The following is a 288358-nucleotide window of genomic DNA, read 5'->3' as shown; positions in this document are numbered from 1 at the left end:
CTTACGAATAAAAATATTGTTTAAGGTTCCATTTACCATAATAAAATAGTAAACTGCTGCTTTCATGAAAAAAAAAAAGAAAATTAATATAAAATAGAAGCTATTTTTTGCAGTTACTTATCTGACATTACAATCTCAGGGTGTTTGAAAGAGGCAGGTAAAGTCAAATACTCAAATCGTTTACCAGAGTACTTTTGCTCATCAATGTTGTACACGAAAGCGCTCTCCTTTCAAAATCAACTTTGTTCCGAAAGAAATAAGAAACAAAATTATTTACAAGCTGGCTACATAAAAGTCTAGCGAAAAAATTCGATAAGGAGTTGACGAAGTATGTTAATAGGGGCCGCGTATGCAGAGTTATTCTATTCAAGTTATAATTCTCATTTCTATGTAAATATTCGCGTTACATTAAAGAGTGGATCGTGTTGTATTCAAAATGGGCAGAGTTTGGGCCTTTGAGGGGTTTTTCGTATAAGTAGCGCCAAAGGTGTAGTTTGTGTATCTGAATTGCACTTAGAAACATTTCGTTCTTTATTACTGAGCACCTAACTTGAGTTCTTCATACACTTTCTAAGTAAAAAACCTGTTAGATTCAAAAGGGAGTGATTCTGGTGCTCAAATATAAAAACTTTTTGTATAGGACCACCTTGTATTCTCCTGAAAACAATGGATGGGTTAGACTCAGTTGCACCACCAAACTTTGACCGTAACTTTAACGATAACCGGTGATTTTTGTATGGAGTAAGACAGATTTTTGACGTTTGTTACTGTCAAAAGAAGATAGTGCAACCCAGCCTTAGACTTGAGTTTTGACGAATGTAGAACCAAATACTTATCTACTACGAGTATAAATACCTAAGTACATTTTCGTAGCGAAATCGGACTCTTTCTGTAATGAAAAAGAAATACCTTCAGATCAGTCGATCGAACTTCAAGCTTTATCAAACTTCTATCGATATTTAATTTTAATAAGAACAATACCAAAACATTGTCCGATATTGTAAACTGTTCGCCGACTTTCGTCTAATTTTGCAAAGGGAAATGGTGGGCGTGACGTCACGCGCACCTGCCGCTGTCAGTCGCAGACTTCGGATATCGCCAATAATATAAACAAACCGTCGGTTGCACGGTAGTGTACCGCCAAGTACTTAATTCGCCAAATAGCATTACATAAATGCTATTTGGCGAATTGGGAAATAAATTTTGAAATAAACAACTTGAAAAAATCGTAGCTGCCTAAGACGGGAATCGAACTTACGACCTTTCGCTTTTATGTGTCATGTCATGTAACTCACATAATGGTTTGCCTCCTGTCCTATAAAACATGTTATAAAGGATTATGCTAAAAATCTACCATACAATTTCATTTCTCAAGATAATTAAGTTATTATGTAAAATCATACACGTATGTATGCGTAATGATATTAAAGAAGCACATTGTTGGATTTCGTATTTTTGCGGTTTGTAAAAATAAAATTATTGTAGGGTAAGCTTGCAAATATTTTAAATCCCATCATCTCCCATCCCTTTCCAACATGTGCACTTTTGCTGTTGCCGTCTTCGTCTGTCACCGCGATCTACGAATGTGCAACGCATACGGTGGACATCGCCCCTTCCTAATTTGCGCCTACGCTGAGACAGACGTGTCTTTATTAATTTGTGCGTGACCTATATTTTATATCGATTTTGTGCAAGACAGCTCTAAAGAACAATAATTGCTAAGTGTTCGGCTCGGAACCATCGTGTGTGGCTTGTGAAACTTGAAGAGTGCCCGACGGAGATATTATTGGTAAGTGCGCATGTTTCCTTTCCAAATTTCCTGTCGCCATTTTTCTTCGGTCTCTTCGTCCCAGTTATTATTTGCAAGCTTACAACTGCGTTCTTTAGGCAGCTGTTTAAGCATCCGCAGAAATACAGTCCACTAATACATCGAAAACCTAGCCTAATAGGTATGAACCAAGAATTATAAATTTAACCGCCATCTGATTACAAACCAAAAGAGATGTAGGATTTAGGCTACTACACCTTTTTTTTTGGTCACTTCGGCCGTATATTCGCATCTAAAATACGATTTTTACGTTATTTAACCGCATATTTTTATTTAAATTTAACTTTACAACACATATCTTTAACCCGCAAATTTTATTTTATTTAACCCGCCATTTTGGATATAACGTATGAGTATTTGTATCACGCAGATAAAAGTAGATTGTCGACATTATAATTATTTAACCGCGTTGACAACTATTTTATTTTTGTTTATTTTATTTCCGCACCGCATTTGCGTGACTTCAAGTTACTTCTGGTTATATCACATAACCGCTAATTCACTCTCAATTCTAATAATTGAGATATAGATTTCATAATTACATAATAACGTATTTACATTCCATTATTCATTTCGTTGTTCAGTTAAATTCGATCACGCACAACAACAGCGTCTCAGCGTTCGCTACCCGCCATTATTTTTCTATACATCACCCGCTCGCCATTATTTTATTTACGCAACCGCATAATATTCTTATATACATTTTTACCCGCTTTTACTTTTATAACTAAAGATATTTACAACTATTTACAATGGTTAAATCTAAGAAACGAGGAAGCGATGCTTTCGTGGACGAGAATGGCGATACTAATAAAAATCAACTGACTATTTTTATTGTTAAACGCGATGTTATTTTTAAACGCATGGAAAATATTTACGACCTTGCACAGAAAACCGAACAAAACATACAAAACTTTAAGGTATTTCGTGCAAGTGCCACAAATATAGATAAACTACGTAGTGATTTTCAAGACGTTTTAGATTCTTATAACATATTGAATTTACAATTGAATCCCGACTCAGACGTAGATTATGATTTGTGGACTTCATTTGAGGAAATGTACTGTTATATTAAGCAACTTTTGCTCGATATCGAGAAAGATAATTGTAGTTCTTATTCGCAACCGCAAACGCCTACGAACTCGAAGCCTCGCCTCCCTCCTATTGATTTGATGTCATTCAACGGTGACGTCAAGAACTGGCCGTTGTTTTATCAACAATTTAAAAACATGATTCATGATAACGCATCTCTTACCGACAGCGAAAAAGTATTTTACTTGGTTGGTAAACTAACTGGACAGGCGTCGTGCGTGTGCGCAGGGCTGGCTCCCACCGCTGAAAATTATATTGTTATTTGGGAAGCACTCGTGCAAAAGTATGACGATCCTCGTTCACTCGCATGTGCATATTTTAATCAGTTGTTACACTTTAAACCGCTAATTAATACAAGTTCAACCGGACTAGATTCATTTATAAACACTTTTAATTCCTCTGTGGAAGCGCTCAAGCAATTAAAACTTGGCGATTTAACTGATTTTATTTTCTTACATTTAGCACTTCAAAAGTTAGATACGGAAACAATTAAATTATTTGAAATAACATATCGCAAAGAAAAGATACCCACCTATCATAATTTAATTGAGTTCATTAAAGAACAAAGTAAAGTTTTATCTCGCTCTGTAACTAATATTAAACCGGTTAATAATTTTTCTCAACCGCAAAATAAATCATCCGCTAAGCACACCCCTACGCCTACGAAATCTTTTGTGAATACGGAAGGGTCTAGTGTAAACAACACAAGCGGAAGCGAGAAGTGCAGCTTGTGTAATAATAAATCGCACGAACACATGTATTCATGTCCTTCTTTTATGAAATTAACGCCATTTGATCGTTATAATTTTATTAAAAATAACTCTTTTTGTAACAACTGTTTAAGTGTACGACATAAAACCTTTTCATGTACTTCAAAACATAATTGTTCTCATTGTTCTATGCGACATCACTCATTATTGCATTTCAATACAAATGTTAAATCTAGTAACTGTAATATTGGTGCAGCAGCGATGTCCGACCCCGCTAATATTTCCGCTACCGCTCATGACCCCGCCCGCACTACGGCGGCCGGTCATGCCGAGTCCAATATTATGACTCATTCTCGCGCTATTCAATCACCGCACACGTTTGAAAATAATGCATCGGTTTGTACAGTTTCGTGCGATCGTAGTAAACGTTTTCAAACGACAACTTTATTAGGAACCGCTAAAATAAAAGTTATTGATTGTAACAACCGCACTCACTTTTTGAGATGTCTAGTAGACCCTGGCTCTCAGAGTGATTATATTTCCGCTGATTGCTGCAAGCGTTTATCGCTTCCTATACATAAACAAACCCGCTATACGGAAGTTCAAGGCATAGGAGGAGCCACACAAAAAATTCTAGGTTTTACTAAACTTAAGTTTACTTCTCGTTTCAATAACAATTATGAATATGCTATACAGCCCATGATAGTTGAACAAATTACGTCCCAGCTTCCCGACTCGCGCGTAGACGCGACGGCGATACCTTTTATAAAAAACTTACCGCTCGCTGATGACGAGTTTTCACAACCTGGACCTATAGACATGCTTTTAGGAGTTAAACTTTATTGTAAAATTTCACTCGCCAACAAAATTCAAAACACTAATGATTTCATGCCCTCTGCCTTTGAAACGACCTTAGGTTACCTAATTATGGGTGACGCTCCTATTATTTCTCCGCAACCCGCTACTCGCACACTGTGTGCTTTTACTTCTGACCCGCTTCATCAAGTCGTTGAAAAATTTTGGGAGGTCGAGGAACTTCCCTCGCGCACCTTTTTAAGCCCTGAAGACCAACTTTGTGAAACTATTTATACATCTACAACTGTTCGTTGCTCTGACGGCAGTTATTCTGTTGATCTTCCTTTTAATGATGACCCTCAGAAATTAGGAAATTCTTATAATACCGCTAAGAAACGCTTTTTACTTCTCGAAAAGAAGTTCGCTAATAATCCTACTTTGAAAATCAAATATGACGATATTTTTCAGGAATACCTAAATAAGGGTATTCTTTCCCGCACCGCACCCGAGGCCTGTGAGTCTCCGGGTTTTTATTTACCGCATCATCCTGTGGTTCGCGACGACAAGTCGACCACTAAAGTTCGCCCCGTTTTGGATGGCAGTGCCAAGACTGACACCGGCCTGTCACTTAACGATGTCTTACACACCGGCTGCAATCTACAGGCTGATATTTTTCATATTCTTTTGAACGTTCGTTTATTCAGTATTGCATTTTTTGCAGATGTTAAACAAATGTATTTGTGTATTCATACTAATCCTCCGCACCGCAAATATCAACGTATTTTATATAGATTTTCTGATACAGACCCGCTAGAAACTTTTGAGTTTACTCGAGTCACATTTGGGCTCAGATCTTCGCCATTCTTGGCACTCCGCACTCTGCGCCAACTTGCTAGTGACGAACGTCACAATTGGCCAGACGCAGCCTCCGTCGTAGAAAGAGACATCTATATGGATGACCTGGCTTCTTCTGCTTCTTCTCTTCCAGAAGCAGTTAAGATAGCCAGAGAATTAATTCAGCTGTTCAAAGCCGGTGGTTTCGATTTGGTCAAGTGGACTTCCAATTCGCTTGAGTTACTCGAGCAAATACCCGAGTCGCACCGCCAATCTGAATTTATTTCCTTTGATGACGGAAATATATTTAAGATTTTAGGCTTGCGCTGGTTACCCGCCCAAGACACTTTTGTTTTTGAGACTTCTAGTCCGCCACTAGTTTGTACAAAGCGCGCCATTTTATCCGCCACCGCTCGTCTGTACGACGTTTTAGGACTCGTCGGACCTATTATTCTTTTCGCTAAATTATTAATTAAAGAGCTTTGGCTTCTCAATCTTGATTGGGACGATGTGCCCCCCTCCCGCATTATTAATGTATGGCAACAATATTTGTTTGAATTACCGCAAATATCCCGCTTGTCGTTCCCGCGCCATGTAGGCATTAAATGCGGCTCTAAAGTTTCTTTGATTGGTTTTTCAGACGCTAGTGAATCCGCATATGGTTGTGTTATTTATTTACACGTCGTAAATGGCAATATGCCTCCTATTGTCACGCTTTTATGTTCAAAATCGCGCGTCGCGTCTGCTAAACCTAAGATCACGCTCGCGCGCTTAGAGCTCAATGGAATATTATTAATGTCTCGTTTTCTTAAAATCGTTTACGACAGCATGTCAAATAGATATGAAATTGATAACATTTACGCTTTCTCAGATTCAGAAGTCGCACTATGTTGGTCGGTCGCTTCGCCACATAGATTTGATACTTATGTTGCCAACCGCATTTCACAAATTCAAACAAATATTTCGCCTGATAAGTTATACTTCATTCCCGGCGTACAAAACCCCGCAGATTGTGTATCTCGCGGACTTACGCCCGCGCAGTTAATTCAGCACGAACTTTGGTTTAAAGGACCGTTTTGGCTTTCACTGCCTATTGACAATTGGCCTATACAACAATTTGCACCTAACAAATTATCTTTGCCTGAAGAAAAAACAGTTTCTCATGTTGCTACTAAAAAGGTAACTGAAGCTGAAAATCCTATTTTGTCTCTTGCATCTCGCTGTTCCTCGTGGGACAAGCTTTTACGCGTCACTGTTTATATGCTCAGATTTATGAAGAGGCTACCGCAAAATAATGTCATTACCGCCGACGATTTAAATGCCGCCGAATTAAAAGTAATTCAGGCTGTGCAATCTGTATATTTCTCAGAGGATATTAAAAAGGTGTCTAACAAACAACCATGTTCATCAAAATTATTAAAATTATATCCGTTTTTATGTGATGGAATATTACGCGTCGGAGGTCGCCTATCGAACTCGACACTAGATTATTCATCTAAGCATCCTATACTACTGCCTAAACAGGGACGTATAGTCGAACTTCTAATTAAATCTTATCACCGTGACAACTGCCACGCCGGACCGCAGTTATTAATTGCTCTTTTAAAGTCTAAATATTGGATTATTTCCGCTAGACGTGTTGTTAGACAGCTCATCCATAAATGTAACATTTGTTTTCGGCTTCATCCGAAGTCTACTTTCCCGCCAATGGCTGATTTGCCTAAATGTAGATTGGAGCAATGCAAAGCGTTTCTACACACGGGCGTAGATTACGCAGGCCCTCTTTATATTACGCCATATCGCAAGCGCGGCGTTCGCAGCGTAAAAGCATACTTATGCTTATTTATTTGTCTTGTGACTAAAGCAGTTCACTTGGAACTCGTTTCTAATTTAACTTCGGCTTCTTTTATTGACGCATTTAAGCGTTTCTTGTCGCGACGTGGCCCTTGTACGTTCTTATATAGCGACAATGGCACCAATTTTGTTGCAAGTAAAGCTTATTTTAATGAACTTCACGAGTTTTTAAAAACTGACGATTATTATCAAACTTTTAGTCATGAACTCGCGAAGAATCGCATCACGTGGCGAATGAATCCTCCCACTGCGAGCCATTTTGGTGGCCTATGGGAAGCGAACGTTAAGAGCGCTAAATCGCTATTATTCCGCGTCATCGGGAATCAAATTCTCACTTTTGAGGAGATGTCGACTGTTCTTGCTCAGATTGAAGCAGTGCTCAATAGTCGACCTCTTTATGTTTTAAGTTCTGACCCATCGGAACCGCTCGCGCTTACACCGTCGCATTTTTTATCTACCGCTCCACTCGAGTGCCTACCTGCGGCTGATTTAGCTGAACAACGAACTAATTTACTGTCTCGTTTCTCATTGATGGATTCGCTTGTTCAGTCCTTCTGGAAAAGATTTAGATCGGAGTATTTACATAATTTGCAATTGCGTGAAAAATGGAATACACCTTCTAATCCAATTAAAGTAGGTACCGTAGTTCTACTAATTGTAGAAAACTCTCCACCTTTACAGTGGCCTTTAGGAATAATTACAAGTATTTTTCCTGGCAAGGATGGAGTAACGCGCGTTGCGGAAATAAAAACAAAAACTGGCACTTATAAACGCCCAGTGGTGCGGCTATGCCCGCTTCCGACTCAATAGTCTTCTCTACTTTTGTTTACGTAGCAAATTTATATTTAGTTTTATTTTTATTTTTTTTGTTTATTCACTTATCAATTAACTTCTGCACCTTATGTGCTACGCTCTATGTATTACATGGGGCGATTTTCTCTTTGTTTTGAAGGGTTTCTTCAAGGCCGGGGGGATGTTGGATTTCGTATTTTTGCGGTTTGTAAAAATAAAATTATTGTAGGGTAAGCTTGCAAATATTTTAAATCCCATCATCTCCCATCCCTTTCCAACATGTGCACTTTTGCTGTTGCCGTCTTCGTCTGTCACCGCGATCTACGAATGTGCAACGCATACGGTGGACATCGCCCCTTCCTAATTTGCGCCTACGCTGAGACAGACGTGTCTTTATTAATTTGTGCGTGACCTATATTTTATATCGATTTTGTGCAAGACAGCTCTAAAGAACAATAATTGCTAAGTGTTCGGCTCGGAACCATCGTGTGTGGCTTGTGAAACTTGAAGAGTGCCCGACGGAGATATTATTGGTAAGTGCGCATGTTTCCTTTCCAAATTTCCTGTCGCCATTTTTCTTCGGTCTCTTCGTCCCAGTTATTATTTGCAAGCTTACAACTGCGTTCTTTAGGCAGCTGTTTAAGCATCCGCAGAAATACAGTCCACTAATACATCGAAAACCTAGCCTAATAGGTATGAACCAAGAATTATAAATTTAACCGCCATCTGATTACAAACCAAAAGAGATGTAGGATTTAGGCTACTACACACATTTACACTAATTATTTCGAATTCGTACTCGTAAATTGAATTCTGTAAGCTCGCTAAGGCTACGTAGTATGCCCAAAAACAGGTCACTGAGTTAAGACGCACATGGGTTATTGAAATTAGATGAGATAGGCATTACTAGAATTCTAACTTGATTCAAAATTACGTACTAATTAATAATCGAGGGAGATGAATACTCACGTACCTATTACTCGACTGCGCCAGAAGGATTATGTTTTAAAGAGTATGAATTTCTGAAAATAGTGTATTTATAACTTGGCTCTATTTTTACACTAAAATTTCAGGATTATTGTTGTCTGCGATCACTCTGTGTACGCACTCGCAATATTCCAATTGGTTCGGACACTGCGCCGGCGTCCATTTTGCATACGTCAATCTTTATAATACACAGCAAATACAATAGCCAGCAAATGTGCTTGTATTTTTTGCTTGTTCAAAATAATTTACATTTAAACTTGTATGAATAGAAGTGTATGAGAGCAGTTAGCTTTATTTACTCTTTTCGTTTGAATGTGAGGAAATTATTTTTATTATTATGGCTTAGGATCTGATGTTTTGTATGGTGTATGTTAAAACTAGTTGAAGACAATACTTAGTTTAAAATGAGGCAATCTCTATTATTAGTTTAGTTGCCAAGGTTGCCATGGTGACAATAGAGTATGCATAATAGGCAAGCTATTTCTCTACAAATATCTAAGCCATCATTTTAAATATCAAATCAGTAAAAAACCGGCCAAGTGCCTGGTCGTGTCACGCGCAGTGTAGGGTTCCGTAGTTGTCCTTCGTTACCACAGTATATTTCAGAAGCAAACAATTACTTCATCTAAAGTCACTTTTAATATTTTCTTCTAAAGAATTTTTATTAGGAATGAAATTTTATAATACATGAGTAAAACGACTCTTAAACTAACTGATCTATTTTAACCGCTACAGTTTTCCTTGAAAGTTCATAAAAAGCACTATTATCATGAATTTTTAAAGATTTTTCAAGCCAAAAGTTTAGTTTTTAGAGGGGGGAGGGGACGTCAGGACTACGGAACCCTAAAAACGATGTACGAGTATGGTTTATTCTCACGCACGATATACTGACTATGACCTAACTTTTAGAGAAACTTTTCCCTAACCGTCTTAAATTTTGTAATTCTATAGAAACATGAAATTGAAATACCCGAATGTGTTTTTTCTTAATGTAATGACAAATAGAACAACAACTAATTAATTTTACAATTAAAATATTGTTTCAAGTAAATTATTTCTTAGAAGTAAAAGGTAAACGTGACAAGTATATAGAGAACATAAACATAGATAGAGTGGAACGACTCGAAACGGGGTCTTCCAGCGACTTGGCCCACTTTTAGCTTGGTCCACGGGCCAAGTTAGATTGAATTTTTAAATAAATATTATTTCTTCTGGAAACTGGAACCACCTTCAATATGCAATATGCATAGACACAAATTATACACCAAATCAACAAAATTCTACTCTATAATCTTAAATTAAGCCCAGAGAGAGAATATTTAAAAAATCAATCCAACTTGGCCCGTGGACTGAGCTAAAAAAGCTATATCGCTGGAAGACTGACCGTACCTACATTGTAGCTGAATTGTTTTTGCTATTACTAAATATATCACTGGTAAACTAAACTAACCTAGCTATTGTCGTAGTAGAGTCAACATAACAAACATCAATAACAGCCCAGTCGAAAATTCCCAGTTTTGGCCCCACCGTGTTTGTTCAGCTGAAGACTTTTTGCAGCTGTAATTCGTTCTCGAGCAAATTGCGTCATTTTATCGTTATTGGGCGCTGTAAACGCCGATAGAGCTGTGAAATATCGATACTTTTATCGAATTGAATCGTGTCGAGTCGTAATAATTGAAAAAATGTAGAGGCTTTTATTTTAGGCGACTTTACTCTAGCTAAAGTCAGAGAGGTCAGGGACTGGAGTGTTACCTATACTCGATGATAAATTGAATGAGATGTTGGAAAAAGTTATCACTTTTTACCCGACTACGGCAAAGCAAAAGGAGGGTTATGATTTTGACAGGCTATGTATGTATGTATGTATGTATTTACCCGACTACGGCAAAGCAAAAGGAGGGTTATGATTTTGACAGGCTATGTATGTATGTATGTATGTATGTATGTTCATGTGTACCCTCGTAACTTCTAAACTACTTATCAGAATTCGACAAATGACATATCATTAGAAGCGTCTTAATTGTCCGCTGGTTATAGGGTATATGGGGTTTCACAAAATCTAATGTGGCGCCCTCTAGCGGACAAAACATACAGAGTAAAAAAATAAAGTTAAGATAAATATGCCGTGTTTGGTATCATTTGAAAGCGCTTTACTTGTACATTTTGAATATATATATATATATTACTAGCATTTGCTTGTGACTTTACTTGTATTCATGGGCTAATTGCATATAATTCACATCTTTTCGTTCATAGCTTCTTTACTACTTATTAGTTCATCAATTTAACTTTTGTTAATATTATGCGCCACAAAAACACTTTATCACCAAAATAGTACAAATAATAAAAAGTAAAAAAACTAAAACCCAACTACGACAAAAAACGACGCTGAAAAAGTATAAAACAAGATTTTCAGAATACTAAACTGAACAAAGTTGCTAATGTAGTTGCATAGTAATTTTCATGTTTGGAAAGGCGTAGTCACACGTTACATATACCTACCTACCGTAGCACTTTGACAACGTGTGACTGCGGTTTTCCAAACATGAAAATTACTATGCAACTACATTAGCAACTTTGTTCAGTTTAGTATTCTGAAAATCTTGTTTTATACTTTTTCAGCGTCGTTTTTTGTCGTAGTTGGGTTTTAGTTTTTTTGTGATAACTTGATGTACCTAATGTCCCTAGAATATCGGACTATTTAGTGTTCAGCTTGATGTGCCGTCATTGCCATTAAGTAAATATGTAATTATTAGCAATGAAACAAATGGGAAACTGTTTAAGTAGAATCGAAAATACATATAGTAAGTAACTAGCTTTTTCCCGCGGCTTCACCCGCGTGAAATTTAGTTTGTCACAGATCGTCATAAATTATAGCCTATATGTTATTCTGGGCTATAAAGAATAATACTGTAAAGTTTCATCAAAATACGTTTAGTAGTTTTTGCGTGAAAGAGTAACAAACATCCATCCAGAATTCCAGACATCCAAACTTTCGCATTTATAATATTGGTAGGATTATTTGTCGATCGATTTGAAACAACAATCGAATATTAATATTAACGATGAACCCATCCCTAATGTCGAGTGACCATCATTACAAAATAATGGTTTATCGTAAACAAAATTTTGGATGGTCCATTAAGACTTTATGTACAGTCAGATATACAGTATAGTTGAAAATATACATTTTACATCTTATTTTATGTTTGTGGTTGGTAAATTAAATGCCATTGAATTTTATAGTCGAGGCTTATTTACTTCTGTCACACTGACCTTATACAATGTGACTTTGACTCTGTTTAGATATTGTTACCATATAATTTGAACATTATTAAGTACTAGCTTTCCGCCCGCGGCTTATTTATACGGAACCCTATTTTTTTCAAAAATAAAATTTAGCCTATGTTACTCATGGATAATGTAGCTTTCGAATGGTGAAATAATTTTTAAAAACGGTCCAGTAGTTTTTGAGCCTATTCATTACAACCAAACAAACAAACAAAGTTTTCCTCTTTATAAATATTATTATTACTGTAGATTATTCGAGTGTGTACACACTTTGCTTAGTTTGGGACTAGCAGCGCAGTGTAAAATGTCCAAGGATATTTATTTATTATTGTTATTTATTATACATAAATTATGTAACTGTCTTTAATGTATTTGATAGACGAAAGTTCGACGGGATTTAAAATTGATAGCGTGGTAGAGGCCAAATAAAAACAAGAACAAAATGAAAGCTGAAAAGCCAATCCTACTAATATCAAAACGCGAAAGTTTGTATGAATGTTTTCTAGGTACCTACTTTTTTACGCAAAATCTAATCTTTTAAGAAACGGCTAAATATTGAAAAGCCAATCCTACTAATAATATTAAAACGCGAAAGTTTGTATTTATGTTTCTACTCTTTTACGCAAAATCCGATCTTTTAAAAAACACCTAAATATTAATTTCTCACACTTTCCCAACAATTATTCGGAGAAAAACAGCTACGAATTCCAGCAAGTCTCAATTCCAAAGTCGCACGACTCTCGCGATTCGAATTTAATATCTTTATTCTTTAAAACTGAGAAGCGCTGTGAAAAATGTGCAAACTTCCAGCTCTGAGCTGTTCCCGATAAGGGGCTCGGCGAGTTTAATAACCTGCAAGTCGAGGGCTCTTCGATTGCTCGCTCCACTTCAGCATGATATCCCGAAGAAATAAAGTTTTATAGTGCTTTAAAACCTGAATAGGCAGCTAAGACTGTGGAAAATTACTACTTTTAAATTTTCTAAACGTAACTAACCGTCATTACACAGGCCAGTAATTACAGTAACTTTTCAGACGAGGATCGTTTGCATTAGGTGCCTGTCAAGATAAGTCAATGACGATAACATACCTATCAATTAATTAAATAATAAGATTTTAAGAATGGCTGTATTATTTTCAGAAACTTTTTAGGTACGAGTATCTACGGTCACAAATGTACCCGTTATGTCTCAAAATATTTTCAATTACAACTGTAAAAGAAGTAAGAAATAGATACCAATTTGACCTTTATTTCAAAGTATTTTTATCAGTCTTTTATTTTTATTTTTTTATTTTAATATTTGACGATTCGTAAGCACTATTTAAATAATCCAAGCAAATAAAGTAATTTTGACTTTGACTTGACCTAACATTTCTTCGGCGATTATACACACATAGTAACCGTAACGTACGATGGCATATTAATCGACATCTATCGCTAAGCTTCCTAAGGAATCCCCACGTTAATTATTCACGCGCCATCGACTGTGTGGCGGCATCCCCATGGTATCGATCGATGCCATAATTGTACCTTTCACGGGCGAACCTTGCTCCTATGGATATTAATATTTGATGAGACTATGACTAAAGAATTGATTTCTTTAATGCGCAGTCTTCATATTAAAGTACTAGTAAATCGATGGTTTAATCTATAAAAAACATCAGATAATTAACTGGTCAAGTGCGTGTCGAACTTATGTGCGAGTTCGAAGGCTTCTGAAGGAATGTTGTGTCTCCAACTGTAAATTAAATAGTTCCTCAGATCATAAAAGGGATCCCTTCTATGATTTGTGTTAAATACCTATTTATCATCTATCAAAACATTTGTAAATTGAGCAAAACGCTCCAAAATAAAAGGTATCTACAGTCTTGTGTGATTATAATGAACATTTTATTACCCATCTACGTTCCTGAAAATACAGAAAAACAAGCGACAGGGGCATATTAAAAAGGTCCCGTTGGTGCCCTTTGTGTACGGAACCCTAAAACACAGGGCCTCGAATCAATTATAGACCTGCAAGCTTTCAAGAGGAGAGCGTATCTTTACCTTAAAGGCCGGCAACGCACCTGTAACGCCCCTGGGTCTGCGGGTGTCTATGGGCGACGGTAATCACTTACCATCAGGTGATCCGTCTGCTCGTTTGCCTCCTATCACATAAAAAAAAAAAAAAAAAAAAAATAGACGATTAGACGAGTTCCAAACTAGAAGGACCCGCACAGTCAGGGATTTGTCCCTGGGCGGCTGTCCGAACTTTGAAGGATCGCCTTGCCTTTTTGAAGAAGCAGATTTTCCACTAAAGACATGCTATGCTACGCTAGTACAATAATATAGTAACGTTTGAAATGATTGAGCTGTAGGTATTCGCCTCTGTAACCGACGTGAACGCCTCAACGTGACCACGAGCGCTCTGCCAAGAGCGAAACGATTAAGAAGCAGAAGATATGCTGCCAATCTAACCAAAGGGGACTAAGGGACAAATGAGCAAACATCAGGCCTCACCCATCTGGCCGACGTGGGAATGCAATCCAAATTTTTTAACACAATTTTCTAACACAAGTATCTATTTTTCCTTAAAAGAAAACCCCGATAGAAACCCTGTTATAAATGTAACCTGATACTGAATAAACAATTTTGTATTTGTATTGTATTGTATCTTCCATTAGCCTCTGGTATATTAGAGAAGATTGTGCATTAGAGCATACATGACTTGCTGATGATGATGATTTAATAATAATATTCATTGGACCATATATCATAGATCCTCTGTGGTTGTGGATTCCGGGTGAAGCTTGCATCCTTCATCCTGATGATGATCAGACTTTTTATCAGGTGAGATGCAGGCCAAGAGCTTCCTCGTTGTGAATAAAAAAAATATTCGCGGTATATAGTACATCCCCGGTGGAAAAGCAGCCTAATTTAGCCAGTCGAGTTAGAAATAAGACTAAAAAACGAGCTAGAAAAGATAATCTCTTTGAACAATGGTAGATTTCCTAAAAATTTAAGTTGGATGGAAAAATCTTTCTGATGTTTTGACTATGAAGTACTAGGGATAGGTTCTAAACTCTATTTTTGATTTCATAAGTAACTTGACTTAACTAAGGAATTATTTTAAAATAATTATATTAAAACAAGTAGTTGGTTGACTACTTGTCGAAACGTTCACGGTGATTCGAGTTGTACGAACTTTTACGAAACTCGAATTGCCATGTTACGTTTCTTTTTAGGGTTCCGTACAACTTTGAAAACCTGAAACCAAGGGTCCTCCAAACGTAAAATACTATTCTAGGAGCAATCCCCTCCCTTAATTTCGAAGTAAAGAAAAAACAAATGCGGTATTAGAAAATATACTTTTTTCCTAAGTACCTTTCATTCTACTGCAGCACTGCAACATGAAATGGACGAACAGGATTCTAGAAACCACTTTCAACTTACTTTTGTAAACATCTGGATATCAAATAAAGCAAAGAAAATGTACGGAGCCCTCGATACGCAATTACAGCTAACACTTGGCCGTTTTTTTTTTATTTTTAGACGTTACCAGAATTGAAACTTGAGGACGGGTAGGCGTTCCCAATCTTCTAATGAAATGTTTGTTCGCCCGACGTTATAAAACTTTTAGAGTAAACGTAAGGAGATAAAAGGAATCTTTATTTGCTTTGTAAGCTAAGATGGGGTATATCAACATGAAGAAATAGTAGCTTAATCGTAAGCTTAACATTGCTATTATTGTAATAGGTACGATTTGTTTAAATAAAGGCTCATGTTTTGGTCCATGCTCTTGGGCCATTGGGTATAAAATCAATGCATTTTCCACTCGCAAAACAAAACAAAAAATTGTATCAATACTGCTCTATGACACAACTAACCCTTCATTGTCATACATGATTCTTTTCTTTTTTTTATAATAAAAAACATAAAACATACGCTTCGGGCACATAGCTCGTAGAGCTGATGGCCGCTGGGGCAGAAAAGTTCTCGAGTGGTAACCACGAGCCGGAAGACGTAGCCTCCCACTAGGTGGACCAACGATCTGGTGCAGGTCGCGGGAGGTGCCTGGATGCGGGCGGCGCAGGACCGGTCTTTGTCTCCGTTTCCGGGGCTTTTGTCCAGCAGTGGACGTCTTTCGGCTGAAACGAGCGAACGACGAACCGTATTCGCTTGGAAATTAATACCTAAGTATTCTACAACCTTGCCCTATTAATTATAATTTATACTTAATAAACTCAATTGATAATAATGCCTAGTTGTTATGCATATGTTTGGCAGGTCAAACGTGTCTCAAGGTTAAAACTTAAAACTCCCACCGATCATCAGTTGTTTCAGATTTTTTAATCAAACAAATTGAGATTTGTTTACGTCGTTATGAGCCAGACTACATAATGGCGTCGATTAGACGAGATTAAATAAAAAAATGTTACGGTTATGTTTAGTTTTCAATCTAAAAGTTCACGTATCTACATAGGATAGAAACTTTTAGATAGATTTTAGGAAAGATCGAAGCTTTTAATTTTCAGAGAAGCTTCGAGAGCTTAAACTGCTACTTATAGAACAGCCTATGCTGATGACTATAACTCCTTTAAGAATTTTGTTTTTATAAGTATACGGGGTGGAAGGCAAAAGAGTTTGGTGGTTACTTAATGGAAAGGGATCGTACGAAGTTAAAATAAATCAAATATACAAGGGTCAATCTTGAAATTGGGCGTATTCGGTTGATTCCCCTGGCACTTTTTAAAACTTAAGAGTTTAAACTTTTACTAACAAAAGGCTAAATATCACACCATTGTAAACATATTTCACAAATAGGCATCACTGTCACATGTTTAGATAAAAAGATATATGACTTTAAAATTTTGATGCCAGGGGAATCAATATAAGATATAAGGGAATCAAAATAAAACATTTTGTATAGAATAATCGTTTATTTTAATTAAACTTATCAGACTTTTGGTTTCATTTTATATTATCATTAATCTTATAAGTAGTATTATAAAAAAAAACAATATCTCTAGGAACTATCAATCAACTGTAACAAATCAACATAATTATCTAAAACTATCAAATTATTCTAACGTAAACAAATTCTAACACAAGGCAATATTGTAGACGGTATTGTATGCATAGAAGTATAACACCTTTTTATGCGGCAACAATGACGCTATACTATGTAACTAATAACGATGAAGTTTCTCAAAAATGTATGAACCAAATGGACAAACAATAAATTAAATTTTTTATATTCATCAGTAGAATCCGAGTCTTCCCCGCCATAGAGAGCAAACGCTACTACTTTACACATAGAATCGGAAATTAAGATTTTATTTTACTGAAGGCACATTAATCCAAAAGCTATCATCAGATGGAATATGATTATCCGATTGAATGATCTGAACTTCAGTTGCAGCTAGCCCATAATTTGGGTTCGAAGTAGAAAGTTTATCGAAGTAATTTACTTTTACAGTCTTGTTTGATTTCGCGGTTCAGATGTACCAGTGCTGTGCACATTTGAACTTTTGATATTATAAAAATCTATATGTTGACCATAAGGACAATGAATTGGTTCTTTCGATCATTTTTCTAAATGACAGCTAAGACGTCTCATGGCGAGGACTTCGGGAGTTTTATTGATCCATATCACCTGATGAACTTCCATGGTGCCCCGAAATTGTCTTAAAACAGAGGGAATTAACAGATCCTTCTCCAACATACCAGATTTTTGAACCTCCGCTATCGTAACTCCCGGACATTTATCTTTAAGATAGCAAAAAGACGGGACGGGGACGGGATAAGGACATCAATGTTTGGAATGTCATTGCCTTCAGCGACGATTCGATCTGCTATTCTTTTCAATACTTCGCCCATGCCACCGGGAGCTCCTTTGCCGTGTCCTTTCTCCGAGTAATTCCAGATTACACGCCGTAAACTTGCATAACCCTAGTGAAGCTTACACATCACGTAAACGTAATGTAAGGAAGCTTTGACTCCCCTGGTATTTTGCCAGGGGAATCAATGCCAGGGGAGTCAAGAAAAGTGAATCTTCTTTCGATTTTGTTCAAATGGATTGATTTTTGCCAATGATTATTATAAAAACAATTAACAGTCCTATATACCCTACTGTTAATCCCAGTAAAGAAATTCTTAATCATAAAAAAAGATTTTTTAAAGTGGCCAAGGTAATCAATGACCTAGTGAAACAAAGCCAGGGGAATCACATTCTTACCTTCGTAAATCCGGCTTGGAAACGTTATGATGTGCGACCTCTCCTCGTGATGTGCAGAGCGCGACTAAAGCCACTTGCCGATGTGCACGCCTTCACCGTAGACATTTATAATAGCAAGGCAGGTGGCATTTAGTGACGCGCCAAGGGAATCAATCGTTGCGCTCGGACAAACACAAACTATTTTTTAAATAAAAAAGAGTGATTGGCACAGACTTTGTGTATTTTTTAAATCATTAAACAACTCACCCTTTAACTCTTAAATTACAAAAAATCTTAAATTTATGACTATAGATAGGTAAATTATTAATGGTTTGTTCAAAAAATTACAAAGGGACAGCCCAGGGGAATCAAATATCAAGACATCGAAGATTTTTTTCAGATGTTTTAAGCTAAAATAAACACAGTTTTTGTTGTGCCCCATTTAATTTAAACATGAAAGTAACAGAAAAAAAATATCTTACATTAAAATTTAAACGTTATGGGTAGTTTTTTTCCCCGGACAGTGTTTTTTTTGGCTTTCAAGATTGACCCACAATCAAAGTTACCCACATAAAATGTCTAATTTCGATTAACGAAACGATATCGAAGCAGTAACTTTACGTAATCTATGTCTTGTATCTGTCAACGTGAAATTGTGAACTCTGTCAGTTAACGCGTTAGATTGTAAACTAACAGTGGGTTAGGTTAGGTTAGATTGAAATTTAACTACGTCAGATTATAATCTGACGGAATTCACAATTTTACGGTGACATATCTAAGTTATTATCTTTATAGCTGTCTCCGTATTTAGTACATAACTATGACATTATACGGTCTCTCAGACATTTCAATTTTGTAATTTACGAGTCTGAATGTCGTAAACTTTGATGGCGCCATGAATTATTTTTGTGAATGCGGATACTGCTTTTCTTGGATTATTATTGTCATAAAACATCTACTTAAAAAGTTCAGGTACATTTACAAAAATATTAAAGTGTTTTTTCATAGAATTCTGCTGTTATAAATATTTTAAAACCTTCACTTGCTTGCTTTGATTACGTATTTGATAAGAAATTATCAAAGGTTAATTTACCTACTCTTGATAATAATATGTAAATGTAATTTCAATGAAGCATAATGGAGCCGACAGTGTAATAATTGACCATGCTTTATATTTTTTATTTTGTACTTACTTAGGAATTTAGGATCAAACACCGATTTTTCATAAGTTTCAGTACATAATTTATCTTTCCTGTAACGTTATTTATCAGATTTTGAGTTGCAGCGGTGGGAACGAGAGATGAGAATAGTCCCGTTTTCCTGTAACGTTATACTGACTGGAAGTTAACTGATCGATAAGTTCTTTAGGGACCACCCAAGTAACATTTTACTCCATTTAAGAGTTCACATTTAGTTCCAATGTGTACTTAAAGCATTAGTACAGTTCACTCGTGATGTATAAGCTGTATTATTGCAATTAATTACACCTATACCTGTCTAAGGGACTTATAGGAGTGTAGACTAGTGTAGAGTTATACTTTTATACGATTGTTGGTGTTATAATACTCTAACAACTATCCTTTAGTCAGCCGTCTGACTAAGAGCATTATAGGAGGGTAGAGATACGGCAACCGCTGTTTAACGGCCTACTTGTACGATGTTATAGAGCTAGCATTTTAATAGAACACACGTGGTCATTTATAAAGCCAAAGGCTGTTATGTTTACTTGTTTTAGACTGTTATACAGCTAGTAGCTGTAGTAGGACTTGTTTGTGATAATTAAAATAACCTTTTTTTACTATCTGTACAAAAGTGTTTCAATGGTTCGCATGTACACTGTAGGCTGTTAAAAGGACTATATGTGTTGTCCATTAACATCAATAGCAGTTTATTTGTCCACAAGTACTACTCTTATTTGCTTTAAGCTGAACACGAATGTGAATGTGATATTCTATTACACATTTCCCCAAGCCTGTTTTTAGTTGTTCATGGTGGTTCTGTACATGATGCAGAGGAAAATATTATGCCTGAACCTGAAATTTCCCTTCAAAATATACCAGATATCAGAGTGTGATGATTGCAGTTCTTGTGATAGTGAATACCATTTTGATTTGGACAATTATTTAACCTTTCGCAAAAAAAAATAAGAACATGGGCTATTGAAAATCGTATTCCTCATTCCGCTTTGAATAAATTATCAAGCATAATAAACGAATTTAAACCGGGAACACTACCGTCTGATGCTTTAGGTATTCATACTTGACTATTAGTACCTGGGCTAGGCGATTTAACGGACATTAATAATTTTTATTGCGGATCTCTAAAATTTCAGTATTTGAAAGAATTAAAGATACACAATTGACCTGAACTAGGTACATCTTAAAGCTGTACATAAGTTCACATTAGAATAAATTTATAGACATTAGCGCTGTAGTGGTACAAATGTGGAACTTCATATAGATAACAGCATTCTAACAGAACACATGTGAACCTAATATACGCTCACCGCATTAAATTGGAGTTATAACAGTTCACATAGCCGTATTTCATTTCCACCATTTTGTTCTACATAACCTAAAATATTTACCAAATAAATCTCCAAAATTAATGCAGATTTATCACAAAATTCGCAGATAGAGCGATTGAGTTTTGGTTTCATGTTATAATTAATTACCGTAATATAATTATAATGCCAATCCAATATCAAAAACTGAAAATTGTAGATTTCCTCTCAGCCAGTTTTAAATATTTTAAAATGAATATCGCGTTTTTACAGAGGCGCGTAAATATTTTAGCTGTAAATATGCATACATTTCACGATAAAGTTGCATTCCCAATGGCATTAACATTATTAAGTATTTAAAACCCGTGTTATTATTTGCATAAATGATTATCCGCCCGAGTTGTTTCCCTCTTGGCACTCACGTACAAATACCAAACTAATATTAAAATGTGGAAATAATTTAAGGCACACGTGAACTTTATGTAGCATTGGAGTACTTTTGTCGGACTTTATAACTTTGAAAGCTGTGCATTTAGCCACTTGTTACTCTTTATTGTCCTCACGTACGTTGTATGGTTCACACTGCGTCCCATATAGTGCCGTAAGTCAGCCTTAAGTACGATGTTACTACTTAAACTGCTATTATAATGCTATTATACTGCTAATGTACAGCCATAGTGAACTTAAAGCTGTCTAATTTGTGCCCAAACTGGTTCTATAAAAGCATTATAGCAAGCTATACAGCTCGTATACAGCTGACATACACAGCTTGTGGAGTACATGTGAACGACTATTGAACTCTTAAATGGAGTAAAATGTTACTTGGGCAGGGACTTAATTAACAAATGGCAAAACAGGCCAACTTAAAATTACTTCTAAGAATAGAATTAAGTAGGTAAATTACCTACTTACTTGGAAAAACAAATCCGACACGTTTTAAGTTTTGTAGAGTTTATTTAAGAATACAAACAATGAGTTTATTTTTAAATACAATGTTTTAGGTTGAGGGTAAATTACTTGGTTAAGTAATGTATTCGCAATACGGCGGCAACTTTGGAAGCTTTTGCGTAAAAGCTCCGCACACTTTATACTTTGAACAAACTTCAGGTAAGCTTGCTACTAGACAAGCTTTTCAGAACAAATACCTGTACCAATAATAATTATTTTGATTCGCGTATTGAACGTTCCTGATTTCGGCTAATTTTAAAAATTAACTTCTCAGCACCAGATATGTTGTCCCGAAGTGGTGATGTAAACACAGCCATGTAAACACTGGAAAGGGCCTAAGCACTGAATAAAAGCTTTGACTTTGACATAATAGCCGTGAAACTTTAAGGCTGAATTGCACCACCTTACTTTGACCGTAATTATAACGATAAACCGGTGTATTTTATATGGAGTTTGACAGATTTTTCACGTTTGTCAAAGTTAAAGTAAGATGGTGCAACCCAGCCTATGGCTTTAAAATTTTACAATCATCTTCTGCCGTATTGCCGTAGTGGTTATCTCCTAATTTAAGATCTTTAAAACCTTTTCATCCATATGGTAAATATTTTATCAATACGAGCTAAAAAGGATAATTCTTGTCATTTATCAACTCGAAAAGTACAGTTCTAATCCAGAATAAATTGACACAGAACCAGTGTTCAATAGCAGAATAAATTGACACAGGTTCTGTATTCGAATTCAATTAGGTAGTCTTTGCAACGGCGCCAATGCATCACCGCTCAGCTTGATACATTCAATTTCATCCAAAACTATGATCACGTCTAAAAGCTTCCAATTTCCAATGTTCCACGTGAATTGGAATTTCCCGAATTGAATTCCTTTGGTTCGTGTCTCTGCTGCTTAATAATAATTATAGTAGTATCGAAAATGCAGAATTGTGCACAATCTCTATTAAAATCGATTTTATGAATAAATGAGGATACTTTGGTAATTTTTCACACGACAGCCATTTAAGCTACACTGCAGTATCAAAATAATTTATAATATGTATGTAGAAAGGTGCGAAATTGCAATAAAAATGTAAGTATTATAAAATTTGATGAAAATCAATTGTGTGATTGTAAACTTACTCCTTGCGTGATCTCAACATTATTAATAGTTAGTTTAATAACAATACACAATGTCTTATTAAAAAAAATTCCAGCCTCTTCTTAACTTTCAAGAAGTTTCTTCGGTGTAATTGGTTTACAAGATTGTCTAAGGCTGAGTCGCACAACCTAAATTTTACCGTAACTATAACGATAACCGGTGATTTTTGTATGGAGTATGACAGATTTTTGACGTTTCTTATAGTCAAAGTAAGATGGTGCAACCCGGCCTATTGAGGCCAATTATACTGAAAAATAAGTTGTAAGCGGTGGAAATCTATCCATATATTCTTAGTGAACTCTTATCGTGGTTTTATAATTATCATTATGTAGAGATTTACTCAGTGCACGGTTTTCATAGAGCCATGCCGCCATACCAATTAGCCACCTGACAAACGGCTCAATCGCTGGATCCTGAAGTATAAAGTGTACTGCCCTAAGTGGGTGATAAATCTGAAGGCCCCAGAATTAAGGGAGGGTAATTCTGAAACAGGTTGATAGTGAAATGTAGGGTTAATTCCAGCGGCTTTTGTTTACGAAATACGTTTCAGCTTGGGGCAATGTGGATGCTCACCTTATTCCTAAAATAGACACTTCAATTCAAGTCTCTTTATTATAACAGGTTTTGTTACAAATCCTAGTATCAGACTATTGACTATACAGGGTGTTTTATTATACTTGATCAAACAGAAAGGGTTGATACTACGGCTCAAATAACTTTTCCTACAGGACCAATATCAAATTCTCAAAAAAAAATTTACATCGTCACACAAAATTAAAAAAAAAGATATGTCTGATTGCTGATGACAATTTATTTTTAATTTGTTGCATAAAATAATGTCGAAAAGTTGTTGCATTTGAGCATTAGAGTCGACTCTTTTTGTCTGTTCAAGTATAAAATACTTCAAAGGGCCTCCATCTTTGAAATGATTAGAATTCAAATAAATAAAAATACTAAATATCATTGGACATTTTACACTACGCTTCTATTCCCAAACTAAGCAAAGCTTGTACTATGGGTACTAGACAACGGATATAAACATACTTAAATACTTTTTTTTGTAAACAACCAGTCCAATACAAACAAATATGTGCATGAAAAATGAAATCTAGTTGTTCTAAAATAGTTAGGTTCAATATAAATCTTCCATTTTAGCTGTACCTATTATTTTCACCTTTCATGAATATGAATAAGTCTGAAGTCTAAATCTTTTAATGTTAACATTAGAAATATCATCCATGGGTCACGAACTTAACTTACACGACAGCTGGTATGTTTCTCGTCCTTTAAGAATACCTACCTAACATGAACATAACACTATGAATATTTTAGTATTTGTAATCATTCCATATTGGTTGAAAAAAATGGAACAAATTATGCTGTTACTTCGATGTGAGTGTAGTGGAAGTTCATAAATAAAAAGAGTGGACTGTATAAAATTAATTGTCTATTCGGTATAAATTTACAATAATATCGAGATCGTTTAGAGCAAAATCGTTGAAGAGAGTGCGTCAGGGTCGTCTTCTTCGATGTTCGCTCGCGAACCGAACATTGCTCGTTCGTTCGCCGAACGCTCGCCGCTCCCTCCGGTCACGCCGCCCGCGGGAAATGTCCGTGAGTAGACATATGCAAATAAGCAAGCACTAGCTGAACAAACGTATTATTAGACAAAGGCCCAGTTTTTTGATCCGTAGCTAAAATAAAATAACCAACTATCAAATTTTGTTTCCAATTCTTAAACAATAACAAAATGTAAAGTACCTAATTGGGCAAAGGACCGGTCGTTGTGAAAATCCTCGGGGGAGGCCTTTGTCCAGCTGTGGACGTCATTCGGCTGAAACTAACGAACGAACGAACAAAATGTAAACCATGCCATAAAAGTCAAGCTAACCATCCAGATTAAAACTTGATGCATTTATTTTGCATTTATTTTCTAAACAAAAAGTTTCAGGTTTACTCACTATTTCATCCTGAACAACATAATGGAGACATGAAAGCAGCAAATGCCAACCTAATAAAATAATAACACGTTCAGCCAGGTAGTGACAATAGTTTAATAGCCTCGTAGCTTTCCTTTTTCCTTAGCAACTGCGAGCAAATATAGCCCCTGTTGTCCACAGAGGTTAACGTAACAGTTTTGGTATTATTTCAATCATATTCAAAAGAAATATGTGAAAAGGAGCTGATGACAGTTCTGTGTATGAATGCAGACAGGCGTACGAGTCTCTTAGCGGTATACAGGGTGGAATTTTGTGATGCTTTTTGAGAGAAAATACTCTTAAATTACTCTTGAAATAAAGGAGAGTACTATCCCTTTAAATGACATTACAAAATTCCACCCTGTATATTTAACAAAAGACAAAGAAAACTTTAATCAAACCCAAAAAGATGCCGAATACTTGCCGAATACCAAACGAATATTCGGCGCATCTCTATTTAAAATCGGATGCCTTTAATTGTAACCCTATATTAGCCTACTTTAAGTACACCCTTTTCATGTAGTAACTGCCAGACAGAGTTTTAATTTAGTTTGGCTAAGAAACGAGCTATTCTGCTTAGAAAATGTCGCCTTTGTTTCCATAAGAAGTCCGTTTACACATAATACAGTTTCCAAAGTAGTTAGTGTTGACTTGGCCTTGGAAACTATTCAGTTTCGACAGTTATCGACGAGAGATTTTCGATATTAATAGAGCTATACATTTTTGACATTACAGGCTTCTTTAATCGGTCCATTTATTGCTGAAATGGATTAAACGCCGTTGAGTAGTTTAAAAGATCTAAGCGTATTGACAGCGAGAATAACTTTTTTGTAAACTACGGAAAAAATAGTGCTTAACTAACATGGTGACCCAATAATCTACAAAACTAAAGTATTTCTTACATTAATTGTGACCTTTATTTTCACAAATACACGATAAAAGAAGAAACAAATAAAGATAAATATTATATTATTACTAGCTTTTGCCCGCGGCTTCACTCGCGTGAAATTATAGCCTATGTGTTATTCTGGGTTATAAACAATAATACTGTAAAGTTTCATCAAAATCCGTTCAGTAGTTTTTGCGTGAAAGAGTAACAAACATCCAGACATCCAGACTTTCGCATTTATAATATTAGTAGGATTATTATTACTAGGGAATATCGACTACTGATCAGTGATAGTTGACACAGCACTATCCAAAGGCGGCCAATTAAAAGCGGAGGCTTGTCGACATCGAAGAGGTTTTTACAATGGCCGTCGATATTTCCTTTATTTAATTTGGCCGTGCCCGCAACTTTGTAGAGAAAATATTATTCCATTATAGAACCTCCGTGCTAACGTTTGCATTACTTTCCAGACAAATAAGACCTCTCATTTAATAGAAATATGCAGTGTAGGGCTCAAACTACATCTTGGGACCTAAATTATAGAAATAGAAAAACTTTATTTGACACGAAAATACAAATGAACAAAGAAAAAAAATACATAGATGGTATTTTTGTGCCAAAAAGGTTTTCAGCGGGTGCCTCACTCACTAGCCAACAATCGTCATACCAGTATAAAAAAAATACTTATTAATCATTAAAATATGAACCAGACTTTTATGTTATGCAAGTAACTAACATGTTAAAATGATACCGTGTTTTAGGAAACATATACGGCTTGGTTTAGCGATGTCAAACGCGTAAGGATACACACACACAGTCTGACAATAGATAGGGGGGTAATGACCTAAGTTTTGCAACCCACAGATTTATTAAGGCCGGGTAGCAGAGAAAATGGCGAAAATGAGGTTTTCATTTATCATTTTTGAGGTACTAAACAGTAAAATTAAAGGCTAAGATTTTTATTGGGCATAGTTGAGGATATTTTCTAGGGCTATTAACGGATGGAAGTATAATAATATCAGTGTTACTGGAGAAAGCTTAAATTTTTGATAATTAAAAATTATCAATTTTGTCTACCTATTGAAATTTAAATCGTTCGCATCCTTTTAAACGAAGACTCTACATGATACATAGTACATTCCTCAAATATGAGACAAAACCAATGAGTTAAAATTAAATTTTAATAGTACCTACATACAATCGTCTTACACTCTTTAGAAGAGCACACTGACACAAATAAATAATAAAAAATACTGTCTAAGGTCTGTAATTAAAGGTCTAAGCTGTAAGACAGAAGAATCTTCTAGCCAAAAAGATGGCAGATGCAGCATATGTCAACGGATTTAAAACTGGAGTTCATATGGCTGCTTTGGATTCGGTGGAAAGGCGTGCCAGAAGACTTATCGACAGCCCTACCCTTGTTGAAGCGGCGCTCCAGGAACTTGACCATCGCCGTAAGGTAGCATCCCTATCGGTTTTCTACAGGCTGCACTTCGGAGAATGTGCGAAAGAATTACACGAATTAATTCCACCAGCCCCCTTCCATCATCGGGGAACCAGACGCAGGTTAGCGTACCATCCCTATATTGTTGACATTCCACCAGCTCGCACTAAGCGTTTCGATGACTCTTTTATAATGCGAACAGCTAGGGACTGGAATTCGTTGCCTGCTGCTGTCTTTCCCGAAAACTATAATCCGGGCCTCTTCAAGGCGAGAGTGAATAAGCACTTACAGGGCAGATATGTACCATCCTAGACTGCATCCCACTTAACATCAGGTGCGATTGTGGTCAAATACCTGCCTTGTTATGCATAAAAAAAATATATATATGACTCCTTGTAGACTTGAGTCTCTAGAGCGTCCCTTCCTACACCATGCGTAAGAATTTTCACAAAAATACTGTCTAAGGTCTGTAGCTAAAGGTCTAAGCTGCAAGATAGAAGAATCTTCTAGCCAAAAAGATGGCAGATGCAGCAGATGTCAACGGATTTAAAACTGGAGTTCATGTGACTCCTTGTAGACTTGAGTGTCTAGAGCGTCCCTTCCTCCACCATGCGTAAGAATTTTCCCAAAAATACTGTCTAAGGTCTGTAGCTAAAGGTCTACGCTGCAAGATGGAAGAATCTTCTAACCAAAAAGATGGCAGATGCAGCAGATGTCAACGGATTTAAAACTGGAGTTGATGTGACTCCTTGTAAACTTGAGTGTCTAGAGCGTCCCTTCCTCCACCATGCGTAAGAATTTTCACAAAAAACTGTCTAAGGTCTGTAGCTAAAGGTCTAAGCCGTAAGATAGAAGAATCTTATAGCCAAAAACATGGCAAATGCAGCAGATGTCAACGGATTTAAAAAATAAAATGTTCGTTTTATTATTTCAATAATCTGACCTCTCAACTCAACTACACTACACAAACACCTTTGTTCGCAACTGTACTGACGAAACCTCGATATTATACTGTTCATTTAAGATGGCAAGCTTTTTGCTGCGGTAATGCACTCCAGGTGTGATGCTTATTGCTCATAGTGATTATCGATACAGAGCCCCGTACATACGTTATACATAAATTATGGAAAGAAAACACCCAGACCAATACAAACAAATATGTATGCAATTTTAGTATGATATTTTTATTTATTAATAAACAAAAAGACTGAACAAAATTGATGCGTGTACTGATTAATGTAATTAACCACATGCAAAGCTTTGTGAATTGCAACAACTATAATTTATTATCCAAGCTCTAAATAATCGCTACTACGAGTAACTGATCATAAAATGTTTTTCCAATCGCTCAAGCTCCCGAGGATCTACCGATAGGTCGGGTGACGTAATCTTGAAATTATTTTAGCCGGCGCGGAACTTCCAGAAGGTCGGGTGACGCCACGCCTCTTTGAACCGTGTTTACTTTTGGCAGTTATATTCTATAATATTTATTCGATTCTAAAATATATTCCCAAAAATTTTGAAAGTTGTTTTAATTTGTATCACTTGGATATGATTTGTATTAGAAAGTGCTGTGAGTGTGACGCTTGAACGGAAGGAAGTCAACCTAACCTAACCAACTGCGTATTTCTAAACTGCGTATTTCTATACTGTGTAGCCGCGAGAGCTCTTTGGCGCGCTGTCTTCGGCGAAGTATTGCGCGCGCAGATTTTGACAGCGCGAAATACCTACTTTAGCAGAAATACCAAGCCTTAAGCCTATTATTCCAAAAGTAAACACAGCTTATATTTTTTACAACTAGATAGAAAGATTTCCGAAGTACCAACCTCAGCTATGTTTTTTTGTGCCAAAAATATACTCGTATCGTCACGCTGTGATCACACGATCGTCATACAATTTTATTGAAGCATATCAGACTACATTTTATTGCAAAATCGCTCCTACGCCAACTACATAAGATACCATAATGCTATCTTGATATGCCGTCATATGCCGTACAAACTGTAAACCTATTTTCTTGAAAACAATGACCCTAAATGGTTAATGGAGTGTATGAATCACTTAAACGATGAAGTTTAAACTAGGGCAGTTTATAGTCCCCGACTCACAGTGTGTTATGGGACTGTATAATCGGACATTCTCATTGATTTGATGAAACGTATAGAGCTCAGTTATGCAAACATGATAGTAAAACTCCCGTTTGAAAATTCCACGTAGTTTTCGCGGTATAAAAATTCAAAGTCACCTATTTTTTTACTTCAAAATTATGCAAAAATATTCTCACTCGTTAACTAATAACATTTAATTCAGAATTGTTATAATACTTCATAGAGCTCTTAAAACTACACGTAATAAGCGTATTAAGTGCTTCGTGAACGCATTCAGTTAATTAGGAAAAATGATTTTAGTGATTTTTGTTTTTATTTTTTTTCTCAATTATACCTTAATATATGCAAACATTTTTAATTGCAAGATATAGTCTGATATTTAATCTAATTGTATTAATAAAATCAGCTTTAAACTCCGTGATATATTGAGCTGATGATATTTAAACATCCAAAAGAAATGTTGCTATTAAAAACCTCGACTCGCGGTTGACAGCGCGCGAAAGGCGAAGACTTCCGATCCCTTTCCGAGTTGATAAGTCTGCTAGGACCTTTATAAAAGAGACGACATTTCTCCTAATATTATATCACTGATACGTGCGAAGTGATTCTCTCACGTTTCTGACAAAAAATGAAGAAATGATATTCTGAATGAATAGTTTCAATGTTAGCTTAGCCAGTTATAACTTCGTCATTTCAGATGCACAAAATGGCTGAGTTGCATCACCTAACTTTGATCGTAACTTTAACGATAACCGGTGTTTTTTGTATGGATATTGACAGATTTTTTATGTTTGTCAAAGTTAAAGTAAAATGGTGCAACTCAACCTAAAAAGAAAATCAAGTGGAATTATCAGGGTATTACATACTTTAAGAACAAAATATGTATTTGACACCTCTATTGTCAATCCCGATGGACGCTGGTTATCGCGCCTACGCGACGCCTGCTTACAAATTGACAATTATATCACTTGCTCTATCTAGACGCCTGACCAACTTTAGTGAGGTGCAGAATAATACTGATACCAAAACTAAATAATAAAGTAATAAAATTCTCCCACTTTACCCTACGCCAAATTAAGCAGAGCTTGTACCTAGTTACTATAGGCATGTAACTCATAAATACCTAACTTTGCCTAATCGAGATCCGACGCACAAACCATTTGTACGAAAGAATTAAGAGACCATTCTCAAATTATTAAAAACAGTATTGTCATAAGATCATAAAGTTAATATGTATTCCTTCGGAATAGAGCAACAACCATGAGCTGCCAGACGAAACCGATTTTGGATGACACTGGATGTCATTTGTTGTCAGGATTATTTCACGGTTTTAGGCTGGTTTTAGTGTCACGCGGACCGCCCGGTGCGGACCCGCTCCGCACGGCCAATCTGTATGAACTTCTAGGGAGCGTTTTAGAGTAATGCTGTCCGGTGGAACCGCTCCGCTCCCTAGCGTGCGGAGCGTTCCGCACTGACAATCCGCGTGACACTAAAACCAGCCTTATACCATTAATTTTTCAGCGTGCCAATGAGTGCTAACGAACTGTCAAATAGTTGCAAAATATGGTTCTGTTTGACATGACGGCGGACGGCATCACGCATTCACGCATCTCTTTTTATCACACAGTGTTGCTGCTAGTAACATCTCAGTCGCTCAGTTCTTTGTTGCTCTATTCCGCTAGAAATATTAACTTCATGCATAAGACTCAGATCTAGGATTCCTATGAGAATTTTCTTTGCTCAAACTTATCTTGATTTTTATACACTTACTCGGAAATTTGTCACTATACAATACAGATTACAGCTTCAGACCTTATCGGGTATACTCAAACGGGATAACGGACTTGCCGGCCGGGTGAGCCCGCAAATTAAATTCCAACGACTGATCCGTTTTTGCAGACTTCCTATTAAGTCGATTGTTACGAGATAACAGCGCATTTATTAATTAAAGTATTTAACAAGCCAACTGTCATCTTGTTAATGTAAAAGGAACTTAGCTTCTGTCCTCGAGTCGGCACCCAAGGAAAATAAATAAAGTACTAAATATAAAATAGTAATGCCCGTGTTCACTATCAATCCCTAATTTTTAAGTGACCCCTATGTAAACAAAATTCCTGATATTTGTTACCATAGCGGTCACTTAAAAATTAGGGATTGATGGTAAAAACGGCCATAAGATACGTGTCTTAACGCGACGTTTATTAATGAGTTTTATGTATTCACGAAATATGAAATGGAACGCGAAAGTTTAAAATCTTATATTGTACTAAATATAAACCTAAATATAGCCTTTGTCCAACAATGGACGTCATTTGGCTGAAACGAAACGAACGAACTAACTAAATATGTATAATCCATGCCTACTTGTCAAATTAGTAGCCAAATAAATAATACCTTTTCTTTTAAACAAAAAGTAGTTACTTTAATGACAGTAGCGAATAGAAAACAAAGCTCTTGATTGGGTCCGAACTAATTTAAAGTTACCCGCATTTTTATAGGCCACGTATACTATAAGTAGGTAACTTGGGCATTGAAGGACAAAAGAAATTGCCCAATAATTTTCACTACAACGCGTATTGACTAGCGTGAACCTATGAATGTTGCGGTTATTGCGTGAAATGGATTTTTAAAAACTGGCCTACAAATATATTTATTTGAATATATACTGTATTTTTCATTATAATAATATCTCAAGATTTTTAGATATTTTTATCATCATCAAATTTTCCGTTCATTTGGATAGGATAGATTCCTGGAAATATATTTTTACAAGTTTTTCAGATTTCTTTTCAGTAGTTGAACATTGCTCTAGCTTACTCCTTTATACATTTATTTTAAATGGTATAGCTAGGTATTGCTGTAAACATAAGGTTAAAATCATGAGATCTTTTTAAGATCGTAGCATTTCTACGTTTATTTATCTTGTCAAAAGTTGATATTATAAACGAAATTATCTTTACCACGTTTTCAACACGGATGTATAGCCGAAACTATTCGCAAAGCGATCTCTTATAAATATTAGACTATCACTGTTGATTAAGCTTATAATATACATAGAAAACCTTTAACCTCGGTACGTAAGAAGTGATGGATTTTGCAACTCACGTTTCATCATCGTTAGACAATTTAGAGAATAACCAATTTCTCCCAACGCTCGCAACGTGTACAAGGCCAGGAATTTCGTTACAATAATGAAATTCCTCACTTGTTTGTTCCAATTTAAGTTACTTTTGGTGTTGTTAAGTAATAAAGTACTGGTTTAGGGTTTTTCTTTACTTATACGTTTATATTCTTTTTGTTAATAGATTTAATTAAATGCCTTATTTTAACCGTAACAATAACAATAAGCAGTGCTTTTTATATGGAATTTGACAAATTTTTGACGTTTGTCACAGCAGTAAACTGTCATGCACAAATTCAGAAATAATATTACTGTTATAAATATCATGTTTGTAATTTCAGGTGATCATCATCATCATCATAATTTCAGCCACAGGACGTCCACTGCTGAACATAGGCCTACCCCAATGACTTCCACATTGCATGGTTGGTAGCGGCCTACATCCAGCGCGTGCCTGCTACCTTTCAGGTGCCTTTTCTAAAGATTGTGCACTGAGTTTTTTTGGAATTTTATTATGGAATTTCAGCTCAAATTCAAAAAGTTGCACAGTGCCTTTCGTGCTTACCTTCTTGTTGATTAAAAGTTTTACCAAGCAGTCAAGTTAACGATCAAATACCTTTATCAGTGATATCTTCAGTATTACCTATCCAAATTATGTTTAACACCCGTATTCACAAACGATGCTAGCTTAAGTGAAGCAGCAAATCGAACGCACAGCATTTAATAGAGCTCTATGATTGGTTCCATAAAAAAATATTTACTTTTGCAAATAGGCTTTTAAAAAGCACTTTTAAGCAATGTTCGTATGTCTTTTAAAAAGCACTTTTAAGCAATGTTCGTATGTCACCCTATGCGTCCAAGCGCACTGTGAGACCTCATAGTAATGTTTGTGAATACGGGCGTTAATCGCAACAACAAAGACAATGTAACTGACCTACACTGTGACCTGGTTCCACTAAGTGGGTGCAGATGTAGTTGACACTAAATGGTTTTAGAGCTGGAGTTGTCTGCTCTAATTGATGGGAAAGTTAGGAGCGCACTGACGGAATCCAATTTCCATAAAAGCCTTGCTGGGTAACACCATAATGTCAAGCCATGCTGTGATATGGTGACGTTGATGAGATGAAAACTGAACTGGATATAGGAAGATGTGAATATCTTTGTTGCTTATCTATTGTGGCATCTCGATAAAGTTGTAAATTAATAATGTACCTGCAAGCACTATTATTTTATTACACAGGCCAAATGTGATGTTTAATAAAAAGACGCAGGGCGCTACCAACCGGTCAACATGGAAAGCATTGAGGGAGGCCTATGCTCAGCAGTGGACGTCTAAGATGATGATGATGAATAAAAAGATGAAATTCTGGAACATAAAACGTAAAGTCCTTCTTCCTTTATGTTTATCCAGATTTCCATAACAAGCAAGATAATTTTTTGCTGTTTCTGATACTTTTGCCGAATCACGTTAATCAATAGAAAAATACTATATGAATAAGATCATAAATAGTTTATGAATAAGATTGTGATCGAAATGTTCAGATTCATCTTGTGATTTAGGCCAACGAATATTGAACAGTTGGCATACCAACGAAAATGTTTGTTTGCCAAATAAATCTATTATACCAAAATGCCTCATAATAATATAAGGCCACGTCTATGCTTAAGCCGAGTTCTTAGCAATTTCACAGATTTAATAAATTTACACTAATAAGATACTAATGTCCATTTTCATCATAAATCACTAATTTTTAAGTGACCCCTATGGAATGTTTTTCGTACAATGGTTAGCTTGACTTTTAGTTCATTTTCTAACCATTAGTTTACATATTGTTAATATTTAACTATTACTAGCAAAATTTGACCATTGGTTAATTTAACTACGAATCAAAAAACCGGGCCTAAGTAATAAATTGAAGTCTTTTGGATATTTTACACAACGCTTCTAAGATTACTCTGCACGGCATTGCAGTTACCGCTAATCGATTTTCTTAAGATTATTTTAAATTTCTCGTCACCTAATACAATGTTTTCATTACGTTTTTGTTCCACTTACTCTAAAAAATACTCTTTTACATATTTAGTTGCAAAAAAGCTCATATCAAAACTACTTAAGATAACACTATCGTCCGTACATGGAACCGCACTTACACAATAAGTCTTCATAGCGAACACACCCCTACTCAGTTACTGTACCGCTGTCGCAGTAAATAAGTTATGAAACTAAATAATAAATTGCTAAAGTTATGAGCACCCGTCAACATACGTAAATTCAATTATTTATGCGATAGTAGACTTTCGAGACAAGTACTATAAGCAAGACTATATTTTATAGTCTTGGGAGAAAACTTTGCATTATCATCCTTCAGGACCACAGATCACAGAAACTAAAGGGACATGTGAAAAAGAGGCGGGGCCAGTGTCTCAGCAATATGCCCAAAAACAGAACACATTACTCGCGACAGCAATGATGACAGCAGCATTGCTTGCGTAGTACCTACTAAAGATTATTCAAACGTTGAGGAACTGGGTTTTGAACTCAGCGCATTAGTTGACATCTCTCTAGATTTCTATGTTCAGGACATAGTTAAACAAAAAAGTCAACTATAACGACCATACGGTTTCAGCTGAATAGAGCCGGGACTCCCACTCTTACGGAGGATGTCGAAAAAAGCGACTAAAGGACATTTAAGCATATCAGGCCTTCCCAACCCACCTAGTCAGCGTAGGGTATGTAACTATGTAAGCGTAGGTTCTGAAAAATTAAAGAGGTTCGTGCTCCTATAGAGGATACAAAAATGACCTAATGAGAGGATTAGCCTTTTTATTAGGTATTTGACTACAAGACCACCACCGCCTATGTTTAGTAAGTGTGTGTTATACGATGACATAAATGTTTTTTTCTTGTACCTACTTACAGATAAGTATCTATTTTCTTTGTATTGTGAACTGGCTATTCGCCTTATGTTTCAACAGTAGTACTTAAGTATACTTAAGTAGGAACTAGACTTTGCTTTGCTTTGCAGGATTTAACTTATAAGTTAAGGAAAGGAAACTTACTCCAACGCGTTCACTCGCTAGTTTGAGATAACTTGAATATTTAAATGAAGTTCAAAATTAACCGAATTTGTAATATTTATTATTGTATCCTATACTAATATTATAAATGCGAAAGTAACTCTGTCTTTCTGTCTGTCTATCATGCTTTCACGCCTAAACCACTGAAGCGATTTTGATGAAAGGCATAGAGATAGTTTGAGTCCCGGGAAAAGACATAGGATAGTTTTTATCCCGGTTTTTGAAACAGGGACGTGCGCGATAAGGTTTTTCTGTGACAGACAAAATTCCACGCGGGCGAGGCCGTGGGTGGAAAGCTAGTTTGCTTATAAATCATTTACAAACTATTATTATAATAAAGAACAAATAATTCTGAGAATATGCTTCGAAACTACTGGATCGATTTGAAAAAATCTTTCACTATTAGAATCCTGCTTTAGCCCTGATTAACATAGACTTGATATATTTTTAAAAATGGCGATAGAATCTAAGAAGAAGATTTACAGAAAAACTTTTTTCGCCTAAAATGCCTAAAAAGGAAAATACTTATAGATTCAAATGTATTTTTTCAGAATCCACTAACAAAGACACGTGGGACGAGAAACATTCAGATTCACGTAACCATTATTCCGATAAAGGAATATATTTTCATTTTTATTTCTACGCAAAACAAAAAAAGGAATAAAATCCCTCCTGGGCATATTCAGGATAAAGGAACATGCAAATGATGCCCAATAAGACTTCGTTACTTGTGTAAAAGGAAGACTATCAAACAAATTAAATTTCTCCTTAGCAGGTAAGATCAAATTGCTTTCTATTTGAAATCATTAAATTGCTTTTTTTACTTTAGTTCGAGTACCTACATTAAATTTTTCAAAGAATGTACCATTGTGAAGACGTTACAGTACCTACTTACTTGTAGTTTTATAGTAATTTTATTGAGAAAAGGTTTGAAACTGTTTGAAGTTCATTTTAACGGTAAGAGTTATAAGTAAAACGGCTGTATTTTCTTTTATTAAGTACTTAAACAAATAATACGATGAACATGATAACGCTAGTGTACAGTGGTAGTACATGTATCACCCATAAATTAAAATAAATTAACTAGCACTGACCTGTATTCGCTCCAGCAGCATAACGCCCAATTTTGATGATAATCACTTTATCACTATCACTGTCACTATCACCATCACTATCACTATCACCATCACTATCACTATCGCACAGTAACACTTTTTAGACGTCCGTTCGCGGCGGAGGTTAGAGAGCAACTGACCATTTGGTACTTGGATCGTAATAATGTAAACGAACGAATGAGTGATTGAACGGTGTGAGTGAATGGTTGCAAATTACGATTCATTTTTAATATCTACATTCCAATGGTTTTTTGTTGGTACCACAATGTCAATTGACGAGTACCTATACTTATTTTTTATGGACTGTCAAAACGCGACTTTTGCATAGATTTTGTATGGCAAAGTTAATCAAGTTGACGTCACATTTTTTGCCAAGTCAATTGACTAATTTTTTATTGAGGGTCAAAAATTTTATTTTACTGTAAATTTCAGTGTTATTTCGGTTTTCAGGACTACAATTTCATGATTTTTTAAAAGAGTTTTTGTTTGAAATTTTTGACTTATGGTGTAAACCAAGTTAAATTCTCTAAAAGTAAGTAGGCACTTAAGTAGGTAGTACATCGTTCTAACAAAATACTAATATTTGAACGTCACCACATCACTACGTGACATTTAACAGCGGCGAATCTCGGCCACGATTACTTTAATGGCCGCCGCTGCCTTTGTTTCAGCACTACTGTACGAAATGTAGAGCCACGTGAGCTTTTAAAACAGTGCTTAGTATGTAAGGATTAAGGATGTGCTAAAGTTTTAAATAAAGATATTTTTAATTAATAACGAGTTATATGAATACTTAATATTATTTGTTTCTACAAAATACTTTAATTACACCCGTAGGTTCACAAACTTTACTATGAGGTCTCACAGTGCGCGTGGACGCACAGGGTGAGACACGAACCAATCACAGAGCTCTATTCAATACTGTGCGTTCGCTACTTCACTTAAGCAAGCATCGTTTGTGAATACGTGCGTTATACTCGCTTATAAGTACAGTCAAGGAATGAAAAGGTTCGTCAGTTTTCAAATTGATTCCTTCAACGAATCGCGAGCACATATTACCTTTTGAAACTATGTTACAGAATAATCTCGAGTTAGAGAAAATAATCTTTAACTGTTCATCAGTAAAGTTCAAAATTATTCAGATCAAAGTTGTTTGACGATTTGGTGCAGTCCTGTTGTCCCCCCTGCTTGGCCCCCCTAGGGGAGCCAACAGGATTTCGAAATCCTGTTGTCCCCCCTGGCTAGGGGAGACAACAGGACTAGATTTTTAATCAATGATTTGAGGACTGTTGTCCCCCCTGGCAAAAATTATTTAAAAGCCATAAATTTTTATAGCATAATTTATGGTTAAACAAACTTACCTTAAGTGAAGTTTGACCGTAATTATACGAGTCGCTGCATCCGAAGAGATTTTCATATTTACCAGGTAGTCCACTTCTCATTGTACTAGGCATCGAACATTTTAGAGCATACAATACAAAAAAGTACTTGTTATGACTCGATATCCGGCGGTAGTGGGGCACGCTTACGTCACACCCCTCCAACCGTCGAGTCGTCATTCATTTCAGAGTATGATTTCGCTAAAGTTAAGTAAGGGTAAGTTAAGTGTAAACTTAGGGGTAGGGCGGGAATGAAAATCTCTTCGGATGCAGCGACTCGTATAATTACGGTCAAACTTCACTTAAGGTAAGTTTGTTTAACCATAAATTATACTTCGTCGCTGCATCCTCGAGATTTTCATATTTACCAGGTAGATGTTTAGAGAGCTTTAGTGAAATCAAAACTATGATAAATACGTTATTTAAATAAATAAGACCTTTATAAAGAATATTTATACATAATAGGTATTATCGTTAAGTAAAGTATTATCAAAATGCGAAGCAGAAGGTCTTGCTTCAAAATTTAAGAATATAATTCAAGGTAATTTTCTAGATTAGCCTGCTGCTTTTCTTTTAATCGATTCTATGATAACTTTTCAACGATTAGTTGTTGCATGACGGACACTTTGTGCGGAATATAATTTTAGGTTATATCAATATAACTCTCACGTAATGAAAAAATATTCAAATATGTTTAATCTATCCTAGAGGTTCTTGCATTGTGGTAAAATTTCTTCGTAGTTTGAGATTAGTTTTTTAGTATTAAGGATACGAATATAACTTGTTATTTCTGTAAACTTGTAAGAAATAATTGTATTTGCTGGAATAATAACTCTGATATTGAAAACAATACTTTAAAGTGCAACTGGGATCGCCCGGGTGCTAAAGTATTAGTAAAATCACCGGTAAATATAATAGGCCAGGTGTCCCATTCTTCTGAGAGTTAATATTTTTACTACTTCTTTTTTATGTAATTAATACTTAATAGTATTCTGATGGTAATTTTCTGCTTCAAATAAAATGTAGCTGTTGTTTGAAATTTTGCCTTCGCTTTTAAGTTTACACTAACTGTTTTCTGGGGTCAGATTTTGTATATTGAGCTATGATAATTGAATTTATATCTAGTTTAAGATTTTTATTTCCCCAAGAATTAAAACAATTCACTAACGTGAGAGAAGCACAATGTTTAGTAACACTAGCTTTGGATTGGAAACATAATAACCAAACTGAGAACGATAACTTTATATTAACAGAATATAAAATTAAAGATTAACTAAATAAGTGGGTACTTCGCAAAAATTTGCGCGCAATCCGTGAGTATCGCCAGTCAGCGTGCTCAGTCCGACAGAACGTCGGCACACAAAAGAGGTGGCTTATTCTAACTACGTTCAGGTAATGAAACGTTTTAATAAACGTTTTTGCAGATAAGTGTGTGTGTATATAAGATAGGATAACATTTATTTATTTATATTTTTGCACATAAAACTGTACAGTGGCGGACTTAATGCCAAGTGGCATTCTCTGCCAGTCAACCACAGGTCTAGTAGAGAGACTAAGGCGGTGCAATAAACATGAAGAATAAAATATATAGACTTTGATATATTACCACTTTTCCTTTGTATATTTACTGAGTTTATCTGTCAGTAGCACAAATTGAATTATTTATTTACTTTTAAACGCGGTCTCAATAAAAAAATAGTTAAAATAAGCAATATTAATACTTACATCATGTCAAGACCGATTTCATGTATCGTATATAAGTATACGCTTAGAGCAGAGAGCGTTATCTAAAATTGTACTTTGATGTCATTTTTCTGAAATAAACACTTCATTGCATGCAGAGTTTACCTCTAATTGACTGTGTACGTTATAGATGTTATACTTAGTGTTTTAATAGAACTTATGCTCTTACTTACTTACACAAGAACTTATGTTCTTGGTAAACCAATAGAATAAATAAATGAATTTATTTATTACTTTACTTTTACTAAGTAAGTAAATAGTACTTCAAAAAATAATATATTTCCTTGTTTTGTCTTATTGTTTGTCAAATCAATTGTGTTGTGTGAGACCCACAAAAAATAACACTCAAATCTTTTATTTCAGTAAGCTTGAAGATGTTACAGAGGTAACCTTACGGTAGCAGAAATATTCATACATCGCACAGCTGTCTGTAGCCGATTAACTGTTTCTTAATTATGATGTTATAGGTAAATATTTAAATTAAATAAATAATATTTGTATTGCTTATCATTTTTTGCGATAGAAAGAAACCACAACCGAGAGCCGACACACCAAGTCACGAGGTAATGTACTAACATGAAGTTGGGGCCATTTCCCACACTACATATTTAGGAATAAATATTCGATTCGTCATTCCTATAGAATGATATAGTTTATTAGGTATTGTTAACGTTTGGATTCGTTGTTATGTTGATAATATTTATGGAAATTTACCAGTTTCTTGTTAACATTGCTAAAAGTAAAAAGATGATGATGATAGGTATATTAAGTAATGGGTATCTTAAGTAGGTATCTTGCTTGTGGGATAAGACTCTTTACATAAATTCATTAATTTAGGCGACTGAACTAAATTCTTTACTCGAGTAAAAGATATGAACGTAAATGGTTTACGATTATCGTAGAATTACTCTTCTCAGTTAAACTGGATTTGATATACATATCAAATATTTATGTATAATATGTATAACTATGTATTGAAAAAACATTGCAGTTCTTAGGTAGACCAAAGTGAAAATGTTTATAAGTTGTTGGCATAAGCTTCTGTTTTGTAACTATGGAATGAAGCTGGTATACTGGTTTAAATTAAACCTTATCACGAGACCAGAATAAAGCGTAGAAAGCGGAAATAATTCGCTGTTGTTTGTTTTGGACGAAATTGCTGTAGCAATCACTGGTCGTCGCTGCTGTTCATAAGGATGACCGAAACTGAAACTGCTGATGTGTTTTGGCACTCAAAACCTAAAGGTAGGATTACTGCTATTAAATATCTGATATATTTTATAATCTTAATAATTTTGGTGTTTATCATGCCACCGTTCAATAAAGCTGCTGCTCAAAAAATTGCGACAGTTGCACTACTACTGTAGGGTGTTGGTGATGTTTGCGCACGCGCACACATACAGTAACCGGATGGTGTTGAGGAAAAGAAATGCGTGAACCGGTTACCCCACACAGAGGCAAATATTCGAAAATAATATTTGAACATTTAAATAACGTTTTCTTGATTTAGATTAAAGTCCTTATTCCTATTGTAATTTTAATTTAATTTATGGACTTGTATAAAAGTTTTAAATAATAAATGATGATATGATGATAAATAATAAATAATGATAAATACTGAATAAATGTTTTTTCATTTTTTTTCATTCATTCTTTTTTATTACTATTTCTGCGCTTCCTCGAGCAATTACCTTGAGGGATAAGCCCCCCGTTTTAATTTATTTACGTAAGAGACACGTGACAACATGTGCAAGTATTTTTAGTCAACTTCTGGATTGACTCGTCCCTCAGTCAATTAGCCAAGATTCGCCCAAGCGTTCAGAATATTATCTCATCTCCAAATTGGAGTGCGTACACCTCAGTTTTACTTTTTAGGCTGACCTAAGCCTTCCAAAATATTATTGGCTAACGGGATAACTTTTCCGTGTCTGAAGTTAAAACTATTTACCTATGTAACCTCTATATCCGGTTTTGCTGGTTTTACAGACTGATATTTCCTCCTGTGTTGAATCATCCGATTCTTTTGATATTTCGAATCACTACTCTAGGTAATAGTTATATGACCTCAATCGCATCGAGGTTCTTCATAACGATTATGGTATTTCGGTAGTAATCGCATTACTACTCAAGGAAATACATAATATATATAAGGTCTCGCTGATGGTTTACAGGTTGATTATTCGAAATCATTGTTTTAGTACAATTGAATATAGTTTCTTATTTTATTTAAATAGTTTAAACAAAAAATCTGATAGGTAGGTCCTGTATGTAAATACACCAGCCAAGTAAATTTAGTTACGTTCAATAGCAATTATGATAGCAATGGACGCACTCACCTTACGACACCGTTTTTCGGACGGGGCGACATAGGTCGCGAAGGGCAGTTGCAGAGCAGCTGAACCACGGCGGGGTCCCACCTGGGCGCACGGGAAGACGACGGGGCGGCGGGGCCAGTGGTCACGGCAGGCGCGCCGTGCGGAGGCACGCAGCGAGTTTTTGTTCTTGTGAACTGTATGTCGGTAGTAATCGCATCACTACTCTAAGAAACTCGTATTTGACCTCAATCGCATCGAGGTTCTTTATTAAGATTTTGGTATTTCGGTAGTAATCGCATCACTACTCTAAGAGATTCGTATTTGACCTCAATCGCATCGAGGTTCTTTATTACGATTTTGGTATTTCGGTAGTAATCGCATCACTACTCTTAGGAAATACATAGATTACTTTAATAGCATTAAGGTAAGATTCCATGAACACGGCATGAACTTCATCACAGCACAACTCACATCACAGCACAACTCAGTGTTAAATTAGGATCCAATATATTACGTACCTATGTACGAGCACAGATTGAACATAGTCGAAAACATTTTGCCATTCCTTTTACAGTTGGGTAAAAACAAAATAATTGTTTTAAATATTCCCCAAACTCATCTGCCTCTCGGTCGGTACACTCTTGCCAGAGAGGTCGTAGTCATCATTGTGATTCACGATGAGTGATGTTTTTTGCAATACGGCGCGATTCCTCGCAGACTGCAGCTTGGCAGGCACTTTCGTTGGCGGAGCACTTACCTACTTGCGGCCTTGATCCGGTCTCCTGATTCCCCAACAGGTAGCCATTATTATCCTCCAAATGTCGCGTCGCTCTAGACGACGTAATAACTGTGTATTTTATCGAAATGTTTACTTTTATGGTCATTTCACATTTAAACACACACGAAGCACACACTTTTTCCAATTTAATTTAATTTAATTTTTGCGGCACGAACGAGAAATTTCGATGTTACGATGCCCGCACTATCGAAGCGAATGACGACTCGACGGTTGGAGGGGTGTGACGTAAGCGTGCCCCACTACCGCCGGATATCGAGTCATAACAAGTACTTTTTTGTATTGTATGCTCTAAAATGTTCGATGCCTAGTACAATGAGAAGTGGACTACCTGGTAAATATGAAAATCTCGAGGATGCAGCGACGAAGTATAATTTATGAAAAACTGAAGTATTTGCCAAACTGAATACCTAAACGTTTGTCAAGGTAATAATTACAATTTTGATAGATATTGGTGCCGGCCGGTATTAACTAACACTTACAAACTTGAAATTTGACAGGTAGGTTTCCTTATAGGGTGTAGACATCCACTAAGAACGGAATTTATTTATTAAAGGATTGAAAATAATATGACGAAATCGCGGGCGGCTGCTAGTTGAATCACTGTCACTGAGCAAGTAATTTGTTGAATATTATGATTAACTAGCTGTGCCCGCGACTTCGTATGCATGAAAACCCGTTTTCGCAACATTTTTCATTTTTGCTCTGCACCTATTACTCGTAGCGTGATAGTATATAGCCTATAGCCTTCCTCAATAAATGGGCTATCTAACACTGAAAGAATTTTACAAATCGTACCGATAGTTCCTGAGATTAGCGCGTTCAAGTAAACAAACAAACTCTTCAGCTTTATAATATTAAGTATAGATTTAAAATTATTCAGTTTTAGCATCCTACCTACTAATGTTGTAAGTAAATGCGGAACTTTGTGAGTATGGATGTTTGATACTCTTTCACGTAAAAACTACTAAACGGATTTTTACTTACACTTGATAAACTTTACAGTACCTAGATAATATTTTTTATACATGAGAATAGCATAATAGAGGTACTTAGCTTTTGCCTACGGCTTTGTCCGCTATATGTTTATATTTATTTATAAAAAAAGATAAAGTTACTTTCGCATTTATAATATTATTTAGTAGGGATAATTCATAACGATTCTGTCAAAAGCAAGTAAAGCAGATTTTGAAATAGTCTGAAATAGTACCGGTACCAAGAACTTATATTTGTTTTCGTTATCCAAATGTTAATATTATTTGACATACGTTTAGGTATTCAGTTTGGCAATTTGGCATTCATTCAGGTAGGTACTCCAGTCCTTCTTAAATGTTATAAAATTTTATGGCTTTTAAATAATTTTTGCCAGGGGGGACAACAGTCCTCAAATCATTGATTAAAAATCTAGTCCTGTTGTCTCCCCTAGCCAGGGGGGACAACAGGATTTCGAAATCCTGTTGGCTCCCCTAGGGGGGCCAAGCAGGGGGGACAACAGGACTGCACCGACGATTTATCTTGTCAAGAAGATTATTATGATTGATATACTAAAACCTTCTTGTTGGTTCAACCTGCCATTATTATTTCTTTTAAATAAAAAAAACTATTGTCAATTGGTCAATGTCATCATTGCATTGCACTGATGGGATAGAAAAATAAACAAGCAAAACCTTATTCGTCAGTAAACGTCATATTTATTTAAATGTTAGCAGCACTGTTTCTTGCACTGTTATGTTGGCAGGTTTGACTCTTACAGTACCTAGTGCAAGCGAAAACCGACACTAAGGTGACGAACCTTTTCATTCTGCGACTGTACATTTAAAACAATATACTGTGCAGTTTTTAAAAAGATATTTTAATAACTAGTTTCAGTAGTTCCCTTTAAATTTTTTTCTTCGTTTAATTATTATACCTTATGTTGTCAAGGCAGAACCATTCAATTTATCGAGATATTTAACTGTATTTCATTCTCGCTCATACAATTTCTACCGAAATATTTGACAATAATTAGGGGAAAGTAGTACGAGTTGATCCCCTGGGGTAAGATCGACGGTCCCTACGTATAAAAACGTATCTGAAAACGGTCAATTTTACAGGAGAGCGGTTTGAAGGTTTAAACATGTGTAGCTCGCGTTCTATTTATCATACATTGATGAAATTTGGTATGATAGTTTTATATGAGGTATATTTTATAAAACATGAAGAATTATCAAAAAATAATCACAATAAGTGTATTATTTGTCATTTACTCACTTATACAACGGAAAGTTTCTAATTACAAATTACGTAAGTGGTACTTACTAACTTTTACGTCGGAGTAATACATTTGTTTAAATTATTAACTGCCACATAAGTAGTTGTACACGGGAACAAAGTTCAGCTACTATTGACAGTAACTCTCTGTACGAGTCACCTCGCACATTTTTATTACTAATTAATTTATTGTTAACTTGCATTTTATTCATGCACTTTGGCCAGCTACGCCTGACCTACATTTGGGACTTTGGTAGTTCTAACATTTTTATAATCAGTGCAATAAAGCATTCGGCAGCTAATACACGTCTTTCAATAAATCCCATCAGCGGTTGATACGGCGTAGTTGTCTGACATCTTGACATCAGTCTTACTTTGACACCACATCTTACACTCTCACTCTAGGCCCATAGTCCTGCTCGACGAGGCATAACAGCGTCCTGCGTCGTTTCCCAGATAGTTGCATTTTGGAGGCACTCAATACCTTAAGATTCTTCATTATCTAAGGGGTCTTTTGACTGAAGAATACTTGTAGAACCGGTAAATTTTCTTTATCAATAGTGCCGGCCAAGTTTGACAGCATGGCATCGAGTACGAAGATCCACATGGCTCTTTTTTGAGTTCGATCTTGTGGAACTTGTGGATTGAATACAACTGGGTACTAAATGGAACCCTTTTCAAGGCATGGATATTTCAAGGTATCTGTCATGCAGATAGTTTCATCATTACAAGAATATCCTCATAAATAAATAAATAACTTTCACAGCGAGGCGGCTTGCCTGGGCGCCACAGACAGCATTATGGTCGCCCTAGGCCAGGGACCACATATATTTAAAGGCATCCCTGACACCTTCACTTGACGCCCACACCACTGTCAAAACTAAGGCCCAGATAAAATATCTAAGAGTTATCCTGTTAATCACCAGTGGCGCCAAGTAGTGAGCGGAAATACGGTGACCTTATGTATATAACCAGTGGCAGCTCGCACTTTTTCCAATCCGTCGCCGTGCGAATGGAAGACAGCTTGCTTTTTCATGGCTGCTTCCCTAATTTGGAGGTCCGAAAACTCTCATGTCGGAAGGCTATGGAGATACGCTATCTATACTGGTACCCTCAAAAGCATGATTCTGTCCCATCTAAGGCATCACCCTCATAGGAAAGGGTAACGTTGCCCATCTTCTAAGACCTTAACAGGCCCAGAAAGTCTACAGGGCTACATCGTCGTCTTTAACGCAGCGTGAAGAACGAGGTGAAAGCTCCGCCATAGGAGGACAGAGAGGCCGTTTGACGTGAGACTCGCTAGACTGTGCTGTAGTCTAATAGTTGATAAACCACCTCGCCGTGGGCCGTGGCTAAGTTGGGTCGCCGAACCTTATTCGCACTCGTGCTGAAGTTTAAGGTTGCTCTAGCGATCGCACCATGACTGGGCACGAATCCTTCGAGCCCTACCTGTATTGCGGTGGCTAGGAGCATACGACACACCATATTCTTGCGGGATAGCATAGTCAAAGCTATGTGGACGGTAACAAAAGTTGGGTGGTAATGAAGCACATCTATCTGAGAAGACAAGGTGCCACAAGAAGCTGCAGTACGATAGCGGGACTACGAACCAAGTGCGGGTGCATTTTAATTCGCTCCAGGGAAGGTGACAGTATGATTGCCTCCTATCTTCCTTCCTCGGTAATGGCCAGCGTAACGGGGGCGTGAGGCCGCACGGAAGGCATTGCATAGATAGGCCACCACCACCGTCTGCTGACGGTGAGTGTGTGTACGGAAAAGCTGTGTACTTCCAGTTGCTCTCGTCCCAACTGTCGCCGTGTAGGTGGGAGATCTTTGTCCGGAATCTCAAAGTTAGCACTTATAGAGAGTGACAGGGCACCAGGGTATTTTTAGTGGGTATATCTCATCCTTCTGACGGGTATATGTTTGCAATATCATGTAAGCATTATCATGTAATAGTAGATTCTAAATGCAGTTAATTTAAACTTTTGTTTGTAAGTGTTACCTGCTTATCTTTATTTCTGAATGCCTTAATATGCTTTATAAATAAATAAAATAAATTTTACGATTTTTTACTTATATCATGTATTATAAAGTAGCATAGGAGAAGAACTTGGTTGCGTTGAGTCTAATAAATGACCCTAGATACTTCAGTCGTGTTGTATATCATATTTTATATTGTTTTGTCTTCACTTTTGTGTCCACCAAATATTGCTAAAATACAATTTCTCAGCGTAAAACACCGTTACTGGCACTAACTTATAGACAAAAAACAAACTTTTCCAAAGTAAAACATTTATAGTGGCAATTACGGCTAGAAGATTCTTGAATTTTCCGACGTAAAAATAAGTAAGTGCCACCTACTTATAATAGTAACTTCAATTTTCCCGAGTAAAACAACGCAACTACGTTATGCCTACAGTTAACTGATTAATTTACCGTTGGTTTAATGTTGACTGAAATAAATTAGGTCAGAAATCATAATAATACCTATTTCCTTCATAAATTACGTATCAATTTACTCGATCTGCGCGAATGAAAGTGGCAGTTGCGGGGCTGGGCGCGCGGATTAAGGCGTGCGGTCCAACGTAAAATGTCTTAACTCCCACTAATGCAATTTTACTGCGGAAATCGTTCTAATTTTGTAGTTGCGGGATTTGTTTTTTGACGTTTTAAGGTTCAATTTGAATAAAAACTGTATGTTTTTTTAACTGAGCCGAAACTGTTGGGTGCTCTGAAGGTTTTGCAAACAAAAACAGCAAATCACGGAACTGGTAGATACTGAACTATACGTAGGGACCGTCGAGATGATCTTTCGCGACTGTGCTGAAACCACTAACGTCATTTAGTTTCTTTCACTAGTAAAACATAGCTCTGGACACATCCCCGCCTCAGTCAAATCGTAATGGTGGCGTGAGCGATACATCGAATTTGACGAGAAAAATGAAAAATTGTGGACTTCTGATCTAAAATAGGCATGACTTTGAGCTTATGTTACTTTTATTCAAACAATGTTAAATGTAATTACTGTTGTCGTTAGGCTTTCTATTATGTTTAATTTTAATATTTTGGCCATAAAAACGTAGCCGCGTACTTGTAGATTATTTTAGCAAATATTTAACAAAAAGTGGGACTTGGGTCAAGATGATCCCTTCCTATATGTACGAGATGATCCCTGGGAATTAAAACCAAAAAGTCACTGGAGTAGGTAAAGGGAAGTGAAATAAAAGAAAGAGAACTTCATATAAATCACCTGAGTCTGAAGGAGATGATACTGAGTGGCTGTACTGAACAGAAAAGTTTTCAAGCGATACCAAGGGTGAAGGATGGATAAAATGTTATGCATGTGGAAAATGGGGCCATAAAGCATGTGCTGCGGTAGAGGGTGATGAAGCAGCTGAATTTATTTGTGATATATTCAACACAGCTCCAGCCAAAAAGCGTTTCAATTATTTAAACGCTTTTTAGCAGGTACTAAGAAAAAATAAGTTATTTTCGTTATTTAATTCGTAAATGTTTTTCTTTTCTAACTTTTTAACGATTTGTTCGCATAATTAGGTACTCCGAAAGGAATATAACCAGAAAAGAATAGATCATAGACCAGAATCATAGGGATCATCTTACCCCTACCTGGGGGATCATCTTACCCACAGGGGTGTACGTACAAGATGATCACTTTGTAAGGTTTTGCAAAAAATGAAATATTTTAATGAAAACTCAATTAATTTCTGGTTTTGAGTATAAGGAAAGTTGGATAGATAAATATACTAGTAGTAATCGTCTTTATTTCTGGTTTACCTTGAAAAATATGTATTTTACAGCGATTCCCGCTTAAGGGGATCATCTCGTACTACTTTCCCCTACTTAGCTAGAGAATAAGGTTGCTTATTTTAGAAATATTAGTAGGTACTCATAAATAGTCCACCTGCCTTTGTAACTGTCATTAGAAAACGAAAATAGACAGTAAATGTCACAAAATAAGGTCGTTTATTTCTAGAAGTCTATGGGCCCTCGCCCATGGCGACTTTATGTAGCGATGCAGTCGCGTTGCTGTAGCGCGTTGGTAGCGAGTTGGCATCACTTCTGTAGTGCGTTGCAAATGCGACTAACGCGCGTTAGTAGCGATGCTGTCGTGCGTTTCGTAAAAGTCGCTGTGGGATGCTGTGGGCGAGGGCCCTATGATTTCCTGAAAAGTAGGTGTGTGTGTGTGTGATAAAGGCAAATCCAATGAAGTCCAATAGTAGAACAATAGCTCTGGTTACGCTCGCCGCACAAAGCCTATGCCGTCTCACTTACTTGTGGCTAATGTGACAAAAACTTTGGAATACTTAGGACATTCCTCGGAAGAAAGTGAAAGAAAAAGAAAGTAAGTTGATGAACCACCATATTTTCTAACGCAATAAAAACAAATATTCAAAGTCAAAGTCAAAGTCAAAATTTCTTTATTTGTTTGGACTAATAAATAGTTCTTACAAATCGTCATTATGCTCTTAAGGAGCCTCTACATGTCTCATAATCTTTTTACCCTACCAGCGCTTCGAGACCAACATTTGGCAAGTGCTGAGAAGAAGCGCCGCAACAAACTCAGTCACCACTGTCTGCCGGTTAATATAAATAAATAGAAATAGTAGTAGTAGGTACATTCGATTCAGGAGCAGTTCACTGAATTTACCATGCATTCTTGTATGGTGTATCTTATAAGAATGGGTATACAAGATTGCGTGGTATATTAAACAAGGTAGTGACGTGCTAATATCTAGACTTACATATTAAGATACTAGTAGAAATGACTCGCATACATAAATTTGAATAACTTGGATTGACCAGTCCCCGAAAGCAGCGCCTGTTCACAGACATGACGAGTGAACCAGCCATCGCTTCACTCGACCATATTAGAGGGAATGTAACGACCCGCCTCACTACGCCACCACCCCAGAGACATTTTAGTGAGAATGACAATTCCAAGTTATCTCTTTAAAATAAAAAACTAATAATAAAGCTAAGTAACAGTCCAGATTGAGAAGCATGACACTATAACATTTGAGAAATTATTATGAGTTTATACATTACTTTTCATTTTAATTCTTTTTAGTGCGAGCATGAGAGGACCATAATCCTACTCCCAGGATGACTTATCATTAAGAAAATCTCGAGTTGTATACCTAATAGGCTTTTTTAAGCATGTGATCTTTAACTATATCTTTAAATTTATTATACGGTAGCTCTTTATATTTATCAGGGACTTTGTTATAAAAATGAATACCTTGTCCCATAAAAGAGGCAAACACTTTATTAAGTCTAAAAGCGGGTATAGCCAATTTATTTTTATTTCTAGTGTTAATTTGGTGAATAACACTTTTTTTTTTGAATTCAGTAATATTTTTTTGAATAAATAGAATACAGTTTAAGATGTATTGTGAAGCGGCCGTGAGAATGCCAATTTCTTTAAACAATTCTCTAAGGGATGCTCTTGCTTTCATTTTATACAAGTATCTTATCGCACGTTCTTGCAAAATAAATATTGTTTCAAAATCTGCAGCTTTGCCCCATAGCATGATTCCATATGACATTAGGCTATGAAAGTAGCTAAAGTAGACTAAGCGAGCTGTTGAAACATCGGTTAATGACCGTATCCTTTTTATTGCAAAAGCCGCTGAGCTGAGCTTTCCCGCCAGAGTTTCTATATGGGGGCCCCACTGGAGTTTTGAATCCAGGGTAATTCCCAGAAATACAGTAGAGTCTACCAGATCGATTGCATTATTATTAAGTTCTATTTGAGTACTAACTGTTTTTACGTTAGGCAAAGAGAATTTTATACATTTTGTTTTCTTTGCATTGAGTTGTAAATTATTTGTAGTGAACCAACTTAAAACTCTTGTTAGTGCATTATTTACATCGTCAAAGTTATTTTTACTTCTGTCGATATTAAAAATCAAAGATGTGTCATCAGCAAATAACACGATTTCGCAAGAGTCCTTAACAAAATATGGTAGATCATTAATGTATATAAGGTGTTATTTTTTATACTGATCATACTTTACCAACACATCTAATAAAATCATACAAATAAGACCCACGTGTTTTTTCAAAAAAATTCAGGCTAGTTTTCGAGTAAAACGACAAAGAATGTTTCGAAAAAAATAAAAAATAAATCATCCTTTGAGCGCGGTGAGTATTCGTTTACGCACTATCGTAGTAGCCGGCCGAGGGCAACGACCGCTGCCACGTGTCGCGCCGCGTGAGTCGGCCATATTGATATCGCTGCCAGGCCCAGTCGCTCCGCGCCGATCGGCATGCGGGAGCGCAACAACATAAATAATCGTCACAGTCCGTCTAATGTGCCCAAACGTATTGCAGTGTATGTGCGAGTTATTACAATGCCGCGCTTGATAAATAACAAAACGCAGGTGAAATTATGTTTCGGGCACACTAACTGGCCGACGAGAAACATTGACGAGTCGAAAACCTTCACACCTTGCTTGTTTGGAGCCGCGCAGCGCTTCAGGGAGCGCAGCCGTATCCTGACTTGACGAGATCCCATGCGCTTCGAGGACGAAGTTCTGGATTTCAATTTCAATCACCGGCACAGTGCTGGCGGTACCCAGATGCGAGCGCCGCAGACGGCGGCTTTTGCGTAAAAATACGGAATGCCTTATCAAGGAGTTGTTGCCAGAGGCCGCAGCTTTTCTTTTTGAGTGAAAATAGCGGGATTCTTCCGTCAGAAGCGGGACATAGTAAAAAAACGTATATAATCAAAGGTTTTCAAATATTTATCTTTTTATTTGACTTAAAATTACGTTTACGTGATAATAGATAGCAAAAGTAGCCATAGAAAATGTATTTTAACAAAAAAAAATATTTTAAATCAGATTTACTTTATCGTTAAATTCGTCTTTAGAATAAAAAAAGAAAAAAAAAAAAAAAGAAAAATCGAAATTAAAAAAGTTTTAGTTGTGCGCACACCGTTGATTTTTAGTTGGCCGATGGTTGTGCCCGATTTTAAATTGTATGAAGAATCGGCCAAATCGAATCGGCGTAGTGTGCGCACTCCCATACATGCCCATACTGATCAACTGCCCGACTAATCTAACGGCCGACGAAAAATCAACGGTGTGCACCTACTCTTTTATTCTTTAGATTCTCTTTTAGATTCTCGGTTCTTTAGAACGCCATATTCTTCTAAAGTTTAGAATAATATGGCGTTTCAAACAATAGTCTGGTGAAGTGAGTGTCTCTCTCCGAAAAGCGGGACAGAGCCTGTCCCGCGCGGGACATTTAAATTTGATTTAAAAATCGGGACGTCCCGCCAAAATCGGGACGTCTGGCAACGCTGCCAGAGGGCCACGACCGCGACCGAGTTCTATCGATGGATATTGCGGAAGTCTACCTAGGTACCTACATACCTACCTACAGTGTGATTTGGACAGATGAGTGCTTGTTTACGCGAAAGAGACTTTTTCCGTAAAAAAGTTAGTTCGCGAATTGTGAATACAACATCCGACGTGGTGTCTAGTGAACAGCAAGCAAGTGTGCAGCCCGGAAGCATTACCTCAATTCGATCGTGGCTAGATTAGACAGTGCAAGACAGTGTTTACGTGAACATTCAACAAATGCTTGACGTTCAAAATGTATTGTGATTAGTGTAATAATAACCTAGGAACTTTAAATAACAACATCCAAAATAGGTAAATGTGTGAATAAGTAAAATCAATGAATCTTAAGTGTGATGGCAAATCATAATTTAGGAATTAAAACCAGGAAAATTGATCAGTGAGTTTTATTTACAACACCTATTCATATTCAATATTAGGGTGCATTTCCACTGAAGCGAAGCGAAGTAGTAATAGGTATGTACCTACCAATCAATTTTTTACTACGTCTCTAAATAAATTGCGTAGGCATTACGAAACCGTAGATATTGAATTCCAATTTCTATCCTTTTTTAAATTTCTAGTTTAACGCGGATGATTCGCCTCGGTTCGTTGGAAAAGTCCCCCGCTATTACACTAATGAAAATACACTTATTTACCTACTTATGTGGCTAGATTTTGTTCCTCCCAGCGGGTACTACGCGCTGGGTATTAACATGACGTAACATCGTACATAGTCACGAGTGACAATTTTTGGTAACGTAGGTTTAGTGTAATCTAACCTTTATGTGTGTGAACGTTGAATGAACGCGCGCGGCCATTGTTCGTACTCGTATGAATGAAATGAGTAAAGAAAGAGAGAGAGGCAGTGAGTGAAGACAGGATGGTTGTAAAAATAATATCTTTTTTTTGTTAGGAAAAGTAAAAACAAAAACTAGCCTGAATTTTTTTTTAAAAACACGGGTTGTATTTGTATGATTTTATTAGATGCGTTGGTAAAGTATGATCAGTATAAAAAATAACACCTTATATAAGAAACAAGAATGGACCCAGAATGGACCCCTGCGGAACTCCCATTTTCACAGGTGACCCAGAAGACAAAACACCATTTATGTCAACTTTTTGAACTCTAAAGTTTAAATAGTATTGTATTAAATCCAAAGCCAAGTCCTTTACCCCATAATAGTGCAGTTTGCGAATTAGCGTTTGATGTTCTACGCAGTCAAAAGCTTTTGAGAGATCACAGAAGACCCCTAGTGCATTTTGAGAATTCTCCCAAGCCTCGAAGATATGTTTAAGTAGTGCAACCCCAGCATCGGTGGTGGAACGACCCTTGGTGAAACCATATTGTTCACTATGAAATAGTTTATTAGAGCCAAAGTGAATCATAAGTTGCTCCTGTATGATTTTTTCAAAAATCTTGCTCAGAGCGGGCAAGATAGAAATGGGTCTATAATTGCCAGGGTCGGTTTTGCTACCAGACTTAAATAATGGCATTAGTCTACTATGTTTCATGAGGTCGGGGAAGATTCCCTTCTCTATGCAATTATTGAATATTATCGCTAACTGTGGGGAAATTATATCAATAATGTGTTTGACTATCTTGACAGAGATGCCCCAGATATCAGTTGTACTCTTTACGTTTAAAAGATTAAAAGTTTTAGTGATATCTAATGGAGTAATATGTTTAAAAGAGAAGTGCGAGTCACAGGGTGTCACGTGGGTTTTCAATATTTCTTCGGCCTCGGAGGGAGATGACTTTAAGTTGGCAGTTGTTGCTGAAGCTATATTACCAAAAAATTTGTCAAAAGCTTCCGCTACATCTTTATCTGCAGATATCAAATTATCGTGAACTTTGAGAGAAAAGTCATTATCTTTTGGTTTTAGTTTACCAGTCTCTCGGTTGATAACATTCCAAGTTTCTTTTATTTTATTACTGGCGTTCCCTATCTTGTCCCGAATATAAAAAGACTTAGCCATGAAGCAAACTTTCTTAAAAATTTTTGAATACTTTTTTACATGCTCAAGAAAAGATATACTATTATTATACTTTTTCATGCCATAAAGTTCATATAACGTATTTCGACTTTTGTATATTCCCTTGGTAGCCCAGTCACTAAACTTTGATTTGGTATTTGGTTTTAATGGCTTTACCGTAAAAACTTTGTCATGTTCGGTTTTAATACATAATATTAATAAAGTGTATTGAGATTTTTTGCAAAAACAACTAGGTAACTAGGTATGTGAGCTGGATCCACTACGAGGAAGCTCTTGGCCTACATCTCACCTGATGGAAAGACTCAGGCCTCCTCAATCGCAGAGGAACTGGCTATCTTACCTCTAACTGCCGGAACACAACAATAACTTATTAAACTTACTGCACTTTATTGACTATAATGTTATTTTTTAGGTGCATGATATCGAGATCGGAATTTAAATTAATTTCCAATGTTTTCCTTTAAGAGACTCTTAATTTGTCTCAATACTGACAATATCACAGTGTCCCTACACCGCCTACACCTCGGGCGAGATGTGCCCCATATTTGCGAGTAGATTGTCGCGTGCGCTATTTTTGCGTGCCCAAGGTTTTATTAACAACTTAGTGTTTCGTGGAAAAAGTATGTGTTTGTGTATTGTGTTAAGGTCCATTTTGAAAATAACAGCAGGTTCCGGAATCTCGGAATTACCGTGCAATGTCGAAGTCACGCTTTTATTGTACTCGTCAAAATACAAATACTGCTTTTTTTCCCCGTGTTCTTCTGAATTTAGGTACACATAATATGGTAATGGTAGTAGGTAATTAGTGTTTATGTTATATCATGTCTAAAACACATTTTGTTATCAGACACACAACATTGCTAAGTTCTATTAATAACATAACCAGAATGCCAAATAGTGAAGTCAGATATAGGTACATCAATGTAAGTCAGTAACTTTAAAATCATCAAGTGAATAAACGTTACTTCTGTTAAATACATGTTTAACTTTATCTATACTTATAATAAATCTGTAGAGAGGTCAATTCTGTACATGAAATATATTTTCAAAATAACTATCAGGAGGTGATTAGTGATCGATACTGATGCCAAAAATGCAATCAGAAATTTTTTTGTCTGTCTGTGTGTATGTTCCTTATAGAAACAAAAACTACTCGACGGATTTTAACTAAACTTGGTACAATTATTCTTCATACTCCTGGGCAGGTTATAGTATACTTAGGAATTCCCACGGGAACGGGAATTAGCGGGAAAATCCTTTTGTATGAAAAATCTAAACCGCTTAAGTTAGACGCTTGAAATTTGGCATGTAGGTACCTTAGTAAACTCAAAGCTTAGTTACAACAGAATATTGCAAAATTCCCACGGGAACGGGAGTTAGCGGGAAAAAACATTTGTATGAAAAAATCTAAACCGCGTGAGATAGATGAATAGGGTAAAACGGGATCCACGCGTACGAAGTCGCGGGCGGCCGCTAGTTAATTAATATTTGTACATAATTATTAGCACAATATATTTTATGTCTTTTCATCGCTTAGCAACTGGTAAGAAAAAATACTTTTGCGCCTATTAACCACAAAACAGACATTTTGTTGTCTCACACTTACCACTTTTATACTCTTTGGAACGATTGTGCAGGTACTGCTTCTGACCATAATCTAAGAATATCGATCCGAAGTAGGATTAGTATAGGGTGGTTCAAAAGGTGAAGTCAATTTTTTTCTAACACCCCTTAAACTGTTTCTGAAACATTTGAATCTGAAGCAACAAAGCGAATTATCGCATAAACATTATCGACACATTAAAACATTGTCAACTATTTCTACTAATAAATCAAAAGCTGTTCGCTAACGAATATGAAATTGGCAATAACCCGGTCCATTACGGAGGTGGCTAAGCACGGGCGTCGGGCAAGGGTTCGGATGGAATTAAATTTGGTAGGTGATGTTCGTGGCCTTGCACCGCCCTCGGCCGAGATTCTGAGAAGCTGTAGACGAGCGGTTTTCTTTAAGTAACTATATCCATTTTCAATTCACGTTTTCCTCGTAGATACACTTTTTAATCAAGGACCGACTTTTTCTTAGATCCGTGTTCAAAAAATTACGGAAATACAATCTAAGTAGATACTTATTGTAGACCTTAAAAGTAGGTGCTTTAAGATCGCATTAATACTATTGTAAATTATTGAAAAAAGAGTCTGATAGTTACTCTTTTTCCCTCTGTTTCTTTGCTGCTCCAGCACACATTATTCAGAAACCTACCCTAGGTTTAAAACATAAAGCCCAATTCCAACCTCGTCTCTAAAATAACAAATGTCGTTATTTTGGCAATTATTATCTTGTTCTTCTTTTTTTGTATTTTTCAGGCTAAACCTATGTACCTATTATCTAGTGAATAAATTCACTAACAACAAAAGTCCTAAACCACAATACTGCGCCTTCCGAACGAAGCGTTCGCTCACCACGTTTCACCCGCCCAACTGCACCGTCCCACTTAATTTACTATCACCAGAAGGGTCATAATATCTCTATCAAAAGATGTTTGCTGCCATAATGGAGTCTCTATCCCTACATTCATCAAATATGAACAGTGAACACCTGGATAAAAATAGCACTAGTGGTGACCCTGAATTGCTAATCAAAGTTGAGTATGCCCTCCAAGTAAGGTACTCAGAATGGGTATTAACTGCATAAGTTACTCTCCGGTGCACACCACACTAAGCTGGAAAGATAAGGTAGAAAGTTATACCTTTTTTTTTTTTTTTTTGGGTTTTTAACAAAAGTATTTACTCAATATGAAACCAACAGCTACCTAAAGAATATTAAACACACGGATTAATTGATGGTTATGACAAATTAGGTACGAGTAACTACTTATTTTTTAGCTGTAACAACTGTATACCATGTTTTATGCAAATAAACAATTATTCTATTCTATTCTTCTACTTTACTCAACACTTAGGCTGGGTTACACCATCTTATTTTGACAGTAACAAACGTCAAAAATCTGTCAAACTCCATACACAAATCACCGGTTATCGTTAGTTACGGTCAAAGTTTGATGGTGCAACTCAGCTTAAAAGTTCAAGAAAGCATAAGGTTATGTTTCAAATATGTATTGTTCATGATGTCACTTTGTTACACGCATATACTGTCAAGAATGCGTTCGACCCCGACGACTGCCATAATATAAATTGCCTAAATTGACGAGCCGATGTGTTGTTTAATGAAATAACGTCAAAACTAATCAGTTTGGACAACTAACGCTCCGGCAATTGCTTCGTGGCACTAGTTTAATCAGTCCTGCTCTAGGTAGAGTCGGCTTCGAAAAACTGTTAAACGAAATGTCTTTGTTCACTTTTTACCAATAGTTGGCACATATGAACGTAAATGAAATGTACGAGTTCTTCACTCGCGGGTCTCCGCTTTTTGGGTCAAATTGTATAGAAAGTACAAACATAAATAATATAATACTTACCGCCTTAACTATCTTGTGTTGAACTCGCTACCAACGGTACAGTCAGCGTCAAATAGATCGTGACACCCAAAGTAGCCAAAAAGTTCGCTACACGTCTTTGTTACAATTGGAATAAGGTTGTGTTGTAGTTGTCCACTTTTTGGTCACTGTGTGTCACGAACTATTTGGCGCTGACTGTACCAGCCGCTGACGTCACCGTACACAATCCTTTTAGTAGTTTTGTCTGTAGGATGATGTAAACTCCAGCTTGACTTCGGCCCCAATCCTCTTGTAATTGAATTGTTTATGGAGCAACAGTGTAGAGTGGGATGACCCGATTGCAGAGAAAAGGGTAATGTTTTGAATATATGCATAGTGGCACTTTAGTATTTACATTTATGTTGCGTACAAAGATATTACAGTTATAGATAGATAGATACACTTTATTGTATAAACACAAGACAAAAAAAGAAAGAAATATACAAAAGAGACGGCGAAATATCATTAGTTATTATGTGTAACTTAAATGATTTTAGTGATTTTGTTGTTACCCCTCTCTCCAAAATATGATAAGTTGACAAGAAATCTTACATTATTGTCAATCAATTTGACACGAGTACATTGAACACCCAATCTTCCTGTTATGTTAGACATTGATTACCACCTCCAATGACAAACCATTTGGTTTCATGTCAAACTGCTTTTGTTATAATTTGACTCGCGCCTCGTATGCTGATGCATGCTACTGTGAGAGATAAACACGAAAATTAGTCTCTGTGTACAAAACAGGACATTTAGGACTCCACGGGAAAAAACACATTCGTATACAAAATATGTGTGCCTGTAGGTATACTACTATGCTCTATTGGATCAAGGCACTTAGCTACTTAAAAAATACTGGCACTACAAACCAAAAAGTATTTTACTGCAAATACACCAAAGCCAAACTTTATGCCAAAACCACGATAGTAATACTGGCCGAAACGCAAAGCCGAAATTAAAAATAAATCCGGCAAACATGTCCCGCGTATGCTGATGAGAATTTCGAATTTCAAATTGTGTATTCCCGCGCTTCGTGTAGTGGCGCCCGTCATTTTTTATTCATGAAAACTGTATTTACACTGCCCACTGAGAGCTGCGCAAATAGCACACCAATTAGTATGTAAACGCAAACGTACCCAATTTACAAACGTAATTACCTTTCGTTTTATATTGTAGGATTTCTGCTGTAGTTAAGGCAATCTTATTTAATCACAAAGTGTAATTCAACTGCGTTGTTCGAAAAACTCTTTTAAAGGATTGCGAAATGGATGAACGATAAAATGAATAAATTAACAATGTCGACCCAGAATCACTGCACTGCTTTTTGTGGTTGCTTTTCATTCAAAACTTTTTCTTTTAAAACGTTCTAAGAGAGTTATGCTAATTTTTGAGTGACCCCTCTGAAAACAATATTCCTGTTATTTGTTACCATAGGGGTCACTTAAAAAATAGGGATTGATGGTGAAAACGGGCATAAGAATATTAATTAAAGATGTATTTGAATCACAGTGTACCATTGGTTAAAACGGGGTCCACGCGTACGAAGTCGCGGGCAGCCGCTAGTAGGTAAAATTAGCTAGTAGGTAGTACATAAAAATGTAACAGCGTACAACAAAAATGAACAACCAACACGTCAGTGGTCGTTAAATCAAAAGTCTCCCACTGAAGGTGAGGGGTCAATTCCCGGTGGGGTCACAATTGCAAAATTGAGCTGCTTGCTAGACAGAACAATTTATTGCCACAAAGATTTGTTAGCACGCAGTGTGCACAGGAAATTCGTTCTTTCCTTGGCAGATTGAAGCTGTCAAATGACTAATTTAGATAAAACAAAATATTATTTGCATATTCGATCGAAGTTACGAAACTTTCGTAAAAAAATCTTTTTTTTTCCTTAAAGGACAATGGGCAAAATGGTACCCGGCTCCAATAGATATGTGTCTAGTATCGTTTGAAAGGTCTTACCAAGATGAACAACTTTTACTATGACCACAAGCCTCAGATCTGGTTGTGTACGAAGATATACATACTTTTTTGCAGAATGGTACCCGGCTCCAATAGTTATGTTCGTAGTGTCATTTGAAAGGTCTTACCAAGACGAACAACATTTACTATGGCCACCAGCCTCAGATCTGGTTGCGTTCGAAGATAAAGATACTTTTTGTGTAACCTAAGTATCATACAGTATGAAGGGGGACGCGCTAGGGGCAGGGCACCGACGAGATGGTCGGACGCGCTGAGGAAGACGGTGGGCGGGAGTTTGCATCGTGCGGTCCACACAGCTTATGACCGCAGTCTGTGGAGGAACACTATCTGTGGTCGCGATCCTCATCAGTGAGGGACCGAGGAAGAAGAAGAAGAAGTATCATACGTGTCCATCGTATGGTACTTAGGTTATGCGAGGCAGGAAGGGTTTACTGCTCCAGCATCCTTCCTTAACTCTATAATTATTGATGGGGACAATTGTGAAATAAATATTTTTATTCAAAGAAGTTACCCCCTTATTAATAAAAAGTTACACCTAGGAAGAACCTTGGATTAAAATGACATTTCCATACCAAATGACAATTTAAGCCAGAGTTCAACTAGGGTGTAACTTTTATTAATAAAGGGGTTAAAGTTTTATTTCTTCTTAAGGGTTTTATTATGGGTTGCTAAAGCGAATAAACCCACAAGACCCAATAAATCCACCTACAATATGGACCGACGACCTCATAAAGGTAGCGGGAAGGCGCTGGATGCAGGCCGCCACCAACCGGCCATTGTGGAAATCATTGGGGGAGGCCTATATTCAACTGGACGTCCTATGGCTAAAATGATCATGATGATGATGATGAAAGCGAATAAAGGGCTAATAGCTAGGGTAGTTCATCGTAGGTATAATTCTATCCTTTTCAATGCTTCTTTTGGTTATATTAATAGATTGTAGTCATAATACATACTCGGATACATGGATGATTGTGTTATACTTTCAATATAATACTTAGTGGAATTACTGCTTTCAAAACGTGAATTAGAACTGGCCCCATAGCAGACATTTTCCTGCATCTAAAGGCCTTTTAAAATATATATTGGTTATGGCTATTGGAGCGGGTACCACTTTCCATACATTTTTGCCCATCATCCTTTCTCTGCCTTCAATAATTTACTATTTTTATAAAATATATCTTCTTTCTTTCATTGTAAATATGATATCAAGTAGGTACAAAAACATCAACAAACAAGCAGGCTTATGGTTATGTCGAAATAATGGAAAGCAAACATTGAATTATTACACCCAGTCTCACGCACTTTTATTTTTCTTTAAGATTAGTTGGGTTGAAATTTGCTGAAAATCTTACTTGAAATGTTTAGCAGCAAAGTATATTTTACATATTAACTACAGGCTGAAATTGAAATCGTTGGCATCCTTTTAAAATAAGACTTTACTCATGACAAATACATAGTTACATTATTCAAAAACATAACCCTCCTTCTGACGCAATGAGTTTATTTGTCTTTATATTTACTATCGAGTAATCGTTCTATCGAAATGACACGGATTAAAGACTGATTTTCAATAGAACGACTTCTAAACGTCAACGACATTTTGATTGTTTCAAAATACGTGAATATTAGGCCACCGACTGGTCTCCATTTCAATACAAAACTAAGCGTAGACAGAGTCAAATATTCCACAGTTTCTGCAGAACACGTAATTCGTCATCCACAATAAAGTATATTAATAGAGCTCATCTAATTATCGTCAATCGTTGTGAAACATACGACAACAATGGCTCCAAGAAAATTCGTCCCTCGCATGACTAACTATCCTATCTCAGTTTTGCCACTTTCTCAAAACCACGGGTTTTCACTTAGGTCATTTCAAATTTAGTTTCTTTTTATACTTTACGGACCTCGTGGGAGGAAAAATAGGTACATACAGATACGTGAGTTAGAGAAAATCGTAGACAATGGAAGCAAGAAAAAATTTGTAGTCCGTTAGGACTTGAGTTATCAAATCGCCAAAAGACTGAGATAGGATAGTTAGTCATGCGAGGGACGAATTGTGTGTAACAGACTGAGAGACAATTATTTGTAGGACAAGTCGAGATGTGCTCTCATAATTTTCCATGACTCTATGTCTAAGGATATTCAGTTCATTTAGATAAGGTATCTTTGAAATAATCTTTTTAGCTACGTGAGGTGTGAAACGAACTTAACAGATATCACAGAATGAGGCGAATCACAGAATTAGATGAGTCCATCCTGACAATCAGATAGCGTAAGACAGATTCGGTCCCACATTAGACATCGTCAAAAATAGCTTTCCCATTTTCATCTTAGTTTACAATACAATAAGTAGGATCACAACGTGTGGAGTAAAAATATGATGCCAAATTCATAAGACCCAATGATTTGATCAAAAAATAAGCCCGTGGTTCTACATCGCCTGTTCTCCACTTGTATTTTTCTCGATAAGCGGTTATTACTTAAACAACAATCGGAACTATTAACATTCATAGCTTGAGTGATGATTTATACACTTATACGGAACTTAATCTTAGAAAAAAACACTACGTTACCTTTACAGTATTAAGTAGTAATATTCACGAAAACTTCGTTTCAATCCCCGTGGATTGATATCTGTATACCATATGTGATTTTTCCAGGAAAACACAAATTTCACTACAATTTTACATCCTACATGAAAACAATTATTTACGCACAATGTACCGAGTTGACCCCAAATTGACATCTTTTTATTTGATAAATATAAATAAAGATATACATACACAAATGTCTAGTTCCAGAAAATGCTTCTTTAAAATTGGATAATCTGAAACTAAACATTTCTCAGTTTTAGTATTTTATCTCTAACAAATAATTACAAACTGAGTAGGTGTACATTAATTACAGATACTGTGAATAACAAACAAGATAAAAATTAAGAGGCTTATTTCACTGGGTTTTTTCAACATTTAAGAAATATTCTAGATTTTTTTATTTTCGTGGCAGACTGAAAAGAAAGGCCGCCATAGCTGTTGGAAGAAAATAAGTTCTAATTCTTTAAATTGCTACGTTATGAAAAGTACAATCTACAACTCTATACGGCTAGTAATATAGTGGCACTTCGATCTTTTCTCCGAATATTATAAAATACTAGCGACCCGCCCCGGCTTCGCACGGGTGCTAAGTAAGTATACAAAAAACCCTTCCTCTTGAATCACTCTATCCGTTAAATCGCATCATAATCCGTTGCGTAGTTTTAAAAATCTAAGTATACATAGGAACAGACAGCGGAAAGCGACTTTATTTTGTACTATAATACTCCAATACGAGACACTAGTGCTAGGCAGCTGAAAAAATATTTTATACAATTTTGACCAGTATTTTGGCACTTATGAACAACATAGCACTGCACTATTAAAATTTCTTTCTTGTGTAGTCAATAGATGCAATTACTTATGCAATAAAAAGTTTATAGTATTATGTGACTTATGCCTGATTTCACCATCAATCCTTAATTTGTAAATGACCCCTATGAAAACAAAATTAGGGAAAAACGGGCATAAGATTACTATAAGTATAAGAGTAGGCGCACACCGTTGATTTTTAGTTGGCGGATAATTGTGCCCTATTTTAATTTGTATGAAGAATCGGCCAAATCGAATCGGCGTAGTGTGCGCACTCCCATACATGCCCATACCTACTGATCAACTGCCCGACTAAACTATCGGCCGACGAAAAATCAACGGTGTGCGCCTACTCTAAGTAGTATACCTATCCCAAAATACAACTTTTATGTAAGATCTACTTGAGTGGCGACTTTTAAAACCCTCTTAGAAGCGAGTTACGCAATCAGAGGCAACTATTCAGGGAGGTTCCATTTCTCGCGGTTCTCATTTGAAAAGCGCTTTCAACGCTTTTACGCTTGTGAGAACGCTCCGTTTGGGTTCCATTCTTTTCAATTTACCCTAGAGATGAAATGAAAAATGGAATAGCTTATTATAAGTTCAGGGATTAGTAGTCGGATAAGCTCTATTGAAGAAGACAGAGAAATTTTAATCTCAGTGAGATTAAAATTAAGTTGCGACATTTAATTAATTTTTCTAAGATTTGCACTAATTAGCTAGCATTAACTAAGCCGACTGTGCAATGTCTACATTAACAATAAACATAATTAAATACATTTGAATATACTGCAGTTAAACTCATAAACGTACATGAGTATATGTTGTGCTCATCACACTAACATTGCCCCCACGGAATTCGAACACGCAACGATTGCTGCGAGCTTTCGTATTCCAACACCAACAGAGTATAATAGTTGAAGTATAACTATACACAATCACAAAAAAATATGAATGGCCTTTACAGAGGGCTTAGTGTGAGTTTACATGATAACGTTGTCACTAGTGAGCGCGTAAAAAATGACATTAAATGTATGACGGATACAGCTGTACTGCGCCCCTAGCGGAAACTTTCAAGTACTAAAATTTTCATTTTTTTTTATCCACAACGAGGAAGCTTTTGCTCTGTTTCTCACCTGATGGTAAGTGATGATCAGGCCGAAGGTGGAAGCTAGCTTCACCCGGAATCCTCAACCACGGAGGAACTGGCTATCTTACCTCTAACTGCCGGAACACAACAATGCTGTTAACATTGTTGTTATGGCGACAGACTTGGGTAAGATGGTGGTAGCTAGCCAGGCGGACTTAGAACAAGCCCTACCGCCAACCAAACCGATATAGGTATTTTTAACGCGCTCACAAGTGAGTACGTTTAATGTAAACTCACACACAGCTCTGGGCACTTTATACACGTCTCATAATTAACTTTTTAAAAAAATAAAACCGACTTCAAATGCGTGAACACAAAAAAAAACTAAAAATTAAAAATATTGCGTATAAAAAAGTTCATCCCCAATTTTCCACCCTTGGGGGTAAAATATTTTCTTCAAATTCGCATGAAACCACCCTTTTGATAATACCTATTCAACAAAAAAATAATCGTTCAAATTGATTTATAATCGGCGGAGATATTGCGTATAAAAAAGTTCATCCCCAATTTTCCACCCTTGGGGGTTGTTTTTTCTATTATTAAATTTAAATGGGACCACCCTTGAGGTATTACCTATACGCCGAAAAAATATTTGTTCAAATCGGTTCATAATTGGCGGAGTTATCGCGTAACAAACATAGAAAAAAAAAACATACGGGTCGAATTGAGAACCTCCTCCTTTTTTGAAGTTGGTTGAAAATATAGCTTGCCCTACCACCACTTCGTGACATATATCTGGTCCTGAGAAGAAGTGACGGAAGAAACTCGGTCACCTTTGGCAGCTTCTTTATAAATATTTGATCATAACAGTTTCATAATATGAAATATTTATTATCACTGAAACCAACAGTCATGCTCTTATCAGTAAAGTAAATCAGAATCTTGGTGGCTTATACCATTCATTTTTATTTGTGCTAGAGATGACAGGTTGGCAATGACAGGTCAATATACTTACTTATTGTTATAAATATTATTTATGTAAGCTCATACGATTAGGTGGGGCAAAATGGCTGATAAGCACGGAATTTTTCCCTTGTCCTGAACATTTTAATGCAATTTTTTGGTTGTTGAAGTAATCTTCATAACTCACTTACTTATCATGCCATTAAAAATTATTAGAATTAAAGAGGTACAAACTTACTCAGTGCCCTAGATTTACCACACAAAGATTCGCACACGAAACCACTTCCCGCTTGTTAAGAATAAACCCCTATAATCTCGAAGAAATTACCAGTAAAGAAGACACAACAAAAAGCTTTAAAGTCTACGTATCATACATTGTTAGCAGTCTAAAAGATTTTAACAAAACTTAAACAATCATACATTTATAACATCAATCACTGCCTTGCAATTGGAGTACTCCATTAGCTCCAATTGCAAGTGCATTCCAATAGCACTTACTTACAAAAAAAAAAATAGGCATCAATTTCTTAAGAATTTTATACCACACGATCGATTCGAGACTGACAGCGCGTTGGCGTATACCACAGAAACTTTTATTACTATAAGAACTCAGTACTAACCTTTGTAAACACTCGGCAATTTCATTATTTTAATTGAATTCAGTCGAATCGAAATAGGACTTCAGGATAAAACTGACATTAATCTATGTTATTGCTATGACCTTAGAACTACGTTCTAGTATGCAATACATTAGATATCCAGTATACTCGCATCCGAAGTTTCCATTAATGCCTTTTCCTTGCATGGACTGTTCCCACCTCTCGTTCCCACCGCTGCAACTCCTGTGTAGCCAGGATCCTACAAAAAGCCAACCAGTGAAGGTCAAGCTTATCCCGGGGGAAAGTTAAACTGTCATGGGACCCGCAACGAACTTAAAATCCGAAGAACATAGGAGTTCGAAGTTAAGGTTCGACTTCCTTGCATGCATGCATATTATGCATAAACATAAAAAGCTCTTCATAAATTTTTGTAGCAGCCTCCATACAATCATAATAACTACATAATGTGATACTGCGGCACATTAAAGACTCACAGTTTTACTGCCTTTATTAAGTAACTCTTAGTTCCTGAAAAATAATGACCCTACCCTCTCTTGTAGTCAGAAGAGAAGAGACCTACTGCATCAATTTTTTTGTAGTTTTATTGAGAAAAATGTAATTATTTTATGTACCGTGACGATGTTATATAACAGTTGAGCTAATAGTTAGCGTGAACGAAGGTCGGCGTTAATTTTAATTAGAAATAACCAATGATTATGTCTTCCATAGTTCACCTTCGACCACGCGAACAGATAACTGTCGATACGATTTGCATTTTTGTCCAGCCCTAAGTAATTTGATTGAAGGCAGGTATTCCATCGCAATCAGTTTTTTTGCTTGACTGTAGGTAAATTGAAGTTGGGACCACAGCCTCAATCTCATAGTCTCATGCCCGTTTTCACTATCAATTCCTAATTTTTAAGAGACCCCTATGGTAACACAGGAATTTAGTTTTCATAGCGGTCACTTAAAAATTAGGGGTTGATGGTGAAAACGGGCATTAGGCTCGCAGTTTCTTTTATAAGCTCTACACCTTTTACTTTACTAAAACTTTCTTTAAGGTATACTTTAAGATGTTGCTGGTCTCTAAGACAACTGGTTTTTGTTATCTCTGATGTATGAAAGATAAGCAAGTAAGATAAGTATTATAGAGCTTAATCATCAAAACTATGATAATACCTCTATCAAGGTCGTATGTACATCGATTGTACGTTTTGTGGACGTTTACAGTTTTAATTATTTTCAATAAAGAAACTTGGTCGTTTAATTATTTAAAACTCCATACCGCATATTAGGTATACATACCAGTATGAATAGCAGATCAGGCATCATTATGTTGTGAGATTTATGATCTTGTGCAATTTTGCTACACAAAATAATGTATAGCCGGGGTGGCCAACCGGTCGATTGCGATCGACCGGTCGATCGCGAATATTAGTCCAGTCAATCGTGGCAAGGAAAAAATACTACATGATTGTGTACTAAACTATGCTGTTTCATTTAAAATTTCAAGAAGTATGTAAGTGATAGATCGCCCAGGGTTTCGTTAGTAAACAGAAAGATCTTATGTCTAATTAAGTTGGCCACCCCTGATGTATAGTTTCATGTGCTAGCGACAGTATACTATATCAATTGTTTTATTAGAAAACAAATTAATGAGCTGTCAGCGGCTGTCTAGTCACTGACATGTTAAAACTCTAGTCTCAAGTTATTTAATTAGTAGAAAAAACTTAGCTAAATTGAAAAAGTATAACACGAATGATATCGAAAACCTGTTTTCTCTACCTTTCATCGATTCTGCGACAGATATGGCCAGCCGAGCCAGTTGACTATGCTTGTTATATTTTGTACCATACTATTTTTGATTGGTCACCTGTCTGTGACGAATGACCCAGTTTCAGATTTTATCCATTATCGACGTCCATCTCAGTCGACATTTTTCTTATCGTCATAAGTAATAAGTCGTTTATCAAATGTTTCTGCACTATCCCTGAAAAACATCAATTAACAAGACAACCTTATAAAGTTTCAAAAATATTGTTTCTTGTAGCTCTTCGAGACACAATAACCAATTGTTACGCGGTCATAATAGGTCGCATAATTGTTATGCTTAGGGATTGACGGATTATTCCCGTTCGTCCCACCAAGCTTTGTCCCACCAGTGGGACGAATGGGAATTTAATAAAATATTTAATTTTTATTCCCATTCTTCCCACCATCATCTTGGTGGGACGAACGGGTAGGGTATTTTATACGATTCCCGTTGGTTTCTATGTTTATGTTATAATCCAAATGCTCGCATACTTACCTCCCAACAACTTATCTTTTAAAACATGACGTTTGAGCTATTATGATAGTAATCTGGGTGCTTGACATCATACTCAAACTGCCATAAACTGCTCTGTATTCCGCGGTAGATGCGCCCGCGCCGACCGCGGGAAATCTCTTGTTCCACACAAAGCGTCTACGTACGTCCAAAATTACCATAAACTCGTTCCGAACGTATTTACATACATTTACGCTCAATAGCGTACGTGACTGCCGAATTTGTTCTAGATATCGTAGCTTAGGCGCAAAGTGGATGGATGCAGTAGGTTCGCTGTGAACAAAATACAATTTCATTTAGGCCCAGAACAGACGGTGAAACGCAACTGCAACGAAACTGCAACTGCTAGTTACTTTTGATTTGCATCTAAGTTTCTGCCATAGCGTCCGTTGAGAGACCACACATGACGCGACCAGTTTGAAACTTTCAGTTTCAGTTTCATTCATCAGAATCATCACAAAGTTGCAGTTTCGTTACAGTTGCGTTTCACCGTCTGTTCTGGGCCTTAGTTATGCATTTTTGTTGAAGAGGCACAGGTAGAGTCATGTTACCTATTGGTCTATATAAAGTTTCTAATTTCATTGCACTTGTGTTGTGATCACTGTTAAAAAAAATAAAATTCCATATTACTATTATGTAGAGACTTTTCAGAACCTTACACATGCCCCAACATAGATTGCTCTGCCACAATTTTGGGACTTCTGCGCTGGTGCTGAAAAGAAGACAGTAGCAGTAAAGAAGCTCAGTCACTATGTTAGATTGAAATATTTATGTTTGACATATCTGCTATACCAGGGGTGGCCAACCGGTCGATCGCGATCGACCGGTAGATCGCGACTATTAGTCCAGTCGATCGTGGCAAGGCAAAAAATACTACATAATTGTGTACTAAACTATGCTGTTTCATTTAAGATTTCAAGAAGTATGTAAGTGGTAGATCACCCGGGGTTTCGTTAGTAAACAGTAGATCTTATGTATAATCAAGTTGACCACCCCTGTGCTATACGAACCTTCTTTTCAGACTACACCAAGGTCTAACTTAATTAAATGTGATAGCAACGGTCCTTCTTATTTTTCCTACTCTATGGCTTAGCATCGACTTATCGCTGACTTTTGTTTTCCCTCTGTTGTTCACCTATTTTTTATTTTTTGTGTATTTATCGCTATCATAGAGTAAGCCAGCTGCCTTGTTTGCGAGCGATGTACGTTTTAACAATGTCAATGACAAACTAAACCATATTTTTGTAATATTATTTCTTCTTATTTTGTTTATGGCCAGGTCTGGGATATTACAACCCACAGAGTAACCTCCCCAATGAATTCCGCCAATTCACGTTATTTACACGAAAAAAAAAAACAAAACAAAAGAATTTACAGAACGTGTAGTTACCGTTAGCATTTAAAGTGAATTAAACGAAAGATAATTATAAGTTTATTAATATTTATTTTGTTAAAATGATAATTTAGATTCTTGTCAGACATCTACCTTTCAAATCTTACTTACGAACTACAACAACACCAAGGATAGGTTGCACCATCTTACTTTAAATCTGTCAAACTCTATACAAAAAGCACCGGTTATTGTTAAAGTTGCGGTTAAAGTAAGTTGGTGCAACTCAGCCTAAGCAAAAAGGTGTGTTATTAGGCATTCAGATGAAAATCAAATTAACGATAAAGTTTATAATCTTATGAATACATCTAAGATTATTCATTGAATAATAAATAAATACACAAAATAAATAATAACGCGTAAAAAATACGTCAGATCTAAGATAACTGATTAGATAAATAAATTGATATAAATTTAAAAACTTCGTGAAGTGATTGCAAATTGAAATTACATATGTAAGTACGGAAAGCTTCACATCAGGCTAAACACTGTGCAATTTTATGCAGTTGTATTAAGCAACAAAAATTTGCAGAGTTGTAGACTGAGGGCTTAGTGTGAGTTTACATCAAAAGTCGTCACTAGTGAGCGCGAAAGAAAATACATTAAAGGTATGACGGATTGTACAGCGCCCCTAGCGGAAAGTTTCAAGAATTAAAATTTTCATATTATATTTTTTTTGCGCTCAATTAGTGAGGACGTCTTATATAAACTCACACTAAGCCCTCTGATGTGCTGTCAACTAAACTAATTAAAAAAATACTTCTCTCACACACGTTCCAACTGCGTTAGTTAAAGCTAAAAATAGTTCCAACTAATTGTCATTAAACATTAAAATGTTATGAAAGCAAACTTTAGCCAAACGACAAACACGCGATCTTTCGTGTTACGCCAAAATTCGAGATGTATGTAATAAAGATAGCAACATTAATTGGATGAGATGTAAATATCTAGAATTCTGCGAGACCTGCCAAGATTTCTGAAGTGACCGACGACTGACGAGTCTAGTCTTTCACGATATAATTATCATGGGATAGTTTGTTCACATCACTACAATGTCAATAGTTGCGAGCTAGAATTCCGAAGAGAACCGAAAAAGCATTGTTGTACCTTTTGCCATTAAATATCATTATTTAAATCATCATCATTTCAGCCACAGGACGTCCACTGCTGAACATTAGACCTTTCCCAATGATTTCCATATCGCCCGGTTGGTAGCGGCCTGCATCCAGCACTTTCCTGCTACCTTTATGAGGTCGTTGACATTATTTACATAACATTAAAAATTAACGGATAATATTACACAAACTCAGAAACACTTTTTTAAATAATATTAGTGTGCACTACACTTGTCAACACTTACCTATATTAATCTCAAAAAATATCAACATACCACACCATTAGAAAAATTACTACACAGCACCAGTCGATAATGGTGATAGGACAAAGTTTAGTACAAGTAGGTATATTTAGCTTAGTACGAGTATGTGTCTTTAAACGGGCTGACAAAATGATTTTATAATTTTAATTGAATAAGTAATTGTTCCATGGCAGAAGTAAGTAGGTACCAAAAACTAAATCACCTGTGACACTGCTATTAGAACTATGCATTGAATTGAAACACTCGATTATTTTAAGACAATAGGTAAATCTGCATAAAGCCAGCCCTGCGGTCAACCGCTCTTCACACGGGCGCTAAAAGGCGTCATAACTGCGGGGCATGTATCCGATTACCATGATCGAACCGGCACCGAACCGGCACCGAACCCTGGACATCCGGCTGCGGTCGGCTATCCCACGACTTAGTAACGACCATTCCCATAGGCTACAAGTAGTTGCAATGGCGTGAACCGCCTAGAGCGGTAACAATTTCCTGTCGGGTTTAGAAAATTTTATTTTCTCGATTTTCTTAAAGTGCTAGGTATGCTACTACTCGTATTCGGGTAGTTGATTCGGGAACTCGTATTCGAATATTCACAAGAGAACTTTAAAAAACATGAACTTTTTCAAAGTTTTCTTGTAATTATTCGCTTTGCTAGCCCTGAAAACAAAGTTAGTTTTCAATTTGCTGCCTACAGTTTAGTAGCTTTGAAATAAATTGTAGTAGTCAATTGAATACGCGAACTAGTGACATTGGTTTATACCAAAATCGCATCCTGACAACTCTCCATTTTTTAGGTTGGTGGGAATAATATGGAATTCTAAAAATAATTCCCGTATCAATTGTAAGAGTCCCGTAAAGAGCTGATCGGTCTACATAAAAATAGTATTGAGGAATATAATTTGTAATGCGCAAATAATGACTTCCGTAATTTCAAAGGGGTGAGGTTTTATTATTCTATCGATGGAAGTACAATCAAGACCGCAACTGTAACTTCATTCCCTTCATAATAAATTCAAGGCAAGTTTGAATTGAAAGTTCCGAAGAATTGCATCGGAGTACAGTCCGACAAAGAAATCGGTATAAAACTCAGTAAAAAACTCTAAAACTCAGTAAAACTCATTTATTTCTGTAAGTAGGCTTTAAAAAAGCACTTTTACACGTCCCAGTATTAACCCTACCACTGCTTCAGGACAATAAACGGGCCAGTGCTGAGAAGAAGCAGCGCAAGAAACTCAGACACTATTGTCAGCCTCTTTTTCAAAGGTTTACAGGTTTTCAAAATACATAGTTATAAATATTTATGCGAGCTAGGAACTCAGTAGGTAATGCTATTTGCTCAAAGAACAGATGAAAATTATAAAATGTAACAATGCACTTGTTTACAGTAAATCATCATCATCTTAGCCATGGGACGTCCACTGCTAAACATAGGCCTCCCCCAATGCTTTCCATGTTGATCGGCTGGTAGCGGCCTGCGTCCAGCGCTACCCTGCTACCTTTATGATGTCGTCGGTCCACCTAACAGTAAATATTTATTTGAAAAACATAAAGTTCAACAATCTTTAGAACCTTCATCATAAATATTTTTCCTTAAAGAAGATAAAAATTGAATTCTTGGTAGTATCTATGGTGACAACAACCAAGCTACAAAGTTATAATGGTTCTAGGAAACACAGAAAACAATTCCTCTCTGTAACAGACGACAAAAAGTACAGAACTGTTTGTTGTTTATTTCAAGATTTTAAAGAAAAACCAATCAGGCGACTATTAATTTTGCCTGTAACTGTACAAGTTACTTCACTTTGAATTTTTAACGACGTCGCCTGACCTTAACGCGCCAGCAACTTGAACCGCTCAAGTGGAGATCTCAATATTAATCTTATCTTATTATGCTGAGATGTTTTTGTAAGTACGAGTATATCATAAGTACGACAGCCCATCAAGCTAACACTGTGAGATCTTATTTTGTTGTAGCAGATGCTATTTTGCAACAGAAAATAGTCTGATGTACTGTCACACATCACATCGTGATACGTTTTGGAACACAACGTGCTTAGAAACAAATTGACGAACAGCTGTTTTAAAAACAAAGTTGCTATCGATATAAAGCTGAAATGATCATCGAGAAAATTCAAAGTATCAAAAATATTGATAGTATAATAGCTCAGTGATCCGCAAACTGCACACTGGTGTAGGTACCGTGGTCATTAGATTGTGTGCCTCGGAAAAATAAAGTTATTTCCAAAAAGAATCGTTTTTCTAGATGTACATACCTTGAACACAAAATGTTTGCGGAACACTGGCTATACCAATAGCTGAAACAAAGATTGACTCAGATTCAGATGAAACAAAGCTCACACCTGGAGTCGATCTCAGGAATAAACTTATGCCTTCGTTGATTGAATTGAATTGATGTGTGAGGATTACTGAAAGATAAAGATCACTGCACTGTTTTATAATTTTACCTGCCAAAGGTTAATAAAGTTGGACCTTGTCTCATTTTTCCGATTTTATCCGAATACCTAGGAACTCTAATTGTAGAGAGCAAACCCCCAACCAAACCTAAAGGGTGTTGGAGAGAAAATGAGGACATAGTAAATATGGCTGAATCATTCTCCAAAATTTTCTTTTGTTATAAGAATATGCCTCTCTATGCACGCCGCAGTGGATATAATGACGCTTATGTACTGTCAGCAGCATCATTGACATTTTCATTTCCTCTTAGGAAAAATATTGAGCAAGTAGATCATTTAATAAAAAGGAGATCAAATGAAAGAGCGATTCATGAGTAACATTCAATGAACGATTACTTACTCAACAATACTATGAACAATTTGATCGTCAAAATATCACTCACTAATAAGGCCAGTGCGCACGCTGTGTGAATTCCTAAAGCGCCGCGTCGCAATTTCGCACGTGTGTCTACCGCCTAATCTGTCACTTAGCTGCGTATGAAATTTTAACAAGCGATTCGCGAAAACGTTATTGAGCCGCTATTTTGGAATCGCTCGAAAATAATGCATTGAAAGTTTTGGTGAAAGTAGTCGGCTCTAGATAAAATTAACAACAGTCTATAATCATCCCCCATCTATATGTAATATTGTTTTTTGTATGTATGTGTAATGTATGGTATGGATTTATTTAATGATTTAAGATAAATGAATGATGATCAATGCTCATAAATAATATCAATCTCACCAGGTGGGTGCAGGCAGATGCTATCTATAAAGGAGAGTGTTAGCGACGTCAATAATAGTCAAGATTAATGTTGGCAGCATCATGTCAAATAGTGCAAACTAGCTAATTAATCTGTTTCGTAATTAAGAAAATGAACATGAAATTTTCGCCAAAAAGGCAATACCGTAGCGAAAACCATCAGGCTCTCTCGCTTACTCACTCGGTAGGCCTCTTTCTTGCATTATCTGATCTCTCACTTCCACAAAATAGCTTCTCTTTCACACTTTTCTGGAAAATCTAGAATGTTCAGGAAAAAATAGAGAAGAAACGAGACGGAAATATCGGACCTCTCGCTTCGAACATTCTAGAGCGTGAGATAGCAATATGTTTTGTCCTTGTCTTGCACGGATGGTCCGTTGCGCGAGGCAATACCGTAAAGAGAGCCGTTTTAGTTTTTTGTCAATAACTTCGCCAATTTTGGGAATTTTGAGATGAAACTTTTTGTATAATGTAGATAATTTAATTACGCATCTGTAGAAAATAAGAAACCATTGTAAACTACCTGCCAGTTGGAGAAAATTAGCAAAATCTGTGGATTTCCCGAAGACAGGGATAGCAATAGCGTGTGAAAGCGGGACGGAGATAGCCGCTCCCCATAAATACGGAATGGGCCGCTCCAGCTGGCATGTATTGTTTTGTTCAGTTCAGAGAACAAGTGCTCCAAGCAACAAGTGATCTGAAGAAGCAAGAACTGAGAAAAGGAAGCGAATAATAAACGCGAGAAGTCTCAGCAAGTGAAATAGTGGTTTTATTCCTGCAAGTAGCACCTACTACGCCTGACATAGTAAGGGCAAGCTCTCAACGGCAGTCATCATCGTCCGGTCAGCGCTCTCGAACACACACAAACGCATACAGTCCACTGCAATCCACCACATTTTCCTGGTCCTTCGAGCCGGATTACGGGAATAGCGAAGATGCCTGTCACCAGGTCGGAGAAGCTACGAGGTGCCGCCGCCGCGGCTAGCGCCGCCGCCGCAGGGAGAATTACGTCGCCGCCGGTTCATGGAGGAAGTACTCCGACGGAAACCACGGATACTTCATCAACGCTGACCCCGTATCCCGCCGGGGGCGCGTCCTCACCGCGCATCGCCAGGGACCACGCCGCGCCGGCTGTTAGCACCCGGGTTATGGGAGAGCCCGGCGTGCATTTGGGAAGAGGGGAACCAGCACCGCGCTCCTACACAGAGGAGATAACCGCCGACGTCACGAAGCCACACGAAGCACTAAGGGCCCGTATCGCGGAAGCAGAGAAGAGACGTGCCGCCGCCGCCGCCGCCGCCGCCGCCGCAGCCGCCGCCGCCGCCTCCACGCCCACCGCGGCCAATGTTGCCGCCGCCACCGTCGCCGCCGCCAACGCCGCCGCCGCGACTCCCGCGACTACGGTGACCACCGTGCCGACTGTTGAAGGACAGTACGCGCCACCCACGCCGCAAGTGCATGAACAAACGCCGCGACTGTCACGAGTGAATCAGGACACGCGCTCCGTCCGCTCGTCAAGAAGAAGGGCAGAAATAGAGGCCAAATTAAGAGTGGCCCGCCAGGAACTGGAAGTTGCCAAAGCGGAATTGGAGTTGGCCCAATTGGATTCCGACATGGAAGAGGATCCAGAAGAAGTGCAGTACAGGCAAATGCAGGTCGAAAATTGGTTGGACCACTCGAACACCATCGCCGAGAGGGTCCCGCCGGAACTACAACCGATACCGCCGCCGCCGCCCGCCGCGCCGCTGCCGCCGCCGCCACAAGTTCTACCGCTGCCGCCGCCACCGCCGCCGCAAGTGTTGCCACCGCCGCCGCCACAGCCGCTACCTACGGAAGGGAGAACAGACATTCAAGAGTTAGCCATGGCCATCACCAAGCTGTCACAGAGGGCAGAGGGTGGCCTCACGAGACAACTGGTCGACCTCCCAAGTTTCAATGGCGCATGTGAAGAATGGCTCGCGTTCAGAAGGTCATATGAAGACACCGCGCGCTCCTTCACGCCGGCACAAAATTTGGCGCGACTACGAAGGTGTCTCCAGGGACACGCGAGGGAGGCAGTCAAGAGCCTCCTGTTCACCGCCGAGGATCCAGAAGAGCTGATGAAGAGCCTGGAGGTCCGGTTCGGCAGACCTGGAGCCATAGCCCTGGCGGAGTTAAAGAAGATGGAAAGGCTGCCAAGGGTCAACGAGTCATCAGGGGAGATCTGCATGTTTGCCAGCCGAGTCCGCAATGCCGTGGCCACCATCAGGGCACTCGGCAAGACAGAATATTTGTGCGCACCAGGGGCCGTGGAGTGTCTAATAGAGAAGATGCCGCCGACCATGAAGTCTCGGTGGCTGATGTACCAACGCGAGCGCCGGGCAGAGGGAAAACCAGCGCTCGAACTCATGTATGACTTCATGGAAGTTGAAGCAGATATTAACAGTGATTACGCTCCCCCGGAAGTGTCCTGGGACCAGAAGAGAAATATGTTCAAGAGGCCGGTTCACCATGTCCAACAAACAGAAGGACGCCGTGAAGAACCGAAGACTGACGCGAAGAAGTGCCCAGAGTGCCGTGAGGACCACTGGTTGTACGAATGTAAGAAATATAAGGAAGCCAGTGTTGAAGATAAGTGGGAAATGGTGAAGAAGGCAAGAATGTGCTTCAAATGCCTGCGCTTCAAGCACTCAAGGAACACGTGTCGGGCACAACCATGCAAGAAGTGCATGAGATGGCATCACATCAGTCTTCACTCAGAGAAGCCCGCAGCGGCGAAGACTCAAGAGAAGCCCGCCGAAGGAGTTGTATCGTCGGTACACACCACGAGCTGCGGAAAGGCCTACTTGAAGATGACGCCGGTGAACCTCTACGGGCCCAAAGGGACAGCAAAAGTGCTCGCGCTTCTGGACGAAGGGTCCACCGTCACGCTGCTGGACTCATCAGTGGCAAAGAAGATTGGGGCGCAAGGAAAGCCGGAAGCCATCACCATCGAGATGGTCGGGGGGAACGGTATGCAGAAGAGCAACTCCCAGAAAATCAACATGAAGATCAAGGGGGTCCATTGCAGAAATAAGCTCAAAATGGAAGCAAGAACTATCGACAACTTGAAGCTGGCGAAACAAGGGGTCGAAGAAAGAATGCTTCAAAAGTGTAAACACTTACAGAAGATCAAGGACAAGCTGGTCTACGACAAGGAAGAACCACAACTACTGATCGGGCAAGATAACTGGGGGCTCATAGTCACACGGAGACTACGCAAAGGGAAGGCCTCCGAACCAGTTGCCTCCTTGACCAGCTTGGGATGGGTCCTACACGGATGCGACGCCGGAGGAAGTATCCCTGTCAAGTTCGTGCACCACAGCAGGTTGATGGAAGACGAAACAGAAGCCCTGGTCCGCCGGCACTTCGAGATAGAGTCGCTCGGGGTGCAAGCACGTCGGCCAAGTAATGACGCCGACGAAAGGGCACTCGACGTCCTAGAGAAGACCACGAAGAGGCTACCAAATGGACGGTTCGAGTCTGGGCTGCTGTGGAAAAATGAAAGGGAAACTCTACCGAACAACTACCATCAGGCACACCAGCGTCTCATCAACATGGAGAAGAAATTAGACAAGGACCCAGCACTGAAGACTTCGTATGAAGAACAAATAGAAAATCTGCTGAAGAATGGATATGCAGAGAAAGCTCCAGAAACCACGACGCCAGGGAGAACATTCTACTTACCTCACTTCGCGGTGATGCACCCGATAAAGAAGAAACCGAGGATAGTTCTCGACGCCGCCGCCAAGTTCAACGGGAAGAGCCTCAACGATGCGCTGCTGCCTGGGCCTGACTTATTGCAGTCGCTCTTCGGAGTGCTTCTCAGGTTCCGGGAAGGTCCAGTCGCCGTCGTCGCCGACATCAAGGAGATGTTCCTACGCATCCAAATGAGGGAAGAAGACCGGGACAGTCTGCGGTTCTTATGGCGCGGCAGCAAGAGGAACGGCAAACCGGAAGAGTACCGCATGGCCTCAGTGATCTTCGGGGCAACGTCATCACCGTCTACGGCAATTTATGTCATGAACAAGAACGCAGAAGACTTCAAGGAGGAACACCCGGCAGCCGTGGCAGCAATACGGAGGAACCATTATATGGATGACTACTTGCAAAGTTTCACAACGGTAGAAGAAGCCAAGCGGATCGCGAAAGAGGTACAGACGATCCACAACAAGGCGAGCTTCCACCTGAGAGGATGGGGGAGCAATCAACCAACCGTTCTGGAAGGAATTGAAGATCAGCGACAGGAGGAAGTCCTCGAACTGGGCAAGGAAGAGAAGACCCTGGGGCTGAGATGGCTAATCACAGAAGATGCACTCGCCTTCAACGTGGGCTTCAGGAACACTCCGCCCGAAGTACTCGCTGGGCAAAGAGTACCAACGAAGAGGGAAGTCACCAGCGCCGTCATGTCTACGTTCGACCCCATGGGCTTCGCGACGCCGATCCTAATACAGGGCCAGAAACTCATACAGGAGATCTGGCGTACCAAGATCGACTGGGACGAGAAGATTCTCGAACCGCAAGTCGCCGCATGGACCGGATACCTGGAAGACGTCGCCGTACTAAAGGAACTGAAGATCCCAAGGTGCCTGTCGCCAAGAACCAGAAGAGGGCAACTCCACACGTTCTGCGACGCGAGTGAAGAAGCGTACGCCGCAGCCGTCTATTGGCGAACGGAAGACCCAGACGGCACGATACGCGTCGCATTGATTGCTGGGAAAGCAAGGGTAGCTCCTAGCAAACCAGTGTCTATCCCACGGTTGGAATTGCAAGCAGCATTATTGGGCAGCAGACTTGCCTCATCGGTGGAGAAGGAGCTCGATTTGGAGATTGAAGAAAGGACCTTCTGGACAGACTCCAGCACCGTCCTTCAATGGTTGAAAGCAGACCCGAGGAAATTCAAGACGTTCGTGGCCCATCGCCTCGCGGAAATTGAAGAGCTGACGCGAATTCAAGATTGGAGATGGGTGCCGACAAAGGAAAACCCCGCAGATGATGCCACAAGAGGCACTCCGAACGAGTTTGATGAAAACGCAAGATGGTTCAAAGGTCCCGCCTTCTTATATGGAAACAAAGAAGATTGGCCGGCGAGACGCTTTGAAGTCAAAGAAGAACTCACCGGAGAAGAGAAGAATCCCCAAGTTGTTGCCACATTGAAGGTCATACCACAAGTCACTCCGGACCCGAAGAGATTCTCCGACTGGACTCGACTGCTACGCAGTACAGCGCGCATATTCCAGTTCATCGACCTGCTAAGAAGAAGAGTAGCGGAAAAAAGAAGTGTCCACATCGTCAGGAACCGAAGATGGAAGAAAACACCGAGTCACGTTCCCCGGGAGAAGAAAGAAGAAAAGGTCTTCTTAACGCTGGAAGATAAGTTCATACATAGGGCAGAAGAGGAGCTTATCAAGAGGAGCCAGCAGGAGAGCTTCTCCAAAGAACTTTGCTGCCTCGAAAAAGGGAGGCCATTGGAGAACTCGAGCCGACTAAAGAAGATTGACATATACCTGGATGGCCGCGGAATCCTAAAACTGAGGACGCGCACCAGGAAGATTGGTTCGGGAGAAGGACGAACCAACCCGATCATACTGGACGGGAAAAGTCAAATCTGCCGGCTCATCATAGGGTTCTATCACAAACGGTTCTACCATGGCAACTCCGCAACAATAATCAACGAAATAAGGCAGAAGTTCTGGGTACTCGGCTTGCGCAGCACCACAAGATGGATCACACATGGGTGTCAATGGTGCAGAGTCCACAAGGGAGAGCCTCAAATACCACCCACCGGAGACTTGCCGGCCGACCGATTGCAGCATCATCAACCACCCTTCACCTGCACAGCAGTAGATTACTTCGGCCCGATGCAAGTCACGATCGGGAGGAGAACTGAGAAGAGATGGGGAGCCCTGTTCACCTGCTTAACGACCCGAGCGATACACCTGGAGCTGGCTAATTCATTAAGCACCAGCTCCATGATCATGGCCCTGCGAAGAATGGCTGCACGAAGAGGGACGCCGAAGATAATCTTCAGCGACAACGGGACTAACTTCGTGGGGGCCAATAGAGAATTGCAAGAGGCCGCCTCAAGGGAAGGAATCACATGGCGATTCATCCCACCTGGATGTCCGAATATGGGAGGCGCCTGGGAAAGAATGGTCCGCTCGGTAAAGACATCATTAATGACCGTTCTTAAAGAAAGATCCCCGCCAGAAGAGGTCCTGCACACGCTCCTCCTCGAAGTGGAGCATATCATAAACTCACGTCCCCTTACCCACATCAGTATGGATCCCGAAGACGAAGAAAGCCTAACGCCGAACCACTTCCTCATCGGAAGATCCTGCGGAGCAATGGCGCCGGGCGTATTTGAAGACCACGATCTCATCGGGAAGGCGAACTGGAGGACAGCGCAGCGCTTGACGGACCACTTCTGGCAAAGGTGGCTGAAGGAATACCTGCCAACTTTGATGCCGAGGAAAATAGCCGGCCGGGAGACCGAAGACCCTCAAGTCGGCGACGTCGTATTAATAGTCGACGCGACGCTACCAAGAAACACTTGGCCACGAGGGGAAGTGCTGCGAGTGTATCCTGGACCGGACGGCAGAGTAAGAATCCTCGACGTGCGAACACCCGGAGGAGTGCTGCGGCGACCGACGCGACGAGTGGTAGTCCTGGTTCCTGCCAAGACGTCGCATCCGGAGGAAGGAGTGCTTCGCACTGCGGGGGAGAATGTTAGCGACGTCAATAATAGTCAAGATTAATGTTGGCAGCATCATGTCAAATAGTGCAAACTAGCTAATTAATCTGTTTCGTAATTAAGAAAATGAACATGAAATTTTCGCCAAAAAGGCAATACCGTAGCGAAAACCATCAGGCTCTCTCGCTTACTCACTCGGTAGGCCTCTTTCTTGCATTATCTGATCTCTCACTTCCACAAAATAGCTTCTCTTTCACACTTTTCTGGAAAATCTAGAATGTTCAGGAAAAAATAGAGAAGAAACGAGACGGAAATATCGGACCTCTCGCTTCGAACATTCTAGAGCGTGAGATAGCAATATGTTTTGTCCTTGTCTTGCACGGATGGTCCGTTGCGCGAGGCAATACCGTAAAGAGAGCCGTTTTAGTTTTTTGTCAATAACTTCGCCAATTTTGGGAATTTTGAGATGAAACTTTTTGTATAATGTAGATAATTTAATTACGCATCTGTAGAAAATAAGAAACCATTGTAAACTACCTGCCAGTTGGAGAAAATTAGCAAAATCTGTGGATTTCCCGAAGACAGGGATAGCAATAGCGTGTGAAAGCGGGACGGAGATAGCCGCTCCCCATAAATACGGAATGGGCCGCTCCAGCTGGCATGTATTGTTTTGTTCAGTTCAGAGAACAAGTGCTCCAAGCAACAAGTGATCTGAAGAAGCAAGAACTGAGAAAAGGAAGCGAATAATAAACGCGAGAAGTCTCAGCAAGTGAAATAGTGGTTTTATTCCTGCAAGTAGCACCTACTACGCCTGACATAGTAAGGGCAAGCTCTCAACGGCAGTCATCATCGTCCGGTCAGCGCTCTCGAACACACACAAACGCATACAGTCCACTGCAATCCACCACAGAGAGCGAGCTTGCCAAAAGATGCTAGTTCACTCGTGCCTTGTAGGCCGTAGGGTTTGATTACTACTATAGGGCCTTTCGTCCCAAACAGTTCTAATGAGACACTTGAATTAATGGTATCAATAGTCAGTACTAGCACAGAATAAGTGCAAGCTTTCAAGAGGAGAGCGTATCTTTATCTTAAAGGCCGGCAACGCACCTGTAACGCCCCTGGGTCTGCGGGTGTCTATGGGCGACGGTAATCACTTACCATCAGTGATCCGTCTGCTCGTTTGCCTCCTATCACATAAAAAATAAAAAAAAGTAATAGGTACTAGCCTAGTTTTCTCACATTTGTAATATCAAAAGATGGTAGTTCTCTCGTTCGCCAGGCCGTAGGGTTTCATTGAGCTTATATGGCCTTTCGCCCCAAACTGTTTCAGTAGGAGTCTCTTGAACTACCCAATTTTGTCACATTTCAAGTATCGAGCGATTTACAATCCCACCCCCACCAAGCAGGCGTGGTCCAGGCATGCTAATGCGTGAGCGGCGCGCGCCGGTTCGGTGGAGTTTCTGTCGTCGTCAGCCGCTTCACGGATCACTGTTCAATTTGCGTGTGGGCAGGTTATTTGCATGCTTTCAAAATATTATCCAAGGAATTCTGTGAAACCTCTCTAGGCGTCGGAAAGAAACAAACATTATTAATTGTTAGTACTTATGAAAAAATCTTCGAATTTATTTGAGAAAGAAGTTTTTAGGTTCCAATCAGGAATATCATAAATTATGACATCTAGTGTAGCCATATTTTCTTACCCGCCTCCATATTGTAGTCTGGTCATTTTTTGTATTTTTGCCAGTTAAGCAAAAATATGATGAATCTATCTCCTCATACATTATGCAGGACGCCTTCTATTAAACGATAAGGTATCTTATCTGTCTGTAATAGGTGCGATTTTTCAATAAAGTGTGAGCCTGAACTGATATTAGTTGTAGTCATGTACAGACAACAGCATTTCAGACTATTATATTTTTGTGGCACACTCGTTCTTTTTCCAACTGTATAAGATACTACAGTGTTCAGCTTATTGTGATGTCATCCGTACAGTCAGCGTCAAATAGTTCGTGACAGCCAAAGTAACCAAAAAGTTGACAACACAACCTTTTTCCAAATGCAACAAAGACGAGTTGCGAACTTCTTGCCGCTTTGGGTGTCAATAGTGACTGAGTTTCTTGCGCTGCTTCTTCTCAGCACTGGCCCATTTATTGTCCTGAAGCAGTGGTAGGGTTAATACTGGGACGTGTAAAAGTGCTTTTTTAAAGCCTACTTGCATAAATAAATGAGTTTTTTATGAGTTTTACGAACTTCTTGACGCTGACTGTATAATGCGTTGCCATAAGTCGTGTCTATTATTTCGGTCTAGTTCTAGTTTCGCTGACGCACGCAGCCGAAACCGCGACAATATGATATAACGTACGCCTCTATTTGTTACTGCAAGATAGGCGATCCTGGGAAGTAGGACAGATACCATACTGGGAATAGATTCAGCAACCAGATACTCCACCAGATTATTTACACCAGATATTTTATCAAAGAAAACCTAAAAGGATGTACTTTTGATATTTATAATGATTTTATTTCAGGCTTTCTTACTCGTCCCTGTATAATTTTTATCAACCATTGTTTCTAATTTCATTAATTTTATCATATCTATCATTGGAAATTTCAAGTAGTCTTGCATTGTGAAGTTAGTAAAATAAAAATATTTGTATGATTAAACGTAATATTCTTAGGATCAGGCTGAAGAAAAAGAGGGCACGAAATCCCGATGGTGAGTTTAAGAGTTAACCTGCTGCATTCATGCATGTTACACAAATAAGCTGTGGATTGTTATGAGGGAAAATTATCTGTTCTAAATAGGGATAATCAGATTTCAGTGGACAAATCGTTACGTTTATTTGTACGTAATATTATTATCCAAAATTATGAAATTAACTAGAAATATGTTATGTGCAGTTGTATATTTTTTACCTACACTTTTTTATATAATTTTCACCAAAAAGATTTATTAAATAACACAAATAATAAGATTATTTTACGAATAACTTACCTGAAATTATTGCGCGATCCTCGATGGACCGACGACCTCAAGAAGGTAGCTGGCGGAAGCGGGATATCGTGCATCGTGAAGCTCTTGGGTGAGCCTTAAATCCAGCAGTGGACTCCCGAAGGCTGAAATGATGATGATGATAATGATAATGTAACGTACATAAAAGTAGACCTTACACTATACTGGTATAAAATAAAAAATCATATTTGTCAATTTACAATGATACACGATCAATGATCCAACCAAAGAATTTGTAGCTCTAAGCTAATGTAATTGAAAGTCTAAAAGAGAAATAACACTAAAACAATTCGAAACCGCACCTTACAGAAGAGATTAAAACACAAGTAATCAATCTTCTAAAAACGAACGAACGAATCAATCTTCTAAGGCGAATCGTATTAAAGAAAAGAAAGAGAAATGGCCATCCGCACCGCAAAAGAATAATTATGCCGTAATATATCGGAGACGATTTGAATAAGGTATAAAAGGCCTTCGTACAGAAAGAATAAGATAATTCCTTTGAATAATTTTGCGTATAAATCGGTACCTACTACAAGAAAGTTACGAAAGTAGGCTTAAGCCCGCTTTGATACCTCTTGGTGTAGTACCTAGTTAGGGATCCTGGACTCTCGATTCTCAGTTGAAACTTGTTATAGAATGAACTAAATACGACGGGTATGAATGTGATAAATGATTATGTAGGCAATCTGCTAAGAAATAAGGAGTTGCAGACTTAAATACTACAGTAAAACCTAAAAAACATAAAAGGAGAGTTAGATTCGATTTCCTGATTCTTTCACTACATACAACCTTATTTATAGTACAGAACAGTTCCTCTAGCGATAGCGTCATAGAAGTTACCTTTATATGTAGAAGTTAGCTACATACCACCAACCACAGAATATAGTACTTCGTCCAGTAAGTACAAAAGAAAATGACAACACAATTTCGCCATGTCTAAAGGGGAAGTAGATAGGGGCGACTTAACGAATCGAAATCGACGATTAATGTCGCACAATCAACACGTCCTATAAACTAACTTTACCTCACATAACACCATCGCAAATCATTAGCAGGTGGGGTTTAATTAATTCAAGAGCTAAAACTTCCGCCATTCTCCCCAGTCCCCAGTGTAATCAGGTTAGAATCAGGATTCTTCCGTTCATTGGTCGCTTGCTAGGGGTCGTGCATTATGCATCAATTCACCGGCTTGCATAATGACGGCCAGTGTTTGCGCTGATCGCAGACAAGTTAGCGCAATAGACTGGAAAGAAGGTGCCTGACAGGCTAGCCAATAACTGCTACTACGCAAAGATACCACATATAATACGAGTTAGCTAGATATAATGTCATTTCTTGAAAGTTTCGGTAATCTACGGGGCGAAGAAGACAAGACAAAACGACACTATTTAGAAAGTTTATGGCAGCTGCTGATACAGGTATGTACCTGTATATACAAAGTAGTTTCACTACATGAGACATTGTTAGATTTCCAATGGTAAAAGATATTCTGAATTTACTTTTCTTTCTTGACCCGTCATGGCCCGTGCCTAGCATCCAAAGTTAAAAAAGGTGTGGTATCTACGCACTAAGTGGTCTGTGGCGCCGCATGACAAGTTTGGTCCTACGCAAATTGTGAGGTGCTGAATTAGATTCTATGAATAGTATAACTCTAGTTATTTGGTATGACAGTTTCCCCTGTAGAAACTGGAAACCACAAATACCTAAATTATTAGGTATCCGACGGGCTATTGTTCCTTGCCTTGTTATATTCCTTGACGCACTTTGTACACTTTAACGAGTCACCGATACCTAATATTACGCATGAACCATTAAGGCTGGGTTGCACCATCTTACTTTAACTTTGACAAACGTCAAAAATCTGTCAAACTCCATACAAAAAACACCGGTTATCGTCAAAGTTACGGTCAAACTTAGGTGATGCAACTCAGCCTAAATATTGCAGAACCTATTCTAAAATTCGTCTTATAAACGAAATCAAAGTTAAATATGGGTCTCGTTCACTATCTCTGACTAAGGTGGCAAGTGGGGTCTCGTGGAAAAACACGTACTTTGACTTTAACAAACGTCTAAAATCTGTCAAATTCCATACAAAAAACACCGGTTATCGTCATAGTTACGGTCAAAGTTAGGTGGTGCAACTCAGCCTTACTTGCCAAATAGTGTTAATCAGGAAGCAACTACTCAGAAGTTTAGAACTTTACTCGGAGATCGTAAGAGGTCCTAAGCCTCAAGTATTTAAAGTCACCGCAATGATCATTTTCTGCTTATTTAGGTAGGTACGAGTACATACCTATCTATACTAATATTATAAATGCGAAAGTAACTCTGTCTGTCTCGCTTTCACGCCTAAACCACTGAAACGATTTTGATGAAATTTGGCATAGAGATACTTAGTTTGAGTCAAAGGAAAGGACATAGGATTTATAAGTTTTTATCCCGGTTTGTGAAACAGGGACGCGCGCGATAAGGTTTTTCTGTGACAGACAAAATTCAACGCGGGCGAAGCCGCGGGCGGAAAGCTAGTTAAACTATAAACCTTTCTTTTGTCTTCGTCTAAACAGGCTTCAACCATCCAATAAAAGGAATAGATAGAACAGGTACGTCCCGGATGATTTAATAAAGACACAATATCCCAAAATAAAACGCCCTACTGATCGAAAATGTCGCCTTCGATCACAATCACCGAACAACAAATAATCATGGCTCAACTTACAATAAAATACTTTTGTCGGGAATTTATATAACTTGACTATTTTTAGATGGGCACTAAAAGACTTACAAAAGTTAGCATTGAGTTACATAAAAGATATTTGATATAAAGACGTGTTTAGCCCCAGAATTTAAAGCTAGCTTTTGTCCGCGGCTTCGTCTATTTTCTTCAATTTTTTCAATTTTTTACTTTCTTCAATTTTTTATTACGATGCGCGCGATCGAAAGTAAGGTGGACCGACGACCTCATAAAGGCTATGGAAATTATTGGACGTCCAAAATGATGATGATAATAGAAAGCAGCTTATGACGTCATTTTCTCTACTATCTCTAGCTTACCTTATTGTTTAGTTTTCGTGAAAATTCAACAACAAAACAGAGTTACTCTCGCGTTTATAACAGTATCTATAGAACATTTTATTTTTTTTAGTTGCGTATCCTATTTGTATGCCGCTATCTAACGTAACTAAAATTTGCATAGCCATAAATGTTATCACACCTTATCAAAGATCAGCAAACGGTGTAAGTAATGATGATTGATCACAATAAATACATTAGGTAGTTGCCACTTGAGAATTTTTATGAATGAACGATTTATTGTATCTACACTGGTTTTTAGAAGTAGCATAATAACCTACACAGTTTTATTATCTTGATACTTTATGACTATGATTTATCTAGTTGCAGAAATGCAAACTACCTCAGTACCTTCTTACTTACTTTCTTACGTTGTTCACTAAGGACGGGTTGCACGCACAATCTTACTTTGACTTTAACAAATACAAAAATCTGTCAAACTCTATACAAAAACCACCGGTTACCGTTATAGTTACGGTCAAAGTTAGGTGGTGCAACTCAGCCTAATTCTATCATCATCAGATCTTTTAGTCTCCGCTGTAGGAGCACGACCCTCTCTAATTTACCAAAGGCAAATGGAGGACTTGGCCTACATTTCCTTCGCTGCTGAACAGATAATTTAATATTGATTTTTCACGTAAGTATGCTCCTAAACAAGAAACTCTTTAAACATCAACTACCATATGATTCTGAAACCACTTTACGTGCAATGGAAATGACAATAATCATAAAAAACTAATAGCTCCACAGACAGACGATTATATTCTTGTATAAGATATTGCTAACTATAAATGTGAAATACGAGATAACACTAAGACTAGTGAAAAAGAAAAATATAGCCAAAATAAAATATGTCAAAAATATTGTTTGCCGCACGACCGGCGCTTTCACACATTATTTCATGAAAGAAATATGTTAGCCTTTTGTTGAAAGTCAATAGAGGTCTGCTAGAGTGTTTTTCTTTGCACACAATAATATCAGCTAGACAAAAGATGCTTGGCACACGCTGACGCGTCTGGGAAATATTGGTTTTTAGATAGAAATGGCGAAACTATTCTAAAATAGTGCTTGAATTTTCTATTATGAACAGCGATAGAGTCCAGCATACTCTAATACAAGAAAGTTATTCTATAGATGCCATCGACTCTACATAGTGTCTTTAATCAAATATTTTATAGGCTTGGGACGTTGCAGTATGGTATTATACTCAAAGTCAAGTGGAAAAAATCGGGACTACTACTGCGCCCTCCTGCAAATAACATAATTATATGGTTATCCAACGTGGTAAAAATCGGAACTAGTAATCCAGTATTGATAGTGTAACGTCCTCCTGACAATTTCATAGCCGGGACGGCGCTGTGTTGGACAACTACAGGGCGGATACCCATAGTCAAATCCTGTCTGTAAATCGCTCTGTTTGACAGTGACGTCAGGGACTAACGCTCGTCTCTACTGTCATATCCTAGTGGAAATTAATCGGGATTTACAAAGTTTTCCACACTTTAAAACCAACCGGAAAGTTCCAATTGACAGTTTGGTATTTGACAACGTTTAACAATTTAAGCTCATAAAAAGAATGGCAAATATGGCAATTGATGATTGGATGATGCATGATTGGTTTGGTGGTGTAAACAACTACCCAATTTTAGTTCCTGTTACAACGTTTATTTGCTAAAATACAAAGTAATACAGGGTGACAATATTGAAGTAGGATCATGTGTTCAGTCTGCTCGCAGACGTGCAAAAATTGCAGAATTTACGAAGAACCACTGCTTATGGTGGCGTATTGTAGTGATACCATCACATTTCTAGGGTCAACCACAGCAGGTTCCAAGTAGTCCCTCAATCAGGTCGTTTCGTTCTGATTACAGTCGCTGATAAGGCTTGTGGTATATACCTACCAATTAACCGGGTCATGAAACCTATTAAGAGAACGATTAAGCGCTTTTGCCACATTAAAATGTAATGGCCAGTTTATTTTTAAAGGACAAGTAAGAAAGAGTTGAAAGTTCACTGAAATTAAACAAAACTTGTTAACACGAGGTCTAGTCCTTATCATTAATGTGCTGTGACTTCAAGTTTCAATTCAAGACCCTACTACGAATGAGCATAATGTATTATAATAATATGTATCACCCACAAGGTGGACAGATGACCTCATAAACGTTACAGGAAGGCGCTGGATGCATGCCGCTTGCAACCGGCCAATCTCTAAATCATTGGGGGGAAGCCTTTGTTCAGCACTGGACGTCCTGTGATTAATGGTGTTAATACCTAGGTATAAATAATATGGATACAAATGTGTGAAATTAAAAATATAGTGAAGGATTTGTAAGACAAAGAAAATAAAAACAAAGGTGATTATTTTTTGTTTAGCTTTCAGATTACACAATTTTATCAGAATTAAAAAATAACTCAAGCGAAAAGTTGGAGGCGCAAAAAATACACCTCTAGGGAGTTTTAAATAAGAAAGAGTATAAAATTTCAGGCAACTTTTAATAGCCGCCGTTTCACTAGAAGAGGTAAAGTTACTGAAGAATTTTGAGCTGTCATTTGCGTACCTTCGACAAAACGAACTTAATTAAAAGACCCACCTACACAGAATACGTAGACGAACAGAGAGAACAGAGCTTCGTTTAATAAAATAGTTAATTCAGTACATAGCCCTTTCCAGAGCAATTATATCTACACGTCCCAAATATAGCTAAAAAAACTATTCATAAATACCCTAATTTTCAAACTAAGCGGCTTGTGCAATGGCGAATATAACGAATAGGCCAGTAGAATTAAACACAAAATTTGATTAAATCGGAAATAATTCCTACAAAAGATTTTTTTGCTTTAATGGCTTCATTGGTTGCCCATTAAGACTCTCCTAAGTTTTCGACTTCGACGGAGTTGTGCTTAAGTGGTGGGGGCCCCCGAAAGGGGCGTTTTTTCGGTTTTCCGGTTATACCGCGTAAAGGACTTACCCTATCGAAAAGTGGTCTTCATGACGGTTGAAGGGCACTTAATCCTGCATTGAATAAGACCAAATTCAAATGTTTCGGACAAACCGTTCCCGCGCTAAAGTTCGGAAAAGTAGAAAATATACGTATAATTAATGACCCTCTCCACGTCCAATGGCTTGTTACCCACAGGCTTCCAAGTCTTGAAAAGGGCCACCTCAACCAGTGTAACCCTATCAAGGCTTACGAGCTTGATGCGCCTATCCTTGTGCGTCCCAGCCGTTCCTTAACTGCGGTTGTTGCACCTCTTCCTTGCACTCTCCTGAACGACCCTGTGTTACCTACTGTGTCTGTCCCTCTTCCTTGCAGCCTCCTGCACGACTACGTTGCCTAGCCGTATGCCTGGTCCAAGGTTCGACGCCACAAAATCAACTTCGCACGCGTGAAAATAGTTTAAATACTATTTTCCGTGCTTGCAACATTTTTCTTTACTGCTTCGGCTCTATTAGTCGTAGAGTGATTGTATATATCCTATAGCCTTCCTCAATTTATGAGCTATTCAACACAAAAATTATTATTTCAATCAAACAAGTAATTCTTGAGATTAGCGCGTTCAAACAAACAATCAAAAAACTCTTCAGCGTTTTAATATGAACTTGTTGTTGTTGATTTTTGGCGTCAAACCTTAGACCAGGCATACGGCTAGGCAACGTAGTCGTGCAGGAGGATACAAGGAAGAGGGGCAGCCACAGTAGGTAGCACAGAGTCGTTCAGGTGAGTGCCAGGAAGAGGTGCAGCAACCGCAGTTAAGGAACGGCTGGGACGAACAAGGATCGGCGAATCCAGCTCGTATGCCTTGATAGCGTTACACTGGTTGAGGCGCTCCTTTTCAATACTTGGAAGTCTGCGGGTAACGAGCCATTGGACGTGGAGAGGGTCATTAATTATACACATATTTTCTACTTTGCCGAACATTTGCACGAGAACGGTTTGTTCAAAACATATGAATTTGGTCTTATTTAATGCAGAATTAAATGCCCTTCAACCATCAGGAAGACCACTTTTCGATAGGGTAAGTCCTTTACGCGGTATAACTGGAAAACCGAAAAAGCGCCCCTTTCGGGGGCCCCCACCACTTAAGCACAACTCCGTCGAAGTCGAAAACTTAGGAGAGTCTTAATGGGCAACCAATGAAGCCATTAAAGCAATAAAATCTTTTGTAGGAATTATTTCCGATTTAAAAGCTAATTCTACTGGACTAGAAAGAACATAAAAAAATTGATACATCGATACCTAAATGACAAATGAAAGACGGACTTTGATCAATTATTCTTGAAAATAGATTCAAATTTAAGTGGTGGTTTCGACGGACAAGACAGAAATAAAAACGACGAAATAAATCTAGTTTCTAGGTAGGTGCGTATCAGTCAGCATAGTTACTGAAAATAATGCCTTACAAGTATCGATTACTGACGAAAATATAAACCGTTGTGAAGGTTAAATCTTACATTTCAATAATGTATCGCACGACTCTGGTTACGTGTTGGTTAACACTCATTTACCTTGGAAGTTAAAATGTAAACATGCGCATTTAGCATAGCAGACGGATCGTAGGACTCGCTCACAAATGTTTGTTTTGTTTGCGTAGATAAATAATAAATTGTGGCGTTAACAAGCTCAGTTGCTAACAAACAAGGATTTGAGCACCCACTTACAGGGAAAACTCGTATGAGAGGGTCGATGTATGAAAACTACCTGTGAAAATGTTTACCGCGGGAAATAATGTATGAAACAAAATCTTATACTTCTCTAACGAAACGTAAATACTTTAGGAACGCACGGTGACTCTATATCCATGCATAGTTTTTAAAGAAAAACGTTTTTCTAATGTAAAATGACACCGTCAATGGCCGTCACCATCAAAAACTGAATTGTCTAATCTTCTGTCCCTCCATATCTTTATGTTAATCAGATGTGTTTTAAATATTTTACTTACTTGTTTTATGAATTGATCTCTTTCATATTTGACTAACGCGATGTCGTCAAAGTAAACATAGGTCATAGAGCTCCCACAGACTACAAACTTTTTATCAGCAGATGGTTTGTTCGGCTTCTAATTTGTATGAGGAATCCAATACCAAATACGAGTAGGTGTAACTGAAAATGTGCGTACCTACGTTCATACTTATTCAGTCTGATCGATAAAAAGTTTACAAAACGCATCGCTACTAACGCGCGTTAGTCGCATTTGCAACACACTACAGAAATGATGCCAACGCGCTACAGCAGCGCGACTATATCGCTACAAAAAGCCGCCGTGGGCAAGGGTCCTTAGAAGAATGCCTTTGGTGTCGCTAAAAGCGTTTTTTTTCTCTTGAAAGATTTACGCTAAAACGCTCATCCTAAGCCATCGATTGAAACTCGCACTAGCCTAGCATGATATCTAACGCACGTCATCTATTAGATCGGAGATAGCGATAAGCAGCGATCTGCGGGCGACGCGATTACATAACCTATCAGAAATGTTAGCAAATAACATTTTTGTGTGACCAGTGCTTTATTTTGACGTTTTGTTGTCTTTGAAATCGTTTTATTACTTTACGAGGTGACACAAAGTTGCATCAAAAGTGACTCTTTTTCGGCAAGAGATAATGGGCGATGTCAAAATCAACAATCAACTTATTACCCGACTACGGCAAAGCGAAAGGAGGATTATGATTTATGCATTTAGATGACTTCATCGTCTCATTAAATTAAATGCAAATTATTTTTTCTATTTAACCATCGAAATCTAAAAGAATTAACATCCTCATAGAAATTGTAACTTAATTAAATATTAGAAGTGAACCCCTTATGTATCAATAATTGGACAAGGCTTTCACATGCTGCATGTGAGCACGGTCAGTGTCAAACAGTTCGTGACAACACCCAAAGTTGCCACTAAGTTCGCTACACGTCTTTGTTACAATGGGTATACGGTTGTGTTGTCAACTTTGGCCACTTTGGGTGTCACAAACTATGTATTTGGCGCTTACAAATGATTAAGACGCCCACCCTGTATGTAACGTCACATCTCCTATTCTCCAACGTCAAACAAAATCAGGCCACACGGCCATGACTGATAAGTGATAAGCCATCTAGGCTCAGGCTATCATAGATTAGCAACACAGCATACCTATTCTATCAACGACAAGCGCCATTGTAGACCCTGCTGCTTTGAATTAAGGCACCGTCTTCAATGCTAAGTGCGGCAGCAGCCACTGTGTGAAATACAAAGGAACTTTTTAAGAGCGAAAAATTGGAATTAAACTTAAAAAGTTAGGTTTAAAGTTGTTTTTTTTTTTTACCTTTCCTTTAGGGGGAGCTCAAAATAGTAATTTATGTCATAAAACCTAAGTAATACTAGTTCTACGATCTCGGAACCTTTCGTACAAAGCGTCAATGCCGTAACGACCTTTCAAACAAAAAGGTCACCATTCCGTCGAAGTTAAACGGTAATTTTGATTCATTTACATTTCATTCGGTAACATGTCTAGCCGACAAAACTCTGCAATCTTATCTTAATCAACTTGAGAAGAAGCCCGACATACAGTGGGCGTAGGTAGCGCTGCGTGAGCGCATCGTGGCTCTTTTCAGATTATTTTACAGCTGTAAACATAATGTGTGGAACGTGGGTGGCGAAGCCATGTTTGAATCACGCTGTACCTATAGAATTGCTGACACATCTCCGCTCACCACTGAATCCGATGATTGACATAGGCATAATACTATGATATGATAAGTATTCGTAAACTTATAGGTAAAAATAGGTATTATAGGTAATTTTACAAACATCAGACTTATTACGTTTCTATTGCAACTATTTCCGTAGTGGATGTCTGTATGTGATGTCACAGTAATTCATGTTCTACGTTCGTCTGTTCAAGTAGGTTTCAATCGTCCACGAGCACAATCTTTCGTTTTTTTTCATCCAGCCGCTAAGCAAGTTAACCAGCTATCATATTGAGAGGTCGTCGGTCCATCAAGCTGGGGACGTTCTAAACTATATTTGCCGAGACATTATCTCCCCTCGAGCATACGGGTGTTCTAAACCTTTAATCATTTTTATTAGTAAGAAATAGGTCTCGAGTTCATTGAACGATGTGTATCACGAATCATAGATTGCTTATCGAATCGCAGTATCGATGCAATCGGAAAATCCGATGCTAAGAATAATCGAGAGTGCGTCAATCGCATCGTGACCTTTCGCCTCACTGGGTCACGGTGGACGCGTCAAAAGTCAAAGGTCGATAACCTGCCACTTGATGCGCTTTGCAAAACACTGCCAATTTAGGGTTCCGCGGGAACAAATGCATCGAAGAACCGCGATTAAAAAAAGGATTTGATCATTGAAAAAGGCCGGAAGACGTAGTGCGGGCATAGGCCCCACTCGGCATGCGATGTTGGGCTACAGATCTGAAGATGATAGTTGATAGTATTAAATAAGGGTCCAGGCCCCCTAAATAAGAACCCTAGGTACGTCAATGCCACTAGGTGAAACGATGTTCTGGTAAGGGTCGCGGGAGGTGTCTGGATGAGGGCAGTCAAGTGCAGAAATACTTGGGGGATGCCTTTGTCCAGCGGACGTCATTGGGCTGAACGAACGAATTGAAAAGTACCTATAACTATACTACTATAATATGCTGGGCTTGGTGTATTTTCCACTCGGCAATAGGCCGGTTACACAACACACTCAAAATTCATCACTTAGTTCATAGAAACGCTTATTTAGTTCCAAATTAATAAAGATTGAGTCATCGTCCCATTTGTGATGATATACCTAGTCCCAGCAGTAGCGGAGTCCGATGGTCGCGTTCCTCAAATCCTGATTCGTCCAGTCGGTCACCGACACCATTGAGCTATGGTCGATAAGCTTCGTGACATTGCATGCCTATACCCAGATACTCCTGTAGGTATTAGTATACTAGCATGCAACCGTCCAGGAAAGGGTCACTTAAGGTTCGTAAGCGACGGAACCCATAGGCCACCGCAATCACATTGGAGATGGCCGCTAGGGTGACTACAAGACGGTTCATTATTTGTATTAGGTAGGTACTTTAGGAAAATTTTGAGAGCATATATGTTTACTGCATCGTTTTTCAACCACAGCTACCCAATTGATGTTAATTTTCTATCTAACTCGTTAAAGAAGCTGGATTTTTATAGGTAGATCGCCATAAAAATGGACATACGCGGAAGGAAGACTGTTTTAGCTAAAGAACTTAGCTTGTCACTGAGAGGAGACTGTTTTAGCTGGATAGTTTAGCTTATTAACATTGAGTAAAAATGAGTTGCACTTAATTGTGTTGTAGTAATACCTACTCGCTATTTAAATTCGTTTGCGGAGTGGTCCTATTATTCTGTGCTTTTGCGACCAACTCAAATCCACACGGGCAAAGCCACAGGCAAGAGCTAGTACCTACTTCTTCTTTGTCTGGCCCTTTCCCATTTTATTTGGGGTCGGCTCTCTCCAGACATCTCGGTCCTGTCATCCTGTATCGACTCTTTGTTGAGGTGAACTTGTTTGAGATTCTTATTTACTAGGGACGTCCATGTGATCCGTGGTCTTCCTTGTCCTACCTACTCTATAAATTACTAAACTCATGGTCTCCCTATCCCTATCGCCCGTGAGTTATGTCGTCTATAAATAACGGCTCGCCTTCTTACGCGTCGCGCCAGTAACGTCTTCTAGCGAATAAACTTGAAAGCCCATATTTTACGATTTTCCTACGCAGAATTTGCAGAATTAATCTTAGACGCCCGAAATGTGTTACTGTAAAGACTCGCACGCCTCAGCAGCTGAGTAGTGGGCCATTCTTAAATTTGTGCCAAATTTTTTAAAAAAATTAAAGATTTTTTTTTTAACTTTTTGCGATGTGTATCGAAAGTATAAACCAAAAGCATACTTTTGATGTATATGGACAACCTTAAAGCCCTCGGAAAGGAAACAAAATAGCCTACGTAAACACGGCTGTGACACTGCATGACACGGATGTGACAGTTTTACATTTTTACTGTAAATAATAATATTTATGTTGTTAAATTTATATCATAATAGTTTAAATTGATTAACAATAAAATACACTAAATTCGTTTCATCAACAAAGGTGTTATTTGGTAATATGTACTTTTTTCTGAACATCCAAAAATTTAATTAAAATTGAGTTCAAAAATACCGTCAGGTAGTTAATATATCTACTAGATAATAAAAAAATAGACTTTTTATTATTGGCACTATCTGATCATGCTTCCGATATGCTACCTACATGGTTTCGATATGATAATATGCTTAACAAATTAGTAAATCTTAAACACAGTAGGTACCTAATTGAGTATCAAATGAGATTTCTGTAGGATTCACATAACAGTTGGTTTTGACAACTTAAACATGTTTCATAGTCACCGTACCACTAAAAATATGGTTAATAGCAATTCCTTTTAAGACAACTCCGACCACCTCTGCAGGGCCTTTACCGGGAGCTGTCTCAGTAAAATTTGATATTACTGCAGAAATGAGAAAGTGCAATAATTTTTCCTTCGTGGCACCTAGAAAATCATACTAGCGAAAAATAAGTACACTTACTAAAAGGCTACTCCTAAAAATTGCACAATACACAAAATAATTTAGCAGATCAACAAAAACTATTAAAATAATAAAAATAGAATGTCACAACCACGCGTTGTAATGTCACGACCATGTACTTAAGTAGTTTGCGGTAGTGACACATTTTTAATACCATGGTCGTGACAATTTGGAACGTGTCCGATATATCCAAAAAACCATCTGTGAATTTGCAGATCTTGTGCAATTATCTGAAACTATACTGCATGAGGTACATAATTATGTTTTATACAATAGCGTGACATTGATACCTACCTTTAAAAACCGTACACGGGATGGACGTGTTATGGTTGTCCCTTTTTTCAAATAAATAGGAAATAATTTTTTGCGGCTCACTCACTACGTTCAGCCATTTGCAAATCTAATAAGATGACAATGTTACTGTTCTAAAAAAACTTAGCAAGGGATGTCAATATCAAAGATAGTTTTTTACCGAGTTACGCATATTTAAAGTGGCGCACGTGGTTGTGACACAAAAACTGCTCACACAATGTTTGGTGTTCAAAATCAAAAATGGTAATTATTATTGATATAAATTTTTAACAGTCTTATATAACATGTATTAATCTTGCATAATTACTGTAATATTTATCAAAATAACATAACATCTCTTCAGAAAAAAATATTGTATGTCCAAATCCGGGAATCTCACACTACACGGTCCGTGACATTTTGGACTTGTAACTTTTTTTAAATATTCTTCTAGTAGTTTTATGATAAAAATGATATTGGGCCTAGTTAATAGAGGTATTTTACTAAGTAAATTAATATAAAGTGCACTGATTTTCTTTAAAAACATATGCTATTCTTACATCTCACACAAAAATGCGTAAGAATAAGAATGGCCCATGTGGAGTTAACCCTACGATGGTAACAGGGGTGCCCCAACACCCCACGCGAGCAATCATGGGCCAAATTATTGAAAAATATTTGTTGTATCGCTCTAGGATTTTGTGTATTCTTTTGTCTTTCTGTGAGTAATCAGTAGCCGTTGCTTGGTGGAAGCTGTATTAAGTCTATTTCGTTCTACAGGTATGTGTGGGGTGTTGCGTTACCCCTGTGTACTATTTACGTAGGTATTTCTTTTGTTACTGAATTTTATTACATGCTATTTTCAGTTCATTATGGCGTTTCTTAATGCTGGAGTTTGTACGGTACTTAAATAATATACCTAGCTGAGGATTATGAGAGTGAAACAGAGCTATTAGAGGTGGAAGAGGCTTTTGAAAATGAAGATAACGTCTCCGAGCATTCCGAACAAGATGGCATTGATTAATTTGGTGATGACCACTAAATTCTTGGTAGACATAGGTAAATACCTTATAGAATAAGAAGTAATCATATAATAACAGCACACATATTAAGAATCTATCACTGTACAAATGGTACAGACGTTCATTTTACTGACGTAAAGATTAAAAGGTACAATACTATTCTCAGACTCGAGAGTTCTGGAAAGAAACGTTCCTCAATTTAAAATTGAACGCACGTAACAAATCTTCGGGCGCCTCCGGCGACCTCGTGACATCTTATAAATCGATTCGAGTTCAATCGAGTTCTTTCAGATCGATTGTCACTTAGCCAATTGAATGCACATCGAATCGCGACGGGTTCACTCCCCGGGCGCGCCCGTTTGTCGACGGAAGAGCTTTCATAAATGTGAGTGGGGAATGTATGAAGTTCCCAGTTTGTTAACGACGAATGATACACTCTGGGATGATTGGTTGGCTTTGTTGGCAATGCTGAGCAGGGATATGGATAAGTTATGACTTAAAAATTTAAGAACATTAATAAAAAGCTTACTGTATTTTTGTGCTCCATTTGTGGGTTCGATTCCCACATTAGGCAACTCGATTTTTTCAAATTATTAAAATAAGATTTTGAAGGCCCTATTAATTCGTTTATAAATTTTTAATTGCAAGAAAACTAAAGCGAGAAAATGAAATAGACTAAGAAAAAATAGTAATCCTTCGAGCCGGATTTAATTTCAATTACCAGAGATTGCTTTGCGCTCTTGCACTTTTCTAAGTATCCGCACATTAATTAAAGTCAATACCCATAATACCAATTAAAAAGAAAGAAGAGACTAACAATAAATAGTACCAATAAAACTAGACTTATTCCAATCTAGATAGACCCTAGATGAAATTAATCTTGATTGTTATCTCGCCTTTATTGGCAAACAGCAGTAAATCAATTAAAAGTGTCTTTGGACACGAAGAAACAAAAAAATTGCCACTTAATCTAGTTTCATTTCTTTTCTAATAAAGCTGTCACTTAGAGATAATTAAATAAAAACAGCAATATGGCCTTACCTACTCTTTAACACATATACCAACCAACTAATCGTAATTAAGTACAAAACACTTTTTCTGCGAAGTAACGTACTGCAAAAGAAAGAAAAATGTGTTTTTTTTTTCAGGGACATAATGTTTCTTGGGAAAAAAACAAAATAATGAAGCAGAGTATACTTCCCGTCTGAAGCACAAATGTCTACTATAACGATATAACTAATTATTTCTTGGGAAAATAACCCACACTTTATCTTCTTATACAAAAACAAAAACACACGCCAATAAATCTGGCAAAAGAAAGGTAAATAATTTTCATCTGCATTTTTTTTCTAACTCAATAACACTGGCCGCTAAATTTTAAGAAAAGAACAACAAAATCATGGATCATTTTACATTTAATTTTATTGTAACACTGGCTACATACAAACGATATAAAATAACTAAAACAATTTACTTACCTAAAACCTCATTTTGAAAAACATTCGAACTTCGAACTCTATGTTCAGTGCTACGACGTCACACTGATATTCGATGACGCTCGCATTGTTTACTTTGCGATTGAGGTCAACGTTACCCAACTTGTAACTGATTACATCTGTGGGTCTAGACAAAGTGCAAATTATAATCGCAAACCAGTCGAAAAGTGGTCGCAAAGCCCCTTTTTTGTATGGAGTTTTGACGGATTCGATTTTCGATTCGATCAAAAAGTGCGTTTTGTCTAGGGGGGCAGGTTACTAAATGTTCTGTTAAATGTGTAATAGATACTTATAACACTGTCAGTCTCTTCAATAATTTATAACCCAGTTTCGTCAGTTTAATAAAATTATCTGAATGAAATGATAATTCTGATACGTACTTATCTCCGACGATTGTTTCTACTTACATCGGTTATTGTTTCGCATTCTATAACTACTAAATACCTATAAATACATTGCGTATCATAATTTGCCACGTAAAACAATCTATTTCTAATGTAACCATTGTAAAAAATCGAGCCAAAAACTATAGATCCATTTCAAAGTCAAATCATCTGATAGAAAAGTTGACGCAAATTGTCGAAATGGAAGACCTGTTGTCAAAATTGCGCAAAAATTTTCCTGAAAAACTCCGATCCAATCAGAAAATGACTTTCAGATGTCAGATATAAAAGCTTCCTTTTACTTTAATAACGTAGCTGTAATTATTGTAAATCGTAGATAACAATGCTATCAGCTGCTGATAACGTATCAAATCCCTCGATCTATTACAGGTATTTCCTAATTTTCCGATAAGTACCTACTCTACATAAATTGTCACCTATAAAAACATTTATCTATATCCTGGTCACTAGGACCATAGCTTAAACTAACTGAGGTAGGTTTTGGCATTTTTTGTTCACCAAGATTGGCTAATTTTAACGAATAGCAACGGATTATGGATTAGATGAGACAGGAAAGTTCTAGAGTGGCGTAGTGTGGGCAGGCTCCCCACTAGGTGGACCGACGATCTGGTGAAGGGCAGCGCAGGACCAGTTGTTGTGGAAATCCTTGGGGGAGGTTTTTGTCCAGCAGTGGACGTCATTTGGCTGAAACGTGAACGAGTGAACAAGAAGGATTAAGAATCATTCACCTAAACATTCCACAGTAAAATGTCAAATACATTACATTTATAAATTAAATACCCAATAGGGTAATGGACATACGTAATAACGTATGTCCATGCAACTTACCATAATGTTAATGAGTATGTCGCCAAGTTCATAATAAATGCGTTATACCACAGAATAATAATGTATACGTCAAACTGCACACGTGGAAAACGCCTGAACGATGCCTCGTCACTACCTGCGTAGATATTGACGTATTTCACATCAAAAATACGAACCACAGAAATAATATTATTCACATAACAGGATGTTCTCAGGCTCCTAACCCTTATTAACGTGAAGTCGTGGAAAGTAAGTAAGTATATTGTATACTCGTACCTAGTAACAATACATTTTGTTATTGGAATGCGAATTCGCACTAAAACTTCCCGCTCTAGCAAAAAAAATAGGAATACGTAGTTAGTTTGTGTGAATCCATCCTTCCATCACCGGGGAACCAGACGCAGGTTAGTGTACCATTCCTACATTGTCGACATTCCACCAGCTCGCACTAAGCCTTTCGATGACTCTTTTATAATGCGAACAGCTAGGGACTGGAACTCGCTGCCTGCTGCAGTCTTTCCTGAACACTACCGGGCGTTTTCAAGGCGAGAGTGAATAGGCACGTACAGGGCAGATATTATGTACCATACTAGACTGCATATCATTTTCTAGTTTTTAGATGTTAAATTTTTATTTGAACCAAGCCTGTATGTGTGAGTGGGTGGTTACACAAAAGAATCCACTACGCTATCTATGATTGCATCTACTAAACAAATTGAATTCACGGGTCACGTGCTCTAAGCTACTAAAAGAAAAGTCAACAGATAGTAGACAGACTTCGTTATCAAATCGTTTGTTATAAATGATGATAAAAATGCAAACAAAGTTTAAAATATTGCATTTTTGATAAGTCTATTAAGACAGGTACTTACTATTATCATAAATTTTACTCCTTTCTTGTAGAGCTCCGAATAATTGTTATTTATTGTGAAACAGATGAGTCTCAGAGGTCTTAAACACGTCATTATTATAAGGAAACCAACCTTAACATTTCTACATGAAAATTAAAACGTTTACGTTGTAAAACATACGAATACTTGAAAAATCAATATTTTTTTCTTGTTTCGTGTAGTGAATGAAGTGTTATCATCTATCTATCGACTTCATTCTTTTGTTACTTTACTAATCTAAAATACAGAGGGACTTTGATCAAACACGTCTTCGACATCTTTCTTGCGAAGTCAAATCTCTAAATATGTAAAACATTCGTCTTTGTCTATTAACGACGATATTATTATCTAACATGGAGACGAAAATAGACTTCACTATCACTTAGCTGTTGCTGTTTCCTCAAAGCTGTATAATAATAATTATCAATGCGAATTCTAGTGGGAAGGAATATAGCACGAATACCTACATTCGAGCTCACTGTAATGGTAACATTAAGGACGTATTCAAAGAACTGCTTCATTTAAAACAATTGACCAGATGGATGACCCAAAGATAAATAAATATGGCGCCATCTAGACAAAATCAAGCATAGCTTATAAGATGCCCGTGCCACAAGATGACCTAACTGAATTACCAAACTAGCTGAACTCAGAAATAATGATAAAACTTTTTAACCTACCTAACCACAGGCTAGATTTTTATTTGCAATACCTACCTACACTCGATATATTTTTCAGTCACAATGTACGAAGCGTATCCCGTGCCGTTTTGTTTTACAAATAATAGGTAGGTACAAAATCTCAGAGCAAGCGTGAGTGTGCGTTGGTGGCTCGGTAGAGTAGTTTTACTGTGATGAGTTGCATAAATAAATAAACGGGCACCAACGTCAATGCGCCTGATATAACAATGCTATACGTCTAGCCAGCCATAATAGATCGTGAAAAATATGCGAGAACGTGGCTCTAGGCCAAAATAAAAAGTTTGACAGAACGCGTCTTCAACCCTCGAAGCTGTATTTGCCAATTTATTGCAGATCTATTTACTATGACATTAGCATGTTTTAAGTGGAAAACTTTTAGCGAATCAATTGGAAATTCCATAAAAATATTCAATTCTTAAAAAAGGATGGAGAAATGTCAGCCCCAAAGCAGCTCGTAAAATCTAAGTAACAACGGATAGTGACCTCAATTTCTTTTGCTTAATGATAATCCACACTTGATTAAATAGGACTACGTATAGCAGTTGATATTATGCAACTTATGAACTATGAACATGTTTGTATTGGCAAGCAACATTGAAAAACGAATCCACTCTGAAGAAGCTGATGCAAATATGTACCTAACTACAAATTACAATAACAAACGGTTGGAAAGAAACATCGTGTTGCTACGCCACTGTTGTTATGCCACGCATCATGACTCAACATGTTACATCCTTAACAACATAGTTGTACCGGGAAGTAAGCGTCTTCTTAGACAGGCCCTCCCCCTACCCCCTATTACAGGGGTCATAGTCATAGTCATAGTCATATATGTTTATTGCATGGATGGGTCATGGGTTCCCAAAGTGTGTTCCGTAGAAAGTAAAAAGGGGCGCTGTGAGTCAATCCTTTACATAGCGTTGGTGCTTGAAAATCGTTGATACCCCACGTCTTTACTCACCCGTCTTTCGACTGTATCTTTTTCAAAGGGTAGGGCGCCGCGTGGGGATGAAAAAGATTGGGAGCCCCTGCCCTAATAACAAAGCTCGCTGAATAGCTGGAATTCACCAAATGTCTTTGATATTCAGTTCACTTCGTCTATCACAGGGATACAGGAGACATAAACGTTAAGAAAAAAAAAAACGAGATTCTCTCGTCCCAATTCTTGGAAGTAGGGCACACTAAATGATTTTCTTACAACCCTATTTGACCCAACACACCAGTAGAGCGAGGAATACCCATAAAATAATGTGTCCGAAATTCCGAACACCTGAGTGCTTCAAAACCCCGTAAGTGAATAACCAATACGCTAATGGAAGACCCAGTTTTCGCGACCATTGGAATTACTGAATCGTGGTACGTATTTGACCCCACTTTGTAAAAAAAAACATCCCTTTGCTTCATGCATTGCAGTCTTGTCTCCAGGAATTCACCTGTATCTAATCTACATTTAATTTATGTTATAAAATTATCAAAGTATTACCAAGTTTATGCATCACATTTATTATTCTTACGGCTGTAATTAATATTTTATAAGCCATTAAAACAATAATAATCTTAACAATAGTGGACATTGTACACGAGCATTACCAACAAACTTGTGTGAACTTCTATTAATGTAACGTCCAAGGTTACGATGGAGTTTTCTTGTAGCAATAGGCAGTTTTATGATTTCGGAGCAAATCGAGTGAAAAGGTCTATTAAGTTAGTAATTTCGTAACACCTATGGAGTCGCAAACAAAACCGTTGAGTAACCAGTTTTGTTATTACTCTAGCTATGGGAAAATTTTATGGGCAGACATGGCCTTGAACTGTAGAAATCTAGGGATATCCGAGGCAGTATCCCTATAACTCTACGGTGTCAATTCCATTAATTCAATGTTGTTTTTCCAGTCCTAACAAATGCGCTCATGGTCTGGATAACATCCAGATTACTCATACTTCCAGACTGATACGCCATCGCCTTTTCTGATACTGACCTTGTTCCTAGACTAGGCTAACAAAAAATATGACGCGAGACAAACATGGAAAACACTGGAATATCCATTCCATTTTTTTAAACGCAGCTTGTCACTATTATTACTGTAATAGGCTACATTACGAATCATCGTCTACTAAGACACTTTTAAAAGACTGTCTGTGGTGAAACTTAAACCTGCGACTTTACTTCCAAAAGGATATAACTTGCCAGCCGACTCTATCGACATACCTATGCTGTTTGTCAGCTTCTAGATATTAAATTTTGGGTATTAGTAATTTTAGGTTAGCTAGCTAGGATCTATTCTTGACTGGAGATCTTGGTTGGAATGGAAGGAAAGGGAAAAGATAGTTCACCACAAGCTTGGTGAGGTCCGGTTGACAGTTGCAGTTGTTGAAACGACTTGTTAGAGTAAGTAATATTTATAGAAGAGTAAGTATTTATAATTAACTAAGTAAGTATATAGGTAGGTACCTATGTTAGCTCGACCTTTAGATGCATTCTGGAGAATTGGATTAGCGTTGCTCGCGAAAATAATGACAACATTTAGAAATAACTGAGTAAACGGACTAGAGCACGCACTCTACATACCTACCACGCCAAGTGAATAAACTTTTGTCTCCCGAATAAATAATGGTTGTTTTAAGCCAGTGAAAGATGTTTTGGCACTCACACGAGACATTGCTGACTATCAACCACTCTCAGACACGTCGTTTTTAATTGAAGTTCTTTTGAATACAAGTTGAAAGCCTCACTTTCTCAGCTAAATTGCTATGAGAACATTTGGGAAATTATGATAAAACTATTTTTCTTTTCTTCTGAAGCTTTTTTTGGAAATTTTTCTCTGACACGTTTAAAAATTACCCGTTCCCGAAATATCCCTGGCAGTAACATGTTACGTAAATTTTAGGTGTTACATAAGGGTCTACCTATCTATTTAAAACTCCTTATATAAAACATAAAACACCGTTTTGCCGTTCGTTAGCACAACGACACGACTTCACGCCTATCAGCCGATCTGTGATCGACAGCCGCCCGCGCACTTTACAATTTCATGTCGCAGGCAGAGACATCTCCAATAGACCATTGCTGTTTTATGAACAGTTACCTAGATGTATTTACATAAGTTTATTTAGACTTGTGTTACTTTATTTTTACCTGCAATATTTCTACTGCGCTGTGTACTTAATAACTCGTTGATATTTCCTTGTGCTTAAACCAATTGGTATTTTACTGTCAAAAAACTTGTAATAACGAAGGCTTAACCTCTTGACCTTACAATAATCCGATAAATTAAAGTCGCTCAGACAGATTTTTTATTTGATGAGTACTTACCTAATAACAATAATTTACACGTGTCAGATTGAGCCATAATTATGTCTGATCCAAAATCAAAATCAAAAATATTTTATTCAATTTAGATCACTGGTGGCCTGGTGGCACTTATGAACGTCAAAATCCGAAATACAAACTGGAATAAAAATAGATCTTTTGTTCTCTCCATTTAGCAATTAGATAATAATGAAATTTTGTAGCCTTGGGCTTTGGAATAATGTGTGTACTTTCTCGAAGCGATGCTTTATGCAAATGACGAACGAGTTTAAAGCTCCAAAATATTAACAAACAATCATCGAATGGCAGCCGTAAGCCGCTGTTCCGCATGATGGCGCTAATGAAATCGACTTCCAGCTTTAAGGATTACAGATATTGCTGTTAATTTTCATATTTCAGCCATTCTATGTAGGTAAGTACCACCACCTACCTACCATAATGGTTTAAAATGTGTTGTTTTACTTTAAATGTGTTTGGTTGGTGATAGGGCTTGTTCTAAGTCCGCCTGGTTAGCTACCACCATCTTACCTGTCTGTCGCCATAACAATATTGTTAACAGCATTTTTGTTCCGACAGTTAGAGGTAAGATTGCCAGTTCCTCAGTGTTACAATTGAAGATTTCAAATGATCAGATGAGATGCAGGCCAAGAGCTTCCTCGTTGTGGATTAAAAAAAAGGAAAATACCTCGCTCACTTATGTAAGGCAAAAATAAAACACCCCTTTCGTTACTTACTAGGTAGGTATGAGACACACGACTTGTTTTTCCTGGTGACTTCTTTCCAACCTGCGTCATATCGTTGACTGTTCGACACATATTTTGGAGAACATGTTGCCCATATTCAATTGACGTCATGATTCAAGCTACTCATTGTTAGGTTCTAAAGCACCTACTATTACACATCAAGGTTCTTTAATTTTTAATGCAACATTGAATTAATTGGCTTACCTTGGTCAACTGCTGTTTTGATGGAAAGATAGTTCAATTTTAGCTAAAACTCATCCGCTGCTGCTGTAGAAGCCGCTTTTTCCATTCATATCCATTCAGCCACGGCTAGCTCTCTTCTTGAGATTGTCGATTCATTGAACAGTAAAATAGTTCACTGAAATAAAAAATACATTTTATGCAAGCGTGTTTACTTAACACTGTAAAAATGTAGGCAGGTACAGTCATGTTCGCAAAACGTGTTGGAATAAGGTTGTGTTATTAACTTTTGGGCTGACTGTACTATGGTACTATACAAAATTGTTTTTTTTTTATTAAAATAGGTGTTCGTTCGTTTCAGGCGAAAGACGTCCACCGCTGGACAAAGGCCTCCCCCAAGGATTTCCACAAAGACCGGTCCTGCGCCGCTCGCATCTAGGCGCCTCCCGCGACCTTCACCAGATCGTCGGTCCACCTAGTGGGAGGCCTGCCTACGCTACGTCTTCCGGCTCGTGGTCGCCACTCAAGAACTTTCCTGCCCCAGCAGTGGTGCCAAAATAGGTGTGTGGTTTAGTAAATTAATCTATGTATCTATTCCTCTAAGTCTTCATTCCCAAGTAAATGTACCCAACTAATCCAGCCCAGGAACAGTACAGTACACGTCGTATACCCGCTCCAGCGTCCTTCCGCATACCGATTTATAACCGCGGGAGCCTCGGCATTGTTCCAGAGATCAACGGGATATTTACGCGCGACAGCTGCTGGTGTTATACACGCGAATGCGATCGCGACGAGGACATACGCTTCATTTTTAGGGTTCCGTAGTCAACATAGAATAATTTAATTGTACGGTGTCAGGTCTTGGTGGTACTAGAAAACTTGTAAGGCATGGTAGTAATTATTAGTGAAGTCGACAATCTGGCAAAAATAAAGCTACGTTAAAACATCTTCACTCTCACGTTTAATTAGGGAGGCTGATTTGTTTTTTCGTCTCCACTATACTATAGTAGGACGTTATCATTGGATAAATTTTTAAAAACTGTTGCGGATTTTCGAAGACTGTTTTTTCGATTCGAGTATCGAAAGTGGGTTCGATTCCCGCCTTAGGCAGTTCGATTTTTACAAGTTGTTTATAATTTAGTTCGAGTACCTACTTAATTGCGAGTATTGCGACCACTATATTTTTAAAGTAGTACCTACTTTTGCACTGGAATACTTAGTTATGTAATTATGTCGCACATAAATATCATACAAAATTTGCATTAGCAGATACAGAACCCAACACTACGCGTATCCCGACACTCATTTAGCCAGTTTTTAGTGTTCCGTAAGCAGGACACACGAACGGAACTGGGTATGACGGAAGTTTGCGGATTGAAAACGGAACCGACTTATTGTGTAAACTGTCATGACGGTCGGAGGGTCAGTTGTAATAGCCTCACACATTCATAAAAAGGTAGCCATAGTCATCTAACATTGTCCTTCAGAGAAAGTAAGTAGCACACAATTGACACAATGGACTTCCTTCTAATAAACGCATGTCAGCTGCAGGTGACCTTAATTAAAATGTCAGTTAAATGACTATAGTTGGTATTTAGTTTTAAAATTGCCAGTTACTTTTACCGCTATTTGAGTCCGTCAAAACTATAAGGTTAGTAACAGTGCAATGCGTACCTACATAATTTACTTCTTCAAGCTGTGATTGAGTAGGATATTTAGTTATTATCACTGATACATAAGCCCTCATCACTTCGTCTCTCGTGAAATTGAGAGAGATGAGATCGCGGTAACAATAATTGATTTCTTCCTATTGTCTCGAATCTCGATTCGCTGGTACTTGAAGGGCTATTTATTAAACCGGTGGGAGACGGAACCATAAAATGAGATCTGCACGCACTTGGCATATTTTTCGGACTAATTTTACCAGCCCATTAAATCGCGCGACTAAATAATCTTGTTTATTTTGCCTCGAATAACCGGAATAGCAAAATTACTCTGCCGATGCCGCGATCATCCGCGCATTTGACGTCATGTTGTGTTTATAAAACATTATCTTTTCTATGAATCTGTGCCGCATGTTTGGGAAGAAAACTTAAATATTGTCATGAGTAATCCCCGCGTAGTTTGTAAAATATTAATACACAGATTTTGCGAGATTGTTTACACATTAAAACCGGTGTGCATATATCAGGGATGTTGTTATTATAAAATCCAAATAAGGGATTAATATGGTAAGGGGACTGGGTCTACTTGGAAAACGATCAAAATAAATCGGATCTATTCTCGTCTTCTCATAAAAGCAAAGTCCAATTGAGGTTCGGATAGAGGCACATAGTGATCAAAATCAACTACCATAATAGTGGCTCTATCTAGATTAAGAAAGCTCCGAAAAGCCAACAACAGATTATTATGATGATAGATACATAGGTACGGTTTTCTTCTATTAATAAGGCAAATACTATTCATCTCCAAATGAAAGGGAATCTGTATTATGTATTTCGCAAAGCGTAGCAACTTTTTGAAGGACCGGCTTATGTAGGTATGTAGCATGTTTTCCTATAATAGGTACCCAAATTGTTATTAACCTGTTTTGTTAAATTTTGTCGGGTTGGTAAACAGAGCGTAGTTAGCTCGATGATATCTTAACAGTACAACATAATATTATGGTTATCTAATGCAGATTAGCGAATTATCATTCACGCTACACGCATAAAAAACGAAAAAATAATTTCACGGCGACCTTGAGGCCATTTTGTTTTAAAAGTTTTCCTGGAAGTTACTTACTGCGGCAACAGTAATAAAATTATTGTTTACGTATTCAATACTACTGTGGATTAAAATTACGTCAATGGAGAATTTATTGTAAGAATGATAATAAACCATAATAATAACTAAATAAAATAGATGATAACATTATGCACTCTTTTAACTTTAACATCTTCAATTACGAAATAGAAACAAGTGTTCCGTAAAAAAGAAAGTACAAAAAAGTTATTACTTATAATTGCTTATTTAATTGATCAAATGACGCGAAAAAAAAAAATTAATAATAAAAAAGTTCAGTAAGTAAGTTCTAATTAACGCGAAAGAATCTACCGAAAACCAGACGTCCAAAAAATGCTTAAAGATAATAAATGTGACTTACAATTTGCATTATTTTCAATGTGCGTCGCAAAAAATCCACTTTAATTACATTAATGAATGACGCAATACCTTCTGAAATGGTCAATAACTGTTGAATGAACTACATTCTGCAACAACAGACTAAGAAACGCATTGAACGATACCTAAGAATGGCGTGATTTGTTTTATTATGCAATCACACACGTTTGACTCGAATGTAGTTCTGAGTGTCATTTCGTAAATGGGCCTCAAATTGTTAGGGTTTTCCCATCAAAAACGTCTTATTTTATTTGGTTAGCACAACATATTTAGCATTTTAAGGCCAACGCTCGGACAAAGGCAACGTTCGGAATAACATTTGGTAATTAACAAAGTCGACATTGGTCGCGAAGGCGATTTAATCAACGACCGAAGCCTAAGGCCGTAAACCTACACCTCTCACCCACCAACAAAATAGAAATTATTGCACAAAAGTATAATAATTTTGTAGTGTTGCGTCTGTTTGAACATCTGCTATGATGGGCGATATCCCCTCTGTACCAAACTTTTTTCTATTATGTACCTACATTCGCTTAAGTTTTAGCACAGAATACAGTTTTAGTGCGTAAATTACTTAACATTAAACTTACATTCGCTATCACCACCTGAGACGATTCCTTTTGGTTTGTGTTGATTCTTCTCTTTAACTTGTAATAAAATCGTCAAACAAGAAAAACGATAGATAAAAAATAATTTCATATAACCTAAGCAGAACGAGTAAGCTGGGACAGCGCATCAAACTAAACAACTGTGGCAACACTGGCTATGTTGTAATAGATGGAATTTTGCTACAAAAATGTAGGTACAAGTTATGATAATGCTGGCTGGCTCTACTTCAAGTGTGAGTTAAATCGTTATCTTTGAAATAATATGAGTATCTTTTGCACTATTCCAGCTTGGTAGCAAGCCTATTATTAAATCAGGCGGCGGAGCGCTACTAATTTTAAAATGACAAACGACTGTAGCCGCTTAGTATTTCGCATGTTTTAAACGTAAAGTTAAACAAGAGAACGAATAACAATGCGAAACTCATTAAAAATGTAACGCTTTAGAAGTGGTTCGCTTTGTCGTCAGTGTTTCGGTCTTATCTACTCAAAATAGACTAACCTCACGCATCCTTATCGATCAAGAACATATAAATAAACAGTTAAGGTTATGTAACGTGAACTCCGGGTTTTTGTCCTTGTGGCGTCCACAAGAGCAATGTCATCCAGGAATAGATAGGAGATCGTCGACAAAAAACTTTTTTGAAATGCTGCCAAATGGCGGACGGCGACAGCCGTACAAAAATACGAGCACAATACCGCTAAAACCGGATAATAAGCAAAAAATGTAAATTAACTTATGTAAAATTCAATGCTAGAGAACATTGGCGACACTTGTTTGAAGAATGTTGATGGCACCGAAATGTAAATAATATTTTTAGGCGTGCAGTACACCGAGCAGATTTACTGGAGCTGTTAATTAGTTTTGCCTGCGCGACGTTACGTTTACATTATTGTCACGAAACCTAAGTAGGTATGTATGTATGTTACAATTGAAACAGAAATGCTTCTTGATGTTAGAAATTTCTAAAGATTTGAAATAATAATACGAAGGTGAAAATTCGCACTGAATATCAATGCCATTACCACTGCTGTAGATTTATTCGATTCAAGTAGGTACAGACACACAAGTGAAGTAAGATTATCCCTAATCCGATAAAGATTTACGTAGGTATATGCTTTGTGACAAACAACAAAATTACATTATTATTTGCGTTATTGTGTCAGATAATATTTTTACATTATTCTTGATCGATTTTCAATTGTCATTATCAAATGAAGGTAATGTCCCAAAAGTAGATATAAAATTGTGACTTGAGTGAGACCAAGATTTAAGAAAGGTATTTTTATTCAAAAGAGCTCTCATAACAATTAGGCTTACTTGGCTGACAGGGTCTCGTTATCTACATAGATACGAGATCACAACAATTATGCAAATTAAATGTACGCTTTACTAATATCAACACGAGCAACGATAACAGTCTATTCTTGGCTGCACATGAATCGGATCAACAAACTGATTATAATAAAAAGAAACAACTTACTCGAGAAAGGGCTCGTTCAATCTTGATTTAGTCTTCGTGACACTAGTTCGCACTAGAAATATGCCTACAAAGCAAGATTCGGAAACTTACAATAGTTACAATGAAACTTAAACACCCACAACAGCTAGTAAAGAACTACACAAGGACATAACAATTGAAAACTTTTTAAATACTGCAATTCTACTTATATTAATTGCAGCGGTAAACTGTGGAAAAACACAAGAATAACAAAAACTTAATAGAGGACTACAAGCACAAAATATAACCAGCTTTTGTTTTTTGACATGGCAATTACACCAACAGCTGTGATTTAGCGAAATAACACGCGAAAACATACATTTTGTTTGCTGACACTTGGCGAGACAAAACTGACTCCACAAGCATTTTCAAGAGGTGTAACGAATTGCAATCTTTTAAACAATTTTCGCACAAGTTAAAATCCCCTCTAAGTAGTCTGTCTAAGTAGATTCAGAGTGTATCATTTGTATAATCAGTAAGTTTCTAATGATGTAAATAACCTATGTAACGAGCTAGTATGACGTAGGTGTATAACGCATCACTGCACTTTCTTGTTTACCAGCCATGGCGAATGGATGTCAGAGGTAAGTGAAAAGGTATGTAATTAGAGGCGAAGGAAAATTATTAAATTAGAAGAAAAATTAAAGTAAAATGATTTCTTCTGGAAAACTTTCCACACATCTTTTCTTTTGGAAAAAATCTCCATTATTCTTTTGCTGAAATGGTGCAGAATCTTGTAAAGGAAACTGCAATTTCTCTACTATTCCGAGTTTAAAAACTGATAGTAGGTGTTACGTAAAGAAAACAAAAACAAACAAATATAAGGCGTAGTTATTAAAATCCAGTGACCTCGCCCGTTACCCTCAACAAAAAGTACTTTTCGCTTTTATCGCCCCCGATAAGATACCGTCCCCTGACAAGAGGCCGCTAGATAAATTCCAGTTTTTGGTAATCTTACCAATTCTTAGGTACATTCAACTTGTACCGCTGAATTTACATACGGTCTCTGGCAAGGACGATGTCGACATGTGTTTACGCAAGCACAGTTAAATACGGTAGATGGGTATTGGCAAGAATACTTCTAGTATCCTTGACTGACCCAAACGGTGTAGACCTAAATGTCACATATTTGCTCAGCAAAGTCACCTTCGTCCGAGACCAATTTGAAAACTATGCCTGAATTTCCCGGTTTCTGGGATTGAAATTATTCTAATCAAGTAAGAACTTTTCATATTAAATTCATTCTTGAGTAGAAGATAAGCTCTCAAGCTGGAAGTCTCAATTCAGAAACCGGGCCTAGGCATCTAACTGGAATCTGGAATAAAAAAACAACTGATTTCAAAGTTATTTGCGCTTTAGTTTAATGTCTCGCAAGAAAATTTGCATGAAATAAACGCGAGGCCATTAGTGATCCCTACGTAATTCTTAAATAGCAATTTTATCCAGACTAATTTATCTTACATGATTGATGACTGGATGAAGCATCTTTCGCTTATTACAGGCGTCACATTATAAGAGCAAATATTTGTTTGCACTCAACCTAACGTTTAGAAAATTGCGTAACAAAATGTTCTAATACTAAGTAAAATATTTTAGTCGCGGTGTAAGAGATACCAGCTAACTTTAAATATGTAATTATAAGGACGTTTAAAATAATTCTATATTCGATATTCTTAAACTTACGAAGTTGTGCTTAAGTGGTGAGGCCCCCCGAAAGGGGCATATTTGAGGTTTTACGTGTAAAGGACTTGCAGTATCGAAAACTGATCTTCATGACGATTGAAGGGCATTTAAGTATTTTATATCCACATGCGCGGTGGTTTAAAAGTCAGCTGCTCTTCCATGTGCCTAGTGCTTATTTGAATGTGCAGTTCTAATTTGAATGATACTTGAACATAATAATAATAATTTATAATCGATTAAGCAAGGTAAGATCATTTTGTCATAGAAAGTAACATCGGCAAGAACCAAGATAATCTTTTAGAGATTGTTCTATTACAAGACCATAGTTATTTGTGAAGGTAGGTATTTGACAACTTTGTTCTTAATGATTACAATAACATAAACATTTCATTTAGTTGTTATTCAGCCATTCTCGTTTAAAATTATTACATTGTGTTTGTGGTGGAACACTTCGGACTTTTCCTACATTTTGTAAGAACTCGCAAAGTAGCGGAATGATTAAAAAACTAAGTATAGGTACATCGAGAATGAAAGGAACAGAACAGAATATACCTCCTCCGTTTCCTATAGGCCTTGCATACGTATTTGACCTTAATGCACGATCTCTTATAAAGGCACTCAGCTTTACCGCTAATAATAATGAGGATGAGTACAAGCATAACACAGCTCGATTATAATTTTATAATGAACGCAACATCCTCATAAAATCAGTCATGAAAAACATTGCTGAACATAAGACTTCCAAGACGAGTTGAGGAAATATGTAACAAAGTTCTGCCATCTTTAGGGGTCGTCCATCAGTAACAGTTAGTATATCGTACTACTGTATTATGCTGCGGATTTCATTGAATAATCTCTTTCACTGTTAGTATAATCATGATGCACTCTGCCACGCAATCAGTTCTTCTTACTACTTATGTGCTCACTGACATTTCAACTTGCTAATCTCATCGATCGGTTTTCTTGGTTCTACGTTCTTATTTTGATCTCATAGATCTTCAGCCTTGTTATGAAGTAAATACCCTGCTTTGGTAGCATGTTACGACATTACTAATACATAACATCCATTGTTTATAGCTTTGAGCCCTAAGGAAGGGATTAAAGACGTCATGACACCCGAACAAAGCCGCCCATCCCAATTCGCACCCATGTAGGGTCAGGGAGGCAACAGTGACTCACTTTTTTTTCGAAGCTTAATAAAAATAGATATCGCTTTAATATTGGCCTAAAATTTGCTCACATTTTAGATACACTATTGAACTGTAACTGAGCACTCATGATTCTACATTATTTACTACTTATGTCAAAGTAGGAACCTAAAACAAAAAAATGATAATTGAGCCACTGTGGACTACTAGGTGTACACACTGACTCACTACCGTGGTACACAGTATTAACGTGGTACGGCAGTATTTATATGAAAAGAAAATGCCCATTCCGCGTAGTTTTTTATTAGAAATAATAACAAAACTGCACAAGCTATTCTTATTATAATCAACAATTCAACACGACTCTTAGTACTTTTATTGCTACCTATAAGATCTTAAGTCATCTCAATCTCTTCGTTATTTATTTCTTCCCTATTTTTCTGTCGGTTTTTTTCCGTGGCATTCTGTAAATAAAAAACAAAATTCGATTTAAAGTTATAAAATATTGAATTCGTATAAAGTATTAAAATTGAGTCACTGTGTACTTCTACGCCATTTTGTAAATATTTGATCAAAAAAACCAAGATGTAAAACAAATTAGTCAAAATTCGGATTAAAGACAATTGATACAAGACCTACTATCCGATAAATATAACGGCTATTACCTATAGCAACAAACAAAGATATGAAAACAATCGAAACTCACCTTAGAATGTAATTTAGTGGGCGCGAAAACAAAAAACATTCCCTCACCCTTCCGCACGGCACTTGACCGGCGAGCAAACTGGTTTAAATGTGTTCGGGTACCAAGACCTTTGAATCGGTAAAAGAGACAAATATATATTCCTATGCCTTCAGGTCGAAACATGACTGAGCCACTGTAGCCGACCGAGTCACTGTTGCCTCCTTGACCCTAAATGTCCAATTTAATGTTCTGGGGTGTTGTATATTAAGACACTAGCTTTCCGCCCGCGGCTTCGCCCGCGTGGAATTTTGTCTGTCACAGAAAAACTTTATCGCGCGCGTCCCTGTTTCAAAAACCGGGATAAAAACTATCCTATGTTCTTTCCCGGGACTCAAACTATCTCTATGCCAGTGTTGGCACTAATCAATTAATTTTTTAATCAATTAATTAATTTGATTAATTTTAATCGTGATTAAATTAATCCTGATTAAAATAATCATGATTAAAAAAGTAATCATAATCATGATTAATTTGTTAATCATTAATCAATAATCATTAATTTGATTAACTTGATTAACTTCTTAAATGTTCTATCGAAAACAATGTTAAAACATTGAATTCTAATATTAGATGTTTGGTTTTAGGCTACAATTTTATGACAGGTCATACCTAGATAAATATAAGGTAACCTAGACTGCCCCCCGCCCCCTTTCCTCGCTGAAACTTCCGGTGCAGTCTTCCGACCTCCCGTAGGACGATATTATCAGTCCACTTCCCCTACCGTTCCAGCACTTACTTGCAACCCCACACTCCCACCACCTGCCCCCCACCCCTAGCCTCCCCTGAAACTTCTGGTACGAAGTCTCCTGCACCTCCCCAACACGCAAAACCTCCTAGCTTAGCAACCCCACCACCCTTCTATTGAATTGCCCACGCGTGGGCCTCCCCCCGAAACTTCTGGTACGAAGTCTCCTGCACCTCCCCAACACGCAAAACTTCCTAGTTTAGCAACCCAACCCTTCTATTGAATTGCCCACGCGTGGGCTTCTCCCCGAAACTTCTGGTACGAAGTCTCCTGCACCTCCCCAACACGCAAAACTTCCTAGCTTAGCAACCCCACCCTTCTATTGAATTGCCCACGCGTGGGCCTCCCCCGAAACTTCTGTTACGAACTCTCCTGCACCTCCCCAACACGCAAATACTCCTAGTTTAGCAACCCCACCCTTCTATTGAATTGCCCACGCGTGGGCTTCTCCCCGAAACTTCTGGTACGAAGTCTCCTGCACCTCCCCAACACGCAAAACTTCCTAGCTTAGCAACCCCACCCTTCTATTGAATTGCCCACGCGTGGCCCTCCCCCCGATACTTCTGGTACGAACTCTCCTGCACCTCCCCAACACGCAAAACCTCCTAGCTTAGCAACCCCACCCTTCTATTGAATTGCCCACGCGTGGGCCTCCCCCCGAAACTTCTGGTACGAACTCTCCTGCACCTCCCCAACACACAAAACGTCCTAGTTTAGCAACCCCACCTTTCCGTTGAATTGCCCACGCTTGCACCTACCTTGGGGGGGGGGGACTTCTCCCCTATCGTCAGCCAGCCCACTTAACTTCGATCCTGACCCAATTTTGCTGGAGGATACCGGAAGAATAGAAGGAATTGTGAGAAACAAAACTAGTGCGATAAGTGTTTTGAGTAGTGAAAATTGACGCAGTTTTTTGGGAAAACGACAGTACAACTCCAGATCCCCCCTTTGCTAGATATTTTATAAGTCGCGGGTACCTTTTCATACACTCCCAACCCTTTTCTTATGAAAATAGTAGATAGTTAATCAAATAATCAAATTAACGATTAATGATTATGATTAATTAATCTTAATCAAAATTTTTGATTAATGATTAACTAATCATAATCAAAAAAATTTGATTATGATTTTAATCATTAATTTTTAATCATTAATCAGATTAACTTTTTGCCAACACTGCTCTATGCCAAATTTCATCAAAATCGGTTGCGAGGTTTAAGCGGGAAAGCGTAACAGACAGACAGACAGACAGACAGACAGACAGACAGACAGACAGTTACTTTCGCATTTATAATATTAGTTGGGATTAGAGGTGGGCGCCGATATAAAATTGGCCGGCGGCGGCGCGCCGACTTTTTGACCTCGGCGGCGGCGGCGTCGGCGGCGTGACCTTGTTTGACCTTTGTTCATTAGGTTTTTTTTTAAATCTGCTTTTTTAGTATCTGTCGTCAAGACTAATAGGGTGATTTGCAGTTGGTTGGGGTTTGAGCCACTAAAGCAGTGGTTTACCCTAGTAAATTAGCTCTCTTGATCATAGATACTTTGATATTTGGATAGCGGGTTTGGCTGAGATCAGGTTCTCGTGTATTTCCTAAAGGCGAGCGTACCAATGTGACGATAAAAGTACCCTTAACATGTATTTTTGAGCTCTTTGGATGCACATAGTTAATGTTGGATTAGCTGACTGTCGGTGGAATATTATATTCAGTACTGTTTTATTTATATTTATGGTCTTTCCATGTCATCCTACGGTCCAGGATTTTAATGCAGGTTGATTACAGCAATGTGTCGAGGTCTAGATTGGCCGGAGGATAAGTTTCACGTCTTAAATGATAATATGGTGAGACTTCGGGGCTTAATTACATGCGCCACTTGGTCAGCCAAGCAGTTGACATTGCAACAGTCTAGTCACTATAAGATCACAGTTACATTTGAGGAATGCCGCAGCTTTCTGGTGTCTGGGCTACTTTACTAAAGCCCGGTCCGTGAGCACGTAGAATTTTGTACAATGACCCCTAGCTACCCATCCTTATCGCTCGCGCGTAATTATATTGCTGTCGCGACTGTGCGACTGGCACCCGCAGTGAGTGTACGAACGCGATAGCAATATAATTACGCGCTAGCGATAAGGATATTAAGGATGGGTAGCTAGGGGTCATTGGACAAAATTCTACGTGCTCACGGACCAGACTATAGTAGATGTTATAAAGTATCGGACCAAGTACAGAGTCCTGGGGTACTCCAGCTCTGCAGCTAAAAAGAGAAGATTTTGTCACCGAGTTTGAAAACTATCTGTCACTGAGATAAGAATCCATCAGCAGGTAGTAGAAGTGTGCTAGAAGGTACTTTTTAATTTCATAGAGTAGTCCTTTATGATAAATAAACCCAGCTGAAGCCGCAGCGAATGCAGACGTACAGGATTCTTTCTTTTCCAAACATTGTACTGATTATGGTTGGTATGGTTTCTGCCAAAATTTATGGTCGGGTATACTATATTACATGGGTCATACTTAAAGGCAAGGGAATAAACGAGCAAGAATGATCCTTTTCCATAATTTTAACAATACAAATGTCAGATTAATTGAGCGATAAGAGAATTCGTTAGGCGACTTGCCAGCCTTACGGATCATTTCCAAAGTTAAGAGACTTGCGAGGTTCTTCTCACTCAGTGTGGTCATTGTCAAGACCATGGACTTTATGGTGATCAGATCAAATGCAAGTGCTTTACGAGGGTCCATTTTGGCTATTTCTTTAGCTTAGCCATCTCTCTTAGCGTTAGTTCTTTCGTTTCAGCCGAAAAACGTCCTGCGCCGCTCGCATCCAGGCACTTCCTGCGACCTTCTCCACATCGTCGGTCCACCTAGTGGGAGGCCTGCCCACGCTACGTCTTCCGGCTCGTAGTCGCCGCTCAAAAACTTTACTGCCCCAGCGGCCATCAGCTCTACGAGATATGTGCCCCGCCCACTGCCACTTGATTTTAGCGATTCTGTGGGCTATGTCAGTCACTTTGTCCTCCTGCGTCTTTCGTCCTCAATTTGCGTAGTAGGAATCAATCTTCTACTTTGAACTTGAGGAGGGTAAGCGGAAACATGGCGGTCAAATCCTCAGATAGTCAAGTACAAAGATATCCAGAAGCAGCATACGAAAAGATGCAAAATGAGCCCTCTCAAATCACAATGGGAAGGTTTGGCAGCACAGCACCTAGAATGGCGGGAGATTGTGTTGTGTAGAGGTGAGTCCGCGAATTCAACGAGCAGCGCATAACTGAACTCGACGCAAAACGCGATGACGTAAATCCCGTCCATCTGCCGCCATTCACTATAATTATGTTGGCGGCGGGTAATTTACTCTCAATGTGCGAGGAGTTTATGTAAGCCATCTTAGGGCTATGTAAGCCATCTTCGGGCGCACCAGCGCCGCTAAGACAGCTAAGTCGAAGTGGTCACCATGACCGAAATCGGTCGGATGAATCATCATCATCAGTAGGAATCAAAGGCAGGCATAGCTGCAAGTCTCGGATCAAGTCCAATGCTTGATCTTTTTTTTTTTATTGAATTGTGGATTTTTTGGATTATCCGTGTCAATGGGTTTAAATAAACCGGCTTTTCATGTAGCAAAGGTCTGATATTTTTCTTGTCAGTTCGCACTCATGTATTACCGGACCTAATAAGCGGAGAACACTTTGAGGGAGGTACTTTGTTGCCTTCCAGAGGTTGTGGTTCCTATTTGCATTCCGAGACATATTTTCTAATCTCTATGTGAGTGATTCGCTTAAAGTATAGTCCAATAGTGTGGGTTATCTGCCAGACGAAGGCGGGTATTTTTTTCTTGACAGCAAGAGAGACCGGCGCCTCTCGCGATCAATTATTTACTAGACCAAGCAGTAACTTGAATAATGTACTTGATTAACTGTTAGTATATTAAGTTATTCAATCAATTATTAGTATATCAACGGCATTAAGTTCGCCTTGTGTACCAATTTATATGGCATTAAAGAATAAGTATTATAGTTAGTTCTTCTGTTATATGGTTTACTGATGGGTCAAAAATGGGCCTTAACGTAGGCTTTGGCGTGTATGGAGAGCAGCTGAAGCTTAGGCTATCTCAAAGCCTGAGTAAATTTGCCTCTATCTTTCAGAAGTCTACGTCATTATTGAATGTGCGGAAGCTAACCTGCGAAAAATTATACCAACCACATAATTTACATTAACTCAGACAGTCAGGCCACGATGATGGCCTTAAACTCCAACTTAATCACCTCAAAGTTGGTAGAAAACTGCATGAGTCGACTGAATACCCTAGGAAAACGTAACAGAGTAACGCTGAGATGGGTTCCAGGTCACGCGGGAATCGTGGACAGGGAAAATGCCGACAAACTGGCCAGAGCGGGAGCGGAGGGAACACAATATGGTCCAGAACTCTTTTGTGGTATTCCCAAGTCTCGCTCGAATGACCCTGGAGAACATCTATTTAAACAAATCCTTTAAGGCATGGTCAGACACGCTAGGATTAACTCATTCCAAAGCTCTTATAAAAGCCTATGACCGAAAATGCTCAAAGCAGATCATAGGACTGAGTAGGATCAAAATGCGCATCTTAGTTCGAGCCTTCACTGGACACAGCAGCTTAAACAAGCACTTGTCCACTATGGAACTTTCGTCCGAATCAAGAACGTGCAGGATGTGCCAACAGGCAGATGAAACGCCACTACACATTCTCACGGACTGCGGACCTTTGATGCGCAAGCGAAGCTTACACCTGGGCAAACACATCCTAAGCCCACAAGATGTAAAACATATCGCCCCCCAAAAGATACTGCAATTCATAATGGATGCAGGACTCGGAGGCGAACTGTAAGGAAAATAGCGGCGATCACAATAGATCGGTACCGGTCGCAGTAATACTAGGACTTTATTGAACTAGAATAGCCGCTCAACTCAATAAAAAAGTAGTTCTTCTGCGTTTGAAACACAAATTAGTACAGTATAGGAGAGGAATAAATTTCAAATAGTTTATACAGTATCAGTATCGGCGCGCCGACAGCTAGTCGTCGGCGGCGGCGGCGTGAAAAAATTCGCGGCGGCGGCGGCGCGCCGGCGTGGCGCCCACCTCTAGTTGGGATTATGTGCTTGAAAAATGTCTTTACATTAAACAAAGTCCAACTCAGACAATGCCAAATTTTGGAATGGTGAATAGTGATCGTAAAACCTTTTTTGGCATATCTTCAAACTGGCAACGAGATTGAATAAGTTCCATGGAACAAATAAAAAATCTCGTTCATTGTGAAGTTTAATAAAATATTGTAATTATGTACTAAAATTTAGATAAAATAACACCGAACTGGGACTGGGACATTATGGATCTCAAACATTAGAAAACAATTGAGAAATTAATTTCGAACCACCATTATCTGACAATCACGAACTGGATGAAACTGGTTCGACTGGACCTTGTATTTTATTGCCACGTTGAATGTGGAAATTAGCATCTGTTGTGCCGTTGATGACGTCGCAAAACGTAATGGAGTGAGAATCGGCCATCTGGTACAAACATCTGAGAGTAATGGAAACCTAGCAACATCGAATCATTCAACTAAAAACTATTCAGAACAATGCACCGAGGCAGGCAAACGGACGGAGGTGTAAATGTAATAGATCAGTTGAATTGATAAAACTTAGGTCAACAGCAGCATGAATAAAATTGAAATGGATTTTACAATGCGAGATGGAACCGAAATAACTATGCAGTAGCACCAAATTATAAATAAACGTTTACAATCAATTTGGAAACTAACAAGAACACTCACGTACACTTGTGCGTTGGCTAGACTTGAAACATATTTTTATCTTGTTTTTTAAAATGAAAATACCTAGTTATCTCGTACCACCCGAATATCGTGATAAAACACACGAATGTTTTAAAGTAAACGTTGACAATATAAATTAGCTACCTCATTTTGGCACTACCTTAACAGATGTTGTAATGAATGAGCAGACCTTGGCCATTCCTCGAGCTAAGATCACTCAACTAGCACACATACGCAAGATTACATACTGTAACTACGTAACAAGCGCTTTCTTAGTTCCAAGGTTACGACAGACGGTTGCGAGAACGAACATACCATTAATCGGTAACACACCCATCAGCGGTATTAATTCGGCCAATGCGAAAATTTACACTGGCATAATAGGTAATTTACAAAACAATCCATTAGAACTGCGATCAGCAGAAAATGAACATCCATTGCCTTAATTGGCTGAGATATGGATAATATCGCATTAAGGCACAGGAGCAGATGTTCGTAAGTGGAATATTAATTGTTTCTGGAAATACCTGTAGGCACGTGCTGCTCGGCGATTCGAACTAAGCATCCATTGTGAGGATGGATAATGAACCTGCAATCCCACACCGAACCATTGCGTGTCGGATTCGTTTGAACGTGGTTGTTATGCCACACAACCATTTATAGAGCAGCAACGCTATTATTGATTACTGTCACTAAGACTTCACATAATTTCAAATACATAATTTCAAATGACTCCTAGCATATTGGACTGAATTTTGAAGCTGGACTGATGCATTTAAAAATCAATACGGAATTTGCTCAAGCTACTGAGTTTAAGGGATATTGGACAGCAAATGGTGTTACGACAAGATATTCCGACATTCGTGAATAAGTACGAGTCAATAAGCTCATTTAAGAAAATACTACAATAAAATGAATCTTAGGTACACTGCTAATTTCAGAGATGTTTCGTTTTAGAACATTTGTTTAGACTACACGGTGATATTATTTTGGCACAAGAATTGCCGTGGGCGGTAACATACTAGATACAAAGGCATTTTTTTAGTGTTCCAGTACAAACGAAATAAAGCTATGAGCCGCCCATAAAATCAGCAAATTTCAGCAATGGCTAAGGGGCATCAAGATAGACGGGCAAACGGGCATCTTATATGGTTGTGATAGGTGTTATTTTGGAATAAAAAAGCAGTCGAATGTGCTAGACTGTACATTGTGACTGTCAAGCAAGCTATAAATTAATTATTGAAGTTGTGAGACGTACACGTTTTCAATTGACACAACATTTTAGTAGCAAAGTGTACTCTCATACATATTTTGATGATTTCTCAATAACAGCCACACCTTAAAACGAACATCGAAAGAATGTTTCAAATTCCCAATCCAAATTCAGTCATGTTCCCGTGTTAAAACAATTCATTTTTATCTGGCAGTGCGTTGGCAATAGCAGACGGCAGTCAGCCGGTGTATTTCGCTTTATTAGGAAGCCACGTATTAAACTCCCAGCACTACACGTGCCGGCTTCGTGCTACACCAAACGTGATACAGACTATAACTCACGATAAAGAGAATTCACGGATTGAACATACATTACGTCTGCAATCAATTACTGCAGAATAAAATATTAAATGAAAACTGAAAGCAACGATCATGTCTCTTCTTAAAATACAGTAGTATTTTATTCGATAGCTGAATGTTATCACTTATCAATGTTTTTAAAATGCTCGATTTGGTTATCAATACGATAACTACGAATAGAGGTGCTACGACACAGTATAAAACTAATTGATAAAAAATTAAACAAATATTTTACTGTTACATCGATATTTTTAATTTCATCGTAATTTTATGGAAGATCAATACATGGTGACAAATAATTACTGAAATTAACTGACTTTTTACACTTGAACTTCAATGCTATAGGCACTCGATATAATAGATCTAGACGTGAACATTTTAATATTAATACGCACAGATATAAAAAGACAACTGTTCGCAAATACACATACTGTCACACTAATGTTTATAATATCCAAAATGGCCTTAAAATGTTCACATTAGAACGTAATTGTGTTGATGAGCAAGTAGTGAAGCTACTGGAATGAAGGTATCTGCGGATATCAAGCTGATATCGAATCTCCTAATTACCGGGGACACAATCACTCTAGAGTTATATACAATGATAATAGTAACGAAGGGTACATATCAGAAATTTCTTATTATCCTTACGATTTTAAAAATAATTGTTATAAATTGAGACGACTAAAAAACCGTCGCATAGCACATGAAAAACGCGATGTCGAAACGCTTAAAATATGCAGCAATAAGGTATCAAACAATGTCCAAATGGTGAATGTCGCTTTCTTTTCTAACAAAATAAGCAATCATTGGAAGTGTACTAAACAATAGATTTCGATTTCTCACTGAAAAACGGTTTGAACAATTTCCACACCACACAATGGGTTGAAAGTGATCTGAGAATGGGCTAGTTCATAATGCCGTTAATCGCGATACTACAATTATTACAGAAAACAATTTACAGCAGCTGTTGCAATATAAGCACCAGATGAAAGGGAAAAAGAACCTAAGAATACCTAGACGATCTAAGTCTGCTCATTTCATTATTGCAAATTTTTTACAACCGATCAACCGAAAATCGTACACCTGAATACGATAAGAAGCAGACTTTATAAGTGCCCTGAAGTGTTTATGGCAGTTTTGAAACGACACACGAGTATAAATCTACACGAAAGAACAGATTCAAGCTTATCACAATTCTGGACTCTGATAGGTTAGATTAAGAAGGATTTTGAGAGAAAGTTCTAGTTGTAGTTGTAATTGTAATGAATGAAATTAAGTTTTGACTGCGTAATTTTGTGATACTGTGCAAAAATGAAATGAGCAGACGATTTATATTGATATTCTACTAAAATCTAAAGCCTTAGACACCAAGCTATTACCACATTGCGTGTGTCGTATATGAAAAGAAATATGTAAAGTGACTAGCTATATTGAACGATATATGCTTTCATTATCCATCTTAGGACGCACTAAATTGGTGCAAAGAATTAATTTAATACTGAAAAGTGTGACAACTGATTCTGTTGGATTATGTGGTAATATCAACAGATTTTACTAATAGAACTAAGCAAACAAATCATAGTTATATTCTAAGTATTTACAATGACAAGACCACCCCCAAGAAATTAATTATGGCACCAAATAAAATATAACAAGATTATTCACAATTCATCACTGATTCCTCAATAAAAGAAAATCATCTACAATCCAGAATTCACCACATAAGACATTGTTTTATGTTAGATTAGTGCTTCATGATTGAAGATTCTGTAGCATTTAACACTGGTAACTTATAGTAAATAGATGTCAATATACAAAACAGGCTTAAGCCTAACCAGAAAAATAGCACACTTTCAAAATTATGAAAACCTCAAGTGATATAAACCTTGTTTATCACATAATATTACTTGGATTTAATAAAGCCAATCCAAAGTCATTATTTAATAATAACACCAAAATAAAGTTTCATTATTTGTCTGGTTAGGATCAGAGAAAGTAATTGATTTACAAATTACAATAAAAACACACTGACAATAATTAGAAAAATGTTTATGTGTACAATTTGATATGATAATTTAATTTTAATTAATGATTTCGTCCACAACGACTTTAGCTTGATTAGTCAAAAATAAAATCATGAATATATTTCGTCAATGTTACTCATTAATTTTAATAGGGAGTGTAAATGTGCATTTAAGTAACCTTTCCAGGACATTATCAACCTACTGACTATTACCACAGACGCGCACGATGTTTTCACAATGTAAAATGCACTACAAATAACTAGATATTTATTTGTACAGCCTGGATTCAAGTCCTACATCTAATAGCTAACAAACTTTATTAAACATTGCCAGTGTCATCTCTGTACCACTCACTCCACAGGTGGGACTGGTGTGTGTAAAGTTGCATTCTCCATTCATTTACTCACACACTTATTGGTAACATCAGTCTCAAATAAGATATCGCCTTCGCGGCACTTTACGAGATTTACTACAAGGAAAATTCAACATATTCCTACTACATCTAAAACACATTTTAAATATAAAAACTCTCTCATGACTTAGTTTGTGCTGGACTTTAATATTGGATTTATTTGTAAGTGACTTTATACACAGTAATAATAATGGTAAACTGCCTTAGTTATAGTCGGAATATGTTTACTTTAAGAATTTATTGCTTTTATGACAACTGATGCTAACAATAAGTTGCAGGTACCTTATGGTTGCTACAGTTTTGGCTGTGGATGCATGATTTTCAGATTTCACAATTAAAAATACTCTTAAGCCTACAAAATAAGGAACTAATACAAATTACACATAATAGAAATGAATGCTCACATCAGATCACAAACACATAAGTCAAATTGCACAAATGAACACAACTACACTATACATATTACAATAAATTAATCTCTTCAATATGTTGATGTAGTTACAGTCCCTTACATAAAATATCAACTGATACAACAATACAACTATAAATAAAACCAATAACAAAATGTCTATTAATTAAAACCTATTATAACAATCCATCAATATGATTTTAGGAAATTGATTTTCTAACTTAAATAAGTGATCAAAATAGCTCTAAATTGATGGTTTAGTGATGTACTTAGAATAAAATTCATAAAAATATTTCATTGTGAAGATTCGCCTTAAAAGCAATGTGGAAAATTTTGATAATTAATACAAAGCTATAAATTGATTTAATATGTAAAAATAATTATATAAAATATGATATAAGCTAACCACATTTCAATACTATCAACAGCAATCTACAAAATATTGAAACTAAAATACAATAATAATGTCTGAGTGCAATGTTTTGTGTAAGTTTGGATGTCAGAAAAACATATCGGGGAATATCACCAAAATGAGAAACCTTCCACTCCCTCTCTGCTCTAATATACAACTTGAAAGGGCACAAAGCAAATGAACGCCACCAAAACATTGGAAACCGGATCTACTACCATCTCGCTTACACTCTGAACTTGTTTCATCTGAGGTGCCAGCCGGGGTGCGCTTCAGCGTCTATGTTCACCCAGAGCTGCCGGCAAACAGTTGCACATGTCACCATTCCACGACCACAATGTCACGGAAGATTCACTAATACAAAACTCCTACTCACGGTAGTGTCCGCTCGCAGGCACCAGCTACTCGCTCAGAACTCAGCGAACTCCTTTGCACACTTCTCAGTCGATGAGATACGCAATGCTTCCTCCTCGTAGTCGTCGAAGTTGCTCGTGTCTCCGGGGCCCTTGCAGCGAGGGATGAAGGGCGCCTCGATCTTTTTCTGGAAGACGGCGATCCAATCGGTGCTGGCGAACCACTTGTGACCTTTGATGTCATTCACGCCAGCCTTCAGGTTGCCATAACGCTTGGTCAAATCTACCTGCAGTAGATTGCGTAGGAGGTCCTTCAGGTCCGACCCAAAGTGCGAGGGGAATCGGACCTTGCCAGAGACGATTTTTTCGTAAATTTGGATCGGTTGGTCAGCGAAGAACGGCGGGTAGCCGGCTGCCATCTCGTAGACGAGCACGCCCAGCGCCCACCAGTCCACGGCTTTGTTGTACCCTTTAGAAAGAATAATTTCGGGCGCTAGGTATTCTGGCGTTCCGCATAGCGTCCACGTACGACCTTTGACTCGCTTGGCGAAGCCGAAATCGGTCACTTTGAGGTAGCCCTGTGAGTCGATAAGCAAGTTCTCCGGTTTGAGATCTCGATAGATGAGGTCAAGGTAGTGTAGATATTCGAAGGCGAGCACTATCTGCGCCGCGTAAAAACGCGAGTGGGGCTCTGAAAAGCGACCCACTTTACGTAAATGCGAAAACATCTCACCACCTGGCACATACTCCAGAACCATGTACAGGTTCGAGTTGTCCTTGAAATGAAATTTGAGGCTCACCAAAAAAGGAAAGTTGATAGCTTGTAATATACGTTTTTCGTTTAGTGTGTGCTCAACCTGCTTCAGTTTTACGACTTTTTGCTTATCTAATATTTTCATAGCATAATATTCTTTCGTCGGTTTATGTTGGACTATCATAACTCGGCCGAAGGACCCCGTGCCGAGGGTTTTTATCCGCTCGAAGTCGTTCAATCCGGCGGTGTTGGTAGGATTCTTCTTCCATTTCTCCTCGAAATCCTCTTTGGCCTGGTCGAGGAATTCTTTGACGCTTTCGGCGGCGTCCACCTTCTTGTTGGCGGTGGCAGCATTATTGCCCATGGCGCACACCACAAAATAGTCCGGAGCCTCGATTTGCCGTTATTAGAGGCCGCCTTGTTGCACTAATCGATGCCTGCCTGGTGCGACCGCGTAAGAAACGGGGCAGGTCAACACAAACCAATTTGAAACACGTACATTCTCAGTTTTGAGAGCACTATCACACGTCACAATCGCCGTTCGTTATTGGCACACATTGACACGTTTAGTTTAGATACAAAAATCCCCAAAAATACTTTGTCACATTCACAAGAATAAAATGGCTTCCACTACCGGACTCGATCGACAGAGCGAGATCGAGCGAACGATTTGCTCACGGGTGGCGGCCAATTATGACGATGTTGCCAACTTCGTACTGAAAACTACTATTACAAAATAAAAACTACCATTGCCTTCCGCAAGTCTCTTTGAAAAATGATCATTATAAGATTTTTATTAGAACAAGCGTTTCCTTAATATAGAAGGCTTTAATTAATTCATTTCCCCTTTAAACACTTTTTTAAAGGACGCCAATTAATAAAATAACTGACACCATTTTTTCTAATTGATTATTTTTCTAGGTACCTATCACTACATTTTCCTAGATAGATAGCTCAATAATTTGCTGTGCCTACTTACTCTTTTCAATACAAATATTATTTTCCTAAATAAAAATGTTTAAGTTACGGTAAAAGTGATAAATGTGAAAATTATGAATAATTATGTGAATAATCGCCGGTTATTATGAATAATTAATTCACACCGCACCGCACCTTAACCTATTTTTCACTTTAAATCAAAACAATATATTATGGGCATTATGGAAAAGTAATGTTACGCAAGAAACAGTCCAAACTTATTATTCCAAATTATATTAATATTATGATATCAAAACGTTCAAAATGTGTGGCTGTACACAAGCGCTGTACACGAGCCGGTGTTCTCTTTTATGACATTTTCAATTTATCACATTTACCGTAACATTTACACAGTACTTACCTTTTGTTAAGCAACGGAGTGCCTGTGTCAGAGGAAGCAACTCTTCCTTAGCTAAGTTATCTTATCTAAATAAACAAATACTTAAACCTTTTTCAAATATCACTTAATAGTATTATCTTGGTTTATGTTAAATGATAAAATAAATTACCTACATATTTCAGTAGCTTAAATTCATGCATCATAGCACGTTCCTATACTGGTTCCTATAGGTACTTAACGCGTTTAACACTAGCCACCTACATTAATTTAGAAGTGACGTATTTTACGTAAATACCATTATTTTTAGGGTTCATGTATCATTCATATTAACTGTAAAGGGGAGGCCTTTGTCTAGCTGTTATTCCTTATTTTTTATAATCTTAGATTAATAAAGCCTAGATAGATAGTCAGTGCACGAAAGGTGAGACAGATTTTAGTGAGCCTGAATGGCTCATTCGTAAACGTCACATGAACTGTCAAAGTGAAAAATTGGTAAACACGTCCGACGACTTTTAATTAATTAAGACGGTTTGTGCTGTGAAAGGGTGTCTAAATACATCAGAAAAACGAAAGAAAGTGACCAGTGTTACATTTCATAAGTAAGTACTACGATTCGACGCGTATTTTGCTTGAATTTGGCTTTCAAAAATTAAATACGGGAATGATACCAGTAACAAGAAAATTTATTTCCCAATTGTCAGCCGTACAAATACACTTCCTTTTTATGAAATCGAGACTTTTAAGTCGATTTAACTTATTGTAATTAGGTAGGTACTTTGAATTCAATAAATAAGTAAGTACTTGATGCGTTTTGTTTTTGTTAATTATAAAATAATTAAAAACGTATTAAAAATTTCCCTACTTTCGAGGAAATCGCCTTCATTGTCCACACTCCCCAAGAAAATTGACACTAATGACATACGATTTTTGCCTCACTCTTGGCGAAGCGTTTCACAGTGTGTTATGGGACTGTATAAACGGACATTCTCATTGATTTGATGAAACGTATAGAGCTCAGTTATACAAACATGATAGTAAAACTCCCGTTTGAAAATTCCACGTAGTTTTCGCGGTATAAAAATTCAAAGTTACCTATTTTTTTACTTCAAAATTATGCAAAAATATTCTCACTCGTTAACTAATAACATTTAATTCAGAATTGTTATAATACTTCATAGAGCTCTTAAAACTACACGTAATAAGCGTATTAAGTTCTTCGTAAACGCATTCAGTTAATTAAGAAAAACGATTTTAGTGATTTTTGTTTTTATTTTTTTTCTCAATTATACCTTAATATATGCAAACATTTTTAATTGCAAGATATAGTCTGATATTTAATCTAATTGTATTAATAAAATCAGCTTTAAACTCCGTGATATATTTGAGAAAAAACATAAAACGTCTTAATAAAATTTTTACGAGTCTAGGGTCGACAATTTTTGAAGGAATAATTCATGTCTAAAAAGTTTTAAATCCCGCCTGTTATGTGCATAGTGTTGAAGGTTCTAAAAAGTCACATTCACATTGTTTTTAACCGACTTCAAAAATAGGAGGAGGTTCTCAAGTCGAGTCTTTTTTCTTTTTTAACACTCTTATATTAACTTAAGTTGTATGTAAGTAACTAACTAAAAAAGTATGTAAACAAATCTAGGAAGTCGAATTTATCCTACCTTTAATAATTTTCTCATCGATTTGAAACCTATGTAAATCGAATGTCAATACAATAATTTGGTGTAATCGAGCTGATGATATTTAAACATCCAAAAGAAATATTGCTATTAAAAAGTGATGGGAAATTTACAATTCTATATGGCGCATATTTTCAATTTGATTTTCCTCAAATATATCACGGAATTTAAAGCTAATTTTTTTTATACAATTATATTAAATATCAGACTATATTTTGCAATTAAAAATGTTTGCATAATATTAAGGTATAATTGAGAAAAAAAATAAAAACAAAAATCACTAAAATCATTTTTCCTAATTAACTGAATGCGTTTACGAAGCACTTAATACGCTTATTACGTGTAGTTTTAAGAGCTCTATGAAGTATTACAACAATTCTGAATTAAATGTTATTAGTTAACGAGTGAGAATATTTTTGCATAATTTTGAAGTAAAAAAATAGGTAACTTTGAATTTTTATACCGCAAAAACTACTTGGAATTTTCAAACGGGAGTTTTACTATCATGTTTGTATAACTGAGCTCTAATTACGGTTCATCAAATAAATGAGAATGTCCGATTATACAGTCTCATAACATACTGTGCGTTTGTATGAAGACTATCCATCTAGGCTTTATTAATCTAAGTTTATAATGGTGACTTTTTTTGGTATCTATTTATTATCAGTCGTGTCCAGTTGGGAATGCTTAAGTCTTAATTAGGTTTGGTGCATGTAAAACAAAAAGTGACAAAGTAACATGATACAAAACACATTTTAATAAGGGTATTCCAAAAAAAAAACAGAAAGACGAAAATAAAGAAAGGGGCAAGGCGTTGGCGTTGTAGAAAGAAGAACATTAATGCTCATTTAACGATAATAGAAATAAAATTACTAAAACTTTAAGTTACATCGACCAACCGGTGACTGGGCGGTTAAAATAAACGGTTTTACTAACTTTTTTTACCACCTAACAATATTTTCCAGAAAACTACTGTAAGTTTGTAAATTTTTACTAACGGCAACATCAAATAATTGCTTCTTTGTTAGCTCACGACAGGTGGCAGCACACATTCCTTGCGAACCGTAGATAGAGTCTATCTACGTTGCGAACGCAGTTGACATGCGCTAAATAAGTCGACGAGATTATTTTACTTGAAAAAGGACCTTATTCGACAAGCAAAAGCGTCAAAATTCTAATATCTTTTTAGGACTGTTATTAGTCGGATTACGGATACGGAAACGATTTCAAAGCAACTTCACGTATACGTAGCTAAATTAAATTAATATAAAATACACTTTAAAGACACTGTTATTAAGCAAACTAATTAATAATCAAAGTAAAAGACTAAATCACTCTAATCATTATAATTCATCTTTAATCTACATGAATAGGCCAAAAATTAAATAAGACCTACCTATAACTAATACAGGCACCTACATAATTTAAATGTTATCCATTCACTTAAAAGTAGGTAGGTATTATACCTACCTACACCTAATAACACTGCTATCACATAATACCTACCTACTGGGACGTAAGTGCCTACTGTAAAATTGAAGGCAAAACATTAAAAAAACAAACAACTTTAACGTCTTGCAACTTTCGATAAGGAGACCACCATATTTTCTTCACTGACTTATTTATATTATCTGTCTAAAAAAGGAAAACTTAAATTAAATTCCTACCTATACATAATAAAATCTTAAGTTATCATACCTCAATAAATAGGTACAGTCAGCGTCAAATAGTTCGTGACACCAAAGTAGCTAAAAAGTTCGTGTCGTCGTCCTAAAAACGTCTTTGTTACAAATGGAATAAGGTTGTGTTGTCAACTTTTTGGCCACATTGGGTGTCACGAACTATTTGACGTTGACTGTACTTAATTGAACTCTTCTACTACTACCTAACCTACTGAAGATTGGTCATAGAGCGGGAAATTGATCGATAGTGTAAAATACACATTTTTCAGTTTTACTTTCACCTTCCCGATCGATTCTTTTGCTTATCTACAAAAATACAAACTTAATTTTGCATGAACGTGGTATTAAATACCTAATATTGTAGTAGGTAGGTAGGTACTTCATGCGTAATTAAAATAATATTATTATTTTGTTGAGTAGAGCGGCACGGAAAATGTATGAGTAGACCAACTGCCACTGTGGCATTTAAAACTGCGCCTAATTTCGATGGCTGTAAGAACCATTTACCAAGTAAAATACAACAGACAACCTTGGCTATCAAACAGCATAGCAACCGAAATGTTATTAAATTATTTGACCGCAACAATAATAGACCTAGGCTATAAACAAATCCCCGTTTAATGATAAGTAGGTAGCAGTAGATATTGCTTTTCAGGAATTTCAGCCGTTATTGCAAATCATTCTCATGAAATAGGTTCAGCGAAGTCAAACTACAGCAAACACATCTTACTTATGTAGGTACCTACCTTAGATTTATTAATCTAAGGTACCTACCTACCTACCTACTCAATCTTTTTTAATTACCTTTTATTTGTGCTTTTATTGAAGAAGTATGTACCTATGGTCCTAATTTAAATTATGTAAATAATTTATTGTAGAAAATATTTAATTACCCTTATACTTAGATTATTAATCTAAGCCCTTATAGTACCTGCCATAACAAAAAAAATAAGTTTGGTAGATAATAATTACCTATTAATATTTTATTACGAAAATTGGAAATCTTTTTAGAAGTTTTGTTTTGGGTTAGTAATAGTTTCGCACGAATGTGCGAAACGTCCCCTTTCAATAAAAAAAAAATATTGAAAGGGGACGTTTCGCACATATTCGTGCGAAGGAAAATCGTGCGAAACTACTACTTTTTCGTTCCCGCGCGCGCGACTTCCCCGCGCCCCGCCGCGCCGCGGGGCCAGCGTGTGGGGCGAGCGCGCGCTTCTTTGGAGGATTGGAGGTTGAATCTTATTTTGTGCACTATTTAAAACTACCTTTTTCCATTCATTCATCATTCCATTTATTGTTGCCGACTGTAACAAGAAGAGATAAGGTTTCCAAATGTTGAACATTTTGATAGGGTCATTTCGCTGGTTTTCGTCCTGCGATGCGACCAGCTTTGTGATGCGAAATGAATAATCTTGAATAAGTAGGTACCCTTACTTATAATTATGTACCTATCATAATTAACTATGTCGTTTTAGTCCTTATAATAATATAGTCTACTTTACGTTAATAATTATGGGATTTTTTATAAAAAATATTTGATGCTAAAGAGGCATTTTCAGTTTTTCACTAGTTTTCGTCCAAAAATATTGGGTTTTGTCCTAGTGTAGTAGATACGCTAGCTAGTAATCGACCACTGTGTAGAAAAAAGAGTACAGAACTATAGATTGTGGTATATCACTTGAAAGGTAATTTTGTTAGCTTTCAAATGATATCAAAACGATTTAAATTTTCTTACCTCAATTTAGGGAATTATTGTAATAGGTCGAAAGACAAATGGACGAAAGTAATCTACAAGAAGAGATAATTTTAATTTTCGTCCACCCCAGTACTTGTTCATGGAGTCATGAACGAAAACACATCAACATTTAAAGCTGTTTTTAGTTTTCGTCCACATCTTTTTAATAGTTTTTTTATGGGTAAGTAGGTACCTACACTGTTTTGTATGGTAAAAAAGTGGACGTAAATTAAAATATTTTCTGTAATAGCAATAAAGATGATATTGGGAGAAAAAATAATGTATTTTCTAGGTCCGTTGAAGTAAAATGATCATTACAAAATTAAGTATGTATTAACTAGGTGTCATATTGCGCCGGTTTTCCATCCAGCTCCTGTTTTCGTCCGTTTGACCGACTTGCCACAAACAAATAATTAATATTATGTAAAATTAAAATACAAACCTAACTTTCCGTGCAAGTTTGGACTTGTTACAATCTACAGGGTGTTCGGTAAATGGGTATTTGAGCCGACACTAGCCCATGTTAACATGGTCATATAAATGGTATGGTGAAGTCAGAAAATTGATATCTTAATTTTAATTATTTTAATTTTCATACAAATCGGATTTTATAAAAAATATTTTATATGAAAATTAAAAAAATAAAATGATAATATCAAATTTCTGACTTCACCATACCATTTATATGTCCATGTTAACATGGGCTAGTGTCGGCTCATATACCCATTTACCTAACACCCTGTATAATATCTAAGTAACAGTTCTGCCTGCATGAAAATGTAATTTGACTAGTAATGACTCCAAAAAAATCTACGGAAGTTGTTGCTAGGTGAATGGAAAACGTCATCAAGTTAGAAAAAATGTGCCGGTAGGGCTTTTACTTCAACGGACCTACAAAGTACAATGTTTTTTTTTTTCAATATGATCTTTATTGCTATTACATTAAAAATTTTAGTTTACGTCCACTTTTTAACAGTGTTATACCCATAAAAACCAAAAACAGCTTTAAATGTTGTTGTGTTTTCGTCCATGACTCCATGAACAAGCACTGGGGTGGACGAAAATTAAAATTAGCTATTCCTGCAGATTAGTTTTCGTCCATTTGTCCTTCGACTTATTGCAATAATTTCCTAAATTTAGGTAAGTTTATTTAAATCTTTTTGATATCATTTGAAAGCTAACAAAATCACCTTTCAAATAATATACCACAATTCAAAGTTACTGTATTGTAGAATTGGTAATTCAACTGCACTCTTTTTTCTACACAGTGGTCGAAAACTAGCGTACACTAGGACGAAAACTGATTTTTTTGGACGAAAACTACCGAAATCGCCTCTTTCGCATAAAATATTTTTTATAAAAAAAACCAGTGGTACTTATTGTCATATAATATTATCGCAAAGTAGACTCTTTATGAGGACTAAAACGACATAATATGATACATAATGAGTAAGGGTATTTTAAGATATTCATTTCGCATCACAAAGTTGGCAACTCCGATAATTGGACGAAAACCAGCGAAATTACCCTACCTACTTACCTATCTAGGTCCTATTCCTAATTTTAGGCTTTTTTTTAAATCCTATGCAAGAGATGAGATTATAGTAGGTACCTACTATTAATAAAAGTAGGAATGGTAGGAATGAACGTGCTTTGTTTATTTGGTATAAAACCAACTCTAGGTAAAGGAGGGTACTAACATAGAAAAAACTTTGGTACCAACGACCAGCGCGGTCAGATCGTTCTGGTTGACGAATTCATATTCTGACGAAATCTCCGGCTAGTGCCAAGATTTCTTTCAAAAGCCAACGACCGCCTCAGAGCACGCTTCGACGTTCGAATCAGCATCTAAACCTGTCTTTTATGAGCTTTGTAATAAAGCACATTATGCCGCGGGATTAACACCTGACTCACTTGTTCACCTCAAGCGGCTCTTGCTTGCTTGACAGAATGGACTTTTGTGACTCAGATGAATTTTGTTTTGTCGAATTCGAGAAACGGACGCCCAATATGTACCTACTACCTACCTACCGCTTATACGTTACTCATTATCAGTTAAAATTAAAGCAAGTGCTAATTAACTAAACGTTAAAACGTCCGGACGAGAAATAAAAATGTTTCAGAATTTTAAGTCCCCCAATTTTGTAGAAACCCGCCTATCTAAAGAACAATGAACTCGGAAGAGCCACAAGCGTGAATATTTTTTAAAAGAATAAGTACCTGAATGAATAGGTAACCTACCTAGCTACGTAGGTAAAGTAATTAATATTTACCTATTCTTGTTTTCGTACCAAATTAACAACCAATTAATCACAAAATAGTGAATTAATCGTCAACGTCATGATTATGTAGGTATTACAGTGACTTGTTGATTTTTGATGAATATTGATGATTCAGTCTGTTACTTTACCTACTACTTACTACGATTCTATAATTATTTTCAAATAAAGTAGGTCTACCTAATCGATAATCGCACATCATTTAAACATAGGTAGGTCCTGTATTTAATAGCAGGCCTACGTATTGAAAAGTAATTTTCTAATTTGAAAGACAGAGAAATATTACTTTATTCATATTTTTTCCAGAATTCCAATTTCCTCTTGAAATGTTAACGATTGTATTTTTTTAAGCGGGACCGATAGAGCAAGGTAGAACATTACCCGCCCGCCTTTTTCAAGGTTACGTGAGGTTGAATGAGAATCAGCTATTTATCTCTTTTTGTCTTGTCAAAGACGCATAGGACTATTTCATTCGTGTGACGTTGGCGCGCGAACTTCGGCGCAAATGCGCGACCCGCGCGAGGCGTCGCGCACGATATTTTTCCCTCCCCCTTCCTCCTTCATTTGGTCGTCGGTGTTTGTGCGGTGAACATTGCTGTGCGGTGTACGTAGCACGTGTTAATAAATTGATTACAAGTTTCTCCAATAAACACAAAAAAGTAATAATGGCAGACGCAGCCGTCGAAAAGAAGTAAGTCTTTTACTAAGTTGTGTTAGAAATTAATAGTTTTGCATTTATTATTTTTTGGCGGCTCGGAAACGTGATCAAAATGGCTTCCTATTTTATGTGAATTAACTTGTTTTACGTTCGTTTTTGAATTAAATTAGTGTTTAGTGTAACAGTGGTAATTCATTAAGGCAATTTAAGTTGTAGTATGACAGTGTTTTCAATAATATTGATAGTTTGATGACGCCTGATAATAGTTCCGACGCCGACAAAAAGTACACGCGGGAAAAAGTTCTGAAACTGATAAGTGTTATGTTATTGTTCTTTTATGTGCTAGTATGTAATGTTTGTGTTATTTAAACCATGGGAAATGGCGGTATCGATCGCGTGTAGTCAATTTCCATGGAACGGCGTACCTACTTTATTAAAGGAAGGCCAAAGTTGTGAGCACGCCGGCTACGCTTGGTTCAAGATGGCGCTGCATGCGCGGCGTGCCGGCGCGAAGCGTCATCGGCGCGCGCTCGTTTCAAATCGCCAAGAACCGAGTTTTGCAACTCGTGGCCTTAGATTTTATTAATCTAAGCTCGTGGCGGCAAAGTCGGTTACATTATCGCGAGGGCCGCGTGTTGTCATTACTTTATTTTTAACGCTTATGCGTCGACTGCGAGTAAAGGTAAAGTCCGCTGGAGCGAGTAACATATTCGTTGGGTATATCGATGCTTACGTTCGGTTTCCTATATTGCAACTTTCCCACATGCAGCCTTGCGCAACAGCCACTTGTTTTTGTTCCGGCAGACTTTTCCTTTTATATCGCCCCACTTAGCCGGCGAGCATTCACGATATGAAGTCGTAATGTATTGTTATGGGCCGTTACTAACCGGCTACGGTGAGCATTACGCTAATGCCTCGAGTTTTAAAACTTATTACCTATTCGCGCGCGTACGTTCTGAACTTCTGACTAAAGTTTGTGATGATTATTTACAGTGATGTCGCCCCCGAGGAAGTGACCTCGACTGAGGCAGCGAAGGAGTCTCCAGTCAAGAAGTCTCCGGCCAAGAAGGTGGCGGAGCCCGAGAGCAACGGCAAGGAGAAGAACGGCGACGACGCTCCCGAAGACACCCCGGCCGAGAACGGAGATGCCGAGGAGAGCAACGATGCCACCGAAAATGGAGACGCCACAAATGGTAAGTTTTCGCACATAAACTCGTGACATTTTATAATGAAGTTTCAGGAAAAAAAGTTTTTATAACATTACATTCTAGCTTTTATTTGCTAGGTCCTACTGGAATTGTAAAACTGTGTGTAACTGTTATTACGATTGTACTGTTACATGAATTCGTTCATATTCATTGAGAATTCATTCTTGTTATGCGTTCAATTTCATGAAACAAGTTCCAACTTTTAAAAGTCTAATTTATATCTTTTTTACTATCTACCTATATTATCATCAACTAGCTTTCCGCCCGCGGCTTCGCCCGCGTGGAATATTGTCTGTCACAGAAAAACTTTATCGCGCGCGTCCCTGTTTCAAAAACCGGGATAAAAACTATCCTATGTTCTTTCCCGGGACTCAAACTATCTCTATGCCAAATTTCATCAAAATCGGTTGCGAGGTTTAAGCGGGAAAGCGTAACAGACAGACAGACAGACAGAGTTACTTTCGCATTTATAATATTAGTTGGGATTATCTAGCAAATATTAACAATTAATGTGTTGTTATTAACTTAAAATTGCATTAATTTATGAAATGAAGAAAATGTTATTTCACACTAATTAGCATCATTTATTATGAAGGCAATTAAGACTTCTTCATTCATAAAGAAGTATGAAGATGCTTATTAGAAAAAGTTCATTACTTAAAAATTACTTTAAATTAATTTTACATAACTTGATGTCATGAATCTCCTATTGGAAACACTTGTAGCAGTCTCTTTAAAACATCTATTCAATTCCAGAAAAGAAAGATACCGGCGTGAAGAGGAAATCCGTGGCAGCCGACAACGGAGAAGAGAAAAGCACGCCTGAGAAGAAAGCAAAAGTGTCCGAAGACGCCGCCCCCGCGGAGGAGGAGGCGGCGGCCTAGGCCCCCGGCCGGTTTACTGCATGCATCGACCATTAGGGCTCAACTCTACCTGCCCGACATATCCAATACCACACACAAAGCCAAACCATAGTTTTATACAAGTATGTATATTGATCTGAATTAACAAAAGAGTTGAGCTCTTTTGCGACCACACCTAAGTTTAGGTTTATAATACTATGTGTATTACTTACCTGTGAAGTACCTGTAAATTGTAAATTTAATGTTACTGTCAGTGTTGTGACTGTGCATCGCAGTGGACCGATCACTCGCGAGTCGGTTTAGGTATACGCTGTTCGAGTATCGGTGTCTATTACGATAGATTGTAGATGGGTTACTGAATTGATGGTTTACACGCATCGGTATTGGATAACACAATTTCGCCAGTAATATACTGCCAAAGTATTCACTCCGAGTGAAATCAATTCACCATCCGTTCTGTGAACGACGCGGTTTAATAGACAGCTTCCGAAAAACAAGGATTTTAGATAAACTAAGATTAATTAAAAAGTTTAGATAATTAATTCAGTTGTAAATTTAAGTTAGCAGTTAAATGTCGCACATTGATATATTTCATAGGCATATTTACTTAACCATTTAAACATTCCTTTGACATTTGGTTACGGATTGCACTGTGAGCCTGTAAGGTATCCTTTGTGAATCGATCGAAGTTTAGGAAGGCCTGGTGCATGCTAAAACAGCATTTTCTAAAAGCAAAATGTAACTCCTAAACGCCTTTCTATTCCCAAAGAGGTAGGAAGTGGTTCACATTGTGACACTAATTTTAAGATTTTCAAAATAAAAGTTCAAAGTTGACAAGGTGATAGTTCATATTGACATATTAATTCTGTGTGCTATTTTGTATTTCTATGGACAACTTTATTTTTCATATATCCTGTTTTTCTAATTTATTTTCTTGTTTATATGTGATAGATAACAAACCTCGAATGTAAGATAACACGTCATGTGGAAATGAATCTTAACGTTTATTTCAAAAACAAACTCGTAACACATTGTGTTCTTTATAAGGGATAATAATTAAGATTTTTGACTAACTTTTCTCTGGATCGTAACTACTTAACAGTTGAATTTTTGATTCGAAAGTACATTTTAGTATAGATATAGTAGTGTGTACAGTTTTAACACTCTACTTCTTCTCACTTGTGGAGTTAGTGTTTATAAAACATTTCTGGCAATAAAATAGTCCAATCGAAAACTTCTTTTGTTTACAAACTACTACCCTATTCCTTTCTATCCAGTTAATCATACACACACACATTCAATTCAAATTCTTCATCATTTTTATAAGACAACGCAAACATTTCAAAATCCATTTCGTTTTTAGAAGTGTTTGCTTTATCTTCTTTTTTGTAATAAAACATGAAACTAGGTAGGTAAGTATTAGAATACATCATGATCGCTTCGGTTTTATTTCAATTTATGCAAAACAGTACACTTAAATAGATCACACTATTGATGTACACCACACAAGACAAGAAAAACGGTCTTATCGCTACAAAGCGATCTCTTCCAGACTCCTAGAGTGATATTAAGCGAATATAGATAAAAGTCAGTACATTGTCACTGTTGTTTAGAAACAATGTAAGATTCTTTGCTAATGTAATGAATTTAAATGCGAAGTTTCTACCAGCAGTCGTTCGCTTCTCGGCCTACGGTTAGCTTGCAAATTGATTATCTGTTGCCTTGCGTAGTTTGCATTAGTAAGTTACTACTCGCGAGTAAGATGACATCACTGTCGCTTGGAAATCACTTCATTCGATTGGAGTGTGTTTACAAACAAGTTAATAGCTCAGCCACCGGAGTTTGGTCCAATGAAGTGATAACCTTGACTCGCGTAGTGAATTTCGACTGCCATTTCACTGTTAAACAGCGTGACTGAGGTATACTTTTTTTTTCTTTATTAGGAAAACATACAGCTTATAATACATATAATTATTACAGTGTCATCAATACCTACCGCTTAATATTTTATGTTGATTAACGATTCCAATGATGTCTGAACAGAAAGACAGTCATTAACTTCAATTTGTATAAAAGTGTGTCGCACATTATAATTTAACTTCTACAGTGTGCCTAGAACCTCTTTATGTGAGTAATGGTTATAGGCGCCCGTACAAACATTATTAGTGATGAGCACTGAACATCAATAACCCAGTGGCAAGGTCGGGCATCGCCGTGGTAACAAGACAGCACACAATGACACACGTGGCCGGCTGGCTGACCGCCGGGCAGTAAGCCATCAGACCACTCCAACGACGGACCATGCCCTAACATCCATCCTCTCCGCCATGAAACCAAAAGAGAGTCGATTCTCGCTCAAATTGCTGCTGCTATTTTCGTTCGTTCGCGTAGCAATTTTTCAGACGACTCAGAATATAAACGTCTGTAGGTATTCAAGCTTTAGCGTAAACATTTGTATCATGCATAAACATCGGATATAAATAAGTGGTGTTGCAGTGTTGATCAACGAGGAGAACAATGCGCTCGCGGAGAAAGCGTTCGAAGTAGCGAAGGAGTATGTCAGGCGGAACCCGAGCTTGGGGTTGGCTGTGGACCCGGTCATCGTGGTCGGCAACCGATCGGATGCTAAGGTTTTCCTTGAAAATGGTTAGTATAAGACGTGAACAGCTATCATCTTTTAATAACGTGTCGATAGATTTAGATGCACCAATAAATCTATTTCTGTTGCGTGCCAATTCCGTTAACGACCGTGTCGACAGTTTGCAGAAAGTACAACGACATGTTATCAGCCAAGAAAACTCCGCACGTTGTCCTAGATTTCACCATGACCGGCGTGGGTTCCGAAACGATAAAGTCGTTTACAGCCGCGTTGGCACTGCCGACTATGTCGAGCTCGTTCGGCCAGGCTGGTGACTTGAGGCAATGGCGCTCCTTAGACGCCAACCAGACCAGGTTCTTGCTGCAAGTGATGCCGCCCGCAGATATACTGCCGGAATCTATACGAGCCATCGTCACGAAACAAGACATCACTAACGCTGCCATTATTTTCGACGAACTTTTTGGTTTGTATTGTTACTACTGTATCTTTTGTTTTGTAATGGTTGCTACATTTATTACAAAAACGCTTCCGAGGAGAAACATCCTTGGATTTATTATTCGGGACTGCAAACAACCATTACTTACTTACTTTACTACGTTTGCAAGTTTGCTTTCAGAAGAAACACGAAAAACTATTGCTGTTCTGTCAGCCAGTACGATAATATTTATTAATCTTACGTATTATTATTTATTATGATAAATTACTATTTCATTTCTCAACAGTTATGGACCATAAATATAAATCTCTCCTGCAAAACATTCCGACACGCCATGTTATAACTCCTGTGAAGAGTTTCAATAAAGACGAGATAAAAACTCAATTACGAAGCTTGCGAGAGTTGGACATTGTGAACTTTTTCGTGGTCGGTAGCCTCAGGACCATAAAGAATGTTCTGGATGCGGCAGATGAGAATCAGTATTTTGGCAGAAAAACTGCATGGTTCGCTTTGTCGTTAGACAAAGGAGACATCACGTGTGGATGCAAGGACGCCACCATCGTTTACATGAGGCCGACGCCGGACGCCAAGAGCAGAGATCGTCTGGGAAAGATAAAGACCACCTACAGCATGAACGGCGAACCAGAAATCACGTCGGCATTCTACTTCGACCTGTCTCTAAGAACGTTTTTAGCCGTAAAGTAATTGACCTTTACAATCCTAGTGCTTGCGTACCAATGTTAGCAAACCACGTGCTAGTACATCTAATTATAACCTGGCATATTCCATGACTTCACACGTTTATGATTTTCCAGATCACTACTGGACTCTGGCAAGTGGCCAAATGACATGAAATATATTACTTGCGACGATTACGACGGTAAGAATACCCCTAACAGGACCTTGGACCTGAAGGCGGCTTTTCAAGAGGTGCGTTGACACGTTTATTCGTGGAAAACAATTGCTGTGATAATTTATTCACGAGACGCGACGTTCAATGTTTTTTCAGATAAAAGAAACTCCGACTTATGCGCCTTTTTATATACCGGAGGACGATCCCATGAATGGTAGGAGCTATATGGAGTTTAATACGGATATAACAGCGGTTACGGTGAAGGATGGGGCTTCTATCGGCAGTCGAGTGTTAGGGTCTTGGAAGGCTGGCCTCTCCAATCCTTTGTCCCTGACAGACCCCGACAACATGAGCGATTACTCTGCGCAATTAGTGTACAGAGTTGTGACAGTGGAGGTAGGTAAATGAACTCCGCCATTGTTTAAACTACTGTTGGCAAGTTGATAAAAATTTGTCAGTTAACATAATTACAACTGTACAAACAACTGAGCTATTGTGCGAATTAAGGAATGGTGATGTTTCTACGATGTTGAAATATCGATCTAAATTCTTATAACAGGGTAGGTGATTCGTAAGTCTATTGAACTTTCCTAGGATATCCAAAGCAATAACAATACATAATTTGATTAAAATTTGTTGAATAAAAGCTAATTTAATGCTCATGTTTTAGCAAGAACCGTTTATAATAAGAGATGACGAAGCACCGAAAGGGTTCAAAGGATACTGTATTGACCTCATCGAGGAAATCCGACAAATCGTCAAATTCGATTACGAGATTGTGCTATCACCTGACGGGAACTTCGGCACAATGGATGAGAATGGAAATTGGAACGGGATTATAAAGGAATTGATAGAGAAAAGGGCGGATATAGGTCTGACCTCTTTATCGGTAATGGCGGAGAGGGAGAACGTCGTGGATTTCACGGTTCCGTACTATGACCTGGTTGGAATAACAATTATGATGAAACTGCCGCGGACGGCCACATCTCTTTTCAAGTTTCTCACCGTTTTGGAAAACGACGTATGGCTGTCGATACTGGCCGCATATTTCTTTACAAGGTTAGTGAACTATTAAGAATACATTGTCGCTGCCTGAACATTCACGTACTTAAACACGTAGCTACAATGCCGTATTTGTTGCACAACCGTGCTTAGAACAGGGAAGTGTACCTTCATAAGAGCGTTTCTTTTACTGTTACGAACGAAGCGCCGTTTGAGCATCCGCGTTTTTATTGTTAAAATCGTTGGAAGTTGAGAAAAAAAATTGCCTACCTAGGCTATTATATTATATTATAGGCTAACTAAGTCTTAGTTAGCCTATAATATTATGGGGCAAGAGTATCTTGAATTTCACTTCTAGAAACAACTTGGTATCTTTTTTCCTACCCAAAATTTCTATCAGATCTGTCCAATTTATGAAAATGCCTCGTGCCAAAACCTGAAACATTATTTTATAAATTGTACGTACTATTAAAACATAATTTACATACATACTCGTGCCTCACAATTTTGATTTATTAGTGTGTTCATACGAGCCCGTCACTCGAGTCGTTTGACATCGCATTTCCCTGAGCAATTCATCATAGTGACTCGCACTTTCTAATTTCATTTGTGTACGGTTTATGGGTAAGTTAGTCGCGAACCGTAACTAACTCAAGTTATAAATAAACCAAAGTTAACTTTGATGTTAATGGACGAAAAAATAACACTTCTAGGTAACGAATTAAAAACTTTCACGTTCAGTTACCATCATAACTATGCTTAGTGTATAATCGATGATGGAATAATGCTTATGCTATTATAAATTCAGAACTAGTAAGTAGAAGATAAAAAGTTAAAAGGTCACGAGACTGAAAAATTAAAGTCTTCGAAACTCATTCATGATCATACTGGTGACATTTTATTAAAAATTTTGTTGCCAATTTTCCATACGAGACTAATAAGGCATATGGATTGGGTCTCCATCCTCAATTTTTCTACCCCTACTTAATATTGATAGATACTTCCATACGTTAATCGAGCGAATATCAAAGTAGAAAAATTGAATTATTTTTACGCCATTTCGATGTCATTTCCGTAGTAAATGTTACATTTTTCCACCTGATAATATTGTTTCAAAGACTGACCCGTTTCCTTATAGATATTACTTTGTTTAGCAACATAAAATAAGGAAATGTCGTCATTCACTTCGTCTGAATCATCATGTTACTTATCTTATGGAGCATTATCTTATGTGGGTCAATTCCCAAATTCGCCTACAAACATTCATATTGAATGGCTCATTCACGGGAAACTTGTTTCAAAAGACTAAAAAGAGGTCAAAACTCCATGGCGTCATGTTTCCGAATACTTTACGCCGAAGTATTAAAATTAATTTCAGGTGAAGCTACATTGGGGGATTTAAATGAGCTTTTTACAAGAATTGATGAAACTATTGATTTGAAACACAACCTTGTGGCAGTCAACTCCCTAACCAGTTTCTTCACTATGTCTCAAAATATAATTTGTGACTAGCTATGTTTTGATGTAGGTAGAGCATGGTTTAAGCATTATCATAACATCCTTCAATTCTTCAATCATAATAATCACACTTCTAATAATTATACCATTGCTTATTTGCCAAACAGTTATTTACACAAATTACACAATATTTTGAAATCTGCGATGATTGCTTCATTATCATTTAATTTATCATCATTCATACTTTTATTATTGATCAATATTTTTTTATTATCAATCGATTTCTTTTTATCTTTGCGATTTGCAGTAGGTAAACGTAAGCGCAAGTAGCAAGCATCTACTATATCTACTTCTAATGAAGAACCATGCAGTTTAGGCCAAAATCGAACCCGGAACCCTCTTTCGACGAAGTTCCCCGTATCGCTGCGTTACTCCTATTTCGTTTGTTCGTTCGTTTCAGCCAAATGATGTCCACTGCTGGACAAAGGCCTCCCCCAAGGCACTCCTATTTCAACACTACTCTTTATACATATTTATTTAGACATACCCGGACGAACCCACGTTAGACAAATCGATAGTTCCATACCTCCATTATTTCTTATCAGATTTGTGGAACGAGGTCGGACGCGATGTTTGACTGTAACTCACACAGCGAGAATTGGGAACCTGTTTACGATACTATGCTAGTGTATATGTCAAGGGGAGTACACTAAGTTGCAACTTGTGGCGAATTTAAACGGAATTATGTTTTGTGGAAAAAGTTTTGAATAAATCTAAACGGAAAACTAGCGTATGAGTTGTGGTACGAGTTTAAAGAACATGGTACAAGTACTCAGGTACAAGCAGGGAGTTTAGATGCAATAACCATATCTGAATATTAAAGGTTACTTATTTGAAGAGAAGAAAAAACCTTAAGCAACATCATTGAGATTATACAATAATGTATTTTAGTGACCAGCTAAGGCAACTAGTGAAACTATCATTCTTTAGAAATATAGGGTAGGGAATGCTTTCTACAGGGTGTTAGGTAAATGGGTATATGAGCCGACACTAGCCCATGTTAACATGGTCATATAAATGGTATGGTGAGTATACTTTCCCCCGGGACAAACTTGACCTTCATTGGTTGGGTTTTTGTGGCGGTCAAGCTGTAGATCCTGGCTACACAGGAGTTGCAGTGGTGGGAACGAGAGGTGGGAATAGTCCCGTTAAAATGGTATGGTGAAGTCAGAAAATTGATATCTTCATTTTAATTATTTTAATTTTCATACAAACCGGATTTTATAAAATTTTCTTAGTATGAAAATTAAAAAAATTAAAATGATGATATCAAATTTCTGACTTCACCATACCATTTATATGCCCATGTTAACATGGGCTAGTGACGGCTCATATACCCATTTATCTAACACCCTGTATACATATACCTACCTACTATTTTATAACCATCCGATCTTCATGCTAATTTGAGTGATCTAAATTCCAACAAAATTATGCTACTTTTATAATATAGATTTGTAATTTGGAAATATTTATAGCAGTAGCCAGTAGGTAAGGAATGTCATACCGGACTCGATTAGTCTGCTGCTGATTATGTTTACCAAGTTTTCCTTGTTATTGACCTTTCTGCACATAAAGGCTAAAATAAGTATGACTAAATAAACAAAAATAGCTATAATTATGTAATACAGAGGAAGTATTTTATCTTCTCTTTCTTGGAGCTTTGCCGGGGAAAGGAAAAAAAAGAGTGACGTGGAATGGGAAGTAAGAAGAACGTTCATCATCTGAACGAGTTATTTGATGTGCAGAATCTTCGCGAAACTTAATTTATACGTCTGCGGCTATTAAGAAAAAAAATGCTATAAACAAACGAAGATCAAAAATGGCCGTTTGATTTAAAACCGCGCGTAAATATTAAACGTTAAGTCACGTGAATGATTCGGGTTATCTAAACTTAGATCGGTTTGGCAATGGGCGAACTTTCTAGAGCGTGGGGCGTTAGTCCTAATAAATTAGGGGTTAGCCGGACTAATGTTTATTTTATTACGTGCATTCTTAGATTAATAAAACCTAGATAGATAGTCAGTGCACGAAAGGTGAGGCAGTTTTTAGGGAGCCGGCACGGCTCACCCGTAAACGTCACATGAACTGTCAAAGTGAAAAATTGCTAAACACGTCCGACGAATTTTAATTAATTAAAACGGTTTGTGCTGTGAAAGGGTGTCTAAAATACATCAGAAAAACGAAAGAAAGTGACCAGTGTTACATTTCATAAGTAAGTAGGTACCTACTACAATTCGACGCGTATTTTGCTTGAATTTGGCTTTCAAAAATTAAATAAGGGAATGATACCAGTAACAAGAAAATTTATTTCCCAATTGTTCGCCGTACAAATACACTTCCTTTTTTATGAAATCGAGACTTTTAAGTCGATTTATCTTATTGTTATTAGGTAGGTACTTTGAATTCAATAAATAAGTTAAGTACATGATGCGTTTTGTTTTTGTGAATTATAAAATAACTAAAAACTTATTAAAAATTTCCCTACTTTCGGGAAAATCGCCTTCACTGTTCACACTCCCCAACAAAATTGACACTAATGACCTTAGATTAATAAAACCTAGATAGATAGTCAGTGCACGAAAGGTGAGGCAGTTTTTAGGGAGCCGGCACGGCTTACCCGTAAACGTCACATGAACTGTCAAAGTGAAAAATTGGTAAACACGTCCGACGAATTTTAATTAATTAAAACGGTTTGTGCTGTGAAAGGGTGTCTAAAATACATCAGAAAAACAAAAGAAAGTGACCAGTGTTACATTTCATAAGTAAGTACTACGATTCGACGCGTATTTTGCTTGAATTTGGCTTTCAAAAATTAAATACGGGAATGATACCAGTAACAAGAAAATTTATTTCCCAATTGTTCGCCGTACAAATACACTTCCTTTTTTATGAAATCGAGACTTTTAAGTCGATTTATCTTATTGTTATTAGGTAGGTACTTTGAATTCAATAAATAAGTAAGTACATGATGCGTTTTGTTTTTGTTAATTATAAAATTATTAAAAACGTATTAAAAATTTCCCTACTTTCGGGAAAATCGCCTTCACTGTCTACACTCCCCAACAAAATTGACACTAATGACATAAGATTTTTGCCTCACTCTTGACGAAGCGTTTGTATGAAGACTATCCATCTAGGTTTTATTAATCTAAGCTAATGACATAAGATTTTTGCCTCACTCTTGACGAAGCGTTTGTATGAAGACTATCCATCTAGGTTTTATTAATCTAAGCGTGCATTCGTTCGCGCTACATACCTATCCATAGACCACATCATTTTAACCGATGACGCACAGCACAACAGAAGTGAGTAGGCGCGGTAGATAAAATCACGTTATATTTATTTATACATTATAGAAGTTGAAAATAACTTTTGTAAAAAGGTTTCATCCAGTCCTTTCGTTTGCCAATTATAAATTTTGTGAAAAAATCACTGGAAACTGTCGTTTGAGAAGCGGCTGCTCTGAGAAAATGTTTACTTCGTGACCTAAGGCCATCTATTGTAGCAGATGTGGAAACGACCAATTTACCATCTATTCTAAAAAATCACGAGACTATGACCGAAGTCTTCTTTCCAATTCTGCACAAGTTTGAATTAAAACATAACATAATAATATTTTTGAACACAAACAAGGATTTCAATTCCCAGTGTTGTGAAACCTTTCAATGTCAAATCTAATCGGGCACAAGATGATTTCCTTGATTATTAGGGGTTCTTGAGTTATTCTTAGGTGCCTCATGTTTATTTATAGTCCAATTCATTCTATATTTTGTCCACTCTTATGATGATCCACTTATGGGACGTCCCACCCACAAGGTGGACCAACGACATCGTAAAGGTAGCACTGCAGCAAGGCGCTGAGCGCTGGCCGCTACCAACGACTACATGGGAAAGCATTGGGGGAGGCATATGTTCAGCAGTGGACCTCCTATGGCTGAGATGATGATGATGATGATTATGATGATAAGGATAAATCCTCTGAGAGTACCTACTGCTACCATTGAACAAATCTGACTGATCTACCTACAATTAGTGAAATAGGTACAACATGATGCTCCATGGCAGAAATTGAGGGTATTGTAGGTAACATTATAAGATTTAATGGTTCTTTATGTCCCCGAAGTTATCACTGTTTTACAACCAGCCTCTGTAAATAATTAAATCCGAAATTACCATAATAGGTTGATCCACAGATGAATCCATTTCACAAAAACTGACTCAGGTTTGCCAATGCCAGCCAATGTTTGGAGTACTTAGGAGGGAAGTGACGATACTGTACTTAACTCAAATGTGCCAATAGTTATGTAACCGTGCGGCCCAACGGTAACCTAATTTGAAAATAGTGCAACCGACCCGGTTACCTACATCCGTATCGGATCTAGCATTCCACATATCCTATCGTTGTTTTTAGAATCAAGTTTTTTGGAATAAGCAGGTACCTATAAACGCAATCGCAACTGAATTTCAGTCTAGGTAACCTGCCTTAGACGTGCCTAACCGTTTTAGTCTTGATTCTTTAAGGCAGTTAACTGCTTCTAGACAATGTAACATTCGCTAGTAGTTTTCGTTTCGATAAAGCCTCTCGATTTAGGAATCTTGGAACATAGGGATAAAATTGACAAAATTTTACCTACCTACCTACATTAATCGCCAAAGCTACAAGAATCTGAAAAAACTAGATTGTAGATAAGACGAATAAATGGGGTAGCTGACTTACCTTAAAAATATCTTGAACTCGTATATTCTCGGGAATCCTTTAGAATTTTTATTGGATCACTCTTGTTCACGAACACAATACCACAACACATTAACAAAACACTCTATGTGCCCATATTTATCACACACTCACAATAATATTTATCCCTAAATTCATTAAAGAATAACTACCTTCAGGCAGGATATCTGTAACCAACCACCCACAGCACTGACTGACAATAGAGAATGACAGAGTGAAAAGATTGAATGACAGAGTCAATTTGAAAACAATAAAACATAATAAACGATGAAGTTTTATTAAATAAGGCTAAAAACCCACTGGAAAATAGTTTTATTATTTTTTATGCAGAATATTTATAACAAAGTTGAATAAAATAACCATTTTGAGTTTATTGACACAGACTTTGAAATTACTTCCCTCAGTCTCTATTTCTATTATACACTATGGGTTTTTCAGCTTTTTGATGTGGGTATTCGACAAATGGAGCCCCTACAGCTACCAAAACAACCGTGAAAAATACAAAGACGACGAGGAAAAGCGAGAATTTACCCTCAAGGAGTGTCTATGGTTTTGCATGACGTCCCTCACGCCTCAAGGCGGTGGTGAGGCTCCGAAGAATCTGTCTGGAAGGTTATTAGCGGCTACTTGGTGGTTGTTTGGGTGAGTGTGTTTAAATACATGCTACCTACTACAATATTAGCATCAACAATCCTTACGATTCTAAAAAAATATTAAAGAAAAGAAGTGTCTTACTTCATCATCGTCATAACGATCCACTGATCCACGATGCTAAAATTATCAACTTTTTGTTGGTTTTTTAACACTTTTTGTTCTATTCCTCATATTATGTTTCCACCGAACTTATACATAAGTATCGTATCTGAACATTTATGTTGTCTTAGGTTTGTGTTGTGCAATGGTGATTGGTAACTAATAGGTAGTTCATGTCTCTCTCAATGTTGATGTTTCCACTGATCCTCATGGTTTACTTACAGCTTCATCATCATAGCCTCATATACTGCGAACTTGGCAGCTTTCCTTACCGTCTCCCGGCTGGACACGCCCATAGAATCCTTGGACGATCTCTCCAAGCAGTACAAGATCCAGTATGCACCGCTGAACGGGTCTGCAGCTATGACGTACTTTGAAAGGATGGCGCACATTGAAGTTAAGTTTTATGAGTGAGTATTTATGAAAATTTGTTTCTTTCTTCAAAAAACATAAAAGGAATTTAGCAAACATAATAGGTACCTACTGCTACGGGTTCCTGCATCTTTTTTACAGAACTCTATCTCTTGAAGAGTTACTAACTCTATGGATCTGAGGGCTTCATGTAGATCGAGTAACTATTTTGAATCTTGATTTCGGTGCTTAGGATCTTACATATTATTAGGTATTTTGTGAATTTCTATGGTACTCCTAAAGGTCAGTGCCACCAAAAAATTTTAAATCTACCAAGAGTCAATGCGGAACGACGAATGACGAAAATAAAAAAAACATTTGCACAAGAATTTGACATGAACTCGTTAATTTTATTTAAATTTGTGACTGCACGCAATCACAACTGTACAAACGTCTCATTGTTATCGGGCAATGACCCCGCTTTTTGGAAGAAAGCCTTGATAACAGTGTCATCCTCGTTATCGATGTTTGCAGTTACGAAAATGTCAAAAATTTTATTTGCACTGTTTAAGATGTTGAAGAAAGTGGAGAAAGAAAGTTCCTTGATCTCGATGAAATTATTACAATTAACAACCTAAATGATAATGTCTCTAAATTAAAATGGCCAAATATCCTAGTTCTAGTAAAGTACCTGAAGAAATCTCATAGCGAAGTTTGAAAAAACGAATCTGTTGAAATTAGAAATGAAACGTTTCTATCTTACGCAGGGACGTGTCTGTGTCCATTTTTATTTCCCTTCGCTGATTCAGATCTAGAATTGTAGTCAAAATCAAAAATCAAAATCAAAAAATATTTATTCAGTTTAGACCACAAGTGGCACTTATGAACGTCAATAGAAAATAATAAAAAAAGAAAAGGTAGCCCTTATGGGGCACTTTACATGTCTCCTTATCTTTTGGGCCCTACCAGCGCTTCGAGACAAACATATGGCAAGTGCTGAGAAGAAACGCCGGAACAAACTCAGTCACCACTTATTGCTAGGAATTATCTAACGGTAAGAATAGTCAAATTTAAGTACATCAAATATGTGCAGACTGAACTGACCACGCATCCTTGTCATCAATATAGTCTCGAACCTTGTAGTACCCTTTGGACATAAGGGTATTTTTTATATGTATCTTAAATTTGTTTATTGGCAATTCGACAAGGTTGTGTGGTATTTTGTTAAATATGGTAATACATTTCCCCAAGAATGAATTACCTATCTTATGCAACCTGAATGATGGAACAGCAAGTTTATTCTTATGTCTCGTGTTAAATGAGTGGATGTCACTTTTCTTAGTAAATAAATGTATATGTTTACGGACATACATAATGTTATCAAATATGTATTGCGAAGCCACAGTCAATATATTGATTTCTTTAAAAACTTCTCTAAGCGAGTCACGTGGTTTAAGACCGTATATTGCCCGAACAGCTCTTTTCTGTAAAATGAAAATTGATTCTATGTCTGCTGCTGAGCCCCACAGTAAAAGACCATAAGACATAATACTATGAAAATAACTAAAATATACAAGCCTTGCTGTTTCAACATCAGTCAAGTTTCTGATCTTTCTCACCGCAAAGGCAGCTGAACTAAGTCTTCCCGCCAAGGCAGCAATATGGGGGCCCCATTGTAATTTACAGTCTAGGGTAATACCTAGAAAGACAGTAGAGTTTATCAGTTCAATGCGTTCATTATTTACTGTAATATTAGTATTAACTTGTTTGACATTAGGCATGGTGAATTTTAAACATTTAGTTTTTTTTGCGTTTAATAGCAAATTATTAGTTGTAAACCAGTCTAATACTTTGGAAAGAGCATTATTCACGTCGCCAAATATTTCCTGACGCCTGTCAGTTTTAAAAATTAAAGAAGTGTCATCAGCAAATAATACTATCTCACAAAGGTCCTTTGAATAAAAAGGTAGATCATTTATATAAATCAGAAAGAGCAATGGTCCCAGTATTGAGCCTTGGGGCACTCCCATTTTTAGGGGGGCGCCCGAAGAGTTAGTTCCGTGAATATTTACTTTTTGTAATCTGTCTGAGAGGTAAGAGTGTAATAGGCTTAAGGCCTTGCCTGATACGCCATAATGTTCTAGCTTAAATAACAGAGTTTGATGATCAACACAGTCAAACGCCTTCGATAAGTCACAAAATACACCAATAGCATCCTTTTTCTCCTGCCAAGCATCGAAAATGTGTTTGATAAGAGCAACCCCTGCATCGGTCGTACTTTTCCCTTTTGTGAACCCATATTGTTTTTCATGAAACAGTTTATTTAAGTTAAAATGAGACAGTAGTTGATTGAAAATAATTTTTTCAAATATTTTACTGAGCGCAGGTAGTATCGATATAGGTCTAAAGTTGGATGGGTCACTTTTGTCTCCTGCTTTAAATAATGGTATGATTTTACTATGTTTCATCAGGGTAGGGAACTGACCTTCGTTAATACATTCATTAAAGATATGAGCTAAATGGGGAGCTATAAGAGGAATGATTCACACTCTTGTGGCGGAGTTTTGGGCTGACACTGTGTAGGTTTGTTGTCGACACGAAAAGAAGAAGAAGAGGAATGATGGGTTTTATTATGTCTGTTGATATGCCCCATATATCCTCTGTCTTTTTTATATTTAGTTCTTTGAAAGTTTTTATAATAACTATGGGGTCTATTTGTCTAAATTTTAATGGGCTATTGCAAACATCAACACAACCCTCGAGAAGAGACATTGCCTGATATGAACATGAATTAAGATTGCTTGTTGTTATGATTGGTACATTTGAGAAGTAACCTTCGAATGCGTTTGCTACCTTATCATTGCATTTAATATACTTATTATCAATTTTTAATGCGAATGTGTCATCCCGAGATATAATTCTACAAGTTTCTTTATTAATACAATTCCAAGTAGCTTTAATTTTGCTGCCAGAGTTTTTAATTTTGTCACGTATGTAAATAGATTTTGCCATGGTACAAACTTGTTTAAAAACTTTTGAGTATTTTTTTACATATTCTATAAAGTCCGGGTCGCTACTATAGGCTTTTCTACCATATAATTCAAACATTTTTTTCCTACTAATATAAATACCTACTGTAGCCCAGTCACTGAATTTAGTTTTATTGTTTTTAATAATAATTGTTTTCTTAGGAAAAGTTTTATTGAACTCATTTTTAATTAATTCAAATAATTGCTCATATAAAATATTTATACTACAGTTAAAATAATGCAAAAGTGGGACCTTATTAGATATTTGAGATTTAAATTTGTCTTTCTGGGATGCAGTGACTGGTCTATATTCTATTTCCTTGCTCGATGGCACAAAATGGTGTTGAAATGACACTATTTGACCGCAATGATCAGAATTAACAAAATTTATTATTATTATAGTCTTTATGAAGGTGAGTAAAGGTGATACACATCTGATACGTTAAGTGTTGGATATGCAATTGCCTCAATGGGAGGAAGGGCAGGGGCGAGGGCGACCGTGGCGCGAATTCAATTGACACTCGCAATTATTGCTCAGGGTTTACGTCATACCAGTCATACCTACTTCCACGGGGTCAATGGCCTGAAAATGGAAAATAAAATAAGCGATAGGTAAATGTCTTGTTAATGCGATAATTACTAGCATTAAGTAGCTTGTCTTGTCTGCTCTTTGACTTAGGAGAATAGGTAATTGTGCTCTGGAGTCGGAGTTTTTGAAATTGGCAGTAATTCTTGTCTGAACTATGTCGAACTGGCTGGCTGCACCTAGTTTACAAGTTAAATATTTAAACATATAGGTACCTATGTGATATTCGTCGTTTCAGCCAAATGACGTCCACTGCTGGACAAAGGCCTCCCCCAAGGTTTTCCACAATGAACGGTCCTGCGCTGCCCGCATCCAGGCTCTTCCCGCGACCATTACCAGATCGTCGGTCCACCTAGTAGGAGGCCTGCCCACGCTACGTCTTCCAGCCCGTGGTCGCCACTCGAGAACTTTCCTGCCCCAACGGCCATCGTCTCTACGAGCTATGTGCCCCGCCCACTGCCACTTGATTTTAGCAATTCTGCGAGTTATGTCGGTTACTTTGGTTCTCCTGCGGATCTCCTCATTTCTGATTCGTTCACGCAGGGAAACTCCTGATATGTGATATTCCTACATAAAAGATAGCGTCACAATTTTCAGAATATGGAAGGAAATGAGCCTAAACGATAGTCTGAGTGACGTCGAGCGCGCGAAGCTAGCTGTCTGGGACTACCCAGTCAGCGACAAGTACAGCAAGATGTGGCAGGCCATGAAGGAGGCTGGTCTCCCTAACTCCATCGAAGAGGTGATAAATACTGATTTGAAAGATTATCTTGTCATACGTAATCATAAACCTCGTGTACTATGTGATATCTGTTAGTACCTATTTAGTGATAGACCTCGTTTCTTAAGGTCATTTGTCACTTAACTATGAACTTTTTATTCAGACTCCCTGCTTGATAAAATGAGCACGTTCAAACTAAAAATCTCAGTATAGAAACCGAACCTAAGGCTCTTTTCTTTTTATACAAAGTTCATACACTTACTCGTAAGTCGAAGATGAGCACGCTCCAACTAAAAATCTCTATTCAGAAACTGGGGGTAAAATGCGCTTTCAAAATTTTGTACAATACATAGATCTTAATTATCACACCTTCTGATGCAATTAAAGATTTTTCATTTGATTTGAGGCCTTGCAAAGGGTGAGAGACTCCAAAAGTTCTAGTGAGGGCTTCGCTTGGCTGGGCGATGCTACTGATGTCAGATACCACGTGCTGACGAGCTGCGATCTGCAGATGGTCGGCGATGAGTTCTCGAGGAAGCCGTATGCCATCGCTGTGCAGCAGGGATCACCGTTGAAGGACCAGTTTAATAATGCGTGAGTGTAGATTGAATTGTTTTCTATCCTATTTTGTTATCCACAATGAGGAAACTCTTGGCCTGCATCTCACCTGATGGAAAGTGATGGTCTGGCAGAAGGTGGAAGTGAGCTTCACCCGGAGTCCTCTACCATAGAGGAGGATAGAGGACCTGGCTAACAGTTTATTTGGATAAAATAACTTTTTTTGGAGTCGCCATTTTTAAAATACGACGGAAATCAAGTTGAATTTCATAAACCGTAATGTAATGCTCAGATAGAGTCGACTGGCTTCAAAGGATGATGGGCACAAATGTATGGAAAGTGGTACCCGCTCCAATAGCCATAACCAATATATATTTTAAAAGGCCTTTAGATGTAGGAAAATGTCTGCTATGGGGCCAGTTCTAATTCACGTTTTGAAAGCAGTAATTCCACTAAGTATTATAATGAAAGTATAACACAATCATCCATGTATACGAGTATTACTATGACTACAATCTATTAATATAACTAAAAGAAGCATTGAAAAGGAAAGGATTATACCTACGATGAACTATCCAAGCTATTAGCCCTTTATTCGCTTTCATCATCATCATCATGATCATTTTAGCCATAGAACGTCCATTTGAACATAGGCCCTAATGATTTCCACAATGGCCGGTTGGTGGCGGCCTGCATCCAGCGCCTTCCCGCTACCTTTATGAGGTCGCCAGTCCATCTTGTGGGTGGACTTATTGGGTCTTGTGGGTTTATTTGCTTTAGCAACCCATAATAAAACCCTTAAGAAGTAATAAAACTCCAACCCCTTTATTAATAAAAATTACACCCTAGTTAAACTCTGGCTTAAATTGTCACTTGGTATGGAAATGTCATTTTAATCCAAGGTTCTTCCTAGGTGTAACTTTTTATTAATAAGGGGGTAGTACTTCTTTAAATAAAAATATTTATTTCATAATTATCCCCATCAATAATAATAGAGTTAAGAAAGGATGCTGGAGCAGTAAACCCTTCCTGCCTCGCATAACCTAAGTACCATACGATAGACACGTATGATACTTCTTCTTCTTCTTCTTCCTCGGTCCCTCACTGATGAGGATCGCGACCACAGATAGTGTTCCTCCACAGACTGCGGTCATAAGCTGTGTGGACCGCACGATGCAAACTCCCGCCCACCGTCTTCCTCAGTGCCTTTTCACACGTTCCGGTTACCGGCTATCCGGCGCCGGGTACCCGGTGGTGAAGTGTATGAGCATGGTACGGAGCTTTCACATGTTCCGGCGTAATTAATCCGGCAGGCGGTCGCCGGGTGCGCGCCGGATCCACCACTGTACGTCCGGTCGCCGGGCATCGGTTAGCCGGCGGCCGAACTGACAGTGGTGTATGGAACACTCAACTAGCTTTCACACGCGCCGGCCGGTCAGTCGTCCAGGTACAGTCTGCGAGAGTTGCAGTTTCTCATTTTTGTATCCTGACGTTGCAAAGAGTTCTTCAAACGGTTATGTAATTCATCAAAAGTAGTTGTACTTGAAAAACCTGTCTTCATGTGCTCGTAGATCTGGGAATAATGTATAGAATGCACCTAATGCTTCTCTTTTCATATTAATTGTATGAACCCAATAATTTCTTGATATTTCTTTCCGGCGCAGATATTTTCGTCTTCGATTTTTTTTTTTTATGCTTAACAAGGCAGGTCTTTGATCACAATCGCACCTGATGTTGCAGTCTAGGATATAAAAGCCACATTGTAATTATTTGTTCACGGTCCATCTTTGAAAGTATGAAATGAACGAGACTGTACTCTTGTCGGCTCTCTAGTCGATACTGCCGTCATCAACCGGGGCGTGTGAAAGCTCATTTGACGCCGGGTAGCCGGCGCCGGTTAGCCGGCAACCGGAACGTGTGAAAAGGGCTTCACCGCGTCCGACCATCTCGTCGGTGCCCTGCCCCGAGCGCGTCCCCCTTCATACTGTATGATACTTAGGTTACACAAAAAGTATCTTTATCTTCGAACGCAACCAGATCTGAGGCTGGTGGCCATAGTAAATGTTGTTCGTCTTGGTAAGACCTTTCAAATGACACTACAAACATGACTATTGGAGCCGGGTACCATTCTGCAAAAAAGTATGTATATCTTCGTACACAACCAGATCTGAGGCTGGTGGTCATAGTAAAAGTTGTTCATCTTGGTAAGACCTTTCAAACGATACTAGACACATATCTATTGGAGCCGGGTACCATTTTGCCCATTGTCCTTTAAATGATTTGCTTAACATAGAAATTGCAGTCCACGATGATTTAAACTTGAAACATACCTCACTGTGCGTAGCGAATTCCCTTTATCAACGACGTGGGTGTGTAATTCGAGCCCTCCTATGATTAGCTTGGCGGCCACTAATCGAATAACCGTTGATTGTTTACAATGGCGGTGACGACATTGCTTCTGTTGTACCTACTCGTACCTACTTAACAACGAATCATTGTACTTTTATTTACCTACCTGCCTTAGCAGGTATTTATGATTCCTGCAATGTAATTTGATATTCTACCGGCCGAACGGTAGTTCAATTTCCTGTACCTCATCTCGCGCGTCATGATCAGTTCATCCGTGATTAGGTAGGGTAGGTTTATGTATGTATTGTGAACTTCTGGCTTCAAAATTGAGTAATAAGATTCTCCTACTTTTAAAGTTTAAGTTAAATCCTGTTAAAATTATCTTAGCATCAGACATCAGCAAATTTTATACCTCTTAATAAGTATTTTTGACTTTTAAAACTATACATGTGTAACAGTACAAACCTGTCTGGCACAAAGTGAGTTTATGCAAATAGTAGGCAAAGGTGACCGCGCCGACATTTCCAATAGACGACCGTATAAATTATTAGTTTGTTGATACACAATGCTTACTTTACGGCACCATGATCGAGCTACTGTTTCATTATGGTTATTATGTCGATTGGTCAAGGGAAATGTCAATACCTTGAATGTTTGAGCGATGACTTTGAGTTTTTCATGAAAGCTGCAGTTCTCGAAGTTGTATAAAAAAATAGTAACTAAATAGGTACTTAAAGAGTATAATAGTATCTACAGTTCTAAACATGAATGCATAAACAATAAGCAAAGCAGTTGCTTAACGAGGGCTGTTTCAGTCATTCAAAGCTTAGAATTTAGTAGTTTTATTAATTTGATTTCAGTATTCTTCAACTGCTAAATAAGCGGAAACTAGAGAAATTGAAAGAAAACTGGTGGACCAACAATCCAAACGCAATGAAATGTGAAAAACAAGACGATCAAGTGAGTAACATCACTTTTGTAGAATAATCATAAATTCTGGCAACTGTAGCTGTAACTGTTCTTAATCTACAGTTAGTTTAAAAATAAGCTTGTGTAGGTACTTATTATGTATTCAACAAAGTTGTTGTTGTGAGTACTTAATCAAGTATTTGTGTGCACCTAAAGGTTATCATAATTCGTTTGTTTCATTTCAGTCGGATGGTATTTCCATACAAAACATTGGAGGGGTGTTTATAGTAATATTCATGGGTATTGGTCTCGCCTGCATCACTCTTGGCGTCGAATACTGGTGGTACAAGATTCGGAAGCGGTCCACCATTGGGGATATCACTCAGGTATTTACTTTCAAGAGACTCTTATCACGTTGTGATAGAGTGCATCTTATTGATCAGAATTTTAGAGATGCCACGCTACTTTTATCTCTGGCTGTATTTAGTGATCATATCATTTAACTTGTATGGTAACTATTCATAATATTAGTGTTATTGTATTGGTAGAAAACAGCTTTTTAACTTTACACGTGGCGCTATATGACTCAATGTTGACTTGTGACTATCTGTATTGATTGACGTCAGATCATGGGATTTTGTCACCTCCATTTTTGTTGCCATTACATCATCTACATAAACGTATAGCCTCCAAATATTTGTAGACATAATTTGGTTCGCACATTTGTAGGAAGATTTTTGAATTGAATAAAAATTTGATGTCAGATCCGAAGGTGTGGTTGGTCTCTCAAGTCACAAATTTCCACAAGGTGCATTACTAGGTGCCTTATTACTTACTTTTAAAGGTATAAATGTATACTTATGAAATTAATTTCAGGTGGAACCAGCAAAATCGTCTAGAATCAACACTGATTTTAAAGGAGAAGGATTCACTTTTAGGTCCAGAAATTTGGGCCTGTCCAATTTGAAACCTAAATTCTAAACCTCGACATTTGACAAACTAATTGAAGCAATTTCTACGGAATTTCTCATGTGTTCAAACCCAACAGTATTGTCTTAATATATCATAAGTTCTGCTCCCAAATGTTTGTATGCAAGTGTGAATGCAATAAACACGTGTTGCACATTTCGAGTTTCTTTAAAACCACGATTATAATCAAGAATACTTTTATTAATATCTACATTTACTTAAATTAGGCACTTACGAGTACACATAATATCTGATACTGAATAATGTACAATAATTTAAATGATTGCCAGTTGAGTATTATGCCTTGGACAAACTTATGGTATAAGTTCTGAAGGTTACTGACATCGGGGCAAGAAATCATACGAGCTTATACTAGAATATTTACAGAATCGTGGATAGCCTTTATAAATATTACTATCTAATTTGGTAGCGTTACAACTCTATTGATTCCTTATTTATTGCTTATATTTTTTGTTTTATCTAAGTTGTATTTTAAATTATCTTTTTTATAATCTTCAATATAGTGTTTTCGAGCTGTAACCGCTTCTGGTATCTTAGCGCTTTGTTTATCCTTTACAATATTACTAATATAATTTGGTAGCGTTACAACTCAATAGTTTTGCCGTGTTTGTTGATGTTCTTCATGTTTTTGTTGCACAATTCCAGTTCTAGCCTCAATCCGTCCACTTCTGCTTCTAAAGTGCGCGATCTCTTGAACATTTGGACGTAGTTGAGTTGTAACTGCTTCTGGTATCTGAGCACTTTGTCCTTCTCCTCCGACCACTTTCTCCTTTCGTTGTTGAACTGTGCTTCTTTTGCTTCCATCTCGCATTTGAGTCGGTCGAGGGACACGCTAGCGGGGCACGGGCTCCCGCAAGGGTCGGGCATCTCCCCATTCAGTCTTTGGACTTCGGCGTCTTCTAATGCGCTGTCATTAGAATTCCAGTGATACTCGTTATTTTTGCAAACGTCGTATATTCCCCTCATCGTTCGCCCGCACTCGATCCCTTCGTAGCCGCTGAGGGAAACGTCGGATAGTTCTTGTCTGAGCTCTTTCAGTTCCGTTTTTAGCCGCTCGATTTCGTTTTTGCTCGATTCTTTAGTCTTGGTTAGATCGGAGACGCTTTCCATCAGGTCGTTGGTGAGTCGGTCAACTTCTGCTTGCAGCCGGTTGGCCGTTTTTTCCTTCTCCTCTGATTCCGCTCGGAGTCTCATTATTTCTTTTTCTTTTTTGTCGAGCGCCTCTCTCAGTTGGCGACAGTCTGCTTTGAGAGTGAGATATTCATGGCCTTTCGCTGTTTGTTCGTTCTGGAAAAAAATGGAAGAAATTAATTTGTGTAAGTAGCAACATTATAATTGTGTAATCTCAGCGACTGTTTGTAAACTCGAGTCGTTTGTTTGCATGTGGTCCGCATTCTCGTGATTAGATAAAGTAAATTGTTTTGAAACAAAAAGATTCGTTCCCACGTTTATCTACATTTTTTATCACTAGCTCGATATGTTCTACTCGTACTAGTTGTCGAGTGGCAACAAAAAATTGTGACTACTAGCGACATCTAGCGAGCAGGTTCGAACTTCATATCGTTTGATGAATGTCTAAGTTCAGTTTGAATAGTAGTGTTTCACTGTTGTTGTAGATGTCGCTGTGATATTGAAAAGTAGACAAACCATTCAGGTAAATGGTTCTTGAGAATTTTGTAATATTATTAGACCTAGTTAGGTCTAGAGAGAACCTTTGCTATCATGTTCTTCCTACAACCGATTTTATCACCAACCCGAGCTTTTGTTCGCCATACAAGTACATATAGGTAGATCCATATAAAGCTAACGAACCTGTGCATCCTTCAGCTGCGTCTTCAACAGTGCTATCTCTCCAGCCTGCTGGCATAGACTCCAATCCGTATCCTCTAGCCTCTGCCTCAGCAGCGCCCTGTCCCGCCTAACCCTCGCCAGCTAGTTGTCACGCTCGTCCCGCAAGCGCGTAGCTTTGCAACATGAGCCTAAGAAGAAGACGTCTTAGAGAAGGTACCAACCTGTGCGTCCTTCACCTGCGTCTTCAACAGTGCAATCTCGCCAGCTCGTTGACACAGGCTCCACTCGGTGTCCTCTAGCCTCTGTCTCAGCAGCGCCCTGTCCCGCCTAACCCTCGCTAGCTCGTTGTCCCGCTCGTCTCGCGAGCGAGGCGCGTAGCTTTGTAACACAAGCCTAAGAAGAAGACGTCTTAGAGAAGGTGACCAACCTGTGCATCCTTCAGCTGCGTCTTCAGCAGTGCGATCTCGCCAGCTCGTTGGCACAGGCTCCACTCAGTATCCTCTAGCCTTTGTCTCAGCAGCGCCCTGTCCCGCCTAACCCTCGCTAGCTCGTTGTCCCGCTCGTCCCGCGAGCGAGGCGCGTAGCTCTGCAACATGAGCCTAAGAAGACGTCTTTGAGAAGATAACCAACCTGTGCATCCTTCAGTTGTGTCTTCAGCAGTGCGATCTCGCCAGCCCGCTGGCACAGGCTCCACTCGGTATCCTCTAGCCTCTGCCTCAGCAGCGCCCTGTCCCGCAACCGCGTAGTTTTGTAACATGAGCCTAAGAAGACGTCTCTGAGAAAGTAACCAACCTGTGCATCCTTCAGCTGCGTCTTCAACAGTGCAATCTCGCCAGCTCGTTGACACAGGCTCCACTCGGTATCCTCTAGCCTTTGTCTTAGCAGCGCCCTGTCCCGCCTAACCCTCGCTAGCTCGTTGTCCCGCTCGTCCCGCGAGCGAGGCGCGTAGCTCTGCAGCATGAGCCCGCGCGGGGCTCGCACGCGCACCTCGTGGCTTCTTAGGCGGTCGGTGGTGCTGGAATTGGGAGAAAACTTGATCAAAATTGGTTCATGTATGTATGGGAGCTAAATGAGTTAACAGACAGAGAGAGAAATGTCGATCGATCAACGTGGAAAGCATTAGGGGAGGCCTATGTTCAGCAGTGGACGTCCTATGGCTGAAATGATGATGATGATGATGAGAGAAATGTGGATCCAAATAAGTAGACAAAACTGGATCCAAATAGGTTCATTCGTGCGTTTGGGAATTACATGAGTTACATAAAGATAAAAGTGCACAAACAAATAAGAGGGGATGCTCTATGGGCTCTTTTTGCACATGGCTCATAGAACTGAGGGCCGTCGGGGCAGTAAAATTTTAGAGTGGCACCCACGGGCCGGAAGATGTATTTGTGGGGAGGCCTAGGTGAACCGACAATCTGGTGAAAGTGGCAGGAAGCACCTGGATGGGAGCAGCACCTGTCAGTGTGGAAATCTTGATCATTGGGGGAGCCCTTTTTCCAGCAGCAGACGTCATTTAGCCGAAACTAAGGTAGGTAGTCTCATGACTTACCCGTAGTCGTGGTGGTCTCTCTCAAGCTCAGCGACGCCGGAGTCAGCGGGCGACGGCGCCGGCGCCGGCTCCTTGTCGCCGCTCACCACCGAGTTCGACTTCATACTGGAATAGAAACAGAACACATTATTGTAAATATTTTATCTGATTTTACTCACTATAACTAGGTATTAATGATCTAGAGACTCTAGGAGTACATTCCTCCATTCTATAAATTATAGGGAAAGGTAGGGTAGGATGACAGAAGACACGTAAAACGTAATGAAAAATACCGCCGTAGGCCTAGGATGCGCGCCGCGATAAGCCGTTATCACGTCATTTTATCGATTTGCACATACGTAATTTTGACGTCAATAAAGTATATCACGGCACGCATCCTAGCTCGGTTGGTCTCTAATGATTTTATTTTTCCAAACAGTCTATTTGGTGCGCCGGCTGTAGGTATAAATCAAATTCCAAAAATTGTGGCGTGCAAGTATATTTAACTTAGGTACCTATACTAAAATACCGAATATTTGTGTGTGCCTTATCGTGAAAATATTCGGCGTGGGTGAAATAATTGTTATTCCGCAATGTAATGCGAATGTCAAAGATATTTACGTCCCGAATCACGCACAGCCCAATCGTTATTTCATTACATTATACTTTACGACTTTAAGTAATTACTTATCTAATTGTTTTCCGCAACGATACAAATAGGAATGATTATTTAAAATCCGTTTGCTAAATAAGTTTTATCACGGAATAAGTATTAAGTATTAGATAGAATATGCTTTAATTTAGGACTCTGACGTAAATTCGTGGCTAAAAATAATAAATTTAATTAAAATTCAGTACATCAGTAGTCTATTTTAGATGTCTAAACTTTCATCGATAAAATATTCAAAATACGATCGTCGTATAAACGACTCAATTAACGTCAATTAACGGACTCTAAAATGTTTCCACACAATATCGGAATCGGAAACGGCACGGAACGAGTGCGATAAAATCATTAGTTTTATTATTATTGATTTCGGTAAATCAATCGACAAAGAAAACAGAAACCATACATTTACATAAACGATTACGTTGACATCGGCCATTGCGTTTTTATTTGAGAAAACAGTTTATAATGTTAGCGCTAAATATTAATTGGTGAGACCGAGAGGAAGATGAAGAAGGCTCATTTAAGAAGAATATTAAATTAAACAATATTGTGTATATTGTATCGTATTTTTATTTTAAACATTGATAAACAAATAAAATAAAATATATAAAATAATCGTAGCAGAACTCCAGTTGTTGCAATCAATTAGGGAACGTCAGAAAAAAATATTTGGCTTATCTAATCAAAACACTGTTAATTGCTGAAGTGTCTATTTTACTAATTTATAAAGTAACATTTGTTTAAATAATTATAAATTAAATCTAATTGGCACGTTATAAAAAATATTAGTAAATCAGGTAATGTAAATGTTATTGAACAATAATTAATTTAAATCACGTTATGTAAGTTTTAAGCAACTACGAACTCTACTTATTCTGTCGTTTGGGGAGCCTTCTGCGTCCGTTCCTCTTTTGCGGCAAAACGGTAAGTTAAAGTTATTTTATTAGTTTGTTTGTCGGCCCCTTTGAATACATAATTCGGAAAGTAGGTGTCCGATTGCGTCTGATTGGGTCTAGGGTTGCCAAGTTTGACTTTTTACGGACTTGTCCGGTCAAATATTCTCTTGTCCGGTCTGTCCGGCTTTTGTTAGGCTTTTTATATGGCTGCCGATATGCGATGCATCCGATATCGAGCACATGCGCATATCAAGATGTTGGGCTACCGATTTGAAGATGGCATGCTAGCTAAAAAAAAAGGTATCTCCGGCTTTTAAGGTTTAATGTCCGGCAAAATTAAGCAACGAGTCCGGCTTTTGTGTTTTTGGCAACCCTAATTGCGTCTGACTGTACCGATTGCATTGATCTTGTAGTTCCGCAATTACGGACGGCATATTAAATTACGTATTTTATTATATTTTGATCGCATTAATAAATAACATTAAGTTCGGTGATATTATGTACATTTAATCAATGTTCGGTTAATTCTTTTAATTAAATGTTTAAAGTCAGTAATTAAGAATGATTGGAACAAGCATTTTGTAATCAGTCGTTAAGGGTGACAATTGAAAAGCTGACGGCAGTGCTAATGAAAGGGGATTCTAAGCGGGCAATAGTTTTTGCAATTTGTGACTGCAAAGTGGCCTGTTGCAATTATTATAAAAGTTATATTGGCAAAAGTAAAGGACAAGATATTGTAATAAAACCAATTCCTCTTTAGAAGCTAGTTCATGTAAATAAAACTGTTTTGCTTGATTTTCATCAACATTTATAATTTTCATTTAACTGAAGAATAAGTTTGGCACATTGATAGTTTTAGTATGGGAAATATGTCAAAATGACAAGGTTATTCTTCAGTTAAAAGTTATCCGACGATTGAAAAATCAGCCCTTAATTAAATAAGCCAAATTAACCACTGTCTGTAGGGTGATCAAGTTTATTGCCGCAACTACCACCCTTCAATCAAGAAGATTATAATTAAGTATGACCTTTACCACTTAATGATCTATTTTTTCATAGCAGATACCTTTCCATTTCACGGTATGAACACGTCAGTCTACAATGGATTGACTAGGAAAAAAATTAAGTCAAAATTAAGGTTTTTTTTTACTTTTGTGCGCAAGGGCTTACTTATTTAGCCTAGAGCTAAGTACCTAATAAGTCTTAATTAATATATGATTTAAGGTTACCACAGTTGACTGAGCTTCATGACGAAGGGATAAAAGAAGGGTTTTTTTAGAAAAAACAAGCTTTTTTGCAGCAAGAGCTGGTATGTACAGACGACAGCACGTCAGGCTGCGTCCCGATTTCATTCCAGCTGATGCGCAATTCGGATTCGACGAAACAACGGATTTAAGCACTTTCCATTAAAAGTCCGAATACCGTATTGTTTCACTAAAGCACAGCAAATGTTCGTGAAGCGTTTAACTTGCGTTTGAGAAAAAGGAGCTTTCTTTCAGCTTTTACACTAAGTCGCAGTTGCGTTTCGTTTACGTCACAGCTTCGTTTGAACTAGCTGTCAAAGCAACACCAGTCCCACCAGCGTTGTAGCTGAAAATTAGCGCAATCGGGGCGCTGATACTTTTCTGTTTTTAAACATTACCTATTCCAACTACGTAAAATACTAAGTATAGAGCTTAGCTTGATATACTGTTAACTGTACAGACTGATGAGCGATGATCTAAGACAATATAACTCATCAAGGGCTTCTATCGTAACAACAATTAAGGCGGTACATGACCGTTTTATAAATGACGGTGCGTCATTAAGGAGCTATGTCACAGCGTGTCATTGGTATGACTGATACGTATATCTCTGAACACATTTTGAGAAATAATGTTAAGTATAGTAAACTGCAAATTGGATGTCAATTGTTTTTTAGGGTATTTTTCATTCGTCGGATAACTTTTATCTGAAGAATTAGTTTGGCACATTGACAGTTTAAGTATGGGAAATATGTCAAAATGACAAGTTTATTCTTCAGTTTAAAGATATATCTGACAAGAAAAATCAGCCCTGATGATGAGTGTGAAAAAATTTCAAGAAAACAGCAAAATTATGTTCGTTCTGATACTTTGTTCTCCATGCCAACAAAACGAAAATTTCATTGGTAGAGTTATTTTTACATCAGAGAAAATTTCTTCAATCCCCTCTCAGATTTCATTACACATGCTATTCCATGTACATGTCATGTCATGCTTCAAAACAACGGCTTGATAACGAGGGCAAGATGCAAGAAATATGTAAAGAAACGGTAACCCTGCGCCTGGTCGCGGTCGCTGCGCGTCGCGGGCCGCCGAGCGTGGCGGGAACTGCCTACGGTGATGGAAGAATCCAATATTTTATGGTAAGAATGACGAGAGGATACACGTGTACTCCAAAGTAAATCGGTGGAGATGTATCAATCCAATATTTTATGGTAAGAATTATAAAGGGTAGGTACCTACTCCAAAGTAACTGACATAGGTCGCAGAATTGCCAAGCTTAAAATCCTTCGTAGAACTGATGGCAGAAAAGTTCTTAAGTAACGTAGACGATCACACAACGATCCGGTGAGGCACCTGAATGACAGCACAGGAACGGTTGTTGTGAAAATCCTTGGAGCTTTTGCTTCGACCATATCGTTTTCCTTTAGATTTTTAAGTATCCGTCTGAAACGTATGTACCTATCTACTAACCAAACTGGAAACAATTTACACTATTCCCATCTGGGAAGCGATACCTCTGGAGCGAAAGTATCATGATGTTCTCCGAACAAATTGTTTGCTTAGATTGGGGATAGTTATGTGTCAGATGTCTGCCCCCTAAGATAATTATGTCTGTTTATGTTTCGTTTGGTCTCAAAATAGAAATAACTTTAGCTACTCTAAAAGAAAGATGGCTCGTGTTATTTTTAGTAGAAAACCTACTTATATTGTTTAATTTCAATGCACTTATGTACGGGACTATTCCCACTTCTCGTTCCCACCACTGCAACTCCTGTGTAGCCAGGATCTACAGCTTGACCGCCACAAAAACCCAACCAATGAAGGTCAAGGGTGTCCCGGGGGAAAGTTAAACTGTCATTGGACCCGCAACGAAATTAATCAGAAGAATGCACTTATGTAGACATATACAACAATCTCGGCGGCGATCCAACGACGAGTAGGTACTATAAAACGAATCGAAATCGACACTGAATATTGTTGACAATTTTCCCGTTCTACTAGGTTAGTGTTAATAAATCTTGTGTTTAAAGCCTGGAAAATATTATTGATTCCGAGTTTGTCTCGCCCATCAACAGAACAGTACTCCAGTTCACATAAGGGCGTATTTTACATTTTATTGCATTTACAGTACTAACGGCACGCAGATCATGAGAGAAAATGGTGCGAAAAAACTGAATCTAATTTACATTTTGATACGCGATTTTAACTGTTATTCAATTAGCAAAATGTATTTTTATATAAAAAAGAGATAAGTGAAATAAGAGTTTATTTTAATTCATAATTAAGAACGCTAATTAGTTTTAATAATATCAATTACTTACCTTAGTAATTAGCATAAAACCATTGAGATTTCTATGCTAATGAACAATTTTCTTTACAAGATTGAGTGAAAATATCTCTACTTATTAATTATGCAGATTTTCTATTTACATACAAAAGAAAAACCACAATTCCTTCTTTTATGATGTGTTGAAAATGATAATGTTAAGTGAAATACAAAAGTAACAACGTAGAGTAAAATTGGGTTGCGTTTAATATTCGATGAAGCGAATCATTATAGTGATTACAGTTTTTTGAATCATAAAATATACATTCCCAATAATGTTTTTTGCTATAGCATTGTTGAACAAGAGTTGTTTTAACTCGATTACTGAGCCACAGTAGTTGCAATGCTGCTGTTAAAATAAGTACCTAACTTACGTTCAAATAACGTCAAACTAGTCTACGTAAGTAACTCTACAATTATTTATTTAACACTAGCGGCCCACCCCGGCTTCGCACGGGTGTAATGGATTTTCTCAGCTTTTCTCTTCTATAATTATGCATGATTTATACATAGAAACTGTTGTGTATTGTTGATTCACTCTATCCATTAAAAAAACCGCATCAAAATCCGTTGAGAAGTTTTAAAGAACTAAGCATACATAGGGACATGACATACAGACAGGAAAGCGACTGTTTTATACTATGCAGTGAAGTGCTCGCCAAAAGTAGTGATAAATCGTTCGAAAGTAGGCAGTCGTTACGGTCAAGAGTTTCGAGCAATGTCGGAATTGGGAACCACTATTTTGAATTTAGAAGCCTTGCACAATCGATTAGGTCTTATCCAACTGCCGAGCAGTTAAAAATATTTTCAAATACGCACGTAGTACGTAGTTATTATGTAATGTGTTATCAGTGTTCCTTGAAACCAAATGTAGCGCACTAAAACTATTCCTTGAAGCGCGCCTTTTAGATGCGCTAACGATATCAATGAAACCTAACTGTCATTGTCGCCTTAACGATTCTGACTAACATTTTATCTATACCTATTTATAAAAGCGAAAGGTCACTGACTGACTCACTCACTCATCACGAAATCTCAGAAACTACAAGTGCTAGGAGTTTTTGCATGGGGGTTCCTTTTAGAACGTAGGTGCTCACTAAGAACGGATTTTACGAAACTCTACCCCTAAGGGGCCCGGTTTACCCCCTTAGGGGGAGGATCCACGCGTACGAAATCGCGGGCGGCCGCTAGTGTCTAATATTAGGATGCTCGCGCGCTTGAAGTTAAAATTTAATAAAAAAAGAGTTGGTCATCCATGACGAAGGTAGTGAAAGGTAAAGTTTTTATATTAAATATTGGCGGGACTAAGACATTTTTAGCTGAAAAAAATTCAATTAGATTTCTGATTGAGAGCGATGAGCAACAACAAACATGGTTAGTGTAAACGTACCTTAACTAGTCGGACCTTGGTAATTTAGCGTGACGATAGCATTGAGGTTGTATAATTAGTTTACTGGAAGTTTTAAGTAAAGGATAATGGGTATGAGTAATAGTACTAATGGGATTAGTTTTCCAGATACTGTAATGCATTTCAAATACATGTTAGAACTTTGGAAGGTTTAAATTGAAATGAAATGAATTAATTATCTTTTAATCAATTTAGACCAAGATTTTGGCGTTTATTAAAATTGTAGCTCTTAATGGTCTCTTACGCCCGTATTCACAAACTTTACTATGAGGTCTCACAGTGCGCGTGGACGCAGAGGGTGACACACGAACCAATCACAGAGCTCTATTCAACGCTGTGCGTTCGATTAGCTGCTTCACTTAAGCATCGTTTGTGAATACGGGCGTTAATTTCCTAATTTTTTCGGCTCTACGTTTCAAGACAATTTAAGCAGGGCAATATGAACATGCAAACAGAATTACTGCGTTTCGTTAAGCCTTGTTAAAAGATAATATCTTTCGGATTCCAAACGACCATTCCTACCTCGAGGATGACACTCATCACAAAATACTCCACATTTGCTAATAGAGACGTATCGCTGATCGCTGTACAGTCAACAGCACATCAAACGTCCCATTTTCATTGCAAATTCGTCTGTATTACAACTGCATAAGATACAGTGTTAAGCTAGACGTGCCGTTTGTACATCACAGCGAATGCAAACGAGATCTGCGTGTGCGCCGGCGCGTGGTTCCTGCATCTCTTCGCAACATCCCATTGTTAAGCGAAGGCTGAACCGATGCGCGATACGGGACATGATATGTACTTGAAGGTAGACGTTGATTAGAGTTATTAAAACAATACAGGAGTTAGCTTTATCGTGTTAGTCGTCCGGTTTTTGCAGAGCAGAATAAACAGGCGGTTAAAAGACAAACTAAATGCAAATATCAGGCCTCCTCAACACGTTCGACCAGCAGGGGGAGTTTAAGCAAAATTCTCTTTGCCTTTGGTAAATTAGAGAGAGTCATGTTCCTGCAGATAATGATGAAGTCAAATAAAAAATTACAATATTTGTTAGGACTACTTTACAGTGTTTACCAATAGTCAAATCTTAAAAAGAAAAAGATATAATAAAGTTATAAAAGCAATAAGCAGAAGAACAAAAGTCAAACAATATTTTTATTATGTGTAGTGTGCAATTTATAGCACAGAGACACCATAAATTGTACTAGTAGAGAATCAATAAAGAAAAATGTTGAGGGAAAAGCCAATGTAGCGGAAACTACATTTTTTAAGGATTACGAGTATAACAGCACTTTGAAGTTAATTGCGAGAACAAGATATTATGAGATTATAAAGAAAACCTCATCTCATCAGCTTGGAAAACTCATTTATTAAGTACTAGCTTTCCGCCCGCGGCTTCGCCCGCGTGGAATTTTGTCTGTCACAGAAAAACTTTATCGCGCGCGTCCCTGTTTCAAAAACCGGGATAAAAACTATCCTATGTTCTTTCCCGGGACTCAAACTATCTCTATGCCAAATTTCATCAAAATCGGTTGCGAGGTTTAAGCGGGAAAGCGTAACAGACAGACAGACAGACAGACAGAGTTACTTTCGCATTTATAATATTATATAGTTGGGATATCCTATTATTATTACATCACTGATCACAGTTGACTGTACCATAGCAAAACCCACAAAAACTACGTTTCGTGCCGATCGTTGGTTTTCGATCCATTTACGTCTGAAACAGTAATTGTACTAATTGTAGCTGCATGGAACAAAAACATATGTTCTCTACGTTGGACATAAGTGGGCAATTTGTGCTAATTGGAAAATGCTCGTCACGTTCGTGTCGTGAAGCGATGGTAGTAGTTGTAGAGTCGTTGCTTGAAAGACAGACGGATCCGAAGAAGTATAGTTATTGCAATTCACGAAGGCGAGTGAGCTTTACATGTGTACGTGTGGTGGCTCGCTACTGTTATTTTTTCAAAAGTTTTGATAGACAGTACACTCTCGTTATGTTATGGTACACACAAGTAAAGCTCACTCGCCTTCGTGAGTTACAAGAACTTCAGCACCCAGTTACCACCCAATAATGTTGGTTATAGACGGACGATCTGGTGAAGGTAGCGGGTATGCGGGCAGTGCTGGACCGGCCGTTGTGGAAATCCTTGGGTATTTATCTAGCAGTGGATGGCACTAGGTTCAAACAAATGCTGCCTGTTACCAGTAGCGTAACTATTTGTTTTTTTTTTCAGGGGGGCTTGGCGATTAGGGACTTGGGCCCGGGCCCCCTTGGGGCTCGTGGCATTTTTTTTAATTTTTTTTTATGCATAACAAGGCAGGTATTTGACCACAATCGCACCTGATGTTAAGTGGGATGCAGTCTAGGATGGTACATATCTGCCCTGTAAGAGCTCTCGCCTTGAAGAGGCCCGGATTATAGTTTTCGGGAAAGACAGCAGCAGGCAACGAATTTTGTCAGCCCTGCCACCCTATAGTTACGCCACTGCTTGTAGCTCACCAAATAATGGTCTCCACTAAATGCAGCCCCATGGCAAGGTCCAATATAAAGTGCTTTCAGTTTTTTATTTATTAATATACCGAAAATTACGTATTACACACCGCTTCAGGGGTGAAAACGTTATAAAACGTAGTAACTTTGACATTTCCTAGGGGAAATAGTGATGAAATTAAGCACAAATTTACTTAAGTACCTAATTGCCGTTAACGATTTCGATATTTTTTAGCAGATAGCTAATTGCTCATTATGTGCTAAGTTGGTTACAAGCCTCACCTCAGCTCACCTGCAATTAAACCTAGGACTTACAACATAGGACCTATGCAAGAACTAGACCTAATGGATCCTTTTAGAGCCGTAACTTGAAATCAAGGCAGTTGCAAAACATGCGTAGAGGAAACGACTGACAGCTCTAGTAGAGTACAGGAGATCAATGACTGAGTGATGAAAGTAAATTGTAACTACAAGTAATAGGTACGTAATAATGTCTAAAACCTGTGTCAATAAATAAGTATATCTGTTTTATAAATAGTTGGAATTTATTTTTGAGTTAGCTGTGCCCTATACCTAACTTGAAGAAGGAAGAGAAAATTATTTTACTCATAACGTTAATTTACTTCAACAACACATTAAACAGAGAACGGGCAGCAGCACTCCCTGAAAAACATCAATCTTTTAAACTGCGATCTCCAACTCGCCTGCCAAGCGTGGGGATTATGGCAAAACCCTCCACTATAGTGGAGGAGGCTCATAGTCCAGCAGTGGACTGTAAAGGGACTGTTGATGATGATGATGATGTTAATAATTTACTTCGGTATTATAACGTCTGCCCTAGATCTTAAATCTACTCAGCAGTTTACATGCTGTGAATATTGTTAAACATCATTGAAGATTTTTATTTTCTAATCAATAACACGATTAATAAAAATAATAGTTTAGAAGTAGTATCGTTAAAAAACATTTATCAATATGATTGCTAAGAGGAGGATTGGAACATATAAAAATAATATACAAAAATAAATAGGACACGTTGTTCAGTTTGTACAATTTAAACTAATGAATGTTAGTAGTCGATACAAATTATTAATAACAATTAGTAAATCATTTTTGTTTGTTTATTTATCTATGAATGACTTCCTTTCATGAAGAAAAGATAGTGCGATGAGTCAATCTGTCTATACGTATTGTCTTAATATAATTTACTCAATTAGTAATTTATATTTAAGCTAAAGATAAAAAAAACTAATGGAAAAGTGACATTTGATCACTCGACCATTTGGTTAAAGTAATAGATTGTTTTCGGATGTCCTATGTTCAGGTTTTTCAACTGGATTGGTCCGATTAAGAATTGTCAGACGACTAATGACGAAAAATGACAATCACAAACAAGTGCCATTCAGGGTAGTTAAACTTTATTTAAAGAGTAGAACTAGTCATCAGAGTAAGTAGATCTTTTGACCTCATTAGTAAAATAATGAAATCGGTCTGTTTTCATTGCAAAACATGATAAATAAAGGAAACGCTGCGCATGCGCCGATAGCGGCGGAAACAATGCGATGACTAAGGCATTGATAGACAATTAGTGTTTTGGTAACATTTGCCGATTGTACTGAGAAACTGGGCGTTCTTCTATCAAAAACAGTTTAAAAACAAAAACCGATATTTTGAGAGAGATTAGGTACTGGAACACCGTCCTATAATTTCATTAAGTACTTACTCAATCATAAATAAAAATTGAATGTGAAAGTTGAATAGTTTCTACAGTTCAGTTTAAGTCATATTTACGCAACATCGCAAAAACGTTATTGTTATAAATAAATATTATACGAGTATCTTCTGCTATCAGCTAATCAGGAGCATAAAGTATCTCGCAAATTGCTGTCCAGCATGTAAATAAAAATAAAAACAAAAACAAAGACGCACTCACGTATTCCCGTCGACGGATGCACGATCATAACGGACGCATTCAAATTAGCTCACATTAGCATATTTATCACAGTTCGTAACTCACTTCACATTTGCTGCTTTAAAAAATATAAAAAAAAGAAACAAAAACGTCACTGATTTTAAAAGTTTGAAAAAAGAATTCGCAATTCGACCTATTTATTGTAAAGGGGAGTGCTCACTCGCGTATCGCACGACCGGCGCGGGCGCAGCGCGGCGTGTGCTATGAGTGGCGCGTGCCGCTACTATGCCGTGCGTGATTGTATTTGTATGCTGTTTGTAAAAACAGGAGACTATTTGCTGTCGGATTTCATGTTTGTTAATTCCGAAATATTCTGTAATTGTGTAAAGCAATCGTAATAATTTGACAGTTCATAACGTACGATTATTCTGTCAAACGCTTTGTTTAACTGACTTTATCGTACGTTTTAAACTGTCAAATGATTACGATTGCTTTACACAAATCCACCTCGATCTTACACCATTATTATTTCATGAATCTTTAGTATAATTATGTAGGTGTTTAACACTAGAAGCTCAATTACTTAAAGCTAATGGCCGTACTAATTGAACGCATTAATTTATGCTAATCTTACGCAACCTACGTATATTAATGGCATAATTTTTAGATTATACGAAGTTATAAGAGCGTAACGAGATACTGTTTTATTATCAGTAATGAAGATCATAATAAAACATAATTCTTATTAAGTTTAGATAATTTAATTCCTACTTTCGTTTCTAGCAAACACGATTTCATTATTGTACTTATTATAAGTAGACCAAGGTGAGGTTATTTTATTGCCTATATTTAAAGCATATGTATAAGCATAAATAACTTGCCTTATACGCGTCAATTTATCACAGAAAAATCTTTGAAGAGCGACGAATTTCCACAAGCTTTTCCTCTAACGAACTCTGGTAAAAATTGAAATTAGCGTATTTGAGTACCTTCAAAATTATATTAACTAAATAGTTTTTCTTTATAGTAAAAGGCAGGTATTTGACCACAATCATTTGTAGTGTCACACATGCAATCTAGGGTGGTATACAATACATACTGGGATTGTTTGCCTAGGTATTCACTTACGCCTCGAACAGATATAGATTATAGTGTTCGGGAAAGATATCAGCAGGCATTAGCTACTGAATTTCAGTCCCTAGCTGTTATAGGCCCTGATCGGGTAAGAATTTCTGTCCCTAGCCGTTATTTAATTTGACATCGCAGTTTGGAAAAGCGCGATCGTATCGGCCCGCGTGCGTAGCGCTCATTCACGGGCGCACACGCAGCCCCAGCCCCACTATCTTTGCTAATAGCTCCAATTAAACAGCTTACGCCTCAGCTCGCTGACGAGTCAACGACACTTGTGGCGGGGTTTCAATAAAGCTGGGGCCACACTTGTGTGGTGTGTTGTGGCGTGACAGAAAGATATTCAAGCAGATAAAGGCGAATTAAGCAACGCTCGAAGAACTATGATGAAAATAACTTTCATTAAATGTAGACCAGCCATTAGAGTTTTCAGGTTTTCAGCCCTTGAAACTAGTAAAACACAAAACGGTTTCATTTTTACTACTTTTTGGGACACCCTAAAAATGTAGAATGTACACAATGTCTAATTTCTATCAAAGCTCTGACTTTAGCTCTCTATGTAGTTATTAACAAGTTTAAAAACAATGGTTTTCAAAGGGTTGTCAACCTTAGAAAAACTAGTAAACGAGGCGTTACAAGAACCCATTAAAGTCGCATAATGCCACAATATTATTTTATATTAAAAAGTAATTTCAATCCATTTATGACGGTCATTAAATTGATTGTATTATTATTGCATCTAAATAAGGTATATTTTAGAACAATTATGCGTCAATTACAATAATTGTTATGAGGGTTCTAAATTATGAAAAATACCTTTAATGTAATAAAAACTTTAGCCTACATAACCATGTATGTAAAAAGTTATACACTTTTTAGTAGATTTGCCGGCGTTAGGTAACGACCACACTCGCGTTTCAAACGGCATCGGTTAAGGTTGAGGTCACGTTGACAGGCTGTAGTGTGTTGATAAGCGACAGCGATTTGTTTAATCCTCTATGGAAATTACGAAACCACTCGACTTTATTATAAAGTTGGACTTTGTGCTCTTCGTTCTCTTAGTTCACTCATACAAATAATTTGATTCTTCAAGTTTATTTCAAGAAAATCTTATAGAAGCCATTATATGACGCATCGCTCCATGGATTTTTAGATCTTATCCCAATGAATGAACCATAATTTTTTTCTATTTTTTTGTGAATGTCTCTACGTTAAAAACATTCAAGTTCAGAAAACCGCGACCGATTCCACAGAAAACTTTAGAAAAAAAAAATTAGATTTCTAAATTGCGATCGAATTTTTTTTACGACGAGTAAATATTTTGGCCTGCATCTAGCTAGGTTAAAAGTGGTTAATTGAATATGGTACTCACACTATGGCAGAGTGATGCCGCTGGTGCAAAGGAGTGGAGAGGGAAGCGGGCGGCAGCGCGGACAGCGACGCGGGCTGCGGCGAGCCGCACCACCTCGCCTCCCGCACGTCTGATGAACCTGGTCATTTGGAGATTTCATTTTAAATATTAACAGTATCTTAAAGATAAACAAATTGATGAATGGACAAAAACTTTAACGTTCAGCTGTATATTAATTTTAACCTTATTTTGAAGGGATTATTGTAGACTGTACACAACAAACATTGCGATTGATGTAAAAACTATAACTTCATCTATCAAAGCAATTTGATGATTGCAATGTGACTCAAGTTTACAAAAATATTCAGGCATACTAATAAAAATGCTGTGCATCTTATGTAAGGTACTCGTACTTTCATCGTTAATGGCGGATAAGTTTTTTGATTCTTGAATAAAACGATGGTAACATGGTTAACAGGCAGTTTTTATTTATGAGGTTATGTGGGGCTCAAACCCACTAAAACCTGGGGTGTTCCCTCTGCCGCATAGTGGTCGGTGCCTTGGGTGCTAGATAGCCAAGGCGCCTTCCGCGGACGTCCCGCCCTACACAGCGGGACCCAAGCCTTAATGAGGGCCATAAATCTATAACTTACTGCCATAGAGAGTCATGTGTGAGGGCGGCCTGCTGGCTAGCACGGGCGTGGAGCCGTACCGCTCGCCGCCCGCCGACAGCCGCCCGCCCAGGGGCTTGAACGCTATGGGGCGGATCACGGATTTGCCCTGGAACCAAAAATAAAATTCTTTATTGACATACAATTACTAAAGGACTGTAGCACACAGCACACTTATCAATCCGGAAAGGGATTGTAACCGTATCAACTCGGCAGACAGTATTCTTTGTATGAAAATCCATACTGCAACGCACATTTATCCGCACCGTAACGTAAACGCTTCGTCTCGCGCGATTGCAACTACTTATCGCGCGTGCATGCCTAAAAAAAGAACGTCATTTTTTAAATACAATATAAAAATAACGATTTTTTTCTGACTGTTTACCGTTCGGTACTACGATACTACGAAGTCTAAGGCCACTTTGCTACGAATGCATTCGTATACTCGCTCGCTACGCTACCCCACCCGCTACGCCACCTCCCCGTTACGCTACGCTACCCTAGTACCCGCTACGCTCACCTCCCCGCTACGCTACGCTACCCTACCCGCTGCGCTCCGCTGCGCTCCGCTCCTATATCCGCACCGCCACAATTTATCCATCCACCGAGCGCAACGAATTCTGCGTGAGATGTATTTACATAGGCGCATTATACACACCTTTAATTGCACACCCATCATATAGCACACGAGTGCGTATCCGATTTGGTATTTGAAAGGAACGGTACATTACTGTACTTGTACTGAATTAACATAATAACCAATCTTGTGCGTATATTTTGAGGCGAATAATAATGGATTATTAAATTTAAATGACATTGGGAACTTTTTGCCCCACTTTTCGAAAAGTAGCGGACACAAACGAAACCTATCACAGATGATACATACTAATATCCAATGAATTTCCGTGCATTTTTTTTTCTCTCTTATATGGGAATATTGAGAAAATGAAGTTTTAATATTTTATTTTATTTTACATTTAGGTAACATTTTTGACGAACTCCGTGGCGGAGAGGCGCACACACCGGTTTTCAAGGTGTGCCGGGCCAATCCTGAGGTCCCGGGTTCGATTTCCGGCCGGGACAATATAGAAAACGATCTTTTCACATTGTCTCTGGTTTGGGTGTGCTGTGGTTCGTCGTTCCCGATTTCCATAACACAAATGCCTTAGCTACTTATTTTGGGTTGGAGTAATATATGAGATGTTGTCTAATATTAATTTAAGTATTTATAATATTTTATTTATTTATATTATTTTATTTATATTTTTTATTTATTTATATTATTTTATTTACTTTTATTGGTTACTCTGCAATGCGAAACAACATAACATGTAAAAATATCAAATCATTTTAGACAAATATATTTTCAACTTAGACTCGTCATATTATCTCAGAATTCCCATATCTCACAACATAGCGCTTTAAGTGAATATACCTACAAGTATAAAGCTTTGAAATAAAATACGTTTCATCTTTGTCCGCCGTGGGGCATTTTCTCATATTAAAGTTCCCAATGTCCTTTAAACCAAACCAATGTTTAAGATTTAATATAATTGGTTTTAAATCGTACATCTTTGGTAAATTGCTACTAAAGCTCAAAATTTATGGTAAATAAATATTATGGTCAAATATGGTAATATTATTTCGTGGCAGATTAGATAAAACCTCGCACCAGGCAATAAAAGGCTCTACTTTATGTAAAAAAAATCTACAGGAATATGAATTACCTACTTAATTGTAATTTTATAGAATACTTAATTGTAATTTTATTGGCATTACTTAGTATTACTAACTAGGTATGACTTGGTCTTTTATTTTTAAATAACCTTTGATTTTGGACCGGTCTTCTCCTTTTAAATGGTACACTCAAGTAACAAACACCGTACTCCGTAGGTCAAATAAAATGACCACAGAACGAGTATTTAACTCCTGGTTTCTACTATTGATGACGGTCGTTAAGGTACACACCGTGGCGACAAACTGTTAACAACCGACCTAAAACTTGCCCACATAAACTATCAGGCTACCTGACCAATGTGACCATAGAACTGCAGGTCAAGCTAAACTCTAGCATTTTATGTGGTTGTGATAGAAGCGACTTTGCAACAAAAATGCTGCATTCTAATGCCGTAGCAGCTGTATGTAACTTAAGCAATTCTATGAAAAAAGATGCCACTTTATCATATTGATTTGAACGCTCTTAATCATTAATGATTAAATTAATGATTAATTCACTGCTCATTTACTAACTAATAGACTTTGATGTACGATAAATCACAGCATACGTTCGGTGACTGTATTCTAGGCTAATAATGAGATACCAAATTGCAAACTTAAACTTTTTAGTGATTAGTTATATGGGGAATCAAAGTCTTGTACAAATAGCTTTAACCCTTGCTTAAAAGTTCCTGATAGTCTTTGCAACTTTATCTCTCAGATAGGCTCTAATCACAGACCACAAAAACTATTTTAGAGTAAAATTCCCGAAAATGTAGAGACTGATCAAATATGTAGAGCAGATCATTATCCTGTACCTACCTTTAGGACGAAAAACTTTCGTCTTCGAATCGTTTGCATATTCGATCGAAAGATTTAGTATGGAAACTTAAATGGCGCCTCCACGGCCGTAACGAGAACTAAAAAACAATAGGACGAACCTTGTTATCATATCGAGTTCAATCAATTATGTGAACGTAAAGTAAAGCGAACTTAGTATGAGAAATGGTAGCACGATGACTATGATGTTATCATTGAATCGTTTGTTAGTCGTATACCTCGAAATCAAAAAATCCTTGTAGCTTTTCACCTATTCGCAAATTTCTGAATAGATATTTATTCTTGTAGTATAATTTTTGATTGTTAATTACAATTGTCTAAAAAATTCATAGTAGATTTACTTTCCTGCCTGTCTTCACTGTATGCGATTTAATAAATAGGCTATTGATAATACATGCTACTGTTGTAAAAATCTGTTAAAAATATATGCTAGTAACAAAATATACTACCGATATTACACGCTACAACAAAAAACGCTATCACGGTGAAATGCGAATAGAAAGAAAGAACGAAAGAAAAAACATTTATTTGGTACCAAAAAATTTAGGTGAAAAGCTACAAGGATTTTTTGATTTCGAGGTATACGACTAACAAACGCATTGAATTTGAAGGTTGGGGGTGTCAAATGTCTGTAGTGTTATGATTGAATATGCAAATGAAATGAAGACGAAAGTTTTTCGTGCTAGAGGTAGTACACTACTATATCCCACGGTACGCATTTAGGGTTGCCAGGTCCAAAAACACAAAAGCCGGACTCTGTGCTTCATTTGGCCGGACATTTTACCCTAAAAGCCGGACATACCTTTTAGCTAACGTACCATGTCACGGGGGGGGGGGGGGGGGGGGGGGTGCAATAAGCGTCATAGCTCATGAGTGGGTACTATCATCTTTGAATGAACATTATTCTGTGGCTCGAGTTTCGACTGGCGCGGCAGCCACATAAAAAGCCTAAAAAAAGCCTAACAAAAGCCGGACAGGCCGGACAAGACAATATTTGGCCGGACAAGCCCCTAAAAAGCCAAACATGTCCGGCTAAAGCTATACGCATTTGACGTACGTTTTTATTAGTGCCCGTTATGCCGTTAGTGGATGCGCGGGCGCACGGATCTGACATTTCGTACGCAGCACGCAGCAAATGTCACGACAAAGGTCGGTTTGCGACATGACACCCCGCCGTAATAAGTCCACTGGATGCGTGACGTGAGGTAGAGGATTGAGATAATTTAAATATTATAACGCCGGAATTCACAGACGATTCTTGTAAAAGTGAATTAGCAAATCGAACACACAGCGTTGGATAGAGTTCTGTGATTGGTTCGTGTGTCACCCTGTGCGTCCACGCGCACTGTGAGACCTCATAGTAATGTTTGTGAATACGGGCGTAAAGTTAAATAAGTAGGCCCTAGCTCACGAACGTCGCCAGAAAATCATTAATAATATCAGCTGAGAGCAATTTAAAAATATCAATTCATTCGCAATCGAGCTGAAATGGCTCTATTTTCTATATATTGATAAGGCATACGTGTGCATGCTCGTTTTTTCGTTTTTTTCTGCACATGTAAAAAATCTGTAGAAATCTTTGAAATAATCTTTTTATTTTTTTTACATATAGGTACAGAAATGGGTAATACATAGTTGGTTAAATTACAAGCTATACCCCGCGGATGTACCTCTAACTTGAAGTCAGTTTCACCGATGGAAATAGGTTTCCGTTATAAACAGACCACAAATACTTAACTGTCTACAAGTAGGTAGGAAGAAATAAAATAGACTGTACCTACCTACTTAGAACCTTAGGGTTGTCACTAGATATTCTGATCTGCGGCCGAGTTATGTTCTAAAGGCTAAAGTGTACCATATTACCCAAATGATAATATTCAATGCGGGTATAAACATTAAATGTTCTGGAAAAACTGCAAAATAGGTTAAAAAAATAAAAGTAAGTATATTTTATTAAACCACGTATCGTAACATTATGAAGCAGTCACGTAAAGTTACGCAAACTAATAAAGTTATGCATTAGACGATCGTAAAATAGGTAAACAAACAATTATTCGATACGATTTATGTCTGATAATTGCACTTAATAACTCTTAGAGACAACCCTTAGCACTTAACAACGTAACATTAGTTACGTGAGCAAATGTTTCACTCATCCCGCGGATCTAAATAAATGTTAACATTATGTTAACATGGATATTTAACGGTTTGAATACCTCAGCGTAATAGGAAAACCGCTAATGCATTGAGAGCGGTGCAAGTCTTCCTTTAAACAAATTGGCTAATTTTGTTTGAGATATTTGCAGTTGGAGCGTGCTTCGATGTTTTAGTACGGTAACTGTTTTCTGTGTCATTAAAGATTTCCTCTAACACAGGGAAGTCAGGGATGTTTCCTGGGCAAAAAAGCAAGAGTTTAAATTAGTCCGTCTGTTAACTTCAAAAAAATAAACGACACGATTTTTTCGCTTTTTCAAATTATTGAAAGTAGAAAGAGATAAAGCGTGCCAAAGTTCAGAAGAAGAGGCTCGAGACGTCTTAAAGAGCTGAAGAAGAGCTTAAAAGTGTAGCACTTTGTGACGTCACGCGGAACTTCAACGCATCATAACTTCGTAATTACTTGTTTGATTGACAATAAAAAAAATACGTGTCCAAATTTTTTTTATATTATAATTGACGGACTAAAAGTTTTTTTAGGATTCGAAAATACTCATGATGTCGTAAAAGTCGACTTTCGACAGACCTGCCCAAACAGGCCAAATTTTCCATTTGCTTCTGGTAATTTAGAGAGGCTTCAATGGAAACTAAGTAATCTCATGATGATGAGTTACTTATTAGAACCAGATTGCAGTAAAGATGTACCTACGCCGATAAAGCGACTGAATTAAATTGTATGAATTCCACCAGGAATTGAGATTCTTGAGATGTTGCACTTGATTGCCTTAAAAATGCTACACAGGGCACGTAAAGCCGTCGATCTGTACTATTTGCTGGCTACCTACTACGGTGATACCGTCAATTTGAACCCAAGAAAACTTGAACACTTCTTAGACACTGTTGACATCGGCGATCCTGCACATAGCCACTAAAGAAGATGTCTTCGCCATCATAAATACAGCAAGACAAATTGACACGCCATCTCCCAAGCGGTTTGTTATACAAGTGCCAATGGATCAATCAGCCGGAGACGTCGGGTAAAAAAGGAAATGTCTAATAAGCGACGGACAAAGTATCCGCGGAATGCGAACCATAAAAACTGTAGTATTTATTGCATGTTGCACCGCTACGTGACTCTCTTTAGTGATATTTTCTTGGTTAGTAAAATGCCATATCTGAACGGGATGTCCATAGATATGGCGATTGCAAGAAAGGATTTTTTCCCTGGCGGCTTGGTGACTGGAATTGAACCGCCACCGGTGCAGACAGAGAAGATGGTGAATTGTCTGCACGTGAAAAAGAGGTTGTCCGGCTTGCAGAAATTTATATAAGTTACCGTTCCTTGTGTGAAATTAGAAAATGTAAATAAAACAGCTCCCTCTCAATTGACACAATTTATTTTTATCTCGTATGCTCGTATATAGTTAACAAATTACAATATTATAATAACTACTGTAATAGTGCCAATCTCAAGGGATTCAGGGTCGTTAATTAGGTTCGGTTTGGTGAATATTATTGCCACTACAAATTTCTTAAAACTCAGCCTAAATATTAAAAGACTCTACTAGTTAAGATAACTGCGCGATGTCAGGTCGGAAAGACTCCTACTTGAAGGATGGAAAAGTGGGTACCTTGGAAGCCATGCGGTTATAAGCCGTTACCCTGAACGTTCCTCTCTTCTTCCGGGGTCCAACGGGTCTCGCACACTTTTAGGTTACAAGCAGCGTCCTCCACGGCCTCAAGCGCGCAGTGCCAGGTGAAGCTCTTGCATCTCTTTGACAGGTAAGCGTTCAAACTCTTGCAGAGACAGAGGTTTGATGACAAGGAGGAAATGCGAAGAGATCAGCAGTTCAGAAAGGAGTAATAATTATAGAAATCAATATGAAATATTGAAATATCTAAAATATGAAATGTAAAATCGTAAAATATGAAATTATGAAATATATGAAATTTGAAAAAAAAATCCGCATGAAGGCTGTTCACTAATTTGAGCTTCGCTCGCAGCCCTCAGCAACCCAATACCCTCATCCGAATAGAATTTAGGGAATTTCTCATGTGTGATTATTTTAAATTATATTATGAAATTATCGTGGATGCATTCTGCAACACACGATTTAAAACACAGGGGATTACATCCCCGAAAATAATAAAATTGCGGTTGCGCAAGATCGACCAAAATTCCAAAGTGATTTGACAGCTCAACTGACAGCCTGCGAGTCATTGACATCGCAAGACGTTTCGTTTCGCCGCTTAGGTAAAAAGCAAATACTAATAAAAACCATGATGAAAACAATCTCCTGAACACTGAAAATATTCTATTAAAAAATAGAATAATCAAAACAAAAACATTAGGAAATGTTTCAATAAAATATATTTGAATTGACTGAGCAAAAAGCGCCATCTATTGCAAATTAATTCAAAATCACGCCAATAGATGTCGCCAGTGGTATCCTAAATCCAAATATCGAGAAGAAATATCAATTTGTGAAAACAGCCAAAACTGCAACGCTACAATACCCTCCCCCCTAGACATTCGCACGGAGAAAGAATCTGAGCTGCCCTCAGCGAACTACAAACTGAAAAAGAAAAAAAATGTGTCTAAACGCAGAAAGACCTCAAAAAGAAAACGTTCCAGCAGAAACTTCAACTGAAAAAAAAAATCTAGAAAACAAACAACGAGTTGTAGGGTATGCTGACATAACAGGAACAAAAACAAACTTATTTTTCACTAAGCACAACAAACCAGATGAAAACCAACTACCAGGACTGATGTTCTTCAAACCTAAAACAATCTCTGCTGTCCGAGCATAAATGAAACCCAACACTAACATACAATCATCTTTCATACCTCTCTTTCATACCTGTAAGCATCAGTTTCAAATTACACTGCTTGCCACCTGCATTCAAAATTCCCCATAGAGTCCCAACTGTGAACCAGTGGTACTCGAATCCCCAGTAACGTTGTAAGGCTATTTCGGCCATTACTAACATATTTTCTGGAATAGCCATCCAGTGGGCCCTAGGGAAAGTGTATATTTCAACACATGTCGTCCCTAGAAAAAATGTCTGGGTTATAAAAACCACAGAACAAAACGTCGCTGGCCACAATATAAATTGGACGTCATCGCAACAAAACACAAAACACAGGGAATAGTGCATAAAAGCACATGATGTCATCCCTGGAAAAGACAAAACAAACGAGGCATGTATATAGGAGATACATAGCACTCAAACAAAACAAAACAAAAACACAGAGATAAAATCTCTGGAAAACAATTTCTGAACTATAAGTTACAGAATAAAGCACCGGGGCAAAACTGTAGCAGATACCCGACAACTCGAATGTGTCCAAAAAAAAATTTTGCTAAAAGAATCTACCGTTAATAAATTCCCAACAGAAAAACATTTCACAATACGATTGTGTCCAAAAAAAACTAAACTCATAAGTTAGTTATGAAAGTAAAGTACCTACCTACCCAGAAAAAAGAAAAATCCTAAGTCCTACGACTGAGAACCTTGGCATAACTATAATTAAAAAAAAACTTCCTTAAAGAAGGTAGCTTAATAAAATCATTTTTGGAAAAAAACTAAAAAAAAAAACTATGTGGCAAAAATATTTTCCAAAAGTTAGTTCAAAATTAATTATTATTTATACAAATTTTAGAGAATGGCACTTTACTAAGAATTAATAACTTTGAATTGTTATCAAACCAAAACAATAAATCAATTAAGTTATTCTTGTATAAAAATTAACAAGTTAGTAAGTGTACCCACAAACAACTCACTAGCCAGTTATAACATTATGTACCAAACCTTATAATACACTGCAGTATAATGCCTAAATAACTATTAGGAATATCTGCCTCAAGTTATCAAAATTAAGCCAAACTAAATTAATTAATTCCAAATAAAAGTTATAATATTATGCTAACATTATGTAATGCAAACTAATGTGTACTAGGTAACATAAAACAAAAGTTATATGTCCATGGTGACACAAAAGCAATTTGTTACCTAAGTACATAACATAAACAATATTAAAGTTATCAGTTAGCTTTATGTAACAAAATATCTGGGTAGGTACTTTAAAATACATTATGAACTTACTTATTATGAGTACAAATAAATAAACACTAAAATTAAAATTAAACTAGTAAGTAGGTAACTAAAAGTTATAAGCTATAAAGCCCAAAAGCAGTGTAGGTATAAAATAAATATAACCTAACAAAAAAAAATGTTACTTACTTGTCCCAACATAATATACAAAATAAGAGTTGCAACACAAAAAATATGTAACCTAACATCATGTAAACTAACCTCATATAGAGTAGTACGCTCTGTTATAATGGTTAACATAATAATATGTAAAAGTTGACAACCTAAAAAAAATTATGTGGGCATCACAAATAAAATAAACAACAAAAATAACAAGACAAACAACAGCACACACATGAGAGATTCCCTAATAAAAAAATATTTAACAACAAAATAGAAGTGTATGAGCGGATAGTCAGCACACAATGTTGCTTCTATTATTGGCTTTCCACCCATAAACTTCATAAAAATAATGTGGCAATAATAAACACCAAAAGATGGGCGCCACTGCAAGAAAATGATTTTTTCCTGGCGGCTTGGTGACTGGAATTGAACCGCCACCGGTGCAGACGGAGAAGATGGTCAATTGTCTGCACGTGAAGAAGAGGTTGTCCGGCTTGCAGAAATTTATATAAGTTACCGTTCCTTGTGTGAAATTAGAAAATGTAAATAAAACAGCTCCCTCTCAATTGACACAATTTATTTTTATCTCGTATGCTCGTATATAGTTAACAAATTACAATATTATAATAACTACTGTAATAGTGCCAATCTCAAGGGATTCAGGGTCGTTAATTAGGTTCGGTTTGGTGAATATTATTGCCACTACAAATTTCTTAAAACTCAGCCTAAATATTAAAAGACTCTACTAGTTAAGATAACTGCGCGATGTCAGGTCGGAAAGACTCCTACTTGAAGGATGGAAAAGTGGGTACCTTGGAAGCCATGCGGTTATAAGCCGTTACCCTGAACGTTCCTCTCTTCTTCCGGGGTCCAACGGGTCTCGCACACTTTTAGGTTACAAGCAGCGTCCTCCACGGCCTCAAGCGCGCAGTGCCAGGTGAAGCTCTTGCATCTCTTTGACAGGTAAGCGTTCAAACTCTTGCAGAGACAGAGGTTTGATGACAAGGAGGAAATGCGAAGAGATCAGCAGTTCAGAAAGGAGTAATAATTATAGAAATCAATATGAAATATTGAAATATCTAAAATATGAAATGTAAAATCGTAAAATATGAAATTATGAAATATATGAAATTTGAAAAAAAAAATCCGCATGAAGGCTGTTCACTAATTTGAGCTTCGCTCGCAGCCCTCAGCAACCCAATACCCTCATCCGAATAGAATTTAGGGAATTTCTCATGTGTGATTATTTTAAATTATATTATGAAATTATCGTGGATGCATTCTGCAACACACGATTTAAAACACAGGGGATTACATCCCCGAAAATAATAAAATTGCGGTTGCGCAAGATCGACCAAAATTCCAAAGTGATTTGACAGCTCAACTGACAGCCTGCGAGTCATTGACATCGCAAGACGTTTCGTTTCGCCGCTTAGGTAAAAAGCAAATACTAATAAAAACCATGATGAAAACAATCTCCTGAACACTGAAAATATTCTATTAACCCATTTAGCCCTACCGTACCCTATGTGGTACGGTATCTTTTTGAAAATATTTCGAAGTACCAAACTGTTGTTAATTTGTAAAAATGATTGTGACAGTAAGCTTAAAGTGATTATTTTTCATAAAAATATTTTAAAATATGTTTTAACAAGTGATTTCGGAAATATTTATGAAATTCCTCGACAGAAAACCAAAAAAATATTTACAATGTATTTAAGAAGGTATAATTTCTTATTACTCATGGTAAATTATGTTATTTATCAATTTTATTTTAAAAATAGAGTACAATAGTTATCATGACTACAAAAAAAATATTATTCAGATTATTTTTATACGGTTTATTCCAGTCTAAAATAGGTGTACCGTATAAGGTACAGTAGGTCTATGCATGAGCAAATCGTGCGAAAAAATATAATTAATATTTATTATTTTTATTTGTTTTAGGCTATTGATGCTTCGCTATATTGCCACAACTCATGAAAAATTTGATAATTTCAGCAAACATAAAGCAGTCTTGGTATTTTTCTACTGCTGTCTTATCAGATGACCGCTAATGATGATCAGATTGACGAAGATTTAGGCGATAAAGATAGTGTCAATGTAAATAATAACCCTCAGAGTTTTCTTCGATGGATTTGCTAAATTTCCATCATCGTGTTGCTAAATGCGATTATGGATAGCACTAAACGTAACAAATCAGAAGAAGTCAGGTCTTCTTCAGCTATCCTTACTAACTTAGGAGAAGGTAGGAAAAAAGAACCAAATGTGGTTAGTATCACAGAAAACGTCTTACAAGATATGCCAAGTGTGATATTAGTGATCATGTGATTTTATTTTTATTTTATATCATACAAAAATAAATAAAAATCTTCTTTGAACAACGACTATGTTTTGCTTGCTTATAGACCTACTGTACCCTATATGGTACGGGCTCCCCACGGCCCCCTATTTATGGATTATTTTTTTTAATATTTTTTTCATGGCTTCCCTTTGTAAGTTTTTGCTGAAAAACGATATTTATTTACAAAAATAATTATCGGTCTAAATGGGTTAAAAAATAGAATAATCAAAACAAAAACATTAGGAAATGTTTCAATAAAATATATTTGAATTGACTGAGCAAAAAGCGCCATCTATTGCAAATTAATTCAAAATCACGCCAATAGATGTCGCCAGTGGTATCCTAAATCCAAATATCGAGAAGAAATATCAATTTGTGAAAACAGCCAAAACTGCAACGCTACACGATGTAGAAAGATTCCGAGTTAAAAAATTTAAATGACACTGGCAAGCAATAGACAGAAGAGCAACGGACGCCATAAAGAAAAAAAAATGTTTTGCACATAATATTCGATTTGACAATAGAAAACAAAACACTGCGTAAACTATTCGAATTTTAGCAACGTTCTAAAGGAGTTAGGTTAATAAATATTCGATAATTAAATTAATTTATTGTAACAATTAATATACAAATAATCTGTACATAAGTAGTATTAAATAAGTAGAACAAATAAATTACTTAAGTAATTTATTTTATTATTTTATTTTCCTTACATAAACGAAGTAAAAAAGTAGATAGGTCATTCAAAATCCAGTGATGCTTAAACGAAATAATTTTATCTTTTCGCAGTAACATCTGAATCCATTTTCACAATTTTGCAAGACCGGTTATGTCACAGAAAAAGTAAGGCAATACCTAATGATTATGATTTCCTATCTCCTTCGTCCATTTGTTTTCTTTTTAAATCGTTTAAGTCATTTTACGGGCTATCGTTTATTTAGGTTGGACTATAATCTAATAACATGAAGTGGCTACTTTTTTACCTTATTACTAAAATTAACCTGAAAACAGTGATTTATAATCTAATAGTTACATGAATGAAGTGACTACTTTTTACCTGACTACTAAGATAGTTAAAACAGTGATTTATAAAGTTATCTAATACCGTAACAAGTCAAGGAAGACTATCAAGTTGGCATCGTCAGGAAAACCGGCCATTGTGCTTACATAATTAGTTAGCTGCCTAGCACTTAATTAAGTCGGCCAAGATAAATGAGTATTAACAAAGAATTACTTTAAAACGGACTAGTTTCAGTACTACCAAGTATCAACTAATTTGTTATGTAAACAATTTAGGAGGAAGTAGGAAGGCGTAGATCTCGATCTGGATCTCGGAACGGAATGTTTGTTTTGTTTTACTTACTTTCAAATTCTTAAAATATTGTGCCAGATTAGAAAATAGCAAGCTGTTGTTGCCAGTAATCAACACTATTCAAAATACAGCTTGTACCTAGTACCTACGCCTTCTAATACGTTGTTTTAATTTTTTCAAATTCAAATTCATTTATTCTACCATAAGCTCGCTTTATAACATAATTTTTATCAGCCTGCCTCAAATCGTTGCTTGCTCCTTTTGTATTATCTAAAAGCTTGGATACCTGTCAAAAGGTTTCATTATAACCAGCTTAAATGTTCCTAACTGTTATTGAGTTATAGGTACAATAACTTAAACAAATAACATTTTGTATTAGAAGAAAGTTCAATTTCTCACAATAACAAAATTATGTCAAACCAGTCAAAACAGAACCAGAGTTGTCTAGCAGTTTGACAGTGTTATTTGTCTATGACTCACGAACATGATTTACGATGCTCTAAAACCTTCTCACGACCAGCTACGTGACACTAATCGTAATAACTAAATTATATTTCCTGCCTCGATTCTGGTTTAGACGTGCAGCACATTGTAGTCTGCAGTAGCCGGTTTGTGGGTTAGCAGGGACAAGGTCTGCAGGCGGGTTGTGCTGTGACAAGATTGGACTTCATTTTCTATAGATTTAAAGCATAAGCGAAGGCGTTAACGTGGAATTTACAGTTACTTCCTTAAGCTCACACGTAATGCAATTAAAGTAAACCCTGACAAGTGAAGATATTGCAAACAGATGAGGACTTCATGATTATAATTATAAAAAGGCATATCGACGAAAGAGAGAGAGAGTGGCGTCATTAAAGCATTATGTATTTTAGAAGATCAAAATCGTAGCAGCGCTCAGTATACTAGTGGACAAGACCATAATCCGTTGCGGGTTCCAAGACAATAAGGCACCCATGGAGGGACTACGCAATCTTCCTTCACTGGTTGGGTTTCAAAAGCGGCCAAGATGTAAAGATGTAAATCCTTTTAAAAAGAGTGGTGATAAGTGGGAATAGTCTCGATGAAACATTGTCCCGATAAGGGCCAGTTAATCTGGCAAAATATTATTGGTACTCGGTTGTCACTTGAGCCATAATCCCCATGTACCGTTTGCAAGAGGAACTTGCTACTCATATTTATTAGTGGTCTGTTTCTGACCGGATGGAGACTATGGAGATATTTGCTTTGAGTTTCTGCGTAGACTTCACAATAGGCCCTTTTGATCTCGCATGCGTTGGTGCTTGGACACTTGCGGTCACCATAAATAATATTTTATGAACTGTTGGTAGCTTACTATTATTTGTACTGCAGTAGAATAAAAGTGGTAACTAGTGTTATGAGCAAACGTCTTGCACTGGAGTTTTCCAGTGACTTGGCCCACTTTTAGCTTGGTCCACGGGTCAAGTCGCTGGTTTGAATTTTTAAATAGTTTTTCTTCCAGCCAGTGCCAAGTCACTGGAAGACTCTTGCACTGGAGGGAAGTCGAACCTTGACTTCAAACTCCTAACCTCATGTTCCTTTTTAGGTTATTAATTTTCCCCCATGGGACAAACTTTGCCTTAGTTGGATTTTTTATTTGTGTTCAAGCTGGGGGTTTAAACTGGAGTTTTTTTCTAATTAAATGCACGGCTGTTGGCTTTAATTCCATTTGCATTGCGCGATGTAATTGCATCGTAGTTGACAAGTTTTCAAATGTGATTAAGAAATTAAAATCACCAATAAGTTGGCATACCCTGAGCAGGTATTTCGTAAGAGAACCCTAAGCAGCCATTGATGTACAGTCGACAGCAAATCAGACATTTTTTTGCAAAATAGGACCGAAATACAAGTGCATAGATGCCATGATGTTTATATTGATGTGCCGCCGTCTGTACAAGATTGCTCAGACCAAGAGGAAATAATTTTCCGAATTACTCGTATACATACATTATTGGCTATGCAATTACTATCTAATCGTACTGGTTATCGCTGCCTGATGTCTTGTAATTTGTTAGTAAGGACTGATGTTATAGAATAACCTACGCCTCATGTATGTAGTTAAATTGATCAGTAATTTCGAAGTGGGACGAAATAGATGATTAATCCTTTGGAAAATTGCGGCGATAATTGCGCATATGGTTATACTCGTAGTACAGTCGCTATGAATTCAACGCAAAAATGCTAATTTTTTCAATTCAAAGTACCTAGGTATTTCGAATTTAGGTCTGTATTAGCACAACATTTTTCATCAGTTAAGACTTATTATTTTGTAGTTTGTGCTGAATGTGCTGATAACTGTATTTTATATTTATGAAAATGTTGTTAAGTAAATAATAAAGCCAATCGAAATTAATTGTAAATTGAGCTCGGTAGTGTATTTAGAAATCAGTCATCATGTCCAGCTGTCATCGTGTGCATTAATATGAAGAAATGGTAAAAAATACTGTGTCAATATTTATAACAAGGCCCAGTCGCAAATCAATGAACTGTGACTTTGAAGTCAAGTAAATGACAAAATGGAATCATGTTATGCATAAAAAAAAAAAAAAAAACTATACAGCTGCTAGGTAAGATAACAAATGATAACAATTTACATACGATAAAGAAAAGGCTACAAAATCTAAAAAAGATCGAAGACATTGAAAACTGTTAGGTTTAGAAAACAATTTAGAGAAATGTAATTCCGAAATAAAGACAATGTCTGTCACAGCCATGGTCAATGAAACGTTTTAGCCACAGTTAGCACTTCTTTCTGATGGGGTGATTGCTCCAGTATCGGTGTACCTACTTATAAAAAAACATGGTCTCGTAGAAATTTGTTTTTTCTTTTTTTCATGCACGTACAATAGGTACTTACTTTGTAGTCAAAGTTGTTACGATTTACAGTCATTATTTATACCTTGGCACACTTAACCTTAAATCATTAAATGATGCAACGAAGATTTTAAAAATTTGTGTATCATCTTTCTTAATAGCATTAAACGTTTATAAAAATTATAAAGATTATAACACCTACACACATTTTAAGATCATAAAAAATAATCCGTCATTGTCAAACACAATACGACCTCAATTATCCGTAGAAAAGGTATAATGAATAAATGTGCATCTCGAGACACCTGCACAATTAGTGTGTATTGATAGATTTGAATATCAACGAACGTGGCGACCCACATCGGGCACACTGGGTGGCACTTATACAGACCACTCGACCTTTAGACGCGGCATAATTCAATGTTCGTTCGTTCGTTCGTTTCAGCCAAATGACGTCCACTGCTGGACAAAGGCCTCCCCCAAGGTTTTCCACAATGAACGGTCCTGCGCTGCCCGCATCCAGGCTCTTCCCGCGACCTTTACCAGATCGTCGGTCCACCTAGTAGGAGGCCTGCCCACGCTACGTCTTCCAGCCCGTGGTCGCCACTCGAGAACTTTCCTGCCCCAACGGCCATCGTCTCTACGAGCTATGTGCCCCGCCCACTGCCACTTGATTTTAGCAATTCTGCGAGCTATGTCGGTTACTTTGGTTCTCCTGCGGATCTCCTCATTTCTGATTCGATCACGCAGGGAAACTCCGAGCATAGCCCGCTCCATCGCCCTTTGGGTGACCTTGAGCCTTCTTATGAGGCCCATAGTAAGCGACCACGTCTCAGATCCGTATACCATCACTGGCAACACGCATTGGTCAAATACTTTCGACTTGAGACACTGCGGTATTTCGGACGTGAGTATATGGCGAAGCTTCCCGAACGCTACCCATCCGAGTTGGATTCGACGATTGACCTCTTTCTCGAAGTTGGACCTACCTAACTGGACTGTTTGTCCCAGGTATACATAATTGTCAACAACTTCGAGTATAGAGTCTCCAACCTTCAGATGAGTGGGTGCAACACGGACATTAGACATGATTTTTGTCTTGTCCATGTTCATTCTGAGGCCCACTTGTTGAGAGGCTCTACTGAGGCCATCGAGCATTGTGCCTAGATCCTCCAAGGTCTCAGCCATGACTACGATATCGTCCGTGAATCGAAGGTGGGTGATGTACTCGCCGTTGATATTTATGCCAAATCCGTTCCAGTCCAGAAGCTAAGAATAATTCAATGTACTTTTTATAGACTCCAAACCTCAATAGTGGTCATCTTATCATTTTTACGAATATGGCACTTAAATCCTTTTTTAATAACTTTGGTATTTTGCAGAATACCATAATTGAACAACGCTATAATTATTTTTGTTACCACAACACAACGAACTTTTTATTCTGAGGAATGTAGAGACGATACGTTTTTGTAGATAGGACAAAAATCTATATAATTTTCGTTGTAAAATCAAAACTTATTTAATGTCATGCTGTTGTTTAGCTTGGTAACTAGATTTATTTAATAAGATCACTTTCACTCAAAATAGGAAAGTTTATGTAAGAGACAAACATTTTGTTTTACACATAACTAGATTAGAGGCAAACAGACCTAATTTAATGTTTTTAAGAACAACTAGAGAACACATAAATAATACAACATTGTTGTCATCAGGTTTTCCCGTATCATTTAGCGGCGTCTGTAGGCCAAGTGGCCTGCGGGGTGGTACTGGTACAGCATGATTTATTGTACGGAACCACGGCCGCTATTAGGTGCCATTACCTGTTACCTGCTCTAAGTCGCGTATGAATATAACGTTTGACTTTAAGACGTATTTATTACTGTATTAGGCAGGCTTAATTACTAATATCTCTATTAGGCTACGTGTTTTGGTATCGGTGTGAACTGGTCTTCATTTGATAAGAAATTTTGGTAAAGTAATAAACTCGTGCGCTATTATAGTTTTGTACTTGGTTTTTCATGTCTCGTGGCTTAAAGGCAGCCTATGGGCTGCTACTTATGAGTAGTTCATCACTGTTATTTGTGTCTCTAATTGAGCCATACTCAAATTATGATTTATGTCCAACGGTTAGTGCCAAAAAAGTTTCAATTGCTTATTTAATTCCGAAGAGTAGCCTTCCAGCCATTTTCAATTATCCAATCCCCTCAAGACATAATCTGTCTTATTAGCGTTAACGTTACTTTATCGCGAAACTCATTATACAATAACTAAACAGTCCACCGTGCCCGTTAATCATACGTTGCAAAAATACAAATTTACTTGTCACAAGCTGGTTTGGGCATAACAACCGTTTCGCGAAACCCGCGGCGATCTCCCACGTTCTTCCACTAGTTAGGACAGTGACTCTCAACCTGGGAACCGCCATTAAAAAGTGCATATCTAAGGGGACCAGCAATAAAAAAAGTTGAGAACCACTGAGTTAGAAGAACAACGCGTCGATCCTATGACCAACACCTCTCTTTCTAACTCATACAAACCAAAAGAGACAGAGCCAACGTCAAATGCAGCGGACCGCTTTGAAACAGCCTCTGGCCATATCCCAGGCTCTGTGCAGGCGCATACCCCAAATATTCGGGTGTGCAGAATTATGAATAATTTTCTGTTATAATTATTTATGTTGCGTGCCACATTTGGAACGTTTACCCTGCGATTATGGTGATTCATGGACGAATTGAATGAATTTTGTGAAATATATTTAAAACTACATAAATAATCACTTTTGGTACTTTCTCTAGTAGGTATTCTCGATTTGCTGTTACCAAAGTAATTTTCATGATTCACCAATCCTATAAAATATTAATTGGCTAAAGGAAATACTTTTTATTTTATGGCGTAAGTAGTTGTGTAGTTAAGTTTTAAGTCAGGTTAATTATGATAAATAAATACAGCCTGCCATTTTGGCGCGTGTGAACGACTTCCGGCAATCTTCTTAGCACGAATAAGGAATGTGTCGAACTGCTCACTACGAGGCTATGACAACTTATTAGTACCTAAGTATAATGCAACCTGATAGTTAATGAAACACCATGATCCGCATTGATTGACCATGTTTATAAGTTAATAGGCATCAATCAGCCTGTACAAGTTGTTAATGAATACATTTAATATGGCCTGCACTGCACAAAGGCGAGCCGCGTACACACACGAGCACGGGACGTGGCCGTAAATATAGCGATACGATCACGACACGGCCGCGAGATCGATGGGAAGTTACAACTAAGTTGCGAGGGATTATTTTAGGCCATGAGCGGAGCGGGAAGCGGGTGGAAATCCAGATGCGGATCCAGCTCTCAAAAAAGGTTGTAGGCGCATCCCAGCGTCTGATAAGTGCAGGGGCGTAACGTCACTAATCTATAAAGATGGGGGCATATCTAAGTGTCAGCTCAGTGTCTGAAAAGGTTGTGGGCACATCACAATCATCCGATAATAACGTCATACATCTGAAAAGATAGTGGGCATACCACAGATCACAGAAACTAAAGGGAGATGTATTGTGACAAGGGGGCGGGGCCGGTGTCGCAGCAATATGCCCAAAAACAGAACACATTGCTTGCGTAGTACTAAAGATTATTCGAACGTTGAGTACTGATACCGCAGTGGATAATGAGTACATATTTTGATTTCTTTGTGTGTGTGAATTTTGCGACAATGAGTTGGTATCTCCCCATATCTCTATGGGGCAAACCTTTTGTACTTACTATTTGTGAATCCACGGTGGAATTACGGTGTGCTAAACGTGATCGATCAGGTGGACTCAGCAACTTTGTTGCAAACGAACACTAAGAGATATGAGCGGAGCGGAAACTGGAAGAGCTAGAAAATACATTGAAATAAAGCGATGGGATAGAGAGATCGATAGGGGCGGTCTGGATATCTGCTTTCGTTACTCAAGCATCCTACCTATTAGCTTTTTTGATCTATTCACTTCAAAACCTACAAATGTGAAGATGCAGAAAAATGCTCTATCAATGACCTTGTCACATGACCCGCAGGACCGTCGCGACGTTCGAAATTGGATTAAATAAAATAAAGGTAGTTTTATTTTATTTAATCCAATTTCAGGTAAGTTCTTACCTACTTACTTAACAATTTAACTGTAATTTTCGTGGGTCCAATTCGTCTAACTCGAATTTAGAATACGATTCGCCCATTTAAATAGTATTCGCTTTTTAATAATGTAATGGTCATTCTTTGCTGCATTCATTAAATTCCACCCTTTCAAGGTATTACTCGTATAACTTAAATAAAAATGTGATTTCCTATACTCTTCAAAAGCCATTCAATTACGAAGTTGCCTTTGAAATAAAATTTATAATTAATGGTATTTCTTTTCAATAAAAAAACTTCATAAACTAAATCACAATTTACAATGCAGGACCTTACAATTGCTGACAAAAAATAACAAGGGTTGCAACATTTAAAAAGCGATTGCAATATTAAAATACGATTTCAGTTGAAAGGCGAGTTCTCAATGAAAGTAAATTAGGGGCAAAAATCAGTGAACTATAAGTTATAGGGTCGCAAACAAGTTAGGGTGCGATCACACGTGCCAGGCAGATGTGCTATAAGCGACCCTTCACATCTGCAGTCTGCTACAATCCGACACACCCCGAAAATGACCTTCGGAATTTGGGTTCACGCGTTTAAATGAACCATTTTTTCAATAAAAATACAAAAAAAAAAATTTTGTGAAGACAATAATTTGGTTGGTCTTTACTTTTATCAATTTTTAAAAATCTTAACTTTATTTTGTAAGAATACTTACATGTCACTAGGTAGGCGTTAGTACAATTATTAATTTGTGGTCAGACTAAGGTAGACAACTCACATCAATTCGACCATAGTAAGTTACTATTAGTAACTTAGGTAAGTGGAAATCAATGAAATATTCGTAGTTAGGAAATTATTAGTAAAATTTATAATTCTGATGATCTTAAGTTAGCGTGCAGATGATTTTTTCTCCTCTATTTTAAGTTTCATTAGGTACGGAATTCTCAACTTACGGAACCGTTTCACCCACGTTTGGTGTTTGAAAATAAAATCAGGGGTCCTTTTTTGCGACGCCACGGGGACGCGACAATGGCTGCTCCTATTCGAGCTTAATTAATGGTAACCGTGACAATGGGGACTGGAGACTTGTTTTTGTGGTCTAATACGTTGTGATGTGACCACCATTATTATTACTAGTGTTCCGTGGTAGGTAAATATTGATATTTATGTAGGTACACCATGGTTTAATGGTGAATTGACATGGACTTAGAAGAAAGGTACTCTCTACCACAATATACTTGCCTACATACATGGGGTAAAAGTAAATGGGCATGTAGTAAATATCATAGAGATGACGGGCGATGCTACATAAAAGCTTCTAGGTAAAACAGGGGTAAATAATATTTTAAACAAAAACACAGTACCTAATGTAGAGTCATGTCATGTATTTTAGGATGCCAAAGGACACTGCAATACAATAAAGGACATTTAAATAATGACAATGAAACTGATAGTTGAATGTTTGTCAAATAGCATTGAGAACAATAGTACCTACTTACAATAACTATTAGCATCAACAATATACAACAAAGGTATTGTTATTGTTTGTTCTCTGTAGCTTAAATAAATAAATACAATATACAAGTATACCTACCTACCACAGGCTGCAGTTTATGAAAGAAGCAACCTATCTCTAGATACCTACTCTTTCTTCATGATGAAGAAAACATGCTTCGGCATTTATTTTAAGCGTAATTGATACACATTAATTTTCAATCGGGCTACTTTAAGTTTGTATCGGAAGTTGTAAGAGTCAATTAACTATAAACGTCCTTGAGAGCTTGTTCTGGGCCCTTTCCCGCGCTGTTTTACTTTCACATTAAATTCTGGGCAGAAAGTCAGGTGTAGAGAGAGTGAGTGCGCAAAAAATACCTTTCATAACAGTACACTCGGCTTTATTATACACATCATGAAGTACCAAGATATGAATATTTAATATCCACACTCCCAGAAATGGGAGGATGGTTTATCTTGGTTGTGAAATACAAACTTATATTTTTTTAAATACCTTATCTACCTTACTACCTTTTAGCCTTAGCTGACTCGTAACTATCAAATAGTAGCTTATTGGGACCTTTTTAATCGGGCAAATTATAGTGAAACTTATCCCAATGGTAAAAATAAATACGATAGTAGAGTTATAATTAATCTATACTTATAATAAATCTGTAGAGAAGTCAATTCTGTACATGAAATATATTTCCAAAATAACTATCAAGGGGTGATTAATGATCGATACTGATGCCAAAAATGCAATCAGTAAAATTTTTGTCTGTCTGTCTGTATGTTCCATAGAAACAAAAACTACTCGACGGATTTTAACGAAACTTGGTACAATTATTTTTCACACTCCTGGGCAGGTTATAGTATACTTAGGAATTCCCACGGGAACGGGAATTAGCGGAATAATCCTTTTGTATGAAAAATCTAAACCGCTTAAGTTAGACGCTTGAAATTTGGCATGCAGGTACCTTAGTAAACTTAAAGCTTAGTTACAACAGGATATTGCAAAATTCCCACGGGAACGGGAGTTAGCGGGAAAAAACATTTGTATGAAAAAATCTAAACCGCGTAAGATAGATGAAGGGGGTAAAACGGGATCCACGCGTACGAGGTCGCGGGCGGCCGCTAGTTTATTAAATAAGGATCTAAAATTATTTCGCATAGAAAATATTTTTCACATGCAAAATACTCGTAAATTGAAGATAGGCAAATACCAGCGATCTACGCTAACTAAAATCAATATTTTTAGTGGGTGACTGTACATTTATGACCGAGTTTGGTCGCGAATTGTGCACGAAAGTTTTGAATACGTTTTTTAGTGTAGGCAAACGAGCATTTCACTCGATCGCATGATTACCGCCACCTTCTGTCGGTCAATCGGTTTTTGGCATAAACTTTCATACTTATCACCTACTAATCGATAGAGGTGTGAAAAAGACTTTTACTGATGTTATCACCTTAATAAATTAAATTATGTCTGACAGTTCTGATTGGAGAGATATTAATTTTAGAGTGTGAAATTCTATTGTGAGCGGCTATTTCAGTTATGTTTTGCTTAGGTAGCTTTTAACCGACTTAAAAAAGACATTCCTCAGTTTGACTTGTGTTCGCGATTATTTCACGTTTTATACTCTTTTCAAAGAAGATTTTTATGCTAAGAAGCTCAATCTTTTTTTTTCGAACTTAATGCGGCCTGCTCTTGAGGCTATTTGATTGCAAATTGAGGGTTTATCTTGATATAAAAAAAAAGGTATTTATGTGTGTTTATATCCGTTGTCTATTACCCGTACAAGCTTTGCGTACGGTACTTTGGTAAAATCAAAGATATTTATTCATTTATTATTTTATATGCCGATTTATTTGTTTATATGCCGATGTACACACGGTGGTAATGTTCAAGCCCTGTTCACACTTGTCCGGTTTTTTGTGCCAGAGAAAGCGCAGGCAGCGCGGCGCCAGAGCTTACAGCGGCAGCTTTTAAGATAGGGTTACCGACTTTCGAAAATAAGCTTGAGCTTGGAGAAAATAATCAAAAATGTTTGGTTTTTGTTGGCCTAATATTTATCTTGGTAAAGAATCATCACACCATTCGACATTATTGTTGTACATAGTAGACTTTTTAGTTTTTATTCTCCACCATCATTATTAATTAACTATTGAGATATTTTTAACAAAAGACCTAATAAATGAAAATCAAAAAAATCAAAATCATTTATTCAGTTTAGACCACAAGTGGCAATTATGAACGTCAAAGCCTTCAAACAAAAGCACCTACTATTGTTAACTTTTTGGCACATTTTAAACAATAATTTCAAATTATTTTACCTTCTTAAATATCCCTTTAAACCGCAAGCAATACTGTTGTCAAGTTCCAAAAAACATTAATTTAGTACTTTTGGACATTATGCCTTATGTTTAAATTTATTTGGCAATAAATAAATAAATTATGTATCATTGAGTTGTATAAAGATGTCTGCTGTGAGATTTATCGATATCGGCATCATCTATCGACAAATTCGGTCGGATGTCGACAACGAACGCTGGCACAAATAGGCCGAGTTTCGAAAGCCTCTGATGATCAATTGTTCCTGCCCTTATCTCCTCTGTGGAAATCACTGATGCTCGATTTATGGCCCTTAGAAGGTTTATTGGTTGGCAAAGAACCAATAAATATCTTTAAAGATAACTATTGTGGAGATTCTATCTGTTATTATTACTCTAATAGCACCAAATCGTCTACGGCGAGTCCAAATTCTGAGATAGTTTTATAAATATAGCACCCGATGACGTATAAAAGTAGGTATAACAATTTTTTCAGAACACAAAGCTATAAGATTGTTATTTAATTAAGAGCAAGAGAAAGTTAAGTAATAGAAGCTATACGCAATGAAATAAAATAAAGTAATTACATTCCAAGTAGGTTTCAATATCGAATTTGATAACTCGGTGATTGTTAACGCAAAAACTACAACATCTGTGAGTTACGATCTCGTGCCTAGTAATGAAAATATTGTGAAACGCCGTATGCAAAAAGATATCGTGTTGAAACGTTCTAAACGACCGGCGGTCATACATCACCTCGTACAATCGATACAATTATCTTCCATTAAACTAAGATGTTTTACTGGACGCTTGAAGGTATTACTTAGTTAAGGCTCAGTCAAACTGAAACGTTAATTTAGTTTAGTTAAGCAAATCGCTCTAACGCGAACGTGATAAAATTCGGCGCTAAGACTGAAAACTAATAGTTTTATCGCCTATCTAAATATTGTTCAGAGTTGCGTAAAGCGAAGCCAATTCGTAAAGCTTTCACAAGTGAGCTTTTTATAAACTTTGCAAACATTTCAAAAGAAAATAATAAAATTCATTCAATATTACTGCAATTTGTTATTCCCCCACAATGGATTTATTAAATCATCAAGTTAAGAATTTAAATGTTTGCCTAATGCTTAAGCTCTACAATTTTTCAATTTGCTGCGATTTCATCATGCCAGAGTGTGTAGGTGCCATAATGGATCATTGTTATGACTAGTACACATTATTGGAAGCGCCATTGCATCAAAATAAACCCATTTGTAATTTCAAATGCGTAAAAACAAAAGATTTCAAAAGACTAAAGTTATACTCCCAATTTTTCCGTGAAGTTGCGATTGCGACGCGGCGAAGTGCGCGCGCGCCTTAATAGGTCATTGTTATGAATAGTGCACATTAGTGAAACATGGGACCTTGGCACCGTTGTGGTCTCATCGTGACGAGCGCGGGTAATCGGATCAGACCGGCTCACGATGGCCATAACACGGGCACTTTAGTGCACACCGAAACTATAAGCTATCGGGGACTTAAATTGTTCATTGTTTACAAGATTTGTGTTAAATCGATCCTTCTTAGTCGGTCCTTTCAGGTTGAGACTAGGGATTTTGTCTACTTGCTTAACTTCATTGGCTTTGAGACGTTGAGTCCTATCTAACGACGTAATTTTGGGAAGCCGATCAATAACGGGACTATTCCGTTCCCACCGCTGCAACTTCTGTGTAACCAGGATCTACAACTTGATCGCCAATAAAAACCTTACCAGTGAATATCAAGTTAAGTTAAACGTCGTAGATAAATTTATCAGAAGAATATAAGAGTTCGAAGTTCGATACCTCTTATGGTGCTAGATCTATGAAATTGTTTCGGCAATAGACACATATGAATTTCTCAACTTCTTTCGGAATGGACCAATTATTTCCACACCATTTGTTACACCTAAGTGTTGTATTAGAGCGAATACAGTGTTATAAACATCTAATACTGTTTTCCTAATAATCTTTTCGATTTCGCCGCTATGATTATATGCGTCAATTCACACATACGAGACATGATTCTATGCATCTTTTAATCATATTAGTGTGAAGACATGAATTATTGAAATGAAATGAGGAATGCATAGGCACAATCAAGAGCAATTCAAGATTTTTTGACCTTACTGCATTCACTTAAGAGCCAACCCGTTTCAACTGCTCACCGCTGTACTATTTGCATTAATACAGCTAATTATGACACTACTGCGTGTTCGACGGACTTGTCAATACGGCAGCGGGCTTCATAAGTGAACATTTACATACGCGCCCGTTAATCAGTATTTATTCAGCTCCAAGTCATAATGTGGACTCACTTGAGAGGACAACACCTCCGACTGTCCCGTTCTTCCCATTACTTGTGGAATTTCGAAACGAATCCCTTTGCGTATGAAGTAGCTGTGCCAGTTGGGTTATTGGTTGTAGATTCTGACTGATATAAGGCTGTGAGCTGTGACTATAGAGTCATGACTCCTTGTCGAGTAAGTTAGTTTGGTTTTATTTTAATCTTGTTTAGTTTAAAAACTATTAAAGCTAAGGTAGATAGATACTACCGATATGAACTATCTTTTCCTGTATATTTTGTGCATATTCAATAAATATGTAAATGCGTTTAAAAATAAGACAATCCTGTCATGTCAAGTACATCATTCTGTAAATTTATATGATATCTAATAAAGAAATGGCAAAATTTACCTAAGCTTAGCACATCAATTATTCAGGTTGCATAAATTCTATTACGTCTCCAAACACGGTATTACGCTGTGCAAATCCCTCCCTAGTTATGTGCACGCGCATGCTTATTGACTACGATACTGATTGTGGTCTAGGATGATCGCTGATTTTTCGTCATTAGGTCTAACTGTACGTCTGTCTAATTTCACTGTACCTACTTTTTGAGGACTGTTATTGGGACTGGCTTTGGTTTAAACCATAGGCCATTTCCGTGGATGATCTAAAGTTGTTGATCACCCAAGAGTCAAATATTACTTACTTTTTATAAGTGACCTTATAACAAACTAAGTAATATTCAATTACTAGCTTTCCGCCCGCGGCTTCGCCCGCGTGAAATTTTGTCTGACACAGAAAAACTTTATCGCGCGCGTCCCTGTTTCAAAAACTGGGATAAAAACTATCCTATGTCCTTTCCCGGGACTCTCTCTGTGCCAAATTTCATCAAAATCGTTTCAGTGGTTTAGGCGTGAAAGCAAGACAGACAGACATACAGAGTTACTTTCGCATTTATAATATTAGTATAGATTAGTATAGTATAGAAGTATAGACTGGTATAGATTGAGTAATGGCTAGGGAAAGGTAATAATATTCATTAGAAATTTCATTGCTTACACATCCTGCTTAATGTATTGTTATTAATTTGGAAATCACGAAATTGCATCGTAATCTAATGTTAAATTGTTTACTTGAGCTTTTCTATAAAGTTTTATTATTTTCTGTTAGATTCTCGTAGGTTTCATGCTTTCCTTTATAAAAGTGCCCTAAAACATTGAAACTAAACATTGTATATATATAGTGAAATCAATAATATTATTCAGCATTTAGCAACAAAGATGGAGCTATACCTACTACAGTAAAGTTTAGCAACAATCTTCGCGAAACTATCTTGATAAGGGTTCGCATTGTTAAGCAGTGGGCGGTGATAACATCGACTGTGGGACCGCTTGCATCATATAAGGGCCTAAGAGGAAAGCTTTTAGCAAAGTACAGGCTCATACAGACGATTAATAAACTTGATAGCTTAAGAGGGATGAATCTACTATATAAAAATAAGTCGGGTTTTCCTCCCTGACGCTATAACTCCAGAACGCACGAACCGATTTCCACGGTTTTGCATTCGTTGGAAAGGTCTCGAGCTCCGTGAGGTTTCTAGCAAAGAAAATTCGGGAAAAGGGGGTAAAACAGGATCCACGCGTACGAAGTCGCGGGCGGCCGCTAGTGTTTGTATGAAAATGATGTTGGTAGAAAATTAAGCTGTGCTCATAGAACGGGTAACTTTTTACCCGACTGCGCCAGAAGAAGGGTTATTATGACAGTAAACACGAACAAAATCGCAGGCAGAACTTGCTAATCGAATTATGTTGAGTGAACTAGTGACTTAGTAAAATCAATGAGTCACTAACCAGTTTGATGATATCTATCATAATCTTGACCTGGAACTCTACAACGGTGTTTCTCAGCTTGAATAAAGTGAAAAAAAAAAGTTTATTTGAAGATAAAATATAATCTTATCAGACACCTACTCGACAGCTTATCGACGCTACATTTTATTGCAAAATCGTATAATAAGTGTCTCAAATTGTCTGTCTACACTCGCTTATCAGTAATATCAGTCTTATCCAGACAAGAGATTAGCTATTCACGAATAAGCGTATCTAAAACCCAATGCAAATTAACTCTCGCTTACATTTTCTAATTTGAGCCGCTCCACTCCGGCGCATCCTCAGACAATAACCTAATGCTTGGCTTTAATTAAAACAATCCTTACACAATAGAGAGTTAACAATGGCTTAGCGAGCCGTCACGGAGCTAGAAAACAAAACAACAAACAAACAATCAGGACCGAACAATCTCAATGCAGCAATTAGTAGGTGTGGGTTATGTGGGCATAACAATAAAGAAAAATGTGTTCTATCCGCAGATTCACGATAGAAATAAAACAATAAAGCGATGGGATGTTCGCACTCACATCAATAGTCGATCGACTCACATCAATCGATTGGAATCGCGGTTAGGTACTAAAAGTCAAGGATTTGCAATTTGAAGGTGTTAAAATAACATTTTAAAGCTCACTTTAGTTCTAACAATGCGATAATTAGCATTTTAACACTTTTGCATTAATTAATCATAAAATTATTAAAAACAATAGACAATCTTACACGGAAGACTGAAACTCACGCGCATAAAATCATGACCACGGTCATGACTATGACCACCCGGAAAATAGTTGGAATTGCTCAGTTTACGAAAAACGATTAGCGTATTTCCTAAAACTCCTAACGAAAACGATAACGTTATTAAAACAATGGCATATCGACACACGTTGGTCGAACGTGCAAAGACTAACGATAACGCGTAAAAAGTGAGTCTCATTGTAGCCATTTTAATTGGTAATAATGAAACCTGTCTCGTCCCCGAAATGTGACGAGAAGTATTGAAACGTCAGCACGTAATGATTGGTATCGGCGTTCGGAATCACAATATATTGGAACCATGAACAGAATTTTAATCAACAGCCTACATCGGTGAAAGTAAGAGTGACGGCCGAAAGAATGTATTAAAGATTTTGTTAATGGACTAACTTAGAATGGCAAATAGAAAACGAAACCCGACTCTTGAAATTCACGGAGTGTTTGCGATACAATCTGTTATCGAGCTGATATTAGATTAGGTTAGTTTATTTTACCGCGTATCGTTGAATCTCTATGTGGTACGTAAACGAGTAATAACGTCGGGCATCTCGAATATTACTAAATTAAATAGATTTGACAATCATCACCACCGCTAGTGGATGTCTATCATATCAGGGAAAGCAATGATGGTTGTTCATCAAGGAAACATTTAAAAAACATTAATAGACGAGTTAATAATGAACGACACAGACCTGCTGCATTAACTTAAAGCGACACAAAGACATAACCTTACAATTCTACATGCGCTAAGAAAAATAATGATTATGACAACTTCATAGTCACATCCAATCACATAAATAGAGTTGCCAACAAGTTAATCTTGGGGCGTAGGCGATGCAATCGCAGAACTGTCCGCCATTGGACAACCGTGAGTAATCTGAGCGAACGAGCATTTTTAAATCATCGAGATACAAACAGAAACAAATAGATCGTAATTCTGAAATTGCTCACAATAATACACACGTATAAACTGAAAATGAAGTTGTCATCGTTCTAAATATTATGGTAAATATCTATGAGAATTGAGCGATAAGTACAATTGCAAAGTCTGCGATGCTAATAAAATTTACATAGTCGTAGCGTGGTTACAAATGACTATACACGATGAAGTGTTTGACTAACGCTGTAGCTACGTAGACTATTCTACAACTAAAAATATGATGACGATTGTCAACGAATATTTTATCATAAGTAGCTACGTATAACTGTTCATTCTATCCGGACAAAGCGCAGAAAGCACACATTTATTGCGTGTTAGGGCTTCACGCAGACCTGTCTCAACTATCAGACAACCGCGTATAATCTGCGTAAACGCACATTACACACATCTCAAGTTCAAGACGCTCAACCTTGCACTCGCGTAACGTAGCGTTAAATCTCCCGCGGTTAAAAAATCATTAACAGCACCTTTGCGCAAGATGTCATTACAGACACGTATGACAACTGCTAATCCAATAATCAGCTTACTATGTCCCAATACACAGCTGTCTATGCGCATTAAATAACGGTAAAACAAGATAAAGGAGGCCAAAATGTTTGTCATAAATCTTGATGGCCACCGGAAGTTCAACAGATAATAATATTCTTCACAATGTAAGTGTTACTAGTTTTTTATCGACAACGGTCTCCGTAAACCAGTATTTTAACAAATAATCAATGAATGTTAAGCTGATAGAAGAAATCTTTCTTGCTACAAGTAAACACAGAAATAAGGACAGCATAACTGTCCCACGCTCAACTGTAGAAGCGCAAAATTCCGAGTGAAATTTTGTTCCATTTAATATAACCGCTGTAAAAACATAAACAAGCTCAGTGGACGTAAAGCCGGAACGAGCAGGTCTACAAATGAACGCGGGTAAAAAAGGACTCTAACGGTCATTAGCATAGATACGGGCAAGTCCGCGAGGGGCATGCAAATCCGCCTGCACGGTGGTCCCGATGAGCCGATACCGCATTGTGTCTGTGACGCTTATTATACGATGACTAATGCAGGGTGGGTTACTGGAACCTTTGCTATTAGCGATGGATGCTTTAGTGTTGCCCTTCAGAAAATTTGAGAAAGTTATGGTAATTTTAACACAATTTTACATCGATTTCTGTGTTAATAATTTAAAATGGAGATGTAATCCCATTTCCCATAAAGGGAATATTAAATGCAAAAAAATAGTAATGTATAAACTATCCTTTACAATGTTTCACTCAGGTCTTCAACATGCTTTTATCGAGTGTCTGATAGGGGTACAAGGTCTGTGTGTGGCGAATGATATATGCGACCTTTGATACGCGAGCAACAGAGCAAGCTTTTACAGACGGTTCATGCTTGTCTATTTGAATTATGACATTTTCATTGCGGGCGCGAAATTCTTTATTTAGTTGCTTATTACAAAGTATGATAGAGGATAGGTTGATGATGAGTAGGTACGATTTCAAATCAAACAAGAATCGCTAAATCTGAGAGTGTTAGCAGAAAGTAGCAATGCAAACATTTAAAACACCAATTGTAAATAGGTAACCCACAAATGTGGCCTACAGAAGATAAGCTCGAAATAAAAACAATTCCACAATCTTGCCATGAATAATCAAGTAGCATCGTATAAGGATTTACGTGGTCAGAGCACAATGGCCCGATTAATAAAACATTCGTGCCACGACGGATACAAGACAGAATATTGTAAACAGTAACTCAGTTATATTCAAAAATTGACGTGCCAAGAAAGTGGGTGTTGCTATTTAAGTGATAAATGGAGCTGCTTCTGATAAAAAAGCTATAACTTAGAAATTATTGTAATATTATTTGGACTACTTGAGCAGAATTTAAGAATGTTAATACTTGGTATATAAATTCTTATAAGAGTTACAAAAGCAACTGTTTTTGATAAGAATGAAAGAATTGAAATTGAAATTGTAGATTAAAGACTGGAGTCTAATGAGAAGGTTGTAGAATTTTAATGTCTTTAGAAGAGAAATTATAATGTTTCGTAGACAACTTCTTAGAAATTCCGAGCCGACTCGAGTTACCGTTTACCGGCTGCTTTGTGACTTAAATCTGGCTGGACTGTCGCATCTCTTTGCGTGCACTTTCAGACCGTTTGTGGGTCACGTGCCCGCTTTCAGATATTTGCATAAACACCGTCGTTGACTTATCGGACGCCTTAGCAAACATGACTTAAAAAAGGAGAGAGATCATGTCGACAACCCGCGAAATCGGAATCTGATGCTAATTATTCTATAATCCGCACCAAAAACACTTGGAATGTTTCGTCGAGGTGTTGGTGTTTTACAAAGATGGTATGCGCTATTTTTGTAATAGTCGTTAGTTGGATCCGTATGCCTACAGGTGTGATTGAATTTGGTCAAAACGACAATTTGAACATAATCGACAAAATTGATCCTAGCCATACAGAAGCTAAACGCAATCAGATTTATTGAACTGTCGAAGGAGACGAAACCGAAGTGGATTTCATAAAAACATCGTTAGCTACGGTGAACGGCCCGACGGAACGGACCGGAGTCGTGACCGTGGTGATATGAATGGAACCACTTGGTTGCCGAGGAATTTCTGTCATTTGATGCCAAATTATAAGCAAGAGATCAAGGGCCAGGGCAGCGAAATTACAAGCTTGTTAAGAACCGCAATCCTTTCAAAACAACTGGAAATAATCTAGAATCGAAGAAAACAACCATTTAAAGTTACCAATTGTGAGAGCTATAAAAGCTGTATGGACCCCAATAAACAGACAAAGAGCGCAAAAACAGGATTTTTATCACTTTACTTCTGAATATAAAAGATTCATGATGACACATAATTAAGGCTGTAAAAGACATAATTAATTTGAAATTTATGTACCTATTCAATTTCAAAAACTGTGATATATGTATGCCAAATTACAAACTGGTGTGGTTTTGAAATGCTTACCGTTGTACTCAAATTAAACAGTGAATGATATTTTTATGAAGCACGGCTTAGCAAAAAATCGGAATAATTAACGGAAACGAGTCATAAAAGTCATTTGAATCTCAATTCGCTGCGGTTTATAATACGTCAGTATCAGTTCAATTTCAATTCGTACGGTACGAAATTGTTTCCTTTATTAAATTTTACGCATGGTACGAATAATGTGTCTTGTTCCCATGCCTTTTAAATTGGTCTGTTGAAACTTGGAATAAAAACACATTAAGTCAAGTTAAGCAAAAACCCATGTCACCGACTTCCGTTAGGCTATCAGATAGACTGGATCCAGAGATCCGTGTTGAACAAAACGGGTAATAAAATCGACATTAACGCTGGTGCAGAATCCAGTTCTTATCAGAGTCCTTATCGTGGCGTAGACAATACAGTCCTAGGTACAGCGAGTTCGTGACCGCCGGATCTCGAATCCGCCACTAGTAGCCGGCCTTGGACTATTTAACACACCTTTAACGCCAGCACAGAAAGGTCAGTTGGAAAGTATAGACTTATTGACAATTTTTATTGTTCCATCGCTCTTATTGTCGCACGATCCTAATCTATAACTAATGGGTGCCCAAGGCAATCGAAGTGCACGATATTGATCTACAGAATCATGATCACCCGAGGTGTTACAACACAGCGTCGCTAAACTTTTGGGCAAACGTAACAGCAAGTTCAAGTGCAAGCAAATTGATTATGCACGGCATATCAAATGAACGACTGACGTAAAAGAAAAACAACGACTAATTCAAGTTGCTTTGCATCAACTTATTGTTTCTAATTGCATACTCAATACGCCGACGGATATTCTGCACTACACAACATCTAATGTAAAAATAATTGCGCAACTAAGTACTGGGAGAGAAACAAAAAAAGATCTCAGAAAAAGCTAGCTCCGTGAAGAATTCTAGTTTGTAAATAGATACCTGGGAGTGTAACTGATCGTGGTGTCAGTGGACATGCACCAGTGGTCTCGAACCGTCGGCTGTCTCAATCGGGCCGCGGTCGCCAGACCGGGCCTATTTATGCTAATCACGTGGAATTTCTAAGATCAAAACCGCGCCACAACTATTATATCAGTAATTCAGTACCACTGAACCAGTGATTTGTAGGCGACGCCCAACCGGAAGAGCGATGAGCTCGAAATTCGGTCTTTTAATAAGCGAACGCGAGGTCAATCGGTTTCGGCTGCCTATAAAATTTCTCGCCTATCAAATCCGGTGATCGATTCAACCGTTCAGTGGGCGAAGTGGACGAGCACTCATTGATATTCGAAGACAAATAAACGACTGGTAGTTTTACGAGATTCTTATCTTGATCCTCTGAACGTGTGAACACTGTTCTGACTGTTGAACTGCAAGTCAGTGACTTGATTTTTTGCTAATGCATCAACCCACATTTATCAATATCATATTCGACTTCCTAATTACACAAAAGCTAAAGCCTCTCAGACGCTTCTTAATAGCGATTGCTTCACAGTGGATAATTAATTTATTTGTAATCGGTAACATCAGTCAACCGTCAAGAGAAGAATCACTCCCACGATCGATCTCTGCAAACAAGCTTGCTCATGCCCAATAAGACTTGCTTACTTATTTAACAATGTGAATAATTAAAAGTCAGGGACGTTTTAAAACTCTTTTATGCCCTCAATTTCGCATTGTGTAAGCCTTAGTGGGCCTAATATGCGCCTGAGTTGGTCCGATGGATAATGATCACGTTGCTACTTAGCTCGCATCCATCGTTGCTCTGCTCCAAGGCTATTTTTTTATTACCTTCAATGAGTCATAAAACGATTTGCTCGAGTTGTTAACCGCAGGTTCAATTTCGTGTAAGACGTTTTTGCATTCATCTTAGTTTTTTTGAGTCCTTTTGTATTATATCAATTGCTACTCATTTTGCACTGGTACGAGGTTTGTTTAATTGGTGTACGGAGCGATATTACAGGAGTCTATGGACTGCAGTAAAAACAATTTAATATTTCATCCAACATAGATGATTGATGTTGGAATATTGTTGAGATGGATGCCTTTATTCCGAGGCCTTTTGACCTCGAAGAAGCGAGTGCTGTTGTAACACCTTTTTTTGGCAAGATTGAATACTTACCGATTTCCACAAACAAACATTCCAACGGACCGTAAGGTCACATATTACAAAGTGCGCAGTATTTCCTTTGTCACTTGATTGTGTCATTGTTAGTGATTCACTGAGTTTTGATTAACTTCTATTAAAATTAATTACATTGTTTTGGTACACAGAGCAATAAATAACCTCACTTTTTGAATGTCTCCGTTTGACAGATCAATGCGTTACGTTCCATTCTTTTAGTATAGAAGAAATGTATAATGAAATTAAATATTCAACACTAAATTTTTATAAAACTTAATATTTAGGCTCTTTAATTTAAATTCTAGCTATTTCTAGTATTTTCCTCAATGTTTATATTAAAAGAACATTGTAATGTATCTTGATCGATCATGGGTTCGGAACGTTCTAGAAATTTGACATATTCTGAGCGAAACGAAACGCGCGGGAGACGGTCCGAATACTGTGAGTGACGTTTCTTCTGTTTCTAAAAGTTAAATAAATTAATTAAATTTAAATCGGAGGAGCAGTTTTGTGAGTTCTCATATCAAGATTATTCAATAAGAGGCTGGTTGACTCAAATAGAACTTATTAGAAAAAGAAATAAAAAATAAAAACGAAGAAACATTTTTATGGTTTGTTATTGTTGGGTTCGATTCGGACCACAAGTCACGGGTGATGACCGGCGCTTTTTGGAGTGACCTTTTTTTTGCTCGACCGGCCGTGCGCTTGGACGGAAGTTCGTTAGTGTGTGGTGTTGTGGCATTCTGAGTCGGCCCTAAATGTGCCATTCCCAACTCAAACGGGCAGGGCACGCAGATTATTGTTGTTGAAATAAAGGAATTCCGGTTGGACACCGAAATCCCGCTGTTCGCCGATTTTGCGGACTCACTGCCACGTGCTGAGTTCTGTTACTGAAGATTTTGGTTGGGCAGTGCTCGGTGGCGAGCTCTGCGCTGCATCCTACTTTAGCGGCTGTCACCGGATTTTTCCTCCGTTGAAGGAGGTGTTTGGCACCGGCGGTCCCGCAGTGCCGGACGCTTGCTGCGCCCGACGGGTGCGAAGGGGGTTGAGCCGAGTGGTGATATTAGCGCGCTGATCTTAGTCTAGTATTTTTAGTCTGTACCAACCAAACGGCCCAACGACCCATCCCTTAATTTTTTCTTTTTAAATATTTGTGTCAACCACAATAAATTGTTATCAATTTAAATAATTATTTTTATTTTGCTCCGGCAAAAATTTCTTATTTACATGGCGCCCGAACAGGGACGTTGTTGGGTCCGTGGAGATTCTCCCCGGCACTGGTCTATTGCTCAGTGACGGATTGGTTGGTCATCTTAATTTTTTTGTTTTTGAGGCTGTTGTGATACTGAGTTGAGTGTGATCATGCTGTGTAGTGTTTAACTAATATAAGTTAAAATATTGTACCTTATTTACTTTTTTTAATATTCATTTTGTAAAGTCAATAATATGAAGGAGGAACGCCCTATCCGTTTCAATCTTTTGAACAAGGATGAATTAACTTACGAAGTTGTGATCCGTGATGCTGTGCCTGAGCGAACTGTACAGTTGTTGCGTGCTCAAATTAAACGTTTGGCTCAGGATATACCTAGCAATGAGGTGAGTGAGTTCGAGGGAGATGCGCTGGCTGAGCTGAGAACTATTTCCACCAAAATAGACGAGCTTGAGGGGCTGTGTAACAGGAAACCCCTGTTACTCAAACAACTTTATCGCGTGCAAGCTTTAGGAAACCACATCTTCCATCGGTTGAGTCGTGTTGAGGCTGTGGATGGGGATGATAGGACTTTGTGGGAACGGTTGGATGAGCGTCTCATCCCACTTTTACAACGGATCGACCGTATGACGCACACATTCGTTAGTAGTTATGATTTCCAACCTGCTGAGGAGGAAGTATCTAGGGTCGCTGGTTTGGCTGCGAATGAGTCGTCAATGGTCAAACCGGTGAATTGTAATGCGTGTGTTCATTCTTTGAATTTGAGGTTTAATGGGAAAGACAGTGTGCAGAATTTTATTGTTAGGATTGAGGAGTTGTGTCTGTCTCGGAATATTTCGAGGGAGAAATTATTCAACTCGGCAGTTGAGTTATTTACAGATGAGGCTCTATTTTGGTACCGAGGTACTCGTGACCAACTAAATAGTTGGGAGGATTTAAAGGCGTCGTTGCTGGAAGAGTATTTGCCCTACGACTATGATCATCGTTTGTTGCAGGAGATTCGTTCGAGGACCCAAGGTCCCGACGAATCCATATGTAGTTATCTAAGCCTGATGCAAAATTATTTTTCGAGGTTGCGTAAACCTTTAGACGATGAAGAGAAGTTGAGCTTGGTCAAGTTCAACATTAGGCCATCTTACTCCATTCCTTTGGTAAATGTAGAAATAAAATCGTGGGCCGACTTGAAGAGGCATTGTAGGCAGTTGGAAGCGGCGAAACAGAGGGCAGAATCCTTCACCGAACCCCCGCGCGGTGTACAGAATGCTGTCGCCCCTGACCTGGCCTACAAAGGTAAGTCTGCTCGCCCGAGGTGCGAGGCAGTGGTTAAAAATCCGAGCGTTGAGAAATTTTGTGTGCGTTGCCGCGTACATGACCATACTCTCCTCGATTGTAAGGCGCCTCATGTTATTATTTGCTATCGTTGTGGTGAGAAGGGCGTGACCGCTGTCAATTGTCCGAAGTGTGTACGCCAGAAGGACGTCAAAGTTTCTGGAGTCACTAAACGCGTGGCGACGGACCGTCGTTTTGATGTTACACCTGTTGATGAGTGGCGTGCTTGGTGTGATTACGTGCGTGCATTCTCAAATAATTGCAAAGCTAATGTTGCGACGGTCCGACCAGATGATTGTCAGGACGCACGTCCTTATTTAGATGTTGAGATTGGTGGTGTTCCGTGTTCTGGATTGTTGGATTCTGGAGCGGAAGTTTCTATTGTTGGTGGTTCTGCTGTGAATTATTTTTCTCATCTGGGTGAGTTGTATAAATCGGATACGGATGCTGTGGTAGCGGCGAATGGTACTACTTCCCCTACGGTCGGATATATGTTTTTACCTGTCGTAGTGAATGATGTGTTGAAGGTTATAAAGTTTTATGTGGTTCCTGGAGTTTCGTCGTCTTTGTTGTTTGGCATCAACTTCTGGAAAGCTTTTCAGATAGCGCCTGATGTTTTGCGACTTGTGAATCGGAGGGATTCGATGGTTGGGCATGCTGAGGCAGTCGTGTCTCGGAAGTTGACTGGTGATGCTGGTAAAGCTTTTAAACACCCGAAGGTTCGTCGTAGACCCTTCCAGTGTGTCAGCGTTGGTTTTGTTGGTCCACTGCCCAGGTCTCGACGGAAAGTGTTTGAAGTGGATAGGCAATTGAGGAAATCTCACTTGCGAGATGATGATTGTTGTGATAGGCGTCTGAGGGACGTAGTGGTTAAAAAGGATGATGTTGTTTGGCGGAGTACGCATGTTCGTAGCGTAGCTCCGAGATTTAAAAATTATGTAAAGTAGATTAAAGTTTTGTTGAGGTGTTAGTTTTTTTGTTGTGTATAGTGATGGTTCTGTTTCTGTAAGATAGGTTGATGCTGGAGGGCCAGCGTGAATTTTTCTCGTTATACTCGTAAAATTCTGGTGGGTGAGGGGGTACTGTAACACCTTTTTTTGGCAAGATTGAATACTTACCGATTTCCACAAACAAACATTCCAACGGACCGTAAGGTCACATATTACAAAGTGCGCAGTATTTCCTTTGTCACTTGATTGTGTCATTGTTAGTGATTCACTGAGTTTTGATTAACTTCTATTAAAATTAATTACATTGTTTTGGTACACAGAGCAATAAATAACCTCACTTTTTGAATGTCTCCGTTTGACAGATCAATGCGTTACGTTCCATTCTTTTAGTATAGAAGAAATGTATAATGAAATTAAATATTCAACACTAAATTTTTATAAAACTTAATATTTAGGCTCTTTAATTTAAATTCTAGCTATTTCTAGTATTTTCCTCAATGTTTATATTAAAATAACATTGTAATGTATCTTGATCGATCATGGGTTCGGAACGTTCTAGAAATTTGACATATTCTGAGCGAAACGAAACGCGCGGGAGACGGTCCGAATACTGTGAGTGACGTTTCTTCTGTTTCTAAAAGTTAAATAAATTAATTAAATTTAAATCGGAGGAGCAGTTTTGTGAGTTCTCATATCAAGATTATTCAATAAGAGGCTGGTTGACTCAAATAGAACTTATTAGAAAAAGAAATAAAAAATAAAAACGAAGAAACATTTTTATGGTTTGTTATTGTTGGGTTCGATTCGGACCACAAGTCACGGGTGATGACCGGCGCTTTTTGGAGTGACCTTTTTTTTGCTCGACCGGCCGTGCGCTTGGACGGAAGTTCGTTAGTGTGTGGTGTTGTGGCATTCTGAGTCGGCCCTAAATGTGCCATTCCCAACTCAAACGGGCAGGGCACGCAGATTATTGTTGTTGAAATAAAGGAATTCCGGTTGGACACCGAAATCCCGCTGTTCGCCGATTTTGCGGACTCACTGCCACGTGCTGAGTTCTGTTACTGAAGATTTTGGTTGGGCAGTGCTCGGTGGCGAGCTCTGCGCTGCATCCTACTTTAGCGGCTGTCACCGGATTTTTCCTCCGTTGAAGGAGGTGTTTGGCACCGGCGGTCCCGCAGTGCCGGACGCTTGCTGCGCCCGACGGGTGCGAAGGGGGTTGAGCCGAGTGGTGATATTAGCGCGCTGATCTTAGTCTAGTATTTTTAGTCTGTACCAACCAAACGGCCCAACGACCCATCCCTTAATTTTTTCTTTTTAAGGCCAGGTAGCAGAGAAAATGGCGAAAATGAGGTTTTCATTTTTCATTTTTGAGGTACTAAACAGTAAAATTAAAGGCTAAGATTTTTATTGGGCATAGTTGAGGATATTTTCTAGGGCTATTAACGGATGGAAACACGATTTGATGAAGTTGACTCGATAGAATAAATTCCCAAAGTTACCTCTATTCGTTTTCTATTTATGGTTTTATTTTTAAAATAAGCGATTTGAGATTCTAAATCTTTTACTAAACTAAAGTTCAGAAATAACTTGAGGGCTTTTAACGGATGAAATTTTTATATTGCGTCTTATTTAGTTACAATGTTAAAAAATGTGGAAAAAATCGTCCATGACGGCTTGGACAATCTCAATCAGTCGCGCGGTGGCGCTTACGGAGGACGGACGCGTGTCAGTTTTTTGGCCGTGACAGTTCGCGATTTGTCAATATTTTTGACAATGATGACTTTGATGAGTCACAGTATAATAATATCAGTGTTACTGGAGAAAGCTTAAATTTTTGATAATTAAAAATTATCAATTTTCTCTACCTATTGAAATTTAAATCGTTCGCATCCTTTTAAACGAAGACTCTACTCATGATACATAGTACATTCCTCAAATATGAGACAAAACCAATGAGTTAAAATTACATTTTAATAGTACCTACATACAATCGTCTTTCACTCTTTAGAAGAGCACACTGGCACAAATAAATAATAAAAAATACTGTCTAAGGTCTGTAGCTAAAGGTCTAAGCTGTAAGATAGAAGAATCTTCTAGCCAAAAAGATGGCAGATGCAGCAGATGTCAACGGATTTAAAACTGGAGTTCATGTGACTCCTTGTAGACTTGAGTGTCTAGAGCGTCCTTTCCTCCACCATGCGTAAAAATTTTCACAAAAATACTGTCTAAGGTCTGTAGGTAAAGGTCTACGCTGCAAGATGGAAGAATCTTCTAGCCAAAAAGATGGCAGATGCAGCAGATGTCAACGGATTTAAATCTGGAGTTCATGTGACTCCTTGTAGACTTGAGTGTCTAGAGCGTCCCTTCCTCCACCATGCGTAAAAAATTTCACAAAAATACTGTCTAAGGTCTGTAGGTAAAGGTCTACGCTGCAAGATGGAAGAATCTTCTAGCCAAAAAGATGGCAGATGCATCAGATGTCAACGGATTTAAAACTGGAGTTCATGTGACTCCTTGTTGACTTGAGTGTCTAGAGCGTCCCTTCCTCCACCATGCGTAAGAATTTTCACAAAAATACTGTCTAAGGTCTGTAGCTAAAGGTCTAAGCTGCGAGATAGAAGAATCTTTTAGTCAAAAAGATGGCAGATGCAGCATATTATATCAACGGATTTAAGACTAGACTGGCACCACCTTGCAATGTCATCCTCTCATTGTTATCTGTAATGTAAATTATTTTTAAAATGTATTTAAAAAAATAAAATGTTCGTTTTATTATTTCAATAATCTGACCTCTCAACTCGATGGGTGCCTGGAACAAAGCCGCAATAGCCATTGCAGCAGTTTTCCGATTAAGTGATTTTAGTAAACTGCGGGTCCCTATACACCGATTGAATTTTTTTTAGAATTTTATCTTTGAAACTGCCTGATTTACCAAAAGCACTATGGATATTGAATCGTTATTCCCATTCGTCATTTAAAATTTGTTGACTGGAATAATCGTGCCATATACAATGTTAAAACTTTTATTTAAATCTTCTACAAGCAAACGGCTATTACTGTATCCTTCAAATCAGCGCCCGAGGCTGCAATACACTATTGCTGTTTGATTAATTGCACACTTTTTACCGGAATAAAACCACAATGGACTCTTACGGAACCGACTTTCAATGTATGAAGCGGCAACATGTATTTCTACCTTTTTAAAGTATATTCTAAGCACTATAACCTTATGGACATTAAATGTTACTCCAGAAAAAATAACGCATCCTTTGATATACAAACCGTTTTGATACGCCTCGTAGTTTAGAATTATTAAAAATTGACACTAAATCTCTTCTCATGTAAAATTGTGTTTTGTCGATTGTGGCTTTATTCCCGGCACCCATCGAACTCAACTACACTACACAAACACCTTTGTTCGCAACTGTACTGACGAAACCTCGATATTATACCGTTCATTTAAGATGGCAAGCTTTTTGCTGCGGTAATGCACTCCAGGTAACCGTGTGTGATGCTTATTGCTCATAGTGATTTACGATACAGAGCCCCGTACATACGTTATACATAAATTATGGAAAGAAAACACCCAGACCAATACAAACAAATATGTATGCAATTTTAGTATGATATTTTTATTTATTAATAAACAAAAAGACTGAACATAATTAACTTTTTAAAAAAATAAAACCGACTTCAAATGCGTGAACACAAAAAAAACTAAAACTTAAAAATATTGCGTATAAAAAAGTTCATCCCCAATTTTCCACCCTTAGGGGTGAAATATTTTCTTCAAATTCGCATGAAACCACCCTTTTGATAATACCTATTCAACAAAAAAAGAATCGTTCAAATTGATTTATAATCGGCGGAGATATTGCGTATAAAAAAGTTCATCCCCAATTTTCCACCCTTGGGGATTGTTTTTTCTATTATTAAATTTAAATGGGACCACCCTTGAAGTATTACCTATACGCCGAAAAAAGATTTTTTCAAATCGGTTCATAATTGGCGGAGTTATCGCGTAACAAACATAGAAAAAAAAAAACATACGGGTCGAATTGAGAACCTCCTCCTTTTTTGAAGTCGGTTGAAAATTGATGCGTGTACTGATTAATGTAATTAACCATATGCAAAGCTTTGTGAATTGCAACAACTATAATTTATTATCCAAGCTCTAAATAATCGCTACTACGAGTAACTGATCATAAAATGTTTTTCCAATCGCTCAAGCTCCCGAGGATCTACCGATAGGTCGGGTGACGTAATCTTGAAATTCTTTTAGCCGGCGCGGAACTTCCGGAAGGTCGGGTGACGCCACGCCTCTTTGAACCGTGTTTACTTTGGCAGTTATATTCTATATTTATTCGATTCTAAAATATATTCCCAAAAATTTTGAAAGTTGTTTTAATTTGTATCACTTGGATATGATTTGTATTAGAAAGTGCTGTGAGTGTGACGCTTGAACGGAAGGAAGTCAACCTAACCTAACCAACTGCGTATTTCCAAACTGCGTATTTCTATACTGTGTAGCCGCGAGAGCTCTTTGGCGCGCTGTCTTCGGCGAAGTATTGCGCGCGCAGATTTTGACAGCGCGAAATACCTACTTTAGCAGAAATACCAAGCCTTAAATATTTGTGTCAACCACAATAAATTGTTATCAATTTAAATAATTATTTTTATTTTGCTCCGGCAAAAATTTCTTATTTACACTGTGACGAAAGGATGGATAAAGGGGCAAAAAACACGAAACAATGTCGACGAAGTGCAAATAATGGATCTTTTGACAGGGGCTCGGATTTCAATAGGGATATGTAGGCAAAGTTTTGTTTCGGGTCAGCTCATTAACGGTCGTGTCAATTGTCAACCAATGAGAATTGGTCCGTAGTTTAAAAGCCAAAAAGTTTGCACGCTTTGTTAATTTCGGTGTGACAAGAAGAAAATGCTTCTTCGTCCGTTGATAAATTAGCTATTTGATTAATGATGCTGGCTCTTTAATTAAACAATTACTGCGTTACGACACGCCCATTCATTTCGTTACCCACGCCCCTATGGTTTCATCAATGCTCTTTTCGTTTCCCATGGGAGATGTAATCATCGAAGACACCATTAGATGACTCACACTCGTATTTGGGATGGACTTAAACACGTTATTTCTGTGATTAAACTCCAGTGGTATCATAAAACTCGACCGATAATAATAAAACTGGCCTACATAAGGTACTAAGCTCGCAAGTTTATGTTTAATACAAATCGATACTAGACTTGAAATCCTGAAAGTGTAATGAGTATTAAGTTATTAAAGATAATGGGAGTCTGGAATCAAAACAAGTAGTAAGTCCGTACCTATAATTTTGCTCAAGAATCTCACTGAAATTTAATTATCATGGCCGTCTAAGTTTGAAATAGCAATTTCAATGAAATGGGTTTAGAAATTCGCTTTTCTCGACACACATTCGGGAACTAGGTTTACATAGTTTATTGTCAACATTGCTGACCACACGATGCGTTGGTTAAACACAAGGTTCTATTGTCGTAGTGTTTTATGGGAGACCACCTCTCACCGCGCCAGAAACGACTGAGGCTACTGACAATTTATGACGGAGATGTGAGCCGAGTTTCAAATTATAGCAGTTTAAATGCAAAGGCATTGCACTCATTGTCATTCATGGATCTAGTTGCATCAATCTCTGGTTCGTTGAATGGTCGCACGCGGTTCGCACATGACTCACCCATGATGTCATCCCACACCTGCTCGGAATTTGGGACCCCAGAATAAGGCTTCATTCAAGCCTATAATAAAACAGCTATTAACATTATTGGGATACAACATCGTAAATTAATAAATGTAATTTGTTTTAGACCAACTATCACACCGGTTATCTAGCCCGAAACTATGATGAGCTTGGAAGTTGGATTATAATTATTAGTGATGGGCCGACTATGGTCTTTGCCGACTAACCGACTAGCCGACTAATCGGTTTTCAAATTGCCGATTAGTCGGCCGACTAATCGGCAATGCCGATCATTCTAATACCTAATCTAGATATTATTCTTCGGACAAGTATTACCTTCATTCTAATACTTGTCCGAAGAATAATATCTAGATTTTTTCAAAGAAATATGAATATCTAGATTTCTAAAGAGATTAATATAACTTCGTGAGAAATAAGATTTCTTTAATATGAGAAAAAATAAAAAGCAACATTACAATCAACTAAGGTAGATGTCATAATTTTCGACGGCGGAGGGGTCAGAGGAGGTGACAATATGATCGCCTCCTGCTGGGCTAGGATGCGCGCCGTGATATTATTCTTACTTATCGACGTCAAAATGTATGGGCAAAATTGCGCTTATAACGGCACGCATCTCAGGCCCACTGATTCCTCTCCACCCTCCACGGTGATGGTCAGCGAGCTGGGGGCGTGGGGGTCCCCCAGCTCGCTGACCATCACCGTGGACCCCCGCCTGCATAGCACGGACTACCACCACCGTCGGATAGGCGGGGCCCGCCATACAGGTGGGTAATTGCCGGACTGTGATAGTTGATGGCTTTGTCCGGATTCCTATAGTTCTTCACACTAGGGCGATCTCAGGGGTTATTTATGTGGGTATTCCTCATCCTTCCGATGAGAGGAGCCCCACATAATCTACCACTTCCCCGCAGGATAGGTATGCAATTCCATTAATTTTTCCCCAAAAAAAAAGTGTCATACTTTTTATATGGACTGGACAAATTACATGAACTTTACACATTTTTGATGATTTCCTGGTAATTTTAACTAATCTTAACTTTGTATGAATTTAGACTGATTGCCAAAATTTTAAATCAGGTGAAACCACTTTTTACTTATTTTTTGCAGTCAAAAGTGGTTTAGATAAACGCCCTTGGTCTACCTCATAATTATCTTGGTGATTATGAGTTTATTTCATTCGCATATTTAATTTTGTAATGCGCCGATTATAATCGGCATATTTTGCCGAATAGTCGTCACTAGTCGGCCGACTACAAATGATGCCGAATAGTCGGCTTTCCCGACTAGTCGGCGACTAGTCGGCCCATCTCTAATAATTATTGTAATTTCTCGTATTCATCTCACTGCCTCCGGAGAAATTCTGACCCTGGCGTTGCAGACTGCCAGTCTAACATTTTAATTAAGTCTTAGTGTATGATAAAACACCATGTTCGGTATCAGAAAAATTTGGTGATGTTCTATCTATTGGAGTAGAAGTTTGGTACTTATAAACCATTGGCTTCCATCAATAAAACAGTTTTCTAGTAGGCATCGACAATATGCGTTGCGTACGCCTCTGCTTTAAACTCAATTGTTATCCTTGGCTATAATGGTCACGTAGTTATAAAACAAAGAGTAAGCCGAAAATTTTTTACCAGATTACACGGAGCGTAAAGTTAAATTTTAAAACTGGTAATTACGAAGTCCGTTAAGTTGTAACGTATGGGACTCTTGCGCATCTAGGTTAATTATTACTTAAACTTAACCGAAGAGTGAGACTACATTAAATTGAGTCATAAATTGTGTGGTAGAGTGTTGGTATGATACTCTTTGGGTGATAAGATAATGCTTCTTTAATAATCAGTAAGGTAATGCGTTGTGATTTCACCTGCATTATTTTTATCGACAGATTATCTATCTGTACTTATACAAAAACAAGTAATTATACTCGTATTTAATTGCACATTGTGCCTCCTCTATTTACATCTTTGTAGCTCATCAAAATTTTTTTGATTCTATTTGGTTAAAAACAAAACACAATCACAACTTTATTCCTCTTTTCCTGGTTGTATTGAAAGTTTAAAATTGAATGTTAATACGAAAATAATGTCCAAAACAAAAATAACTACGGTGAAAGCTCAATGAGCTTTAAAACTGCGAATAATGACGGGTATAGCACGTATTACCACAATAAAAGCGAAAGTTTGTCCGTTGTCTAAAAAATGTACAAGCAAATTGTGATAGTCAGGTTTAGAAACTGTTTGCGCTCTGTTTGTGTACAATTGTACATTTCACTATCAAATTCACACAATACAACATCACAGGATTTGCACTGTGGTTTGTATACGGAAACGAGCATTGTTTTATTTCTAAGTACACGTTTTTCAACTAATTGGTTACTAATTTTCATAAATAAAACACCGTTGAAAACAAGAGGCTCTATCAATTCGTAATGTATCATTGTTTTCAAACTTACAAGTCCTTGAAAATAGCTACTTACCTATATATTTTTTTAATTATTCCATGTGTCTCCTTATAAACTACATATTTGAATTTAAATTAATTTTCTGTATGTACCGCATGCCAATGAACAACGTGAATTTTAAATTCTTTGCCTATAGGTAGGTATGCACCGCCTGTGCTTGCTTTCATTTAAAATAGAATCGATAAGGATATTATCCGCAATGACATCATCATAAAATCATTTCCATAGTAGAGCTATGCTCATAATTTATAGATCGAGGCAAATATTTGTACTATTACGGCTTGTGATATCGAGACAGCATTTTTTATGTCAATATTGATTGTTAACGGATATTTCGAATTATCGATAATAACGTCCGTAACGGATAAAATTCAAATTTTTAAATCGATGTTGTAACTCTACCTGTAGGGTCAAATTCTAGAAATATTTTATTGAAACCAAACATTCAGAGTAAACTAAACTAGCGATAGCATCTTGCGTTGCTCGGCTCAAATTGACACAGCATAAACATTTCCCTACGATAACCAGACGGACAAACAAACGAAATACATGTAGACGTGTTAAAATCCACGGGACGAAACTGGCAACAGATGTAAACATAGGTTTGTTTACAAACGATCACTGTTTACATTGTGGTTTTTAACGAACCGTTTAATTCATAGCTATGGGCAGGTTGAGGATGCCCTTATATGTTTAGAACTTCCTTTCTCTACATTCATCAAAATCATACAGTAGGGTTTTTGTGATTTTTATATTATAAAGGGAATGTTGGGTATGATTCTATGTCTTTTCAAACGTTCATTCATAATCATGCAAGTTTTTATATCATATAACTAACAGTAACTTTTCTAAATAATTATTGTCTTATTTATTTATAGCGAGCGATGTCAGGATAATATTCTGTCCTTAAGACTTAAAAAGCCTTATTTTGGGTCATTATTTCTTGGAAATTCGTCGAAATAGATTTATGGAAGATCATCTTTAATACTCGTAATGAGAAACAAATTAGTCACCAATTGTTCGCATAGGTACCATAAGGATGTAGGTGGCGAATATGTCTGCGACGACAATACCTCGAGAACAACACATTCCGGTTACGTAATTAGTAGACAAAGCAATGTCGAAGTTAAGTATGTAGTTGTATGTGTAAGCATCAAAGGTATGCCTTAATTAAATAAGATAAGAAATATCTACCGATAAAGCAAAAGGAGTAAGTTGCGGAATCGTTTTATTTTTAAACATACAAAAAGATAACGAATCGTCGATAATTGGATTTCCCTGGTCCAAACGTAGACTTCACTCTACCTACAAACGTCTAGATAATTTCTAACCCTATTTTTTCTGCATAATCATTTAAGAACTAGAAATGAAGACTAGAAAAACATGTAATTACACCTGACACAGATTTCTCGTAACTTTATTGAAGCACAAAATGCATTGATAAAGCGATACAGCCACATACCTGCTTTAACTTTCATTGCATCAAGTTATAAATGTCGTTTAGTGGGTTTATAGGCCCTGTCTAACATTTCTATAAAGTCAACTATTTTATTGAATTGATGTCCGATTTTATTGCCTCTCTGCCACCTAGTGGTGCGAGAAGTAGGCGAGGTGCACCGAAAGTAGACTAATGCCCGTTTTCACCATCAATACCTAATTTTTAAGTGACCCCTATGGTAAAACATAACAGGCATTTTCTTTACAAAGGGGTCACTTAAAAATTAGGGGTAAATGGTGAAAACGGGCATACCTAACACAAACTTGTCGGCCTATAATCCACTTTTTTGTAGGTCTGAATTAGTAATGCAAGAAGCTCAGTCTTATAAAATTTATCTTATATTTTTATGTTATAGCCATAGCGGCAATCTTAATTGTTAAATATGTACTAATTAATCTACTCTATCGCATTGGGGTAACCTGTAATGTTAGAGCTAAGATTGTTATTAAATAAATAAATAAATAAAAAAAAAAAATAAATAAATAAAAGACTCGACTTATTTTTATCGGCTCGCGTCTTGTCTTTTTGTTGAAAAGTGTTGGGCTAGATGAAAAGACATCTGTACAAATCGGAATCTTAATTTAAAAAATAACCGTAAACCATTACTTTTTGAATGCTGGAATACCTGCACAGTATAGGGAACCAAAGTATACGCTCTTGGTAACGAACGACACAAGTTCATTCTACTTAAACCTATCGCGAACGTAAACAAAGGCTAAAAAACCTACATAGCTTGTATTATCTCTTGAAAAAGCAGCATATTTTATGTTATTGTTACGTTTTTTTAATTAAAGTAATTTTTATAAAGAAACCGATATGTTCAGTTACTTTAAGTAGGTGCCTAATACCTTCAACTGTGGGAATTTTGTGCATAAAAAATAATAATCATAAAGATTATGATCTTTACTGCCTACTTACTTTTAAATTAAGCGCCTTGGTGGCCACAAAGTGCAACAATTACAAAAGTATTTGAAAAATACTAATGAAAACAGAAAGGTCAACAGCAGTAAGGGTCCAAATTACAAAGTAAATTACTCAACAAAAACCTAAATGCCAGCGGAAAATGTCGTGCGCTCACCTCATTGTACACAGACGTCATTTTGCAAATTCGCAATGTTTTGTTTGCAAACCGGAGCGAGCACTATTTAATTATCTAAACACACATTTCACTGTTCAAAAAAGTTTTTAACCTCAAAATTGTGAGTCATAAACAAATAAAAAAAAGAACTGTCAAAGTTCCCGCCAAAAGACGCGCGCGCGAGAAAAAAATAAAAGGCAAAGGCAAACGTTTTACGCAGCGTTGGGCGCGTGTGACGCGTTCCGTGTTTAGTGAGCACTGAGCTCGGCGCCCGGCTCAATGGGCGCTCAGCTGCTGCCTGTGCTCAATGAAGCATTTGGGTTCGGAGGTCGCCGATCATCCTGACCCCGCCGATTCTGCATCAAGTTTCTCCATTACCCTATAAACCTACAAGAATGTCGAATATGCAGCCGCAAAAAGTTTAATCGAATACCACTTGTTTTTGTGGCTTGTTGTTTAGAGGGTTTTAAATTGTGTGGTGCCTATTCTGCTAAGCGTAATTACGAAAGAATAAGTTTGTTTAATATTCATGGCATTCTTCAAACTTAAAAAAAATCTTGTTCGACAATTTGAAATTTCTAGTGATTACTTATTAGCTTTTTGTAGAAGCAATGTTCTAATCGTTAATGTTTTGTTACTTTTTTATAAACGAATGTAGACTATTGGAGGAATTTTAGTAGATCAATTGGATGTTGTGGTTGAGAGTAGCTGTCAAAGCTGGCCCGACGGCCACAGCTTATTTGACATAACCGGTACCAACGGTCCGCGGTCATCACTGTTCTACACAATTGATTTGTTAAATTATAGCCTGTGTGTAATTTTCATTTATTGCCGATCAACGAACAGGTTCCGAGATGTTCGGACATCTTGGAATGAGAAACGATTTCACTAACCTCTTTTTTATAATTTCGAATAGTCGGGCTTATCATTATTTATTGATGCAATCTAAATCATTATTTTGCGGTATCTTCACTGGTCATTGAGATTGGACCTACATTTGCGAAAATACTGTTATCATGAAATGACTGAGTAAAGTCATAAAATATAGAGCAGAATCCAAGAAAGACCCTACCGGTTCAGTAGTTTGACTATTCTTATCCCTTGGACGAACTGAAATAGCTGTACGAAGTTTCTATTTTCCTTTATATCACTAAGGCTGGGTTGCACCATCTTACTTCTTTGACGACGTCAAAAATCTGTCAAACTCCATACAAAAAGCACAGGTTGTCGTTACAGTTACGGTCAAAGTTAGGTGGTGCAACTCAGCCTAAGCAACTTTCTTGCTACAATTCGCAGCTTTTCCAACATTGTAAGCGCAATATTTTCGGTCCAGCTACCGGCAATTTATTCCATTTGCTATCAACGATCTTTTTATTCCAGATTGTGTTTATGTAAAATAAAGCAGAAACCGTAATCTAAGACAATGGACTTCCCCGGGCTATCGGGTGTCATAACTTTCAAAACGAAGTCTAACGCCACTATTGTGCGTTTCGCTTTGCATAAAGCTGTTTCCACGTGGGTTTAAATCGTCTTTTGGGCTAAACGATCATTGCTAAATCCTTTAAAAAAACATAAAAAACTAAAAAAAGGATTTACTGTACATAAAATATCCAAATTCCAATTCAAAACCTTCCACTTTACGACTTGCAGTAACAACGGGGTGCCTTATAGATTCCTGAACCTTTTTGGTCCCATATTTGCAAACTGGCCAGTATCTCCTTTAAATAAAAAAATACTAATTCAAAATTAGAATCCCTGATTTTCATTTGTTTATACCCGTGTGCGAGCGGTCTAAAGTCCCATTGTACGTCGCGATCGGGCCGTATCGAGCGCATAAGGCGCCCGATCAGTGGCGAACCCAACTAGAGGGTTGCCCACCGCGGTGTTGGACCAAAGTCCAGCCTACGGCGGGCTCACTCTAGTGGGCCCGATCGAGGGGACTACGGACGCGGCCTGAGGGCGCCACGGTAGGCTCGGACCTCGGCTCAGGCCGTGTCCGAGGGACGGATAGGGGAGAACCGGCCCGGTACATGTCTGTACCGTCCGAAATGGAAAGCAGGGCCTCGTACTCGCCGGCGAGTACGGTGTAACGAGCTACTGTGTTGTGGAGTAGTTGGCGTGCTTAAGGCAGTGATGTCTGTGTTCAGAAATTCGGTAATAGGATCGTCCGGGTCGTCTAGGACATGCCTAGGTCGTCGGTATTGGGCAGCGACATCTTTCTGGGGTGTATACGTGGCGGCGCTAACGATAAGAGGGTTCTTGTGGTTGATCGCTTTATCAAAGTAGCGGCGAGAGGCTTCTTTCATAAAGTGATCAATCGATGGGATCTCGAAATCTCTATGGAGATTCGTATTACGCACGAACCACGGGGCATCCGCGGCTCGGCGTAAGAATTTGTTTTGGAGGGTCTGGAATTTCTTAAGGTCTGTGCAGGAAGTGTGAGCAAACACCGGACTGGCGTAAGTCAACACTGGACGGATGCAGGTTTTGTAAATTGTCAACTTATTTCTAAGTGACAATTTACTTTTCCTTCCAACTAGGTGGTAGAGTCGGTGGATGTAGTGGTTCGCACGGCTCAAGACGCGTCTGAGGTGCGGAGCGAACGATAATCTCTGGTCGAGGGTGACACCTAAGTACTTGGCCTCACTTTTCCAAGGAATAGTTTGGTCAAATAAGTTTGTAGTACCACAGGAGGCACCAATAAATACCCCCTATACTTTCTATGTAGCAGGAGGCAGGAGTTGTAAACTAAAAATAAAGTCATAAAGGAAAAGGATAAGTAACTTAAAATTCGGCCGAACCAACGGGTGGCGATCAGTAGAAATCAGTAGGATCGACATCGCCATCGCCATCGCGCACGCGGGCTGCACGAATTGGTTTGGCGGAACCTTTAAAGAACAGTTTCTATAGTCGCTATAAAAGTATTGATAAATTTTAATCTATTCAAAAACTATCTATAGCTTTCCATTTCACACTGACTAACCCATGACATCACCATCACCGAGGAAGTGATAATAGGATTCGTATTTTGGAAGCATTCGAAATTTAATCCGCAGACGAAATCGATCAATTTGTATTCGAAATTGGAATCGAATCTATGTCTGGAATGACAACAAGGCCATTCAGAAGCCGCACAGATCGAATATCACATTGTAAATTATTTAGGACCCCTTCTTACCTCCTAGGGAGAGATAATGTGCCATTTATTGTGCTTTTTGGTTAGCTGGCATTTAGCTCGCCTGTTGTACCTATATTTATTATGTGTGTGCAATAACACTACAAGGACTAGACATCAAACAGAGCAGGGGCAGCAGCGCTCTCTGAAAAATATCAATATTTTAAACTGCGATCTCCAACCCGCCTGCCAAGCGTGGAGATTATGGCAAAACCCTCCACTATAGTGGAGGAGGCTCATAGTCCAGCAGTGGACTGTAAAGGGCTATTGATGATGATGTGCAATAAAGATTGTAAATAAATAAATAATTATGACACCATCTACTATTATTTTCATAGCATACAAACCCTATCTAACTGTCATCTATTCCATAGCTATTAGTAACCGTCAAGATACAGAAAAATAACATCATAAAAAATTGACGACAGAATTCTCAAGAGCTTAGAAAAAGCAATCGATACAATAATCGGTATACAAACACGCCGCACAATCGAGATCTCATATCGTTATCAATCGTGGGAACCGAGCACAAAGGCGAGCCGCTATTCAGGGATGTCAACGCCTAGACACGATTGTCCACTTTTTCTACCTTACGCATTGAAGTTATAATTAAAAATAACAGTGAAACTAGTCAGCTACGCGAATTGGTTGAATTGTACATTTATACATATACCTATACGGTAATTACTCGTAAATAATTAATGTTCAATGATCCTAAGGTTCGTTCATAAATCAAACAAACTCCAAATAGTACCGTAATTTCCTTTACGTTGTAATCTAATCTACTTTGTATAACACCTGATCTACACCTGTTTATTTATGTAGCTGCTTTCCCGAAGTACCAATTAACTGGCTTAATTGACCGGGATTTTATGGATTGCTTACTTAGTGGCATGAACTTAGCGGCATATTTCTTATGAGTTCACATCATAATAACTGTTCTTCATCCTGAAGACTTCAGGGCTTAAACGTAAATATTTGATTTTTCTAATTGTACATTTGATCCTTCAAATTTTGTTTGGTTTTTCGAACTTTATATTGGTCCTTCGAATTTACATTTTGGTTCTTCAAATTTTACATTTGGTCCTTCGAATTTAATATTTGGTCCTTAGAATTTTATATTGGTTCTTCGAAAATTATTTAGCATTTTTAAAGGTAAATTTTCTAACCGGGCAACCCTGTCGCTATTTATTACCAATGTCGTCGGCTAAGCATATAAATTGTGCGGGGAAATGCGGTGCCCAATGCCCATCTGAATTTGAGATAGCCATCTTGATGGATAGATTATTGGCGCCAGCGCAGCCTTTGTCTTACGGCGAGGTATTGGTACGGTCAGAGAATGTGGTAATAGAAGTTTTAAAGCAGCCAATAATTTTCACTTTGATTAACATTTAAGTGATTGAATTAAACAATTTCTTCGATACTGATAATTCTAGAAAAGAGGTTTTAAAAGACAAACATTTATTTTAAGTATCAGTGATAATATCACAAGCTCAAAAATTGAGTTTAATATGTATTAATGTTAATTAATTTAATTTCAATATCAACATTTAAATCTACTAAGAAATCCAACATCAATCCATAATTTAGAATTAGCGTAACTGAACTAACAACAAATGAACTAAGCCTATTCATACTTTAAAGTATAAAAAAAATATTTTCAAAATATTGTTGAAGTTTGTAGAGCAGGACCTTTAATCCATAATAAGTTGTGAGTATAATTTAATTAGAATCATCTTATAGAAGTTAAAATACTTCAATTGTATGTCAAAAAAGTTGCAAATGATATTTTATTTGAATTTGTTTCTAATTCCACCGCAAACGCTCACGTTGCCGCGCCGGCGCGTGCGCTGCTATCGCGATCGCTCGGCGCCACGGCGGACGACTCTAAATCACGCTTAGAAAAGGACACTTATCTGCTTCGCTAACAATAATGAGTAGGATCCTATGGGTCGGCTGATAAAAAACAATAACAAAAAGTTATATAGGAAAGGAATGAGATATTGTTTGAAAAAAGGGTTTAAAAAGTTAAGGACACTTTTGATGAATAGCGGTCTAATGAGTTGGTACAGTCATTTTTGTAGAATCAAAGTGACCAGTGTTTAAAAGACTAAGTTCTAAAGAAATACTTAATTTTAATACTTTCAGCGCAACTCTGGTAGAGCAAGGGATGTAGCTAAAAGAAAGAATAAACTAAAAGTGAGAAAACTAAAAAGTAAGACACATTTAAGGCTGAGTTGCACCACCTAACTTTAACAGTAATTATGACGATAACCGTGTGTTTTGTATGGAGTTTGACAGATTTTTGACGTTTGTCAAAGTTAAAGTAAGATGGTGCAACCCAGCCTTAAAGTTGTAATGTTTATTATTAACACAAATTCTGCCAATATAATTTCTTTGTAAGTGATTATACATAGTAAATCTTTTTTGAGAAATAAATATGTTTAACCACCAAGTGTGAAAAGAAGAATCGAACCTTAACTTAATTTTTCCTAGCTTTATCAATCGCAACTTTGGTAGAGCAACGGGTATGCAAGTATTAACGAAAAACCGGTGTTAAAAAGCAAACCTTGTAGGCACAACCCTAACTCAAAGGCGTATTAAATAGTGATGCCAATAACCAACCGTAAACACGTGCATGAAACTGCGGGGCTTCGCAAATTTGGAGCTCAGTTATGACTATTAAGCTTGTAGTGATTCCCGCAAGCCCGTACAAGTGCGAATGGTGTTTATTGTGGCCAATTAGCGGGAATATAATACGCTTAAGCATATTGCCCCTAATTCATTTAAGGACGTCGTTATTATCTGGATTGAGCATTTGAGTTAGCGCGTTTACTTTAATGAAAAGTCATAAGTAATAATCATTTAGGGTAAGTTGCACCACCTAACTTCGACGGTGTTTTTTGCATGGATATTGACAGATTTTTGACGTTTGTCAAAGTTAAAGTAAGATGGTGAAACACAGCCATTTTGCAATCAGGCTTTTAAGAAGCCTTTTACACGTCCTATTCAAACTCTACCATTTAGTTAGGCCCATAAATGTTACATTTTAGGCCACCGTAACTATTAAAAGATGCGAACCTACCTATTTAATTAGCTAATCTAGTCTTTCATATTTCAGGTCCTGAAAAACGGAACTAGACTACAATACAATTTATTTCCTAGTTCATTGAAATGGACATTTTTGACAGCCAAGGAATCTAAAACCAATATAAATTAATTATAATTTACAGACTGTCGCAACTTAAAACAAAACTAAAGCCGCATTCAGTAGACAGACAAAATAGATAAAATAGGTGTTTGGGAACACAAACATAGAAAACACAAGTGTTTGCATTAGCAAGGCTCGTCACGGCCGCGACGGAGTCATCGACCGGGGATATTGTCGTGTCAATTGATTTACAGTTAAACATGCAGAATCATACATAATCCATATTAAAATACGGAGCTGACGTCCGACTGACAAATTGTAACCTCAATCCTGAGTTAGAGAAAAAAAGAAAACTTAAACTACTACCTAATACCAATTAGAGTCTCCTATCAGAATCAAAAGAGTCAATAAAATTTCGTTTATTGAATCGAAATTTTAAGCACGTAGTTAGTTTAGAGTTCTAACTTATATAACTTAAAGTGCCCCGTGGAGACGGATTTTTAATCAGACAACAAATTGATTGAAGCCTAAAACCTAACAAAAAGAGGAACAAATACAATAAGTATGTGACTCTACAATTTTGTTAACCATTGGAATAGAACCTCTGAACAATGGCGTTAATTCTGAATCCATAAAGCGATATTATTTAGCTGTGTAAAATCCATATTTAGACGATTCTCTTTACATGCAAGTGTATGAAAACGCCGTATGATATGAATGTGTGTTCTCGTCACAAAAATTCGTGACTCCCAGTCACGCTGACCCGCCAGGTGGCGTGTCGAACGGGGACCGTTGTGGACAATAAAATCCAACGACACTCATGAGCTATACGGTAACGGGAATACATGGTTTTGAAAACGAAATTCTTAATCTGTCTGTAGTGTATTATTTGGCAGTAAAAAGGGTAAATAATAATATGTCATTATCACTCTTATTCATACATACTGTATTATTGTCACAGAAATCAGCTCCTAGTCACAAATTCTGTCTCTGCAGATGTATTCTTCTTCTCATCGTGTCAACAACAAACCTACACAGTATCAGCCCAAAACTCCGTTCAGGTACTCAGGGCACGACATTTTGACGTACTTCATCGATTGGGGAACAAAACTGCACCTGAACTCCATGTTTATGTATTTAATCTCATCTCAGTAATTATTAGCACTAGATCAATGACTCATTGTGTAAATTATTACCAACTAACTGACATTCTTTATATGATTTCTTAAAGCTATTTTGAAAGAAATAAAAAGTATTTACTTGGTATCTAAAATAGAATGATACAAATTGATATTAAGCAAAAATAATAAAATTGTTGTACCAAATTGGCCTCTCCTCAGTATGAGGCCATAACGTACTCGGGAGCACGTTACGGCCACTGGTATTCTGCAGAAACCATGAGAGAGGGGCACGTGGCCCACAGCGAACGTTACAACTCACAACATAATAAAAATAAAGAAAAGAGAATAAGTAGGTAGGTAAATTATTAATTTGTGCTCGTAATCAAAATCCAACTAGCAATTTAGCAGCACTTAGTACTGACTCAAACAATCTACGATGCGCAGGCGCTCATCTATTTGAGAGATATTGAGCAATAAACAAATGGTTCTGATACCTGTGTTCGCCGAGTTACCCCTATTTCTCCAGATGCAATCGCCATAACGAATGGCATTGCTCATGGCATCATTAATTGTTGTTATCATTTTTACGAAGAGTAATGCTGGCCTGACTACGCCTTTGAGGTCTAATTACGTATTGCCATTGCAAAAATAAAAGCAAGCATTATCTGACATGACCAGATATATTTTATTGCCTCTAATAGTTAATTTCCTACATATAAGTGGAGTTTACTTAAGTAAATAGAGCTGCAAAATGAATAAAATACAGCTGATAGCAATGGTAGAGCACTTAACCTAGATTTTACAAGACGTGACTGTATATTACTGAATTATGTAGGTACTAGTTTTAATCATTCATTTTTAATGTTACCTACCATTCCCATTAGTAGTTACGGATAGTTCTGGAATATTAAAGCAACCAGAAGACGTAAATTAGAATTAAATAGCACTTAGGTGAGGTTTGGTCCATTTTACGCAACGTTACACCGAGGTGCGATATTTCGTAGACCAGATGTTAAGTCGGGATCAATGACTCCTACCCAACACAACAGCCTGTCAATGCGCAGGTTTACAGCCGAGAATCCAACACGTGAGACTGCATTATCAACACTATAGTGAAGTTTTGAAATGTTATAGCATTTATCTGTGATAAGCACGCCACTCATGCTCATGCCTTTACCGTAACGTTAAGCAACAATAATATTCAGGGCAGTGAAATTATTTATGTATGTATTAAACTGACAGAAATGATCGAGGACCATAAATGACACAATGTCATTTAAGATTATGGATGCGAATGTAAAACTTTCATTATGTAACGTATCAAGTAACGTTATTGACCAAGGGAACGCAGGTATTTTTGGATAACTGAATACTAAAGAAAAATTGTGTTTCAAACACTATTTGGCAGACAACTAAATGTTTGATTATAAAAATAAGCATGTAGATAGCACAACAATCTAGTTGCAAAATGACACTACTTAGTACTGCACAAGATGCCACAGCGTTTACCTTCATGTGCGTCAGTTCTTGTAGCTTACAGCATTTAAAACGCGGTTCGTCAACAAAAATGTTTCGTAATTTCATTACGTGCATTCTTTAAAGGACAATTGTTCCTTGACGACAGCTTTAATGCCACTTTGGGCACTAAAATCTTTATTTGGAGGCACGACCCACTCAGATTGATATCGCCAAAGGATACTGGCGCTAAAATACATTTATACGATGTAATGCACCGTAACATACTCCTACATGTTACTTACATCTTGCATTACTTAATTCAGTTCAGGATTCTTCTTTTTGTGCAAATACTGTGCCTGCCTGCTGCCGGATGTCGTCTGTCCACCGTTTTTAGGCGGTCTTCCCCTGCCGCGGGTGTTGTTGCGGGGTCTCCACTCCAGGGTCTTTCTGGCCCAGCGATCCTGGTTCATCCGTGCAATGTGGGCTGGAGTGAACTGGATGCGTGTGGCCAGGCTGGAGTGAACTGGATGCGTGTGGCCAGGGACAGAAGTCAGAGGAGGGTTGAAGAGGAGGTCTATGTTCGAAGACAAATCCCCTAAAGGCTGTTATAGATAGATAGATAGATAGATAGACTGTGCCTGAGGTATGGGAGCGACAAGCCAGGGTATTTTTGAGACGTCAAAAGTAAGCAAGACTTCATAAGTGCTTTAGATTTGTACGCTCTGTCACGTCATAAGAATGTCACCCTTCCCATGCCGCTCCCTGTATATCTACGAGTAGTCAGGGAACAAATTAAAGTTACAGCCTAAATCCTGAAGGATGCACTTACAAGTTTAAGAATTACACATGGTTACAAAAATGTCATGTCACCTAATCCTTTTGTCCCACCAACGCGTTGAGACCAACATTTGGGAAATGCAAGAAGTGTCTCTCTTTACAAACTCAATACTGCCTACTGTCTACCGGTTTCATCAATCTCATGTCTTTGTTTCAACAATGTCATGACATTGCGGAAATGGATACAAATCTAACGACACATCGCATGTCAGAATCCATCAAGCTAGGTGTAGAAGGTCAAAACTAACCCACAATATGCATAAATCCACCCAACAAAATTCGATTAAGATTATTAGTACTTCCTTCTCTAGTAAATTTTGTTATTGCCCCAATTTTGATTAAATATAGTACAGCATTAAAGAAATTAGAATTATTAGTCCCAGTGGTAGAAATAACTACTTGTAATAAAATAAAAGCTGAATAAAGTACTTTAAGCCGAGCCTATATCTTCGAGAATTAATCGCGAAATCAGTTACTAATTTCGTTAAGTAAAGAAAATAATATTAGTCACTTACGCCCGAACTAACTACAAGTCTAGGCTTATCAGCCTCAATAAAACGGCTAGTTAATTAAAGATATAGTCGCAGATAACTATATCGGACCCAAACGGAACTCCACACAGCGCAACTATCACATAAGCAAATTCAGGTTGCAAAAATTACATAAGATAAACGTAATAGCTCGTTAAAAAGCATTTAGTTCAACCGGACACTATGGACATAGAGCTGCAGAAGGTTGGATTGCTGCGAGCTTTATTGCCCTCTTTGGTTTTATTTCTCTTTAGATATTTCGATACGAACTCATAAACATTATGTCATCCACACAAAGAGGGTTAATTTTTACTGCAATGAGCTGAAGTAATGGCGGTAGGTAATCGCAAATCATATAATGACGTAAGAGAAGTGTTTATGTAAAAATTGCGTTCTCTATAGCTATTGTAATACTTCTGTTGTTGTTCTACTTACTTTTGTTGTCCAATCAAGTAGACTCTTCAATATCAATATAGATTCATTGGATGTCTAATACAAAGAGCAAATCAAGTATCCCGAGGCTGCTTAAAGTCTAACTGACTGTGCTTGTTACAATCCCCATGATAGAAGAAGAGGAACAACTATAACTAGACCACAAAACATTATACTTAACTCAGATCAATAGTAATTTATTTAAACGACCTCAAATGCTTTAGCAAAGATTATTTTCTTCAAACAAAACCACGTACTACAAGCTGTAATAAACTTCCTACACAGATCCCTGCAACATCAGTTTGAATCTATAGAAATGATAACCCGAAGCACGCCCGGCCCTTCCCATGACCCCAGTTGATTGGACCATACGGTCCTTTTTACAATGCAAACCATAAATCATCTGTGATCTCTTAAGATCGCTATTTACATCTTAAACGGTCCGTCTATCGAATTGTACATCGGCTAAAATGCGGTAGTTTGGTAGGGTTTCGCAGGCAATGCGCTTTTACGGTTTTTAGTTTTTCGCAGATTTAGAACGAGACCTATTTTGAGGTTGAGAATTAATTTCCATAAGTAAATAACCACTGGTCTAACTAAATCAATGTTAACTACTGTAGATGATATAAATACACAACAATACAGCAATTTCCGAATATGTAGGTATATGGTGTTTACTTCAAGCTAAGAAAATTTGTAATACTTAACTTTGGTCCAAGCTCCACTGTAGACCAACTGAGCAGAAGAAGCCATAAAACATCAAATTCCAATAAAAAGTCTGCAGAACACTGCCGTTCTTGTCCATCGTCCACTTGACTGGTTTCACGAGCATGGTTCTTTGTTTAACTGATCTAATGGGTTTTTAGTGTCGAGTGATTACACCCGATCATCAATCACAGTAATTTTACCAAGATTGATGTTGATTTGAAACGTTTAACACGAGTCGGGCCTCGTTAGTTTTACGGAAATCGTAAAAAGTAGTTATTTGTTTTGAGAAAATACGTTAAATTGAACGATTAGTGAAGAAAGTTTTAAGCGGATTTTTAGTTTTACTTTCGTTTCTTTTGCTTTAAGCTCTTGTGGACTTAGCCAATAAATTGTCTCAAGATATTTACAGTATGCTACTTTCCTCAATGTTAGTTCCCTTTATTACAGTCCCTTGTTGTTTATTGTTGTTTGAGTACATAGTAAACCTTATAATCAATTTCGCCTTGAACTTCCAGCCGAGAAGCAAATAGGAGGAAATGTGCAATCTTCAATCTCACTGACACACTAACCGGAAGATGCCTTGCGAAGATTGGAAGATCGAAACAATCTAATGTGATCTAACGGATGCTGGGATTAGATGGGAGGGTGAAAGGTAAGGCTTCGATGTCACGCGGACTAGTAAGCAACATACAGGGCGTCCAAAAACAATGGATAACCTTGTAACTATAGATAGGCCACACTATGGTCTCTCTCCATGTTGATCGATTGGTAGCGGCCTGCGTCCAGCGCTTCCCTGCTACCTTTATGATGTTGTGCAGGCCGCTACCAATCGATCAACATGGAAAGCATTGGGGGAGGCCTACGTTCAGCAGTGGACGTCCTATGGCTGAAATGATGATGATGATGATGGTCTCTCTAATATACAATTTTGTGTTTGTTTTTGGGACACACTGTATACCTAGATTTCACAACACTTATAAAGTTTTCACAATGATTTTCAGAACAATCAGCTATTTGGGCCAGCACAGTTCACAACAAAACAATTTTCCTATACTCATTGGATACTCTACTCAAGGAGTAAATAAATCTTCAGACATCTCACTATGAATCTCCAACGATGATGAGATAATATTTGCCAAAAATTAACAAAATAAACAATGACGTACAACACATGAATCAGCTTGATTCAAGCTAAATACTGTCGCATCCTCAGATCATATAAATAAATGTTGTTTTGCTCATTCCGACGTGCTATCGACTGAACCTACGTCAGAATATTTCACAAGGTTCATTCTTCATCATCTAAAATATAAACGTTCCTAATGCTCCGTTCCCGTGTGTTACACGCGGTTACACGCTGAATGGAGGCACTACACGTGTGGCCGGCTGGTCTTTATTGATATTATTCCCGCGGTCCCGTTAGCAACGTGACTGAGGAAATGTATCAGGCAACGCTGCGTTTGCGCAGGTGCGCCACACAATTTCTTGCCAGTTTTTAGTGTAACAATTTTTAACGCGCAAGACGTGTAATTTAACTTTGCATGAATTTCAAGAAAACTAATGTTCGTAAATTGATTTAGTACTGGAATAAATTAGGTACGTAAGATTATGGAAAAATTGGAAACATAATTACTGGCTGTCAATTTATGATTAAGCTTGTTATAGCTTGTTGTTTGTTATTATTATTTATTTTACAAACCAAAGAAAAAGTTTTTACTCGTAGTTTTCACAAAATATTTATTACAAGATATACGATTGATGTACCTATGCACGATACAACCGAAGATAAGTAAAGATTCAAACAAACTTTGGTTCTAAAGCTAAACCCTTCCCTTTTGCTGTTTGCTGTATGATCGCATCTCTATGGCGCCTCCGATATTTAGAGAACGAGCCTTCAGCGCATCTCGTTTATCTCGTCACGTCCGAGGATGCGTAGTGATGTACACCGGGTCAGGCGCAAACAACAGTGTTTACTCGGCCCTTTCTTTCGCCCACGCAGCACAGCTCCGTAATAAGCCCTGGAGGCATGGAACATTGGTGCACAGTAGATGTATTATTGTATGTACTGTATTATGTAAATAGGTTAGGATGAACGTGATGCTCACTTGTTTATATTAACGGACTTTTAGGATGCATCCATTAGGGCACACTAGACGTAGCTATGTGGTCCGTAATAAACCCTGGAGGCATGGAACATTGGTGCACAGTAGATGTATAGCTACAGAATATACTGGACGACGATAGTAATGCTCGCTCATTGTTATTATCAGCGGACTTTTTGGGATGCATGCATCAGGGGCAGCATTGGGGTACACTAGACGTAGCTATGTGGTTAAGAAGAACGTGATGCTCGCTTGTTTGGACTTAATACTTAGCTTGTTTTTTTTCTTAACTAGCTGGATATACACCGGCCTTTCTTTGCAAGCACAGCTCCGTAATACACCCTGCAGGCATGAGGCATTGGTGCATAGTAGATGTATTGCTGTGGTATGTAAGTAGGTAAGGACGAAAGCGATGCTCACTTCTTTATGCCAGTGGAGTTTTTAGGAGGCATGCATCAGAAACAGCGTTGCTTGCAGCCTACGTATGAGGTAGTATGTGTTTAGGAAGGATGAACGCGATGCTCGCTTAATATTCAGGTATAATAATATCAGCTTAGTTTTCAGGAGGCATGCATCGGAGGTAGAGTTGGGGCACACTAGTCGTAGCTATGTGGTACTTGTTGAACTAGGACTAATTTCTATAACCTCTAAAGCCTTTTCCATTCTATTGCGTGTACCTAAAATCTCTATGAAGCCTTAGCCTAGAAGGTTCTAAATCAGTTTAGATTGAGGAATTTTACATACATACCTAAAATGATAGTAAGGGAAGTACGATGCAATGCGGAACGCATGCAAATTCTATGCAAATGATGTCCACGGTTCCAGACATAATAGGAAAACTTACTCCGACTCAAAGTCATATGATTCATAGGATATGAGCAACCTTCTACTGTGAAATAAAACTTTAATGAAGGTAAAAAAGACAATGAAATTCGTTTTTTATAAATTTGTAATCTGATACAAAAGTGCAGCCTCTTTAATTGGCACATTAAGTTGCACGTAAACTTCTTGCTCGTTTGTAATTCATACTGATGAAGCTGTGAATTCTTTTTTCCTATAACTAAACGTCTAAAGAACGTAAGATAAAGATAACAATGTTCATAACAAATTACCCCTAAAGCAGGAAGTAAAACTAATGGTTATGAATGTGGGAAGTCCAATCGCATTGAGGCCAGATGGACTGATTGAAAAAATTGGATTTCACAACTAACAAAGGAACGATGGGAATATGCAGATACCATCGTAATAAATATGTAGATGGGTAAAAGCTGTGGTTAGGAGTAGCGTCGGTAGTTTGTTTTTGGGGTCCCATAAAGTGGTCTTCATTATTTTTTCTTTTTAGGGTTCCGTACCTCATAAGGAAAAAACGGAACCCTTATAGGATCACTTTGTTGTCCGTCCGTCCGTCTGTCAAGACCCTTTATCTCAAGAACGCGTGAACGTATCAAGCTGAAATTCACATGAAATACTCAGGTCTATTGTCCCTTTAAGCTGTGAAAATATCAAACTTCTAAGCCAAGCCAATCAAAAGATACAGCCGATTATGTCGATATTTTCAACAAATTTTCGACACTCGCAAAGGAATCAAAACCTACAGGATACTTCCCGTAAACTCAGAATCTTGAAATTTGGCATAAAGCATTGTCATATAATGCAAATATAGGAAAAATTGCGAAAATTTCATTTTTTTAGTTATATAATATAATAAAAATATTTTAATAAAATGAAACTTACTACCTTATTTCTCACGAACGAATAAAGGTATCAAATTGAAATTTATACCAAATACCTAGATCTATTGTCCCTTTAAGAAGTAAAAAAATCAAACTTCTAAGTTAACGCGATCAAAAGATACAGCAGTTTATACCGACACCTTAGACGAATTTCCGTCACACGCTAGGGAATCAAAACCTACAAGGTACTTCCTGTGAACTCAGAATCTTGAAATTCGGCACGAAGCAACGTTATATAGTACAGATAAAGGAAAAATTGCGAAAATGATAAATTTGAAGTTATATAAAATTTAAAATATTATTTTTGCTTACATGACAAAATATTTTTTTAATAATTATAAACTTACTACCTACCCTTTTTCACATGAACGCGTAGAGATATTAAAGTTGAAATTCATATCAAACACTTCTTAAATCTAATTGCCTCTAAACTGTGAGAAATTCTAAATCAACGCAAAAATTCAAAACGCTGAGGTAGGTACCTACCTATAATGCAAATATAGGAAAAATAAATAAATAAAAAATAATCATACCGCATATTTTGAAATTCGCCACTACTCGCAACGGAATCAAGTAAGTAATTTGATTTAATACGTCATAAATTGTAAACCGCTACGTTTGTACGGCGGAACCCTCGGTGTGCGAGCCCGACTCGCACTTGGCCGGTTTTTTTACAATTCAATTCAACACGATTTAAAATTTACCGTTTCATGAGTAAAGCTCAATATTTCTAGACTTTAGAATTAGATGTTCCGATCAGAACAATGCTCAGTTTTCGAACTAGCACAATGCTCAGTCTATTACAATTAATAAGAATAGTAGTTTATTTGGTTAAATAGATAGTAAACGACCTACATGAATTTATTTGCAATTTATTTGTTTTCTTAATGTTTATGGTACCAGTTACTAGCTCGACTTAATCAATTGCTTTTAACAATTAAAAAAGTAACAAAAGAACTCTACAGAAATACCAAGGAAAACTTGAAATATCCGCGTATTCAAAACCACCTATTTAGTAAGTAATAATAAATAGCTAAGAACAGAGTACGGAACTGTCTACTCATACATTCTGTCCCACTTGCCGTCTCCCATTATTGTTTCAATGAACGTCGAACAGTCACGGGTCAATTCAGCTATTTAAATCATGCACCGAGATTTGTTCGCAATTGTTGGCCACAATATCCAGCTCGGTTTACATTCTACCAGATTGAGATGTTGGAATAATTTAGACGTAGGTAACTTGATATGTTGAGTGGCGACCACGACCATGACGTGACGTAGGCAGGCCTCCCACTAGGAGGACCGACGATCTGGTGAAGGTCGCGGGAGGTGCCTAGATACGAGCGGCGCAGGACCGGTCTTTGTGGAGATCCTTGGGGGAGGCCTTTGTCCAGCAGTGGACGTCTTTCGGCTGAAACGAACGAACGAACGAAGGTAACTTGATAGCTCAAGCAAAGGTTGAACCCTGAGATTGATCTAAATAAAATAAACCAGCCTGTGATTGGTCTAATCTAAATGAATTTCCACCAATGAATGGCCTAATGCCTTGAATCTAGTTTTAGTTGTAGCATAAAAAGCTTACCCTGGGTTGCACCATCTAACTGTGACAATCGTTAAAAGTCTGTTAAACTCCATACAAAAACACCGATTAATTTTATAGTTAAGGTGGTGCAACTCAGCCTTAGACAATAATTTAGTAGGTAATATTTACTTGACTTTAGGGTTCAGATTCAACAAAAGTTCAATAAAACTTCTAACCTTTTCATAAAATCAATACTCTCTACTCTTCTTCCTTATTAAATCTACTCATTAAATTAATAACGATGTAAGTATTAATAACTGTTATATCTGGGTGTATCTGTTACATCTGAAAATAGGAAGTTAACGGCAACTAAAGTTAACTTTTTGTTTTTGTAACCATGAGAAGCTACAAGTTATGAAGTAAAAGCCTATTAAAATTAATTGGCTACAAAAATCCCCGTAATATGTATTAGGGTGTAGCCACACAGCCATTTCAACACTAGTAGTTTGGTTCAACAGCGAAGTTATAATTTTCACATCCCTTGGGAAACGTGCAACCGACTAGTTGCATCCTGATAGACTCCGTGGTTAAGAGAAGGACTCACTTGATTCAGGGGTTCTAGATTCAATTCCCAGAAGCGACGGAAAAGTTGTCAGTCGAAGTGATCTCAATAGATTTAAGAGTCATAAGTTTAACCTAGCGTTAAACTTAATACTCTTAAGTAGTCCATATGATAGAAGCTTCAAATCTGCCGTTCTTGAGGCAAGGCAATCGCCTTCAAATACTGCAATTTACAAACATACGATGCATTATAGATTTCCAGATAAATAACCGGTTGCGTAGAGCTAGTAGAGTTCCCATAAACCGCGTGTAACACGGAGTAGTAGGTAGTAGGTAGTCTAGTATTATGTGGCCACAGCCTTACAGATAATGTTAACCTTAGCTAATAACAACTTATGTAACAGCTGTAACGCTCATTCCACATTCCTCATACAAAGCAAAGCCAGACGCGGCTGGGAAGTTCAAGTTTGCTTCCTTGAGCGTAGGTTATTATGGACACGCCGTTACTGGATACGTCAAATGACTGAATTTTAAACTACCTTTTTAGGTAATACTGGGTTATAAATAATGTTAATGCTCAATGTTCATCTTCTATACTGGATAAGTATTGGGGTATGCCTATGTTTAGCAGTGGACGACGGACGTCCCTTGGCTGAAATAACGATGATAGTAAGTGGAAGTAATTTTTACTTAGATGTAGAAATGAAAAGTTCGTGGATTATGTGTCCTTGACTTGGAAACGATACTCAAAAAATTAGATTAAATCTCAAGTCTAAATTCAACACTCACATAGCTTTTGTACAACGACTAAAACAATACTAACAAATCATTAGTTTCGTGAACTTTGAACGAAATCTCTCATCAAAGAAAGGTGTGAAAATCCAATTAGAGTTGTTGATGGACACCTGAGGAGTCCTTTCTAGCGTTTTAATTCCACCATCCACAGACAATGCGTATTGTTGACTTTTTATGCACCGGTGCATTGTGGACTTGATTAATTCACACTAGGTTAGAGCCAGTCGTGGGACGAGCTAAGGCTCCCTTTGTGAAGTTGTCAAATTAACAGGTCTAAGGAAGTGTTGGAGATAATAGACTCTAAGTAAGTTGCATGGTGGATGGGAAAGAAAACTGGGATTGAATTGTAGTTTTTTTAATGGGAATAGGTAAAAGATTTTTATTGTAGTTTTGATTTGTGGTAAAAAATTTGAAAGAATTCAAAAGAGCAAGTCAGCAAAAATAACACCCAAGCCTTACTCTCAGAATTTAAGTGTCTTAATTATAATCCCTCAGTAATTTTAGCTTCCTCTACATTTTCATAAAACGGAACCTTGCCAAAAATAGCATCCACAATCGAATTAAGCTTATCGTGTAAACCATCACAATTTGTATGGAGTACTTTCAAAGTTTGACACCTTTTCATTTCAATTCATTTTCCATCGATTTCTGCATTTGATAAAATAACTAGACTAATAAACGCCCTGACGTCGATTGCAATAATTAAGTAGGATGCGACCAATTACAACAATCGCATGGTATTACAGAAACTAGCTGGCTGTGAATTACTACTAGCTTTTTATTTTATAGGCGTAAATAAATGCTGTACTGTTTGTACGTAACTGCTAATTGGATGAAGACTTGACGAGCCAACAAAAAGAACTGAAACCTAGAATTATGAATATAACCTGAAGGCACAATAGACAAGAATGGTAGGAGGCTCAGAGGTAGAGTTTGGTAATATGATGCCCTACAGCTTACGAGTCTGCTTCTTTCTTATTTTCCTGACCCTTTTCCATTTTATTTGGGGTCGGCTCTCCGTATATACGTCTTCAGGCGGCTAGGTCCTGGGTCGTTTCTTTGATGACTTGGACCTCCTTGAGGTTCTTATACCTTACTACATTCATGTCGAATCACATGGGTCCCATGATGAGACTCTCATCGTCCTCGAGGTTTCGATCTCTACAGCTTGTGAGTAATCTGCTTAGGGCTATTGTTTTTTTAAATTTGTACATTGGACTTAATAGGTACATGTTTTAGGACTGGTTGATATGAGTCTGGCAAATCATTTGTAACTATGTGACAAGCCAGTAACCGTTGTAGCAGTCAGAGCTTAGGAATATAGAGTCAGACAGTAAGTCAAGACAACAGAGAGTGAAGTCACTGGATCCACACCCACTATGCCACACGAATAGCCTGTTTCCAAAGAATTGTCCATTGTTAGGGAGGATTTATAGTTTTACTCCGTAAAGTCGAGTGCCTAAAAATGGCAAAACCCAATGTTTTCCTCTTGGAAGTATAACCTGGTTGCCTAAATTATATTTCTTATAACTTAGGTAAGTACTATAGTTAAGGCTTGTTGAAATCGTAAAATATAGGAATGAATTTGACATTAGTACTGCTGTGGTACTGTTTGTTCGTCATTTTATTGCAGTGTATACTAAGAGTTATTTATTAGTATTGTAATTATGAGCAATTTCTACAGATACTGATGTAGAATTTATCTCCATTACACAAGCAAGCTTCTAAGAAATGCTAGAATGAACGAGAAACGGAACTTGACCACGAAAGCTCATTTCATACTTGAGATTGAATTGAGTTTCAAGCTTCGTTCTGCAATCCGGACCTAAGTCGTCTGTCGTCAGCCGTGTGGCGATTGGCATTCACTCTCTTCGCAAAGTGGGTGTATCTGTCAATACGAGTTGCGTATTTCCAATCTACAGCGTGCACTTGACCGCCCAGCCGTGGTCTCGCCCAACAATTAAATACTTTCGCCGTCCGTGATCGTGGCCTTCATTCGGCAGAGCCTAGGGCAAGCTCGCTCGTAAACTCATGCCAATGGCAGATAAACCTCGAATCTTAAAATAGTAACGACATTTGGGTCATTCATGGGTTTACAGCCATAAAACACGGTATCTAACTGTACGCTTGACTGAAAGGGAAAAGTTATTGGTAGGTAAATCACCTAAACAATTGCTTTGATACCCATAAAACAGGCATATTTTCTGTTACAATTACTGTAAGAGTTTATTGTAATAAATAACAACCAAAACGTGACCTTATGAGCAGTTTTATGTAAATAGAAATGACCCAGAATTAAAATAAAATTATCCCTAAATACTTTTGGCATCTTCGGTTTCAGGATTTACGCATCCGACACTTGAAAGACCTACTGGCTGAATTTTCTTCTCATTTATACAGTAAAGGGCGAAACTCCACACTGCCAGTGCCGACGTTTCAGAAATCGAACGCATGTTTTTTTTTACTTTCGCTGGTGGCATGCGCGTGACCCGCTTGCGGCCGGCCGGTGCGCCACAGCCCCCGGCGATGCTTTCTCGCGCTCGCAAGGTGCCATTGTTCGATTTGTCGCGATACATCGATTTGATATGTAAATGTAATCGAGGTAATCGATTATCAAGTGGATTAACAGTAAAGCTTGAACTTGAGGCGGATCTACAAAGTCTATTCAAATACTTTGTATATCTCTATGACATATGAAACAAAATGATCTCTTGAAACTCTTGACGAAGAATTTATTCAAGATAAAAGACAGTAGAACTAGGTTACCTTAGATGTCGTTGTAGATGATATTCCATTAGAAAAGCTACTTCACTTGAAATTTATTTCAATCTAGTAGTTAATACCTACCCGTTGAAATCATGATGCACACAGCATTGCTGTACTTTCTTCTTATAACATGAAATGATGCCTGCCCCTATGACTAGGTATAGGGAATTTGTCATGGTTGCCGGTGACATTCTGTCATGGGGGTAGACTCCAGATAATGCTCGTTCTCATCACAGTAGTAGTTAGTAGTATTTGCCCTAGAAGGAATCGAACCCGTACAACCAGTAACCACTACTGACGTTGTCCAAAACACAATCCCCCAGGGCAAGCGTCAAGTTATTATAATGCAGTTTGAATTTCACCAATTTCAGTAATCTTCTTTCGATCAAATTACAGGGTGCTCTAAAGGTCACAGCAACCATGACAAATTATAATGCTATGCAATACGATACAAAACGGTGTACCTTATGTACAGTGCTGTCACAAATTTCCACAATTATTTTAACCTTCCAAGCCTTTAGCTTAAGGTTCACAATCCGTTGGAAAGTTCCCTTAATAATGGCAGGTTGGACAGCTGGCGACCGTGCCAACACGTGATTTTACTAAGTGGAAGATTGAACATCGATCAATGTTATTGAACATAGATGTAATCATACTGCCCTAAACCATAAACACTAAGAACTTGAAGAGTGCAAGTCTTATCCAACGGTCACCGTTGATATAGAAGTAGGCTGTCCCAAAGGAGCCACGACTGACACTGAGATGTAGTAAAGAGTATTAAGATTTAAAGAAAGGTGATCACCTCAAAATTTCTTCTATTTTGATGAGTGGCATAGCTATCGGAGTGCTAGACGGTGCTGTGCACTTTGACCCCTAAGCCTAGGGGGTCCTCAGACCCAAATTCAAACCTCGTAATTTCTCCCTTTGTTTAACCTAAACAGTTTTGTTATGGCTCCTAGTTTTTTGCACCACTTTTATTTATCTAGCATAGTCAACTAGCTTAATTGCTCTAAGTATTATGTTTATCTAGCATGGTCAGCTAGCCTCTGCTCTCAGTATTACTTCTCCTATAGTTAGGCTCTCTCTGCTCTCAGTGTTGCTTTTCCAAGACTTAGGCGTGCTATTGTAGGACAAGTTGTAGTCCGAAAGGCTTATCCGCCTGGTCGTTAGACAGTACAGATCAATCATATCGGAGTACCACGTGTGAACCGCGGCACCGACCACTTTCATTCAGCACAATGGGCGCGGGCGCAGCACGCAGAGCGGTCGGTGTTCTTTTTTAGGGTTCATTTTTACTGTATGAATATACAGTGTGAGTCACGTTAAAGTGTACATATGAAAATAGATGAAACTAGACCTATTTTTATCGACAAAAAAGAGGTCAAAAATTTTTTGAGATTTTTTTTTAATTTTTTATAGATTTTTTTTCTTCCAATTACTTATTGTAAACAAAACGTAATAACTTTTAAACTAAGCGGTATATCCTGATAAAATAAAAACTGTAATAATGCTAAATAACAGGCGATACTAAAAAAATACATACAATACACAAAAAATGCCAACAAGTAATAAAAAATGATACTTTTTGAAAAAAATCTGCTTAAAAATTCGTGTTTTTTTGGTTATTTGATAAATTTCTCCAAAAAATGCCCCTATAACAGGTAGTTTTTATTGTTGTGTATTATTCTCTATCGTATTATTTTTGTAAAACCAAAAATTGCATGTCTCTATCCCTATCACAACATTTGCAATGGTCATTTGAACAAAGGCCTGCCACAACATTATTCTCCGCTACAGGTAGAGACAATTTTAATTTTAACTAAAATGCTTATTTTACTTCGAAATCTTTTGTTTTTATTTGAAATCTAACTTGTCTTTATCAAAATTACAAATCTAGAGCCATTTTCAGTTTCGTTGTTAACGAAGCGTTGAATGGCGCGCCCGGAGAGGCTTAGTTCAAACGATCATTGCAAACGTTGTGATAGGGATAAAGACATGCGATTTTTGGTTTTACGAAGGTATTACGATAGAGAATAATACAAAGTAATAAAAACCACCGGTTATAGGGGCATTTTTTGGAGAAATTTATCAAATAACCAAAAAACACGAATTTAAAAGCAATTTTTTTTTCAAAAAGTATCATTTTTTATTATTTGTAGGCCTTTTTTGTGTATTTTATGTATTTTTTTAGTATCGCCTATTATTTAGCATTATTACTGTTTTTATTTTATCAGGATATACCGCTTAGTTTAAAAGTTATTACGTTTTCTTTACAATAAGTAATTGGAAGAAAAAAAATTCTATAAAAAATAAAAAATAAATCTCAAAAAAAATTTGACCTCTTTTTTGTCGATAAAAATAGGTCTAGTTTCATCTATTTTCATATGTGCACTTTAACGTGACTCACACTGTATGTATTTTAATTTTAATTTTGTTTTATTCAGAAAACAAACAGCTTACAAAATACATAAATTGCATAGATACAGTGTAGTTGGTCAAAGCCTATAGTTTTCGCCTCTATAATAACCAAAAGATAAGGATAAATGCACAATTCTCCTGATAGCAATCTCCTTTAACTAACTGCATAAAATAAGAATACTGTATGACATGATTAGCCTAAGACTCATTAATTCAGTTATATCAGTGTAATTCTAACTAGGTGACCTAGGTACTAAGATCGAATCGTGCAATATTACAGTTTATTATTTTTTATGAACCTGCACTAGTCTTACTTTTAAATTGGTCTCATAGTTTGCGGATTAAAATAATTTCGAAAGTAAATATCATCTTAACACAGTGATGAACGCACTAGAAGCACATTAAAATCTATCAACCAAGTATAAATACAATAAATAAGTAAGAGATATTGTATAACAATTGGAACCCCGAAGGCCAAATTCAACTCGCGCTTGCCCATCTCTTTATAATACGCTTTCACTGCCCGATTGACGGTCGCATCCAGCGATACATGTTCATAACTGACCACCGCACAGACCTCATCTGCATAAGGCCCAATATTTAAACGAAATGGGATACGAAATACGTGACGACGTCGACGTATGTTTTTTGTCATGCAAGCTCTGTGTATATCCGTTTTGTAACTTTTTTAGCTGTAAAAATGATGAGAAATAGTGTTACAGTAAGTTTTTTTTCAATACTTACATATTCATCTCCATGAGTAGCAAGCAATAAATAAATAAATAAATAAATAAATATCCTTGGACATTTTATACTGCGCTTCTAGTCCCAAACTAAGCAAAGCTTGTACTATGGGTACTAGACGACGGGATAAATATACTTAACACTAGAGTGCTCGCGCGGGTGACATATGTCACCCAGGGTGTAAAATTTGTAAATATTTTTTCAAGGTATCGAGCTACAGTGCTGCCTTCTTAGGTATTCCTCGAGCATGTATTGTCGCACATGATAGTAGTAACGCCATCTTGCTAGACGCATCAATGTGAGTGCAGAAAACATTTAAAGTGTTTGGGTGACGCATGTCCCCCGCGCGAGCACTCGAGGAATTGTTTGAGATCTTATCATCGCGGTTTAAAAATCAAGTTTACTTTCATGTAAGTTCAAAGTTATACTTTTTAACCATTTTTTAAACTTTTACTTTTAATTATATTGCTTTATAAGCATAAACTGATGCAAGAAAGTAGTTGTTTTAGATTGTAAGTAATGTAGTAATAACACACCTGGGTCTATAAAATTAAAAACCAGGATTCTTCTGGGGTTGCGAGAACACCAACTAGCACAAAACTTGCCAGTACTGTGGCAAAGGACGATGTGTTTATCGCACAAGAGCAAGAAATCGAAGCACTCGTAAGCAAATGTAACAAGTGGAATAGTCGTTTTTGTCCAGATCATCAAATCAAATCGTGCCCGAGTTGTGATCAAAATATCACAGAATAAGATCAATCTATTGATTAACTTTCTAATTAGGTGATATTTTTACCAAAATAATGGGTCCAAGGACTATTTAAACGACTTTGGTCTCGTCGACTCTAAAATATTTGGAAAATATTGAAGTATTTATTTTGGTGTATAATATGAGTTCATGAAAGAATTACTCACTTTTTTTTAATTATTTAGTAAGAAATATCGTTTATGTTTAATATTATAAATTGTTTTACTTGTATTAATTAAGATTAGAAAAAATAAACCCATATCATAATGGGTGACATATGTGACCCGCGCGAGCACTCTAGGAGTATTTTGGGGCGCGAGCACTCTAGTGTTAAATACTTTTTTTTTGTAAATACATAGAAAACACCCAGACCCGTCACAGAAATTAAAATTCATCATTTCAATCTGCCCGGCAGGGAATCGAACCCGGGACCTCTCGGCATAGTAGTCCGTTCTGAAACACTACACCAAACGGCCGACAAATAGATTTATATCTTTTTGTTTATTTTCTTTATCTTTAGTTTTGAAGCAAACGATCTACGCATTATAAACTGACATTTAAGTTAACAAGAGCTCGATAACATTATTTTTAAATATGCTTCTCATTTTATACAACGAATAGCGAAAGCACAAAGCTTCATTGAAAGTTTTAAATGACTTGCTGAGACTGAACGATATTCCGGAGCACTGTCATTTCAATTTGAACTTTACAATGTTAAATAACATTCGTTACTCATACAATTTGTAGTCAAAAACATCGGTTATATAACCATTGTTGTAAACAATTGATCTATTCACTATTCTAATTTTATTGCTTGCATTTACTTTCCTATTTTGACAGCTAAGACATTGGACTTAATCTTGATATAGCTTTAGTTATAAGCACGAGCTTCGAAAGCTCGAAGTATTCGATGATGCATAATAACTTAGCTGCAATCTAAGTCGGCAATCGATGGCTGAAAATGGTGGTTTAATCATGCGGTACCTAATTAATAATGCACGTGGTTATGACCATAATTGAAGGATGTAGGCATAGTTATTTCTTGAATGAATAGAGAATACTTCAGCACTAACTAGTGTAAAACTAAAGCTTCACCCACTAAGTTCCATCTAAACTTTAGCATAACTTTATGTTGTAGGTATCAAGTTAAAAATCTTTAAAATGTTAATACCAGATTTCACGTTGAATTATTTACGATTTTAAATACGAAATATTTTTTTCAATTCAACAATTTTCTACCTCCTTTTGTCGTTTCACGGCAGTTTGTTTTCACTTAGTAAATCTTAACTTTGTAATAGCACTTAGATAACAACATGATCACAATAAATTATTATGACGAGGTGTAAATCTAAGATCGTCAACGTTAACCGCTACTCCACGCTGTTATCCGGCAATTTTACGCGATTCAATGCCGAGGCTCCGTGGTTTTCTCGGAGAGGCTACACACTGTATATCACATAGTATATAGTTATATGTTAAGTGTTAGTATCGGAAGTGTGCCGACAGGTTCGCGCCGCCTGGCCCACTTGTGGCCGACTGGCCACCAGGGCTGCCTCATTAACTTTACCACATTTACTAAATCATAAATCAAACGTGCAACATCCCGTTTTAAGATTGCTTAGATTTCAGTACCTTATGGTATTTACCCTTAAAACTGCATCCATAAATTCATGACTTCCGTCACACGTCCTAATAATAAATCATAGAAAGATCCAGATACAAATCACAGATAACGAAACATCCCGGAAATAGTGGTGGACCGAGGATGGTACCCTGAGGCAGCCCTGCTCCAACAGATGTTTTGCATTTGGTCGGTAACTGTTCGTAGCTGAAACTGTACTCGCCTCGTTAGCGACATTTATTTAATCCCGTACGTGTTCTGCGACACTTATCGGCCCCAAGATTAAAGGGTGTGATTTCGATCGCATTAGTTTGCTAACACAAGTGCTATTTGCAGTTTACATCTATGATGTGAAGTAATTGGAGCTGTATTCTCGTTTGATACCGATATACTAAGACGTTTTCTTTAAAGATTGACCGGGGAATTGGAGATTGGAATATTCTCAAGCATCGCCGTGGAAAGTTAATAATAAATTTCTCATTATTATGAATTATTGACCTATCTAATTATCTTCTTAAATTCAAAAAGATGTGCTTTTGATTACCGTAAGGAGGACTCGGCTAAAAAAATAACTTGTTGATTTCAAATTAGCTTTTAAATTCCTAAGTCTATAAATAACAAATCAGAACATTTGATCCGAGACCTTGACTTTTAATCTATCCTTGACACACAAAGAGATTGTTCCGAACTTCTAAGAACGCGATCGGCAAAGTCAGACGCCAGTCTGATTCCAAGAACCCTCGTTGACGGCACTCCGAAAGCCATCACTGAAATTGCCGTGCAAAAAGACACCATGCCTATTGAAATCTTTTTATAGAATGCTATAAATAGAAATACCAATTAAATGTAGAAATCTCGCAAAGCTGATGGTAGGGTGGATAGGAAAAAATAGACGGCTGTACAATGAGGAGCTGTTGAATGTTGGAATCAACGCATTGAAGGCACAAGGACGCGAGTGACAGCAGACTGCACGCGCGATTGTGCAGGGTTGACAATAACACCAGAGTGTGTCCAAGTAGTCAAGAAAATAACTCCAATAGAACAAAATGTACTTTTCTTTGAACAAAAACCTTTCAGAAGTTTCTTGTTGTTGTTTTCACTAAATTATTAAGTTTCATTTGTTTTCAAGAGCACTTTTTACATGTCCCAATGTCCCATGTCACTGCTTAATGCATTTACGTAGATATTTTTTGTGAAATTGTTATTTGTTTGCTAAAGAGATTCAATCGTGCGATTAGAAACTTAAGCATGTTATTCAATTTTGTTCGATAACAAGATTTTTAAAATTTTACTTCCTCATTCTTCATTCCTACTAGTTGATCCGGTCAAAGTTGAGGATCGTGACCCATCCTATTTGTTCGACTCCTTTATTGGTATTTCATTACCATCATTATTGATCTCATGAGTCGTGGACATTCATAACATATTTTAGTAACCTAATGGTAGCCCGTAACAAATAGGTTCACTACCATAGTCCAGCAAAATTGGTCCCCATTCTCCAACTTTGCATCAGAAGAAAGCGCTTTGTTACAGCATCATACATCAACTTCGCATCAACAACGTAACACAACAATTGCTGCCTTAACGAGTTAACACTCTCTACCAGTCGCATGATGTTGTCACGCGCAGCCCTTCGACGTGTGCGCATGACGTTGATGGATGTGCGCTGGCGCAGGTCGTTGCTAATTGGCGTTTTGCATACGGGCTTATGCCTGCCCTAATTAATAGAAACGGGACGGAACCTTGGACTTTACGGCTTGCACAAGACCATGTCGAACACGCAGTGACATATGCTCGACATTTTTTGTGATCACAATCTATTTTTTAACAATCTAGAATTAACAGACGCATTTTAACTACAGGATCTTGCTAGTTGGGATCGTAAATTTTAACATTTTCTAACATGTTAAAGTAGGCAAATTAGTTTTATAATAACGACCATAAAACTTTTTAGTGAACCCGTTTAAACATTGTTTTTTACCAAGAAGCCAGATACCTACTACTATTGTGTGACTTTGGTACAATATCGTAAACATTTTATAGCCAGTTTATAGGTAGGTACCTATTTATTAATGGTACTCTATTGTCATACAGATAGTAAAACAACTCATCGTACATAAATCTTAGCTTGGACACTCTTGAAAACTTGATTAAACTATGTGGATTTAGAAATGTTAATGTGCCATACTGAATTCTGTTCCAAATTAAGAAAGCAGCTTTAGAAGCTTCGAGTAATGATAATGAAGAGTCTATTCATTTCGGAATTTAACTAAAACGTTCGCACGTCGTCTTGCGCCCACGCGCTTTCCTCGGCATGAAATATCGTCTCGTGGAGGCTTGACCGACGCTCTACATCCACGCTAAGTGGAACGAACACTCTCCCCACATTTCAACAACTAACTAATAAATAATTGAATACAGATTTCTACGTGTTAATCCACTGTTTCAAGATTTATTTCTAACCGTCCGGCAATTTCCCATCAAACTGGCTGACAGAGAAAAATTGTATAGCAGATAACGCATCGCATAAGCCAAGGCAGAATATTAATACATCCGCAGTTTATTTTACAAAAAGTCCGGTGAGGCTAGGCGTGCTTCTTTTTGCTCGACATCCTGCCTCGCGCTAGATCCGACGGGCGTTTTCTGTAATAATATAAAATAAAACGGCAAATAGGCATAATATCGCGGCGGGGTCAACCGTGCTGCCCCGTATTGTCTTCGGCTATGACCGAGGGTAAACGCCTTCACTCGTCCCTTTAACGCAACGAACAAAGGCCGTAAAAGGTCTGCGATGTTCTAAAATTGTCAGCACACGAGTTACGGCGCTTGCCCATATGGACTATTGTGTTCAACATTGTAACGCGCGATTCATACATTGTCATACTCTTGTTTACGGACAAATAAAAGAACGTCCACCCTGTTAATTTGTAAGCTTAAAAAAGTGATAACTCGCGGACGAGTGTTATTTTCGATTCAATATTCGAAGTATTTTTTATTTTACGAGCATAAAACGGTCGTTACTTTAGTTCTCTGCCGATTCAGTCAATAGGGTACCCACGCGAAATCCATAACAATGTTTCATGTATTCCAAAAATGTAAATAAAGCACATATTGACCATGTTTATAGTGAGGCAGAAACAGGTACGAGTAGGTACGTACCTACACATTTGGGGAAAAATGTAAACGTTAAAGTAAAAAGACCGTTAATTAGTTTAAAAATAAATACTACGTCTGGGGCCTGATTTCGGTCACGCTCGGTGCTTCGCGAAATATGCCCCTCGGGTAACGGGACCCGCCAATTAGTGTTCGCAAATGTGCTTGTATGCACGTACGGCGACACTCCGACGACCCTGCTAGCACTTATAAAACCTAATAGGATTATAACTAAACAGATTTAACGTACATACGAATAGCTAATTGGGTGAAGAAAACAGTATTTTACTCCACGAAGCCTTACCAAAGAAGTTTTAAGAAACCTCGAAAGTATAATCCTACGCAAAAATTATCATAACAAAGTGGCTCTTCACCATCATTTCACTGATGTGTTCGCGAGAATCGTCGCCCTGTAAAAGTCTATGATCTGCTAGAAAAACGCTTCCAACGTAAGTATCGTGCTGGTAACTGTTGCTGCACTTGTTTATGTTTGTGTGCCCTCAAGTCACAGCGTCGCAGTTCTTTTAATAAGGGCCTAAGCTGAAGGGAAGCACCGTACAATTTATGGGCCTAAGAAGATTGCGCTTGCTCATAATTTCCCGCGATCCGCCGCCGGCCATCGTCCTGGCATAAATTGCAGCTATTTGTGATCCCTAACAGCATTCGGATTTTAGCAAATCGTTATAGAATCAGATTATACGCTAGCTTGTAATACTGTAATACTGTAAGTTGTAATACTTTGACGCGGCGATATTATGTAAGTGGAGGGTGAGCGAGGCCTTGCCAGTTTGAACTGGCTGGATTTACGATCTGTCTAAGATTAGGTTACGCTAACGGAGCCTGATACGTGGGTGGTGCAACGTGTAATTTTACGCGGATGGTCTAAACTAAACAATGGGTCTATGAAATCGGATAGCGGGTTTGGTTATTTTTACAGTATTTACCTTTGCAACCAAATCTTCAATAACTTGTTTGTTTTGTATGTAACACTCAGTATTTTTCTCCAATATGTATTCATTACAATTTCTCTACACTAAACCACTTTTAAACCTTAAATAACTTAAAGTTCACGGCAGTTTTTCGAGGCGAAATCGATCTAATCAGTTCAGAGGTTAAGAGCGCTTTTCTTTATTTTTCACTTTTACATCATTTTTCTTCTTTTATGGCACATTATGATAATAATTAATAATAATTATGTTACACTATCATAATAAATAATTCATTAGCTAAATTATAAAATGAAGGAAGAATGACATCCTTCTTTTCAAGCTATAGAAAGCTTTTAAGAAAGCTTTAACTTTTTAATTCACGTTTAATTCTTTATTCTACGGACAGTATTTAAAAGCTGTTAGTCTATGATGTTAGCTTTTAAGCTTCTTGAAATGTTACTTCAACAACGGCTTTCTAGAGGATCAATTAGGCAATCGCAACCATCCATCAGGGTGGATTGTGCTGAATTGGAGTGACAAGTATCATCTCCGTAAACTTGGGGTACTGCTGTAAAGTGGAAAATACAAAAAAATATTTCTTATTAAAAATGAAACAAAACTTGTAAATTAATCCTATATCTTCTAGAAGATTAATAAAATTATGTACCTACTAGCTTTTGCCCGCGGCTTCACCCGCGTGACATTTAGTTTGTCACAGATCGTCATAAATTATAGCCTATATACAGGGTGGAAACGTTAAGTGATCTCACTCGATTATTTCTTAACTATACAAGATATTAAAAAACTGGTTACTGATCCTGAAAGTGATTAATGAGCTCTTTCAAACGGCACCAATAATAAGTTACAGAATAAACTGGATCTATCTGAAAATTCAATGTTTCCAGCTTCCATACTAAATGTATGCCAGACACACAATATTAGAAGTGTAATTTTTTTAATTTAATAATAAATACTTAAAATAAACTCGTAAATTGTATTCTTATTTTAAATTATTAATGAAAAACATTGGTTTTAGGCTTTACTTGCTATAATAATTGTCAAGAGATGAGTGTCATGACTGTGGTAGTACTAAATGTATGGAAGAAGGAAACATTGAATTTTTGGTTAGATCCAGTTTATTCTGTAACCTATTATTGATACCATTGGATAGAGCTTGTGAAGCACTTTTAGAATCAGTAATCAGTTTTACGATATCATATGTAGTTTTTAAAATAATGTGACTTTACCAAATGTATGGAAGCTGGAAACATTAAAGTTTCGGATAGATCCAGTTTATTCTGTAACCTATTATTAATACCGTTTGATAGAGCTCATGAAGCACTTTCAGGATCAATAACTAGTTTATTGATATCTTGTATAGTTTAGAAATAATCGAGTGAGATCACTTATCGTTTCCACCCTGTATTATTCTGGGTTATAAACAATAATACTGTAAAGTTTCATCAAAATCCGTTCAGTAGTTTTTGCGTGAAAGAGTAACAAACATCCAGACATCCACACGCATTTATAATATTAAGTAAGATATTAATTTGAACTTGCTGTGTCGTCAGCCGGTTTTAAGTTCATTTCAGTCAATCACAACATCAAAGCTTTGCTCTTTTCGGTGGAGACTCTTCCAGCATCAACTCCCTGACTTTTACTTTTTTTTTTAAATTTTATAAATCGGCAATTTATTAATCATATTTTCATATTTCGCCTAAAATAATTTGTCTTTCTCTCGTCTCGTTTCCTTTTTTCGAGCTTCCGAGTCATTTCTCTACGGAACACTGAGCACTTCCATAACATGCCCTTCGCCATTGAAGTTACGTGTCACTTTCATAGCGATACCGTTAAAGCTTTTAAACCTGCGATAAGTCGAGGAAAGTCGCAAAGCAAGACGGATGGCGCTTGCGCAGCTTACGTTAGAGCCAAAGCACAAGATGCGTTGCGGCGACGATGCGACGATGCGACGCCGGAGCGGGGCCGCTCTAATGGAAATAGTATGGGCAGCACTTTACATGTAATGCTTGTAGTTCCGTTGACACGTAGAATTCGTGTTACATTACACGGAGGATTACATTACACATTACACCCGTCTCGACCCGCCATTAATATAGTAATACTCGTATCTGTGGCGGGCATACGAGCGGTGCGGCGCCGCAACGTATCGTGTGCTTTGGCTCTTACTTAATGGTGACCGTGCGAAGTGGGACGGCCACAATGCCACGATATCGGTTTAATATCGGTATAATATCGGCTTATTATCGATGCTGCATCGAGAGCGCAAATTGTAATCGGAACACTTTCGATTTGGTCCGCGCGATTTATTAATTTATGGGTAGTACACATCGCCGAATAATTTATTGTTGGTTATTTATGATCGTGGTAATGTGAAAGGTTTGCTCTTCATTGGTAAGTAATTCTTATTAATAGCGTAATCTCTGGTCTTATTAAATTAATCTGATTTATTTATGTCACTGAAAAAAGCTTTTTTGTTTCCCAAAGTAACAAGTCTCCACACTGCCAACCTTAAAAATAATGACACATTTCAAGAAACAACTTCTGAATTCCAAGTTTCACAATAAAACCGAGTGATTAACATCAAAGACAAATGAAATTTAATTTCAACAAAATTCATACTTTAGACCTGCTTTCTGATGTTATCACGAGCTGTGGGTCTAGACAAAGTGCAAATTATAATCGCAAACCAGTCGAAAAGTGGTCGAAAAGCCCCTTTTTTGTATGGAGTTTTGACGGATTCGATTTTCGATTCGATCAAAAAGTGCGTTTTGTCTAGGGGGGCTGATGTCATTCCTGCAGCTTTGACAGTGTTCGTGTCAAACCATCGTGGTAGAAAGGAGGAAAGATCGAGCTGAAAGTGCCTACCTACATAAATCAACTGCAACTGGTATAAAAAAATAAACATCAGCAGTTGGATATGTCACCAGCCAAGAAAATATAAAATGAGCAGTTTGACATTTCCTCTGAGTAGAAACGGTTGGTGCTAAGGAAATGTCATAGACAGGTTACACGTTTTAACTTCCACAAAATAAACTTTCATAATTATTTAGCTCTCCATCGAAGAAACAGCCTCTTTGCCCTTAGATTTTTCTAATAAATGGTAGAATTTATCAACTTAAAGTTTCTAGATATAATTTATATTATAACTTAACTAATCTTGTATCTTTTAGTAGTCAGGCCACACTATCTGTAGTATAGGCACTTAAGTGCCTACGAAACGTGATAACGATTGTTTTTAATATGACGTATTTTTTTCCTATAAAAATACTTAAATAGGTACTATTTAAACTAATTTTTCAAGGATGGAACGCGAAAGTTTAAAATCTTATTTTCAAGGCATATCTAGTTAACTATTTTGATCATTTAATGTTCCCGAGTAAAGGCATAAACAACCCTATAATTTTATGATAAACAAAAAAGTTTACATTATTGATATTGACACTTTTCTGTTTAAAAATTTTTAGATAAGGTTAGGTACTCACATTCCCGAGGAAGCCGCTGCAAGGCTGTATAGGTGGCGGCAGCGGCGGCAGGTCCGGCGAGCGGCGCCGCGGGCTGGGCCGAACCTCCTCTGTCTGACCCATGCCTTAGTTGGTGCACATAATCTGCAACATACAAAATAGAAGGTTAGTGCTGTCATAGAGCTACATGGCTGTACAGCCGTCTGCTCGTTTGCCTCCTGTCACATAAAAAAGGATCCGATTGTCAATTGTTTTTATTTCGAATTCGTTTTTAGAACTCAACAATTTTCTTTTCGGAAAAATAAAGGCGCTTGTTTTTTTCGAAAATGTGCGGTTAGCGGAATATAAACATTAAAACAGTGGACATTCTGTGGCTAAAATGATGATGATCATGATGGTGATGAAACATGTAATATTGGTGGATAATACAACTTTTAAGTTAAATGCTCTTTAATGTCCAAAAGTGTAGGAAAATGGAACTAATGAGTGCAACATCATTTCTCTCAAGAAGTCTCCGCGTGAGATCACATACTGAAAGTCAAGGGAAGCGGGGGGTCTCATCTATAATTCATCTATTGTCAATCTAATGCAAATACCTAAATAACTGCTCAGTATGCATAGAATTTAAAAACAGTAAAAAGAAACAGCACAAATGCCAGACACACCTTTCTTTGCCATAAAGTAGACCTGATTAAGTTGAAGCCAATTATAGAGCTAAAATAAGTTGTAAAATAAATAAACAAGAGTCCCCCGCTGCGTTACATATTGCCATCTGCTACCGAATACCTACCTAATCGAATATAGATACTTATTATAAATGCGAAAGTAACTGTGTCTGTTTGTTACGTTACTCAAGAAGTTGAATCAATTTTGATGACTAGTTACTTATGAGTATAGAATTACACTTGTGATCTAATAGAAGTTCATAAGTCACATAAGGTAACATCATTATTTGGATCCAATACAAGAGATTTGTTGTGCCGCAAAAATCTTCATTAATTAGATTTTTATGACAGATTGAATTTCACGCAGGCGAACTCGCGGCCAGTAGCTAGTTTTCCAATAATTTGACACCCATAAATAATAATAATTATGAACTCGCATTCCAATCGTATTATTAGTGACTTAATTTTGCCTTCCTTCCAACTAGGTACCTAGTTAGTTAGCATTTTATTTTGTTTGAAATTCTACAAATCATTTTGAAATAGGAAACCTCCTACCAAAAGTTAAACACTTTACTAACAACTGTGGGAAAACTATAATAAGATTATACGTAATAATAAAATTTAATACATCACAAAGTTGTAATAAAAGTCTACATACAAACTATGATTAAGTTTCGATTAAAAAAAATAAAGCCCATTTAGGTTTGCCGCCCATGAATCCTGAAACTTTTTTAAAAACTTTCATTGATATAAAGGAGTAAGTATTTTACATGCTTAGTAATTATTATATTCTCTATGTTGTTCGATTGGAAAATAACGTATGAAAATGTGAATAATGAAAATGAAATCATGCGAATCATTAGTATCGTAAACTTTCTATTGAAACTCGTTATAAAAACAAAAAGCTCAAAGAGAAAACGTTAAAAAAAACAATCTTCCCAAATTGAGCCATTACTTTTGTTCAAAGCTATAAAGATTCCTATAAATTACAAATAATTACACCAAACTTAATACCTATAGATGTGTGCAAAATTACCGCAACTTTCATATCACACTCCAATATTGCCTCAAACGATTATCCCACATTAGACTTTCATGTTTATTACCAATAATCGAAACTAAAATCGATCGAAAAGTCTAACCAATTAATTTATTAATCGATCACTCGGATCCAATCAATATTTTACACGAATGCGGCAGTGTGTCAAATCTTGAAACGCACTAGCGCAAAATATGATGGCTAAGGTTACTCCAGGGCAGTGTCACTGCACTTTGGGCACTATTTATTTTAGGATAGAGACAGAAATTCAGTGCTAGTACGGCTATGTTTGGTAAATTTTAGACAACATGGCCGGAAAAAAAGAGCTACCTCACCTCTTAAATCGCTATGACTTGTAAATACCATTACTTAGGTAGTTTTTGCTTGCAAGTTTCGAACCAACAACCGTCAGTTTTTGTCTAGAAATTAATCTTCTTAACTCCAGAATTGCATGTAAATAGAAGTAATTTTAACCTGATTTTCGAATTGAAAATAGGATTGCTGGACTTCGGAAGCTTAAAGCTTGTCACTTACAAGCTTAACGCCACAAATTTATGAGGTCTCACAGTGCGCGTGAGCTCTATTCAACGCCGTGCGTTCGATTTGCTGCTTCACTTATGCAAGCATTGTTTGTGAATACGGGCGTAAATCTTTCGAGGCATAACAGATTTTTACTCAAAGGTAGCTATAATTAATCTAGTTAATTATTTATAAAAACCTGTAACTTGTGCTAAAAAGCTGTAACTTTATGTCTTGGCTGTTCTCCTTCAACCATCGCCGTCGGGGACTAACGTTATTTTGGTTGTAGAAACGAGAAAAACACGATCGTGTCTCGGATTGCGGATTTCTGACGGGTATTGTGTGGCGTATGTTGATTAGAAATCAACGGTCGGCTTCCGAGGTCGTTTGTTCACCTCGCCGATCAATGTGAGATGTGGTACAATAAGGGTGAGCGTCGACTAGATTGTTTGTGAGAATGTTCGTGTCGCTACCGAATTTATTTGGAAAGAAAGAAAGAAAAGTATTTATTCGATGCAAGTACAAAATAAAATAACAAATAGATATAATAAAACCAAACAGTAAGGTACATGCTCAAAAATGGCATCGGAAGTGAGTAATTTAATGAAACAAGAGGAAAAAAACTTAACTGATGTTATTTACCAAAAGAATTTACGAGTAAGTAACAAATACTGAAAGCTCTATGGAGAGTCCTTTTCTTGATTTGAAGTCTGTTTAAATACACACCAATATCTTCCAGGCAACCCAGGGAGAGAACAGTTGTTTAAAATAAATGGGGAAGGCGATGATTGGTTGATTAATATCGTGTATTATTTGTGGAAGAACACATGTGACTCTTTTCCCACATTAGTGCTTCTTTTCTGTCAGACATGTTACTTGTCTAACGATGTTTGTAGAAAAAGCTTTATCGTGTCTCAAATCCGTTACAGTCAATAAACCGTATTATTTGATCTACATATTAATTAATGAATGTATTGAAACTTTTTTAGTTTAAGGCTTTTGGGTCACGTGCGTAAGCAAATTCCTAACTTTTGTTGTAACCCTGTGTTATATCTAAATTAGTTTTAATTCTTTACTTTTTCTTCTTGTCGTGTTGACAACAAAGCTACAGTGTCAGCTCAAAACTCTGCTACAAGAGTGGCGTCCACAGAAGCATTCATTAAATCTTCCTTTAAATTCTTTACTGTATGGTTTCTCTGCATTTGAGTATGGTTATTTCATCATGCCATTACTAGCTTATACTTCTTAGACACAAAATAGTAGTTGATATCCCTAACAAGTACTTTTGTTTTCCAAGTTAAACTAAAATTAGTGACTTTACAAATTACACAAAACACTTCGAGTAATTACGAAAACATAATCAAGTGGTCAAAGGGGATCAAATTACTCTCATTTAGCCATTAAACAATAATTTGCATGCGGCTCAAGTCAAACGGGTACGTACTAAATTGTAAATGCTTGTATGACCGTGTGTGATTGCGAAATTTTCCAAGAATTCCCTAGATATGCTTGATTATGCTAATTTTATTAGTACCACATAATCCCTCTGTTAATACCTAATTCGTATTTTCTGTGATTTTCATACGCAATACTTCAAAGTTCAATGTAATTGAGGAAGTTTAAATAAAGTTGGATTAAAAATGTCTACGCTGAATAAAAAATTTAGTATAGATCAAGCAAACTGTTTTTAATTTAGATTTTTTTAAATCTGTATTAAAATTGCTGTTTAGCACTGTAAGCAAAATATTAAAGTAGGTATAAATACCTAAGCTACGAACCTACCTCTAACTAAAACGAAATATGCCACAAAGCTTGTCATTGTCAATGATTTTCAGCAGGCATTGTCAAGCATGAAGAATTTTCCTGCTTGACTGGCGCTGATTAATCATTTAGGGAGCTCTATTCACGGAAAGTTCCATTTTCCTTGCTTTTGAGTTTTTTTCTTGAAACTAACTCTGCTATGTTCAACAGACCATGGATCAGCAGCTTTGACTGATTTTAAAGACAGTGGATGCAGCTTTGACTGATTTTAAAGACAGTGGATGCGTATTTTTTAATTCACGTTACAAAAGAATTTGAACTATTAATCCTTCAAGGCCCGCGAATCTAGACACAATAGATTAATCAATTGTTATGACATTAATGAATGCCGTCTGGGACTCAAGCGGTTAATAGTGAGTGCAATTACATTAGTACATACTTAAGATGAATTTATGAGCTAAGAGGTGCGACTTTTCCTCGTAGAGTTTGATAAAAAGTATATTAACAAATAGCCTAATGTCCTATTTTGATGTTCAAAGATAAGGTACCTATCTAATATGGTATTTCGTTATTTTCATTACGAGTAAAGTCCTACCATTAGTATTTTAATCCTTCAAGCTCCGCGAATCTAGACACAATAGATAATCAATTGTTATGACATTAATTAATGCCGTCCTGGGACTCAATCGGTTAAAGGAGCAATAATCCATTTAATAAATAGATGTACGACGAATCTAAAAGACGCCTCCAGCCCAATTGAAATGGCCTTCAATAAGCGATGATAACCTTGAATAAACAATGTGACAGTATAATAATCATGTTTTCTAGTTTCTACAATCAGCTCTGAGTCCTCAACCGTTTTTCATAACCAGTTCAACGGTCTGTTGAACGTTTATTTGTTTACGTCAATGCCTATAAATAGCAGATTACTTAGATATTCATTGTAGGGTTTTACCTAACCCGAAACTAGGAACTATCGAATCATCATCAGCATTTCAGCTATAGGATATCCACTGCTGAACATCAAGGCCTCCCCCAATGATTTTCATATTGACCGGTTGGTAGAGGCCATCCAGCGCCTTCCTGCCAATTTAATCCCAAATTAATTTGATTTTTTTTGCATAAAAGTAAATATTTTAGACTTCATTAAGCTTTTCCTCTAACTACAATCCAAAATCTAGAATGGTAAAATAAATTTTCATCTCTTGACCAAAGCAAAAAATCAATCTCGCATCTTCCTTTCAATAACACTTGGCAACCCTACTTAGCTTGATAAAAAGCCTATTGAAACCTAGCAGAGGCTTTGAGTCGACTGAGATCGAATTAAAGATAGGTAATAGCTTCCTGCTATGCTCTATTTTGCTTTCATAAACCGGCCCAGCAATTGCTCGACAAACAAAAAAACGTGGATTACACCGGCCATTTTACACGGCATTTTGTGTCCGCAAACGCTAGAGTTAGGTAAATTGGTCTATTAGTTAGAATTTGTTGCAAAATAGATTTTATATTAAGAATTTTCCTCTACTTAAGTAGGTACCTGTACATGGAAACTAACTACGAGTACCTTCCTCTCTTCTCAAGTACTTATTTACTAACACATATCTGGGGGCACGGCAGTGCCCCCACCAAGTCGAGCAAAAAAGCGGCACGGCCGTACCATCCTTTTCTCGAAGCAATTCAGGCCATTTTCGACCGCCTGTAACTTCGTTGTGGATAAAACTAGAAGGCTGAATTTTCATTAGCTATGCAGGCATTGTAAAGACACGGTATATTTAAAATTTCATTCAATTTGAACCAGTAGTTTAAGAATTATAACGGGTCAAAGTTACTTAATTTTGTCACTCACTGACTGACTCACTGACTCACCGATCATCAAAACTCCAAGGCACTTCTAGCAGACCTAGAAGCTTCAAATTTGGAATATAAGTAGTGTTTGGTGTATGAATCAAGGAAAAACTAAAATATTTGGGGGCACGGTAGTGCAACCGCCAAGTCGAGTAAAATTTTTCAATTTCGGTCCAGTTTTCTAGATACATAACTGCTGTCTACAAAATACAAAAAGAAATGATATTTGGGGGCACGGTAGTGCAACCGCCAAGTCGAGTAAAATTTTTCAATTTCGGTCCAGTTTTCTAGATACATAACTGCTGTCTACAAAATACAAAAAGAAATGAGATCCCATCAAAAACAATACTTGTCAAAAAAACCAAGTCTCGCAACTCAGTTGTTCTACGGTAAAAAGTTGTGAGATCCATGTAATACCAAGTCCAGGCCAGGAAATCTTTAACGTTTTACATAAATATATTGACTTGGCCATCGCATGAAAACACGTGTAAATTAAATTATTTAGTGCGATGGCCAAGTCAATAATTTATGTAAAACGTTAAAGATTTCCTGGCCTGGACTTGGTATTACATGGATCTCACAACTTTTTACCGTAGAACAACTGAGTTGCGAGACTTGGTTTTTTTGACAAGTATTGTTTTTGATGGGATTATTATTATCTTCTAGTTTCGATTGTGGTTGGCTCAAAAATTTTAAATATAAAAATATGAATCATCATGTCAATGTTTGTGTTTAGACCAGATAAACAAATTATATTGATTCCTAAACTCAAATTTACAAAAAGTAAATAAAAGCTTGTAATATTAACTGAGCAGCGACCAAAATTTCAATAGGAGAATGGGGACGTCCTATTAAAAAATGGGGTTACGAGTGTTGATTCCTAACGATAAATTCCAAAGACATCCACAAAGCTACGCTTCACTTTCTCCTCCTATTTCATACGTGAACCCACAAAAGCCAACAAAAAGTCGGGGAACTCACAATAAACCGATAAACACCAATCTCTAGCGCAGGAATTCAAGCCTTTTATTTATAAAAGCCATGCCCGTGCGCAGCGCTGCGCTTAAATTATAGAGGGTGGATTGTAGTTTAACGAAGCACGACTCATGAAGTTGTTGGAACATATTTTAGGTGTCCGTAGCGAAATAGTTAAGCCAGTCTGAGAATCTTTAAATAAGTATTAATCATTGTCTGCTTCTAAGAGAGTCGGTTAAGTCTTCCACCAATTAAGGTGTGAATTTAGGATCAGGCGGATTAAAAAAGAAGCGAATTAAATGTCATGGAAATTATACATGAGTTGGAAATTAATTTCTAAGAAAGTTTTATGACATGATTAATTAAAACATCAAATGCTTCATAATCCTATAAGTAGGTATACGTTCTCACGTTGCGGTTTTACAGTCTGCAGAAAAGTATGTTGTAAGTTTCAGAAGTTTAATTCTAGTAGTCTGGAAGACTCATAACACAACACCACCGATGAGACCGGCTGTTCGATCTAGTGAACATTGCATACGACACAAGAATAATGAAAACAAATTGTACAGAACCATCGATCGCGTGTTCCTTCCACTCTTGCCCATTCCACTGGCGTTAGATGGCTGCCATTATTACGGCCGCGGCCGATAAAAACGGCTGCGCGCGCGCCTCTACCAGTCCACTGAGCGTCTCAATTGCTGGAATATCGACTTTTGTTTTGAAATGTCGCAACGTTCGGTTTCAAATGATAATTCCAAATTTTGGAGTACCTAATAAAGTAGGTAATTTAAGCAGCTACCTATTTTGAGGCAGACAAGCAAATCACCTTGTTTGAGCGACAAGAATACTTAATTATTAGTAGCGCCAAACATTATTCTTCTTGCTTGCAAAGCTCTAAAACCACGTAGAGTCGTAAACAGTTCTAAGTTTCTTACATTTTCATACATACTAGGTGAATGCCAAGTTTGCTACTACATATTATTATTGATGTACACTAAATTTCGAAACAAAAACAAAAATAGCTCGTGAAAGAAAACTCTGATTATAGTCTCTATCATACTTTGCTTTGGACATTATATTCCAAAAATGACTATGTAATTAATGCCGAGAAGACACCTGTTTTAATCTATCCATCCTACTTTGGGCAATGATATACATTCCTGCACAATATCTGAGAGTTCCTAAACGATATCAATTGCCAAATAAGTATCATGCCTGTAATTGGATATATTCATGGGCAGTAACGAGGCAGTCTTAGTACCGATATCATTACCTGCCCGGTGGTCTGCCAGGGCTACCACCGATGCACATAGATTTTTTTATAAAAAACGATTAATAAAGGTTATCAAAATTAGCGGAACTAGCCTAGACTTAGATCTCATACTACTGAGAAAAATGATTTGTTTTATGAATAGCACCAGCAGATCTCATAGTAGAGTATCAAGTGGGACTTTTGTGAGGCGGTTGGAACTATGTATATGTTTGGCTCTTTTTTATGCAGAACAAGGCAGGTATTTGATCGCAATTGCACCTGATGATAAGTTAGATTATAGATTTGATGTAATATGATATATGTTTCTTTACATACCTAAATAAAATCAAGCTAATCATAAACTAAATAAACAATTATAAATAAGCAATTATGGTATTAAAGAAGTATATTATTTCCATTACTAATTAGGACTATCGTTTAGAAAAGGCCTGGCACACCTTGAAGCTACAAGCTTTTTTAGATTGATGACTTTTCAAAAGCTTCGCGAAAGTAGTGAAAGTGGAGCCGTTTTTGAAGTTTTATTAATTACCTATTATGAATTGGAGACTGTGATTAAGGATCTATATTTGCAGATCTCTTGATTAAAATTTAATAGGAAATCGTTCGCCCAACCCGGAAGATCTTAAACTTCCTTCGATTTCTACTTCATTAAGTGAACATCTCACCGACATTAATATTCTAGCAAAAGGTAGACATCAAAGTGAAGTCACCGTCAAGTAAGAAGTTCCCAAGTAAGTATTTTTTACATTTTTTTTGTAAAATAGCGCCTGACACTACAATTTTATGATGCTAGAGCGCATAGCTTGTTGTGACACAGACCGTAGCTGCTTGAGTTTGCTGAAATCTCTGAAAAAGGTTCTTTAAAAGAAGTAAATACGAAACAAGGTGGTAATTTAAATATATTGATTATTTATTTGCTCTACTTTTACGAACGGGCAACCCTGACAGCCTCTACACGGATAGGTGATAAATATGTCGCTATCGGCATAGGATCGACGCAGACATACATTAGACCACACTTGTCGAGACATCATTCTCATTCTAACCCCTAAGGCTATCATAATAAAGAACACCTCTAAAACCAATACGAACGGGACCCCGTGAGAAACTCCTACCTTCTTCGATTTTGAGTTTACAACCTACCTACTTACTTTACAATGTAGGTATATTAATTGTTAAATACGGATACCTAGTACTTAAAAGGACCATGAAGATCTAGATTTATATCTACGAGATTATAGAGCACTTATGAGAACTTAATTTCAATATTCTTTCTACATTACAAATATTACAATCGAGTCTATCAAATGTAAGAAGCATTGTTCTCTTTACTTTACGTTTCGCAATCGTTACATGTGTATCTAGTAGGTACATGTAAATTAACTACTGTTTAGCTGATTAATCTAGCTGTTAGAAAGTTGAACTCTTACGATCCTATAGTCCAGGGTTCACTTCTCAGATGGGACACATAAAGTAACATGAAACGCCAAATACTTTTCCGTGAGAAATATATAAATCATTTTCTTTGGAAAATTTTACGCGATGTTATCACACTCTTCCAAGTTTCTAATCTTGTCTGTAACGACGATCTAAACGTGCTCACATTTCCTTCCCAGAAAAAAAATCGTGTATTTAGATGTCAAGCCGTAATTTAATTAAGCAAACACCTGCAGGATACTTGTTTAAGTACAGATAAGTTCTATTAAGCTACTAATCCGTGGCTCAACATTATGTTAATCGAATGTTGCCATAAGCATTCTTATTAGCTCCTCATATTTTTACACAAACATCATGTCTCAAGTTACTTTAATAAGCCCAGGTCCTTTCGGAAGTAAAAGTAGTGAAAGTTTACCGTGGCTTGTAACGAATTAGTTATCTGAGCAAGCGGACGCTAATGGTTAAATGCAGGATATGATATGCGGACATTAAAAACGAACCTTGGTGTACCGCTCGGGAAACTTGCTGAAGTTGCCGATAGATTAACACGTTTCTGACGCGTGTATTGACCACCTTTTAATATCGGTCAGCCCTTTCTACGAGGTTTAGTTATGCTTTCCTGTCAGACACATCCCGTTCGACAAACGGTATAAAGGATAGCCGTTATCTAGCGTAAAATAAGTCATTTCGTAATTAGACATAGCATCAAGCGGCCGATATCCTAAAGATGAGCCATATCACTAAAAGACAATTCAGTACTACACAACTTCATAAAGCTCTAAAATTAGACTAAGCCTATGATGACTCATAATGTTGGCTTTTTTTTTAAGTCTGTTAAAAAGAGATCCAGCGTTGAAGTTATTGTATATCAAACTTAAAAAAAAATTCTGTCTCGAGCCCTACGGATTCCTTAGAACTTGGCGCTAGTAGTATAAAAATGTTCTTCCATTTTTTCTTCGGATTTCGCAACAGATATTTCGATCGGCACGAGTTTAGCGGCGATACAGACAACAAAGGAACCAGTGGACGCCGATCCGAAACCATATCGTAGAATCATTCTCAATTTGACTGTCAATCTTAGCCCATAGATCTTAAGGTGGGTAATCTATCGGCTGCGTTTAAATAGCTTTTGATAGGGTCCAACGTACACTGGCCCTAAAGCGGCGTATTTGACAAAAGGAGTCAATTTGAGCGTACTATCTGGCGATCGCTCGTCGTGACTCATCCGTCTGCTCTAGTGATTATCTCAAAATAATACAGTGTACAAACTCGTGCGCAATGGCGTCTAAGACGTTTCCAACGAAGAAGACGACATCAAAAACTAAATACTGTTAGAATTTCAAACTATTCTGATTGACGGCGGAGTCAACGGGTCATCTGAATCTGCGAAGTTGCGATCTTCGTAAATAACTTTGTGAACAAAGGATTATTAAATATTGAATTAGAGTAAGCAACGGAAAACGTCACAATCTTCAGGATTCGTGACTTAGAAGGAACTCTACTACAATCTAAATAATACTAGTACTGCGGCCAAAGCTACATCTGCCTAACCTCGAATAAAACGCTAAACTTCCTAGCTTCAGGAGAATTAAGCTGCAGGATTACCCTCCAAAGCCATTTCTATTTTTTTAAATCCTCACTTCTCAAGAGATGCTGGTAGGAGCAACGACAGGAGACCCTCAAATACGAAAACTGTGTGTAACCTCCCAATCATCAACTGACTTTTCAAAAGATTGAAACAGTAAAAGCACAGGGTCTAATAAGTGAAGTCCTACTTAGTATAACTTATCTCCAAGACATCAGCTTCAGCCAATAAATAACATTAGATGCTTGATCGATTTTCTGCATTTGATTGATGTGCTAAAACTCAAAAGCCGAATCATGACCATTAAACGAAATGATGCAGAATAATTCCTTGACATATTTTTAGATTGCGTTCAAGTCGAGGTGTGAAATTGCAGTTAAACCGCTATCTAACGTCAGACCTCATGTTTTGCACTAAACGGTAATGGCAATGCAATGGTGTCTGCAATTCCAATTCCGTGCCACCTTGCAGAAATGGCCGTTTAAGACTATTTACTTTTTGGTATTGCCCCGAGATACGTTACAGCAACATACAGATGGAGTTGTTTCAATAACCTAAAACAGTGCCAACAAAATTATATTATGGAAATGAAAGGATAATTTATGTAGCGGCATTGTTTTTAGCTACACACTTACGTATTAACTCAAGAAGTTTTCAATTACACTTACAAATAGAAAGCTTCTTCCAATCCAAAGTTTTGTATTGACAGTATGATAATGTAGAGCGACCTTGTCATTTGACAATCGTCATCAATCTATCAATAATCCACCAGCAGCAATCGTAAGCTCAAAGCTTTTGCAAACATTGATCTCTTATCATAATATTTGGAAATAAAAAACTACTGTAATAATACTTTATCTGATATACAAGTAAGGTAAATTGAAGTCTTGTTTGTCCCGAATACCTATAGGTGTGAATTTACGACACATCAGATACCAAACCCAACACGTTTTTATCGTCTTTCGCTGCAGTGTTCAGTTACGAGTATCGAGTGGCTGTAACATTGTATCCGAGTGAATGGCTCCTGCAGCCATGAAGCGAAGACTCGATCGGAAACCTACTGCTTTGATCTTGGCCGTAATCCGGTTTCTAGGAATAGTACCTACCTACCTACTTACTACATGTTTATCTATGAGACATCGCCCGTATTCACAAACGATGGTTAAGTGAAGCAGCTAATCGAACGCACAGCGTTGAATAGGGCTCTGTGATAGGTTCATGTGTCACACTGTGCACCCACGCGCACTGTGAGACCTCATAGTAATGTTTATGAATACGGGAGTATGAATAGAATCGTAATATTGTACAAGTTCTTGATTTTTTTATATTCTTGCTGTTAACTTTGGTTTTGTTCTAGGTATTGTCCCAATCTATAGGCAATAAAATGGCTTACGAAGTCGGAATAGTATAATTGGGCACGATTAGGACATTTCCAAGACGCGTGCAAGCCTGCAGGTGGGTCCTGCGTGGACAATAAACTTCCATTTGGGTAAGCGGTAGGCGGTGACCTGCTTCGAACCCGCCAAAATTATTGCAAGGTTACCGCAATTTCTTACAGCCATAACGCAACATACCTATTACATCGGATTACATCAGTATTTAAAATGTTGATTCCAAAAACAATTATTATTCCTCTATTGCTTTAATTCGTCTCGCAAGGCAGATTGTTAAGCCCAGAGCTTTCACGGAAGTTCACCTATTGAAGTTCAGAATCAGCGCTGCGTTAAATGACGACAGTTTTAATTTAATGACACTAATCATTGTCATGAGCACTATTTATATCTCCACGTTTTAAAGTAGGTACCTAGGTGACTGACAAAGCCCTAAAGTGAAGGAGAAAATAACTTATCAATGCAGGTACCTACTTAGGCTACTGGACAATTTCATTTCAAGACGATCGTGATAGTCCACGGGTCAGCCTCAACCTGATGACCACCTAACATGAGCACCTATGAAGTAATTATGCAAGTGGATATCCAACCATAACCGTAACGCTTCACGATCACGACCGACCAAAACGCAGCCTTTAGAACAGGGGATCGGACACTCACAATGAATTCCATAACCTTATTTAATTAAAATGGTAGTATAGTAGTTGTAATGGTATAGGTGGACGAAGAAATGGTGAAGGTCGCTGGAAGAACCTGGATGCGGTCAGCACAGGACCGGTCGTTATGGAAATCCTTGGGGGAGGCCTCTAGTTGTTCAGCAGTAGAAGTCATTATGCTAAAACGAACGAATAGGTATCATTTCATCAAATAACTTACCAAACGGTTACGTCAAGAAATAGGCCTAAGTACAAAAATAGCGTAAATGGATAGCTTAAGCTTATTACGATGAAAAAGCTTTCTGAAAGCTCATAAAAAGTACCTGGTGGTATCCCCCTATTAATATTAAGTATCTACTTACACTTTTTAAGCTTCGTGATTTCACTTAGAGCTTACTTAAGTCTACATTTAAAACCGCTTCTTACAGTGATGTAATCCTTTAATCCTTTAGTTATATTTACAAAAGGTTTTATAATACCCAAAACACGAACTGCCATTGTAACTGTCCGTGTTGGACAACAAACATTTCGCGCAAATTTCTTTCGTTGTCAAGTCCGCCTCAGACGTGTTGAGCTTTTCTTTGATCTCACTTCACAAAAGCTTTAAAGCTTTCACGACTCGGACAATAGTTGTTTATAACTCTTTTAAAATAAATATGGGAATAGGAAACGATGGCTCATTATTTTGTGCTTCAAATCTTGCCTCCTTAGATATTTTCAATATCGTTACAAAACGAAGTTAGTACAGTATTTTCAAAACTACGTTATCATCGTTAACTTATAATTTTACTAGATTACAATTTTTTAGATTACCACTTAATAGGTCAGAAAATCCAGATTTTGAACTTCTCAAGTATTTTAATACTACCTACTTATGTAAATAAATCATATTTAACTTAAGATACTAATAACGTAGGTGGCTAGTAAAACTCGTCATATTTTGCCTCCACCACCAACGCGGGTTACGACAACAATCGTTTCGGAATCACTTGATCTGTTAATTGCAGTGGAAGACACTGACATACAGATCCAATTACAGCAATAATAGCTCCATAAATAAACTAGACCTCTGTGAGAACAACGCGACTATACTTGTTTAGGACAAGCCTTGGGTTCTGTGTATTTAGCTCTAGGACTATAAACAGAACCCCTTTTTAAGCGGTAAAAGGCCTAAGTCCAGAAAATTATCCATACCTACTAATAATAAATGCGAAAGTAATTCTGTCTGTTCTGGTACCTTACCCACTGAACCGAATTAGATGAAATTTAGTATAAAATAGATTTTAAAACTTGATCATCATCATCATTTCAACCATAGGACATCCACTGCTGAACATGGCCTGTATTCAGCAGTGGACGTCCTAAGTATGGCTGAAATCCCCCAATGAGACTTGATGATAAATTAATACATCATACATAAGTAATTAATTATAATATGCATCGTAGTTTACTAAAGGACAATCGGAGTGGAGACTGTTTTTACTGTATGTAACTTACATGTTGCTATACAGCCTCCTCATAATAAAACAAAAGTTCTTGTGCAGTGTTACATAAAAGTATTACCTACTTACACGATGTATTTCCCTCAAATCCTTTATTTGATTGCACATTCTGCACTTCTGTAACTAAATTACAAGTTGAAATCAAGCCTAGCTGTAAAGTTTCCATATAAGGCTAGAGTGGGCGCTTGCTGTTGCGAGGATGTTTGATTCGGGGTTCCTTTAGCTTGTTAGTTATTCTGAGAACGAGATAATCTAGAAAATTCTTCAGGGAACTGTCCTCCTTATTGATTTAACGGGTTATTGAGAGTTTAATCAGGTGATCCGTCTGCTCGTTTGCCTCCTATCACATAAAAAAAAATAAAAAAAAATAATGATAATTATTTTTATCTTAATGTTACCTGTACCTGTGAGCTTAAATGCGCGTATCGTCTTCGTCTCATTCATAAACTGGTTGGCGATTTTTTTACTTTACTCAAAATATGTGAAGGCGTAACGTAGATTTACTTATTTGAAATAGTGTTGGTAGACTAGTATGATGAAAAGAACCTTTATTAGCATGGATATAAACACGACAGTTAATAAGAGCTTTTAAGCTTTCAAATTACAGTTTCAGAAGCACAGTGGCGGCAAAGAAAACATTAATAAAAGTATCCTACTTCTTTTACATTAAGCCCTTAAATTTAAAACAAACATAATATGAATGCACTTACCTTTCAAAACAAACAGTAAAACACCGGCTTTTCAGTTTGGAAGCACCAACAGTCCAGTTCGTTTCGGCACTCACAAATGGTGTCCCAAGCACTAAATATCACAAGTCAGTCGTATCACTGTCCGTTTGAGTTATTATTTTTGTTTCACGATAAGACCGGACAGTCACTGTTACCGGCCCGCGTGTCTCGCTCGCGACGGGTACCGCGTGCATTTCAATAGATGAAAGTGTAAACCGTGGTTTTTGTATAGCGCCCTCTCGCTCCTCGCTGCGCGCCAGACAAGGAGCGAACACTCGCCACCGTCGATTTGGCTTTTTGACTCGAGTAGCAACTTCGCCCACTATTTTTATTGTTATTCTAATTCACGCCCCGTCTCGAGACACTACGAACTTTTCTAAGAATTACCCTAAAAACCCATTCCAAAAAAGGCAAGGGTGTAGGATGTAGGAACGGGGAATATTAAGTTAGAAATAAAAGGCGCATTGTGGATTGTTTATTTTTATTTCTTCCCACAGGTGGCAAGTACCAGAGTAGTGAGCACAACCTAACATATGAAAATGGTAACTATTTTCAGGGATAACCACTTCTAATCTAATCAAACGACTCGGAATTTCAAATAGAAATGTACAATCTATCGAACAGTAGGTATTAAATCACTAACATATTTATGTATTTCTAGATTTTAATTACAATGTGACAATGCAAAATAAAAATCATTCGTGTGCAATTACAATAATTAAAATTATAAAAAGTGATCGAATAGTCTGTGGAAAGTTTTGCCGTGCTGTTACAATAAAGTTAGTAGGAAATGTTCCGATTGGCAAAAATGAAGAGGTGAAATCCCTTGACTGCTCCTACCCCGGCCTATAAGATACATTTTTTTATTTCTAATGAATTTACGAAATTTCAAAAACAAAAAGAAAATGATATAATTTGATATGAAATGTAAACAAATGTGCATGTAACCAAGGGCGTCGTAGCAATCGGTTACAAGCTAACTTGTTACTCGAGGAGAGAGCATTACAAGATTTTTTACTTTACAATCACTACTACATGCAAATATTTCTTGTAATATAATAGATTTTAAACGTGTGCTGGATAGCTACGTGTCCAAAAGTTCTTAGAGAAACGTGTTGCACTGCTCTCAACTCACAGATACAAACAAAGAATCCATCGCTGTCGAATATTGTGTTATTATTGAAATAGATATCGATTTACTGAAAGCTCTCGCCACTTAGTCATCGAGTGGCTTACAAAGTTAAAGTTAACTATAATTACGGGGACGTCGTTTTAAAATAACTCCCATTGACATCGGCTCAAGGCACATAATCTTCTGGCCGAAGAGGACGAGAGTTATTTTAAAATGTATTATAATACAACGTATGCGACAGCAATAGATCCACTAAAATATATTTCAATTGTCGATTCGTAAATCCAATACATTTTAATCGTTCTATTGGAGTCGCACCGCCAAGTTTGCAATGGCGCGTTTTCGTTCGTTACAGTAAGCGAGTGTCCCCCATCGAGCCCATTGCAAACGTACCTGTTGTTTATCAACGAGCGTTGACAAAAACATTTCTTTATCCACAGTTGTTTCGGATATCACGCAGATTAACAAGTGCATAGGCACATTACATTAGATTAATTACTAATCAAACATAATATTATATGCAATCTTGAATCTAAACATTTTTTTTGGATTTTCATTTTTTTATCGAGGTATCATTTAGCAAATATCGTTAATAGAATAAGTACAATATAATATGAACTTATGACAGAAAATGAAATATATTAACGTGACACGCAAAAATGAACATTGAATAAGTTTAAAATATACCCAACCATTCTATGACGTAATTTAAACAGAAAAGCTGCTTCAGTATCTGAAATATTGTAGTTATTGGTGGCGACAACAAATTATTTTTCATCTAATAGTATAAACATAGAAAACATATTCCAGATAAAGAAGTAACAACGGATATCAACGAAAGTGTAACAACAAAATTTTTAAACTGAAAATGTCTATACATTATTTTCACGATATACTAAATATATACAATTAGCCTTTCTGATGCAAATTTTGCAATGACATTTTTTTAATTTTTTTCTTGTTTTCAGTTATTACAAACAGAAGTAAATCACACTACAGAAAAATAAATATATAAAACACGACACATTAGTAGCAAAGTTTGCACGAATATTAAAATTTTATATGAAATTGTAACTAGATAAGGCTTCAAGTGAAATAAATAAAGTATGTAGGGGGGTTCTGCACAGGGCTGGCGAGCGGCCGGTGACAACGCGCGACGCGGCAGCCCTGAGGCCCTGCGCAGCCGCCCCATATAAAACGAAAATATACGAAAATATAACATATACACTTCTTATGCTTTACATAAACTATAATAACAGTTACGCCTATATGAACTGTTATAATCCATATTTGGAGCTGTAAATTATGTTACAATTTCCGCCGTCACTGATCATAAGCACCGGCTGTCAAATAAACACTTTCAAAACGTTCCATCAAAAGTAAATTGTATCACGATTCCTGAAAATCATCTTTCGGCGGTTATGAGCAGTGTCGACGCGCATAATAATCGAAGGGCACAATATAATATAGTTCGTCCGTCACTGCGGGCTTCGGCCCGGCTTCCACTGTCCGCACGACACCTCGAACTACGCTAGGGGCGGGCGCGCCGCCCTACGTTATATAAAACGGCTATTCAATAAAATCGCCGCGTGTAAATCTTAGACATATTGGACAAACCACGAAACAAACCGTCCACTACTGTCCGCTAACACCGAGGCGTAACATCGCCTCCACAACTATGTAGTAACGGAAAACAGATAATTTAAATACCGCGAAAATTTTGAAGAATTTCATCGGCCAGAAAACGTAAACGAAAAAATACTAACAAAAATAAAAAATACCTGCTCTATCTACGTTTTACATTAACAAATTATTTAAACAACTTTGGACGATATTATTGTAAGAATTATATTAGAATCGTCCCATGTTCGCCTTGGAATGCTGACGTTTAGATGCGTTATTTTTAATTACCGATTAATAAAACAAAATACTTTCAAATTAATACATCAACTTGGTTACAGAAATGTCTATTAAAATTTCATGTCGATCGTTACGAGTCGCGCGTCGAACACTTTCGAACATTATTCAATCTTTACCAAATATTGTTGATAATGTCGCAAGCGAAAGCATTCCATCAAACATTTCTACATTAATATGAAATCTCTAAAGAGAAAAAATTGAACTAAATTAATGTTACATGTATACTCCTCCCACAATATCTACAATCATAAGATATGTTAGCACTTCTCTAGCCCTTTGTACCACATCTAAGCCATTCGAAGGACGCAGCGAGTCAGGCTTTGCTAATCCTACTATTATTGCTAACTTTTCCATATAATGCCACTTGAACGCGTCGAAGTGTTTCGACTCTATAGCATGTTTCAACTCTCCACAATATATTTTAAACTTTAAATAACAATAATAATATGATCAATGAAACAGGGCGAATATATACAGTATTATGCTGTTAGATATTTCAGGAAAAGAAAAAAACTCAGTCGCCTTGACACAGTAATAGCGTAATAATCGCTAGTTGTTTGAAGGCCGCGCGGCCAGACACTGGGAAAACGAATCGATCGTTACAACTCGATAAACACCCATTTTCTGTGGACTATACTCGTGTCAGGCGACCGTCGAAATAAGCCACTATGGATCAAACTGCCACATTCACACCCGACAATCAAATAAATCGCGTAGACCTATTAATATTCAGAGTGCTAATCGAACGCAGTACCGAGACATTTAATATCGATATTTCTGCGTACAGTAAAGTGTAAATAACAAGGCAAATCGAACGGCGTTTGCCATATTTAAATATAAGCGGTTAAAGGGGGAAAAACTAAATAACTACTTTTAAATGTCTCAGTACTATCACCCACAGCTCTGTTCAGCTACCTAGTGGCAACAGTCAACTTAAAAAAAAAACAAATCGTTTACATCCTTTGCAAAGTTTTAATTAACGCGAATCTGGTTAACCAAAGTTGAGAATTAACGACGCGTCAGTCGGGAGTTTTAAAAACAGATGTTATTTTCCAAACCTCCACCACTCACTAACATTAGAATTAAGTATGCACGATAAAATCCTGTTTTACTTAATTTTAATACAAAGAAACGATTTCTATCGACGGAACCGACATCGCCGCGGATCTCGGAACATTTCGGAAACTTTGCAAAGTTAAACAAGAGTCGAAGTCCCAACGGAGCCACAAAATAGTCGAGAGCTGCGGGCCTCGCGACGCGTGTCGCCGCGCTGCGTCAGTCCCGCTGCCGACACGATGGACATCGATCCAACGGATTCACAAGCTGCAAATGACTCGCCGTAGCGTCAGTTTCAGCAGCGTTTCCGCCCTCAACCAGTGAATGTTAGTTCAGGACCAGAGGTGGAATTGTGTAAAGCAATCGTAATCATTTGACAGTTCATAACGTACGATTATTCTGTCAAACGCTTTGTATAACTGACTTTATCGTACGTTATGAATTGTCAAATGATTACGATTGCTTTACACAATTCCACCTCAGCTCGGAACTGGTTAACGGCGGAAACACTGCAGACGGCATCGACAACGGGCCGCTCCTTAATCTATCGGATGCACGTCATCGACTCGTCCGAGACGGCGCGTCATCTCTCGCAAACGGAACACCACGGCGAGTCACCGACAGAAGCGCAGAAGAATCGACTCGGCGTCGACGGCGGCCTACCTACCGCGTTAGCGCGTGAGCGGGCGGTCGAGCGAGCAGCACGGCAGGAACCGCGCGTGCGGGTGCGAGCAGGGCGCGCCGCAGCGCAGCGCCGCGCTGTGCCGCCGCTTGCGGTCGCCGCCGCCCTCGTCCGCGCCCGCTCCCGCTCCCGCTCCGGCGTATTGCGCGTGCGCCGCGCTGATGTCCGACAGCAACTCCTCCCACTCGAGCGCCTCGTCCGGCCCGCACGCGGCGCCCTCAGCCGGCCGCTTCTTCTTGGCCGCGCGCCCGCACTCCTCCTCCTCGGCCTCCGTCTGCACGGCCGCGTCCGCCTGCCGCAGCGGAAACCGCAGCCGAAAACCCGGGTCCTCCAGGTCGGGGCAGCGCTGCGCCGGCGTCAGGTTCAGCCGCCCGTAGTCGATCGTCTTGCAGCCGCGGTACTCGAGGTAGCGCTCGCGCGACGCCGCCAGGTACACGCCGCCGGACGCGCTGCGCGTGAACTCGACCGGCTCCAGCTCGCCGCGGATGTCGAAGGTGTCGCCGTCGGCGTAGCGCGCGCGCTCGTCGGGCTCGCGGCGGATGGGCCGGAAGTGCGTGCGCGCGGAGGTGAGCAGGTCCTCGCGCGGCGGCTCGGGCGCGGGCGCGGGCGGCGGCGGCGGCGGCGGCGGACGCGCGCGACGACGCGGCGGCACCTCGGCGAAGCCGCTGCGCTCGCGGCTGTGGTTGAGCGCGGAGAAGGAGCGCAGCGTGCCGGCGACGCACGACAGCGCGTCGTAGATGTCCTCGCCCTCGTACAGCGCGAAGGACTGCAGCTCGCGCGGCTCGTTGAGGTTGAGCGGCCGCAGGCGGTCGTGCAGCGCGAGCGAGTCGCGCGCGGGCGAGGCCGGCGCCGGCCCCGCGAACAGGCTGTCCGACGGCGACGACAGCAGGTCCTGGAAGTCGATCGGGAGATCCTGGTACTCGTCGTCGGGCGTGTTCTGGTCCTTGGACCACAGCGCCTCGATGCTGCGATCGAATTTGGCTTCGAATTTCGCGTACAGCTCCTCCTCCATCGGCGTGCGCACCTTCGGGTGGTTGAGGTCCTCGGTGATGACCCAGTCGGCGTCGAGGTCGAGGCTGTCGTCCCAGTCGGGCACCACGTTGTCGTCCATGCGGATCTTGACCTCGGCGATCTCCTTGAGCTCGTCGGTGACGGTGTTCTCGCAGGTGCCGTAGCCCTCGTCGAGCGCGATGGCCCGGATGAACTCCTTGACGGGGTCCTGCGTCTCCATGTCCCAGACTCCCTCGTGCGTGACCCACTCCGGCAGACTCTCTTTGCTTTCGAAGGACCTACTGTAACTGTTGCAGCGTTTCTTGTTGCTCTTCCTTTGACCGTGGTACGAATTTCGACGTTCCTTTCCCGAAGACAGCTTCCTGTTTTTGGCTTCCTTAGCGAGCGGCAGTTCGCATTGCATCTTGTCCTTGAAGTCCGGATCGGGCTTGCGACACCAGGCCGGAGGCGGCAGGTAGTACTGCAGCGGCGACTCTCGCCCTTTCTTCAGAGCCGGGAACGCAGCGTAATATCGACGTACGGCCTCCGCTTGTTCGATGGAACACGTGGGCATGCCTACTTGTGGCGCGGCTTCTTGGTCCTTGATGTCCTGAAGTCTGGTGCACAGCTGGTCAACGATTATGTCGAGGTTCGGTTCCTGGAAAGAAGTAGATGCACATTATAAAGTGCTGCCGGCGGTAGTGTTATCAATGATTATGTCATAAACGGCACGCACGAAGAACATGCCGGCTGCATTTACTCAACTATTAATTGTGTGTTTATTGATAGAGAAACAGATTAGAGAGTAAGGAGCTAGTTTTTACATGACTCAATGTTTAGAACAGTAATTGACTATTTAATTTACAATCATTAACAAACAATAATTAGGTTTTGACTAACTTTACTGTCTATCAATGTTGTATTTATGTAACATAAAAATAAAATCAAACATCTGTTTAGGAATCTAGTGTAGTTTTCAGCCAATAAAATTATTTTACTGCAGTATATTTATCCAAAACAACAGTAATTAATCAATTATTTACAATGTTAGCTACATTCCAGAAGAATTTACAAATAAATATAAATAAACCATTCATGCTGAGCTAATAATTAGGTCTAAATGGTGCTGTAAAAGTAGAGGGATATCTATCTAGTTATTAAGGAAACCACAATTCATTAATCTTGACCACTACATAATCTAGAAAATGAAATACAAAAATCAAAGATACCTCTATATACATTATTACAATCAAATAAATAACAAATCGACAATGGATGCAACTCAAACTGCGGTGTGCATAAGGTGCAAAATTATAAAGAATGATTATGTATTTAATACATAGCTTCAAACAATGGAACAAAAGAATACAATACTCCCAAACTAGTGCGGCCATACCAAAAGGAACAAAAAATGTAACAGCTAGCCTTTTCATAAGCAATATTTCATGTGAAATGTTAATGATTCTACACAAATCTAAGTCTGGGTTGCACCATCTTACTTTAACTCACAAATCTGTCAAACTTCATACAAAAAAACACCGGTTAACGTTATAGTTACGGTCAAAGTTAGGTGGTGCATCTCAGCCTTTGTTTCAAAATCCAATATGTAATATGGCTTATGAAATTACGTAGATCAAAACTATGGACCGACCTTCTTGTAAGGATTCTTATAACTGTTAACGGTCTTCATTTTAACATTCCCACTGTTATGGTCTTGTCCCAACATTACCGAGCACTGCATTATCCTCTTGAGATAGTAGAAAACACACAAAATAGTTAGTTTCCTTCCTAATCGTTTAAAATATATTAATATCAAATAATTAACTAATACTCTTCCTCATTGACTAAATTCATTTCAAATTATCCTTCTTAGTTGTTGTCTTTATCTAATGCATACCCTAATAAACAAAGTGCTCTTTTATGATACAACTTAAAAATGATTACGAAAGGCCAATAATATTAAAATCAATTTTAGTTTATCATGACAGAATGATTACAGATGGAATTATGAGGCTTTTTACACAAGTTCAATGTCTTGTCCTTTGAAGAAAACAAGACGGGGGTATGTGAGGAATTTTACAGTTATTTTTAGAATAAAATGTTACCTACCTGTACGAAGTGTGTGGGTATCAGATGGTGGAGTGTGGATTCTGTCGAAGTTCTTTGGACGTGGCAGGCCTGCAGGCGTCCGCCTGGCTCCCTCTTTTATGCTTACGCATTCTGCCCTGGATACTTTCTGCCGTTATCAAACACCATCATCATGCTCAGAAATCGAGGGTCCATTATCAATTGCCGTGGGCCGTGTGTAAAAATCGATCCTTTGTTACGCCTCTTTACTAATACATCCTTAAATTCTTTGGCCTGTTCTTTGCTAGTGGTTCGTTTTTATAAGGCAATCTTTTTCGAATTCAGTTAATTATGTGCAATCGCATTGTCACTAGCTATCAACAAATGACGCACTTGGTGCACCCCTTCTGAAAAGATAAATGTACGCAAAAGTTGTAGTAACGTAGTAGGTTGTTTTCATGCAAAGGTCATTGCTATCAATGAGTACAAAGAATTTCGTGAAAAGCCATGCCCGCCCCGCCGCGCTAAATGGGTCGATGGCGCCAAAACGTCACTCGAGACATGGCAAGAAAATAAGCGCGGAAGAAACACGGGCAGAGGCCTTGCAGCGAGTTAGCAGTTTGTACTCGCTTGTTATCAATCAACAAAGATCTTGCGCGGCACGTACATCTTTTATCTACGTTTTGCACTGAGTCATACTCGTAACATCGAGAGAATACGATGCAGTTTCACAAGAAGGCGACAGTATTACATGATGCACTTTCACTGAGGACGCGCAGCGTACTTCCGCGTTGGCACGTAAACAAACAATAAATATCAAAAGTCTCACCTGTATCAGTATAAATGGGGTTAATTTATCATGTTATTTCAATACACACACACACCCCACATGAAAAAAAAACATGGCAGCCGCAATGAGTGAGTGAGAGTCAAAAATTTACTTTGATTTGCGCAACTCCGTCAAACGATTAGAATGACGTCTCGCTAAAGACCAATCGCGTGACTTTCGGTTTTCGAATTTCATAAAGATGGCGGAACAAAAGCCCGTGATTAGGTTCTTTTTGGTTTGTGATTCGTCAAAATTTTACGATTGTATTGTCATTGGCGGATAGATTTTACTACAGCCAATCAGAACCACTGGATACGGAAACGGAAGTGAACTCTTTCCCGCCTGCCCTACCCGCGATGTTTTCAAACTTTTTGGTTACAGGCTTTATTAAATCTAAGGTCACAGGTATTATTTAGGGCCTAGGTACCGAGACATGAGATTTTCTAGTTTTAGTGACTAATTATTAAGTCCTACACAAATTGTGTCTTCTACCTGATCCACGGTCTCAAAAGAAACTGGAAATAATATCATTGGAAAACTTTGTTAGGTTAGATAAAACAAGAGAAGAGATCTAGAGATACTATAAATTTCCCAAGAGTGAACATTATTCATCTTGTAAACTATCTGTTTGTAAGTAGTACCTATGTATTGTTTTTTTTATGCAGTACAAGCCAGGCAAAGACTACTGTAGGAGATTGGGATAGGAATGGGATGGGATACCTTCGATTGAGCAGACTCCACAGGACGGTCCAAGCTTGGTTCTTCTTTCACTTTCACAAACACTTGAATTTTTATTGAGATGAGTTTAGCGCGCGATTTGTGTTTATTTGAATTGGTTTATTTTGGATACTTATTTAGTAATAAACGCCCAGATAGGTAGGCGAAGCGGCGCGTTGCGATGCGAGAGCGAGACTGAAGGTGGGAGGGAGAGGATAGGAAAAAGGACTGTCAGAGTGAGTGATAGAATAGTGTGACATGAGTTTGAAATGTATGAGGTTTTAATGCTGGCGCGTACAACTCCCCCGGCCTAGAGGTCTTCCTCTAGATTGAGTGGCGTTTGTAAAAAAAAAGTTAAAAACGTAAAAAAACATGCGTTAGAGAGAACTAAACGAGTTAAATTTGAGTTAAATGAGCGTTAAAGTTGAGTTAAATTAAAGTTAAAGTTGAGTTAAATTGAAGTTAAAGAAAAATTAAAGTTAAAAGCATTATTTGAGTTACTGTAAAGGAAGAGGACAAACTCTAACTACAGGCCGAACATAAAAAGTACCGGTTGCAGTGCGAATCTTTAAGGTGCGAATAATTTTGTCCTTTCCGGGATATACTTCCACAACCACACCCAATGGCCAACAAAGAGGATGCGCATTGTCATCTTTTATAACAACAACAGAGCCCACATCTATCGGTTTGGTCACCGTATTCCACTTTTCACGGCGTTGTAGAGAAGTTAAATACTCCTGACTCCAGCGACGCCAAAAGCTTTGCACTAATTTATTGACTAACTGATAACGCGTTAACCGATTGTCAGAAATATCAGAGACATTCTCTACTGGTAAGAATTTCAGTGGAGTTATATTGAGAAAGTGATTGGGAGTGAGAGTGGATATATCAGATGGGTCAGAGCTAAGAACACACAATGGTCGACTATTCAATAAGCCTTCTATTTGTACAAGTACAGTGTTGAACTCTTCGTATGTTAACACTTGAAGACCAATAACTTTATAAAGATGCGTTTTTACATAACGAACATTTATCTCTGTGATGCCGTTAAAGTGCGGACCATATGGTGGACTATGAAGAAACTTAATGCGTTGTTCAGCCAAATGTAAACTTAAATAATTTTTGTGAGAGTCAGATTCCAAAAGAGCGTAAATTTCGTCAAGCTTGCGTTTAGCGCCAATGAAGTTAGTACCTCCGTCGCTATATATCATGGAAACGGGGCCTCTTCTACAAATGAATCGACGAAAAGCGGCGAGAAATAGATCAGAGCTTAAGTCTGAAACTAACTCTATGTGTAGAGCCTTAGTTGTAAGACAGCAAAATAAACAAATATAAGCCTTCTGGCTTTTAACACCTCTGCGGCGAATGTGAGTAATAAAGAAGGGACCTGCATAATCGACCGATGTATAAACAAAGGCTTTAGCTTCTGAAACGCGAAATGATGGCAAGTCGCCCATAAGAGGGTTTGTAGATTTAGGGTTTAAACGAAAACAGATATTGCATTGATGCACTCTTTGACGTACTAAGTTACGTGCGGAAAGTATCCAAAATTTCTGTCTAAGCAGACTGAGTAGAAGTGAAGGACCAGTATGTAAATTACATACATGAAAGTAATCAACTAAAAGTTGAGTGAAGCGATGTTTAGGCGATAGAATGATTGGATGCTTTTGTCCATAGTTGAGTTGAGAGTGAGTGAGTCGACCTCCGACACGAAGTATATTATCAGAGTCAATGAAAGGGTTAAGTTTGAGAAGCGATTTGTTAAAGGGTTTATTATTTTTAATTGCGTGCATATCTTGAGTAAAAAATAGTGCCTGTATATGGCGTACTAAATAGAGTTCAGCGAGTTCTAAATCAGAGGATGTAACCACTCCGTTTGAACGTAGTATTTTAGCGAAGCGTAACACGTACACAGTAGCGCGTAATAATTTTGGGTACGTGGAAATGCGATCAATTAATCGATCGAAAGGGTGAGAGTTCGATTGAGAGCTTGTCTCTGAAACAAGAGCGATAGTTTTAACGACTCGAGTTTTTGAAGTGAGTTTATCTGGTCGGTATACTGCATGATGAGGTATATAATAATTTGGAGTATTTTCCTCTGAATTCGATGCGTTTTCGACTTTTGACAGAAAACCGCGATCGATACAGTCTTGAATATTTTCATTATAGTTAGTGCGTAAGCCCGGAGTTGAGTCTAACTTTTTCTCTAAGTTATAGAAGCGACGCCTAGCAGTAAAGTAAGAATCGCCGAGTTCTGATGGGTCGAGTTTAAATGGCAAAGAAACGGTATACGTCCCAGAGTCGTCGCGAGAATGAGTTGATTGGAAAATGTTTTCACATATTTCGTCGTCAGGGCTGATGTGTCTCTTAGTAGGTACACTTTCAAGCTCCCAAAAGCGTTGCGTGAGTGATTCTAATGAGTGCGAGTCTACATTGCAAAAGAATGCTTTATTATCATTGCGTGAATGAGCTGAGTAGCACTGAGCGCGTCCCATAGCGAGATATCCGAGCGTGGTTTCGATGGCGATGACAGAGGATTGCGGTGAAGTTATTTTATTACTACCTAAAAGAAGCGGGAATATCTCATTGCCTAACAAACAATCGATTTCAGCAGGGATATCGAAGCTGTCATCAGCCATAGGAAGACCTTGTAAATGCGATAACTGGGTTATGTCAACCTTTACATTAGGTAAATAATCGGTTATTGTATCAATGACGCGTGCGTTAATAGTGTATTTACACCTGGGATCAAAGC

At 37.7% G+C, this 288358-nt stretch overlaps 5 protein-coding genes and 1 long non-coding RNA gene across 7 annotated transcripts; 2 read left to right on the top strand and 4 right to left on the bottom strand.

Moving 5' to 3' along the window:
- Positions 1–115013: 115013 nt before the first annotated feature.
- LOC135075833 (uncharacterized) lies at positions 115014–115638 on the bottom strand. The gene is made up of 2 exons (XR_010258123.1): positions 115433–115638; positions 115014–115190 (listed from the first exon to the last, which is right to left on the bottom strand). It is a non-coding gene; the product is annotated as an uncharacterized LOC135075833 (long non-coding RNA).
- Positions 115639–123823: 8185 nt separating this feature from the next.
- Positions 123824–128651, bottom strand: LOC135076080 (cAMP-dependent protein kinase catalytic subunit 1). The gene has a single exon (XM_063970535.1). The coding sequence runs from the start codon at positions 128320–128322 to the stop codon at positions 127261–127263; it is 1062 nt and encodes a 353-aa protein (XP_063826605.1). The 5' UTR covers positions 128323–128651; the 3' UTR covers positions 123824–127260.
- An 8561-nt stretch (positions 128652–137212) lies between these two features.
- LOC135076079 (nucleolin-like) lies at positions 137213–140623 on the top strand. Its single transcript, XM_063970534.1, has 3 exons — positions 137213–137351; positions 138312–138511; positions 139283–140623. The coding sequence occupies exons 1-3, from the start codon at positions 137326–137328 to the stop codon at positions 139408–139410; spliced, it is 354 nt and encodes a 117-aa protein (XP_063826604.1). The 5' UTR covers positions 137213–137325; the 3' UTR covers positions 139411–140623.
- Positions 140624–141106: 483 nt separating this feature from the next.
- Positions 141107–160916, top strand: LOC135076107 (ionotropic receptor 25a). Of its 2 annotated transcripts, none has more exons than XM_063970565.1 (14): positions 141107–141308; positions 141886–142035; positions 142149–142451; positions 142711–143125; positions 143240–143354; positions 143434–143673; positions 143948–144336; positions 150974–151177; positions 151513–151698; positions 155852–155996; positions 156382–156569; positions 159743–159842; positions 160037–160177; positions 160668–160916. In XM_063970565.1, the coding sequence occupies exons 3-14, from the start codon at positions 142169–142171 to the stop codon at positions 160770–160772; spliced, it is 2511 nt and encodes an 836-aa protein (XP_063826635.1). In that variant the 5' UTR covers positions 141107–141308; positions 141886–142035; positions 142149–142168; the 3' UTR covers positions 160773–160916. The 2 variants fall into 2 exon arrangements, with proteins under 2 accessions (XP_063826635.1, XP_063826634.1); XM_063970564.1 differs by lacking the exon at positions 141107–141308 and adding an exon at positions 141675–141813.
- A 24-nt stretch (positions 160917–160940) lies between these two features.
- Positions 160941–276407, bottom strand: LOC135076158 (leucine zipper putative tumor suppressor 2 homolog). Its single transcript, XM_063970629.1, has 7 exons — positions 276193–276407; positions 260856–260978; positions 178192–178318; positions 177560–177677; positions 164125–164229; positions 163365–163587; positions 160941–162068 (listed from the first exon to the last, which is right to left on the bottom strand). The coding sequence occupies exons 2-7, from the start codon at positions 260955–260957 to the stop codon at positions 161364–161366; spliced, it is 1380 nt and encodes a 459-aa protein (XP_063826699.1). The 5' UTR covers positions 260958–260978; positions 276193–276407; the 3' UTR covers positions 160941–161363.
- Positions 276408–280989: 4582 nt separating this feature from the next.
- LOC135075968 (uncharacterized) lies at positions 280990–285041 on the bottom strand. The gene is made up of 4 exons (XM_063970415.1): positions 284887–285041; positions 284100–284464; positions 283642–283737; positions 280990–282648 (listed from the first exon to the last, which is right to left on the bottom strand). The coding sequence occupies exons 3-4, from the start codon at positions 283729–283731 to the stop codon at positions 280990–280992; spliced, it is 1749 nt and encodes a 582-aa protein (XP_063826485.1). The 5' UTR covers positions 283732–283737; positions 284100–284464; positions 284887–285041.
- Positions 285042–288358: the final 3317 nt, after the last annotated feature.

The sequence above is a fragment of the Ostrinia nubilalis genome, chromosome 11, assembly GCF_963855985.1.
Source record: "Ostrinia nubilalis chromosome 11, ilOstNubi1.1, whole genome shotgun sequence".
Lineage (NCBI taxonomy): Eukaryota > Metazoa > Arthropoda > Insecta > Lepidoptera > Crambidae > Ostrinia > Ostrinia nubilalis.
Note: the sequence above shows the minus strand (reverse complement) of the source record. Positions and strands in the feature narration are given on the sequence as shown.

Bases quoted from the DNA above. Each gene is read 5' to 3' on its own strand.
- LOC135076080 (XM_063970535.1), bottom strand. From the start codon at position 128,322: ATGGGCAATAATGCTGCCACCGCCAACAAGAAGGTGGACGCCGCCGAA.
- LOC135076079 (XM_063970534.1), top strand. From the start codon at position 137,326: ATGGCAGACGCAGCCGTCGAAAAGAA. The intron at 137,352-138,311 runs GTAAGTCTTTTA...GATTATTTACAG, and splicing joins GACGCAGCCGTCGAAAAGAA to TGATGTCGCCCCCGAGGAAG. The intron at 138,512-139,282 runs GTAAGTTTTCGC...ATTCAATTCCAG, and splicing joins AAATGGAGACGCCACAAATG to AAAAGAAAGATACCGGCGTG.
- LOC135076107 (XM_063970564.1), top strand. From the start codon at position 141,717: ATGAAACCAAAAGAGAGTCGATTCTCGCTCAAATTGCTGCTGCTATTT. The intron at 142,036-142,148 runs GTTAGTATAAGA...CCGTGTCGACAG, and splicing joins TAAGGTTTTCCTTGAAAATG to TTTGCAGAAAGTACAACGAC. The intron at 143,674-143,947 runs GTAGGTAAATGA...CTCATGTTTTAG, and splicing joins ACAGAGTTGTGACAGTGGAG to CAAGAACCGTTTATAATAAG.
- LOC135076158 (XM_063970629.1), bottom strand. From the start codon at position 260,957: ATGGGTCAGACAGAGGAGGTTCGGCCCAGCCCGCGGCGCCGCTCGCCG. The intron at 178,319-260,855 runs GTGAGTACCTAA...TTTTGGTTCCAG, and splicing joins GCAGCGGCTTCCTCGGGAAT to GGCAAATCCGTGATCCGCCC. The intron at 177,678-178,191 runs GTAAGTTATAGA...CCAAATGACCAG, and splicing joins ACACATGACTCTCTATGGCA to GTTCATCAGACGTGCGGGAG.
- LOC135075968 (XM_063970415.1), bottom strand. From the start codon at position 283,731: ATGCAGTGCTCGGTAATGTTGGGACAAGACCATAACAGTGGGAATGTT. The intron at 282,649-283,641 runs GTCGGTCCATAG...ACTTCTTTCCAG, and splicing joins ATAAGAATCCTTACAAGAAG to GAACCGAACCTCGACATAAT.